We start from the raw sequence: 217,318 nt of genomic DNA, 5'->3' as shown, positions 1-217,318 counted from the left end.
GTGCCCATTAACTCTCCCAATGACTATATAACAGATTTCACATCTTCTATTACATTTGTAATACAGTAAACTCCAGACATCTAGTGCTGACTGGAGATTCTTTGTCTTTAGCAAGCACTGAACAATGGTGGCTTCCAAAAATTATAAGCCTATACATTGTGGTGAACAGCTTAAAATACACTTAAAATAAATGGCTAAAGAGAGAGATGCAAAAAAGCATGGTGCAGATGGCATTTTAAAAAATGTTTCCATGCATTTTACACACCAATTATAGTCCTTCCCCTTATTGATCTTGTCACCCTGCTGGCAGAAATTTTGTAGGGTGTGTCCACACATGAAAGGCAATTGAATAATAGAGATGTCAGTCTTCTCTTACTAAAAGGATAGTTATATAAATGCAAGTGGAGACCCGCAGGGAGAAAAAATGCACAGGCTGTGTATTTTGCTCTTACATTTTGTTACATTCCATCCCATCTTAAGACTACAAGCACAAAATTATTGTGATTTTAAAAATTGCTTTCAAACCTTTGTTTTTATTGCATGTTTTAAAAAAATTAAAAGGAGTTCTATACACCTGAAAGAACAACACCACATACTTGTACACAGGGCTTTTTTTCTGGGAAAAGAAGTGCCAGAACTCTCAAGAGGGAAATGAAGGAGAAACACATGGGTGCCCCAATGAACTTTTAAACATTTTTTTGAGAATTTTGTTGCCGTTAAGGGGTTTCGGAACTTGATTTCATCGCATTCCCCCAGGAAAAAGCCCTGCTTGTACATATTTTTAAAATTGCTTCTGGCTTTCTATTAATTTCTTATCTATACAATTCCTTCTCTCAATTTAATAAAAATTCTGGGGTCAACATTTTTATTCCTGAACATCACAGTCATGTTCAGATTTTTAATTTTCCTTATTTAATTTCCTATAATTTATTTTCAGACTGATCTTAATGTTCTTCTCCTATCTTGAAAACTATCTATGATTTTCTGCAGGGTATGGAAATAGACAACTTCCACATGAATCCAGATGAGAACTATGACTTACAGCAGGTGGGAAACTGAAACTTTCCTGGTGATTCTGAACCTGCTCTAGAGATATAAGAAGGTTTTTCTCCTAACAGTCTTGAAGGGCTTAGGGTATGCAAGGTGTGGAGACTTAGAATTATTCAAAGGACTATACTAATCTCTCATGTAGCCTTTTGCTGAACCTGTGATACAGACAGCAGTAGTGTTTTTTAAATTGGGATTTAGTGCACAATGCAGTGAAGAATCAGTGTCAGAAGGCCTTTTTCAGCCTTGCATGATATTTGTATATACCTGGAATTAACTGCAGGTGCCAGCAAGACTGTGAAGCTGCTGTGGAATTTTGGTGCACAAGAATGATTTTAATCTGTTTTCTGCTAAAAAAAAAACGAAACAAAAAACTAAGCAGAACCATACCTGGTGGGCCTGCCCATCTGTTTTTCTATTGCAAGGTCTTATTTCGTGATTCTGAGCAGGTGGCAGAACTGCACAGAAACTACTGAAGAGATAGTGGAGCATGAGGAATTCAGCTGTCACTACAAACCCATTCCCTCAATAAAACTTACAAAACATTTGGATTTTGCAAAGCCATGAACTTAGTGCAGACATTTGCTTTCTAGTGTTTCTCCTCAAGCTGTTTTCCCAGAATTGAGTGGTTGCTTACAACATTTTGCTTGGGGGCCATCCAGGATAGCCCAGAAATTTTCGTTTTGTCAGTTCAGGAAGAAGACCCTCAAGGAGAGACCCCAATTTGGGGTTTCTGATCTTTGTCATCAGGATCCATTTTAGAATACTGACTAGGGATGGTTATGGAATGGTTCATATCATTTCTTGGTTCATTGGGTTGCCTGATTTGGTGGTTCATTTCATTTCATGTTTTTTTCAGTTTTGCAAATGAGTCATGCTTCATTGCTTTGTTCTGTTCGAGAAGGCGTAGTATAGCCCTCGAGTGCGCTACAGATGCCAAACTTGTGGCAAACTCTTCAGCGGACTCTCCTCTACCTGTTCTCCAAGTTTGGTGCAAACAGGATTTCAGGGGGCTGAGCTACAGCCCCCCAAGGCTGGTGCCCCTAGTAAACTGCTCTCCTAGGAATAAGCTGGGGAAAGAAAAGGAAGCCACCCTGCAAATTGCAGGAAGGGGAGTGAAAGGGACTAGAAGTGGCAGCTCTGCTCTCCCCAGCCCCCTGCCTTTTGGTCAGTTTCCAGTGAAACTGGCTAGAAACTGCAGGGGGCTCCCAGTTGCAGCTCCTAGTCAGTTTCATTGGAAATTGATCAGAAGGCAGTCTCATGGGAGGTAGCACTTTTTGTACTTGCAGCTAGAAAAGTCAGATCCAACGTGGCTCCTATTAATGCACCACATTAAGCTCTATAGTCCAGTACAGCTATTATGATTTTAAACATACCAACAGTTTGGTGTAGTGGTTAAGTGTGCGGACTCTTATCTGGGAGAACCGGGTTTGATTCCTCACTCCTCCACTTACAGCTGCTGGAATGGCCTTGGGTTAGCCATAGCTATCACTGGAGTTGTCCTTGAAAGGGCAGCTTATGAGAGCTCTCTCAGCCCCACCCACCTCACAGGGTGTCTGTTGTGGGGGGAGAAGATATAGGAGATTGTAAGCCATTCTGAGTCTCTGATTCAGAGAGAATGGCAGGGTATAAATCTGCAGTCTTCTTATGAAATTTTAGAAATGTACAGTTCTAACCTGAAGATTTGCTTTTTAACTATGATCTTTTAAATCAGAAAGCAGGGGGCTGGGGAAAGCAGAGCTAAGGCATCTAGTCAGTTTCTGGAACCATATGACATGCCAAGAAAAAAGGTCAGTTTTGACTGAGATAAGGTTGCTTAGCGATCAGCAGGTAAAATAACAGATTTTAGGTAAGAGTGTAAGGAAGGATGGAAACATTCTAAAACATAGATCACCATTAAGCTCTTTAATAACAATTACTGCAAGAATCTTAACTCCTAATGGCAAAAAAGAGGGGGGGACCCTTTAACAGTAATGCCAGCTTGTAATTGTACAGATGGGAAATTTAATCCTTATCTGCCCAACAGTAATAATTTAATTCAAAACACTGACCATCTCAGTGGCATAACAAAAGCTTACTTCAAAGGAACTCAGGCTATGGTTATGAACTCTGTCTTGGGGATTTGGGGCTGGTACTGGGGAGGGCAGGGCTTGGGGAGAGGAAATGGGCCTCAGCCAGGATGTGGTGTCATAGAGTGTTCCAAAGCTGCCATCTCCTCCAGGAGAACAAGAGATGCCAAGACCCCAGTGGGGGCCAGGGTTCTCCCACCTCCAGCTCCTGTTTCCCACTCTGAGTTGGGGTAGAGGAAAATAAACAAAAAAACCTTTTAAATGCCTTTTAAATTGTTTGTTGCTCTTCAAGGCCCTAAATGGACAGAAGAGCTATTGTCCATCCGTCTACCTACCTACCATCCATCCATCCATCCATCTATCTATCTATCTATCTATCTATCCATCCATCTATCTATCTATCTATCTATCTATCTATCTATCTATCTATCTATCTATCTATCTATCTATCTATCTATCTATCTATCTATCTATCTATCTATCTATCTATCTATCTGCTATCTATCTATCTGCTATCTATCTATCTGCTATCTATCTATCTGCTATCTATCTATCTGCTATCTTCTATCTGCTATCATCTATCATCCATCTATCCATCCATCCATCTATCCATCCATCCATCCATCCATCCATCCATCCATCCATCCATCCATCCATCATCTTCTCTCTTTCCAAGAGCAAAGCAATGTATCTCTGGGCCAGATGTAACCTGGCTTGGCTTACCATCCTTGTAATGCTGCCTCATAAATCACAACAAGGGGAAGAATCTGTTATTCCTGAAATTAAGGTTTAATGGCAATGAGGTTTCAATCTGGACCACACCCACTGATCAAGTTTACTCATTTTTCTTACCCTTCATGCTGGGCTGCGTGTGTGGCACAACATAACAACTGCTAGAACCAAGCGAGATATGTCCTCCAAACTTGATGCATATACTTAGTTGTGAAAGAAATACTAACTCCAGCCAAAAATCCTTTAGACAAATTATCCATAATTATCTTTGAATTTACCTTAACATTTTCCTTCTCATGTGTGGGCATAATTTCATCCAGACTAGTTACAACAAGCAGCAGTAGTCATTACAACTTTTATGTTGAATAAGTTTGTAGGGTAGCTGTGTTGTTTTATAAGAATGTCTTTAAAAAGACATATGTAATACCTTTTTATTAGGGCCAACCACATTTTCATAAAATAATGGTATTCTAGATCACTACTAATAAACTGTGATCTATAACATAATAAGGAAAACATTTTTTTAAAAAACTGCAAACCTTCCCCCGCCATTGTTTTCAAAGGCAGAGAACAGAGTTTCCATGATAAATAGTAAGCAGGGCTTTCTTTGTAGCAGGAGCTCCTTTGCATATTAGGCCACACATCCCTGATGTAGTCAGTCCTCTAAGAGCTTACAGTAGGCCCTGGAAGAAGCACCCTGTAAGCTCCAGGGGGATTGGCTACATTGGGGGTGTAGCTTAATATGCAAAGGAGTTCCTGCTACAGGGCTAAAGAAAGCCCTGGTAGGGTTGTTTTGCTGCCAGTTCCCCTCAAGTGCTGCTAGACATAATGTTCTATACTGCTGTCCTAGCCCTCTTGAAAGAATGCAGCACACGGTGTGCTGCACACCCAATAACACTTCCTCAACTTTTGAGCTCACTTCCTCTTATTTAGCCACCATTATTTTGGTTGTTTTGGCAACAGGCAACCAGAAATGGCAGCTCAGTTCTTGAGAAGAGGATTCTCACAAGGGTTCAGAATCCAGATTGCTGCATTATTTCAAAAGAAGTCCTGGGGACTGAGGAAGCAAGGAGAATTATCTGCTTCAGCTTCTGGATGGGATGGGATGGAAGACAGCAAGGAGGTAGTTGTCTCTTTTCTACAGGAAGGGGGCGGCAGGCAGAAGGTTGTCATCTGCCAAAATATGCTGCCTGAGGCAAATACCTCAGGTAACCTTATTATAGAGGTAACCTGAAGATATGATTGCAATTTACATGGTGTTGACTAATGTGGAACATGATTACTATCCAGAAAATTCTTCAAGGCTGTGAAATGTTAAGCATTCTTACTCTTTGTAGTGGCAAGGAAGCATGTGTTATCTAACACACGCCCCCCCCCCTCCAAGCACTCTCACCTATGTAATAATTTATGATTTTTCTGTTTTCTGCAGTTTTAAACTAGCTTAGAAATCTGTATCAAGCCTGACCTGCATAGCCCAGGCAAGCCCAATCTCGTCAGATCTTGGAAGCTAAGCAGGGCCAACCTTGGCAAGAACTTGGATGGAAGACCTCCTTGGAATATCAGAGCCCAGGAGCAGGGGCAGGCTTTATTCAGCCACCTCACTGAATATCCTCCAGGCCCCCAGAAGGGGTCAGTCACCAGAAGCCACAATGACTTCCAGGTGTGTGCGCAAACACACGCACAAGCACATTAAAAATACAAAAAAAGGTATCAGTAAAAAGTGGGATATATTTAGTCTAAAAAAATCAACAAAACAGTCACTATTAGAATTTTTTTTGCATTTTAATGGAAATAATGCTGTCACCTCTCCTCCCAAACCATCCTCAGCTCCCTACCAAGCAGCCCAATAATTCAAGGTATTAATCTTAGCTGTGATTTATTTCAGTAGCATTCTCTGTCTGTGATTTTTTTAAAAACCTGGATACCATTAACTCTTATATTGCTCTATGTTTTCTTTGAAGCAAGAGATATCTGTTGAACCACCTATCCAGTGTGAGGCTCTACTGGGCAATCTCTTCCAAACACCAGAGCTTAATAAAGAACACTACAGGTACACTTGACTGCAGAACATCCCACACATTATTGTGGCCTGTATATTGGGGAAAATATCATCTGACAATGTAGGTTGTGCTCTTTGACATGCATTTGGAACAGAAGTACGTTGTACAATTAGGCATACTGTGGACCAAAGTTTTTAGCAAACTAATTAGATTTTCTTTTCTATTTGCTAGGGTTAAGGGACAGAGGTGTACTTTGAACTTTTGCAGGTCTTAATTTTCCGTTGCTTTGCGTGTGTTTTGTTAGGTATGTAAAATTAATATCCTTTCCTAACCCAATGGTCAGCAAAGAGAAGGTAAATGACAAAGTCTGTCTTGTCAGTTTCGATTTAAAGACAAAACCAAACCCCAGAAGTACTTTTAAAGAGCTATTTATTTAAACAGTTAAAGTTAAGCACTTGCTCTGCTCTAAACTGCTTTTGCTATACTACTTCGGCTGATTATGACTAGAGAGCTTTAAATTCAATAATTAAAAAACGATCCTTCGGTGCCTCAGCAGCATTCCAAAACGAAAACTCTCCGGGGATCTGACGACCCCCCCCGCCCCCCCCCCCCGTTTTTTGCAGAAGGCATCGTCCTGTCTGTGCCTTTCAAAAACTAAAAATTCAGGAAACGATGATTTATTTCAACGCAGCGGCACTGAGAGGCCGGAAGAAGACGCTGGGCGCTCTGCACGGCTGTTTTTGGTACCTTTTCTCCAATGCGCGCACACACGCCCCGAAAGCGCGGGCAACCTTGCAAAGGCACGAGGGCAAGGCACTTCCAACGTTTATGTAATGTAAAAAAACGGCACACGCACAAATGTCCTGCGGGGAGGCGCGAACCAGCTGAAGTTGGGAGGAAGCGGGTTCCCGGTCAGGCGGAGGGGAGGCGACGCAGCGGGCGGAGCTGCCCTGCAGAGCGCCTAGGCTGGGAGGCAGGCCGGGCCCCCACGTGCAGCCCGAGGAAGGCGGGGCGGAGAGACGCTCAAGCTGCCGGCGGCCCGGCGGGGGCGGTCAGAGCGGAGCGGAGCAGAGCAGCGAGCGCCTGGGAGGCTTTGGCCGGCGCTCGCGCATGGCCCGGCTGCAGGTGGCGGGGCGCCAGGGCCGCCGCACGGTCTCCCCTTAAGGCTGCCTGGCGGGCGGCGATGCCGTGCAAGATGGAGAAGTTCCTGCAGATCGCGCCTCACTCCTTGGCCATCGTCCTGAGCCCCTACGGCGGCGGCGGTGGCGGCTCCGAGGCTGCCTCGCAGCGGCCCGCCAAACGCCGAGAGGAGCCGGCGGCGGCGGCGGGCGAGGAGGGCAAGCGGGCGGGGCGCGAGTTGGGGCGCCACCATATCGGCTACGAGATCTTCGCCGACTTCAAGCAGGAGAACATGCAGCACTTCTGGAACCAGAAGGTGACGGCGGCGGTGGCCGAGACCTTCTTCCTGGGCTGGATCGACGAGCAGGTGCTGCTGATCCAAGGCAAGGAGGAGCACCTGGAGGCGCTGCGCGAGGGCTGGACGCGCCGCTCCCTCAAGCCGCCCGCCGGCTTCCAAATCAAGTGCCTCGGTGAGCGAGGGAGGGAGGGAGGGACGGCGCCCCCCGGCGGAGGGGGTGGGGTGTGCGGGCGGAAGCGTGCGGCGCGCCTGGCCGGTGCCCACAGTCGCTCGCTGTGAAGTTTTTGTTCTTTCTGTTCAAGAGGAGGCTGCGGGAGGAGCAGGAGCAGGTCTGGGCCTGGCCTTCTTGCGAGTAAGCAGCCGGCTCTCCCCCCAACCCCCAGAGTTCGCTCTCCCGACCTTGTAGAATTCCCTCTCCGGTTTAATGACACCTTTCTGTGTCTGGTGTCAAATGATACCTTGTTGTAGCAGTTATGGGAAGGTGGAGGTTAGGGATGGGCAAAAAAAGAAAACCGGTAGTACCTGGATTCGGAAATATTGGGGGGGGGGGGGGGGATATGGAATCCCGTATATTTCTGAATTCTGTAGTCGGAATAGCTGCATATACGGTAGATGCGCGGCTATTTCCGAATATATGGCCCCATTATACCCTATGGGCCATTGAAATCAATGGCAAATAGGGTATATTTGAAGCCACATGGAGGGGAGGGGGTTTGAGGGAAAGCTCCCAAATTTGCAGGGAACTCTCCCCTACAAACCCCCCAAGTCCCAAAAAGATTGGGCCAAGGGGTCCTATTCCTGGGGCACCCAAAGCCAAACCTAACTTCACACCAGAGAATCTCTATAGGACCCAAATGCACTATATACCGCTATCTACTCTATGAACCCTGCCACACAAAACACAATCTGCTCAAGGTCTGCTCTGCAGACCTGGCTGCAGCAATCCCAGATGCTAGCTCTCCAGCCCTGCCCTCAAGAACGCGGGGAGAGCTGGCCAAGCACAACAAGCATGCTGCCTTTGGGTCTCTCACCCAGGTGCCAGCTTCCCTGCCGCAGAACACATTATCTACAGATGCCAGTTCTCCAGCCCTGCCCCAAACAACACGGGGAGAGCTGGCTAAGCACAACAAGCCTGCTGGTTCTGGGTCACTCACCCAGGTGCCAGCTTCCCTGCCACAGAACACACAATCTACAGATGCCAGCTCTCCAGCCCTGTCCCAAACAACATGGGGAGAGCTGGCCAAGCACAACAAGCCTGCTGGTTCTGGGTGCCAGGTGCCAGCTTCCCCCCCCTCCCCAAAACCAGAACCAGGAAAAGGGACAACAGGAGAAGGCCAAGAAACTCAACTGTTAAAAAGTGGACTTTTAAAGAATGAAAATTAGGCCAAACAGCCCCCCCCCACAGAACCAGAACCAAAAGAGAAAAGGAACAGCAGCACAACACAGCAGCAACAAATCAAACACAGAATCCTTTTAAAACAGTAAAAAACTTAACTTTTAACAATACAGGAACTTTACCAACCCCTCCCCCCCCAAAAAACCCCTTCATCCTAACCCCAAGAAATCCAAGCCACCCAAATCAGGAAAAGTGAAAGGACACTGCACTTTTAAAAGTCCTCTCACTAAAGTAAGATATGGGCAAATTGGCAAAAAACCCCACCCCAGGCCCCCTCCTCCAGCAGAACACCCTAACCCCAAATAAGCTACCCACCACCCAAATCTGGATGAGTAAAGGGACTCTGAGTCTTAAAAAGTCCTTTTACCAACTAAAATCAAAAAACAAGAACCTCAAGCTGTCTTACCTTAGACATCTTCTCTACTCCAGGCAAGTCTGGTAAGGCTGAGAGAGAGCAGCAGCAGCTGAGGCCAAGGGCTAGCACAGCACAATCTCTCTCTCACACCAACACACACCAACACAGCAGCAATGGAGGGGTCCAGCCAGGCAGACTCCTTAAAAAGGTTCTCTGGCCCTACAGAGAGCAGTTTCAAAAAATAGCACTGCTCTGTGATTGGCCAGACAACAGTGCTTACTTGGATACCCAAGTAAGCAAAAGATCAGAAGAACAGCAATGTTGCTGATGGCTGGGGGGATCAGCTACACAACAGCCCTGCAAAGCATGCATTTGCAATGCATTTTGCAAATGCATGCTCTGGATTGGCTGCTGGGGCTCCTCTTCCCCCTCCACCCCCCTGATCCCAGGGAGGCTATGGGAGAGACGGGAAAAGGCTACCAAAGGCGTGAAAGGAGGCAAACAGCTCCCCTGAGGCTGCAGAAGCCCCTTTCCCTCCTTTTCCATGGATTTCCATATACTTCCGAATATCTATACGGAAGTATATGGGGAGCCATACTTGGCTCCCGCATAATGGGCCCCAGTTGGATTCGGCTGTATGCGATTCCGTATACAGCTGAATCAGGGGTGATTTGGCGGTTGATTCGGTTCGGCCGAACCAAATGCACACCCCTAGTGGAGGTATACTGTGACTTCACAAAGCGGTTTGAGCCCTCAGACCTGTTTCCCTTTTCATTCACTGCCATCACAAGTGGCCCTTTAGTGGTCAGGAAAAGAATAGTCCTCCTCCGTTTCTCTGGAGCATCACAGAGAGAGGTGCCAGGCCATTAGATACAGGTTTGAGAGGAAAATTAGGGAGGAGAGTTCCCTTCCTTGGCCTATTCCAGGGGTGGCCACACTTGCTTAATGCAAGAGCCACAAAGAATAAACTTCAGATGTTTGAGAGCCACAAGACATGAACAAATACTACACACACTTTTTATTAAAACTCTTAATATTGGACTCAGTGGCGCAGCCAACTTATGTGCTCCCTGGGTTCTTGCACTCTTTCCCCACTCTAGGTGCCTGGGTGATCTCTGCGGTGGAAGAGAAGAGCTTGCAAGCCTGCCTATTTCCCTGCTTCACATAAGGTGGAAATAGTTGCCTACCTATGTGTCAGCACTCAGAGGCTAACTGAAGTCCTGTTGCTATGCACTTACTCAAGAGTAAGCCTCAACCTCCGAGAGCCGCACAATATGTGTGAAAGAGCCACATGTGGCTCCTGAGCCGCAGTTTGGCCACCCCTGGCCTATTACCTGACCCATCTGTATTCAGTTGTACCTGCCTTTTTGACAGGGGAATTTTGTTAAAACAGTTATGACTAATTGACATGTTAAAAGTGAGAAAAATAACGCACCCCAGGGCCAGCCCTAGACTGTCTGGCACCCTAGGCAAGGCTAACTTTTGGTGCCCCTCCCCATACTGATAATGTCACTGAGTCACGTTATCATTTGGCAGCCCTAGAAGGCCAGCGCCATAGGCAGTTGCCTGGTTTGCCCAGTGGCAGGGCTAGCCCTCTCCAGTCCCCCCCCCCAGTATGCAAATTTATCATAGATAGCGAAGTGTACATGGCCACCATTAAATCAGAGAGTGTGGCTGGCAGCTGTACTTCTCCGTATGGTGCATTTGCAATGTTGTAGTGACATCTGCAGCACTGATGGCACAACAGAATTCTCCTTCTACTTTCTCCTCAGACCCAAGTGTAGGATTACGTTTCAAGATTTTTGAAGATATGGATGAACACGATAAAATGTTCTTGCTTTCTATGAATTTTTAGGGGAATTTTAAAATAATCTTTTTTCTTAATTTTAAAATAATCTATCTGAATATTTATTGTATTGCTTCTTAGGGTTCTCTCTCACCTTTTGTCCCATATTGTAGACATTTTGAAGATTTCTTTAGGAACACTTCTTGGTGCTTTGTGAAGTAAGTCTCTTTACAATATAAGATGCATGTGTTTTTGAATTCTGTGAAGTTTTCTTAGATCGCACCAGGACAGTGTAACCTCTTTCTAACATCTGTAGATGGGAGCTGTTTTGTGGTACTTGTCATTCAAGTTAAGAATTCTGTGGCTTGAACACATTAACACTCCTGCCTTTGCCCCACAAGTCTGTTAGAGCAGGTGGCTAAACATTCTGTTTAAAAATCATTACTCAAGGTAACTGTGTTTGCATGGAGTGGAACTACCTGTGTGTAGAGAGTGCAGTGGAATGGTAACATTCTAGATTTTGGTCACCCAGTTATGCAGGAACTGACATTGATATAACGCTGTGGATTTTTTTTTGTTGCCTGAAACTGTCAATCAGGTTTTTATGCCTGAGTTGTTAACAGCATGTTGTGTTTTGTATTTCCTTAATTTTTCAAAGCAATTATGTTGAATTATTTATAATTGGTTGGTCAGTCAATTTCTCTTTAGGCTGTGGGGTCAGCAGTTCAAGTACTGTGTAATTTTCTTGATTTATTGTAGGCTCCCCCCTGCCTCACAAACGTTGATATGGGTTCACTGAGTGTCTGTCCCAATAAGGGCAGCAAATTGTCAGTGTTATTTAATGTAATGCAATGTCATGGATATTTGGCCTTTGTTGCCTAGCCACTGAAATACATTGGAGCACCCTGTGTTCATATTTTTAGATTGCTCTGCTCTTCAAAAATGTTGTTACTTGTATTTTTGGAGACTTAATGGGTAGATATGTGCAAAATGCCTCATTTTAGAAGAACATTGATAAACAGATTGTAAAATATGTGCTACTGCTGGACTCTTCCTCCCTTTTTTTGAACCTCCAACATCATTGATATTTAAAGGGCACTATGGATGCTATTCTTTTCCTGAGTGTAAGTTGCAGCATTATTTTGGACAGTGCTTCCGTGTAAACATACTCAAGTTGTCTATTATAAGTTTCAGAGAAGGACTTTCAGTATGGGTTTCACAGATGTGGGGTTTATATCCAATAATTGTTTCTAGTAACAAGTGAAATTTGGCTTTTTTACTTCCTGCTCCACAGAAGCAAGTTGTGTGTTTCTCTTGTACCTACTGTTCAGCTAGGATGTTTTGCAGAGGGGAAATGGCAGATGTGTGGGCATTGGTAGCATCTCCTGAGATTCAGCACATTGTTACTGATGCTGCATGCTAACAGGCTGTTGCCTGTCGCCACAGTGAAAGAAACATGCAGTAAAACTAAGGGACCATGGTGAACAAATTAGTCTAATAGAAAAAACACCATGTGTTGATTCAATATCAGCCCAATCCAGACATACGTGGCGGTCGGCATGCGCGAACAAGTGCAGGAGTTCACTGTCCTAGACAGCGGTTGGAATGTGTGTCTGGGAGTGGCCAGACCAAGTCTGAAAGACACCCCCTGGAGCCCCCCCCCAGTGTTGTCCTGCTGCTGCCCCCTGCTATGTGCAAGGAACACCTCCCCTGGGGGCTGCAGAACTCAGAGTGCAAACCACTGGGCATGCATCCGCTTCAGCGGCTCCCCCCCCAAGTGCCCAGCGCACAACAGCCCTGTGTGGTCGGGTGGGACATCAGCCCGGGCAGGCTGAGGGGTGGCACCTCCCTCTCCTGTCCAGCCACGCAGGGGCAGTGTAGCGGCTCATAGCCCATTCCCCCCCCCCCAAGAACCAAGTCTGCCCACCCTCCCAGGCATTCTCTCAGAGAGGCCACTGACAGAGCGGGGGATTTGCATCGGGAACGTGCAGCAGATGCCAAGCAGGAGAGACAACAGAGGGCACAGCTCAGACTTTATTTTTCCGGAACAGAGTGCAACAGTCTCCCTGGAGCGTGCTGGGCAGTCTTGCTGTGAGCGGGGCTCCATTCCAAGCGGCAGGCAGAAGCAGCTGAGGGAGTGGGGGGTGGTGGTGGAGCAACACACGCGGAAGCCTCTGTGTTGGAGTCCCATCTGCAAAACGGAGACAGAGTTCAAGAGCACCTGCGGGGGCGGCAGCTGGAAGAGCAGGCTGCATTTCAGCCAGGCGCTTTCTTAAAGGGACAGTCTCTGACCCACCTCCCCGCATCGGGGCAGCTGCCACATCCCTCCCCCTCGTGCCCTTCTAGGGGTTGGGAATGCAGCAGATGGCAGACCAAGGGAAGGGAGCATGCAGCAGCACAGGGGAGTGAGCGCACCAAATGCCCCCTGCTGGAGCCCACTGCTGGGTTCAAGTGCCAGAGATGCTTGCACACTGAGCAGTCGAGGGTGAGGGGAGGGGGAGGATGGGTGGTGGGGGGGAACAGTGGAACTTACCCAGCCATGGGCAACAGTCTTTCCATGCAGAGCCTCTGGGAGCCCGGAACCTGTGGAGACCTGGAAACAGTTAGCCCCAGGGGAGAGACCTCTCTCTCCCCCTCGCAAGTCAAAGATACTGTCAAAGCAACTGCACAGTGCAAAACCTGTCACCAACGTGCCTGCTTGTCCCTCACTCTAAGTCTGTATGGCCGGGAGCTCGCTGGCAGAGCTTCCCATCATGCAAACCTGATCCTAACAACTGAGTTGTGCGAGGCAGAACGGAAGTATTTCTAGGAGGGGGTGCCGCAATTGGGCGCTGGGGAGGGGGCTCGCCAGGCCGAGGTGCAAGGGGATTGGTGAGGCAATCACACCGCTCTCTAAGGGATTTGCAAGCTTCCACAGTGGCAGAGACGACCTTTGTTTTTGGTTTCAATGAGTGCCTGTGAGACACATCGCTATTTTTGCAGGCGTAATGTTGCGCCTTTCGGGGTGGGTATATCATGGGCCAAACTGCTCAGGAAGCCGCCTAAGCCTGGCCATGCCCCCAACTCCACCCCCTTCTCCTCCTGAATGCCGCACTCCACCTCACTTCTGCCCGCGCTCGGGCGCAGCCCTCTGGCACTGCTGCCCTTGGGCGGAGTGGCACTCGGGTGGCCACCCGCCCACGTAACTCCCCTCCACTGTGGCAGCATCAGTCGTACATCAGCGCAAACCCTTCCTGCGCCCACGTAGCAGCTCATCTGCTCCCAAAAGACTTTCCGCACCCCCCTCTGGTTTGTGCTGTATATGTATTCAAATTATGAAACCACTTGTACAACCAGTGTGTGCAGACAACACACAGCAATATATATGTATAATACACTTTCTCAATACAGTTTGGGACTTGACCACACCTTGTGGAAATGGTCAAAACTGTATCAAGAAAGTGTATTATACTATGTGTTGTCTGTACAAATGATTGTGCAACTGGTTTCAGTAATTTGAATACAAAGCCATTGTGGAAGAAGCACTTTCTGTATTCCCTTGTATTGCATGTAGCTTTCAAGCATATTATTTCTGTGTATTCCAGTGGGTTTCCTTGCTAGTTGCCAGCATTATATTTCTGTGGTGATTGTATCTTTACATCCTTGAGTGTTGGTACCAAGTGTCTTGTTTACTTTATCATTTCCCTGGTAAGGAAATTATGCAGTATTGTGTTATAACTATCTAATTCTGTTAATATGTGAGCTCTGCTATTAGTAAAAACTTTTTTCTTTTCTAACTGTTGTCTTTTATCAGAATCAGTTTAGATTTCAGAGAGATAGAGCATGTTGTGAAATGCCACAATTTGACAATCTTAAGGAGTCATTGGGTGCTTTCACTCTACTCTAAACAGGGTGGCCCTGCCACTATGCAAACTGGGTGATTGCCTAGGGCACTAGCTAGTCTTCTGGGGGTGCCAAACTGGGTGCTCTCATGCAACTCGGTGATGTTATCAGTGCGGGGGGTATGTGTGCCAAAAGTTAGCCTTGCCTAGAATGCCAGATAGTCTAGGGCTGCCCTGACTCTAAATATTGTGTTTTGCAACTGGATTTTTACTGTGAAAGAATAGCAAAAATCCAGTTGCAAAATGCATCATTTAGTGTAGTGTGAATGCACCCATTATTGTAAACAAATGAATTGTTCAGTTTTGTTTGAGCCTAATTGACTTTTGAGGGCATGGTCCATTTGAAAAATACATACTTTCATTTTTTACAAGACTTTAGTATTCAGGATAACTTTCTTTCCAAAGCACTTTTCGGCAGTCGGTGTTGTGTAATATGTTTTTCAAAATCTCATCTTGAAGAGTTGCAACTATAATTATACTTAATTTTTCTTCTTAATAGTTCCCACCCACTCTTGCTTACTTATAACGTAATTTTGCAATATAAATCATACAAGGATAAGATTTTAGTGTTACTAATGAAGATGCTTTTCATTTAAGAACCCACCTTTAATTCCATGATGGTGAGCATTTCTACGTGCCACTAATAGGAACTGTAAGCACTAGGAAGAGCAGTTACACAGTAATTGGCAAGTCAATCATTCTTCTGTGAATGAAAGATCTGAGTAATTTTTCAGTCCCCAAAGGGAAAATCTTTCTGCAGCTATAAACTATCTTTGTTTCTAATCTAGGAATTAGTGTACCTTTTTGAGTTTGTGGTAGAGAAAAGTGTGTTGGGAGGGTGGAGGAGAATCTTTGCTTAAGTAGAAATGTTTAGAGCATGATGGTGCACAGGAGAAAAAAAGTGGGGCTCCTGTTGTGTTTATAGCTGGGGAACGGTAAAGGGTTCATGAGCTGAACCTAGTCAGTAATTATTACTGGGAGGAATTTTAGTGCAGTACAAAATAACTTCAATTTTACACAGAGTATAATTTACATAGAAGTAAGTCCTATTTTATTCACTGGGGTTTACTCCTAGGAAAGTGATCATAGGATTGCTGCCTAGGCAGGATGCGTATGGGCCAAGATCAACAAATGACAGTCTGTATTTTGTTTTGTTTTAAAATGTGTATATATAGATTGTCCTACCATGCATGCAAGAGGCTGCAGTGATGGGGTATATGTAGAAATCCCATATTTCTAAAATAGCTCAGACTGTATAAGTGGAAGGGGCCCCAACCTAGATAGAGAGTGCTGCCAGCAGCAGATTTTGTACCTTTTACTTAGCACATGGCTCCTTTAAACTATTAAGACGTCTCAGGATTCTCTTCTTTTTCCCCTTTACCTATAATGGAGCAGTGTTTTTGCAGAACTTGAGGAAGGGTGCTTGTGTTTTAAATAACATGAAATCACAGAAAAGTGCCCATCATCATTATAAGGAGTGAGTTTGTGTGTTTTGAAGGGACACCTGTGGATGGTACTGTGTGCAATGTGTGTCTTTCCTTACAGAGGCATATTTCATGTACCTCCATGAATTGTCTGTTCTTGAAGACCTGATCTCTGTTGTCAGAAATGATGGATAGATAACTCTTCCATTGTTTAGTCATTTCAGTTGCAGCTCTGAGAGTTCCCTTATACAGATAAACAGCGGTTGCTCACTTGCTTGGAAAGAAAGGTGTGCACTTGAGATTCAGTTAGCATGGAGCTAAATGTGTTTCCTGACTGATGGTTCCAGTATTTGAAGTGAAGGCTAAGGCCATTACCTTTCAGCTTTGACTCTAGCCTACTGATTTCATTCTATAGAAATCAATAGGGGCTGGCTGGGTTCTCACTCGTCTCTCTCTGTGTAGCGTATCCTTCATCTGCATGACCCAAACATGGGGTTTGTTTGTGTGCATTAACAGATGGTCATAGGAACTAGCATTCATAAATGTATTTATGGTGATGTAATGTAGTTTCAGTTTATTTCAGTTTATATCCCGCCCTTCCCACCAAAGCGTTTATATAAGTACGAAGGGTTTATATAAGTGTCATAGAAGTAGATAAGGACAAGGTTCAAACACAGTGACTAAAAGAGCTGTTGTGTTCTAACATCCTTCCCTCATGTGTGTTCGACAATCAAATAGTTCTGCTTTTATAACAAATTATTGTTGCTTTGCCCAGATCACTAGCTGTGCTTTATTTTATTCTCTCCAAACATAAACCGTGACTTGGAATGATGACTTGGAGAGAAGACAACAAAATCATAGCTTGTTATTTGGGCAAATCAATGAACTGTGGTTTACTGCAACAGTGCTCAGTTTCTGAGTTGTGCAGGAGAGGAGTGATTCGAGTGCATGAATTCAAGGATACCCAGACTTATTTCTGGGTTTGGCATTATGCCTACGGTTTTTTACATGTGAATCATGTGTTGTGTCACCTTTAGGTGTCAGAATGATGTATGGGAGCAATCCTCTGACCTGAACCACATTTGTAGTTTCTAATGATTACTTTTGGGAAAATAAAGTTTCAGGTTTAATTTTTGTAATATGTAGTTATCTGTCGACTTGCCTTAACACACAGTGTTTTAATTGTGGGTTTGAAAGTTATTCCACCGTAGATATTATCCTAGTTATGACCAGAATTATAGGGACATTGAATTTTGTGGTCATGTGGAAAATCGGGTGCATACTCCGATATGAATATCTGCTTTTACTTTTAAAAAATCACAAGTTTCTATTCCCCATGGGTTCAGAAAAATGTCTATTATCTAGTGTGAAGACAGGGCTTACAGAACCTCAGGAGATGGGACTTTAATGCTTTCCCAGCTCTCTCTATTCTCTCATTGTGTGGCTATTACTGAGAGTCTCTTAATGAATTTCTGGTATTTGCTTTCTTTGCACTTTTCTTTACATGAAACTGCTACACTCTTAATGGTCTGTAATGAATTCATTTAGTAGCTTGTAATTACCAGAGTTACTCAAGTGTTAGAAAATTGGAGGGTGTGTCTGTGTGTGGAATGGCCTGGAAATAGAGCTTTTTTTGCACAATATATTGCTGTTGGGAAGGCGCAGAAGTCAGTATTCAAAGGGCAAGAGTTACTGAGAACGGCATGCAGAAAAGTGCTGAAGTGGGGAGGAAGTAATGAAGAGCTATTGGTGACCACTGGTCTAATCTGTGACTGATATTTCACCTTTGCCCCCTATGTCTAAAGTGCTTATATAGTTTGGTGCTCATGAGCAGTAAGACTTTGACTTTTTTTGCAACAGAGCAGTGACAATTCGCTTGTATTCCACTTCCATTAATCTTCATTGCCAGGCATTTTTGTCCCTTGTCTTTTCCCACAGACACTTATTGCTGCAGCCTAGCCTTTTATGGAAAATATCTGTGCTTCAAATTTTCCCAGTTGCGCTCCTTTTCCTTGGATGCTAGGCAAGAGACTTTCTTGAGAAATGTCAGTATAAAAGGTAAGGAAGGTATTAACATATGGCTGAAGCAAGTTAATAAGCTTTATAGTTAGTTATTAGTGCTGATCTGATGCCAGCTTCCTCAATTAGAAGCTAACCCCCCCAACAATATACACATATACAGGGAGATCTGTGTAATAATTAAACTGAATAGCACCAGCAACAGTCTAGCAAAGTGAGTTTGGCTGGAGCATTGTCCATTGTTATAAGGCTGCCGTGCATAACAGTCCGGGATTTGGAGCTCACGTTCTCCCACATCCCTGCTCATTCTCCCTTCTTGAACTTAAATTAAACACCTGGCTAATTTCTGCAATCAGGAATGGTGCTAGATATAGAATTTTGTGTGATCATTTTGTGGATCGCTATAGAAATACCCAGTAGATATATTGCATAAAATGCTGTCACTTCACTGCCAGTCAGAAGATTAGTATTGTCACATTCCTAATTATCTCTCTTAAACTATAAAAACTTGATTAAGGGAATTCTGGGTTTCACAGTAATACAATCTTTCCAGGTGAAATTTAAGGCGCATTCATTCATGCCTTTTGTGTGCTTCTTGGTACTGGCAACAGGAACAAATGGTTCTGGCAGTTATTTTAGTGTTATTTAATTATTACTTGTTGCAGGGTGTCCAGACATTATTCCTTCAGGCATAGCTGCTATTGTGGAATACAGCATTTCCCAGAGTAATTGCACTGTAAAATTGCACTTTGTTGTTGAAATAATCTTTATTGTTCTTCCCAGTTAATTAACCATTGCGGTGCTTAGTGTTTATATGTTACTAGTTAAGAGTATGCACAGAGCAAGTTTTGTCTTGCTTTGTATGTTACTTGCAGTGCATGTGTGTACACACTTATTCAAGTGATTTCTACCAGGCAACACTTACACTTCAGTCCCAAACAGGGTTACACCATTCTAAACCAACTGACTTTTGGGGGGGGGTGGGGGGAGGGGAGAATTGCACAGAATGGTTTATCTTCCCTCTTCTCAATTCATTACGATTCTGTGGGATTTTTGCATACTGATTTTGAGTTAGAACATGTGTTAGTTTGTCATTCATGATAATCCTCACTGCTATGGAAGCTTTCTTGGGCCAGTCATACATGGCCAGCCTAACCTACCTCACAGGAGGATAAAATAAAGGAGAGAACAATGAAAGCTGTTTGGGGCCCCCACTGGAGAGAAGGCAGGGTATAGACTGCTGACTACTACAATCTCCAAAAATATCTGGACCACCTCTTGCAATCTGCTCTATATAGAACATCTGGGCCACTAAGATTTGCTTTGTGGAGAACACCTAACTGGAATAGCAAGGCAACATAACTTAAGACCATAGCACCTGAAATGTTAATTTCTGTGTTTTAAATTGCTTTTATTATCTTTATGTTTTTATTATATGCTTATACTAATGTATACGCATGGGCATATGTGAGCCGCCCTGAGCCTGCCTCGGCGGGGAGGACGGGATACAAATCGAATTAAATGAATAAATGATGCAAATAAAAGACAATATGTTTAAATTCAAACTTTAGGAAATACCATTGTTATACTCCACCCTGAATACATCATGTAACTTTATGTACATTATTATGCATTATGTAATCTGGCTGGAGTCTCAGTGGGAAAGGCAGACTGTTAATAATATAATCATAATAATGAGAATGTATGCATGGAAATAATGAAAATGTATTTCAGATAATTTCTCTCCACCCTTGGAAACTATTTCCCAGTCTATAGACATTGCAACAATTGTAGAGTGACTGTCAAGGATTTCAGTGCTGAGCGGCAGTTAACACTGTATCTCCCTCCTTCTCTTTATAAACCTTGCCGTTGTGTATGGAAGTGAACATGCTGATGGCAATAATAACTCTGGGAGGAAGCTCTGTATACACAGCATCTTTTTCAATCAAGTTAACATCCTTCATGCTTCATATAAAAAGAAGTGAGAATTGCCTAGTGAAGCATTCTAACATTCAGGCAAATTATAATGCAGCCTCAGATTTGTGTCCTGTGCACTTATATACGTTTGATTTTAATTGTTAATTACAGAATCATATTTTTTCCCAGGACTTCTATGCTGGCTGGGTAATATATGGTGCGTAAAATCTCTATGGTATTCAGTCACATTATGAGGTTTTTGTTCTTTTTTTTTTTTGACAGGTTGCCAAAGTGGTGATTCAATGGTTCTTCAGTTCCTGCTTTAATTGATTATAGGACATATCTGCCTTTTTTGCTCCACATGTTGGTTGGATCTCTTTACCTGTTTTGATTCCTGGAGCAGGACCTGCTTTGTGCATTTCCTCCAGTTGCTGTTCTTTTGTTGTGTTCACAACCTTTTGAAAACTCTGCTTAGCTCAAGAACTTAAGGGATTTTGGCCTGAGCTTTGTCCATTGCTAGAGGACCTTTTGGGGGAAGGAAGCACTTCTGCAGCTGGTTTCTGGAAGATTTATCTTACTGTTTTGGCTGTCGGCAGTTCATGATAGCATTAATCTAATACACTAAAGGGATGCTATGACGGAGGGGCAAAGGTCCTCCTGTCCCTTTCTGAAAAATCCCAGTCCCATTTAGTTGGTGTGGGAGCAGAGCAGCTAGCAGCCAATCAGGATCTCTAGAGGGGCTGGAGGAGCCAGATGGGGGTGGGTGGGCAAAAGAGGAGAAGCTATTACACTGTCAGTTCAGGCAGATGGGGTATGAACCTTCACAGAAAGAGAGACTGGAGGAATCCTTACAAAGAGTTGGACTTATTTGTAAGCAGGCTAAACAATTGGATGTTAATTTGTCTATTACTGTTACCTTAATGAAAACCTATTGCTGTAATGAAAAATAAATGGGTAAGACAAGGGACCTTTGTCCAATTGAAGTATGGCTGGTGGTGGAAATTGCCTTCAAGTCCCAGCTGACTTATGGTGACTTCATAGGTTTTTCAAGGCAAGAACCACTCAGAGGTGGCCTCCCTCTATGGAGTGACTCTGACACTCCTTGGTGGTTTTCCATCTGAATACTAACTGGGACTGACTCTTCTTAGATTGAACAAGGTCCAGCTAGCCTGAGCCATCCAGGTCAGAGTGAAGCACAGTTAGTACGTCTCTAACATTCAACTGACTTAAGCATTTTGTTTGTCAGATGATGTGGGTGAAATTAGGGAGGACCAGTTGCAGGTCTTGGGATGCTGCTGTTTGCAGTATTTTCATATGTAAATATGAGCAGATTCAGGTTTACCTATATCGTCCTGAAAGTACCAAGCACCATCTAGCCATGGTTAAGCATTAAATCTCATTGATTTTTATAGCAGGCAAGTCTTATCTTGAAATCCTTGGTGCTCCAGTCTCTGAGTTTGGCTTGATAGTGTACTTTGTGTGGAAACTAAACTAGTACAATAAAATAAAGCTGATACGTGCAGGGGAAACAAGGAAGTTGTTTGTACACATTCCTATTAGAACGTTAACTTTAGATACCACAATGCTTAGTGAGTATGTTCAGCAATTTATTTGTTGGAACTTGTTTGCAAAACTTCATACCCCCCTATAATTAAGGCTCTCTGTTTCATCAAGGTACAGTTAAGAATTCTGCACATAGTTTATAAGAGATGCATAGACGTCCCCATTAAAGAAAATAGTCCTCACAGCCTCAGAAGGTTGTGATTAGGTTTTTTAACAATATATCTTTAGGAAATGAACTTGTAAATATGCAATTAAACTAATGAATACACAAAAAGTTCATTTTAGCTGTTCCTTTAAAGCCGTTATTAGCACCAGTGTGGTGTAGTGGTGGACTAGGATTTAGAAGACCCAGATTTGAACCTTCACTTTTCCAGGGAAGCTTACTGGATGATCTTGAACTGGTGATATGCTGTCAGCCTAATGACAGAATCTCAGTTAATTACGCTCAGCATTTCACTATTAAGGGTACGTCTGCCCACCAGTCTCCAATTTTGACATGGTTATTTCCTTTACTATGTTCTCCTCCCTCCCCCCCGGAATGAAACCCAAACAAATGGTAACCATATAAATGAAGCTTTTTATTCCTGTTTGGTCCTTGAATCTGCCAAACATCTTTATTATGCTGTATGCTAATTTGCTGCTCACCCTCTACCTATAGGTATGGACTGGTAACTTCCATTTCATTGTATCTGAAGAAGTGTGAGTGCACACAAAAGGTTATACCTTGGATAAAACTCTGCTGGTCTTAAAGATGCCACTGGACTCAAACTAACACGGCTGCCCACTTGGGTCTACCTTATAGAGTTGATGTGAGGATAAAATGGAAGAGAGAATGGCAAGCCCCTTCAGGTCCTCACTGGGGAGAAGAGAAATGAAGTCAATAAATAAAGGGAAACATTCAGTTTACTGGGTTTTTTTGTTGTTCAGTCGCACAGTCAAGTCTGTGACCCCATGGACCAAGTCGCGCTAGGCCCTCCTGTTTTCCAGCATCAATAACACTGTCCAGCCATCTCATCTTTTGCTGTCCCTTTCTTCTTTTGCCTTCTGTCTTTCCCAGAAAGTGCTCCCTTCTCATTTGGTGGCCAAAGTATTTGAGCTTCAGCATCTGACCTTCCAGGTGATGTCCGTATGTAGAATTGCCTTTTAGGTTGTTGGAAGAGGGTGTTTGCTATGACCAGCTTGACAAAAATCTATTACTGTTATAGAAAACTTGTATTCATTTTATCTTCTTTTGCTTTCTGGTTTAATAATTATATAGAATGATGCATGGATTAATGCAAGCTTCCTTCCATTGACTGTGCTGCAATAAGATTATCCTTTCCCCTAACCAAAACCAAAACAAAACCCACAAACACACACACAGCAAAGTCTAAACACCATTTAATAAGTACTGCCTCATACAACGAAGAAAGAGGCTCATACATATTGCTGATCTTCCCTGTCTAGTATTAAGTAGGCAGAATGGTAGTTGGTATAGGGGTAAGGAGATGTCAATAGCAGTTCAGTAGCTACTTAAGTAAATTTGATTTGCATGCTGAATGAAACAGCTTGGGCAGATTACAACCTGGATTTCTGAACAGTCGCTTTAGTTTTTCAATCTGTGATTATGGCTTTGTTGAAAGGAGAATTAAAATGAGGAAAAACAAAAATCTACTATCCTTCATAGATTACACACGCCCCTTTTGTAGCTGCTAATGAATGCTAATCCATAGTTTTATGACTTCCACAGTTTCTGATTTTCTGGCATGCTGTCCTTTGAACAGGTTTAATTTCAAGGTACACTATTTCACATATGTATGTGGGAGGCCTGATGATAGGTCTGCAGTGTAACTATTTCCAGTATATTTTAGTCAATTTGCAACATGAAGAGTCAGATGTATTTGTTTTATTTAGATGTTTATACCCTTCTTTCTCTCCCTTGATCACCCAAAGCTTCTTACAACATTTTTCTCCCCACAACAATCCTGTTGAGAGAGATTGACCGGCATAAATTCATGCAGCAATTTCCCATGACAATGGTGATTGGAACCCAGGTCTCTCAGATCCTAATCCAGTGCTTTTAGCCCCTTAACCTTTCTAGTTTTCTGGCCTAGGTTTAGAATTACATGTGTATTTTTCTTCTTCTTTGAAGTGAAGATGCTGTAAGGTCACCTCATACTTGAGGGGGGACAGATGGAGCATAATGGCAAGGGTCTTAGTTAATTACTCTCAGTATTCCACAACTAAGGATACATCTGCCCATCAATCTCCAATGTAAACATGGCCATTCCTCCTGGGAAATAAACCCAAATAAATGGCAAACAGAGTTCAATCCCGGCAGAAGCTGGGTTCAGGTACCTGGCTCAAGGTTGACTCAGCCTTTCATCCTTCTGAGGTCGGTAAAATGAGTACCCAAGTTGCTGGGGGTGAAGTGTAGATGACTGGGGAAATCAGTGGCAAACCACCCCATAAAAAGTCTGCCGTGGGTTGGTAATGACTCAGTGCTTGCACAGGAGACTACCTTTACCTTTTTAAAATTCCTGTTTGGTTCTTGAATCTGTTAACATTTTCATTATGCTGTATGCTAATTTACTGCTCATCCTCTGCCTATATGTCTGGGCTGGTAATTTCCATTTCATTGTATCTGAAGAAGTGTGAGTGCACACAAAAGCCCATACCTTGAATAAAATTTTGTTGGTCTTAAAAATGCCGCTGGACTCAAATTTTGTTCTGCAGCTTTGCACCAACACAGCTGCCCACCTGGGAAGGCAGCATGATGCAGCTGGATCCCACCAGATCTCAGAAGCTAAGTGGGGTCTGTACTTGGAAGAGAGCTATTCAAGGAAGACACTGCAGAGGTAGGCACTGGCAAACCACCACTGCTTCTCATTTGTCTTGAAGTCCCCTTCCTGGAGTCTTCTATAAATTGGCTGCAGCTTGACAGCATTGTTCCCTCTAAACTTCACAGTCTTGTGAGCAAAAATTCTGCTTTGTGAGCCACTGGTATTAAAGTTGTGAGCCGCTGGCATTAAAGTTGTGAGCTACTGGCATTAAAAGTTGTAAGCTGCTGCATAAATTATCCCTTTTTCCATGGCCATATGGCTGTTGTCTGTCATCTGGACAATTTCATTTTATTGCCTGAACTGCCGTGCTTTGTCCTAGAGAGACAAGGCAGAGAAGGAAGCAAAGAGAGCATGTGCTTCCTGCTGCAGGAGCCTTCTGGGAGCTAGCAGTGGTGCTGGCTTTGACCTCCCCCATGGAACGCTCAAGCCTTTACCCAAGCAGGTTTCTGTTGTGGGAGGCTGGTGCATCCTCTGCTTACATATTTGCCTTCTTGCTGCAGGTGTTGACTAGATTAGACCAAACAGGCTCTGCAGAGGATAGAAGAGGGCATTGTATCTGTCCTTCCCTTGCAAAGTCCACTGAGCACTTACTTGGCGAGTTGTGCTGTGAGTATCAGACCTTTTCTAAGCCACCACATGTTTGTGAGGTGCACTGCTTAAATTTTAATCCTGTGCACACTTATCTGAGTTAATCCCATTAAACAAAGTGGGACTTGTATTTGAGTAAATATGTACAGTGTGCCACTGTTAGGGTATTCACAGTCCTTCGCTATGTCTAGGGCTTTGTCTTGGTGGCTTTTCAAGCTTTCTGAACCAATCTTGTGTGATGGAAGAAAAGGCAGGAGTTGTTTAGTCATTAGGGTAATGTCATCATTAATGAGCCCTTTTGTATTTTTGAAACATAACAAAAATTGTCCATGGTGATGTTATCAAGGTTGTGTCACTCAAGATGCCCACGGGCTGGTTAAAGCTCAATAGTGAGGGGAAGAAGAAACTAGAAGTACTCTGGTAATTAAAAAAGGTTGTAGTTACATATTTAATATTGTTTTATTATATGTGTTTTTGGTCAGTGGTGTGCAATACAATAGTCATGTAGCTCTTCTGGTTGAGAATGTGGCTATCCACTGTGAACAAGCAAAGAAGAATCTTGATGGATAAATTCTAGGAGCCATATTTAGGCTGCTGCAGCACTTCTTTAATGTGCCACAAACACTGTTATCTTGATGGATAAAAGGTTCTATTTAACTAAAGCTTTTTTCCTGGAAAAAGAGGTGCCGGAAATCTCAAAAGGGAAATGAAGGAGAAACACACAAGTTCCCCTCATGAACATTTGAACATTTTTTTTGAGGGGGGGGGGGATTTTGTTTCCTCAAAGAGGTTCTGGAACTCAGTTCCACCATGTTCCCCCGGGAAAAAAAGCCCTGTATTTAACCTATGGTAGGACAGCAATGTGGAAAACACTGCAGTTTGAAACACTGTAGTTTGGGTCTTTCTTTGTAGTGCAGATGCAGTATCTGAGCCTGCCCTGTAGGAAATGGCAAGCACTGTATTCCTTAAACCCTTATACATGCTGTATATCTTTAAAACAGGTTATTAGTTAGGTTTTCTGCACAGGTTGTTAATCAACAATTTGCTCTTTATCACAAAACAGTAGCATGCACAGATCCAACCTTTTTTGGTATATATAACCCTGAACTCTGCTTAGCAAATGATTAACAAGAGGGATATGTTGATTTGTAAAGTTTAGTTTGCTTCCTGTATGAAGACCATAGTTGCTTTGTGCATTTAAAATAAATGTGTGAATCTATATTTACATGAACTGCGTACGCTCTAGGCTTTGATCCCTCATCCCATTAACTTATATTCATTTTCAGTTTTAGTTATGAGCTGGCAGAACTATGTATGTACAGCAGTATATGATTTTATAGAAAGGAACGCACAAACAAAAACTTTCCTAGTACTTTGATAACTGCCACAGAAGAAGGAAATAAGCATGTGCTTTTGTGTTTAGGTAAGATATGGGTCTGTGAACTCTGCCCTCTCTTACTCCCTCATGACCTCAGACTGTACTGTGGTATGCTGGCCACTCCAACTCACAACAGTCTGTCAGTTTACTTCTTCCTCACAAGCTGTATAATATAGTGCAGGGGTGGCCAATGGTAGTTCTCCAGATGTTTTTTGCCTACAATTCCCATCAGCCCCAGCCAGCATGGCTGATGGCTGGGGCTGATGGGAGTTGTAGGCAAAAAACATCTGGAGAGCTACTGTTGGCCACCCCTGATATAGTGGGTTCAACGCAAGGAAGAAGCAAGGTGGTAGTGATCATAGCTCTTTATTAAGTACAGCATAGTATAGGGCTGCACTAAGAACTAACAGGGGCAATGGGGCCAACTTGTATACACTACAAGGTTCCCACGCTAGCACACCTTTGGGTCATTCAAACCCACCAGGGGCTCGTGATTGGAGCAGGGCAACAGGTATTTGTATCCTGCTGTCCATTGTTCCTGAGTCCCCAAGCTCAGTCCTTACAGCTCCAGTGAGCCAGGCAGGAACACACACACAATAGTTTTCATTCAAGTCCGCATACACAACATCCCCCCCCCCCCACTCCTCGGATCACAAACTTCAGCAAACATAGTCCTTTAGGTAGGCAGGCTTGCAGTGCTCCTGTGTAGATCACCTGCAAACGAACACCAAGATGCTAACATCTTCTGAGCATTGTCTGTGGCAAGATTAGAGCTAGTAAGAACATCAGGAAGTGCTGAAAATGTGTTATGAATTTGTTAAGCTACAAGAGGGACATTTCATGATCTGGTTTAAGTCAAAAGAACTCTCCATGTTGAATTTTATATAGCTTGCCAAGTCATGCAGAGAAGTTTATACACACAACAAGTATTTGTCATACTGATGTCCAGTCACTTTTTAAACATGCTGAAAGTAAAGTCCACTGTATGCAGTAGTGACCATCTAGAGGACCTAACAGTACATGTCTCTTGGGTTGCTTTACCTTTTAGTGTAACACATTGCCAGAGAGGCAAACTGCAGGGTAGTGTTGGCTCTATGCCGTTGCTAAGTCCTTGATCTGAACTGCTCCTGACAAAGGTGTGCTATAAATCTCTGTAGTCCATGCCAGGTGTGGTTGTCTGTGCTGCAAGTTGGATACCCGTGTTTTATCCACGCTTGTAAATATAGTTAATAATAGAGCTTTATTTACTTTTTAACCTCTCCAGCTTGCATAACCTCCTTCACTGCAAAAACAGAATTGAAGACAACAGGTATTTTTCTCCCTGCAGGAAAGTATCTTAGCATAATTACAGCAAGAGGCTGAACTATAATTAATGTTATATTTCAGGACAAAGGGGCATTCCGATTACTGTTATATTTATTTTGCCTTTTGTTAGATCAGAATTAAAAGCAATCTGGAAGATTTATTCTGGAAAAATCTCTGAGAGTGAGTCCTTGCTTCCGAAATGGAATGCTGTTGCTCATAGTCTAAAAATTATAGGGTTTTTTTAACCTTTAATCCATAATTAACCTTTCTTCAGTTTTCCTTTTGCTTTTAAAAAAAGTTATTGCTCACAAGTCATTTTCTTTAACTAAGCAAGAAACACATTATTGTAGATTTAGGCAGTGCTAGGAACTTCTTATTTATTTGAAACGTTTTAATGCCACCTTTCTACTCAGGACAAGATTCTTGTTCTGTATAGAATGTGAACATCTTGCTTTCATGCAGTGCATTCTACATGATCTTGTTCATCCTTGTAAAGACACAGAATCTTCAGTTCCATAATACTTCTGGCTTATTTTCATTTTTTGCTAACAGTTTTCTAGCAGAGCCTTGCCCAGCCATATAATAAAATAAATTGCACAATTTCCTGTGATGCCAACAAGAGGGCAAATATGCCTTAGCAATGTATTAGGAAGAGAAAATTGCTGTCTGCACATAGGCATTTTAGCAACTGAGTGATATCCCTGACATTCTAAAGTAAGGCAGAAGGAGTAAAGTAGTGACAGACATTAGAAGTGAAAATGTTTCTGCTGTTCAGCATATAAGGTATAAGAGGTATATAATGTGCATACACAATTTTTAATCTGTTCAGGGTAAAAAAAAATAATGGAGCAGTTTTAATTTCTAAAGTTGTTTGCTAAAATAGCTTTATATCAAATGCATTGTGTGAAATTGACTCCAAACTGGATCTGTAGGTGTGTTGATCAGAAGCCTGAGCTAGATTGTGATGTCAGAAAATAGACAGCACCCTCTCAGTTAACATGGCGAATTGTGCGGCTTGACAACAGATTTTTGTTTGAGAGTTTAGTGAGAAAGCAGCCCTTCTTTTTATTGTGTGTAAATTATTTTGTTACTGTAATGAAGGGGTCCCCAACCCCCGGGCCATGGACTGGGACTGGTCTGTGGCCTGTTAGCAATGGGGCCACGGAGTGAGGCAGAGACCTTTGCTTACTCCTCATTTAAAGATTCCCATGGGGGGCAGGGATGGGGTGTGGGCATGGGGGGCAGCCTGGGCAGCAAAAATCCCAGCATCCCCAGCGGTCCGTGGAAAAATTGTCTTCCACAAAACCGGTCCCTGGTGCCAAAAAGGTTGGGAGCCACTGCTGTAATGCACAGCCCAGTTTCCATGGAGTGGTTTAAAGTGGTTTAAAGAAACTTTGAGCATAACTTGTTGCGGCCCGGCTGTTATTGGGCCTTCCAAGACGGGAGCACATTCGGCCGGGTCTTCGGGTTCTGCACTGGCTGCCAATAATATACCGAGTCCAGTTCAAGGTGCTGGTCATTACCTTTAAAGCCCTATATGGCCTAGGACCTGCCTACCTGAAGGACCGTCTCTTCCCACATGTTCCCCAGAGAGTACTGAGATTGGGAACCCAAAATCTTCTCGTTATCCCTGGGCCAAAAGAAGCCCGTTTAAAATCTACTAGGGACCTTACTCAGTTCCGCAGGGCCTGTAAGACAACCCTCTTCCGGCTGGCGTACACCTAACTGGTATAGGAAACTAAGTGTAGTTCTATCAGATTCTTGTTATGCATACTGCCGCAATGCTTAAATGTTTAATTTTAAATGTTTTAAATGTTTAAATGTCTTAAATACCTAATTTAAATTTTTATGTTTGATTTATCTGTTGTAAGCCGCTCTGAGCCACCTTGGTGGGAAGGGTGGGATATAAATCATAAATAAATAAATAAAAACAACTTAGCAGCAGACTGGTGGTTTCTTTTCATATACTTTCAATGAGAAACTGTGGCAAATCCCAGCCTGCCTGAAGAGTGTATCTAAGACCTGTTTTTTTTGGGGGGGGGGGCAGGGTTTGCTAAGACTTGCATATCGTATTCACACATTCCATTTTGGGTGTACATCTAAAATATAAATGTATGTCACTATCATCAGTTCAGGTGAAATCAAAAGGAGAAGGTCTGGACTGGAGTAGTGCAGCCGCTTCCACCAGTGTTACTGGTTATTCTATAACTGATGAGCCATGTGCAGTTCTTGTCCTGGTTTGTCTGTGGCTGGTTGGAGCTAAGCAGTGTGGAGGTGGTTAATGCTGCATGACTCAATTGCAGAGTGTGTCCCTAATCTATATGTATACTGAAAAACAGGCAAAAAAAGGGGAGGACATCGAATAAAAGAAACAGAAATACGTGTGTTTCTTTTATTGCTTTTATATCGTCCCCTCACTTCTTGTATTCTGTTTCAAAGTACATGGGTACTTTTCCTTTAAGCCATATTTTGCAACTTTTCACGGTCTTTATAGGCTGTTGGTGGTTTGGCTGACTGCAAATGCTCCACATTTATTTTAATCATGTTGATACTTGGCTGGTGTTGGCAGTAGTTTGCCATTGCTTGTCTTTATTTAATGATATTATGAGTTTATAGAGTGAGCCTGTCGTTTTGTTTTTTGTTCATGATTGTCTTTTTGTGAACACACAGATGAATAATAAGGCATTCACTATAGTCCAGTGACAGGAAATTTTTCTGCTAGGTGATTTCCATTTCTTGAAGCACAGCTGGCTGTTGCAAGGAAAGGAAAGGACCTGGGCTTCTTGGTGGGTTTTCTGTGCACAATCTAAATGATGATCCAACCCATTGTACCTGTAAGCCACTTTGCAGTAGCTGGACTGTACTTTTCAAAGTTCAATTACTTGGTGCTTTCTGGTTGTTATATTTCGGCACTCCTACTGGGAGAACATGCTATCTTGTTGCACATGATCAGCCTCATATGCATGATGCCCGTTGTGTGAGAATAGGGATATGTGCCTTACATGCCTTGGCTATGTGCAGTTCTGTACCTGCAACAAACTTGGGTTTCCAGTTACTTGCACCAGAGACAGCAATTGGTGCATTACCCTGTTCAAAATGAGAGTTGTACACATAGTTCCTTCTAAGCTGGAGAGGAGGTGGTTGAGAGGTGATATGATCACTATCTTCAAGTACTTGAAGGGCTGTCATATAGAGGATGGTGTGGAATTGCTTTCTGTGGTCCCAGAAGGTAGGACCAGAACCAATGGGTTGAAATTAAATCAAAAGAGTTTCTGGCTCAGCATTAGGAAGAACTTCCTGACCGTTAGAGTGGTTGCTCAGTGGAACAGGCTTCCTCAGGAGATGGTGGGCTCTCCTTCCTTGGAGGTTTTTAAACAGAGGCTAGATGGCCATCTGACAGCAATGAAGATCCTGTGAATTTAGGGGGAGGTGTTTGTGAGTTTCCTGCATTATGCAGGGGGTTGGACCTGGAGGTCCCTTTCAACTCTATGATTCTAAGCTGCACTAGAGGGTGCTGGTGCACAAAATTTTAACAGTCAGTTCAGCTTCTGCCCACAAGGAAATATTGGAAACAGTGGAGGATGGGGCACCTTCTTCTGGGGCCTGTAGAATTTGAACCCCTTTTTCAGTCTTTTCAAAACTTGGGGAATTTTTTGAGGAGAGGCACCAGCAGCTATATTGCAAATTTGGTGCTTCTACCTCAAAAACAGCCCTCCCCCTAACCCCAGATACCCCCAGATTGATTCTTCATTATAGCATGTGGGACTCATTGACGATAATGGTCCCCCAGGCTGCAATGGAGCAAGGAGGGAGGGAGAGATTCCCCCCCCCCCACACCCCTCTTATGTGTTTCAGTATGATTTGTAAGCTGCCTTGAGTCACAGGGGAAAGTGAGATAATACATATTTGAATAAATAACAAATAATAAAGCTTGATAATATTTAAGCAATTTCCGGTTTGTTAAGTTAGATAGAGTTCTGACAGTGATTGTTTCTCCTCTGTTACACTTGATCTGTAATGCTGGTTGCCATATTTCACTTTTTAAAAATCCAACAAAGAAATTGCAAGAGTTCTCCCCCCCCCTCCCTCCCCAGTGTTGGTATGTTTTCTGAGGCTCAGCACAGGGTGACTGTCTGGGGCCAGGTCTGCCAGAACAAAACAGAAGGAGGCAGAAACTCATGCCTCACAGATGGTCTAAACAAGCACCAAGAATTTTTGTCCATTAGGCAGAGTAAGGTAAGATAAAAGGAGCAAATTTGTCAGTTAAAGCAAATAAAAGCACCTCCCCCTCCAGTCAGTCAGTCCGTCACTCAGCCCAATCAGCAGGGATGGAATCTGGCTCAGGGTTTCATGTAGGGGAGGGGAGTAATTATTGAAATTGAACAAAGTCAGCTACTTTCAAGACAGAAACTAAATACCCAAAACTGAAACCTCTGTCTGAGGAATCTCTAAAGAAATCAAAGCTAAAATAAAGTAAGATATTAAGCAATAAAACAAAATCCATCAGAGCAGCAACAACACACAACTGAACCACCACCCAACCTAGTCAGAAGTCCCTTGTTCTCTGGAGGCCAGGCCTACCAATATAGGGGGAAGGCGTGGGTAGAGCTGTTCTCCAGAGGAAAGGCCTGCCAATATAGTGGACCAGGGTGGTAGACTTGTTCTCTGCGGGACTGGTCTACTAATATATTGGAAAGGGGTAGGTGAAATTTGACTTGATTCTGTTTTCTCTTATAATATTTTAAATCCTTAAAATATAGTTTACATATAATTTAAAATAATTTAATCTGAGATTTTTCAAAGTTATGGAAGTAATCTTCTAAAAAGCTAATTTATGCAAGAGTCAAATATAGACTCGCTCACTAGTTTGTTTGGCTAACAAGATAGAATTTCTGCTCACAGCAGTGTGGAAGCTTAGAGGCAATATTGATTGTACATCATATGTAATGCGCTTTTTTGATACGCATTGGAGAGTGTGTCTCACTGGCAGGACCTGCCAAGGGCAGGGCTTGGGGGCAGGTTGTCCTTCTCCTCTGAGAACGCCTTTTCTAATCTAGGGTGGTCTGCGACATGATGTTAGGCTCTAATCTGTTAAGTAGATACATCCTTTATCTTTTGTTTCAGTTTTATTGGCATTTTCAATGCACTTCTGCCTGTACAGTATGTAAACAAAGTTTTCCTCTTCAAAACTACATCTTCTGTTACCAAGATGATCCAAATTGAATGAAGATGTCTTGCGATTTCATTTTTCTCTCTTTAAATAAGAGGAAGGTATGCAGCTCAACAGTGCTTTTTTGGTTGCATCTATAGTAGTAGAAAAATATTAACATGAGTGTTGTCAGTCGCTGATTGAAGTACCAGTGGTTTGGTCTCCTTTTATTACATTTCCTCTTATCACATGGACCAAATCTTTAAAGCATTATGCTCTTTTCACATTGTGTACTCCTGAAGTAGCCAAGAATATAATCATAAAATTACTTACTGCCATTTGGGAAGATGCCCAATTTAAATCAAGGTTAACTGGTGTTTTATTTTTCAGTATCTGCAGAATATCCTTTTTCAATATGTTTGCTAATTGCTTCACAACTGCTTTCATAATTTGTTCTAATGCAGAACTGCTATGTGTCTGGCTAATACACCTGTGGGCTCATTGTGCTCAGTAATGTTATTAAATAAAAGTTTATTGCCATATCTTAGAATCAAATGGCATTTGAAGCTAAATATCTATCTCTTGTCTCCCAAACGATTCAGTATATCCATCAAGAGAACTTGTGCTTAGGGGGATCTTTTGTTCTACTACTCAGACATATTTTGTTAATCAACATTATTAACTCAAACTCCATTATTACTACTTCTTCACTGTCTGTACCATTGGTCCTACTTTCCCTTATAACTGTGTATTGTTTGTACAGCACTTTCTTTGTTAAGACTACTGCTTATATTTCTATTATTGGCCTTCAAGGCTGACAAAAGTATTTTTGTAGCTGTTTGACTGACAGTTGCACTTGGTTTTACCTCCTTCCTGTCAACATTTCCCTCAGAAGGTATGTGTGTATTCTGATTATCTATTCTTTCTTTCTCCCCCCCCCCCCACCACCACCCCGCCTTAGCTTCTCCACTGTAAGGCACCCAATGTATGTACAATTGTAAGGCTGTATTGCATGGTAAAGACAGTGTGTCAACAGTGATCCACAATCACTTCTTTCTCCCCAAGCCAACCTTTTTGTGAGAATAAAACCAGGGGGGGCAGGCCTATGAACACTACCTTGAGTTCCTTGAAGGAAGGGTTGAATGAGACTGAGGGTGCTAGAGAACTGCAAAAACACAAACATTATAACTGTCCACAGGGCTTTGTTGGTAGAAAAAGCCCACCAGGAACTCATTTGCATACTAGGCCACACCCCCTGACACCAAGCCAGCCGGAACTGTGTTCCTGCTCAAAAAAAGCCCTGACTGTCGAGAGGCAAGAGGAGGTGCCCTTTATACCCACTCTGGTAGTTTGTTCCAGAGGAGTGGGCCTACCACAGAAGAAGCCTGTGACCTAACTGTGGCTAAATGGATACTCCTAGGTAATGGTACCACTAGGAGAAGGCTGTCTGAGAGCATAACTGGCATGCAGGGTAAAGTAGCTGGGCATAGAGCTAAAGTGTATGCTTGCCCCCATTCTCACCGCAAGTGAGAAGAAGGATACGTCCTATTTCTTTATTTATAATTTAGATTTATGGATTAGCAACACGGCTGTTCCTGATCATCATTAGAATTTGTGATAAGTATTCATGCCAGCATTGTCAACTTGCAGGAAAGTGTAGTGCTGGTTCATTTTCTTGCAGTGCAGTTTTGACATAGGAAGTGGATTTAGACAAAAGGTATTTTCAAGGGCAGCACAAAGTCCTAATAGTACAAACGTAAAGATCATGTTTATTCAGAAATTCAGCATTTTGTCAAACACCAAGGTTTTTTTTGGAGATCACCAGTGTGTATACGATAGATATACTGACTTTTTGTATGTCCTTTTTGTTTTTGAGCATTCACAAATATATAGGAAAAGTGGGGGAAATAATTGTGTACCAGTGCTTTTCAGGTATGACAAGTTAAACTGCATAGGTTTTGTCTGTATTTGAGAAAGCTTTCCTGTAAATTCAGTACCAGGTGAACAATGAACTATATGCAAAGATATTCACCAGTCTAATGTTCTTCAAGCCAGAGATCTAAGATACCTGACAGCTTTTGCAAGCCTGGGCAAAATCTCATTAAACCCAGGATCAACATGGCCTATCTAAAAGGGGCCAATCTAATTTTACAGGGAGGTATCTCCCCTTTGATGAAATTATTTGAAGTTCTTTCCTCATTAGCCAATAATGTCTTGACAAGTTTCTTCAGTGTAACCCATGCATTACTTAGAGAAGGGACATTACTGTACCCTTCTGTGAAATTACTGTGGCACAGGTGTGTTCTGGAATATCCTTCAGAACCTTCACACTTGTTTGGGGGGAGTGAGGGGGTGAGGGAAAGGAGAAGCTTAAAGCAACATATATTTAACTTGACCACTCATAACCTTGGATACTGCTTTCAGCAATGGTAAAACTTATTTGTGTCATTCATTCTCAGCCTTTTGCAGCACTGGGGACCCAAAGCAGTTTACATGGTTCAGCTTGCCTCCTCAGGGCCAAATTAAAGCCAACTGATGCCCTAAAGCACAGCCCAACAATGGTGCCTCTTGACCCTCCCATTGCTTAACTGACAAAACATTAAGACCAAATAAGTGCTGAAGGTGAATAAGAACTTAGAAATTCAGTTTTCTTCCAGGCCCCACACTATATTAAATATAAACTTTTTATATAAAAATCATTTATGTAATACTAAATAGGAGTACGCGATATAAGCAAATTATTTACATAACTAGGGCAACAGAAAAATGCAAATTTTCAATGTATTTTAATAGAAAATGCATTATAAGGGGAAAATGCAAATACTTTATTGATTAGAAAAACACTGAAATTCATGCAGAAAAACATTGGTAAGACAGTCAAACATACTGAACTCTAGGTGTATGCGAGACAAAGATTGTCCGAAAGCTATCTAGGATCTAGATCTGTCAGATGATCAGCACATAAACATGAAGCAAATCTCAGTTTAAGATCTGTCTAACTGTTGATAATGGGTTCAAACACATTGTCAAGATTTATCTAATGAGTTTAGTAATACAAAATTGAGAAGTGGCATAAATACATGAAATATGCTTTACTTGCTTTTTAAAAAAACAAGTATCAATTGCATGTAGTACAATAATACGTCAATAAAAACACTATTTTTCTTATTGCACTAAACTGCAGCCCCCACTTTTCCAGTTTCCACTGTCCACACCACTGCACCATACAAAATACTCATCAGGGGGCCTTCTAAAAAATAAACAATTTGAGATGCATCAACACAGGTCCAGGAAGCAGAGATGGAGACTAATCTAATGTCATATATTAATTTTATATTAAATTTTACAGACCCTTGGATATGCACAGTCCTGGGTACTTGCCCCTACTGCCCCCCCTCTCAATGCTAGTGGTTTCACTTGTCTGTCATTTCTATGAAAAGCCATAACTGAAGGAATGACTAAGAAAAGTATTTCATCTTCAAGGTCACTCTTCATGATATATGATTATCTTTTATTTGAAGTTTGATCAACATTTTGTACTGCTCTTTACATTTACAGGAATCTTTGATCTTTCGCAAATGAATGCCTTCTTACTTCAGATACACGGTTTTACATCTTGTTCAGTAAAATCTACCTCGTTTATGTGAAAAATCAGTAAAATAAATAATAAAATAAAAAGCTTACGGATCTGTTACATAGATCAGCTGATGAGTTAAATGGTAGCTAGATCCAGCCAGCTATGAAACTTTTGCACCACCAGACAGAAACAAATGTGATATCTCACCTCAGACACACAAGGGCATAGCCACAGGGGAAGGGGGGCTGATCTGACCCTCCCCCTGACCTGGCAGCTGTGGCCACAGCAGGGCTATAGCGGGATGCATCATGGAGGGAAGTCTTCTTGCTTCTGTAGCCAGCTTCAGCTGTAGAAGCTCAAAGAAAACTCAGCCACCCCGCATGTCTCTGACAGTCGGAGAGACACTGGTGGGGGGAGGTCATCTTCCTGCTGCAGCTGACTTTTATTATTATTATTATTATTATGATATAATACATTGCTTCCATTGAAATTTTGAATAAGGACCTATTCTTGCAACCAGGATACTTTAGTTACATATTTGAGTATTTTCAGCCTGCTCAAAGCAGCTCTTCTGCACAGTTCCACCCTGTCAGATGTCCTTCCCCCCAGATTTCCAGCTGTTAATCCCTGACTATTGTTGTTAAACATGGTTTTTCAAACCTCCCTCTCCCAATATTCTGTCAGCTCTCATTGGTTGCTATTAGAGAGAGGTGGGACCTATCCTGTCTGTCACAGGAAGGTTAAACTGAGAATGTGTGATTAGCCCAAGGTTACCCAGCAAGCTTTCTGTGGCAGAGTAGGGGTTTGAACCTGGGTGTCCCAGATCTTAGTACAACTCTCTAACTGCTATACCACATTGGCTTTCCTATTTTATTTTGTTTTGTGTTCTTAAGATTGTGTTGCTTTATACTATTATGTTTTGGTCCTGATAAATTGTTTATTAAACATATACATTAAAATGTATGTTATTGTTACTTGTTGTAAAGAACATCTGTGCACACTGTATAGCTTTTAGGCTGTATCTTAAGAGCAGCAATTCTCCATTGTGCAGGTATTGCCAATGTGAATTGTAGTGGCAATGGAAGTGTTCGCCACACAGGGGTATTCTCTATGCTTTCTGAGTTCATGTCCTTATGCTATCCATTCTGTCTCTTCCCATGCCTCCAGAATGCTTTTTTCTGACTTTAAAAAGGTAGTCATGTTATCATAGCATTATAGAGCGACTGCTGGTTTTAAAAAAGTTTGCCAAATACACTCCCCTATTGTGGGGAAGGCTCACAGGGGGGAGTGAATAATGACCATGGAATGACACTAGTATAGGCGGGAACTTCGCACTCAGATAACATGGTTACCTGCTTTGACTGTGATTTTTTTTCAGTAATGAGCGGTTGGCTCAGCAAGTATGAAAAAGATAAGTGCAACCCAGAAAGTGGGTGGTTGGAGGACACCATTGTATAAGTCCTCTGAAAAGCATAACTGTGGTTTGGAAGCCTAGGTGGAACAAAACAATTGTGGCCTTAATACACTTTAATACAGCTCTGTAAACTGGACTAGAATTATTACCTTCTGTACTATTGTCCAAGAGAATAGTAGCTTGCTGGGATGTGAGTTGCTGACTGTTAGCTGCTGCAATGTGCCATCTTATAAACCATATGCATTTTGGTCTCTTGGTGAACTGAACAGTCATGATGCTTTTGTAAGGGTTAGCTGAAAATAGACAGGGCTTTTTTTGTAGAAAAAGCCCAGCAGGAACTAATTTGCATATTAGGCCCACACCCCCTGATGTCACCATTGTTTCACATAGGGCTTTTTATCAAAAAAGCCCAGAAGGAGCTCCTTTGCACATTAGGTCACACCCCCTGACACAAAGCCAGCTGGAACTGTGTTCCTGTGCGTTCTTGCTCAAAAAAAGCCCTGATAATAGATATTTGATTTTTTAAAACTTTGCAGTGATGCCTGCTAATGTTTAAAAGATAAAATGGCTAAAAGCAGGAATGAGTAATAGGCACTGCATGAGAGCCAGTTTGGTGTGGTGGCTAGGAGCGTGGGCTCTAATCTGGGAGAACTGGGTTCAATTCCCCACTCCCTCCACATGTAGCTGCTGGGTGGCCTTGGGTCAGTCACATTCTCTCAGAGCTGTTCTCTCAAGAGGAGTTTTCTCTGAGTTCTCTCAGCCCCATGTACTTCACAGGGTGTCTATTGTGGGGAGAGGAAGGGGAAGGAGATTATAAGCCACTCTAAGACTCCCAAATGAAGGGTGAGATATAAATCCAATCTCTTCTTCTGTTGGTTCCTCCTGCTTGCCGAGATTGCTTCTCCCTCTACTGTTGCCATGCCATCAGTCATTTGCTGGATGGTTGTTTCGCCCAGTGGAACAACCAATGTTTGGGTTTTGGTAAAAAAAATAAAATTGCCTCTGGATTTTTTTATACTCTCTCTCTCTCTCACACACACACACACACACTGTACTATTGTACAGCAGAGGGAAGGACTAAGTTGTAAGACTTGGGCTAGATTTTACACCTTCCACCATTGGATTCCTTCCCATTTCACTGCAACCACTGGAAGAGTGAGGAAAGCTGTACAGGGTTGGTTTGATATGGCAAGTTCCACTACTAAACTGGGAATGAAGGGCAGAAAACTGCTGAGACCAGTGCTTCCTCTAAACTGAGTTAGTGTGTGCTAGCTCATAGTTTCACCAGTTCACACATTTTTGTCTTAGCTCAAGAAAAATGGCCCCAGAGCAAGCTAATTTATGCAGTAGCTCACAACTTTAATGCCAGTAGCTCATGAAGTAGCATTTTTGCTCACAAGACTCCACAACTTAGAGGGAGTATTGGCTGCTGCACCTCTCTTCATATAAGTCTGGTTCAAATAGAGATATTAGAAGTGTGAGTTTACTGTATTGAATGGAGTGGGAATGCAAGTCCTGGGTGGTTATGTGTTGAAAACAAATACTGTTTTTAAAGTTACAAGGAAAGCGACTGAAATGTTTCCCCCCTCCTTTCTCATCCTAAACTTGACATGAGAAATTAAGGCAAAGTTAGTGAGGCATTTTTAATATTGATATAACAGCACAGGTAAGAGGATTACAGGCCCTGGGGCTAGTCAGCTATTAAAACAGCTCTTGACTGTTTGACTTCTTTTCAGTGGACGTGTCATTTTAGTGCAAACATTTGTGTGCTCTAATCTTTCTCAGATCTGGAGAATGTTGATGTGCTAGCTCAAATGTGCTGCAGCTCAGTTTCTCAGCAGTCCTGTCTTATGTGGCTAATGAACCAGAATGCCAGAGTATTTGTATGCTCTTCTGTCTCTTGTCAGGAGCTCATCTCTTTTGTGTCACCCTTTCCTTTAAAATCTGGTGATGTTTTTGTTTCAGAAAAAAAGGGAAGGGAGTCAATCTGCTGAGTTGTATTTGCAACAGAAAAAGGGACTAATTTCTGTCACCGAGTGGTTCCGATGTCCCTAGGGTTGCCATATATTGAAAAGCAAAAAAGAGGACATATTTCCTGATTGACTACTTCAAACAAGTGATCACTATGACAAATCTCATGTTAAATACCCCTACTTTTTAGGCTGTAATAATTGCTACTAACTAGGAATATTCTTAACCTTCCAACACCAAAAGAGGACATTTCCAGCAATTTTTTAAAAAGAGCCCAAAACAAAATGGACACACAAAAAAGAGGGTTATGTCCTCTAAAAAGAGGAAATCTGGTAATTTTAGATGTCCCAGTAACAGGAATTAGTGTCTTCTAGGGCTTCCAAGCTCCCACCAGGAGCAGGGGATCCACCAATTTGGGGGCCCGCAACCCACCAACATGGAGCAGGCTGCTGGGGGGATCCCCACCCCCCAAAGGGCCCTGTTGTTGCATGATGTACCCTGTGCGATAATGTCACTCAGAAGTAACATCATCACACCGGGCACATCGTGCAGTGGATGCTCTAGGATGTGTAGCAAAACTCTATAGTGCCGTAGAGTTTTAACCACAACTCCTAGAGCATTTAACCACAAATTAGAGCATCGCACCAGGGGGAGTCCCCCGTCACAGCAGCAGAGGAACTTGGCATCTCTAGTGTCTTCCAAGACAGTGATGGCTATTCCTCTTGAATAGCAACAGAAAAAGAGTAAAGTTTTCCAAGAGCTATATAATTGCAATCCTCTTGCTTATGCAGTAGTGTATTGATTATGAAGCTACTTGGTGAAATAAGCTATTTAAAAATATTGTTGTGAGACTGAGGTTTGGTTATTGTGAAAAGGTTTGGCCTAAAGGAGCTGGAGCCTATAGCAAAAGCATGTTAATTTTCCTTAACTACTGTAGATATTTTCTCAGTGGGGATAGAGAGTTGCTTGTTAAAACAGTGATCTGCAATATGTGTGTCAGTATGGAACCAAATATGGCTTATTAAAAAAAGAAAAAGAAAATGAACTCTTTAAGTTAAGGTCTACTGGAAGGATAGATAGTTTCAGAGAGATAGGTGGCATGCTAGAATAACTCGCACATGAAGAAAATGGCAGTTAAAGATTTTTATAAGACTAAAGAACTTCTTATAGATGCTTACAAAAAAGATAATTATAGGGCTAAACAGCTGCCAATAATCCAAGTGAGAAAGCCATGTGCAGATTTTTGCTAGTGACTAACACAATTGCAAAAAGCAGTCCTGCACATGTTGTGACTTATGTGAGAACTTGTATGTGCTACTTCCTAATACAGGGCTTGCAACAACTAATATTTGGGCTGCAGAAACATTATGGAACACAGCTTGAGTCCAGTGGCACCTTTGAGACCAACAAGGTTTTATTCTGAGTATAAGCTTTTGTGTGTACGCACACTTCTTCATGATTGCTTATTAATCAACATGTAAATTACCAACAATGTTAATTGTATCATTTCAGTTATGCCAATGGACTTTCTTATGCTGGCAGTTTGTTGATAACTTGCTTTGAATTTTTATGTACTCTGGCTCTTTAATTATAAAAAGTTGCAGTTTCTGTGTCAGAAAATATCCCTCATGGCTCTGTTGGAGTATCCATCAGGTCTTAAGAGAAATTATTTCCCCCATTGTGATGACAGGAGCCTCTTTAGAAGCTTCCATTTTGGAACCCCTGGCAATGACAAAGATCCAGGCAAAGTGGCTAGGAAAGAAAGAAATTTTATTTTACTACAGTAAAGGGTCTCCGGAAGTCAATCAACAAAGACCCAGAGAAAAGTAATACAAACACTTAAATACATATTGAATATTCAGTGGTTCTACCCCTAATCTAAGAACCCCGCCCCGTTAATTTTATTCATATGCTTTTAGGTACCAGAACCCACTTCTTCAGGTGAATGGCCCCACTTGCAATTTTAACATTCAGCCTGAGGAATTTTGGTGAACTTGAAAGCATGCACACCTTTTGGTGTCCTTTGGTTTGGTCTTCCTCTAAAGATATCACATGGCTTTTGTTAGTCTTTAAGCTACTACTGGACTCTATTTATTCTTTTGTTCCCATGAACTAACACAGCTGCCCCTCTGGAATTATTACTTGTAATTAGGGCTGCCAAGCTCCCACTAGGGGCGAGGTTTCCTTCGGTTTGGGGCCCCCCAACCTGTCATCATGGAGCTGGCTGGCTGAGAGATCCCGACCCCAAAGAGTTCTATCGGCATGCGATGTGCCTGGTGTGATGATGTCACTTCCGAGTGATGTAATTGCACTGCACATGCAAAGTGCACGAGAACTCCCCCGCTGAGACAAAGGTAGGACTTGGCAACCCTACAATGGTAGCAGTGGAAAATGTGAAACAGAACAGAGATTATTAGAGGACTGGCCGAACATTGTGACACTCCTGGCAAAATGGATTATTTTGCATCTTGGGTTTGCAGTAGAGTTGCTAGCTCAGGCTTGGGACATTTCAGGAGATTTAGGGGAGTGTCTAGAAAGGGCAAGGTGCTTGGCAAGGATGTGCTGCTATGGAGTCTGCCTTCTGAAGCTGCCATTTTCTCCAAGCGTCATCTGGATATTTACTTCTGGGTGAACTCCAGGCCCCACCTGGAGGCTAGCAGCTATAGCTTGCAATGGGTGAAATACATGCACCTGGCATGAGGGCTGAGGTCCACTGAAAACAGTGTCTGGGACTGTGCCATAAGAGTTCTGAACAAGCAAGTCACCCCTGGGTATATTTTTTAAATTATATTTATTTACATTACCTATTTGTAGAACAAAATGACAAAATTTTGTGTTCATGTCCAAAGTTACTCTTAGCACATAAAAAAGGTGGTAATCTATGGATAATATGTGGCAGATAGGGTTGGCAAGAGAGAACACATTACACTGGCAGTTGGACATGGGGATCGCAGTCCCACCTAGACTACTTTTGCATCACGCTAGTGGTAGGCATACCACTGGTCAAGAACAACTGCATGCAAAAAAGTATTTTTAAGGCATGAACTGTTTTAGAAGAAAAGAAATGATACTGTAAACATCAACAGCTTTGATTCTAATGCTAATTACAAATGAAAATTAGTTAACTGAGAACCAATGTAGTGCAGTAGTAAGAGTGGGATCTAGGAAATCTGAGTTCATATTCTCAGACAGCCACAAAGCTTGTTGGGTGACTGTAGGTCTTGGTCTCCCTCCCTCCCCCTTGCCATCATATCCATGGTCTTCAGACATTCCAGACCTGGGATCCAGTGTTAACTCCCAGGCAGCATCTGAGTTTGCAAGCCTTGTGGTCATGTGACTGGAAGTGGGAGAGCCATCCCAGGACTTGAGCAGCAGACCAAGAAAGCTGGGGCCAGAAAGCACAAGCCAAGCGCTCAGAGGTTCTATAAAAGCTTATTGCCCAGCAGATGGTGCTTGAGGGTCAGTGATTTAGTGGAGTTTAGCTAATGTGCTTCTACATGCCCTCCATGAAATGCACAGTATTACCTTTCTTGAGCTTCTGTGTGTTTGTGTGTGAAATGCAATCAATTCACAGCTGACTTATGGTGACCCCTCATGGTGTTTTCAAGGCTAGAGAGGAACAGAGGTGGTTTTCCATTGCCTGCCTCTGTGGAGCAACCCTGAACATATGAACATATGAAGCTGCCTTATACTGAATCAGACCCTTGGTCCATCAAAGTCAGTATTGTCTTCTCAGTCTGGCAGCAGCTCTCCAGGGTCTCAAGCTGAGGTTTTTCACACCTACTTGCCTGGATCCTTTTTTTTGGGGGGGGGGGGGAGATGCTGGGGATTGAACCTGGGACCTTCTGCTTCCCAAGCAGATGCTCTACCACTGAGCCACCGCCCCCCCCCCTGGACTTCGTTGGTGGTTTCTGGTCCAAGTAGTAACGGCTGACTGACCCTTCTGAGCTTCCAAGATCTGACAGGATCAAGCCAGCCTGTGTCACCCAGGTCAGGGCTGTCTCAAGCTCAGCTGGTAAGGATTCCTTATTGTCATTGGCTGGGTTGGAGGGCAGAGAGGAACAGCAAAATAACATGAGAACTATGTGTTGATTACCTTTGACTTTCAAATGACATGTTACTAACAGCAGGTCCCTTTGCTGATGTCAGCTCACAAGTTAGCAGAGTGCAGAGCAAATCCAAAGTTCTAGTATGACTCTTGGTCCTGTGATTACATTTCAGTGACCAGGGAAAAAAAAACCCACATGATCTCTTCAAACATTTCAACTTTTTGTTTAACATATTTCTACTCTGCTTTTTGGTTATGAAGATACTTGCAATGCTACAATTTATTTAAAATATCATAACCATAACAAGAAGTCAATAAAACACTAACAAATCAGGGGACTGAAAAACAGAAGAAGCCAATAAAACAACACAACCAGTGAAACCAGCAGGGTCATAAAGCCAAGAACCTCCTTTCGGGAGTACACTTTATAACTACCTTATATGAGACAATTGCAATAGTTACACCTGTTGTATTTAACTGCTGTGTGGATTCTTTGATGTCAATCCACAGTGAGCATCTCTGTGGTTTCTCCTGATTTCCTATCCTTTCATGCTGACTAAGGCTTGATTTACCATTCAGTATCTTTGCACACCGCAACAAGAGTTCTTTGTGCCTTTCTTCTTGAACCGGAACATTAAGGAATTCAGTATGTTCAGAACAATGGATTTCTTCCTCCACTTTGGCAGAGATTCCGTTTTTCTTCTCTTGTGAGAGCCAAGGTGGTATAGTGATTAAGAGCGGTGGACTCTAATCTGGAGTCCTCCACATGAAGCCTGCTAGGTGACCTTGAATCTGTCACAGTTCTTTCAAAACTCTCTCAGCCCTACCTGCCTCACAAGGTGACTGTTCTGGGGAGTGGAAGGGAAGGTGATTGTAAGCCACTTTGAGACTTGTTAAGGTAGAGAAAAGTGGAGTATAAAAACAGCTTCTGCTTCTTTGTGTGCTCCTGCCCTGTAAGAACAAAGATGGAAATTCAGCCAGGACATGAAGCCAGTTAACGCCTATTGTGAGTAAAAGAGTAGAAAAGTTTAAATGGGACTGTACTGTACTCCTTGCCATGTGCTAGCTAATTTACAGCTCCCTTCCTTGCTGCACCTCTAGGACTTCAGACTCTCTTCTTAAGACTTAAATTTGCATTTCAGTAGAAAGAATTCTAAGCATGTGAAAGATGACAGGGCAGGCTTTGCTGCTGCTGCTGCTGCTGCTGATGATTCCTCAGGGAACTGGTTTTTGCTCTGGTGTAGATGTCCATTGCATTTTTGTCTTAGAGATGTTAAGATTGCTCCCAACACATTTTTGGTCAGAGGCAGCAGAGGAAGGGTGTGAATATCTGTGTCTCTGTCTACCTTGGGGAGCAAAGCCTCTCTCAAACCACTTGCAGCTCTTTTGCTTTTACTGGATTCAAGTGCTGAAGATTAAAAAAAACAAAACACCTCACTCCAGATTCCGTAACCTGGACGACAAACCAAGCTAAACCCACAGTTTTATCATGTTATTGAGGTGGGTTACTTTAGAAAAGAAACAGAAGTTTTTAATTGTAAGATAACTCCGTGCTTGACAGGAAAGGCACAGACAAGTTTCTATCTATCTATCTAAGTTAGGATGGTTAGTGACCATAGCAAAGCATGCCCATCTTTCATGGCAGAGAGGGAGAGAGGGGTGGGGGGATAGAACTCCTTCTGTATGAGGGCTGTTGTAGTGAAACTGAAACACTGTTTCTTAGAAGAACACTTCTTAGTGTGAAAGTGTCATTTCTCAGTGCTACATAGAAGCAGAGCCATTTTAACATTGATTTTATGTTCTGGTCAATGTAGCTTATTTAAGTCTCATTTATGGGGAGGAGAACTTTGCTTTGTTGGGAACCAAGTTCCAGAAACTCTTGCACTGATTGAAATACTAGTATATTGTATCAATAATAGAATATTTTAAAACTATAATCAATGTTAAATCAATTATCTGTTTTAAATGAGAGGATGTAAACTTTCCATGTGACTGGAATTTCTATAACCCTGTGACCTAATGCATGCTTTCGACACTAAACAGGGATCAGCCCTATTTTATTATAATAAGAGACCTGCAGTTTGCCGCATGAATTATTTCAGTTGTCAGTCTTCAAAGAAAGGTGGGAATTACTAAAAGAGAACCTTCATGTCTATTCTTATCCTTCTGCATGACCCAACTAGCCCAACTACATGGCCCAGTGACAGGCAGTCAGGCACTGCCATGACGTACAAAACTTAAAAGGTTTATTTAATAGTAACTCAAACAAATCCAAAATGCCATCAGGTTGGGGGGAATAGAATGCCAGAAGTGAATCATGTAGCTAGAAGGTTAATAAGCATGATTAATTGGTTAATTCAGCTGAAGAGTTCAAAGTGTGTTCCTTCAATTTTTATCCCAAACAAAAGACTGGGGCTGATTTGTTTTCTAAACAATAACATTTCCTATATGGAACACTTTTCTCAAGACAGGGAATGCAGTGAATGCTGGAGTGTGCCATCACATGCAATGAAAGCATTTGTTTCATCTTTTTTTGGGGGGGGGGGAGTATTTTGTGTTTTTGTGTATGTGACTGCATGCCCGGAAGTCATGACGACTTCTGGCAACCCCAACTGGGGCATAGAGAATGTTCAGAGAAGTGGTTTGATACAGCCTGCCTCTGCCTCCAGTCCTGGTATTTCAGGGAGGTCTCCCATCCAAGTACTTGCTGGAGTCGGCCCTGCTGAGTTTCCAAGATCTGATAAGATTGGCTTACCTGGGCTATCCAGGTCAGGATCTGTGTACCTTTTGTAATGCATTCCATGCAGAATTTTCTATATGTGGAATTAAAAAACAGAAGCTGTTCAATACCTTTTATTAGGATCATGGCCAGAGAAATCTTTTTACCCTCTTTCTCCTCTTATTAAAGATCTGATTTGATTAAGAGTTCTGGCAGACTTGAACGCTTGCACAATGTTCCATGTTGTTCTTGTTGGTCCTCAGTAGTAGGTGGATTTATTTGCTTTGAACTAATGCTGTTGGACCTAAAAGTCCTCAAAGATGATGCTGTGAAAGTGATGCACACATTATGTCAACAAATTTGGAAAACACAACAGTGGCTACAGAATTGGAAAATATCAGTTTTTATTCCAATCCCAAAGAAGGTTAATGCCAAGGAATGTTCAAACTATCGCACCATTGCACTCATTTCACATGCCAGCAAGGTCATGTTAAAGATCCTACCAGCTAGGCTTCAGCTGTATGTAGATTGGGAACTACCAGAAGTTCAAGCTGGGTTTTGGAGAGGTAGAGGAACTAGAGATCAAATTGCCAACATTCGATGGATTATGGAGAAAGCACGGGAGTATCAGAAAAACGTCTGTTTCTGCTTCATTGACTATGCTAAAGCCTTTGGCAAGTCCTTAAAGAGATGGAAGTACCAGACCACCTCACATGTCTCCTGAGAAACCTGTATAAGGGTCAAGAAGCAACTGTCAGAATGGGATATGGAACAACTGATTGGTTTAGAATAGGAAAAGGAGTTCGACAAGGATGTATATTGTCACCCTGCTTATTTAATTTATATGCAGAGTACATCATGCGGAATGCTGGCCTGGATGAAGCACAAGCCGGAATTAAAATTGCCGGGAAAAACATCAACAACCTCAGATATGCAGATGACACTACTCTAATGGCAGAAAGTGAGGAGGACCTAAAGAACCTCTTGTTGAGGGTGAAAGAGGAGAGCACAAAAGTAGGCTTGAAACTCAACGTCAAAAAAACTAAGATCATGGCATCTGGCCCCATCACACCTTGGCAAATAGAAGGGGAAGACATGGAAGTAGTGACAGACCTCACATTTCTGGGATCCATGATCACTACAGATGGTGACTGTACCCATGAAATTAAAAGACGTTTGATCCTTGGGAGGACAGCTATGGCGAACCTGGTATATAATATAATAAAAAGTAGAGACATCACCCTGCCAACAAAAGTCCATATAGTCAAAGCGATAGTATTCCCAGTAGTAATGTATGGCTGTGAGAGCTGGACCATAAGGAAGGCCGAGCGCAGAAGAATAGATGCTTTTGAGATGTGGTGCTTGAGAAACTCTTGAAAGTCCCTTGGACTGCAAGAAGATCAAATCAGTCAGTCCTAAGGGAAGTCAACTCAGACTGTTCCCTGGAAGGTCAGATGATGAAGCTGAAGCTCAAATACTTTGGCCACCAAATGAGAAGGGAGCACTCCCTGGAGAAGATCCTGATGCTGGGAAAGACAGAAGGCAAAAGAAGAAGGGGATGGCAAAAGATGAGATGTCTGGACAGTGTTGCTGATGTAACAAACACGAATTTGAGCAGACTTCGGAGAATAGTGGAAGACAGAGGAGGGCCTGGCATGACTTTGTCCATGGGGTCGCAAAGAGTCGGACTCGACTGTGTGACTGAACAACAACAACAAAAAATGCTGTTGGACCACAGCTTCTTTTTATAAGCAAGCTTCTCCTTGCACATCAGAATTTTTAAAGTTTTTTTGTATAGTGTGTGTGTGCATGGATGCGTGCGAACCTGGAGGTCACATTGAGGCTCTATTGAGGGCCTGTCCTCTTGACTGGGTATTTCAAGGAAGTCTTCCATCCAAGTACTAACTATAGTCAACCCTGCTTAGCTTCTGAGATCTGACAAGATTGAGCTTGCCTTGGCTACCCAGGTCATGTGTGGTTAAAAAGCAGGTAATTTAGGTCCAAGCCATGTATCTTGAAATCAATCACCCCTTGTCATACCACTGAATATGGCAGTTATGAACAGCTGACAATTTTGGTAAAGAACAAAGTATCACAAATCTGGCAGTTAAGCAGGATTGCATATTTGGTCACAGCTGACTGAAAAATTAGTCACAATTAAAAAAGGAAAGAAAAATATCCAGTACTTCATACATGGTTTTTGCATAGATACTGTTTGTTACCTTTGTTACTGTTTAGCTCTTTGCAGCATACATGCGAGAATAGAGGTGCACAAGCAGTGTGCAACAAGAAGATATAAGCTGCTGTGAATTCATTGCTCTGACTGGATAATCTTCATCACTGCATTCCCTTAAATGTCTTTCTGCATACAACAATTCACACTATACACATGGTAGAAGGAACAAAGTAGTTCTAAGCTAATAAAAGATCTAAAACCTATGAAGAAATTAAACTGAGATTATAGTTAAGCCAGTTTAACAGTTTGAGCTGCTTAGGCAAAATTGTCTATTCTCGAAGAAACTGGCTGTGGCTTCAGTCACATGTACCTTGATAAGATCCAGGCTGGATTACTGTAAGGCATTCTGTGTTGGGCTGCTTTTGAAGACAAGAAACTTCCCTGGTTCAAGAAAATCAAAATCAACGGTATTGGTTTCTGATTTGTTTCAGAGTGGTGGTTTTGACCCTTAAAGTTCCAAACAGCCTGTGGGACCAAAATACATGAAGTATTTCCTGCACTTGTGTGAATCTGGCTTTTCAGGGTTTAGAAAAAGCTGCTTCTTTTGGAGGACACTGAAAATGAAGATATTTTTCCTCCTCCTTGCACTTCTTGTGAACCAGCTGAAGATGGGGATGAATTACCTCCTTCCCAGCTGCACCCCTCCCCTTTACTCCCCTTTACCTCTCCCTGCCTCCCTCCCACCTCAGCTCTCCCCAGTTTCCCTCCTTGTAGTCTGCTGTCTACACACAGCATGTCTGGGACTGGAATGACCTAGAGTGGAATTATGGTACCTGGGTCTTAGCTGAAGCATTCTGGGCCTGGAATGACAGCTCCCAGAGTGGAATGATACTCCCTGGGAGTTGCAGAAGTATTCTGGGCCTGGAATGATAGTCCCCAGGAGAAGCATGACTGTTCTCAGAATGAAATGACACCCCCCAGGAATAGCAGAATTGTTTTGGGCCTGGAGTGACATGTTCCAGACTAGAATGACAACCCCTGAGAGTAGCATGAATGGAATGACAGCCCCCAAAGTGGCCTACACCTGAAGCTTGCAACTTTTGTTCCAGTGCAGATCACCTTCATTGAACTTCATTTGCCTGTTCACCCAATTTATGGAGATCCCCCTGGAGCTCTTTACAGTCTGCCTTGGTTGTCACCATTCTTCTTGTTGGAAGAACAGAATCAATTCTCATTGACTAGCCTCTTGCCTCAAAAAATTGGCACTATGAAAGGTGTGGCAGACGACTTTTTGAATTGGGCATGATGAGAACAGTGTCTCTGCTCTGCCCTTTCAAAAAAGCCAAACCCAACATATTTCTGCTTGAAGAATCAAATAAAATAGCTACAATTAAGGTTTTCAGTTTAAATCTTGACTACTTAAGTTGCAACAGAAACAAATGTATTTTGACTCAAAAAGTGATGGGCAGCCCAGACTAGAAACAGAGCTCTCCTGTGCATGCTGATTAAGTTGTTCAAACTTTGCGTTCTTAACTTTGGCAACTTATTCTTTCTGTTTTATTCATGATGGTTGCTTCTTTTTTTCTGAAGAGAGATGCTTGTAACATCAGTGGAATAAAAATCAGTGACTCTATGTGGTGGTTGTTGCGACCAAAGCACCTAAGAGTCTTATAGAACCTTAAAGACTAACACATTTATTATGGCATTACCTTTTTTTTTTTGAGCTGTTAGATATGTTGTTGCAAGTCACTGTAGGATCCATCGGTGCAAGCCATCATAGAAATTAGGGTTTGTAGAATCTTTCGGGCTCAAGTGCCGTGTTCTACTGAAGAAAGTTTTCCTTCCAGACGTTTCGTTCTTGACTGCGGAGAACATCCTCAGTGGCGTTGCAGCCAGAGCAGGCGCTCTGACCTTCTTGGCTTCTGTGCATTGAGTGAGGCCAGGGCTGCTGGAGAGCTGCTATTTCTAGGCTGGAGGGGGTGTGGTGAAAGTGCAATATTGCCCTTTCACCACACCCCCTCCAGCCTAGAAATAGCAGCTCTCCAGCAGCCCTGGCCTCACTCAATGAAAACCTGAAATCTTTGATACATCATAGAAATGCTGAACAGGATTTACACAGGGATACCAAGATCTGCCTGTTTTGATTAATAGCTTCAAGGTAATAGGTAACATGGCAGAGATATTCATAATTAAATGAAGAAAGTTTTGCTGTCCTGAGGTTATCAAGAAGTCAAGTCTGTTTATTTGGATAGAATGAAAAAGAGATTGCTTTCCTTTGCCACAGAACATAATGCTGAGGTTCTGCCAAACTTGAAAGGTTATAAAAGTAAAAATGATCAAACCTTTGTTTCAAATGAGTCATCTTTCTGTAAAGATGTAAATTACAGTAACTTTTTAGGAAAAATAAACTTTTGTGATTATTTAAACAAAGTCCAAGACTTCTTTTCATATGTTTGGTGAGACTTAGAATTTAATTTGGCATGTATCAAGAGAATCTGATGTATCTCTTGTTGTCTTGTATGATTACATCTGTGTAGAATTTTGATAAAATTCTGTAGTTTCTATCCATGCTTGTTTTTCATTATAAAATATTTTTATCTGAAAAGCTTTATTTGAGATTGTTAATGGAAATTCAAACCAGAAGCCAAAGTGTGCCTGGTTTGTATATGTCAGGCAAGAAGGAAAGTAGTTTTGGCTGCATAAAAAATTCTTTTCCCCATGACAGGAAAGAAATGGGTGTAACTTCTCATAACCTGGAGGAAAGGGTGTGAAATTGATAATAATTGCAGGATGTAATGAACAATTCTATTCCTGTTCCTTGATGAGCAAAAATCAGTTTGTCCCCCCCCCCCCCATTTCCAACTACTTCAGGGGTAAGTAAACTAAAACTAAGTGAACTAGAATATATCATAAAGGAAGCTGAATTAGATTTAGATGGAGGTGGAGTAAAAACTGGTGGAAGGAGCATGAGCAGTGTGAGATATGCAGATACCACATTATTGGCTGAAAACAGAAAATAGTGAAGGTCTGAAATTACTACTGACAAAGCCTAAACAAAGCAGGATTACAACTGAACATCTAAAAGACGACAGTAATGACTACTGGGAAATTACATAACTTTAATATTGACAACAAAGAAACTGAAATTGTTCAAGGTTTTCTGTTCCTTGGCTCCATTATAACTCAAAAAGGAAACTGCAAACCAAGAAATCAGAAAGGAGACTGAAATGGGGAGGGGAGCCATGAAAAGGCAAGAAAAGATTCTCAAGTGTGAGGGTGTGTTGCTTGCTACCAAGATCAAGATAACTCATTCTTCATACTATGTACGGGTGTAAAGGTTGGACAGTGAAGAAAGCTGATAGTAAGGAAGTTGATTCTCTCGAATGTAGTGTTGGAAGAGAGTTTTACAGATGTCACAGACCACCAAAAAGACAAATAAGTAGACTCTAGATCAAATCAAGCTTAAACTGTCCCTAGAAGCTAAATTACAACTGAAGTTCTTTCTTTGGTCACATTATGAGACAAGAGTCACTGGAAGAGATAATAATTCTAGGAAAAGTTGAAGGCAGCAGGAAAAGAAGACCCAACATGAGATGGATTGACTCTGTAAAGGAAGCCACGGCCCTCAGTTTGCAGGATCTGAGCAAGGCTGTTAATGATAGGATATTTTGGAGGTAAAGAAGTCATAGTATCACCATAAACTGGAAGCGAGTTGATGGAACTTAACACACAGAAAAATGAAAACATAGCCATAGTCATTTTTCCCCCTTTGGAGTAACATACAGGAAAAGTTGTTCTGCTGGATCAGGCCAGTGGTCCATGTAGTCCACCATCCTGTTTCACACAGTAGACTGCACACTATCTGTGGTACATTGACTCTGATCAGCAGTTTGCACTTGTATTCTCTGGACCAAAACTGGAAGGCGTAGAATAAGAAACATCATTCATACAATTGACTAAGGTATAATGCCAGACTCAAGGAAGCCTCACAAACATTATTTTGTCTTGTGTATCTACTCTTGATTGTTAAACTCCTTTCTTGGTCCTATATCAACTTGTATATTGTTTTTGAACATTGTTTTACTATTGTATCATGAACCTTTATGTACAGACATTGCTAGATCGTTGAAGAAAGGCCATTTGAGTCGCAATAGTTCCTTTTTGTATACATTGTATTTTAATGCTGTAATGGGTTTACAGTTGAGTCCATAAACAGTTTTAACCATTTAATAATAAATGCATGTATTTTTGGTAATATTTAGAGTATGCATATAATTTGTAGTGACTGCCTTTATATTAGTTTGCAATAAGGATGGACACAGAATGCGAAAATGGTGGTTCATTTCATTTCATGGTTCATTGGGTTGTCTGATTCATGTTGATTTGTGGAGTTTTTTTTTAATTTTCCAACCCATTTCATGGTTTGTTGGTTTATTTGGTTCAGGAAGGTGTAGAATGCCCCCCCCCCCCAAGTAGGCTAGAGATGCCAGACTTGTGGCAAACTCTTCAACAGACTCTCCTGTACCTGCTCTCCAAGTCTGGTGCAAATTTTATTTCAGGGGACCAAACTATAGACCCCCAAAGCAGATGCCCCCAGAAAACTGCTCTCCTAGGAGTATGTCAAAGTGGAGAAAGAAAGGGAAGCCACTGCTGCTTCTGCTTGGTTTCACTCCACTCCTAGCTTCCCCACAGTGCAGCTTTCCCTAGCCTCCTGCCAATTCTAGTCAATTTCACTCCCCACCCCTTCCTGGGAGTGAAACTGATTAGAAGTGCAGTGTAGCTTTCCCCAGCCCTCTGCTGCTTCTGGTCAATTTCACTCCAAGGAAACTCATCAAACACAAAACAAATGGTATGGGAAGAAAAAAGGCAGTTTGTTTTGATGTTCAGGCACAACACAATCAAACGAATCAGTTTGGAACAAACCATGAATCAGCCTATTTTAAACACGAATCACGATTCATGATTTGGTTTGTGCCCATGCCTAGTTTGCAACTAACCTTTTTGGTTTGTGTTTTAACAGTGGCCAACCAGTTGTTCTAGATGGCCAGCAGACAGAATATAGAGGTCAACGCCTCCTTGTCTAGAAGACATTGTTGGACTTGCTGTTCATGAACATTTCTAATCCCTTTAAAAGCTATCTATAGTATTGGCCATTACAACTTCCACTGGCCAGAAATTCCATAAATTAATTCCTTGTTGAGTGGAAAAGACTTCCTTTTGTCCATCTTAAATTCATGGGCCGTCAACTTCATAGGTGCATCTGAGTTCTTCTAATATGATGGCTGACGGAGGAAAAAGATCTCGTTCCATCCCATGCATAAGTGAACAACACTCAAGTTCATGTTTCCTGTTCAAATAACATGTTCCAATTCCTGTGCTGGGCTACTTCTTAAATGCTATTTGCTTTTCAAGTCAGGAGAACTGTGTCATCTGCCTCTTCTCTATCAGAATAATCATGCTGTAGAAGTGCTTATCTTTCCTTCTGTTAACCTCCTCCACCAAATTTGTTTCAAGCAGGGTTTCAGTGTTACCACCACACCGGCAGGGATGGTGGTGGGAGGCAGCTTTCTGGGAGCAGGGTGATGTCGCTGCACATGATGTCACCGATGCGATAAAGCATCTACACAAACCAAAATAGGTTTACTGCCTAAATAATTTAAAGCTTTGACTTTTGTTTTGTCTGATGAAGGACAGGGCTACTTCAAATGTTTAGTTTGGCCTGCTTTTAATTGTGTGGTTTAACAGTTAAAACACATTTTGCTGATTTTTTAAATATGTCTTGATTATGATTTTCTCAGAAGACATGTTACATTTATTTTTGAATTGTTAACTACCTAGTTTTACCTAGATGCCCATCTAGCCTCTGTATAAATACCTTCAAAAAGCCTACCAACTTTTGAGGAAGCCTGTTCCACCAAGGAAGTGCTCTAACTGTTAGGAAGTTCTTCCTAATGTTTAGCCTAAAACTCTTCTGATTTAATTTCAATCCATTGTTTCTGATCTGACTTTCTGGGGCCAAAGAAAACAACTCCTCACCATCCTCTATATGACAGCCCTTCAAATACTTGAAGATGGTGATCATATCACCTCTTCGTCACCTCCTCTCCAGGCTAAACATACCCACTCCTTCAGACTTTCTTCATAGGACTTGGTCTCCAGGCCATTCACCATCTTCATTGCCGTGCTGTGGACAAGTTCCACCTTGTCCTTCTTAGATTGTGGTGCCCAAAACTTCAGTGGGGTGGTATTTCCATACCTTCCAGGACTTGTAGCAGTTGCAGAGGTCATATAATGTGAAGTGCTTAGAAAACTGCCAGTGCAGTCTTAGATACCGTAAGTTGGACCATTCTGAGCCTATTGACTTCTAGGGTGTAATTTTGCTCAGGATTTCATTGCATTTAGAAATATTAATAATAGCCAGTGCTTTTTTTGAGCAGGAACGCAGTTCTGGCTGGCTGGGTGTCAGGGGGTTTGGCCTAATATGCAAATGAGTTCCTGCTGGGTTTTTTGTGTGGAAAAAGCCCTGATAATAGTGATTTATTTATGAGCTTTTTACCTGCCTTTCTCCACCAGGCAAGTAAATGGTTACTTGCATGGTTGCATCCAGTGAATAAGAGCCTCTTCCAAACAACCAGGAATGGAAGCTTTACAGAAATTTGCTTTCTCCCCCTCCTTTTTAGAATACAAATGAGTAATACAGTTTTGGGCTCAGTGTTCTGCTCTAAGTGTTATTAATTTCCATAGAATTTACTTAGAGTAAAATGATTGTTAGGGCAAACATATTAACTATTTTTATTTCTTATTATCAAATACTCTTTGTTTTAAATCAGTTTTTTGCCTTAGAAACCAATTCTGGAAACAGGAAAAAGCTGCCATTCTTCAGTGGTGAAGTCCCTTTCGCTTTTTAAAAAGTTTCTATAACTCTCACTTCCTACTGATTCCCACCTTCTGACCCTTTCTCTTCCTCTCCTGAAAATAATCCATGTGCCTGATTATTAATTGGCTTCTATAATTGCAGCTGTGCAACATTCTGGCATGACATGTCAATGTATTTGTAAGCAGTAAAGTAGCAAGTGTTGTACATTACTGTAACCTAGCTATCCACAAGAGTTTTGTGAGTGGTAACATTTTGCTGTCCGGACATCGGGGCAGATGTTCAACTCAACAACAGGGTGCACCCCTCCCAATTTCCCCAATGCTATGGAAGAATAAAGTATCCAGCTTCCTTTTACCATGCTCACACCTGTAATAGGCTGTTCAGGGCATCCACCAGATGGTTCAACATGTGGGAACAAAAAGTTCAGGCTGCTATTTTTGTAAACAGTTCTTTTTCATCCAATTAGATGTGTAATTTTTAAAACAAAGTTCAATAAATGAATTTTGTTCTGGTTATAACAATATATACTATCTTCAGATTACACAGAGGTCTCTATTTAGAGAACTTGAATACGTACTTATTTAATGTGTGAAAACAGAATCTAGCTAAACTTCCCTGTAAAGTATTAGTGCATCTCCCAGTAAGTGACTCGGCATCAGCACAACATTCATGTTTTCTTTTAAGCCCTTCTTGGATGAAGTATATTTCTGAAAGGCAAGCCTGGCAAATGATGGTGGTAGAAGGTGCTATCAAGTTGTAACTGGCTTTTGGCAATCCTGTAAAGCAGGTGTCCTCAGCATGGTGCCCATCAACTCTTTTCCTGGTGCCCAGGTCTTTTTATAATGGGGGCAAAGCCGGGTGGGGCTTGTGTTCGGCAGCACTTGTGATCAGCCGTGCAGATTAAAAGGCATCCTGTTAAAAAGAGCTTCTGGCTGATATTTTGAAGAATCGTTACGAGAGTTCTGAACGACCTTTCTCTCTGACTCTTACCTGGTTGGCTCCGCCTCTTGTGGAAGTCATTTTGTTGTTGTGCCCACCATTTTGTGTCAGAATTCCAAAGGCTTTAAAAGACTGGGAACCCCTGGTGTAGTGTTTTCAGGGCAAGAGATGCTCAGAGGTAGTTTGCCGTTGCCTGCCTCTGCACAGGAAGTGCCTTTGGACTTCCTTGGAGGTCGACCATCTAAATTCTAACCAGGCTTGACCCTGCGTAGCTTCTGAGATCTGATGAGATCAGGCTAACCTGTACCATTCAAGTCAGGGCCTGCAAATGAAGATGTTTCTCTAATATTGCATTGCAACTTTGGTGCACATAAATATTCTACTTAGCACCACTAGAGGCCAGCATAGACAAAGAAATTCGAAGTCAAATATAGCAAAATAATTGACAAAGTAAAATAGTTGAGTATTTCAAGGTTAGTTGCTATGAGTAAATATTGATCTTAGGCAAACTTGTTGCTTAAACAATATCCTTCTTATCTGCTGTTTGATTGCTGAGACTGACCTGCAGGAAATTGTTCTGATAACAAAATGGAAGAAAACATCACCAAGTATATTGTCGCTGAAGGGATATTTCCCTGATCAGAATCTTTACATAGATAATAAAACTTTGAGGTTAAATTTGAGAGAGAATCTGGAGATTTTTTTTTTTAAATGTCAATTTCTTTCTACCAGAATTCCAATGACTTGTTCCTGGCTAGATGCCCTATCCACATACTTGTGATCTTGAAGAGAAGGGTCTGTAATGCAAAAACGAAACAAAAAAACTATATGTGGATTCTTCTCAGGCAGTGATCTCCCAACCTGCCTTGTATCTGGGTAATTCCCACTTGCTAAATCATAAACAGAGAGAACAGAGAAGAGAACATACATTGTTGTTGCTGTAGCCTGTGCACATAAAACTGTTTTCTTTAAAGTAAAAAGTATTAAAACCCAAAACCTCCCTATTTATAACAATAATGATATCATTCTTATCCCTTCATTTTCCCAAGGAAGTAGGGTGTTCTTCTCCATTTAATGCTATCCTCACTTTAACCTTATGAATTAGGTCTAGGCTCAGAGATAATGAGCTTCACAGTTGAATGGGGATTTGAGCCTGGGTCATCTGCCTAGTCTTAGTCCTGCCTTCTGACCACGGCATAACCCTGCCAGTCCCATGCTAGCTCACCAAGTAATGCATATTTCCAGATGCTGGTCTACAAAGTTCACCACTTGTCTTTCTCTTCTTTTTTATTGTTTAGAGTTAAGATATTTCTGGCCAAAGGACATATTTTAATACAGTATAGAATCTCACAAGATGCAGTGCAATCTTAAAAGCCCCAAATTGGCAAGAAGTCTGGAAAAATAGGGTTGCAGCAATAAACTAGTGATATATAATTCTACCAATCTAATGATATTTGACAGTTTCCTCTCTCAAGAATTTTCCTATGTAAACATTGCTGAACTGGAGTATTCTAAAAGCCAATAATACTTGGAAAAACATTCTTTACTGGCTGGATTTATGCCTTTTGTTTGGATCTGTTTTCTTTTTGGCATACATTAAGCCTTCTTCTCTCTTCTGTCTTAGTTTCAAGTTTATATAGTGGTTTCCTTTCTTTGTCTTCTTGAATTCCCTGAGGTCAAGTGGTGAGAGTAGTGAAAGTTGAAATATGAGCTGGGTGGTGTGTGATATACTTCCCCTCCCTTTACTAATTAATTTTCTTAGAAATTTCCAAAGGATTTAGAGTTGAGGACTAAAACCACCCTATGATATACCAAGGAGCAGGATACAGTCAAAGCAATGTAGTTTAAAATATGAGGCAATACATATGTTTATCTCAGCCATAGCCCTACAGTTACCATTTCCAAATGGTCAGAGCAAAATGCGTTGCTGTATTACCAGGGAACAAAACAGAAAATGTAGTAAATATCAACATTTATTTGTTGAGAATAAACCAACTATGACCTCTCCAGAACTAAAATCACTTCAGTGGTAAAGCCTGCTCTCCCCTCCCCCAAAACACTTAGCTATTACTGCCATTCACAAATGCAAGTTCGTAAGACTTTGTCAGGATAGGAGTGGAACAAGGATTGTTCTATATGGGGACAAATCCCAAATTCCTTCTAGTTGCTGTTGCAAATGTCTTTGTCTTAGTAGCAGCAGCGTAGCTTCTGCATAGGAGTTTTTGTTGGTAGTTTGTACATTGCTGTAGTGTTAACACTACAGTGAGATCCGCTGTTGTTTAAAAAATATCTTGCAAAAAGCTTGGTGGCATGGCGGGGGGAGGGGGGTGACAAGGGAAGATGCAGAAATCTAGTTCTTGCCTTCCAGACTTGCCCCAAACCTACTTTGTCAGTGATCTTTTAGGAAAGATTGTACAGCTGCATCAGATTTGGGAAGATTTGCAGCAGAGTCGGAGAAAACCCACAAAGGGAATGACTCGATAACAATGTCAGGCAGAAGTCCCCAAGGAAACTGCCGCAGTTTGGTTCTCTGATGCTTCTCTTGCTGATCCATGAAAGGATCTATGATGCTGTACCCAATTAGGGACAAAACTATGTGCTTAACATAAGTTACATGCAGCTTTTCCTAACTGTCATTATGGAAAACTTTACAGAGCTCACGGTGAGTCGAGGAGCGAAGGCAAGTGTGTGAAAGGTTACAGAGATTTAATTATAACAAGAGGAGGGACACCTATACCTAGAAGGGAGAGAAAATAGTTTTAGGGTGATGGAAGCACCAACCTTTCCTCCGCTTTTTAAAATCACATACGCAGCCAGCAAAAATTTAAAAATCTGAAACTGTAAGGGATAGGATTTGCTCAAAAATTAGAGTTCTGATCCTCAGGTTGTTGAATTTCATGGCAAATTCTGAACTTTGGTGGTGAACCCCTGGCCTTGTGTGTGTGGCTATAAAATGGTGTAGGTATTATTTCTTGCTCCATGAATGTGCTCCTCTTTAAAAAGCTACATTGGTAAGAGACTGATAAAGCTGCCAACTGTAATGTACAAGTCCTGTCGAAATCCTACCAGTAATATGGTAAGGTATATTATTCCCCCCCCCCCCCAAAAAGATATTCCTTTGATGCAAAAAAAGTACTAAAACAATGTTGCTCCAATATTGTTCTTACACCCTCAGACAGAATAAGCAATTTTCCCCCAGGAACTACCCTGAGCTGAGTTATATGCTTCAAAGTCCATTGAAGTAAGTGAGCGTAGAAGAGTACAACTCTGCTTAGAATGATGCTCTTCAAGTCTCCTTAATTCTGTCAACAGGCCCTTTCTTTTATGATATACTCTCAGTCTCGTTTCTCTCACAAAGAACACCTTTGTACCTTATCTTTCACCAGCAGACTATCTGTGTTTCCTGTTTCCTTCTCACCACCTCAGCCTTATCATGGTTTTGTCTTCAGACTCTCTTGAATCAAAGAGTTTTAGTTGGCTGGTCAGTCATTCTGTCTACAACCTCCCCCCCCCCCCCCGCCCGAGACTTTTGTTATATTTATCAGGTTCTCTTACTTTAAATAGAGTTGCCAGCCTCCAGGTGGGGCCTGGAGAACTCCCACTTTTTACAGCTGATGACCAGCTGGCAGAGATCATCTCCCCTAGAGAAAATGGCTGCTGCGAAGGGTGGACTCTTTGGCATTATACCATGCTGAGGCCCTTCCCTCTCCTGGACTCACCTCCAAAGTCTCCAGGTATTTCCCAACACAGACCTGGTAATCCTATCCATTAAAAAATCAGGGTTAATATTGGAATATTTTAGAAAATAAGGTATTAAAGAGAAGAGCTACAGCTTTGTAGTATGGTACTCATTGCAAAGCCTAGGTTCATTGTCGTGGCTTCTGTGCAGTCCCACAGTGCAGGCCAGCTGCAGAAAAGATTTCCACAGCTCTCTTATCAGGCTAGGAGTGGCCCTATTCCTTTTAGCATTTTCCCACCAAAGCCAACATGCGATGGGGATGGGATGCTGCTCCTTCAGTTTCCTCCATGCTGCTGAAGACCCAAAGAAATTAAGGTTCCAGTGAGTTCACAACAGGGCAGGAGGGAGGGATGTTTCCCTGCACAGGCCAGTCATTGAACAACAGTTACCAGTAAGTTCAACCCTGTTTTCTACCCCTAGGAAGTCCTGCAAAAAGGAACACGGCAGGGAAAAGCTGTATTCAAGATGATGGATAGTCAGTGCCAGCTAGATTAGACAGTACTTGCCCCCATGGGCTGAATGGTTGATTCAGTAACATTGTTTTAGTACTTTTTACATCTTTTCTTTTTCTTTATTTTTAGATGAAATACAATCTGCTGTTGCTTACGTGTGAATTTAGGCAGAAGTAAAAAGGTCTTTTCAAAGTGAACCTGTGAAGCACCAAGTAACTCGGGATTTTTTTTCACACTTCTAAAGAATGTGTGAGAACTGAAGATATTTTAAAGGAAGGATTATTCAAATCTATTAAAGCTTGTAAAAAAAGAGAGATCAAGATTGTTTTTTGTAATTAGAAGGCTGGAGAATGTGAAAAAGCCAGAAAGCTGACAGAAGATGGTGAAGATGGTTTCTCAACAACTTTTGCAGTTTTCTTATTACCTGTTTAATACAGATATCCATTAAAGAACAGTTGGGTGTTATTTCCAGCATAGTGCACAAGGGTAATACATGTTCCCTGATTGTTGCTGATTAACCCAATGCAAAACATTCAGGTCCTCTTCACCTGTGCTAACTTGCTTGTCAATTAACATGAGACCCAGCTTTAAAAGAGCACAGGCCACATGGACAGGACTTTATGTGCTGCTCTATGCTAATTGTCATTTAAGAATACTAAAAAAGAAAAGAAGAAAGCTCGGGATTTCTAGAGCTACTCCAATGACCCCCAGGACCTCACATGAAAGGCTCATTGCTGTCCACAATGTCGCTACACCTTAGGTTTTCCAGTGTTCATAAGCATCTTACTTAGATATTTAGACTCTAGATTTGTTCCCAGAAGGCAGGGGGCAAATCAGCACACTGAGGAGGGGAAAAACCATTGGAAGGAGGCATCTAGTGCAACCATAAAGGTAATCCCCTGTGTAAGCACCAGTCATTTCCAAATCTGGGGTGACGTCGCATCACAACGTTTTCATGGCAGACTTTATATGGGGTGGTTTGCCATTGCCTTCCCCAGTCATCTACACTTTACCTCCAGCAAGCTGGGTACTCATTTTACTGACCTCGGAAGGATGGAAGGCTGAGTCAAGGCTTGAGCTGGCTACCTGAACCCAGCTTCTGCTGGGATCAAACTTTATACATATGCAACCATGCCCAGCAGCGAAATGCCAGCACTACAGTTGAGAGTTGAGCCCTGCAAGGAGCTGCTTGTGCTTCTTGACATTGGATCCTTTTGAGCTGCTTAACTCCAGCAGTGACCCTCATGGCTTCCAATTAGTAAATATGCTAATTCAGGTGGATTGCTGGAGCCACAGTCCCATATGGGAGAATACAGTGTATATACTTTAGTATGCTTACGTTGATTGAGTTAGATGTTAGGATAAGCTAATGTAACCCCTAAATCCTAGTCTAGACAAAGCACTTGTGGTAATCTGAGGGATGCTATAGAGAGCCAGTGGCACGCCTGATGTATTTTTGCAAATTTAATGGATTTTCTGGCCCAAACTTCCACACAAAGAATGTATAGTGGGATGTTGCTGTCTCTCAATGGAAGGCTGGCTGCTTGCCTGTTCTCTGTTCTTACACTGGTTTGGAAGGTTACCTTTCTCCCTTTTTTGAGGCACTCAGTGCAAAGATTCATTTATTAAAGGATCTTTTTATTTAGTACATTGCATGCTTCTATCTTTTTTTTTTTAAGGAAATCTTAATTTGCAGGTAAAAGTGTTTTTTAGCTAAGCTTTTAATTTTTTAAAAAGTATCAAAGTTTAAGAAAGTAAGAGATGTAGTTTTTCAGTAATGTAGTGTTTAAGTCATAGTTGAGACCATTTTAAATGTTCTGTGTTCTTTGTACTGGAAACTGGATTCAGCTTAAGCACAGCCTTAATGCATACAGAGTCCAAATGCATTCTTAGATGGTCACACTGCTTTGTTTTTAAGCCAAGGCTTTCCTCAACATGCTTGCTTCTTTGTTTGCATTAGCATGGCTTCTTTTTGTGAGCTAAATTCTGTCTTACGGGACACATCGGGTTGTATATCTTCAGAAATGTTTCCACTTTGTTAGGCAGTCAGAATTCATAGACTATGGCAAGAGAATAGATGTTAATCTTCTTAAAGGCAGAAGATAAGATTTCAGAATCGGATTAAATATTTGTGTTCCAGTGTTAGCAGACCTCCCTGGATCTCTCTGACAATCAATAAATCCTTTTCAGATCCTTTGTTCCTTCCCTCTGCCTTTCAGTCCTTCAAGTTGAGAGTATTTTTTAAAAGAGCAATATACTTTAAAATGTAAGTTTTAAAATGCCTAGAATTGTTTTCTTTGGCACTAGTTTGGGCTTGCTTTTCTGGTCTTGACTGCAACACATAATTTCTTAAAGGATCCTTCAGTATCTGGATTTAGAGGGTGATTGCTGAGAACATGTGTACAGATTAATGTATGTGTTGCCTTTGAGCAGTAAAGGGTGTCATGTGATGGTACCTTTATTATAACTCTGTTGTGTATTTACCATACAATCAGCCTTCCCGGTGAACTAATGGTCCAGCTACATTCTTTGCTGCATAATAGAGTTTTTATTTTGGTTTCTGAATTCCTCTGGTAGAAGTAGCACAATAGTCTAGCTGTTTGTTATCAGCAAATAGATGTAGTCGCCACTAGAAACAGTAAACTGTTCAAGGGGCAAAAGAGAAAATCTGAGAGCCTGCATTTTAGGCCAGACGTTTAAAAAAACCCAAACACATATACTCTGTGGCTTTAATTACTGAAAAGTATAAATGAAGGAAAAAAATAGTTCTTACTGAAATATTCTTTAATAAACTGTCACTTAATGTTTAGTATTGCCATTTTTAGTCATTGCTGCTCATTAGCTGTGCAGCAGAGGGCACCGTTTTATGTCAAAACAATGAAGCAAACTGGGTATTGTTTATTAGCTGCATGCTGTTTTAAAGTTGGGAGGGAAAGCAGCCTGCTCTAGCCTGGTCTTGTCGGATCTGGGAAGCTAAGCAGGGTTGGTTCCTGGAAGCGAGTCCACCAAGAAAGATAGTGCAGAGGATGGCAATGGCAAAACACCTCTGCTTCTCACTTGTCTTGAAAGCCCCTTGCTGGTATAATGCCATAGAGTCCACTCTTCCCAGCAGCCATTTTCTCCAGGGGAACTGATTGCTGCCAATTGGAGCTCAGTTGTAAAAGTGGGAGTTCTCCAGGCTGCACCTGGAGGCTGGTAACCCTAGACTTGACAGCACTTTATGCACATGCACACATTTTAAAGATGCCACATTCCATTAAAATACAATTGGTTTCTATCTTCTTGCTTTTTTAGCAAAGTGGTATCTACCAAGAAGATTGAGAGGGGCAAAGAATTTGTTGAAATTGATTTGACTGTGTACTCTGAAGAGGATTTTACTAATAAAAATCTAAACAAAACCATAACCCTACACATGTTCTGAATAGATGGAATACACCATTTTACAATGGCCACTTCCATGTGGAGGATTTACTCTACCCTGGTTCTGAAACTGGAGTGGGTTTTTTTTTTGGGGGGGGGGGAAGGAAATCATCCACATATTGTCCTCCATTAGTTCATCTTCACTGGTTTACCCCAATGATTCCCAAACTTTCTTTGCTCTGCTTTTTCTGGAAAGATTAGAATCAAACAGCTTTGCTCACAGTATAGATGGGAAGATGTAGATTTCTGAGCATCCTCACCCACATTGACAATTTCTTCTTGTACCCCTGGTGCCCACCATTTCCCCCTCACACTTTTTGCTATTTTTTAAAATCCAAAAATTAGAATGATAGAATCATAGAGTTGGAAGGGACCTCCAGGGTAATCTAGTCCAACCCCCTGCACAATGCAGGAAATTCACAAATACCTTCCCCACTAGGCTTCCCAACCCTCCTGCCCTGGCAGGGGACCCCAGGATTTCCACCCTCTTCCCCGGCTCCCCAAAAAAACGGAAGCGGGGGAGGGGGGAAATGGCGCCGGGGAGCATGGCGAGCCGCCTGATCCTGGAGCGGGCGAGGCCGCCGCGCTGCTGCCGCCCCCTCCCCGCCCACTGCAGCTGCTCCTCCGAGATGGGCCCAGGCTGAGCCCATCTCGGAGGAGCAGCCAAGAGCAGCGCAGGCAAAACCAGAGAAGGGGAGGGCGAGGCAGGCCAGGAGCATGGCGAGCTGCGAATCCGGGCCCTTCTAGGACCCGGACTCACGGCTCGCCACGCCCCTGGCCCACCTCCACCCCCCCCTCCAATTCCACCCCAGAGGTGGAGCGGAGTGGGCGAGGCCGCCGCGCCGCTGCCACCTCTTCTCCGCTCACCATGGCTGCTCCTCTGAGATGGGCTCAGGCTGAGCCTATCTCGGAGGAGCAGCCACAGCGAGTGAAGAAGAGGCGGCAGCAGCGCGGCGGCGTCGCCCGCTCCGAGACAGGGCGGCTTGCCATTTCCCCCCTCCCCCCTAGCTCCACCCCAGTGTCTCCTGGCTCCACCCCCAAAGTCCCTAGATATTTCTGGGGTTGGACTTGGCAACCTTATTCCCCCCACACACACACATCCATCCCCAGTGACCCCCTGCTCCATGCCTAGAAGATAGGCAAACAGGAAACCACAGTGTAATGATTGGTGAGGCAAAAATAGGAAAACACTGTATAATTTACAAAGCAAGAATAAATGCAACCACTCTTATTATGCTTTCAGTTCATTGGAACATCACAGACATAACTTTCAACTAAAATACAATGGCTCTTCACTGAGCTCAACATACATAGTCGTTCCAGATCAATATTTTGCAATACTATACAGGTACAATATCTTGCTGTCTAAAAATGTCCTGTTTCTTGGTAGACACAAGTGTACCATTTATTCAAGTGTAGTGAGGGTAGCAGTCCTCAATCCCACAAGTATGGCGACACGGGACCAAGGTTCCTTCCGTGTTTCATATGCTACTTCCACGGGCCGCCTGTATTTTTTCCAGAACCCGTGCTTAGGCAACAGCTCTCACATAGCTTACATGTCTCATCTGCATGCTTGGTTCTCCATCCAGAAGATGCCAGAAGATGGCAAAAACCCTCCAGGATCCCTGACCAAACTGGCCTGGAGAAAAATTGCTGTCAATCAGCATTTCTCTGGTCATGTAAGAAAGGGCCACGAGAACTGAGTACTGATGCAACCCTTCCTGCCCTCCCTCTCATGATCTGTTTAATTCACGGAATCAGCATTGCTGTCAGATGGTCATCTAGCCTCTACTTAAAAACCTCCAAGGAAGGAGAGCCCACCAACCTCCCAAGGGAGCCTGTTTACTGAGAAAGTGCTGTAACAGGAAGTTTTTCCTAATGTTGAGCCAGAAACTCTTTTGATTTAATTTCAACTTATTGATTCTGGTCCATCCTCCTGGGCCAACAGAAAACATTTCTGCACTGTATTCTCCTCTATATGACAGCCTTTCAAGTACTTGAAGATGGTGATCATATCACCTCTTAGTCACCTCCTTTCCAGGCTAAACATATCCAGTTCCTTAAGCCTTTCTTCATAGGTCCTGGGCTGCAGACCTCTCACCATCGTTGTTGCCCTCCTCTGGAAACATCCCAGCGTGTCTATATCTTAAATTGTGGTGCCCAAAACTGAAAATAATATTCTAGGTGAGGTCTAACCAGAGCAGAGTAAAGCAATACCATCACTTCTCATGATCTGGACACTATACTTGTTGATACAGTCCAGAATTGCATTTGCCTTTTTAGCTATCACATCACACTGCTGACTCATTTTCAGTGTACAGTCCACTAAGACCCGTAGATCCTTTTCGCACACACTACTGCCACGACAAGTCTCCCTATCCTATAATGATGCATTTGATTTTTCCTACCTAAATGCAGAACTTTACATTTATCCCTGTTAAATTCATTTTATTTGTTTTAGCCTAGTTTTCCGGCCTGTCAAGATAATCCTGTACCCTACATATGTCTTCTGCTGTATTTGCAGCTCCTCCCAATTTAATATCATCTGCAAATTAAATCAGCATTCCCTGTATTCCTTTATCCAAATCATTTAGATTTATACGTCTGAAGAGAAAGCAAAGTATATCCAAATCATTTATAAAGATATTGAACAAAACAGGTCCCAGGACAGATCCTTGAGGGACTCCACTTGTTGCTGCTCTTGAAGAGGCTGAGGAACCATTCACATTTGATAGTAGGTTTATCAATATAGAACAGTGGTGTCAAACATATGTCCAGAGGACTGAATCAGGCCCATAGAGGGCTCCCATCAGACCCTTGAGCAACTCACTGTCATCTCTTCCTTCTCTCTCTCTTGCTTCCTTTTGCATCTCAGGTTGCTTTGCCAGGCTTTCTTAATCACACAAGAGCTACAGAGCAAAGCCTCTATTTTTTCCACAGGCTGACCAGCATATGAAGCAACTTATGTACAAAAGCTCACAGTGCCCAGCCATTTCATGTTTTTCTTCTGGGTCTTAGGCTCAAAGCATTGACCATGAGATTTCTGTCAATAAATTAAAAGTAGGTTTGCAACTTTCAGGCACACACCTTTCAGGCACACTTGAACAGCTTATTCAAGTTTTCTACAGCACAGAAATTGTCTCCAGATTTTTATGCAATAATTCAGAGCAAGAAGTGTCAGTTACCCGAAACTGTTAAATAAACGAAATATTGCAAGAGTGCCATAAGCATATTTTAAGTTTTTTTAAAAAATGTGTTTGTGTCCTTTATAATTTTTTTAATGACATGCGTGGCCTGTTCTGATAAGGTCTCATTTATGTCAGGTTTGGCCCTCATAACAAATGAGTTTGACACCCCATGCGAAGGTTTATAGTAGGTAGTAGGTTTATCATTGTTCCAGTATCGCAGTATATCTACAATTGTAAAGCCAGTGAAAAGCACTTTGGCAGCAGAGGTGGGGGGAAAGCAAGCACAAGGGAGCATACCCCATGCAGACCCGCCATTGCTGCTGCACATGCATTCATAGCAGCAGTGTCTGTACTAAAAGGAATTGTTCCTGCAGATGCAAACATGCCAACCTAAAGGGAACACTATATGTTATGCTGGACACAGCGGTACCACAAAGAGCAGCATCTCTGCATCAGTGCCTATAATGTGCAAGATGACTTGTCCCATGCTGTGACACTCTCAGGCTGTCCATTGTCATACAGTCTCATTGTGACAATATTGATTTGAGAAGGCGATATGGTATTGCCATTTTCAGATGCAGTTCCACGTTACGATACAACGTAGAAAATATATCTAATTGTAGAGGTATTTGCTCTACAAAAGCCCCAACTTAATTTTCTGCTTTGCAAAGATGATGTGTTCCAAGTACTTGGATTACATTACAGGGTTTTCCCCCCCTCTCTCTTTAAGCATTTCCAGTTCAGACTAGTACATTTTATAATGTCTGAAGTCTATAAGGATAATAAATCTACTGTTACATTTTTACACACAGTACAGTATTATGGTATCTGCATTTATTTATTTGGTTCACTTATATTCCGCCCTTTCCCAGACGGGCTCAGGGCGGATCACAGGCAGATAAAAACTAGCCACATATAATAAAATCAATAAAAAACAATAAATACAATTTAAAACAACAGCATTTACATCAACATTAAGTAGCAGAGGCGGGCAGCACATAGTGCAACTTTAGGTGTAATCATTCAGTGGCCTGAATATAAAAGTTCAGATAATAGACGTTCAGATAATAGATTACTGTGGGGGGGGGGCATCCGGTAGGATAGGCAACAGAGTAGAGGACACCTGCCTGCCTCAACTAAACGCCTGGTGGAACAGCTCCGTCTTGCAGGCCCTGCAGAAGGATAACAAATCCGGCAGGGCTCGCACCTCCACCTGGAGCTGATTCTACCAGGTTGGGGCCAGGGCTGAAAAGGCATGAAAAAAATTGCAGTGCAAAAATGTTACTATTACCTTACATTAAAAATGTGTAAGATAAAAATATTCATTCTCAGAGTTTTTTCTGTTTGGATAAATCAATTATAAACATTCTTAAATTTTATACGTGTAAAATGTTTAAGTTTGTAAATAATCCATTAAAATCAAATGTGTTGGTAAATGAACCACCATGGAATATTTCATTTTTTATTTATATATCGTATAATATGTGAATGTTCTTGTTAAAGGTAAATATTTTCATATGCTTAATGCCTCTAAACCCCATTTCCCTCTTTTTCCTGTACCTTCCCTTTAATTATTTTTATTAAATAATCAAACATGAAATAATATTGAAATAATATTTAGCCTGGGGTTTTTTGACCAACTTTTTTCATTTCTATGCAGTTTCACTTTAACCAAATCCCTGTATCATGTTGCATTCACTCCTTCCATTGTTCTGAACATCGCAGAGTCTGGGCCCAGTGGAATACATGCTTTGCAAGCATCAGATCCCAGTATCATTCTGGGGCATCTTTCTTTGCAGAGGTCTATGTCAATCAAAATAAATGGTTATCAACTAGAGGTACCAGTGGTCTGATCCAGTATATGGCAGCTTCCTATATACTTCTTTAGTCATGTTCTTTGATTCATAATTATATAAAACTAAATTGGTGGTTTTGTTTTTGTTGGTATATTTGCCTATGTTGGACAATCTTTATTGCAAAAGACATAAAGACCAATAGTAATAATTTCTTCAAATAGATTAGAAGCAAAAAACCAAGCCAGGTAGGCAGTGGGGCCCTTGGATAACCAAAGAGTGAAAAAATTGCTAAAGGATGATACGGAAATGACTGAGAAGCTCAATGCATTTCTTATCTCTGTCTTCACTGTGGAAGATGGGAGGCACTTACCCACTCCAGAACTACTGCGCTACTTGTGCTCATCCTAGACCATATAATAAACTGAACCTCCAGAACCACCAATTTTGGAAGGGATACTGAAAGGCCTGAGTTGGATTGAAGTAACTAGAGAGGAGGTCCTACGATTAAAAACTGACAAATCACTAGGCCCAGATGGCATACATCCAAGAGTTCTGGAAGAGCTCAAATGTGAACATGTGGACCTCCTGACAAAAATATGCAGTCTTATCACTGAAATCTGTCTCCATTCCTGAGGAATGGAAGGTAGTTAATGTAATCCCCATACTTAAGAAAAAGTTCCAGAGGAGATCTGGGAAATTACAGGCTGATCAATCTAATGTTGATTCTGGGTAAATTGGTGGGATTCATTATTCTTGTCAGGCAGAAATAAAATAAACCACCTCACATCACTCGTTATTCAGAGCCACAGAAATGAATTTTACATGGATCTACACTTTGTCTTGCTATCTGTTTCTTCTTTCTAGTCCTAAAGGCTGGAAGAAACAGATTGCCTTGTGATCACTGTTTCCAACAGGTGTAACAACTTTTACATCTCTCATCAAGTCTTAAAACCTGTTCAGAACCAAGTTCAAGATCACTATGCCTCTGGCTGGCTCTGTGACCAACTGTTCCAATGCACAATCATTTATGATGGCCAGGAATCTCATTTCTTCAGCATAACTTGAGTACATGTGTGCCCAGTCAATGTGAGGGTAGTTGAAGTCTCCCAGTATAATGACATTATCTGCATTAGTCACTTCCCTTATTTCCTTCTACATCTCAAGATTAGCCTCAAGGATTTGATCAAATGGGTGATAGTATACCCCCACTTTTAAGTATTTTCCCTCATATTGCTTCTGTTTCTACCTATATTGCTACTGTTGGCAAGTTAATTTTCCTGATGTTTTCTAATTTATTTGATTCTGCACCCTCTTTGATTTACAACACCAACACTGCCACCAATCCATCCATCCCTGTTCTGCCTATAAGGAGGGATGGGTGTGGTGTTGTGTTGTGTGTCTCAACAAACACTTTTTAAAATTTCATTCTCTGTAGTGTGTAGGTATGTAGTCAGGAAATAAGCTAAGTTTAAATCTAGGAAAAAAAAGAGACATTCAGTTAAAAGACTAGCAACATTTATTCCAGCAAAGGCTTTTGTGATTTAGAGCTTACTTCTTCAGCTGTTATGTAGAAGAAATCATTTCCCACATTTGTATAAGGAAAATTACAGAAGGAAAGGGAGGAGTTGGGGCTAGTAAGCCTCTTTCTATCCCAACTCCTCTCTTTCCCATTCTTCAGTGATAGTTTAAAGACTAATAACATTTACGGAAGCTCAAACTGGAATAAATGTTATTAGTCTTCAAGGTGGCATTGGAATTCTGTTGTGTTTTGCTATAATAAAACTAGCACTGCAGACCCTTTGGAGTTAAACTGGGATGTCTGAATGACCTCATAGCTAAGACTGAGGTCAATAGACCAATTTAAGATCCTGGTCCGACAGACCCTGACTGACCATAGTTAGTGTTGTGACCTCCATTCAACCAACTAACCACAATTATTTCATATCTGAACTGAGTTGTAGCTGACAGAGTTGCTGTGGTAGAGACATTCAGGAAAACTCCAGATATATGAACAATTTTCCTTTCAAGCAAATACCGTTATTGGATTCTGTTTACGTGGAGTATTCCTGGTCTTACAGAATGAGAAATGCTATCCACTTCCATAATAAATATGCTTCACAGGTTGTCAGTGCCAAACTAATGAATACTTTGTGGGCTTTTCTAAGTACCTTTCTTCTGCTGAGTCCTTTCTAAGATTTTCTTCCTTGCTTTTAAAATCTGAAACCACTTCTAAGTCTTGACATATTTTGATCTCTTTGTAGTAGTTTTTGTTTTCAGGAGGCTAAATTCTATTGATCACTTTTAACTTTCTAGCCTTTTAAGTTTTTGTATAACACTATGATGATGTTTGACTGTAAGGAATTATATTAAAGTATCTGCACTATAGCTATAGTCAGGGCTTTTTTTTTTTTTAAAAAAAAGTAGGAACGTACAGGAACACAGTTCCAGCTGGCTTGGTGTCAGGGGGTGTTGCCTAATATGTAAATGAATACCTGCTGGGCTTTTTCTACAAAAAAGCTCTATGTGAAACAATGATGACACCAGGGTGTGTGGCCTAATATGCAAAGGAGTTTCTGCTGGGCTTTTTCTACCAAAACCCTGACTATAGTAAAATTAATAGCAAATAAAGTCAATAGTATATTGCCTTTTATAACTCACATTAAAAGAAAAATAAGTTTTTATTGTTGATGCATGAATGTTTGTCTCTTTTTTTTTGAACAACCTTTAGAAATACCAGTTCCTATTGAACTAGTTTAGACTGGTGTAGATATGGGCTTGGATGATGTGAAAGTATAAACTGACCTTGTGCAGTTCCACTTAAACCCCTTTTGTGCAATACCTACCACTTTCCTCCCTATATATTATAGTGCCCAGAAACTGGCTGTGTAAGATCTTGCACAAGTGGAAATGGAGGTGAGGATATAATAACTTTCCCTTAGTACAAGCGGCTTTTTCTTGCATTTCTACTATGAGTGCTCTAGCGCAAGGTGAAATTTTGCACTAGATCCAACTGCATAATATTCAGTCTCCTTCTTCATCTTCTGCATCCCAAGATACAATTTTACATCAGCATCAACACGAACCATGACTGCTTGTCCATTTTAGATTAATTTTCCTTTATGTTGTCATCCTTCCTCAGTTTCTCACCTTTTGTCATCAATTGGAGGTGTCTGTCATTTCTAATTTTTGCATCTATGAGGCCTAGAACCTTACTGTAAAAATAAAAGTTGATATTCTAATTCAGGATTTAACATTACATGATGTGTATGCAGGTACTAAGGATGTGCATGATCTTGTTTGCAACTGAAAGAGTGGGGTTAGTATTTAACACTTCAAAGGAAGTAAGTAACCAAGGATTTAAACTGGCAGCCCTGAAGCTTGAGACGGTAGGCAGTTTTAATCTTGACAATTTTAATCTCACCCTTTTATGTTCAGATTAGGTACATGTGGGGTGTGCTGAAAGAGTGAAAGCAGGAGGCTCTTTATGGACAGCTCAATAATAGCATCAATCATTCCATCCCATAGACACCTTTGTTATATTATTGAGGACTACACAGTGAGCAAAAATTCCAAAGATTTGAAAATAATGCCACCATGATTTTTTTTAAATAGATAGTCCAATGTCTTTTTTTTTTTTACTGTTGAAAAGAATACATTTTGTGTTTGGATATAAAAAGATAACACTATTTTTTGAATGGTTACTTCCTTTAATATCATATTTACAGGTATAGATAATTTAAAGCTTAGAGGTGAAGTTTCCAGATAGAATAGTCAAGACTTAAATGGAGACGTTGCAGGCATACATGATATACTGTTCCATTAGTAAAAAAAATTACCAGTCTTTAAATATGTGATGGTCTCTATATGTTTCTTGGGTGAGTAAAATAATTATTGCAAGACAAAACTTAGTTAAAGTATTAAGTGATGTTGTTGTTGTTATTCATAGAAAGCTAGGTGCTGTACATAATTAAAAGTTAGGACAGTCCTTGTCTGCTGGTTTATTGTATTTTTTTAAGGCAAGGTATAAACAAGGAGAGGGATTGGAAGGAGAAATAGGATTGCCAATCCCCAGTTGGGGATAGGAGATCCCCTGGTTTGGAGGCCTTCCCCCCACTTCAGGGTTATCGGAAAGTGGAGAGGGTTGAATGTCTGCTGGGCACTCCATTATACCCTATGGAGATTGGTCTCCACGTGATATAATGGAGAATTGATTCATGGATATGTGGGGTTCTGGAGGGCTTTTATTTTTTTAGGTAGAGGCACCAAATGTTCCTAGCATCTGGTTCCTCTGCTCAATACCCCCCCCCCCAAGTTTTTAAAGAATGGACCAGGGAGTCCAATTCTGTGAGCCTCAAAAGAAAGTGCCCCCATCCTCCAATATTTCCAGTGAAGGAAAGGCATTTAAAAGGAGTGTGGTCCCTTTAGATGTGATGGCAAGAACTCCCTTTGGAGTTCAATCATCCTTGTCACAACCTTGCTCCTGGCTCCATCCCCAACATTTCCAGATATTTCCTGAGTTGGACCTGGCAATAGAGAATATAATAATAGAGAAGCACCATTCCAGATGGCTACTCCTCTTTCTTTTGGCTTCTGCAGTAAAGCCTGAGGGATTCCGCTGGAATCTCTGGCTCCTGTTCTCAAAGGATCTTTGTCTCTGTGTTATTCTTGAGCAGGTTTTAGAGGGTTGCTGCTGCTGCTTTGCATGGTGTTCCCTGGGCTGCAGATGTGAGCCTGTTAGTTTATCCTAATACCACTAATTGTCATTGGGCAAAGTTTCTGTTTGTGGTGGTGATGCACGTCCTATGTAATGTTTAAGGCCAAAGTTAACATTCAAGGGTTATGTCTGCTAACCTTACTATTTTGGAAGATTTTACTGTGTTTGCTATGTATTTGCAGCTATACAAGCTATACCCCAGAAGACTTTTCCAAGTTAAAAAGAAGAGGTAATGAGGTATAGTGCTTTTCAAGTTCCATGTTTCCTTTGCCTGTTTTTCAGTGATTTCTCAAATGAGACAATTGTAGGTACCAGTGTGGGGAAAGCAATATATGGTAATAACCTAACCAATGGCAATAACAGATGTACGTGTTTACTCAGAAGTCAATCCTACTAAGTTAATACTACTTACTCCTAAGTAAGTGTGCATATGATTGTCACATTAATTGAACCTAATAAAGATATTAGCCTGCTGTTTCTTTCGGACTCCTTCAGAGATATTTTTTCACTTTTCAGTAATAATGATACATAGATGTGGGCATGGTGCAAAATAACATGAACATAATATGTAAATAATGTTCATTCTGTGGCAGAAATTGGGAGACATTAAAATATTTTATGTTAAAATTCATACATGTTTTGCAGCTTAGGGTAACTGAATAGTAGCTAAGGCTGCGATGAATGCTGATGTGTGTGTGTGTATGGCTGTGTAAGAAAGATAATAATTTTTTCTCTAGCAGATGTCATTACATGGCTTATCTGTTGTCCAAATATAACAGCAGACACAGTTTGTCTTCCCTTCTTCATCAAAGTCCCCCCCTTACTCTCTGGCTTTTTAAAGCTACTGTCTGTTAAGTCCTGTCTGAAACAAGAGAGCAGCTGTTGAATTGTTTCAACAGCTAACATTATGCAGTAGTGCATTTTTTCTTTTCAGAAACTCAAGAGAAATGATGTAAAGCAAAGGATGGCTCAACAGGTGGTCCTCTGGTCAGATAAAGACCAGAATACTCTTTTGCTTGCTGTCTTGGCTGACTGAACCCTACTGTTTCATCTCGGCATATCTCAACTGATGTGGCTGCTAATTCCTCCCTGCTGTTTTTTTTGTCCTTCACGAATTAGCAGTGCAATCCTAAAAAGAGTTTGGCCTTTTTCTAATTCCATGAAAGTCAGTGTTCGTAGAAAGCTGTAACTCTACTTTGGATTACATTGTAAATGGCTGATGGTGAATATGCTAAATGTTACTGAAGATGTATGAAAAGATGAATCCCTGCTATAAACTATACTTGGAAACTGATGTGACTTTTTCAGCTTTCAAGAGCTGGAAGGAATGCAGGCTAGACAGTTTCCCAAAAATGTCCTTCTAGACAACTCAGGACAGCAATCTGCCTATCCAGACACTGACAGAAATGAAACTGGTTTAGATTCTTAAAGGATGTTACATCATGGGTGTCCTGTGTCCTGCTTGAATCCCAACGTAAACCTTGTTGGCATAATGATTGGAAAGTGGGTAATCTGGGCATGTTGTTGGTTTGGAGCTTAAGTGGCTTAACATAAAGTTGGCCAAATACATGTCATTAAGGGACCAGACAAGCAACATGAACATATGAAGCTGCCTTATACTGAATCAGACCCTTGGTCCAGGTTTTTCACACCTATTTGCCTGGACCCTTTTTTGGAGATGCCAGGGATTGAACCTGGGACCTTCTGCTTCCCAAGCAGATGCTCTACCACTGAGCCACCGTCCCTCCCCCAACAGAGCAACAGAGCTTTTTAATTTCTGTTTCTAAACAGCAGATCTTTCCACCCCAAGCCACACTGCAAGTTGCTTTCAAACCTGGCAGAGTGTTAAAAGCATCTTGCAGTGTGATTTCAGCATGCACACTACTGCTTGAGGAAGGAAAATAGCCTCCTTGTGCTACGGATCCTTTTCTATTTATGATCCTCTTAATGTGTCCTTGACTTACGTATGTCCATGGAAAATTTCTATTAAAATGTCCCAAGGGTTATATACTGTCCCTGTTACTGCTTAATCTTTATGTTATGTTGATGAATTTATGAAAGCTGTAGGTCTTATAAAATCTCACATCTCAGATGAAGGTTAGCCTATAAATAATGTCTGCTTTGCTCTTAAAATATCTGTTGTTATAGGAGTCTCAGGTACTTCCACACAGAGCTCTTGCTCGGCCTTGCCTCCCAAACTGCAGCTGTTCTTTTTGGGACTTCCGCATGTTATTGCTGACTGGTCTTTTCCCTTTCAGGTTTTACCAAACCTGCTTTGGTAGCTCTTTCCTGAAAGAACATATCCAGAGTGTTTAGATGAAAGTGCCATTCCCATGTCCCTCACTGCTGGTGGACATTTGGCTGGTTTTGCTAAAAATGATCTGTAGTAGGCTAAAATAAAACAAAGTATTTGGAGGCAGCAGGGGCAGTAGGTGCAAAGGAGAAGAATTGGGACTAGCCCCACGTGGAGGCTGTCATGCCATGGTAAATGTAACAGCAGTGAGACCAATACAGGGAATTGGCCCTTAGCAGAAGCAACCTGAGCAAGAACCCCTCCTCAGAGAATATGTATTCAACTTCTCACTTTCACTCTTCTTTCATTGGATGTGGGACATTTACTGTAGACTAGTATAAAGGAGTTTTTACATCAAAGTAAAGAGTTGTATAAATATGGCTCCTGAGATCAGTATCCATTTCACCTTCAGTTCTTACCCCTCAAGGTTATGCTGAGCTATAAAATATCTAAGTTGTGATGAGTGTGCCATGTACTGAAGCAACTGGGTACTGAACATTCAGTGTGTATTATTTTTAATTAGGGTTGCTAGGTCCAACTCAGGAAATATATGGGGATATTGGGGGCTGAGGCAGGAACAAGGTTGTGACAAGCACAATTGAACTCTGAAGGGAGTTCTGGCCATCACATCTAAAGGGACTGAGTTCCTTTTAAATGGAAATATCCTTCATTGGAAATATTGGAGGATGGCGGCATCCTTTGTTGGTCCAATCTTTTTGAAACTTGGAGGGGTTTTTTTTAAAGGAGAGGAACCAGATGCTCTGTTGAACATTTGGTGCTTCTTCCTCAAAAAACAGCCTCCCTGAGCCCCAGATCCCCATGGATCAATTCTTCATTATACCCTGTGGAGACCAGTCTCCATAGAGTATAATGGAGTGTCCAGCAGACATTCAACCCTCCCCCCCCCTTGCTTGCTAATAACCCTGAAGCAGGAGGAGGGCCTCCAAACCAGGGGATCCCCTGCTCCCAGCTGGGGATTGGCCAGGGGTGGAATTCTAGCAGGAGCTCCTTTGCATATTAGACCACACAGCCAATCCTCCAAGAGCTTGCAAGGCTCTTTTTTGTAAGCTCTTGGAGGATTGGCTACATTAGGGAGTGTGGCCTAATATGCATAGAAGCTCCTGCTAGAATTCCACCCCTGGGATTGGCAATCCTGTTTTTAACGAAGTAATGTCAGGTTTCTTGCCCTGAAAACCCTACAGATCACCATGAGTTGGCTGTGACTTGATGGCATTCCCATCACCAATATTTTGATCCCTCTGAAATTGTGACAAGCACAATTTTGATCCTTCTTATTTTGATCCCTCTGAAAATATTCCTATTTTTAAGATGGTAAAAAGGAATACTTTCAGAAGAATCAAAGTAAAATATAAACAGAGATCCCCTCTTCCTTCCTCCAGATGCAACTTGAGGAAGCCATGATTTACTCAAAATTGTGATTGTTAAAATAAACACACTGTGGAAGTGGAAAAAAAAAGTGGGAAAAATACTGGGTGAAAGAGAATGTGTAGAAACACTACATTCCTGTCATCATGCATTCCAGACGCAAAAAGTGAGAGAAATATGATCTGAAGCTAGTTTAAGAGGTTCTATAATTAAGCCAGGATTAGTATAACAGCATAATAAACCTGATATTTTCCTGAAGATAAGCTGCGGAGTAGCCCAAGGCTCTTTGAAAGGCTGCTCCTGTTATATTTGCAAGCCCCTACTCTTGAATTATCAAGTTTGAAATAGTTTTAAGTGTTCTCTCTGTTGTTGTTTTTTTTTAATTCCCCTAATATGTTTCCAAGAAAGTATATCTTGAGTGATCCAAACTAGAAAGTATGGTGCTAATTTTTTTTAAGTGATATGGGAGTCATATGGCATAAAAATTGTGACTTTTGTCAGCTGTTTCATTCTGTGGAAACCTGCCCCCCACCATGTATATTCATCTCTTTCTATAACTTGAATGATGATGAGTGTTTTTGAAAGGGAGCAAATTAATCGTGTGAGTGGCAAGTGTCTTCAGAAAGATGTTGCACTGTCCCTGCTTTGTGTTAACTTTGGCAGGCACACCTGATTGTCAACACTGGAAAGACAAAACCAGTGACTTCCTATAATCAAAGGGCAGTGGTAAAGTGATCCATGGCTTCTCACAAAAGCCATCTTCTTTTAAAAGTGACCTGAAAAGGAATAAAAGGGGAGCAGGCTAATGTGATTTGATCTGCTGGCACTGCATCATTTTTGTTGCCGTTGTATAAAAGTGCCTGTGCCCAGATGTCTTTTCTATATTACATGGGATTTTGTAACATTTTTTTTAATTCAAATGTCTCCTATTTTTAGTTTCTGTAGAAGTGGAAACTGGCAGAAGTGATCTCTCACAACTGTTTCTCTACAATGCCTAAACTTGTTTGATCTTGAGGTGCTCTTTCACATTTGCCTTGAAGGAGCAGGTTCATAGTTGGGGGTGTCTTGGGCGTGCTGCTAGATAAGCAGGTGGCAACTTTGGCCAGGAGTACTTTATACAACTGGTTAACCAACTGTGACCTTTCCTGGGCGGAAAAGATCTGACCACTGTGGTGAATGTGTTGTTTACATCTAGATTACATTACTGTAGTGTGCTCTGCATGGGTCTGCCCCTGAGAAGTGTTTGGAAGCTTCAGTTGGTACAGAATGCTGCAGCCAGGATACTGGCTGGAGTGAGTCACAAGGACCATATTACTTGAGTCTTGGCCCATCTACACTGGTTCCTTCTTTGTTTCTAAGCACAATTCAAGATGCAGGTCTTGACCTTCAAAGCCCTATACAGTTTGGGACCAACATACCTGAAGGGACTACCTACTTCCTTGTGAACTTGCTGGACCATTATGGTTATCTTCAGAGGCTCTGTTTTGGGTGCCTCCCTGCCTTCTGATATTTTACAGGTGACAGCCTGGAAGGTCTTCTTGGTCATGACACCAAAGCTCTGGAATTCTCTCCCCAAGAGATTTGTCTGTCTCCTTCTGTTGCTGTCTTCTGACAGAGGGTGAAGACTTTGTTTTGTTTGGCATTCCCTCACTGATTCCTCCTTCCTGACTTATGTTTCAGTTGCTGGAGGCAGTTTTAACATGTATTTTAACTCTATTTTGAATTGTTTTAATGATACATGTTTTTTGGATGTGATTTTAATAGTTTTAAAATGTGATTTTTATCATGTTTGTTTTAAATTATTAGCTGTCTTGGTGGCTTTTATACAGGCAGAAAGGTGGATCATCAACTGCCACTCAACTGTAATTGGCTGGGTCTACTCCTCTGCCCCTCCCCACTGCTGGTCTGGCCATGTCTTCCTGGCTGAAAAAATGCCTGTCTCTCCTCAGATGGTGTCAAGTCTGGGGCAGCAGCCATCCGGAGGAGGCTGCCACGAAAAGGCTGCTGTTGCCACTTGGGCAGCTGGTCTGGGGAAGCTGCCTTCATGTCCTGTTGACTCATCCCTCCGAGTCCTCCATTTTCCTTCTGTGGCTGTTGCTAGGTAACCATAGCATTCCAAGCTTGGTTCTGTCAGTAAAAGGTGTGTGGGGGGGGAAAGGCCCTTTCCAGGCCTGTTTTGGCCTTTGAGGGAGCAGCAGCCCCACTATGACAGTCAGCATGATGTAGCAGTTAGTGCTTCAGAGCAGGGTCCGCCAAACTCAGGTTCTTGCTGTGGAAGCTGACTGGTTGATTTCAGATCACTCACAGACTTGTTGTGCAGATCAAAAGGGGGAGAGGAGAATCATGTGAGCTGCTTTGGTCCCCAAAGCATCTGTGTGACCATCATTATGCCCTGCTGCACCCCCCATAATTATTATTCCTTATCTCCATTCTGGGCCTGTTTCAGGACTTTAAGCTGCCACAGACACGGGGACACACACACATGTTGGGGAAATGGGAAGACAGCAAGGGTGAGGGTGAGTCAGTTTAATGGATGGGAGGAGTAGTGGAGTGCCAAGTGTGTGGGCATAGTTGGGAGAAAGAGGTGGTTGGAGGGTGGTTGGGTGAGAAGACACCAAGAGTGGGGGGGGGGTGGTTAATGCCTTCACCTGGGTGGATGGGAAGACAGCAGGGCAGGGAGGGGTCACTCATCCAGACCCACTTTCTAGAGCCCATTGTATTTATCTTCACAATGGGCCTTATTCCTAGTAAATGAATAAATTTACATACTTTGAACCTGTGAACTAGTGCTAAATACTGAGCGCTAAAGATCTTGTGCATCTTCCTGCTTCTTGATCCCAGGTCATTGCTCAGTTGAGATGGGAATAACTAGCTGGTGGTGCCCCCGTAAATAGCCATTGCAGTTCCAGTTCTAAGGCTGAAGAAGATGGTAGGAACTGGCATAGGCATAAGGCAATAGAATTCTTCCTCTGTTGTCCAGCATGTGATGACCAAAGGCATCCTCAAGAATGTGGAGATTGTTTCTTTATGTCATGGCTGAATACTAGTGACAAAACTATTCTGCTTGAATGTATCCAAACCATTTGTAAGATCATTTTGTCTTTTTATGTTTATTTTATGTTTATTGTATCAGACCAAGTTGTTGTTCTCTGCGGGCAATCTGTTATGATCTCTTTTTCTGAGTTACTGCAACCAAACCAAGAGTATATGTGCGTAGTTAGGATTATTTGTCCCTAGTGTGCATATCGTTGCATTTTACCTGCAAATATATGCTAGTATGTGTTTTAATGTGAAGTCTGTAGTGGTGCATGTGAGAAGTTAACCCTTTCATCTTCATACAGAAAGTCTTGCTGGAAATTGATTCTGCTACTGTGGTCTATTTTTTTCTACATATCTGATCAGATAAAGGAAGGAAAAGGAAAGGTCCCCTGTGGAAGCATCAGTTGTTTCCGACTCTGGGGTGACGTTGCTTTCACAACGTTTTCAGGGCAGACTTTTTATAGGGTGGTTTGCCATTGCCTTCCCCAGTCATCCACACTTTCCCCCCAATGGAGAGGGGGGAGTTAGATCCATGAATGGCTAATGGAAGATAATGAGTGGGTGAAATAAAAAAAAAAATTAAATTGTCAGTTGTAAATAATACTGCTTTGAATGAAAAATCTTGGCTTTTGTGGTTAGATAAAATATATATTTAAAATTTATTTTTGGGAGGGGGGATATTTCTGTAAGCCTCCAGACAGAAAAGAGCAGTACATATTTATGCTATAAGAACTTGTATGTCCCCAAGTTAACTACTCAACCCAAAGAAAACTTCCACTGATACATTGTTCCACAGGGGTTAGGTTTTTGGCATGGAAACAGCTGTATCCAACCTGAGTTTGTAACAGAGATTTCTCACAGAGACTGGCTGGTTGTGGGGGTGGGAGGATGTAAAGGGAGAAGGGCCAGTTGAGAAACTGCCTCTAGACAAGTTGGATTACTTTGCCCCGGAGGTTTCTTTTCCAGCTGTCAAATTATTCGATTCCCTCTGCCTCTTTGGATTCTGCCCCCCCCCTCCCCCAGCAATTGTTAGGACAGACCAAAAAAAATCTTGCGGTCCTTTTTGGTTTCAAAAATAAGATGGGGGTGGGTGAGTTTTTCTGTTTCTGAAGCAACAAAAGAGGAGGAGCTGGCTGGGTTGCCACCAAAAAAATGACAACTTTGTGTGTAAATACAAATTGATTATAGGCTGGGGCACAAGCCAAGGTTTGGGTCAGCCTAAGGGTATTTTACATGAAAATGAGCGCCGCCTGACTGGCTCAGCGCGTCTAACTTAAGACAGCTCCTCGATTAGCATAAGACTGGGTGGCTGCCTCGTTTCCTGCCTCTCAATAGCGATTCACTGTATTGGAGGCGGAGAGGCGCAGAGGCAAGCTGGGCAGACGATACACACTGGCTCCCCCCTCCCCTTTTTCTTCGTCTGCATGCAAAAACATTTGGATTAATTTTGCAGCGCGCTCGTCCGGAGGCTGCAGGAGATGGCTCTGTGGACCTGCGGACGGAGGCACATTGGCTCTCTGTGTTTTTAAAGAACAACCTTGCACGCGAACAGGAAGCAATGCCCGACAAGCCTCAGTCGCAAGAACGCGGAGGGGACAGGAGCCTCGGCCATTAGGAGCATCTGCACCGAATGCGACCGCGGCCGTTTTGTATGTTTCTGCACCTTGAACGGATGGACGCGGAATATGCTGCGCCAGTGCGGGAGGAAAAGCTGTGGGAGCCGCTGCCATGAAAAACGCTAGACTGGTTGCTGCAGCCATGATCTTTTTTTTTTTTCCAGGCTGCTTCATTGATGCTTTGCTTGGATTCTGATAGGTTGGAGGCTGGAGAGCTGGGGGGGACATCAGCATTTGGCTACTAGCACTTCATGCGACTCCTATATGGCATTGCAGATTGGATGCTTCCCTGCTTTGCTTCCTGCAGCCTTTCGGGTCAAAACCAAAGGCCGTCGTCTGCTTTGCCTAATTTGCTGGGGTCTTTTGTGTCCCGGCTCGCAGTTGGCTGAGCCCTTGTGCGCTCAATCAGGCTATTGTGTTGGGACCCCCGAGCCTCCACGCCACAGAGCTGTTCCCTCACCTCCCCCCACGCCGCCGCCGCCGCCGCTGCTCCCCAGCCTTGGAAGCCACATAATTTGCCTTCCCCTCCACATGACTCTGGGAAGCTGGGCTTGAGGGCCAGTAAAGTGGAATGCATTGTGGGACGCGTGTTCCATCGGCTCTTTCGCGGGAGGGAGAAGAAACGGACCTGCAGCTCGCTTGGATGGACGAAGCAGCGGCAGAATGCGGCTCGCCCAGTCACCCCGGGCCGGGCCTGTAAAGCGGCTGATGTGAGAGAGGCGAGCTCACCCAGAGGAGAGTGTGCCGCGAGCAAGCGGTGAGGCCTGGCTCATGCTTCTGCCGCCGCTCCTGCTCGTGGTGGATTAAACTGCAGGTAGCCTCGAAATGAAGAAGACCCGGAGTACAACCTTGCGGCGGGCCTGGCCTAGCTCGGATTTCTCCGACCGGGCCTCGGATCGAATGAGGTCCCGCAGTGAGAAGGACTACCGCCTGCACAAACATTTCCCACCAGCTTTCCTTTCCCAGGCATCACGGGGATACATGACATCAGGTCTGTAATACAGCTTTGTGTGTGAGCTTGTCTGTATGTGTGAGTAAACATGCGCATCTCCCCGCTTGTCCCCAGTTGCTGCCTGTTTATCTTCCCTGCGCTACGTTAAAAGGAGGTTATCTGGTGCCTGGTTAGCATAGGTTGTAATGAATAATGCAATTTCTTTTAAACCACACATCCACCATTTTGTACCTTAGGAAGATTCACAGCAGGGCCTTCTCAATATGGTGTTGAAAACCTTCTTCTATCCCCCCCCCCAACCTTTTAAGATAAATGAAGAGAGGAATTGTCAAGCCTGTATTCTCAGGGAATCAAAATGTCTGTGGGAGATGCGATCCCAGAAGCTGCCCCCCACCCCGCATCCAGACTCCTTGTGCTGAATAATGATTACCAAACCAGATATTCTCTCTTAATCCAGCTAAATACAATTATCTCAATAGGCATGTCTGTGTTTCGTTTTCTAAACAAAAAAAAGTGTCACCTGCTGTTGTGGGCCTGTAAATCTGGTCTTCATGTTCCAGTTGGCTGTGCCCCCCCCCCCCCGGGGAAATGTGCTGGGGATGAAAATGAGTATTAAATGTAAACATTTGTGTGTATAGAGGAAATGAGTATGTATGAATGCAATCCCTTGTGTATGTTCTTCTTGTTCATTGCTTCAGCAGAAGCTCTCTAAAAATAATGGACACTGCATCAACATGTTTCTGTATGCATAGCAGGATAGAAGCACAAACAAAATGTATTAGTAAAGCTCTTGGAGATTTTAAGCTGAGGGAGCCTTAATCTTTTGAATGAAGAATTGGTGAAGGAAATGCTTCTCAGATTTGTTGTTGTACATGAATTGTTGTACATGTTGTACATGAATTTGTTGTTGTACATGAATTGAGCATATGATAATGGTTTTTAAAAATTCACACAACTAAGAGAAACATAAAAGGATATTTTATAAAATACTGAAAGGGGCCTGTATGTATATATTAAGCCCTGGACATCTTCTTTGTTGTTTGGCTGCTTCAATAGTATGATGATCATACACAGTATTTCATTGTCAGTATGTCAAAAAACCATTTACCAACAAGGCATATTTTTTCCAGTAATGTGAAAGAAACAAAGGTTTGTTAACATATCACCACAGGCTTGGACTTCAAACCAGAGATGGGGGAAGGGGATGCTGAAGAATCTTTGCTGTTATCAGTAATTTACATACTTATAATTTCATTTTTTTCTTTCTTTCCCTTTAGCCAGCCATGGATTCTCCATGTTTTAAAAATGTCTTTTGAATGTTCTATAGTCAGCAGCAGCCTTAAACCTATAGGAGACAATATTTGTGGAAGCATTGTTTTGAATGAGTTTTGATCAACAAGCATTTGTTTTTCCTCCAAAGCCATTCTTGAAGGGGAAATAAGTGCAATTTACACTGAAAAGACACTCTAATAGATGGAGTTTGGTTGCTGCAGTACATCCAGCAACGCTTACCTATGACAAATCCGTCCTCACTCTGTCCACCTATTAGAACTGGTGCTCTTAATGTCTTCATGCAGTTGTATGGATTTGGGATGTTCTAGAGAAAAATAATATCATGTCTAACTGAATAGTCAGTTGGCTTTGTGCAGCAGTAGTAAGAGTACCAGAAAAAGGATGAAATTGGTATTGCTAGTGAAGTTATCAGTTTGTTTGTTTCTGTAAGCATGTTACAGTAATGTGTATGAATTAAACACACACACACTTGATTAATAAAAGAAGAAACTTGATGGCATGTGTATGACCCAGTTTGGCAGTACTGTATGTATGTATGTGTACCTGCTTTGGAAATGCAAAGGTTATGCTGTTGTGTCCAGACATTCTAAAAAGGAATGTCACATCTATGAATATCTTGAAGACGAGAATCTGCAGTGCTACAGTGCAAGAGCATATGGTGTGTGCTGAGAAGTGAGGGGGGAGAGAGCAGGTGACACATCAACTATGAGTAATACACTATAATTGTTAGGAGGGTAGCACAAGTGGCAGTTGAAACAAGAATGATGTAAAGCGAATCTAGCATGTGATGCTGTAGCTGCAAAAGTAGTTTTGTGGGTTGGTTCTACCCCCCCCCCCCCCCACTTAATGAACTATGTCCTTTGCCTTTCCAAATATTGGTTTTGGGAGAAATGGATACTGTATCTAAACACTTAGGCTCTTTTAAAAGGAAACTCTCTTCCTGACAGGAAATCTATAGGAAGTCTTCTTGCATAAAAGTTGCAGTGACTGTGAATACAAATGCTTCCTTTGTCACCCAGAACCTTTAACAGGAGAGAGTGCTGTGAAACACATAGCTATTTGGAGTCTTGCATTCTGTTTAACCAGTCATTTAGCCTGATCACCTTAGGTATTGTTGTGCTCCCTTTAAAATAAGCATTTGAATTGTTTGCATGGTGGAAGAGAACACTTCTGGCTTGAGCATGATTGCTTGGTCCAAAGACCAAGTATGGAAGCAAGCAAAGTACTGTCTTCTCTCTCTCATCCCCCCCCCACTGTAATTAGTTGTTATGCACCCTGAGACAGGACATCTTAGAAATTTGCATCCATTAAACAAGAGTTAATTCCAGTTTATGGATTTTTAAAAAAGAACACATGTGTCAAATGTCCATTGGGTATGTTAACGTCTTAAGAAACACAATTTGTTAGCATACCTGTCATTTGTGAAATAGTAAAATCTCTTAACTGGAGTCCAGATTATTAATTTAGAATAGCAGCAACTCTCTGCAGAGAGTTGAGGATAGCCATTTTTAAAACAGTCTTCCCTTCTTTGATGAATAATAATGTGCCTGAAATTTGATTTATGGTAAGTAGTGTCACTGCTTAATATTAGCATTTTGAATACCCTTCAGAGTGGACTGCCCAGAAACAGTAGAAGGTATTGAAAAACTGCTAGCTGACCCCCAATGAAATGGATAGCTAAAGTAGTGACTTTTTATTATGAAAATGAACATAGGGAATCATGCTTTTAAAAAGGCTGAATAATTTCTCAGTGGATGCTCTCTACTGCAGCCCAGGGCTGCTTCAAGCTTCCAATCAACACACAGTTCAGAGACCATGCATGGGGCTCATTCTTCATTTAGAAAATATTAATTCCCCATAGGAAAGCTGGCTAAATTTTCTGCCAATGAAGTAAAGTAAAACTATATAAATAAGCATCTTAAATCCTTGCATTAGTTAGAAGTTTTTGATAATATGGATAAATTATATTCAAAATAGTAATTTTGAAACAACAAAGTTAATGTTATGTCACTTATTCTCTTAAGGGGCAGAGGGTTTGATGTAGTCCATGGGACCATGAGTGTAAACTCTTGCGTTGATAAAGCACAAGTGTTAAGTTTCAGATAATGAACATATTGTGTCCCATGCGATGAATCTTATACTTTTGTAGAGACCTTTAGAATTGCATTAACTGGGACAAATCTGAAGTCCTCTGTATAGGAAGAACAATATCATCCAAGTTCTGTAGTCAATGTACCTTCCATTTCAGAGCTAAATCAATTCAGCACCCAGGTGTCACTATTCTGAGGAATAGCTGCTCCAAGAATACATGAAGGGCCCAAATTAGCATGATCTTATCAGATCTTGGAAGCTAAGTAGGGTTGCACCGGCTACCGATAATGTACCGGATTTGTTTCAACATGCTGGTTATTACCTTTAAAGTCCTATATGGCCAGGGTCCTGGATACCTTAGGGACCGCCTTTCCCTGCATATGCCCCAGTGAGCACTTCGGTCCGGGTCTCAAAACCTGTTGACAGTTCCCAGCATCAGAGAAGTGAGGCTCAAATCAACAAGAGCCAGGACTTTTTCTGTTGCTGCCCCTAGCTGGTGGAATGAGTTGCCGGAAGAGATCAGGGCCCTGTGAGAGCTTTCACAGTTCTGCAAGACCTGCAAAATGGCACTCTTCCGCCATGCATTTTTATAATGATAACATCTGCAGCAGCTGGATTGGCCCATAGAAACATCACCGATGGTCTACCTCTTCATGTTATCGCGATCCTAGGACCTCTTAGATTGGCTAACCACCTTTCAGATCGCTGTCTGAAACCTTGATACCAGTATAAGTAGATGCTTTTAGAAATTGTTTTTATGTTTTTATTGTTTTATTTTATTTGGTCACACAATGTAACTATGTGACCTCAAATTTGTGAGCCGCGCTGAGCCTGCCTCGGCAGGGAGGGCGGGATATAAATAAATTAAATAAATAAATTAGTGCTTGGATGAGAGACCACCGAGGAAGTTCACAGTCACTACATAGAGGCAAACCCACCTCTGAATATCTCATGCCCTGAAAACCCGACAGGGTCACCATAAATCAGCTGTGATGTGACAGCACTTTCCACCACCATCCTATGGCTTTCTCAAGATCTGCATGGATGAGCTTGGTCTTTTGAGGGGGGGGGTGTCTCTTAAGATATGTGTTGCTTCATTGTCTTTGACAGGCGGCAAGTTCTTAATTTTTGTTTAATTTGATCTATTATTTAGATTAGAAAACTGAAATAGAGTCTGACTCTCTCTCTCTCTCTCTCTATATATATATACACACACACACACATACACATATTGGCCACTGTGTGACACAGTGTTGGACTGGATGGGCCATTGGCCTGATCCAACATGGCTTCTATTATGTTCCATGCGAACTCTGGGAGATTCATTCAGAAATGGTTCACCTGCAACCATTATGTAAAAGGGCAGTTTTGGCCTCCATCCTTTCCTACTGATAAAGGCTCCGGGTTGACTTAGCTTGTGGTAGAAGATCAGTCGAGTTTGTCTTTATCCCCAAGATGCCACTTTCAAGCCTGATGTTCACCTGGCAAGGGTTTTTAGGCATTACATTTAACAGTATCACTGTCTGGCTTTGTGTGACTTTGGAATCTTCTTTTGCAAAACTAAACCTGACCTAAGTGTTGTTCATGGGCAGTGGAATGTAGGATTAATTACACCAGCTTAGAAGATACAATCGCAAAAAGGTTTGTGGCCTACTAATTTTACTGTCTTAGATTTACACTTCTGATATATCCACCAAAAACTCTTTAAGTATGCTTCTGTCTTGCTAGGTTATACTGGCTTTGATTTAGTAACAATAATTTGGTTTTCATAAGACTAATGTTAGTAAGAAAGAAGGGGACATATTTTTGTGCTTTTACCTATAAAATAAATGATAATGTTCCACCAGAAGCTGATTTAGCAGGTTTATTGAATATTTCTTATCCCATATTTTTCACTCTGTCTTCAAAGTGGCCCACAAACGATGTATTTATTTAAAATACATCCACCTTTGTTCTGAACTGGGACTCATGGCAGGTAATAGAAATAAAACAATTTAACAATCAATAATAAACGTTAAGTCAGCTATCAAAATCAACCAATAAAGAACACCCACTTAGCTGAACCCTGCCTAAGAGTCCTATAGATGGAGTCCTTCAATTTCAGCTAATATCTGGGGACCCCAAGTGCCCTTTAAAAATTTTAATCTTATATCCCTTGTGGAATTCCAATGGAGTTGATTCTTTCCTGAGTTTCTTGGAGAAGTCATTCCAAAGAGCTGTGGGAGCCACTGAAAGGCTCATAAATTGACAGCTGCAGAATCAGTTGGATGGTTTAACCTGTGGAGTGCCACAGGGTTCTGTTTAATATTTATGAGGCCACTGAATGAGATTGTCCAGAGCTTTGGGATTGGGTGTCATCAGTTACATCTGTAGACTTGAGTAATGAAACACAGAAATGAGTGTCATCTACATATTCATGACACCTGGCTCTGTGTTTCATTACTGTATTGGTTTTCAGCTGGTGCTTTGAAACTGGGCTAAGGCAGGAAAAGTTGAAGAATCCACAGAGTAATGCTGGTCAGTAATGTTCTAGAGCAGGGGTGGCCAAACTGTGGTTCAGGAGCCACATGTGGCTGTTTCACACATATTGTGTGGCTCTCAAAGCTCTCATCGCCCCATCAGCTGGCTTGGAAAAGGCATTTGCCCTTTAAATCACTTTGCCACGCCAGCTGGTGGCTTGGAGAATGCATTTAAAGTTAAAGCTCCTTCCTTCCTACCTGCCTACCTACACCTGATGTTCATGTCTTGCAGATCTCAAACATATGATGTTTATTCTGTGTGGCTCTTATGTTCAGCAAGTTTGGCCACCCCTGTTTTAGAGGGAATGGATCCATTTGTCCTAGAATGGGTGATACAGGCTTTTGGAGACCAGGTTAAGAACAAGCCTTGCAGTTTGGAAAGCAGGTTGATTTAAAATGTTTATATTACTTGTAAGCTGCCATGAGCCAATAGGAAATACAAGGTATAAATAAATATTTAATCTATGTATTCTGAAACCATTCTTCAATAACAGCTCTATGTTTACACTCATGGGTCTACACTCATGGCTTGAATGTTACCAAAGCACTGAGTGTTATGACCAGATTTTCCCATTCCACAAGCAGTGGTAATTGGCATACCACCCAAAGTTGGAATTTTTCTGTAGATGCCATAAGGTTCCAGGGCTTGAGATATCTTACACTCTATGGCTATTTTAGCAAACTCAAGACTATTACAGGTCAACTAGCTTAGCATAACTAGTGAACAGTCTCCATATTTTTTTTGTAATTAATTTTGGATTTTACCTCTTAATTCCTGAATTTCATGGCCCCTTTGTCTCAACTCTCTCTCCCCCACACTCCCGAGAATAGTGAAGATCCATTCAGTGGATCTGAAGCACATGCAGTCTTGTGCTGGAATAATTTATTTTCTTATTTTATATTTTATTTTATTTTTCATTTGTTTATGTATTTAACGTGCTTCAAGACCTTCAAGACTCCCATTTTATTTTTGCTGCAACAGACTAACATGGCTACCTCTCTGGAATTATTAACACAGGGTGAGTTGCAGGTGTCCTGGCCAAACACCCAGCTGCCTTTGCGCTGGTGAGAGCTATGCATAAGGTTGTCATAGTGACTTGAGCTGTGCTCTGAGGGGTTTGGACCTATGTTTTTGTCTACCCTATCTACACAGACAGTAGTCCTTCAATGTTGTGGGAGTGCAAAACCTAGAAGTCTCCATATTATATAAATGGTGGAAGTCACATCTTGCAATGCTTTTTCTTTTGGATACTGTCCATCTTCTATCACAACTGAATTAAGGAACCATTAGATTTTTAATGCTGTTGGTGGGTGTGAGAACAGAGAACTATGCTAATTTTCAGCCCCTGTGACCTGGCTATTTTCTGGATAGGGTGGGAAGAGATGTGTTGTATTCACTCTCATCCGATGTTCAAGATGCTAGTAGCTTTTTTCACATCACAAAGTCTGGCAGCAGAAGCAGGAAATAGAAAGGAGAAAAATTAGCAGGGCAAGCAGAAAGGGGCTGATCATCTATTGAAGCCTGGCTGCTCTGATCCATCTGAAGCAAGAATCATCCCTACACATTTATAAGATGATTGGGGCTTAGAACATCTGCCACTTTTTTTGACTGACTGTGTAATGGCATAATTGTAACCATGACTTGAGCAGATGTTATCACTTGTGAGACACTGAAAATTTAAGTGAAGGAGACTAAAGCAAGAGAGGGTGTTTCTTGTTACTATTTAGACCAGTCACATCTTATCAGAGGAGGAGATACGCATGCACACATTCTCCACTTCTTGGAAGATGGAGTCACAGGATCACCTGTCCTTGGTACAGTTCATTAATCAAATAACTTGATGAACATTGATCAAGATGGATAGCAGTGTTAGTCTGTGACAGCAGAAAAGAGCTGAAGAAGTGAGCACGAAAACTCATACCCTGCCACAAATTTTGTCAAGTCTTTAAGATGCCACGGTTTTATACCACTTGATGAACTCTTGCTCTTTTCTGCTACTTGATGTACATGTTTTTGTATTATAGTGTTGTAGTTGGTCTTCTCAGTTGGATTTTCATCACAACCATTAAGTAACCTTTAAACTGGTTGAACATGATAAGCTTATTTAAATCAGTGGGCTTGAGTTTGCCAAACTCAGTATGTAAATATTCATCAAAATGTTGAAAGAGCTGTCCTATGATGTGACTGCTTTAAAACCACATCACAGAAATTCATCACATATACAGCCTCCTGCCACTACCTTATTTATCATTTTATCTAGAATGTCAGGGTTACAGAATTGTCAAGAATACACTCAATATTTATCATTATTAAATTTCTCTTTTTCTGCTGACTCATCATTTATTCCACAGCAAAAACCACTCAGAGATTTTTTGACATATGATGCCAGCTCTTTTCTTACTTCTTTTGTTTAATATTCCTGGAGATAGTTTGTGGAGTACTCGAAAACTGCAGAGGATATGTTGTATTCTTTCTAGGAGCCCAGAGTTCTGTTTTGTTTTGTTTGCCAGAACAGCTGAATAGACAGGCCCGGTAGAAGAAAATTCCTTCAGTGTTCTAACCATTGGCAAACATGGCACATAGAAGATGGTAACATTACATTGATAGGACTTACTGCAGTGCTCACTCACCACAGGCGGTTCTTTTGAGGTTCTTCTGCATTAAAACCCCCCACAAGTAATATGTATTATGTAGGTGTCTGTTGTCATTATAGGGCACAATATGACCCTTAGATATTATCAGACATCCCATCTCATAGATACAACCTAGGGGGTTTTTGGCTGTGGCTTGTCCCTGGGGCTCCATTTATCATGTACTGGAACAAAAACTTTGCCAGATTAGTTTAGCACATTAACACCAGTCATTTCTTCTGCACATATTTTGTACAAAAGTCACAAGGTGATGGGAATCGGTTGGCACTTGGTAAAAGGTAATTTCCCCCCTCTGATTTTCAATCCAAACACTGAGATCATTCTCAAGGCTGAAATACTGTGGTGTGAAGTGCAAAAATAGGTCCCTGGTAGTTTAGTTTAATATATGGAAGCACAGTTCTTTATAGTGAATTTTGTATATTTTCTAAGCAACAGTGGCAAGTCTGTTCATCAGCTTTGAACCAAACTTTTTCAGACTGGGAACTTAGTCCTATAACTTGCTTTACAGAAGTAAGCAAATAAAACAATCTTATTTTTATTTTTGATTAATAAATTTCAAGTTACAAGTTATTTGAGGAATATTCTAAAATATGAATTGATGGCTCTTCTGTCCGTGTATGTTCATGCAAATGCAAGATCAAAAGGAAAAATGGCTTGGATAATTTTGTAGGTGAGACTTGCTACCTAGATGACTACATAATCTATGATACACTTGTGTATCATTGATTATATGTTTACAATACTGCTACCTTTAAAAAAAATATTGTTATGCCAATAATGGTTATTGGAATTGGATTATGTTTTTAGAGATTTGTCTTGTTTGGCATCACAAATATAGAGATAAATACTTAGCACAATTTTGTCTCCTGAGAACATTTCAATACTTTAAATATTTTCTGTCATTTCAGGACACAGATACCCATGTAAACATATATTTTGTGGAAAATTCTCAGCATGAAGCATTGCTAATCATGCCTTTCATCATTATGTTTCTTGTTTTTGTTGTTCCAGTCATAGAGTAAAGATAACCCACAAATATGTTCTGGTTAACTGTTTTTATCCAAAGCATTCTGCTTTTTCAATTGTAAAATTGCAGTGGATCATCTTTTACTGCTGATCTTGTAATTAACTTTTACTTCAGATCCTCATTCTCCCCACAAATGGCAGCACAATGCAATCCAGCTGTCCATAATCATATATGTACATTTATAGAATTTAGATCATAGTACATTCTTTCCTCAGCTAGGTTGTGTGGATTCCAGAGGAACTATTTGTTCATTTAACTCTAATTGTCTTTCTTGTCTCCCTTCTCCTTAAGCAAGTTTCAATTCAACAGTGTGGAATTTTGCAGTGAAAACCTATGACATTTTCTAGAGCTGACACTTTAGAACTATAGAAATTGAGATTTTATGGAAGCACAAGGTAATGTTATTAGAACTACTGTAGGCCACTGTTGTAGATTTGTGGGCAGTGGTATCTGGTTCCCATTGTGACTGGTAATGCAGAGAGTAGGGTTGATTGTGGTAGGCGGGGCTAGAATCAACAGTAGACAGAGGTAATTTACTCTGATTTGTTCCTCTCTCTCCTCTTTTGTAACATTGCAGAAGAAATTTGCATTTGGAAGATGTTCTAGAAATTTTCCCAGAACATGAATACTGATCTGTATATGTGTACCCATCCAAGCAACCTCTCCTGCAATAACTTGGTTGTTGAACATATTGTGTATTTAAGGAAAAAAGGCTGGCTTCCCTAGAGCTGCTTGTTCTGGGTTGGGAAATACCTGGAGATTTGGGGGCTGGAGCCTGAGGAGGTTGGGGTTAGGAAATGAGAGGAACCTCAATGGGCTATAATGCCATAGAGCCCACCTTGCAAAGTGTTTTTTTTTTGCCTGGAAATACCATTGTAATAGCAGGAGATTTCCACCTACCACCTGGAGGCTGGCAACCCTAGCCCCCCCATATAAACTTTGTGCTCCAAGGCAAACCAAGCCCCTTTCAGGGTGCAGTTCCATGCAGATTTGTTTGATAGTGAATCCCATTGAATCCAGGAGGACTTGCATCAGATTAAACCTGCATAGTTGTAAATTAAAGGCATTTTCACCTGACCAGAGTTGCCTCCTGAAACAAAAGGTGTCTGTTTTGGCAGAGTAATTAACATAGCAAGGTTGCACAACCTGATTAAAGTGTAGATAAAACTTTATTCAGGAACTAATATATTTGATAGTGAGGAGGAGAGACATCACTAGATGAGAGAGAATGTGTATAAATGTGGAATTTCCAAGAAGGATGAGGATATTGCCCTAAGCAATCTGGAGACAGGAGAGAAGGTGCTAATCTCACTATTTTATCTAATTGTCTTCTTGCTTGCAGGGTCTTCTCTTCCTTGTACACCAGACATTGCCTATTCCAACAGTTTGGACTCCAGAAAGTCCACCTTGATAAACCAGGAACTCTGTTGTATGTAGTTAATTAGCTGTGGGTGGATGCCTTTTTTCTACATGTGGCCAAAAATCAACTTGCTTTGTGTTATTTAACATGGAAAATGAGCTAGGGATTTGGAGATTCATTCAAATTTTAGATTTGCTGTGCTGTTAGCCTTCTTTGTCCCATAACCTTTACTCTTTGATAACTGAGTTCTGGTTTTTAGGAAAGGGGAACATGTTGCAGCATTTCTCTCCTACACTTGATATGCCTACTGTTGTTGTAAACACAGTTGCAAAAGTGTAATACATTCAGAAATGTAATTGATCTAATTTTGTTTAAACAAGACACAGAATACTTTCAGTTTAGGATAAGTTGTTCAAGATAATTATATAAATCCTCATAATTTTGGTGATTTAGGTACCAAAGTGTTTAACATCTTATCTGTTCCAGTTTAGCGTATATACAATTATAATTTATTAATCTGGATCTGTGTCAGTCTCTTTAATATTTTTTTTTCAAAGTTAACTTTATTGCCTGATCTGTCAATATTCTTCTGTTGGGGTTTGCAGTTTAGATGCTCATATCTCAGTATTCATTAGATAGATCCAAGTGATCAGCTTACAAACTTATTAAAATGTAGTTTTAATATCTTGGGTTACCTTTTCTTGTTTAACATATAATGTAAATGGTTGCAATATATAATGAACAATAAAGTTAACAGATGAAATCCATAAGCCTTTATCTAATTTAGTATCATTTGTAGTTACATTTGTTAATTGCATGTGCATGAAAGTCAGTTAAGTCAGACTATTGTGTAAATCCATATTTTAAAACCCAACTTCAAAATTAAAGTAAGTAGGACAATGACGGATGTATGTACACTTTAATCTATCAAATACCTTCTCTGAATTCAACATTATTTGAACTGCTAAGAAGAAAAGTGTTTAACAAATGTTAGTTTTATATTTAATTTAAGCTCATTTAGTCTATCACTGTGTATTTTGGAAATACTTTTACACTATCTTAAAACAAATAGAGCTTTAATTACTTTGTAGTCATAATTGAGTAAAATTGGACGGTAAGAAATTGATAAAGAATTTGGTAAATCTCCCTAATCTTTTGAAAAAACCCTGCCTTCTGTCCTTGAAAATGGAAATTCTCTTGTACTTAGAATATTAGTCATGGCATTCAGTAATGGTAGTACTGTAGTTTTATGGAAGGCTTTGAGGTTCTCTGTAATAAAACTGCCATTGGCAGGTACTTTATTACTTTTTAATGTATTTATAACTTCTTGTATTTATTTTACTATAATATCAAAATCAGGATATTTTGTTTCTTTTTTCACTTCAGGATATTACGTTTTGACATTTGAATTTATTTTTCTTTTGGGTCCTGAGATATATATATATAGTTCTTTTGTGGCCCTAACACCTGTGCTATGATTTCTATTATTTATTTATTTATTTTAGTATATTTCTATTTTGCCCATTCCTCATAGGGCTCAGGGGGGAGTACAACGTATGATAAAACAAAATATTCTAGTATTGAACTTGGTGGATTTTTTGTGTTTGGTTTTTGCTGTTCGGTATGCTTGCAGTTTACCAGGTTTCACTTCAGATTTAACAATGTTTTACATATACCAAGTGTGTAGGTCTTATGGTCGATACGTTCAGTCTTATTTTATTTAGTAAATTTATATTCCTTCTTATCCCACAAATGGTCTCAAGGCAGATTACAAAGCAGTCAAACAGCTGAAATTATAACATTAAGATCAATAAAATCAGTACATTAAAACAATTAAACTTCCTGGTTGTAGAGCAGGAGACAGAAGTAATTCAAATCAGTACAGTTTCCAGTTGGCTGATAAATCAGTGATGTAATATTTCAAATGGGCTGTTGAAGATAAAACACTTCAGCACTTGATTTACTTAATTTGGGCACCTGCTGCCTCATTTGAAGGCCTGGTGAAACAGCTCTGTCTTGCAAGCCCTGGAAAACAGGTAGCAAATCTGGCAGGGCCCTAACCTCTAATGGGAGCATGTTACACCAGGCTGTACATACACCAGGCCCTGGCCTTAGTCAAGGCTAAGCAGACATCCCTAGGGCCGGGGACAATCAGCTGGTGTTTATTTTTTCAGCATAAAGCCCTTTGGGGCACATAAAGGAAGAGGTGGTCCTCATATATGTTGGTCCCAGGCTGCGCAAGGCTTTGAAAGTCCATACCAAGACCTTGAAGTGAATCCAGTATTCAATAGGTAGCCAGTGTAAATGGTGTAGCTCCAGCCAAATACATGCCCATACAGGCAGTGCCATCAGCAGGTGTGCCATCACATTTTGCCCCAGCTGGAGTTTCCGGATTAGCAAGCCTGCATAAAGTGAGTTACAGTAGTCCAGTCTGGAAGTGACCATTGTATGGGTTACTGTAGCTAAGTCCTGAAGGGAGAGGTAGGATGCCAGCTGCCTGACCTGTCTTCTGTATAGTCCCACATTCTGCTGCAGCAAGGAAATTTCTACCTTAAAAGCACTGGGGGTGCCCCTCTTCCCCAGAGTGGTTGTGATGCTTTTTGCTGCCTAAACTTACATGCTCTGAAGAGCCCCCTTCCCTCTGTTCCTTTTTGCTCTTTTAGCTTAGTAAAATCATTGAAGGGCCATTTTCATGACCATTGGTTAGTCGATCTTACGCTAAAAGGCATGCCAGGAGAGGGCTTCCCAACTTAATGCCTTCTTCTGGGAAAGAGAGCTGGGAACCCCAGACAAAGATCAACCATCTCAGAAGGTTGAGAAATTGGAGGCTCAGATCCAAACTTCCTCAGTGGGGTCAGCATCCTCAGGACTTTTGTGGGAGCCAGGTGGTTTGTTGGCTTCAAAATCAGTTCTAGTTCTGAGGAGATCTCCAGCACCACACTTGAAGAAATCCAAGACCAAGGAGAAGTCTAGGTCCAGAGACCCTTTCAAACCAAATGCTCTTTGCCCTCAAAGCCCTCTGTTTCTAGGATACCTTATCCCCATATAACTTTGCTGCCTCCCCCTCCAGAGGCTAACCTGGGATCTTCAGATGATGAGGAGGTTGTGGAAGTCCATCCACCCTCTCTGAAACCCCCTCCATCATCCAGTTCCACAAAAAAGAATAAAATATCAGAAGAGTATGAACTCTTAGTTCCAGCGGTTCCATTTCCCTGGAAACCTCTGCAGGGTGTGTAGTTCTCTTACCCCACAGTTCCATTGACCACATACTAGCCACCTCCATCAGCACCAGCTTCAAGTCATGGTTCTGAACATCCTCTGCCAGTGTTGATGTCACTGTTCCCACAGCCCCATGCTCCACAGGTTCCATTGGAGGAGGAGGAAGTGGTTTCTGACTCCCAAGAGTTCCATTGCAGCATCCAACATCAGATCTGATGCCTCTCCCAATGAAGCGGTCAGGGAACCTGGTTCCATTTTGCCTTCAGAGGATCTTCCCCTGTATATGGAACAATTAGTTCACATGGTGAAGTCATTAGAACTGAACATGGTTTAATCTGATCTGCAGATCTTGCATCCAGTGCTTAAAGTTCTCTACCCAGCTTCATGGCAAACAGTAAAATGTCCAGTGTTACAAGGTTTGCTTGACATCACAAAGTGGGTATGGGCCAAACCTGCCTTAGTATCTCCTCCTGCTAGAAAGCTAGAGGCTATGTACAAACCTGGCTCAGTGTCTTCCCCTGCTAGGAAGCTGGAGACTGTGTACAAAGTAGATGAGCAGTGGTGTGAATTCCTCTTTATGCATCCTACACAAATTGACTGGTTACAGAGGTCATCCCTCTTCTGGGGCCATTACCTCTCCCTTCAAGTAAGGAAGAGAGAAAGAATCTCTGGATAGGAAGATTTACACCTCTGCTTCTCTCACATTGTGTATGGCAAATTTGAACACCATAAAGAGAAAGTATTAGATGTTCTTTTGGGAACATATCACACGGCCTCTTGATATCTTACCTGATGAGAAATGATTCCTGGCTAAGGTGGTTCAGGCTAAGGGTATTAAAGCTAAGCAAACAGCAGAGCGCTGTTTCCGTATGCAGGTTGCTTTATTCATCAATCCAGGCACCTGAAGGTGTGGTTCATTTCACCTACCTCAGGGTTACACTGTATTACTTAGAAGAAGAGCCACAACTTGCCTTATACGTCTACTTCTCCCTTCTTCTCCTTCCAGCCTCCTCCCAATTCTTCTTCCTCCATTTTTATTGCCTTAGCTTCACACCTGGCTCCTGGGCTAAGCTCCTCACTCCTCTATTCCTTGCCCTGCCTCAAAACACCTGGGCCCAGAGAACCATTGTTCTTCTACTCAGGCTTGTTCATTGCCTCCATATGCTTTTGAGCTGCCCTGGGCAAGACTGCCAAGGATGCCCCGTTGCTGAAATTATCCTGACTGCCTCTTTCTTTGCCTGGTCCTACCCTGCTGCACCCAGGTGAATCTTGCTGCTGTGTCCACGGGCCAGTCCTGTCCTGCTAGGCAGTTCCTTTATAGGTAGCCTGCCATGGATAGCAAGTTTCTCTACCTTGTATCTCATGTGGCAGATTTATTTTCTTTTTTAGGAACTACTACTTCCTTGACCCTTATGTCAATTTCCAGCTTTTCTGATCCATGCATTAGTGCTTTTTAAATCAACTATAAAGTCTGAAACAATTGTTGTACCTTCAGCTATCTTTCCTGTTTTGTTTTAACCAGGATACATCCTCCCAACTTTTTCATTGCAGAAAAGAGTAAGAGAGGGTCCCCTTGCTATGCTGGACATTTTAGGATTTATACCATGCAGGTTATAGTAAGAAAGGAAAAAGTGAGAGTGAGCGGAAACAATGGAGCCAACCCCTTATTTCTGTTTCTGTGATCCTTACATCTAACTCTGTATTTGCTTCTTCAGTTCTTTCGGGCACTCTTTCTTTAAAGCCTCTGAATTGTGAAGTAAACATTTTAAGGTATCTCTCCCATTAATAAAAGCCCTAAGGTACTAGGGATAACTCACCTGATCCACCCACTGACCTGTGAACCATCCCTCAAGTCCTGTTGTCTTCCATTGGTTGAGTCCATTGTGTTCCAGTGGTTGAGTCTGCTCCTCTCTTCTGCACGCTGTCACCTGCTCACTCTGTGTGGCACTTGGAAGAGAAAGTAGGCAGTGGCAGCAGGAAGACAGCAAAGAGACAAGGAATGAAGGTGGTAATACGACTAAGTGGCAAAGCCTGGCCCCGCTGGGAGTGTTTCCTCAGATGCCATGGCAGCCACCTCTTTCCTGTCACTCCCTCCCTCTCTCCTCCCCTCAGCCTTGTCCCAGGACAGATGAGGATTGGGCCACTGGGGAAGCTGCTAGGCAGAGGCTGTTGCTAAGTAACCAAGTTTGGTTTTGTTAGTAAAGGGAAAGGCCACAACTGAATAGAATGCCATAGAGTTCACCCTCTAAAGCAGTTATTTTCTCTAGGGGAAGAGAGATCTGTTGTCTGCAGTTCAGTTGTGATACCAGGAGATCTTAAGGCTCCACCTGGAGGTTGGCTACCCTAGGCCTGACTGCTTGCTACTGTTCAGCAGCAGCCCCCCCTCCGTCAGCCAGTGTGGCATAGGAGTTAGTGCTTCAGAGCAGGGTCTGCCAGACCCAGGTTCTTGCTGTGGAAGCTGCCTGGGTGATTTTGGACCAGTCACAGACTTTCAGCCTAACCTACCTCACAGGGTTATTGTGCAGATCAAAAGGGAGAAAGGAGAATGATTTAAGCTGCTTTGGTCCTTACTGCTGAGAAATATTGTACTTTTCCTAGGTAGAGGCTGCAGGAAGGGGGGAGGAGATGGAAAGCTGAAGTCAGATCAATTCCCCTACAGAAAATGGCCACCTTGAAACACATACACAACCATGCCAGGTGAAAAAAACCAGATCATACCACAAGCTTACGCTGATGCTAAACACCACAAGGCTGAATATGACAGAAAAAGGAGATAACAATGCACTGTAAACAAAAGGAATGCTGAGATTCAGTGTTTGTGTGACCATCATCATGCCCCCCTTTCGCACCCTCCATAATTATTCTTCCTTATATTCATTCTGGGCCTCTTTCAGGGCTTTGAGCCACCAAAGATACAGGGACACACACATGTTGGGAGGGGGAAGTCAGCATCTGTATCAGCGGGGGGGTGGGTGGGAAGATGGCAAGAGTGGGGGGAGTGAGTTTGGGGGTGGGTGGGGTTTTGGGGGTGGGTAGAAAGACAGCAAGAGTAGAGGTGAGTGAATGTCATGGATGAGGAAGTAATGGAGTGCCAAGGGTGCAGGGGTAGTTAAGAGGAAGAGGTGTTTGGGGGTAGGGGGGTAGGTTGAGGGTGCTGGAAAGACACCAAGGGTGGGGGGAGTGAATGCCTTCACTTGGATGGGTAGGAAGACAGCAAAGGGGGGGGGGCATTTGCCTAGAGCCTCTTTCTAGAGCCTGGTTTATTTCCCCCCACAATGGGTCTTATTCCTAGTTGTAGCATAAAGCTTATTATCCTTAAGATTGTGCATTGTTTGATTATTTCTGATGTTGACAGTATGTTTATAATGTAGCATAATATTTCCGAATCTCACATATATTCCAATAAAATGTTGCTATACATAGTTAAAATTAGAAAACTACACATATCTCTAAGAGTACAATTGAACTTGATCTTGAAGCAGTGAAATTATCTATTCATAATGGTGTGGATAATCCGGGACAATCATTAAGGAGGTGTGCATCAAATACCACTATCAAGTAAAACTTCAGTAGCTCAAAAAGTTTATTTTAAAATAGAGACATAGTATGTCATCCAATGTATGTGTCATTTCATTGCAGCATTTATGTACAGTTATATTCTTTGCAGACTAATTGCAATCCACTAGTATAATATACAGTCAAATGTGATTGCCTGGTTAGTATTTAACATGTTGGGGGATTTGGTTTATTTTGTAGCCATCAATAATACTCACTATAAAGATAAATTTTAAAGGAATGGAACCATGTAAAAAAGCCTTCTGTAAATATCCAGCAGAATACCTTCAGTTTTCAGAGTAACTTCAGATGTAATGTTAGAAAGTTCTATGCACGATATTCTTTCTAACATTGTGGAAAATATACCTCTAATAGTATAATCCCCATCTTCTGGTAAAGTTAAAGGGCTTAGAGGTTTAAATTGCCCTGCATTTTTGAAAGTTAGCATTGTAATTAGATATGCCAAACAGATGGCTTTTTCTGTGTTAGTGGTGCAAAACTCAGCTCTTAATCCAGGAATTCTTGGTTTCTTTCTCCCTTGTTTACTTCTGGTGAATTTACTTTTTTATGCGCACACACACAGTGTGCTAACTGTAATCATGCAAAGTGGAGCAGTCTGAAGTACATCCCTCACTTTTTTTCTGTTTTGTGCTTCACTTCCAGTTTTATTGCATAAAAGTTTGTACTTCATGAGGAAGATACAAAGCTTCCAGCAATTGGGTACTGCTATCTGTATCTCTAATGTCCTGCCATTCTTCCATTTTTAAAAAACTTTTCTTGAAGCAGAGTTTTTAGGAGCATTGTACCCATTTCTACTGTGTCTCAAGGATCTCTTCTAACTGCATCATGGATGTAGTTTTGGGCACCCAAAACATAATTTACTGGTGTATGTGTTCACAAGTGCAACTGCATATCCATTGTATTGGTAGGGAGGAAAAAGGCGAGGTAAATTACAAGCCTGTATCATGGCATGATGGGATGATTCACATGAGCCCGCCTTGGCGGGGAGGGCAGGGTATAAATCGAATTAAACATAAACATGTATCGCTAAACCACAGTTTAACATAACGTAGTTGGTACTCTGGTTTGCATGTTTCTTTTCCTTGCTTTCCAAACCAGAACTAGAAGCCCTCTTCAGGCCATGGTTTCTAATTCTGCCCAGGAGATCAAGTGTAAACCCTAGACTATTTTTAGACATTACAGCAAACCTGTTTTTCTGTGAGGGGCACAAAGTCAGCTTGTTCTTGTGGTATTTTGCTCTGTTCTTTCCTCTTGTGCATGGAGTGTGATTGAAGTCATCTTGTAGGGATGTGCACCTGAAAACATTGAGTTTTTCAGACTTCAGAAAAGGCATAAATACTGGTGTTCAATGGTATTCAGGTCCCTCAATAAAATTTCAGGATTTGGGTTTGGGTTTTTCTGGGATACCCAAGTTATTTGGGTTCTGTTATTCCCCATGGTGGACTTGGGGGGAGGGGGGTGGGAATGGAATGGCTACTTTTCAACCAAATGACAGCAAAACTGCAGAGGACCTATTGCTGCCTATCCGCTGAAAGCAATTGAATCAAAGGGTGCAATTCTGTGGATCCTAGTTCTCTGAACAAGATGCCCCCAGCCATTCTATTTGCATGGTTCAGTCTGGGAGGAAAAAACAGACTTGCAAAAGGACCTGCCCCCACAAAGGAGGGAGGGAGGGAGGGAGAAGGAGCCAATGATTCACAGCTCTGACCAGGAGCTGCCCCCTTCCAGTTTGGTGAGAGAGCCAATTTGGTGTAGTGGTTAAGTGCGTGAACTCTTATCTGGGAGAACTGGGTTTGATTCCCCACTCCTCCACTTGCACCTGCTGGAATGGCCTTGGGTCAGCCATAGCTTTTGCAGAAGTTGTCCTTGAAAGGGCAGCTGCTATGAAAGCTCTCTCAGTCCCACCCACCTCACAAGGTGTCTGTTGTGGGGGAAGAAGATAAAGGAGATTGTAAGCTGCTCTGAGACTTTAATTCAGAGAGAAGGGTGGGGTATAAATCTAGTCTTCTTCTTCCCCGAGCCAACTGAGCCTTTTCCAGCTGGGAAATGTTCCCTCTAAGCTGCAGTCTTGTGAGCAAAAATTCTACTTTGTGAGCTACTGTCATTAAGGTTGTGAGCTACTGCAGAAATTATTGTGCTTTGGGGCCATTTTTCCTGAGCTAAGACAAAAATGTGTGAGCTGGAGGCTAAAAATCTGTGAGCTAGCTCATGCTAACTCACTAGAGGGAACACTGGCTGGGACCCACATTGGGCTGGGAGAAAATTCTCTCCTGATGCTCAGGAAACCTGTTAAAGGGGAGAAATTCCAGGCCTGGGATTCTTAAAATGCCACCCTCAAGATATTTCCTGAATTTTTCAATCAACATGTGGCATTCAGATAACCAGTATTCCCAAGAATTTTGAATACCACTCTGGATACCCAAATATAGCATACCTGGAAAATGCCATAAGCCAATACTTTCAGTTTTGCTCTGCATGTGAGAAAGGAGTAAGGGGAGTGGGCAAGTATAAGAAAAAGCTATATTTGCTGATTGGGACGTGATGCCAAACACTGGCTTACTGTAGAAAGGGGAGTGCAGTAGGAAATAGTAGTGCAAAGGTGGAAGGGGCATTCACAAGACCAGGATACATACATGTAACATTAATAAGGTATTACTTCCTTCTGCAATTTTCTTTATAATTTCCTAAATGAAAGGCTGAAGACTTGAGTGCTGTATGAAAACTAAAAAGTAGAATAACATCCTATAATATGGACTTTGGTAATCTTTTGCACTGTGATTTTGACAATTATACAAACGATGGGAATTATTTTGAGTTAAAATATATCTCAGCTATAGCTTAATATATGAAAAAATTGCCCCAGTGTATAGTAGTTGCAGTCAGTCAACTGTCTAATGAGACACTGCTGTCTGTAAATGTGTCCTCTAATTCATAGCAGTTCTTTGCAATGATTCTGACTTGCCATGAGGCTACGGACAGCTGTTTCTTCCAGCAGTAAGACAGGGCACAGAGTAAGCCTTAAAATGAGAGGTAATGTTTAGTTCGTTATTGTCCGAAAACATCTTTCTACTCACTCAAAACATATAGCATAAAACATTTTATGCAGGACAGCCAATGGTATTAAAGAATATCAAGTGGAGGCCTTGAGAAGCTTGTGGGGAAATTCCCCTGCTGCCCCCAGATGGGCAAGAGGAGGGCAGTGGGAAAGGCAGGTGCTGAGCACTGGTGAGGTCTGAGCTGGATGGAAGCTGTGAGCTTCCCTCCAAGCCCAAACATCGCCAATGCTTCACAGCCCCATGATTAAATGGTACCACCAGGGAAAGGGGGTGCTTGGACACAGGGGCTGGTTGCAGATGCCTGTGCTTACTACCAGCTCAAAGACTGCTGGCAGACAGCTGCTGCCTTCTCCAACCACCCCCTCTTTCCCTCCTGACAGAAAAGAGGTGGTGGGAAGGGGGCAGAAGAAAGGGAGGGCAGTGGTGGCAGCTCAAACACTTAAGAGAGCTCAGTGCCCATCTCCCTTGGCTGCTGCCTCCCCCCGCCCCCGGCCGGCAATTCTGCTAAAGCAGGGTTTCCCAAACTTTTCTTTCCCATGGCCCGGTTATTTTTACATTTCTTCGTTACCCACTAAAATTTGGGGGTAGAGCCAGGAGACTTCGGGGGTGGAGCCGGGAGACAGGAATTATGTCATTTCCTGTGGTGTCAAGGGCCAAGTGATGTCACTTCCAGAATGTCCACCAGTGGGGCCAGGGCGCTAGAAGCCCTCCCACTGTTGCTTGCCCCCCTCCCAGCACCAAGAATACAGACAGAGCATCACTTGCAGGGAAAGAAAGAAAGAAGGGGGGGCAAAGAAAAAAAAGTCTTCCTCACCATCAGATGACCCCAGCCAGCAAAAATTCTGCCCAGGGGTTGTTTGGTAAAAAAAAAATATCTACTGGAATGCCCACTCCCCACCCCTGCCAGCTGAAAAAAACACACACACCCTTCTTTGCTGCCCAGGCCTCCCGGGGAAATCTCCCCAAAAGAGCATACTGCAAGGCACAGGAAAGCTCATACCCTGAAGAATACTTCATGGGTCTAAAGTGCCAGTGGACGCCAGCTTTTCTCTCAAACACTGGGAGTGGGGGAGAAGGAAGGAGAGGCAGCCCAGCTCCTCTCTGCACAACACAGAGACGGGGGAAGGAAGGAAGCCAAAGAGAGCTCAGACTTTGCAGCCTGTGTCAGTCTTCAAGGCTAGCTTTTCTCTGCACAACAGAGAGATGGGGGAAGGAAGGAAGCCAAATGGAGCTCAGGCTTTGCAGCCTGTGTCAGTCTTCAAAGGTAGCTTTTCTCTGCAGAACAGAGAGATGGGGAAAGGAAGGAAGCAGAGCAGAGGTCATGTTTTGCTGGGGGCGGGGCTAGCTTTGGCTTTTCTTGTGACCCGGTAGTGAAGCTTTCGTGGCCCAGTACCGGGTCACGACCCTGCAAATGGGAAACACTGTGCTAAAGCATTCTGGGGGTGCTTGGTAAATCCATAAAAATTCCATAAAATTGGTTGGGTGCCCAAGATCAAACAGCAAAGGAGTACATCGGTCTACAAGAGCAAGAACTGACTGCAAGAACCCAGGTTTATATAGTAAGATGTGCCTGTGGGTGGCCAAGCCATGCTTATCTTGATTGCTGGTAAAGGTTTGCATACTTTTTTTTGTAAGCAGTTGAAGTGAAAGGGAATGGTTGTCCTTTGCAGCAAGCCTTTGCAGCAATACCATCGCACGTGTTCAGTCATCAAAAAAATACCGTCTTGTATTTCTGCTTCATTTGTTGCACCACTTTCAGTTTTAGAGGTAGATGAAAAGATTTCCCAGCAAGGCATAAAATTCCCACGGTGTTTTTCTATTCCTATGGTCTGCATTGCGTTGCTCCACTGGAGGGTGATTAATCACTGGCTTCAAGACAGAACAGAGATGCTTGGCATAGCTTACAGGAGCAAAGTTACCTGCTGGCTCCCTTGCTGAATGAGGTGCAGCCGCAGGAGTGATGGTGTCTATTTTGTGTGTGTGTGTTAATGTGAGTGTTTTTTGTGCTGCCCTGTCAATTTCTAATGGATTATTTACCAGACCAGTGGAGGCTGGACATCTACCCTTTTCAAACATCCTAATGCATTTTTGCTTTGCAGAGTGTCATTGGAAGAGAAACGAACAATAATGCTTACCGGTCAATGCAGTGCTTATTTTGAGCTTGCCAGTCATGGAACTGTGTTTTGCATCTGCATCATCAGTGGCTGCTAAGGGTTACAGATGTTCTTACTTGAATCCCTGCAGTTTTACATAGTGGTTTCCCCACTTGAAGGATTACTTATGAAAGGAAACAGAGAGAGACTGGTTATTAGTTGCATGGCAACAACTTTTTATGTATGATCTATTGTTGTGGGTTTTTTATATTCAGAATGGAACTTTTTAGTGAATGGAATTTGGTGGGGTAAAGACAACTAATATTCTGTTGTTGCATTGGAATGAAAAATGTAATAATTTAGAGAACCAGTTGCCCATTTTTGGCTTTAACATCAAATAAGGCTAGCTCAATCTTGTCAGATCTTAGAAGCTAAGGAGGATTGCTTTAGCTAGTATTTGATGGGAGACCTCCAAAGAATACCAGGGCCATGATGTGGAAGCAGTCAATGACAAACCACCTCTGAAGTCTCTTGTTTTGAAAACCCTAGGGTCACCATGCCAGGTGTGACTTGACAGCTCTTTTCACCACTGCAAGCAGTATTTGTCCTGACCTGGATAGCCCAATCTTGTGAGATCTTGAAAACAAAGCAGTGTTGGTCCTTATTTGTGCTTGGCTGGGAGACCTCCAAGGAAGTCCCAAGAGCTCTATTCTGAGGCAGGCTACGGCAAACCACCTGTGAATGTCTCCTGCTTGAAAATCCTATGGGGTCGCTATAAGTTGACTGTAATTTCACAGCAAAAAAGGGAGGCAATATTTAATGTAATAATATGGGTCTGAATGTTTGTGCCCATAGTGGTTTTATTAATTTCATTATTTTGGGAATTTCTGTGTTGCCTCCAGAAGTCTTCTATTTATTAATACTCGCAGGCTGTTTTTTATCCATAATGGTTGTCAGAGTGGTTCATTGTAATAAAAACATTTGACAGGTCACCAGTATTGTTCTGATAATAATGGGACCTATTTGAAGTGAATCTCAACACTGGAGAAGATAATTTCTGATGGTTGTAATTTTGTTGGTCTGAAAGAGTTTCTGAGGCAAACGAAGAGGAGCTGCCATTTTAAGCACTCTTTCTTTAGAACACAAAGTTGATGATTTCACATGAACCCAGGCTGATGTCCAAGCCAGGCTCTGCTCACCCTCAACAGAAGACATTTACAAATACTAGGCCACAAATTTTGGCTGCAGTGTGAGGCAGACACTCTTCAGAGTTGTCTCTTTAAAACTATAGGTATTCACTGCCACAATCTCCTCTGCTCTTCTTCTGGGCAGATGTTCATCAGTGTGAACATATGAACATACGAAGCTGCCTTATACTGAATCAGACCCTCGTTCCATCAAAGTCAGTATTGCCTACTCAGACTGGCAGCGACTCTCCAGTCTCAAGCTGAGGTTTTTCATGCCTATTTGCCTGGACTCTTTTTAGTTGGAGATGCCAGGGATTGAACCTGGGACCTTCTGCCTACCAAGCAGATGCTCTACCTCTGAGCCTCTGTTCTCCCCAGTGTATCCCAGTTCTTAGACCTCTCCATGGCTGTAAGACTCCTGTGAATGCAGTTATGGATAAACCAGTCTCAAACCAAAGTTCAACAGTTATAGATCATTTTCTCTAACTTCTAGGGAATTAAATTATCTGTATAACACATTTAACATTTGTTTGTATTGATCCATTCAATTTTCCCTTCTGTTAATTATTTTCTAAGTCTTTCTCTTAAATGGATGAATATATTAAAGGATATAGAATATTGTTCAGCTCCTTGTGCATTTTTTTGTGGGGGTGGGGATCCATTGAAATAAAAATACTGCTTTCTAGGAAGCTTGCTTGCCTGACAAACATGCTATTTAAGAACCTTTATAAACTTCAGAAGATCATCTTGGTTGTTTTTCCAGCCTGTTATAATGAAGTCTCTTAGGTATGTCAAAGCTTGCTGTTAGTTTTGTGCATGGTAGACAATTGGTTTTATATGCCACCCCAGCAATATTTTAGGCACTGAGCTACTGCATCTTCCTTTTTTTTTGATCAATTTATTTGTCATTCTGTAGGAATAAGAGCATAAGAACTGGGCTGAGTCAGACCTGCTGTCCATCTAGTCTAGCTCTCTGTCTCACACAATACTTCTTTACACAGAAAGTGATTAAAATTTGGAAGTTGCTTCCAGAGGATGTAGTGATGGCCACAGGCATTCTGTCTCGCATAATACTTCTTTACAGGACTTTTTATTGTTCCTAAAGTAATAGCCATGGCCCTTCAAAGACCAGGACATTCTGTTTATCATACTTGCTTGTGCAACTGGAGCACCGTCAATGACTGGTTGCTACCATGGATGTGTTGCTTATTTGAAAAAAAGCAGTGCCAAATATCTTTAGCATTGACTGTGTCATTCATTGCCAACATCTGGTTGCAAAAAAACCTCAGTAATCTCCTGCAGAAGTCATTACTGCAGTGCATAAAAGTAAAGCCCATTCTCTCAATGATTGATTATTCTGGGAGTTCTGTGGTGAGAAGGATGAAGATTTTGAACATTTGCTGCTTCATACTGAAGTTCATTGACTATCAAAGGGCAACTGTGTGAAATGCTTTTATGGCCTTTTTGATACTGTTTGGAGTTTTTAAAAGACAAGAATGCTTTACTCAATGATGAGAAAGACATCAGGCATGGCTTTTGTCTATTTATCAGAACTATTTGCAATGTTCAGTTAAATTGATTTGCAGTTGCAATTGTATTAATGTCAAATATCTTGTCTTTACATTTACTTCAAAGTTAACTGTGTTCAAATGCAATATAGGCTGTCATCAGAAGTTATACCAATTTCTGAGCTAGAAGAGAAAGGTGGGATACAAGATGATGATCCACAAGTTTTTTGTGACTACTTGGATATGCTGCATGAAACAATTTGATGATCTTCTTTTGGTGGAAATTCTAGATTGGGTGATAAATTTATTTTTCAATACTACAGAAGTTGGGCTGTTTGAGCTACAAAAATGACATTGAGCTGAAGCCAAAGTTTAAGAAACCATACCAAGAGTTTTGGTTATAGAAGGATACCCTGCACTATGGACTGAGTACTATGGACAATGGTTAAGAAGCTCCTTGTTGCATGTCCAACATCATATTTGTTGGAATGTGGTTTTAGTGTGGTCATCCAACTTCTCTCCAAGCAAAGAAATGTACCCCAAATTGGGAAATGTGGTGATTTAAGGCTCCTGCTGGGTAGCTTTAAATCAGACTTTGGGAAACTGGTATCACTTCATCAGGCACATCCATCACATTAAGAATTTCCTGACCAGTGAAGTAATTACTAAATGTGATACCTAAGAGTCTTGCTAAATAACTGTCAGACTTTGAAAAGCTAGTATCACTGGATCAAGTTCATCAATTTTGCTGAACAAACTAAAAAAGTTTTAATTGGATTTTGAATGAATGTGCAATTAATGGTTACAGTTTTGAGTTCTGTTGTCTTCCTTAGTGAGTTTGTGCAAACTGCTGATCTGAACAATGTTTTTAGTAGGGGTGGGGCAGGCCACTGGGGGTGCGTTTATGGAACTAAAGGTGCCGTGGTCCAAAAAAGTTTGGGAACCACTGGAATAAAATATGCTGTTGGTTTGTGCCAGGATTGTACAACATAAATAGTTGGGTGAGCTGTAATGCATTTCTACTAAGTGACCTACCTTACAATGGTACTGCATCCTGTCCTGTGATAAAATCAGACTCCATTATGAGTCAAGTACTGTTTTGTTTTCGATTTGCTGGGCAGAATGCTCCTCTCAGCTATTTTCTAGACTGAAAGACAACATTTTCTTATCCCTAGTCAAAAACTTTTATCTGTTGCATCTGAGGACCTTGCACATGCAAACAGAGAATCCCCCCCCCCCATGGAAGAAGGATCAGAATGTTAGGCTGGTTGTGTGACTACATGTGCACCTCAACATCATGTTCTTCCTCCATACACATGTAACCTTTGCAAGTTCTCTCTGCCTTTCCATTTTTGAGCTAACCATCATGTGGTCTTATGCATGCATCAATGTTAATAACAACGATGATTCACAAATTCAGTTTGAGTCACAAACACTGGTTTGACTTTGATCCTGGTTATTGTTAACATTAGTTGCATTATGCTTCGTTTGTACAAAAGGAAAGGTATAAGATTCATGCACAAAAGAAAGTAAAGAGGAGGGAGTAGACGCACATTGTCCTGGGTCTGTTTGAAGGGGTTTCATCTGGTAATATGGATGAGAAGAATGGGTGTTGGGAGTCCATATTCATTTGTTATTAATTAAAGTGTTATGTGAACACGAGGGTTTTAATTAAATAAAGAATATTATATGCTATAATAACATCAAACATATTATTTACCTGCCTGTCTATTCTGCAACTGCTTTACCTGTGCTAGAATTGGAATGTAAAATATGGGCTGTAATGTGTTTCGTGTTGGTTTGCTCACTGATGATGGAGTTCAGTACATTTCACATTTACTCCCAGCCAGGTGTGAGGAAGTGTAATAATTGAATACTGTTAAGGGAAGGGGGGAGAGAATTTCCAGCACTCAAGGGCATCATAAAAAGTGAACGAATGGCAAATAAGTAATCCAGAAGGTTATTATAGTAACTGAACATGTCTAACCCTATGGAGAATATATTGGATTTAATTTACAGCTTTATGTTGAGAATGGGCCCAATCACAACAACATGATTTAGGCAGACTATATGTTTAATAGACAGGATTTAAAACAAATTATGGCTGGGCTACCAGTTCTTTAGCATTGTTTGGTGTGGGAATTATTATTTTAATTCTGTTGTTGCAATCATCTGGTCTTTGAGGAATAGGGTGGCCATAATGTCTGAAGGCCAGCCAGGGACACTTTTGGGGGGGGGAGGTAGGGGTGCGCGCGCGCGAAGCGTGCGCGCGCCGCCGGAAACAGGAAGTGACGTCACTTCCGGTGACGTCACTTCCGGTGACATCATGCCACCTGCCGGAAGCAGGAAGTGACATCACTTCCTGTGACATCATTTCCCCCGCGCCACCTGCCGGAAGCAGGAAGTGACGTCACTTCCTGTGACATCATTTCCCCTGCGCCACCTGCCGGAAGCAGGAAGTGACATCACTTCCTGTGACATCATTTCCCCCGCGCCACCTGCCGGAAGCAGGAAGTGACGTCACTTCCTGTGACATCATTTCCCCCGCGCCACCTGCCGGAAGCAGGAAGTGACATCACTTCCTGTGACATCATTCCCCCCCCCCGCCACCTGCCGGAAGCAGGAAGTGACATCACTTCCTTTGACAGCACTTCCTGTGATGTCATTTCCCCCAAATATTACCACCCCCAAAATATACAACTTTAAAAAAGAAGAGAAACTTCACGATGTTCCCTGCTAAAGAAAAAAAGGCTCCAACAGCAATCCCTCTTGAGTCAGATTCACAGGAAAACAATCCACTATCCTTGATACCTTCTTGTGCTCACAAACATTTCAACAAGACTGTCCACAATATCAAAGGGTCTTGATCAGCCTAGTAAAAGCAACAAAGCAACCCTTATGTACAATCAAACTGAGATCAGAACTAAAACCACCACTGCCAGTCTGTGCCCCGTAGCCCAGCCTGAAGGCAGGCGGATACAGGTCTAGAAAAGCAGGTCCTCCCCAAGCAGCACACAAAAAGAAAAAGGTGTCACCAAAATACTAAAAATTGCAAAAGAGAAAGGAAACCAAGTTCTCTTCATATTATTAAAGTGATGGAACGAGCTGTCAAGTCACAGCCAATTTGTTCCTTACCTTCTGTTGTGTGATGGAAGTGATCTACTGTTGTCTGTGGTTGTTAGTTTCCTGAATGGAGCTTATCTGGAAAAAAAAGAAACACACTGTCAGCAGTTTAAAATTACTTTGCATCTTGGCAGCTCTTCCAACACACCCAGGAGGTGGCTGCCTAGTGTCGTTTTTTTTTTTTTGGGGTATCGCCATTAGCCCTAATCCCCAGTTTTGTTTTGTATTCCTTTTATAATTACTATTAAATTCTGGTCTTACATTAACATACGCCCGCACAGTGGAGCTTCTTGGACCTCGACTTCTCCCTGGACAAAGAACACGGCTGGTAGGATGGGACTTGCGTGCTGTGGGCCCAGGCGGTGGGCCCGCAGGTGTGGGCCATCCCGACTCCCACGCTGGACGAAGGGCTGTGGTGTGGAAGGAGTGACACAGGTTTCAGTCTTTCGCTTTTTTACTGAATTTATACTTCTCTGATTTCCCTGAAGCCTTGAGGATATCTTTCTTCTCCTTAATAAAGTGATAAAATTGATCACAATCCATATTAAAATTCAATCTGACTTGCAGCTCTGCTTTCACCAGGTCTATGCTACAACGATTCCTGGTGTCCGTCCAGTGAGCTGACATGAGGCTGAATACCCTCTCCACAAAAGCGTTTGAGCATGGGATACTCAGGATCTTGCTTACAAGAAGCAAGAGGTTTTCGCACTTCTGAGACCGAGTTCCCATCTCAGAGAATATGGCCACCCACTTTTTATCCACAGTGATTTCTGGGTCAACACAGGCCACTTGCTCATCCAGCAGGCTCTTGGCATCAGTGTATTCACTGTATAGGTGATCCAGGTTTATTATTTTCTCCATTTTCAGCTGCTCAGCAGCACACCGCAGGTGGTCATAAGTCACACTTTTTTTAAGAGAAAATGGTGTCAAAGCACACAGGTGATTTTTCTCAGAGAAATCAAACTTTTCTTCCAGATAGGTGGTGGTTCTTTCAAAGAACTTGAGGAAGTCCTGCTTCGCTTTCCTTGCCTTCGAAGGTGGCATTTTGCGCAGCGCCTTATCTGTCTCCGTTCCAAAAAAGGAGTCAGCTTCGCGTTGCTTAAGGCTGTTTAGCAACCTGAGCATGGTCTCAAACAATTCAGGTGCTGTCAGTGCATCCCGCTCCAGAATCAGTACAGTCTCCTCAATAGGCGTCAGAGTGGTCTGGAGAAACATCATGTAAGTTTGCGATGTACTGTAGTCCTTTTCTCCAGACTCATCGTCAATGTGGCGCCATATCAGAGTAGGACAGTGATCTTCTCCCAGCTTTTGAAAGTATGCTTTAACGGCTGGCCAACACTTCAACATCTTGTTTATGGCAGGCAAGAAAGATAGCCATCTTGTGCGTACATGTCGAAGCAGGTGATCACCCTCCATCTCCAAAAAATCAAACATCTCCTGAAGTTCCTCTGAGCGTTTGGCAGAAACAGAAAAATGACCAAAAGCCTTCAGTATGAGAGACTCGATGTCGCAGGTGAGCATATCACATCCTTTTTTGGCAGCATTGTGCACAATGTGTGCAGGGCACCTGGCGGGCACGATGTCTTCACGGCCTCTACTCAGAAGTGTGTACACAGAATGGTATTTTCCAAAGTTTACATTCGCGCTGTCTGCTGAGTATGCAGACAGACGAGCTAAGTCCAGCTGGTATTTTGCCAAGACATCCAAAATCCTTCGTGTGACATTCTCAGCCGTTTCATTGGCATCTTCATAGAAATCAAGAAGACGATTTGAAATGCCGTCCTTCAAAGTGAAGTATTTAAGGCATAGGGGGAACATTTTCCTGTTGCCATGATTTGATGCGTCGCTGGAAACGCTGTAGAAACAATGTGCTGTGTCAAGATCTAACAGAATCAGTTCTACAGAGTAAGGTGCCAAGACATCGCTTATCAAAGCTGCACCCTTTGTTTTCCCAAGGGTCATCTTGGTCACAGTCTCGGAATCGGAAAATGCGGCTTTGCACAATTTGACACCACAATCAAGAGACCGGTATGATAACGCATGCCTGTTATTGTGGTATGCCAAGGCTAGTTCAGCAGCCGAAATTCTGGCCTGAGCAGCGGTGTCTTTTTGGTAGGCGAAAAAAGTTGTGATGGATTTTGAAGTTCCAGCTTGGCTTGCCGCACTCCTGTGAGAGTCGGTGTCCTTATGAGCTTTCACATCATTCACTCCACCGTGACCAATTCCTATCTCCTTAGAACACATCGTGCAGAATGCTTTGTTCTTGTCCTTTGTCTCTTTTAGCCAGGGGTAGGTGTTTTTCCATTCAGGATTGAACACAACCAAACGTTTGGGCTTCTTTTTTGGTGGTTCCTGGGGCTGGTGACCTTTGCCACCTCCAGCGCCTGATGTTGAAGCCATGGTCTGCTGTAAGGGCCTAGATGAAGAGGGCAGAAGAATCATAATTAAGTCCTCGCCACTTCTGGAAGACGTGGGCCTTGGACTCCAAGCTGGGGAGAGAGGGCTTGTTTAGCCGGGGGCAGGATTAAACCCGTAGAGGCCCATAGGCAACTGAAATCTTGGGGTCTCCTCTCGCAAATTATCTCCAGTCCTAATGCATGGAGGCTGGGAGGGCAGCAAGCGGGGGGGGGGAATGGGGGGTGAGGCAGCCTGGGGCATCTAAAGGCGTGGGGGCCCATGGGACGGTGCCTACTTGGCCTATGTGTTAATCCAGCCCTGCATGCAAGACTGCAATGAAGGGTATTGATGCAATAGGCATACACACACGTGTAATGGCAGTGTTTGTGCAATGGAAGAGGTAAAGGGGGGGGGGGGCGGCTGCCCAATGGGAGCCCCGTTCACACGTTCACATGGAACCTGGTGCTGCTGCCGGCGCGTGGAAGCAGGCCTGGGATTCAGGGTCAGGTCAGATGCCACTGCACCTCGGCAAATGGGGGGAAGGGGGGAAGGCCACTTACTGTAGTCTGTAGGGGAATCCTTTTCTCTTCTTCTCCCCTCTCTCTTCTCCCCTCTCTCTTCTTCTCTCTCTCTCTCTCTCTCTCTCTCTGCAATGGGCAAGCAAAGCAGATCGAGTCCCGCTTAGGCCATCCCTCCACTGGAAATAATGAAGGATAGGGACACCTCCTTTTGGGGTGCATAGAATTAGACCTCCTCTACCTCAAAAAACAGGCGCCCTCCCCAGAGACCTGCATATCAGCTCTTCATTATAGCGTATAGGAATCGGTCACCATAGGGAATAATGGAGAGCCCAGCAGACCTTTGCCTCCCCCGCTTTCTGATGACCCTGAAGCGGGGGAGAGGGCCTCCAAAACGGGGGATCCCCTGCCCCCACCTGGGGATTGGCAACCCTATCTCATGAGCTTTGGATAACACAGAAAGAGCCAGAAGTGCACAGTCAATGGCAGGGGGCGATTCCACAGTGCTGCAAGAAACAAAGCCAAATAAAAGATGTTGTTGCTAAAGAAAAACTGGTGCATGTTTGTTTGTCAAAGACTTAGGATATAACATACTGTTTGTCATACTGATGTCATGATATAACTTCCCTTTTTCAGAGGAAGCGACATTGTACACTGGTGCACATGTTTGCACTCCCCCAACTCCCTGCCCCCCCACACACTGGTTTTTGTAGCAGGGGGAAACAGGGTAAATTGCTATCAGCCTAACATTTGTACAATTCAGCATCAAAAACCCATTAAGTATAAAATTACAAATATAAAAAGCAGCACAAAGTATATTGATCCTCCTTGTTTCGCAATGCATGTACTTGTGACAAAACTAGTAGTTCTACCACAAAAAAGCACAGTATGTACGTGTTTTGCACAACCAGAGGTAAACCTGCCGTGGGTCCTAAATGAAGGCCATTAGGAATATTGCTTTCTTCATATTCTGCTGTTTGTTTCTGCTAATCCCCACACTCTTCCACAATTTCCCCCAACCCATCCTCATAAAGAAATATCAGTGAAACATCCTTCATTCAAATACAAAGCTTAAAGACTAACGTTCAGCGGCCACAATCATCCCAGGGCCACTTCACTTTAAAAGATGCCTGCATGGATGGCACTGTCACATATTTCTTTATGTTGCTGCTTGTATTAAAGATTATTATATGCTTCTTATGTAAAGCATTTGCAGTTGCTTTATGTCTATGTAGAATGATTCAAAATGTTTCTTTGAAAGATGGGGCATTAACTAGAAGTAGGCTCTATAACAGGGGTGGCCAAATTTGCTTGTCACATAGAAGAAATGTCAGATGTTTGAGAGCCGCAAGACATGAACATGAGGAAGAGAAAGTGATAGAGCAAGAGGGAGGGGATGAGGATTTTTTAAGCAACCATCAATCCTTGTAACTTAGGAGTGCGCTGATAGTCATTAATGCAGAACCAGTGGACTAATGAAAACAGATTTCAGAGCTGAGTTGCCAGCTCGTCCCTTAGCCAAAGAGGTCATATAGATATATTTGGGCAAACTTTACTGCTTTCCCAAGAAGTCATTAGTTGACCTACACAAGCAGAAGATGCAGTCATGATTTCATCCCCTCTGGAACTGAGATCACATCAGTCCTACATGCAGAATTGCCTTTTTAGCCTCCAACAACTTGGGAGCAATAGACTTAAAGGAATGTGAATGGATGGTCTCTTATTCACCCCACCCCACCCCTACCCCACGAACCCATCTAACACGTTATAAACAGATGACAGCCCAGCTGGCATGACTACAAGAACAACCATAATATCACAGGCACTCGGTGGCCAATTTGTTTTATGAAGGTATTTCAGCTAAATAAATTTAAAAAAACAACAGGCATGCAGGGTTTGCCAAGAGTTCATGGCTGCCTGAGGTCAAAATATACCACAGTTTTAGAGACCAGCAGACAGATTGATTTGTATTCAAAATTCTGACTGGGTATGTTAACTGAGGTCAGTTTGAGGAAGAAATAGCTGGCTTTGCCCTGGGTCACCACCGATTAAGACATACTGAGGCCAGTGGTGGGATTCAAATAAATTAACAACAGGTTCCATGTCCTAATGACCATTTTAACTATACCAAAAGAATCTACCTTCCCAAGCAGCCATATTTGCCAGGGGCACTGATCTTGGTCAACTGGAGATCAATTATAATAGCAGAAGATCTCCAGGTCCCATCTGGAGGTTAGCAACCCTATGACACTCTAACCACTATATCATATTGACTCTCCTCGTGACTTATCCACAAAGTTGCTAGAAATACAGGCAATTCTGAAATGTCAGGCTCTTAAATCACTTGAAAGAAAACTGCATTTCCTCACTAGTCTTTTTTTCTCCCTCCCCTTTTTTCATACTTAATATTCATCTCAAGGAAGAATTCTGGAGACGCTGAAAGCTTGCACTCATTATTTTGTGATATTTTGACTGGTAATAATAATAATGATTGTGATGATGATGGTGATGGGATTTATACCCCACCCTTCACTTGCGGTCTCAGAGTGGCTTACAAGCTCCTTTCCTTTTCCTCCCCACAACAGAAACTCTGCGAGGTTAGTGGGGCTGAGAGAACTCTTTCAAGAACTGCTCTTGAGAGAACAACTCTGAGAGAACTGTAACTGATCCAAGGGCACAACAGCAGCTGCATGTGGAAGAGGTGGGAATCAAACCTGGTTCTCCCAGATTAAAGTCCACGCTCTTAACCACTATACCAAACTGACACTTGCAGTCCTGTCATTTTGGGATTCTTCTCATGGATCAAAATGTCTGCCTCCTACGTTTATTTATAAAACATCAGCAACTTGCTTTAATCCTTTAAAGCAACATCTTGCTAGACAGATACACTGGAGATAAAGAAAAAAGACCTTTGTGTTTAGACAACAAAGAAAGACTCAGTTTAGCCACTATCCAGGGGAGAGCACGTTATTTACAAACAAAGAGACATTTCTTCTTTTGGTTAAAGGTAGTAATGGAGCATAATGCATTATCTTAACAGTATGAAATACAAGGCACCAACTGCAATATGTCAAACTGCAAGACAGGGCGTTACACGGTGCTTTAGCATTGATACACGTGCATTAACATGCATATGCACTAGATCGCAGAATGATGCACACGCCTATCCCAATTCAGTGATTTAGCATCTACAGCAGGGGTCAGCAACTTTTCAGACGTAATGAACCAAACTACATCAAAGTTCAGAGCAAGAAATCAACGAAGAGCTAGCATAAGAAGGTCTATCTGCATAAATGAGAATATGTATTTTAATGTGGTTGATCACTGACGTGTTGATTAATAATCTGCAGAATTTCTGCAGCTCACATATTGGTTGTTGAGAAGTCCTTTATTAGGAAGTAGCACATTCAAGGGCCCACAATAAGTATTATATAGAGGAGCACACTGGGTGATTGTTTTAGTGCATAAATCTGTGCATGGATTCCTGGCAACTAGCATAGAAATTTTTAAAATAAATAATAAATGCAAACTCCTAACCTGTTTTTTTGTGTGTGCAAAGCATCTCTTATAAAGTCCTTGAGTCCCATCAAAATCTTAGCCTGCCAGTTCCTTCACATACTGGTTATTCCAGCATCCCAGTATGCCTTCAGTAAAAGATGTCATGTTCTTTTTAAGAGCCATACTTCAGTCACTGAGTGAGATCAGAAGCTAAGCAGGGTCAGCCCTAGTATTTGGATGGGAGGCCTCCAAGGAATACCAGGGTTGTGATGCAGAGGCAGGCAATGGCAAACCACTTCTGAACAAACCTAAGTCAACTGTGACTTGACAGCAAAACCTAAGTCAACTGTGACTTGATAGCAAAAAATAAGAGGAGGGGGGGGGGTCTGCTCAGCATATTAACTGCCATGTCTGTTCTCTGAACGGTCTGAACATAAGAACATAAGAGAAGCCCTGTTGCATCAGGCCAGTGGCCCATCCAGTCCAACACTCTGCGTCACATAAGAACATAAGAGAAGCCCTGTTGGATCAGGCCAGTGGCCCATCCAGTCCAACACTCTGCATCACATAAGAACATAAGAGAAGCCCTGTTGGATCAGGCCAGTGGCCCATCCAGTCCAACACTCTGCGTCACATAAGAACATAAGAGAAGCCCTGCTGGATCAGGCCAGTGGCCCATCCAGTCCAACACTCTGCATCACATAAGAACATAAGAGAAGCCCTGTTGGATCAGGCCAGTGGCCCATCCAGTCCAACACTCTGCGTCACATAAGAACATAAGAGAAGCCCTGCTGGATCAGGCCAGTGGCCCCTCCAGTCCAACACTCTGCGTCACATAAGAACATAAGAGAAGCCCTGTTGGATCAGGCCAGTGGCCCCTCCAGTCCAACACTCTGTGCCACAGAAGAAGATAAGGAGGGAAGGGAGGGAGGGAGGGAGGAAGGAAGGAAGGAAGGAAGGAAGGAAGGAAGGAAGGAAGGAAGGAAGGAAGGAGAGAGAAAGAAAGAAAGAAAGAAAGAAAGAAAGAAAGAAAGAAAGAAAGAAAGAAAGAAAGGAGGGAAAGAAAGGAGGGAAGGAAGGAGGGAAGGAAGGAAGGAAGGAAGGAAGGAAGGAAGGAAGGAAGGAAGGAAGGAAGGAAGGAAGGAAGGGGGAGGTAAGGAAGGAAGAAAGAAAGAAAGAAAGAAGGGAAGGAAGGAGGGAAGGAAGGAAGGGAAGGAAGGAAGGAGGGAAGAAAGGAAGGCCGCCCCCCCCCCTTTCGGCCCCCTTACCTTCTTCCAGGGCGGCGACGAGTCCGGCGGCGGCGGCGGCGAGGCCCGCGCTGGTCGCTGGAGGGCAGCGGCACAGCCAGGCAAGTCCGGGGATTGCTCGGCGCCTGGGCCGGAGGGCCCAGCTGCCGAGCAGATGACGGGGGGCGGGAAGGCCTGGATGGGGGGGGGGGGAGCTCACCGGAGCCCGCGGCCGGGAAGCCGCGGGCCCCGATGGGGTCAGGAGCATGGCGGGGAGGGGGGGGAAAGGCCTGGATGGGGGGGGGGAGCTCACCGGAGCCCGCGGCTGGGAAGCCGCGGGCCCCGATGGGGTCAGGAGCATGGCGGGGAGGGGGGGGAAAGGCCTGGATGGGGGGGGGGGAGCTCACCGGAGCCCGCGGCTGGGAAGCCGCGGGCCCCGATGGGGTCAGGAGCATGGCGGGGAGGGGCGGGAAGGCCTGGATGGGGGGGGGGGAGCTCACCGGAGCCCGCGGCTGGGAAGCCGCGGGCCCCGATGGGGTCAGGAGCATGGCGGGGAGGGGCGGGAAGGCCTGGATGGGGGGGGGGGAGCTCACCGGAGCCCGCGGCTGGGAAGCCGCGGGCCCCGATGGGGTCAGGAGCATGGCGGGGAGGGGCGGGAAGGCCTGGATGGGGGGGGAGGAGCTCACCGGAGCCCGCGGCTGGGAAGCCGCGGGCCCCGATGGGGTCAGGAGCATGGCGGGGAGGGGCGGGAAGGCCTGGATGGGGGGGGGGGGAGCTCACCGGAGCCCGCGGCTGGGAAGCCGCGGGCCCCGATGGGGTCAGGAGCATGGCGGGGAGGGGCGGGAAGGCCTGGATGGGGGGGGGGGAGCTCACCGGAGCCCGCGGCTGGGAAGCCGCGGGCCCCGATGGGGTCAGGAGCATGGCGGGGAGGGGCGGGAAGGCCTGGATGGGGGGGGGGGAGCTCACCGGAGCCCGCGGCTGGGAAGCCGCGGGCCCCGATGGGGTCAGGAGCATGGCGGGGAGGGGCGGGAAGGCCTGGATGGGGGGGGGGGAGCTCACCGGAGCCCGCGGCTGGGAAGCCGCGGGCCCCGATGGGGTCAGGAGCATGGCGGGGAGGGGCGGGAAGGCCTGGATGGGGGGGGGGAGCTCACCGGAGCCCGCGGCTGGGAAGCCGCGGGCCCCGATGGGGTCAGGAGCATGGCGGGGAGGGGCGGGAAGGCCTGGATGGGGGGGGGAGCTCACCGGAGCCCGCGGCTGGGAAGCCGCGGGCCCCGATGGGGTCAGGAGCATGGCGGGGAGGGGCGGGAAGGCCTGGATGGGGGGGGGAGCTCACCGGAGCCCGCGGCCGGGAGGCCCAGGGCCAGGCCTCCGAGCAGGTGAGCGGGGCGGGGCGGGCAGCGTCCTGGGCGAGGGAGAGAAGGGAGGAAGGAAGGCTTACCTTCTTTAGTGGATGGCCTCCTCCCTTCCGGCGGGCGGGCGGGCGGGCGGGCGGGAGGCGCGCAGCGGCGGCTGATGCAGTGCAGTGCTGCTGGCGGCGAGTGAGGGAGCCAGCGTCCCTGCACGTGCTCACGACGGTGTGGCGGGCCCTACGCATGCGCAGAGCCCGCCACCCCTCGTGCGCACGCGCAGGGACACCGGCTCCCTTACTCCCCGCCTTCCCCGCCCGCGCGCGCGGCCACCTGGCTAAACCGGGACGTTTTAATGGTCCCGGTATAGCCAGGGCGGGAGGCGGGAAACGGGTGCCAAAAACGGGAAAGTCCCGGGCAACCGGGACGGTCTGGCCACCCTAGGAACCACTGGTATGGTTCTGAAGAAACAACAAGGGTTCCTGATATACAAGATAGTTTTTTTTGCATAGCATGCAATATAGTACTTAATATGCAACATTATTTGATAGCTGACATGTAATGGTATTTTTAAAATCTGGCAGCAGTGGTAGTTCACTTGATAGCAATTGAGAGATGAAATGTAACCGTTATTTGTCGTTTGACAGTTCACAGATTGTGAAGGTGTTTTTTTTATTTGAAGCCTGTCAAAGACGTTTTGAAGAGATGTGACATGTCTGTAGCCTCCAGATTTGAATTTTACATACAAAATGCAACTTCAAATTTTGAACTTGAATTTTTTATTCAGAATCAGAGTAGAAAAACCTGGAAATGTCTCACATTTTGAATGTTTGCAAATATGCATTTAATTACAGCTTACAAGCCTAAGGGGGGGATCATTCTTTACAGTTGCAGATAAGCTAGAATCTGTATCTTCCCATCTAACCTTTGGCAAGAATTTCAGATTCCTTCTTTTCCATAATTGTTTGTTTTTCTGTTTTTCCTTCCCCCCAAAATCATTTCTGAAAATTTACTGTTAATCCTGAATTCTTTTCTGCTTGTTTCCCATTCACAATTCTCTCTTTGGAGCCTTGTGAAAGTTCACTATTGAAGCAAGATTTTTAAAAAATTTCTTCCCATGGCTCTCACAAAACATTTGTTTTCATAACCAAAATTCAGAGATTGTATAACCCTTGCTGCCAACTGCATAGGCTCATTCAACAGTTGTAGAGCATTCCATCTTAGTTTTTTAAAAAATCTTAGTTGATTAATCCTTGATTTTAATAGGTTAAAAATTGTATGAGTATTTAGTTCATTAGCTGATGAAATCTTCTGCAGTTTGCATTATGTATAAAACCATACTTTGAGAATTATATGCCTACTGTAGAGATCAGTTTGGAAGAAACATCCCTTCAGTGAAAGGAAAGAAGAATCTCTGCCATCTTTTGGGGGGATAAGTACAGGTACTGAATATAATTCACGCTTTAAAAAATGAACATATGAAGCTGCCTTATACTGAATCAGACCCTGGGCCCATCAAAGTCAGTATTGTCTACTCAGACTGGCAGCGGCTCTCCAGGGTCTCAAGCTGAGGTTTTTCACACCTACTTTCCTGGAGCCTTTTTTTTAGTTGGGAGATGCTGGGGATTGAACCTGGGATCTTCTGCTTACCAAGCAGATGCTCTACCATTGAGCCACCGTATTGCTCATATGAGTTGAAACCCAAATAGAATACATTCCACAGGTTAGGAAAGACACTGTGCCAACTATAAAAGAAGGTCTGCATGGTTAACAATATAAGTCAAGGAAACTATAACAAATTAAAAGGCTTCTTTTAAAAAGTGGAATGTCTGTCTCAATGAATTGAACAGAAGGGACCACAGGCTCTGGCAAAAGAAATGCAAGTCAATAATTAGGCATGCAAAAAGAGATTTTGGGGAGAGGGTTGCTAAAAGCATCAAGACAAACAAACATTTTTAAAAATATATTGAAAGCAGGAAACCAGCCAGAGAAGCAGAAGATGGCAGAGGAATCAAGGGATTGCTCAAAAAAGATGGGGAAATAGCAGAGAAACGCAATGAATTTACTTTTGTGTTCACTGTGGAACATGTGGAGCACATACCCATGCCACAGTCCCTATTTTCAGGAAGAGAAAGTGAAGAAATGAGCCAAATTGAGGTGACAGAGATGAAATTCTAGACTTACTGGGAAAATTAAAAACCAATAAGTCTCCAGATTCTGATTGCATACACCCGAGAGTTCTTGAGCTCAGATGTAAGATAGTTGATCTGCTAATTCATATATGTATCCTACCACTAAATTCAGCTGCTGTCCTGGAAGATTGGAGAGTAGCAAATGTGACTCCAATTTTTAAAAAGGAATCCAGCAGGAAATTACAGGCCAGTCAGCCTAATGTCTGTCCCAGGCAAATTCATAGAAACTTTAATCAAAGATAGACTTGGGGGAAATCAGCACAGTGTCTGCATACAGAAGTCCTGCCTCTCCAACTTTTTGGAGTGCTTTGAGAAAGTGAACCTTCATATAGACAGTGGTGACTTGGTAGACATCATATTCCTGGACTTTCAAAAGGCTTTTGACAGGATGCCTCTCCAAAAATTCCTCAGTCAACCTTGTAGTTATGGGATAAGAAGATAGGTTCTCTTATGGATTAAAAACTGGTTAAATGACAGAAAATAAAGAGCAGGAATCAATGGACAGTTCTCACAATGGAAGGACATAAGCAGTGGGGTCCCATAAGGATTGGTATTGAGGCCATCACTGTTTAATTTATTCATGAATTATCTGGAACTAGGGGTAAGTAGAGTAGTGTCCAAGTTTGCAGATGACACAGAATGATTCAGGATGGGGAAAACCAAGGCTGACTGAGAAGAAGGAGAAGACTGCAGATTTATACCCCACCCTTCTCTCTGAACCAGAGACTCAAAGCGGCTTACAGTCTCTTATATCTTCTCCCCCCACAACAGACACTCTGTGAGGTGGATGGGTGCCGCTGAGAGGGCTCTCACAGCAGCTGCCCTTTCAAGGACAACTCCTGCGATAGCTATGGCTAACCCAAGGCCATTCCAGCAGGTGCAAGTGGAGGAGTGGGGAATCAAACCTGGTTCTCCCAGATAAGAGTCAGCACACTTAACCACTACACCAAACTGGCTTCAAGAGCTTCAAGAGGACCTCCACAAACTGAGTGAGTGGGCAACAATACGGTAAATGAAATTCGGTGTTGGTAATGTAAGGTGATGCAAACGAGGATAAGAAGTCCTAACTAAATCTAAGCTAATGGGGTCTGAACTTGCTGACTCTGATCCTGGGGATGTAGAGGACAGCTCAGTGAAAATGTCACCCCAGTGTACTGCAGCAGTGAAGAAGGCAAACTCTATGTTAGGGATTATTCCACTGGTGGAACAAACTCCCAGACGACGTTAGAGCCTTGTGGGACCCTGCCCAGTTTCGCAAGGCCTGCAAAACAACACTATTTCAAATGGCCTTCAACCAAAATGTGTAGATGCCCAACACCACCAAAGAATGGCATGAAGTTAGCACCAAACTGTTGTTTTAAAACTGTACTAATAATTTTAAATTGTAACCTGTCTTAATTTTTAGGACTTGTGATTGTGATTGTTTTTACTGTTTTATTGTTTGTGTTAAAACAGTTTTATTTAGTAACATATGGTAACAATATCTATTTCTTGCATCATTAATAACTTCTTTTTATCTATCCTATATGATACTTTCTAACCACCCCTCCTCCCATTACTTGACCCCCGCCGGTGTTATTTATTTAAAATACTAATATTTAAAGGTACCCTTAACTAATAAAAACAAAGATTAATATCCTTCTTTCTTCTAATACTTAATCATTATCAAAAATTGTCCAATATCCTTTTACTTTCCACTGTTTTTCTATATATCTTCTAAACTTTTTCCATTCCATCTTGAAAACTTCTAAATCATAGTCTCTTAAAATTCTTGTTAATTTGTCCATTTCACTCCATGTCATAACTTTTACAATCCAATCCCATTTCTCTGGTATTTTTTCTTGCTTCCATAACTGTGCATACAATGTCCTAGCAGCTGAAAGCAAGTATCAGATTATAGTTCTATCTTCTTTTGGAAATTTTTCCATTTGTAATCCCAACAGAAAAGTCTCTGCAACTTTCTTAAATTCATATCCCAAGATCCTAGAAATTTCTTGTTGAATCATCTGCCAATACTTTTTTGCTCTTTCACAAGTCCACCACATATGGTAGAAAGAACCATGTTTTTTACATTTCCAACATCTATCTGGCATCTCATTGTTAATCTTTGCCAACTTTTTAGGAGTCATATACCATCTATACATCATTTTAAAACAGTTCTCTTTAATACTGTGACATGTCGAAAGCTTAATAGAATTCTTCCACAAATATTCCCAAATTTCCATCTGTATTTCTTTATTTACATTAATTGCCCACTTTATCATTTGATATTTCACTACTTCATCTTCTGTAGACCATTTTAGAAGTAATTTATATAATTTTGAAATTAATTTTTCATTATCTCCAAGCAGAACTCTTTCCATTTCTGTTTGCTCTTTTCTTATTCCTTCAGTTTTAATATCCTTTTCCACCAAGCTCTTTATTTGTTGCATTTGAAACCAATCATATTTATTATTCAGTTCTTCAGCAGTTTTCATTTCTATTTTGCCGCTTTGTATTTTTAATAGTTGGTTGTATGACAACCACTTTTCTTCACCCATCTCAGCTGTTATTTTTATTACTTCTGCTGGCACTATCCATAACGGCTTTCTCTCATCCCCATATTTCTTATATTTCATCCACGTATTTAACAGGTTGTTTCTTATATAATGGTGAGGAAAAAACCATCCATCTTTTTTCCCCCCATAATACATATAAGCATGCCAGCCAAATTTATTTCCATGACCTTCCAACGCTAAGAGTTTTTTGTTTAACGGCATCATCCATTCTTTTATTCACACTAAACAAACTGCTTCATGATATAATTTTAAGTCTGGTAATTGAAATCCACCTCTCTCTTTTGCATCTGTTAAAACTTTCGTTTTAATTCTTGGTTTCTTCCCAGCCCACACAAATTTTGAAATTTTTCTTTGCCATCTATTAAATTGTTTACTGTCTTTCACAATTGGAATAGTTTGAAACAAATACATTATTCTTGGCAGAATATTCATTTTAATTGCAGCTATTCTATGCAGCAATGACAAATTAAGTTTATTCCATTTTATCATATCTTCATCCATTTTACACCACAGCTTTTCATAATTGTTTTTAAACAAATCAATATTCTTCATTGTTATCTCCACACCCAGATATTTTACTTTAGAGGTAACTTCACAACTCGTTAGCTTCTGCAATTCCTTTTGTTTATTTACTTGCATATCTTTACATAGAAGTTTTGATTTTTCTTTATTAATATAAAGTCCCGCCAATTCTCCATATTCTTGTATTTTAGCTGACAACAAAGGTGTTACTTGTATGGGATTTTCATTTATAAACATTATATCATCTGCAAATGCTCTATAATTATAAATAAATCCTTTTACTTTTAATCCTTCTATTTCTTTGTCTTCTTGGATTTGCATCAGTAAGATTTCAAGAGTCATTATAAACAACAGTGGGGAAAGCAGACAGCCTTGTCTTGTACCTTTGCTAATTATAATATTTTCTGTAAGATCTGCATTTATACATAGCCTTGCACATTCAGTATATATTGCTTTTTATCATCCTTATAAAGTTTTCTCCCAACTCCATTTTCTCCATTACTGCAAACATAAAGTCCCAATTTAAATTATCAAATGCTTTCTCTGCATCCGCAAAGAATAATGCTACTTCCTTTTCTGGATGTCTTTTATAATATTCTACAATATTTACAATAGTTCTAATATTGTCTCTTATTTGCCTTTTGGGGAGAAACCCCGCTTGATCCTCCTTTATAAAATTTATCAGATGTTGTTTAAGCTGTTCTGCTAATATTCTTGTATATATTTTATAATCATTTAATAGGGAGATTGGTCTGTAATTTTTTACATTCGTGACATCTCTATCTTCTTTTGGAATCAACGAAATAACAGCTTTCTTCCATGTATTTGTTATTTTCCCTTTTATTCTTATCATCAATTTCTGAAGTTTCGGTATTAACTCTTTGAAGGTTTTAAAAAATTTAGCTGTATATCCATCTGGCCCAGGTGCCTTTCCAATTTTCATTGCATTAATCGCTGCTTCAATTTCTATTTTTTCAATTGGATCATTCAAAACTTTTCCCATATTTTCTGTTAAGGGTGCTATTTTAATGTTTTGTAAATACTCGTCCATCTTTTCTTTCTTTATTTTAGCACCCTTAAACAATTTGGCATAATACAAAATTCTCTTTTTATTCCTTATTGATCTACCACCTCTCTTCCATCAACCATCATTTTATTAATAATTTTGCTTTCTCTCTTTTTCTTCAGTTGCTAGGCCAAATATTTTCCAGGTTTATTTGCTCCCTTGAAAGATTTCTGCTGCAATCTTTTCAGATTCCATTCCAGTTCTTTATTTTACAAATGTCTCATTTGTGTTTGCAATATTGTAATCTCCCTCATAATTTTCTTTTTTCCTGGTCTTTTTCTCAGTCCCCCTTATTTTCTCTTTATCTCATTTTGAATGTCCAGCATTGTTTTTTCTTTTGCCCTCTTGTCTTTATTATTCAAAGTAATCAATATTCCTCTCATTACTGCTTTATAAGCATCCCATACCATTTTAGTTTCGTTTTCTAGAGATGTCATTATTTCTTTATTCTGTAGTAAATCTTCATTTAATCTCCATCTTCTCGACTTTTTAGACAATTTTGTAATCCACATTATTGGGTTATAATCAGTCCCTATTGTAGGTAAAATCTCTATTTTCTTTGTTATAAGGCCTAAATCCTTAGTGCCCCACAACATGTCAATTCTGGAAAAAGTATTGTCTTGCTGAAAAAAAGGTATAGTCCCACACTTCAGGATTAAATTTTCTCCATATATCTTCCAGGTTTTCTTGTTTGACCAATTCAAAAAAAGACTTTGGCAATTTTCCTTCCTTATTATTTCTTCCCCCCCCCCCCAGACCTATCCAGTGTATTCTTAATTGTTCCATTAAAGTCCCCCATTATCAAAACTTGATCATATGTCACTTCATCAAAGGGATTTCTTCAAGGAGTCCTTGTACCTCTTCTTTGGTGCCCCTCTATTTATTTATTTATTTATTTATTTATATTTATTTCGATTTATATCCCGCCCTTCCCACCGAGGTGGAAAGTTCGCCATACAGAGCAATCTTGGGAAGGCGGTGGTTTTCCATCCTAGAAATATGCCCTGCCCAGCGCAGCTGCGTCTTCAACAGCAGTGCCTCGATGCTGGTAACCTCCGCCCTCTTGAAGACTTAAGTGTTGGTCACAAAGTCACTCCAGTGGATGTTGAGGATGGTGCGGAGGCAGCGCTGATGAAAGCGCTCAAGGAGACGCAAGTGATGACGGTATAAAACCCACGATTCGGAGCCATAGATGAGGGTTGTCATCACAACCGCTTTGTAAACATTGATCTTTGTGCCTTTTTTCAGATGCTTGTTGCTCCACACTCTTTTGTGCAGTCGGCCAAATGCACGGTTTGCCTTTGCCAGCCTGTTGTCAATCTCCTTGTCGATCTTGGCATCTGAGGAGATGATGCACCCCAGGTAGCTGAACTGCTGGACTGTCTTCAGAACTGATTCACCCACAGTGATGCAGGGAGGGTGATAATCTTCCTGGGGTGCAGGCTGGTGGAGAACTTCTGTCTTCTTCAGACTAACTTCTAGGCCGAATAGCTTGGCAGCCTCTGCAAAGCAGGACGTCATATGCTGCAGAGCTGATACCGAGTGGGAGACGAGTGCAGCATCATCAGCAAACAGTAGCTCTCGGATGAGTTTTTCCATCGTCTTGGAGTGAGCCTTTAGTCGCCTCAGGTTGAACAGGCTGCCATCAGTGCGATAGCGGATGTAGACACCATCGTCATCATCTAGATCTACTGCGGCTCTTTGAGCATCATGCTAAAGAAGATCGTAAGGAGAGTTGGCACGAGAACGCAGCCTTGCTTTACACCTGTTGTCACGAGCTGGGGCTGAGTCAGGCAAAGTCCAGGGGCGGTCCAGGGTCTGCAACTGGTGAGCAAGGTGGGTCCAAGGCGCCAAAACAGAATCGTAATCCAGGTATCACAGGTCAGAGGTTCCGAAGCCGAAGTCAGGGGGTCCAGAGGTCCAAGCCAAAGTCAGGAATCCAAAAGCCAAAGTCAAGAGCCGGAGTGGATGCTAGGATGTCAGGTATGTGACTAGTTGCTTCCACAAAGCCTCCTCCCAAAGCCCACAGCTATATAGCCCTCTGCTGCCTGTTGCTCATTTGGGCTAATTGCTGTCTCAGGGCAGCAGCCAGGATCCTGCCGAAACTTAAGCATCCTCACACTTAGAAGGGCCAGAATCCTTTCAACACTCAGGGCTCAGGGAGCGTCTTGCTTGTGAGCGTGCCGCCCTCCTCCGATCCCTGAGGTCCCGACGAAGGCGGTCACGCACACAAGCCACCCGAAAGGGCGAGGCAGGGGGGCTTGGATCTTCTTCAGCAAGAGGCAGGGGCACTGGTGCAGGTGGCAGGGGCACAGTTCCTTCTGCAGGCTCTGCAGGCTCGGCTTCTTCTGCAGGGTCCCCAGCACCCATGACACTATCCCCCCCCTCAGGGCCCCCCTCCGTCGAGGGGCCTGGGAGGTCGGGGTGGTCGCTGTGGAATCGTTGCACCAAGTCCGGGGCATGAAGATTGTCCACAGGCTCCCAGGACCGGTCTTCTGGGCCGTATCCCTCCCAGTCCACAAGGTACTGGAGGCCTCCACGATGGTACCGGGAGTCCAGAATCTGGCGCACCTCATATTCTTCCTCGTCATCCACCAACACTGGTGGTGGCGGCGGTGGGGAAGGAGTCCGAGCTGGGTCAGGGGGTGCAGCCGGAACAAGGAGGGAGCGATGAAACACGGGGTGAATGCGGAGGTGGGGTGGCAACTGGAGCCTGAAGGCGACGGGGTTTATTCGTTCAATGACGGGGTAGGGTCCAATGAACCGTGCATCCAGCTTGTGAGACCGACCAGGCCGGCGCAGGTAGCGAGTTGAGAGCCACACCTGATCCCCCGGCTGCACTGGAGGGCCTTCTTGCCTCTTTCGGTCCGCAGCCCGTTTATATGCCTCCTTGGCTTGCTGTAGCTGCTCTCGGAGCAAGTCTTGGCTGACGCGGAGTTCTTGCAGGTAGGCATCGACGGCGGGGACATTCGTGGGTGGTAGGATCGCCGGGAAGAACCGAGGGTGGTACCCGTAGGTTGCAGCAAACAGGGTCATTTGGGTGGATGAATGGACCGCGTTGTTGTATGCAAACTCCGCTAGGGGCAATAGCGTGGTCCAGTCATCCTGCTGGTAACAGGAGTAACAGCGGAGATATTGCTCTAGCGTGGCATTGGTGCGCTCTGTCTGGCCATCTGTCTGTGGGTGGTAGGCTGAGGACAGGTGCACTCGAGTACCCAGGCTGGAATGGAGGGCTTGCCAGAACCGAGAGGAGAACTGAGGGCCCCGATCGGAGATCAGATGGGCTGGGAGTCCGTGCAGACGAAAGATGTGTTGCAGGTAAAGCTGGGCCGTCTCCTGAGCTGTGGGGAGTTTCGGGCACGGAACGAAGTGGGCCATCTTGGTAAATAGGTCGACGACCACCCAGATACAAGTCTGACCCTTGGAGCGCGGAAGTTCCGTGATGAAGTCCATCGAGATGGTATCCCAGGGTCCTGAAGATGTGGGCAAGGGCTGTAGCAACCCTGAGGGTTTTGCGGGGATGTCTTTGGCCCGTCGGCAGACGTCACAGGAGCTGACATAGCGGGCAACATCAGCGCGAACTCGTGGCCACCAGAATTCCCTTGTCAGCAAGTGGGTGGTCTTATGCTGTCCAAAGTGCCCGGCGGGTAACGAGTCGTGGGTCAGGCGTAGCACTTCTGCCCGCAAGGGCCCGGGCGGCACATAGAGGCGTTCGCGGTGTAGCAAGAGGCTGCCTCGAGTCGTGAACTCCCCTGTTGGGTCATCTTGGAGAGCCTGGAGGTGTTGCTGGACCCAGGGATCATTGGCCTGGCTAGCCCGAATGTCCTCCACGAGTGCTGGTGAAGTGGAGGTGGCTGCAAATACTGAGGGCGGCAGGATTGGAGCAGCGGGCGTGGTCTCAGTTGAGGCAGGGGCGTATTCCAGTTTCCGGGAGAGCGCGTCTGCTTTCCGGTTCTGGGTATGGGGGATGTAGGAGATCCGGAAGTCGAACCGAGAGAAGAATAGGGACCACCGGATCTGGCGCTGGTTGAGACGGCGGGTGGTCTGGAGGTGTTCCAAGTTCCGGTGATCGGTGAGCACTTGAACAGGGTGGCGAGCCCCTTCGAGGTAATGTCGCCAAACCTCAAACGCCGCCTTGATCGCGAGCAACTCCCTCTCCCAGATGGTATAGTTCCTCTCTGCAGCAGTGAGCTGGCGCGAGTAATAGGCGCAGGGCTGGAGTGGCTGGGACGGCTCCTCGCGCTGGGACAGCACTGCTCCCAGGGCCACGTTGGAGGCATCAGCTTCCACCGTAAAGGGAAGCTGGGGGTCGGGGTATCTCAGGAGTGGCCCGGTGGCAAAGCGAGTCTTCAGGGTGGAGAAGGAGTTATCGGCCTCTGGGGACCAGTGGAAGGGTTCTTTGGGGCGGAGTAGTTGAGTCAGGGGTGTAGTCAGGGATGCGTAGGCCGGGATGAATTGCCGATAGTAGTTGGCAAAACCGAGGAACCGCTGCAGGTCTTTGCGATTCTGAGGAGCCTGCCAGGTCAGAACCGCTTCTACTTTTTTCGGGTCCATGAGGATCCCCTGCGGTGACACAATGTGCCCAAGGAACTCGACGGAGCGCAGGTCGAAGTCGCACTTCTCCAGCTTGGCGTAGAGGCCATGGGCTCGTAGGCGCTGCAGGACCTGGCGGACGTGCTCGGCGTGCTGGGCAGGATTGCGGGAGTAAATTAGGATGTCATCCAGGTATATGATCGCGAAGCGGTCAAGCAGGTCCCGGAATATGTCATTCATGAACCTCTGGAAGACAGCGGGGGCGTTGGTCAGTCCGAAGGGCATTACCAGGTGCTCGTACTGCCCGTATCGGGTCCCAAACGCGGTCTTCCATTCGTCTCCGGGCCGTATGCGCACCAAATTGTACGCTCCACGGAGGTCCAGCTTGGTGGGCCCAGTCCACGATGGGGTTGTGCAGCTTCAGCCAGGAAAGGCCTAGAATCAGCGGGAAGCGAGGCATGCGGGCGACATCAAACCGCAGCTGTTCTTGGTGCTGCTGGACGTGGAAGGTGGGTGACGGGGCCAGAACGGAGGAGGCGCCCGTCAATAGCCCCCACCAGCGACGGAATCCCTTTTGTCTGCACAGGGATCTGGTGCTGCTTTACGAAGGCGGTATCTATGAAACAGTGGGCCGCTCCCGAGTCCAGCATGGCATACACGAACAGCCAGCGTTCATCAGGCAGACGGAGTTTGACTGGTAGCAGGAATGGCCCTGGGGTATCAGCCCGCTGTTCGGAGGACCCAGCTAGTCGCCCCAGGCTGGGGGGTCCACTTACGCCTGGGGCTGCCCTTTTGGCGGCGGTGGCAGCGAAGGTCCGGGTATCCGATGCTTAGCAGGGCAGCCAGAGGCATAGTGGTCTGCCGTGCCGCAGTAGAGGCACAGATTCTGCGTGCGGCGTCTGGTCTTTTCCTCTGGGGTCAGGCGGGGTCGAGCAGCTCCAAGCTGCATAGGCTCATCCTTGGTGCTGGTACTAGCTGGGGACAGGCGAGGAGCCAGGTAGCACGGCGCAGGGAGCTGGCGCCCTCTGGTCTTGGCTTGGCGGCGACTTTCCAGGCGGCCATCGATGCGGAGGCAGAGGGTGATAAGTTCTTGGAGCGTGGGTGGCTGCTCCACTCTGGCCAGTTCATCCAGGACTTCCTCTGCCAACCCCTCGGTAAACTGGTCCATCTGGGCAGCCTCATTCCATGCCATGTCTTGGGCCAGGAGCTTGAATTCGGTGGCATACTGAGCCACCGAGGATTTGCCTTGTTTCAGGGCCCTGATTTGCCGGTTGGCTGTGGCTGCTTGGACTGGGTTTGAGAAGGCAGCAGACAGGTGGGCTTCAAACCCCTGGTAATCAGTAGGGGAGAGGACGCAACCAGCAAGGGTGTGGCCCATTTGGCCGCCTGCCCCTTTAACAGACTGATGATGAAACACACCTTGGTTTTGTCGTTGGGGAAGTCCCGAGCTCTTAGTTCGAAGTACAGCCGGCACTGCGCTAGGAAAGCAGGAAATTCTTCCACAGCACCCCCAAATCTGTCAGGTGGGGGAACTGGGCACTTGGCTGGAGCACTGGCCACAGGTTGTTGCTGCAGGTGTACTACTGCCTGTGTCAGCTGCTGTACCTGGGCTTGGAGCGCAGCCAGTAGTCCTGTGGTTCCACTTGCTTCAGCATCCATCCTGTGGAATGGGCGTTTGTTGTGGGTGGAAGCAATCTGTCACGAGCTGGGGCTGAGTCAGGCAAAGTCCAGGGGCGGTCCAGGGTCTGCAACTGGTGAGCAAGGTAGGTCCAAGGCGCCAAAACAGAATCGTAATCCAGGTATCACAGGTCAGAGGTTCTGAAGCCGAAGTCAGGGGGTCCAGAGGTCCAAGCCAAAGTCAGGAATCCAAAAGCCAAAGTCAAGAGCCGGAGTGGATGCTAGGATGTCAGGTATGTGACTAGTTGCTTCCACAAAGCCTCCTCCCAAAGCCCACAGCTATATAGCCCTCTGCTGCCTGTTGCTCATTTGGGCTAATTGCTGTCTCAGGGCAGCAGCCAGGATCCTGCCGAAACTTAAGCATCCTCACACTTAGAAGGGCCAGAATCCTTTCAACACTCAGGGCTCAGGGAGCGTCTTGCTTGTGAGCGTGCCGCCCTCCTCCGATCCCTGAGGTCCCGACGAAGGCGGTCATGCACACGAGCCACCCGAGAGGGCGAGGCAGGGGGGCTTGGATCTTCTTCAGCAGGAGGCAGGGGCACTGGTGCAGGTGGCAGGGGCACAGTTCCTTCTGCAGGCTCTGCAGGCTCGGCTTCTTCTGCAGGGTCCCCAGCACCCATGACACCTGTGCCTATTGGGAAGGTCTCCGAGAGGTTGTTGCAGTGTCTGACTTGGCCTCGCTGGTCTTCATGTAGCTGGATGATCATGCTGAGGAACCTTGGGGGACATCCTAAACGTTCCAAGATTTGCCACAGGCCTTTCCTGCTAACGGTATCAAAAGCTTTGGTAAGGTCGACAAAAGTCACATATAGACCCTTGTTCTGTTCCCTGCATTTCTCTTGGAGCTGCCTGAGAACAAATACCATGTCGGTGGTGCTCCTGTTAGCTCAGAAGCCGCACTGGCTCTCTGGGAGGAGTTCTTCTGCAATGATGGGCACCAGTCTTTTCAGGAGTATTCTGGCAAGGATTTTGCCTGTGATGGAGAGCAGGGTTATCCCCCGGTAGTTGGAGCAGTCTGACTTTTCCCCTTTGTTCTTGTGTAGAGTGATGATGATTGCATCGCGAAAGTCCTGTGGTAGTTTGCCTTGTTCCCAGCAGGTGACAAGTACTTTGTGAAGTGTGCTATGTAGTACTGTGCCCCCATGCTTCCAGATCTCTGGTGGGATTCCATCAACTCCCGCTGCCTTGCCACTTTTCAGTTGCTTGATGGCTTTAACAGTCTCTTCTAGGGTGGGGATCTCATCCAACTCTGTTTTCACTGGTTGAAGTGGGGTGAGGTGGATTGCTGAATCTTGATCTACACGGTTGGCACTGAAGAGAACCTGAAAATACTCCGACCACCGGTTCAGTATGGATGCCTTGTCTGTGAGGAGCACTTGGCCGTCTGCACTACGCAAGGGACTCTGAGCCTGATATGATGGGCCATATACTGCCTTCAGGGCTTCGTAGAACCCTCTTAAATCACCAGTGTCTGCACACAGCTGGGTTCTCTCTGCAAGCTTGGTCCACCACTCGTTCTGAATGTCTCGAAGCTTGCGCTGGAGGTTGCTACATGCAGCGCGAAAGATTGCTTTTTTCCCGGGACAGGAGGGCTGAGCAAGATGTGCTTGGTAGGCAGATCTCTTTTTCGCTAGTAATTCTTGGATCTCTTGATTGTTCTCATCAAACCAGTTCTTGTTCTTCCTTGTGGAGAACCCGAGGACTTCTTCAGAGATCAACAGGATGGTAGTTTTTAGGTGTTCCCAGAGTGCTTCTGGAGAAGGGTCTGTGGGGCATCTGGGGTCCTCAATTCTTGACTGGAGTTTTGCCTGGAAGGCAGCTTTAACTTCGGCTGACTGAAGGCTGCCAACCTGAATCTTCCTCCGAGGGATACCTCCTCTCCTGGGTGTGGGTTTAAAGTGAAGACGGAGATTGCAGCGTACAAGACGATGATCCGCATGGCATTCTGCACTGGGCATTACTCGGGTGTGTAAGACATCTCGAAGGTCTCTCTGGCGCACCGAAATGTAGTCGATAAGGTGCCAGTGCTTGGACCGTGGGTGCATCCAGGTTGTGTTCAGGCTGTTCTTCTGCTGAAAGATAGTGTTGGTGATGGTGAGCTGGTGCTCCGTGCAGAATTCTAGCAGGAGGCGCCCGTTATCATTGCAGTTGCCAATGCCGTGTTTGCCAAGTACTCCTTTCCAGGCTTCCGAGTCTTTACCTACTCTGGCATTGAAGTCGCCAAGGATGATCACCTTGTCCTCTGTAAGGGTCTTCCGTACGAGGTTGCGTAGATCAGCATAGAACTTGTTCTTTTCTGCAGGATCTGCTTGAAGGGTTGGGGCATACACACTGAAGAGTGTTCCATGCTGCTTGTTTTGAAGTGGGAGGCGCATGGACATGATGCGATCTGAGTGACCTGTTGGCAGGTTTTCAAGTTTGGAGGCAATGGAGTTCCTGACCATGAAGCCAACGCCAGAAAGGCGGCTCTCAGCCTTTGACTTACCCGACCAGTAGAGGGTATAGCCAGCACCATGTTCTTGAAGACTTCCTTCCTCAGGGAAACGGACCTCACTGAGAGCTGCTATGTCAATATTCAACCTGAGAAGTTCGTGGGCAACTAGAGCAGAGCGTCGTTCAGGGTGACCACTGTCTACTGTGTCAAGCATGGTTCTGATGTTCCAACACGCAAGCTTTAGTCTTTGCACACTTTGTGAGGCAGGTGCATGCCTTTTCTTTGTTGTTGTTTTTCGACCACAAGTAAGGATGCCCGTTGACCGCGGCTAGCCAACTGGGGTGGGGGAAACGAGCTTTGTTTAGGCCACCTTTTCTAGGCCCCTCTCCGTGTGGAGCAAGCAGTGCTGTCCTTAGATAAGGCTGCTTGGTCGTTCAGGGTGCTGCCGAAAAATGCTTTCGTCTCCGGGTCAGCATCAGATGACCAATACCCTGAACCGCCTACATGCAGGATCGGGACTGCGGCTTCCAGTGGCATCTTCCACCTGCCGTTTTGCCCCTTGCCCATCGCTGCAGAACTTGGTGTGTTGTGGGTTGTGGATGTGGATATGCCCTTCAGGCCTGCGCAGAGGAATTTTTAGGTAAAGCACAGTGTGCGCGGTACTGGCTCCACCCTTTCACCTGCCATGGCCCAGTAAGCTGGGACGCTGTCAGCGAGTCCTCCAGGTGGTAGGTGTTACATTAACGAGCTCTATCTGCCCGGGTTTGATGTTAGAGTTTTCCTTCTCTTTGCTGGCGAGGTTGGTGAGCCCAGCCTGCCCATCCGGTTATACCGCCGGACATTCGGTCGCACCATGATGTGGCAAACTCTGTGAGAAACGGGGGGGGGGGGGACCAGCGGGAAGGTGTTGCCATGGATGCAGTAATGCAGGAGAGGCCATTGCAGTGACCATCTGCCAGGCATAGCCGGACAGTGACCACGCGGCGTTCACTACACCGGGAAAGGAGAGGCTATGTATTGCTCATACACTTTCCCTGGGGGGGGGCAGGATACCCCAGAGAGAGCCCACCCCTCCCCCCCTCCCCGTTGTATAATGTCTTTAAAAAAAACATTCTTTGCTCCATTTGGTGTATACAGTCCCAATAACGTTTTTTTTGCATTTAATATTATTTCTACCACTACAAATCTTCCATCTTTATCTTTAAACACTAATTTCGGGTCCAGTTTTTGTTTAATATAAAAGATCACTCCCCTTTTCTTCTGTTCAGCCATTGAATGAAATTCTAGTCCCAATTGTTTATTCCATAAAAATTTGTAATCCTTTTGTTTAATATGTACTTCTTGTAGACAAACTATATTACAATTTTGCTTTTTAATCCAATGAAATGTTGCCTTTCTTTTTTGTGGTGAATTTAGTCCATTTACACTCCAAGATATTAATTTGTAATCCATCATGGTGCAAATTCTTTGTGTTGTTCAAAAAATCTACACAGTTCCTGTGTGTTTGTAATTGTAATCCTTCTTCCTTGAAGTTCAAAGCTCAAACCTTCAGGTATTATCCATTTATACCTCATTTCATTGTCCCGTTATTTTTCTGTCCATTTCTTATATGCTCTTCTGTCATTTATCACTTGTCGTGGCAACTCCTTCATAATTCTTACTCTGCTGCTTCCCACTATCAATGTCTTTTCAAAATTTTTACTCATAATTTTTCCCACCATTTCTTTTGTCATATATCTTATAACTGCATCTCTTGGTAGATTATTTTTTTTAGCATAAAGTGAATTCACTCTATACATACAGTCATACATGTTTCTAGTTCCTTCAGGATCTTCCTCTAGAAATTCTGCAATTATTTTTATTATATATTCTTTCAAGTCAGTTTCTTCATCCTCAGGTACTCCTCTCAGACGTATCTGAGTCTCCATCAATTTGCAGTCGTGAATTGCCACTTTTTCTTGTATTTTTAACAAGGTGGAATCATGTACTTTCACTCTCCCTTCCACCTCTTGCACTTCCTTTGATGTTACCACAGTCTCATGTTTTTACTGTTTTATTGTTGATACTATGATGTTGTTAGCCACCCTGAGACTGCTTCGGCGGGGAGGGCAGGATATAAATGTGAAAAATAAATAAATTAGGAAAGGGCTTGAGAATAAAACAACCAGTATTGTAATGCCTCTGTGTAGTTGTATGATGCGGTCTCATAGAGAATACTGTGTACAGTTCTGGTCACTGTATCTCAAAAAGGACATCACTTAGCCGCAGTGATCCATGCAATGGGCACTTCCTGGCTAGATTACTGTAACTTGCTCTATGTGGGGCTGTCAGGAACAAGTCCCTGACAATACTCCACTGTATGGTTGCCGTTCTCTGACTGATGTTGGAGTTGTTGATGTTATTGCCATGGTCTTATTATCCTTGCTTATTAATAAGTTCATGGTAAATGTAGCATATTTTGGATTCCACTTAATACTAATTGTGTAGACTTGCTTTTAGCCACTAACAATCACTAGGCCTCTTTCTGAATATTCAGTATGTTGTGTGATGTGGTATACTTCAGGCTCACAGGTGGGGGAGACAACTCTAATCTGGTCTCCCTGGGCACCAACTGAAGAGAGAATTTGACTTTGACTACTGAGGCCTGAGAAAGAACTGTATACTGTTCCAAGAAACTCTCAAAAGGCTTTTGGTGGAGGTGGAAAAGTGAGTAGCCATTGCCCCCTCCTCTGTAATAGCTGATGACTTTTGATTGCATTCCAGTCTGGAAAGACCTGAACTAGTGACCACGTGCCATGTAATGTTTGCTTTAAGTATCATCATTAAAACTTCTTTTTATCACACTCAAGACATTTCATGATTGAACCTGGGCAAAACCTTGCAGGGGCTGCCCTTGAACCTGAACCGAAAACTGCACCTAGTGCAGAATCATAGAATCACAGAATCATAGAGTTGGAAGAAACCTCCAGGGTCATCTAGTCCAATCCCCTGCACAATGCAGGAAACTCACAATACCTTCCCCCCTAAATTCACAGGATCTTCATTGCTGTCGGATGGCCATCTAGCCTCTGTTTAAAAACCTCCAAGGAAGGAGAGCCCACCACCACCCGAGGAAGCTGTTCCACTGAGGAACTACTCTAACAGTCAGGAAGTTCTTCCTAATGTTGAGTCAGAAACTCTTTTGATTTAATTTCAACCCATTGGTTCTGGTCCTACCTTCTGGGACCATACCGTCCTCTATATGACAGCCCTTCAAATACTTGAAGATGGTGATCATATCACCTCTCAGTCGCCTCTTCTCCAGGCTAAACATGCCCAGCTCCTTCAGCCTTTCTTCATAGGACTTGGTCTCCAGACCCTCACCATCTTCGTCGCCCTCCTCTGGACCCGTTCCAGCTTGTCTATATCCTTCTTAAAATGTGGTGCCCAAAACTGAACACAGTACTCTAGATGAGGTCTTACCAGAGCATAGAATGTGGTGGCATGCTTGCTGACAGTGATGTCTATGTGAGTGTGCATTCAGCTGGTGCTTCACCAACTTCACTTGCTGCCAATAGAGTACTAGATCCAGTTCAGGGTTATGGTATTGTTGTTTAAAGCCCTACGTGGTCTGGGACCAGCAATACCTATGGTATCGTCTCTCCCCATATGTGCCCCAGAGAGCCTTGAGCTTAGTGGATCAACATCTACTGGTAGTCTCTGGCCCGAAAAGCATCCGCTTAGTCTCAACTAGGGCCAAGGGGTTTTTTTGTGTGTGTGTTTTTGTGAGATCAGGAGCCTGCAGGCCATGTTACAGTTCCAAAGGGCTTGTAAGACTGAGCTGTTCTGCCAGGCCTTTGGTTGAGACAGTAGGTGTCCAGACCATCTTGGCCTCCCCTGCCCACTGAACCGCACCTTAGAATCATTGTTGAAGTAGTCATCTAGTAGGAGACATTAAAGTCTGCATTGGATTTCTACTTGGTTTACTGCCATATTGTTCTCATTATCTGTTGGTTATTGTGTGATTGTTGATTGTTTTAACTGATTGAGGTACCATTGTTTGTTTATATCCATTCATTGTAAGCCGCCATGAGCCCGTCTTGGAATAGAGTGGGATACAAACCCAGTAAATAAGTACAACAAAGGGCAACTAAGATGATTAGAGGTTTAAATAACCTTCCCTGTGAGGAAAGGCTGAAGCATCAGTTTAGAAAAGAGACAACTAAGTGGGGATATGATAGAAGTTTATGAAGTTACTAGTAATGAGGCTCATTGTGAAGAAAAACACAACAGGCTCTAGAACAGGGGCGTCAAACTCATTTGCTACGAGGGCCGAGCCATGCGTATCCTAAAATGTAAATGCCAGATAGCAGAGATATAGACTTAATAGAGGACACAGGCCAACACAATTAATGATATCATTTTTTAACTTAAAATACAAACATGCTTAATATTCTTGCAATGCAATTTTAAAAATAAAACATAAAGCACAAGGATCACAGCAGAAACTTAAAAAAATAAAATGATCTCAGCCTGGGAAAATATGGAATGGCAAGGCATTGCAAGCTCCCCACCCACCCCAGTCTACTTAGATTAGCAATGGCTCTCCAGTGTTATATCCCCCTTTGGCTGTGGGTTCCCAAGTTAGAGTACTCACTAGGCACTAGTTCTCACTCCACTGAGAAGAGACAAAGCTCTGGCTGAAAGCATCAATGCTTGGTTTGTAACCACACAACTCCAGGAAGCTTCAGCTGGCCATAGGAACGCTGAGAAGATCCTCTCCATTGAAACAAATAGACAAAGTTGCAAGAAAAACGTGGAGTGGGTTTTCTGTTCATGTCTGCTCTGCCCAGAAGCCTGAAAAGAAAATCCATTCCGCAGTTTTTTGCAGCTTTGCTTTCAGCTCTAGCCTCTGCAAAGAGAAGGCAGAAGGAGCTGGGAATGTTGTCGACAGCCTTGGAGCATCACAAGGCAAGGACAGGAGGGGGAGAAGAGAGCCCCGTGGGCCTGATTGAAGCCCTTGGGTGGGCTGGTTTGGCCTACGGGCTGCACGTTTGACACTCCTGCTCTAGAAAGAGGCTCTGGGTGAGTCCCCCCTCACACTTGCTGTCTTTTCCCCCTCCACCCAAGTGAAGGTATTCCCCCCCCACCTCAAGGGGAGCTGATCTCCAGCCCTCACCTGGAGATTGTGAAACCAATTAGGGAATCACGGCAAAGAATGACAGAAGAGAACCCTAGGTTTCCATGATATCCAGCCTCCATAATAATACAAATTGGAAACAAATTAAATAGAATATATGAATATTTCAACAGTCTCATACAAAACACTCTACAAACTTACCCTGACAATAGAACACTTACTAAATAAATAAATATTTAATAAAGAAAATATGTTGTGTGGATATCTTAAATGTATAGAAGTAAGTAACACCTGATTTGATTCCCCTTTCTCTAGGCAGGGTGCCTCAGCAGGTTCAAGGCTGCTCTTTTCTTTCATAGAGCACTTTATCACAGAACTTCCACACAGCAGTTACGAATGATGGGCCCTTAACCAGTTGCTTATTTGTATCACTAAAATAAGCTTTCTTCCCTAAGCTGACCCCTAAGCCCTAACTAAAAAATCAAATAAAAGCCTGGCTGAGTTGACACGCCTTTCCAGATCCAGGAAATTCCTATCCAAAAGGCAGGGGGTGGGGGGAGATTTCTTCACCCTTCTTAAGCTGAGGCTGGTTTATCCCCCATCCATCCAGTAGAGCTCCATGGGCTCTGATTGGCTGACAATCAGTTGGATTTTCATGAGGCCCATCACAAGGATTGGTTCAATGCCCTGGAGGAAAGACTTTTAAGAATTATTGCCACGCAATCCGCTTTTGAGATTTTTCTATTCAGTAGTCTTTCACAAGTTGATAACTCTACACCTTTAGATCCTCTTGATGCTTGCAGAAATTTGTAAATTCAACTTTTCATCCTTTCCTATGAAATGTTTGGGTGTATTTTTCCAGTTGTCATGTGTAAATTCCCTTGTAGTTTGTATCTTGGCTAGCTATTTTGACTTTCCTGTTCTGCTTGCTGCACTTTTCAATTATATGTTCCCTTTCTGGGTCCTGTATACTCTTGTTGCTGTGCTGTTGGTGGCTACTAAGTCAGTTGGAATTTGGATGTAGAAAAGGAAGAACGGGAGAGTAATCAGACTTTCAATTGATTCCAGCTGGAATATTTTTCCTTACCCAGACCCCTCTGTTCCAGATGTAACTTTACATCAGCACAGGGGGCAGTCACCATAGAATCCTGAGAAAACATCAGTCTTCTCATCTTTTAGTCCCAGTCTCACCCATTTTTGCAGCTTGCATTGCCAGTGTTCTCTTGATACCTATGAGGGTTCCACATGTACTGTCACCCACCAGCACAATAATGCTGCATTCTAGGTATGTGAGGAGGGTGATTTTGCTCAGTTCCTTCCCTCACTGCAGCTCTCTGGCTCATTGGGCTTTTTGGTCCTTGAGGGGTCCAGCAATGCTTTTTCAGATGTCACAAGAATCTGTTGGGGACAAAGAGGAAAGCAGGGAAAGATGTTCTTCTATTTGCAGGAAAAATGCAGGATTCAACCCATTACACTAGAGTATATCTTCTGTCAGCACAAGATCTGTATGGGTGTATGTCTATGAGATGAAAATTGAGCTCAGAGGCATGTTTGAAAGTTAAGACAAAGGAATGTTGAGTGAGTTATCATAGGCATCAGTGCAGTAGCTCAAGTTTCATTAGGGGACAGCGGTGGGTCTTTATTTCTTCAGTTACTTGTGCTGCCGTCAGAAAGTAGTTGGCATATATTCTCAACTGTCTTCTGCATGCATGCTGCATCCTGCTGTTTCTCAAGGGATCAAGACAATAGAGATGTGAAAAGGAACATTATGCTTCCAGGTGATAACTTCTAAACCAGAAGAGATCCTTTCTCCCCCCCCCCCCCCTTGGCAGTTGGTGGCCTTACAAACGATTTATGCACAGTTCAGTTTGGACAGCTGGGCCAATGAATCTTTTTATGGGCTGCTAACTTTCATGAGATTATGTTGCAAGTCTACCATATCATGTGGTGTGGAGTTCAAGTTCAGCACTCAGGTGTTTCAAAAGTCAGGAATGTTTTTTACAGTTAAGACAGACTTCATGGCCTCTTAGACAATATACTCAATAAACATTTACTCATTATTAAGTTGTCAGGAACTGAGAGTGAACTGAAGGTTCAGGGATCACTCCATAGCTGTGTTATCATTTTTTGGGGGGGGGGGGGGTGAGGGGGACTGTACCATGCATAATCCCTCCTTCCGTTTGCCCTCCCTGCTCCATTATGGTATTTTACTAATTGAACATATTTTACTAATTGAATCTCCATTATACATATTGTTGATGCATTTGTTGTATTTTTGGGATCGTTGCTCCTATTATCACATTAGGGGATCTGACCTTTCTGAAGTATTACTTTCCCTTGATGAGCAATATGGCATAAGCGGTCCTGATTAACAAAACATTGTGTAATGATGAAATCACTGTGAAGATTCCATATTTCAAATTCCACATTTTCCTTTCTTCATGCCCCCTTTCCCTCATCCCACTCTCCCTCTTCCATGCATTGTACCATACTGGCAGCATAACTATGATCTTTTCCCACACAATCCTTCTTTCCAGTATTCTGTTGACATTTTGGGGAAGCATGGATCCTGTTTTAATATTCAGTGTTGTAGCAGGAGAGAATCCACAAGCAATCAGTTGCAGCAGCAAACAGTCTCTGAAGAGAGATCATAATGCTTCTGGTGCCGTTTGAGCTGCAAGCTTTAGAACTGTCTGGAGGAGTGTCTCTGGGTCTGTGCTTGTTTTCGTTTTGTAGCAGACCAGCTTTAGTGGCCACTTCCATCTGTCCAGGTCTATGCAGCTGTCTGTTGATTTGGTTCTAACAAGGATTTTATTTATTTTAATTATTTCATCCCTTTTGTAGGCAAGTAGACTGTTTTGTTTCTGTTTGCTTCCAACAAGCAAAACATAGGCCTAAATTTTTAATTAGCAAAAGTGAATGGTAAAAAGGGGAGGGGGGCTGAGTAACGTAACAAGCCTCTGTGGAGAGCAGCCGGGATGTGTTGCCATGACAACAGGTTCAGCAGGCTGCCAGCTAGCGTGTCAATGGGCAGTGCAAGGAGGGAGCTTTCAAACAGCGCTTGCTAGCCACAATGTGATTGGTCACACCTCTGTTGTCTTTGTGTGGACCAGGGAATGCTGGGAAGGACCCAGAGTGAATGCTCAGTTTGTCTCAAAGCAGCGGTGAGGTAATGCTTTTGAATCTTTTGGGATTATGGACGGGATCTTTTGAAAGGCTGCAGTGTAGATTATTTTCATTCCCTGTTTGAAACGATTACCATCCATATGCTTTATATGGTTTCTGTATATATTTATGTATACAGTGGGATATGGGAATTGTGGGAGAGCAATTTAAGATTGATCAGTGAGCAGACTGATGGATGTAATTTTTTTTTAAGGGGATGAGTTGGTTTTAACATGACCACGTAGTACCAGCAGCATGGAGAGAGGCTGCCAACTGCCTTTGTAAACCATGATGAAAGGGACTGGTGGAGGGTGCAAATTCTGGAGTTACTTTCTGCTCTCCTTTTGGAAGGAGAGACTAAGTAATGTAGTATCTGGGTTGCTCAGTTTCATACAGGATATTAAAGAATTTTAAAGTTAGGCACTTTGGTGATATTGTGAAGACTCATTCCCTTATGAAATGGGAAATATTTCTGAATCATTCTAGAACCATTTATAGTTTGAAGAACTAATGCTTATTAAAGAACTGTCACTTATTGAACAACTTATGTGCTTGAATGGGTGTGCATTTGTTTTGGTGGCTATATCCAAGACTGAAAATTGTTCAAAATACTTTTCTTTTGTTGTTTTTTTGCAGTTTGGCTGCAGCATCTGTAGACAGATGTGACAGGATGGTTAATTAAACCCAGGACCCCACGTTTATCTGTTATGATATAATTCTCATCCATGATATAAGATTGAACCACTTTGTGACCAAAGGGGAAAAGAAACTGTTTAATATGAATGTTCTGTGTTAATATAATTCCTTGTTTGTTGTTTCCATTTTATCTATATCTGCACTAAACAAGGTTAAATCAATATTTGCCCTGGGCATTTGCACATGCAAATCTGATCATTATAAAGCATGCTACTTTGCTTTGATTCTGTAAACGCAAATTCACAAATCACTCTAATTAAGTGTACACTTCAGTGTGTGCAAGAGGCACAATTGAACATAGCCTCCTAGAACCAAACCACCTTGGATGCAGAAAGGTGGGGTGGAAAAACACTTCTTATAAACAAACAAACAAAAAGTTGGGAGCAGTCCAGTGAAGAAAAGTTGTTCATACAAGGCACAGAGCTATTTAAAGCATCAGCCTTCACTGCTAGGCACTTTAATGTTGCACTGTTTACTACTAATGTTGTGGAATGCTCAGAACTACTCATTTGGAAAGGAATATTCTGTCCCTTAAGTGTCTGGTTTCTTGTGGTGACTGTATAGATCCCTTAGCACTTTATTGTTGGTGGCCGTCTGCAGAGTGATATCTGTTCTCTTAGAATGGAAGTGGGTGTGGCTAGGCTTGCTGCCAAAGGTCTTTCTTCTTGTGGTGGAAAACAGACTTTAAAATGTAGGAGACAGATCATAAAAGCAGAGATACCACAAGGACTTGCTGAGGGCATCTCATTTTCATCTTCTCCATTACTTCCAGCTTCTCTTCCCTGAAAGCCCCCATAACCTCTTCCCTTTTCCTGCTGCCATCTCTCCTTCCCTCCCACCATACATTTATCTGCCCCCTTGTCTTCATCTCTCCCTCTTTCTCTCAGGCAGTCTCTGCCTGGGAAAACTACAGCTCACTTGTTCAGTGTCAGCCACCAGGCCAGGCCCAGTTTCATGGTGAGGATCAAACAAATACTTGCATAGGGCACTTCATTTCCCCCTGTATCCCCTTCCCCATACTATTTTCTTTTTCCCTCCTGGCAACCCCCATACCCTCAACTTCCTCCTTTTTTCTGCCATCATCTTTTTATTTACTTCATTTATATTCCACCTTTCTCCGCAATGGAGACGCACAGGAGCTTACATCACTCTCCTCTCCTTCCTTTTATCCTCACAACAGCCCTGTGAGGTAACTCAGGCTGAGAGTGACTTGCCAAAAGTCACTTAGCAACTTTCCATGGCAGAGGGTGATTTGAACCCGGGTCTCCCAGGTCCTAGTCTGACACTCTAGCTATTACACCATAATGGCTTTTGTGGGGTGGCTGCTGTACAACACTAGCAAGCAATCAGGCTTGGGTAAGTATGCAATCACTGATTGGTAGCAATCACTGAGTTACTGGTGGGCTTCACCTGAGTTCTCCTTTAAAGGCCTGAAACAGTCTTAAGGGGCTCCCACCTTTTACTGACAGAAACCAAGCCTACTGCCTTGGCAGTAGTATATACAAAAAGGATCCAGGGGTCTTAGTAGACCCTACGCACACTGAACATGAGCCAGCAGTGTGATGCGGTAACAAGGCAAATTCACTTTTGGACTGTATCAACAGAAGTATAGTGTCCAGATCACGTGAAGTGATGGTATTGCTTTACTCTGCTCTGGCTAAACCTCACCTGGAGTATTGTGTTCAGTTTGGGCACCACATTTTAAGAAGGATATAGACAAGCTGGAACGGCTCCAGAGGAGGGCAGCTAACATGGTTGAGGGGTCTGGAGACCAAGTCCTATGAAGAAAGGTTGAAGGAGCTGGGTATGTTTAGCCTGGGGAGGAGACGACTAAGAGGTGATACAATCACTGTCTTCAAGTACTTCAAGTACATATAGAGCAGGAGTGGCCAAACTTGCTTAACATAAGAGCTACACAGAATAAATGTCAGATGCTTGAGAGCTGCAAGACATGAACATCATGTGTTTGAGAGCTGCAAGGAAAGAAGGAAGGGTGGAAAGAAAGGAAATAGTTGGGGAGGAGGAAGGGTGAGGTGGAAAGAAAGCAACTTTAATGCATTCTTGAAGCTGCCGGCTGGCATGGCTTGGAAAGTTATTTAAAGAGATAAATGCCTTCTCCATGCTGGCTAACAGGGCAGTGGGGGCTTCAAGAGCCACACAATATTTGTGAAAGAGCCACATGTGACTCCTGAGCCACAGTTTGGCCTCCCCTGATATAGAGGATAGGGCAGAATTGTTTACTGTTGCCCCAGAAGGTTGGACCAGAACCAACGGTTTGAAATCAGCAATCAGAAGAGTTTCTGGCTCAACATTAGGAAGAACTTCCTAACAGAGAGGTTCCTCAGTGGAACAGGTTTCCTCAGGAGTAAGTGAGGTTTTTAAACAGAGGCTAAATGGACATCTGACAGCAATGCTGATTATGTGAACTCAGGCAGATCATAAGGAGGAGGGCAGGAAGGGTTGCATCAGTGCTTAGTTCTTGTGGCCCCTTCTTACACACCCAGGAAAATGCTGATCAACACTTTGGGGTCAGTCAGCAATTTTTCTCGAGGCCAGATTGGCAAGGGATCCTGGAGTTTTTTGTCATCTTCTGGCCATGGAGCAGTGGTCATTGGTAATGGATGTCTGTATGGGGGGAGGTATTTGTAAATTTCCTGCACTGTGCAGTGGGTTGGACTAGATGACATTGGAGGTCCCTTCCAACTCTATGATCCTGTGTGTTCTTTTTATCATTTTGGAGTTTTCTTTTAATCCCCCCCCTTTTTTAATATTTCAGATTATTCCTAAAACCTAGGACATTTTTTCAGGTTCATAGAAAAAGCTGTCTTGTCCGTTCATGGTTACAATCTCCAGATTGAAATATTCTCAGATTTTGGCCATTTTGAGGACTAGATATATTGATAATTTCAGGACTTAGTCAGTTGCTCTAGGTCCAATTCAAGATGCTGGTTATTGCCTTTAAAGTTCTTCCTGGCTGCCCAAGGGCATGCATACCAAACTGTACCTCCCACTTTTTCTCCTCATACCAGTAATGCTGTTCAGATTGTCTTTTCCTTTTGGTACCCTTTCTTACATCTGTCCTTATGGCAACCGTTAGGGTCATGGTTCAGTCCTCAGGAACGCCCTGCCAAAGTGGATGTCGAGGGCACTTTTACTCCCTTGCATTCGAGAATGTCTATAATGCAGTTTTATTTCAGAGGACATTTGGCAGAGGGTAAACTATTTGGCAAATCTGACTATATTTTTATCCTGTGTAGTATTTTGACTTGTTGATAGGTTGTTATATTGAGGGGTGTGTGAGTCTTTGCAATTTGTTTTCAGGCACTTGAGACTAAGGAGATAATGCAGGATATAGACACTTTAAATAAAATCCTATGCAACCTCTGATGAAAGCATAAGAGTGAAAGAAAACCAGGACAACACCCTCTCCTCCCACCCCAGGCAGTGCATTCAAAATTATTCTGGGGAGGGACTTATGATAGATTATAATGGGTGACAGGAGCGTCATGTGATAGGGATCCACAGACAACACAACAATCTTCCTTACAATGAAAGATGTGAAACGGACTAGCTGGCAAGGCCTTGGAATCGCAGTTTAGCAGCAAACTGGGCCCCAAGGGGAGTATTTCCTGGGGCATTTTCTGGCTGCTTCAGTTGAGAAGATAATCTAGCTCTTGCTCCCTTCCACTCCTGTTACCAGAACTGCAGTTCTAACCTTGCTGTAGTTTTTCTAGCCAACAATTTGTTAAGTGACTGCATTGATGTAAGAAAGCAGCTGAGTCTTTCTTTTTTTAAAAAAAGAAAAAAAGGAGAAAGACTACTTGACTTACCAAACAGCTGCCTGAATGATTAGAAAAACAGCGTGCAGCACAGAGTGAAATAATGCATGTGTTTCTGCTACCCAGCCTAGAAAGTCACATTGCTGGTTGAGGTTCATGTATCTGATACAGACACTGGGAACTCTGGGAGATTTCTAATCTTCACAGGAGTAGGTAAAAAAGACAAAGGTATAAGTTCTTTTATTTTGTAGATTTATATTTTGCGCTTTCCCATAACAGGCTCAGGGTGGATTACAGGCATAATAAAATAGTTAAAACCAACATTAAAATAATAAAACAGTCAAAAAAAAACCCCAAACACATCAAGATAAAATACCACATAGGCGCGGTGCAGGCACATTTTACAGATTAAAACATAGATCTCATATATGTTGCCCCGAATCTAATAGTCAAGATGGCAAATTAATAGTTCATTCTAAGGGAGGACAATAGATGGAATAAGCAGTGAAATGAGGATGCCCGCTTGCCTCAACCAAAAGCCTGGTGGAATAGCTGCATCTCGCAGGCCCTACAGAATGGTAATAAGTTCGGTAGGGCCCGAATCTCCATAGGAAGCTGATTCCACCAGGTCGGGGCCAGGGCTGAAAAAGCCCTGGCCCTGGTTGAGGCAAGCCAGACATCCTTTGGGTCGGGGATAGCAAAAAGATGTTGGTTGGCTGATCGCAATAATCTCCAGGGCACATATGGGGAGAGGTGGTCCTGCAGGTATATTGGTCCCAGGCCAAGTAAGGCTTTGAATTAGAACCTTGAAGCAGATCTGGTACTCGATTGGTAGCCAATGCAATTTGCATAGCATTGGCCGAATGCTTGCCTGTAAAAGGCAATGCAGTTAACAGCCATGGAGTTTCCAGATCAGCTCCAAGAGCAAGCCTGCGTAGAGCAAGTTACAGTAGTCCAGCCTGGAAGTGACCGTTGCATGGATCGCTGTAGCTAAATCCTGGGGAGTCAGATAGGGCGCTAGCTGTTTGACTTGCCAAAGGTAATAAAAGGCCAATTGCACAACTGCTGTGACCTGGGCCTCCATAGAGAGGGAGGCATCCAGTATTACTCCCAGACTCCTCACCTTCTGAACTGGCACAAGAAGTGCGCCATACAGAGTGGGGAGTCAGATGTCTGATCTTAACCCCCCCCCCCCTCCCAAACTCAGGTATAGGACCTCCATCTTAATTTGATTAAGCTTCAGTCAGCTTAGTTGTAACCATCCAGCCATGGCTTCTAACACCCTGGTCAGATGGTCTGAGGCGGAGTCTGAATGGCCGTCCATAAGCAGATAGAGCTGAATGTCATCTGCATACTGGTGACAACCCAGCCCAAGACCTCAGGCAATCTGGGCAAGGGGGCACATATAGATGTTAAACATCATTGGCGAGAGAATAGTGGATGGTGCAGGGAGGTCTTCTCACCAATCACCACCCTTTGTCCCCAACCACGGAGAAAGGAGGAAAACCACTGTAAGTCTGTCCCCTGAACTCCAATGTTGGCACGGCAGTGGGTCATTAGGTCGTAGTTGACCGTGTCAAACTCTGCGGAGAGATCTAAAAACAACAGCAGCCCTGACCCACCTTGATCCAGTTGCCTTCTAAGGTCATCTGTGAGGGCAACCAAGGCAGACTCCATCCTGTGACCAGGGCGAAAGCTGGACTGGAAGGGATCAAGGGAAAAGGTAACTTCCAGGAAAGCTTGGAATTGTTGACTAAAATGTTGAGAAATCCCAACATGCTTGCAAGTATACACATTTTGTGTGCTGACTACGGTTTTCCCTTTCTCGGTAGCATACTTTTAAAATGGATTCTGATTGGAGAGTGAGCATTGAAGTCTGTTTTCATCTGTGGCTCCTCTTTGTTGGAATATATGTGTATAGAGGAAAACTATGTTATATATTAATGTCAGAAGTACTATGAGAGATCTTTTATTTAGCTCTCAAACCAGCATGTTTCAGCTAGCCTAACTGTGTGTTTCGCTACTGTAAAGTGAAATATTACCTGAAGGAGTAAATCTGTTCCTTTAACAGATAGAAGATCTATATTTTTGGGAGCAACATTGCCAGTTGAGTGCAGGTTTTTATTTGTGCTGTTTTTAATCACTTTCTAGTAGGCAGATCACTTCAAGCCTGTTCCCCTGGTAATGTTTTCCTCTAGACCAGTACTAGACCAGAACTATTCAGATGTGCACTTTGAGGAGCCAGTGTCAGACTTGGATTAGGGAGAGCTGTGTTCAAATCCCTAGGTTTTGAAATTAAGTGGATGACCTTGGACAGGTTATTATATATAAGCCAAACCAACTTCACAGGGCTGCTGAGAGGATTAAAAAAAATAAAACATGAGCCATGTACACCATCTTGAGTTCCTTGGAAATAAGAGTTGGATTAAGGATTAAATAACAACCATGCCCAGCAGCACAAATACTGTTCCTGAGGCACTACCTGCACTAAGGTTCAAATAGGTCTCTGCCACCTTTTGTTACCTTCTCCATATCTCAGTTCAAATCCCTGTGTCTCCCTGTGTGTGCCAGAGGATTTGGAAGAAGGGGTTGGTGGTTGGTATACCCACAATTTTGCTTATTGCCTTAATCAGTATTGGTGGGTCTTCATGGTCATGATAATATCTATTTTAGTTATTCAGAAATGATCCCAAATAAATCAGAAGATTGGCTACTTTGAATGGGGTATAATTGTGATAACAGCTTGCCAGTTTGGTGTGGTTAAATGTGCAGACTCTTATCTGGGAAAACCAGGTTTGATTCCCCACTCCTCCACTTGCACCTGCTAGCATGGCCTTGGGTCAGCCATAGCCCTGGCAGAGGTTGTCCTTGAAAGGGCAGCTGCTGTGAGAGCCCTCTCCAGCGCCACCCACCTCACAGGGTGTCTGTTGTGGGGGAGGAAGGTAAAGGAGGTTGTGAGCCGCTCTGAGACTCTTTGGAGTGGAGGGCGGGATATAAATCCAATATCTTCTTCTTTTCCTATCTGGGAGAACAGGATTTGATTCCCCACTTCTCCACTTGCAGCTGCTGGAATGGCCTTGGGTTAGCCATAGCTCTCGTCCTTGAAAGGTCAGCTGCTGTGAGAGCTCTCTCAGCTGCACCCACCTCACAGGGTGTCTGTTGTGGGGAAAGGAGATAAAGGAGATTGTAAGCCGCTCTGAGACTGATTCAGAGAGAAGGGCGGGGTATAAATCTGCTGTCTTCTTCTTGGAAGTAGTACTGAATCCATCTTTCTTGCTAAAACAGCAAGTTAACTAAGTGGCTACACTGATCTATGTTACAGTAATAACGTGCTCTTTGTGGAGCTGCTATTAGCTACAGTGTGTGTGTATATATAACATTTTTTGCCACTGTGTGACACAGAGTGTTGGACTGGATGGGCCGTTGGCCTGATCCAACATGGCTTCTCTTATGTTCTTATGAATGCAACTCAGATATTTCAGTTAGCCCAAAATGAGGCAGTTCAGTTAAGATCTGGAGCAAGGTTATTTTATGCATATTATGCCTATTTTGAGATGGCCAAACTGATTACATAGATCAGTTTATGGGTTCCATTCAAGATGCTGTTACATTTAAAGCGCTTAATGATCTAGGATTGCCATACCCAAGGGACCGCCTCACCCAGTATGAACTTTTGCAATGGTTTCAGTCATCCCATCAGGCTCTTCTACCCATCCCATCATGTAGGGAAGTGAGAACTACCATATCCCAGGCTTGGGCTTTTACTGTGGCTGTGCTTGACCTGTGGGTTAGCCTTCCAGGTAGGGTTGCCAGCTCTGGGTTAGGAAATACTTGGAGATTTTGTGGGTGGAACCTGGGGAGGGTATGGTTTGGGCAGGGGCAGACCTATAATGCCATTCAGTCACTGCCTGTTGTATCTACTGCCTACAGGCAAGTGAAATTGTGCATATTAGAAGGAATTTACTGCTTTCCCTTTCCTGTCAGCTTGAACCCCTACTCAGCTCTCCAGCTGCTGCCTGACTGCCCCATCAACTGGACTGAACCTAGATTTTATAGTCTATGTGCAGCTTCAGTATTGGTGTGAGCATCTTGTGCTGGTGTAACTTTTGGATCAAGTTCTGTAAATTACAAATTTTTGAGTCAAACATGGCTTTAACATTAATATCTAGAGAATCACCATTTGCATGTAGTCAAGGGTCATTTTGTAGAAAAATAGGTGGCGGAGCTCATCCAGGGATTGCTGTGCAGCTGCACATACTATTCAAAGAACAAGGAGGTGGAACTCTCAGAAGGTGGAACTCTCAGAAAGGTTCAGGAGCTGCGCTCCTGTGAGCTCCCACTGAATCTGAGGCCTGCATGTAGTGAAACAGAAACCAGTGGTTTCCCTTTACTTTCTAACCAGAAACAAGCCCACCATAGGCAATTTCAACCATATGAGTATTCCAGAGCAACTGTGACAGTGGTACAAATTTACCACCAAAAGATTAATTTCGTTTTATATTGTTATACTGAATGACTGAAACAAAATTATATGTAACACAAATCTAAAATATCTAAGGCTTCTGGTTGGTACATAAGAAATAACAACAATTCATATCTCATGTTTATAAACTGCTTTAAACTATCAAAATATGCAAAAGGTTTTTAGTTTTGTTACTCTGAACATTTCTGTGTATTTAACTGATTTCCATTGTCAAGCTAAAGTATTTTTCCTCTTCTGTAGGTTTCGTGTGTTTTTTATTTTAAGGTACCTTTGCACAATAAATAGGGGACCTTCGAGGTTGCCAGCTAAGAAGGAACCTTAATTTTTAATATTAATATTCAAAGTTTATTCATGTCTCCCAGTAAATCTATTATAAACTATTCCTGAATTAGGTTAAGGGTTTTTTGGGGGGTATTTTTGTACATGTGAGTCTGTGTGTACCTGGAAGCCATGGTGACCTCTGGTGACTGACCCCTACTGGGGGCCTGGATCATATTCAGAGAGGTGGCTGAATAAAGCCTGCCCTGCCTCCCACCTCTGGTATTGTAAGGAGGTCTCCCATCCAAGTACTTGCCAGAGTCAACCCTGCTTTGCTTCTGAGATCTGACAAGATCAGGCTTGCCTGAGCTATCCAGGTCAGCCCCTGGATTAGATTAGATCTTGAAGAGTCAAAGATTACAGATTACAACAGGAAAGCAAACAGAACATATTTTACCTCCAAAGTATCTGAGAACTCATTGCAGACTGACACAGAATTAAACGTTTCCTAGTTAGAGTAACTATATATTGTCATGGTTGGACTTTGTGACTTTGGCTAGTAGAAATGCTCCCTCTGGCGATTCATTAACACAACAATTTGGGCACCAGGGTGCAGTTTTGTGATTGGCTTGTTCTTTTAAAATGACTTTTAAAATTAAATTAGTAAACTTCCATGGGCTTCTTGAAAGCAAAATTTAAGAACATAAGAGAAGCCATGTTGGATCAGCCCAATGGCCCATCCAGTCCAACACTCTGTGTCATACAGTGGCCAATATATGTGTGTGTGTATACACACACACACACACATACATACGGTGGCTAATAGCCACTGATGGACCTCTGCTCCATATTTTTATCCAATCCCCTCTTAAAGCTGTCTATGCTTGTAGCCGCCACTACCTCCTGTGGCAGTGAATTCCACATGTTAATCACCCTTTGGGTGAAGAAGTACTTCCTTTTATCAGTTTTAACCTGACTGCTCAGCAATTTCATTGAATGCCCATGAGTTCTTGTATTGTGAGAAAGGGAGAAAAGTACTTCTTTCTCTACTTCCTCCATCCCATACATAATCTTGTAAACCTCTATCATGTACCCCGCAGTCGACGTTTCTCCAAGCTAAAGAGCCCCAAGCGTTTTAATCTTTCTTCATAGGGAAAGTGTTCCAACCCTTTAATCATTCTAGTTGCTCTTTTCTGCACTTCTTCCAATGCTATAGTATCCTTTTTGAGGTGTGGTGACCAAAATTGTACACAGTATTCCAAATGAGACCGCACCACCGATTTATACAGGGGCATTATGATACTGCCTAATTTGTTTTCAATTCCCTTCCTAATAATTCCCAGATGGCGTTGGCCTTTTTTATTGCGGTCGCAAGCTGTCTTGACATTTTCAATGAGTTATCTGCCACGACCCCAAGATCTCTCTCTTGGTCAGTCTCTGCCAGTTCACAACCTATCAACTTGTATTTGTAGCTGGGATTCTTGGCCCCAATGTGCATTACTTTGCACTTGGCCACATTGAACCTCATCTGCCACATTGACGCCCACTCACCCAGCCTCAACAGATCCCTTTGGAGTGCCTCACAATCCTCTCTGGTTCTCACCACCCTGAACAATTTAGTGTCATCTGCAAACTTGGCCACTTCATTGCTTACTGCCAACTTCAGATCATTAATGAACAAGTTAAAGAGCATGGGACCTAGTACTGAGTACTGAGCCCTGCGGCACCCCACTGCTTACCGTCCTCCACTGTGAAGACTGCCCATTACACTCACTCTCTGTTTCCTATTAATTAGCCAGTTTTTGATCCACAAGAGGACCTGTCCTTTTACTCCATGACTCTCGAGCTTACTAAGGAGCCTTTGATGAGGAACTTTATCAAAAGCTTTCTGGAAGTCAAGATAAACAACATCTATTGGGTCCCCTTTGTCCACATGTTTGTTCACCCCCTCAAAGAACTGTAACAGGTTAGTGAGGCAAGATCTTCCTTTACAGAACCCATACTGAGTATTCCTCAATAACTTGTGTTCATCGATGTGCCTACTCATTCTGTCCTTGCTAATGCTTTCTACCAACTTTCCCGGTATTGAAGTCAGACTGACCGGCCTATAATTTCCCGGATTTCCTCTGGAACCCTTTTTAAAGATGGGGGTGACATTTGCTACCTCCCAGTCCTCAGGAACGAAGGCAGATTTCAATGAAAGATTACATATTTTTGTCAGGAGATCCACAAGTTCAAGTTTGAGTTCTTTCAGAACTCTTGGATGTATGCCATCTGGACCTGGTGACTTATTCGTTTTTAATTCAACAATCAGTTGTGGGACCTTCTCTCTTGTCTCCTCAATTTGACTCAGGTCTTTCAACACCCCTTCCAAAATCAGTGGTTCTGGAGCGAGCAAACACTTCTCATCTTCCACAGTGAAGACTGAGGCAAAAAATGCATTCAGCTTCTCAGCCATTTCCCTATTCTCCTTCAGTAATCCTTTTAGCCCTTGGTCATCCAAGGGCCCCACTGCCTCCCTGGCTGGTTTCCTGCTTCTAATATGTTTGAAGAAATTTTTATTGTTGGACTTTAGTTAGCAAAAGTAAGCAAAGTTAAAAGATAAAACATCATTAAATCAACTGCATGATGGTAGTTTTCTTGTTTCTTAAAGGAGCTTATTTTCCTAAATAAATTCTGTATTGTTTAAAGTTTTCCCCTACTCTTTCAATGTTTTCTTAAGATACGCAAGAGGACAAGAGGAATGCTTTACTTAAGTATTCTGCATACAGAGCATAAAATTTCTTGAAATTTTTGAAGTCTTGGGGGGGAAATGGCTGGTTCTTTTTCTGTTCTCTTCCCCTGCAAAAAAAGAGAGAATTTTTCTGGGGGAGGGGGAATGGAAATGTGTGCAATACGTACTTTCCTTTCAAGCCTAAACTTATTTCTTTTTATTTAACAAAATAAAGTGCATAATTTATAAGTAAGAATATAAAATTACACAGTTTGACATATTTTTCTAAAAAAAAATATGACTATACCAACTTTCAGGGCTTTTTTTGTAGCAGGAACTCCTTTGCATATTAGGCCACACATCCCTGATGTTGCCAATCCTCCTGGAGCTTACAGTAGGCCCTGTACTAAGAGGCCAGTAAGCTCTTGGAGGACTGACTACATCAGGGATGTGTGGCCTAATATGCAAAGGAGTTGCTGCTAAAAAAAAGCCCTGCCCACTGTTAAGATAAAGAGCTGTAAACTGCTATCTTAGCTCATTACCTTGGATTATGCCATCAGAGAAGCGGGGAAAAATAAAAATAGAAAACAGGAAATACAAATTTTATGGTAAGCAAAATGTAGTGGGTTGGATTTAGTGTTGTTTACTGCTAGCAGAAGGCACTTCTGCCAGCAGAACAGAATTTACCTGCCTTTCTTTTTCTGCTACAACTCACTGAGCTACTAGAAGTATTACTCTGGGTGTACAGGGGATCTTCTGAAACAAAATTTGGGGTGTGTGTCTGCAGTAAGACAGGAGAATGCCTCATCTTTTTTCACTAGTCCAAAAAATGATGAAGACAGAGTTATGTGCAGAATTTATACCTTTAAGTTATTTTGGTTTGTTATGCAGATAGAGCAATCCACAACCCAGTGGTAGGCTGATCACACCAAGACATGTTCTGTGGGGTAGTGACTATACCCAACTAAAGACTGTGTTATGTGCCCATTCTCTTTACCCATGTCTTTGTAGTGTTATACCTGCAGGATGTGATTGTGAATGTGCGCTTTTCCAAAAAATTGCACTGTATTCCCCTTCCTCAGGACACAGTGGCCTGTATCCTACCACTCCAAAATTTTGAAGACTTCTTCCAAGCTAAGAAGTCTTCCTCCAACTCAAATGGTGTTTCTGCTTGTGGATGAGCCATTTAATTAGATTAGAGATAGGCTTCAGACTTTGCTGAGTGGAATAGTAACTTCTGGTGTATATTTTCATGGCTGAAATCCAGCTTGCTATATGCCCAGACCTGCCTTTACTTCTCTTATTCTCAGATGTTAACGTTTAATACATGCCAACCAAGCAAATACAAACCTCGCGTTGAGAACAACCTCACACAGTGACCTCATTCAGAATGTTGCCTTCTTTGTCAGGAACAAGAGAAACAGCAGCTCCAGTGGATTTTCTGGATTTTGGATCCATTTGACATTTTTCTGCCAATTTGTTAGCATGTTTTCAGGACTCTCTCTTTGGTGCATGCGTAACAAAGCTGATAGACTGATGAAAAGTGAGCTTGCAAGGACATGTTCTCCAACCTGAATCCTTGATTCAACAGAAACATGGATACATGGAATTCTTTGCAGCATTAGTGGTCTGAAATTGCTTTTTCGACAATGGGAAAAGCTATCAGTTCAAGAAGCTGTGGTTGTACTGAAGGTGGGTAAGTGAATCCAGTCCCCAAGATATAACTGGAAGTCATCTCCAATCTTGGTTAAGGTCCAGCCTCTTTATTTTTCTTGAAGATTCTTGTCTGATACTTAAATTTGTAACCAGTCAGTGACGCCTGCAATTAGTTTTTTTGAGGGGGGAGGAGGGAGCAGATCATTGTATTTTTGCTGTACAGTGCAGCTAGGCAACTCTCCAAAAGCTGAGTTGCAAAAGCAAAGAAATGTGCACTTGATGCAGTGGGAAACGTGAAGTGTTGTTTCACAGAGCAGTGACTCATTTCAGTTTACAAAGGATTCTGGGTAGGGTAGTAAGAAGTGAGGTTGGCTGAACCTTTCCTATGACTTCACTTTGCAGAGAACCAGGCAGAAGATGAGTGACACTGCAGAATCCTGAGGCATTGCAGTGTTCCCATGAAAGTGCCTCACTTCCAGAGAGTAGGAGTAAAATGTGTTGAATTCAGTTGTTTTAAAAACACTGAGGGGAAAGGTTAGGTATTTTGAAGCAAAGCAGTGAATGGGGAACTGCATTTCTAAAGTCCCTTTCAGGTAACTTGCAGTTTTGTTTTGCGTGATCTCAACATCTACTGAGCATTGCTGAATTCATTAACCCCATGAGCTATTACAGGTAATGTGTTGTTTATTGTAGCCTGATTTGAAGCTGAGGTATGTGTTGCAGTGCTAACCTAAAGCCATATATGTCATCATATGCAGATAGTGGCATTCATCTTTACTCTCATGTAGGCCTTTATCTTGTATTGTTATGTTTCTATTCTGTTGTAATCTTTTTAGCAAAAGGAGCCATATACTAAATGCATTCCATTTTACTGATTTAGATATGCATTGATTCTTAAAATCTTGAAATGCCATAATTTGAGTTGGGGATATATTTAGAATTTAATGGTTTGTTGTAAAGAAAAAATGTACATACTTAAAATAGATTTCCCTTGCCTAGTATGATTGGAATATCTCATTGGAATCAACTTTTGTGAGTTGTATGAATATCACACAGGTATATCCTTACATGTGTATCATATTGTTGTGGATATATATTCCAGATGAAAAGAGATGTATGTAGAACGTGGTTAAATTAGTGATTAAAGAATTTAGAGTGAAAAAAGTGTGTTACTAAATGGGGTTCCTTGAATAAAATAATAAGCAAAACAGTTTCCAGCTTGACTATAGGTCAGCTGCATGCTTTTCATGTAATTATTGGGATCCAGAAGTTCCAAAACCATAGTTAGCCTATATACTTCCAATGTTAATAGTGTCACAAAAGAGTGTCTGTGTTATACCAGTCCTTTGGAAGAGGAGGTTTTCACATCACTGGTGCATGCTGGATTCTGCATTCTTGGTTTTGTATACCATTGCTGGTGGTGAAAGGTGCCATCATGTTGCAGGTGACTTATGGCAACCCCATAGGGTTTTCAAGGCAAGAGACATTCAGAGTTGGTTTGCTGTTGCCTGCTTTTGTGCAGCAAGGCTGGACGTCCATGGTCATCTCCCATTTAACTAGTAACCAGGGCTGACCTTGCTTAGCTTCCAAGATCTGGTGAGATTGTGCTAGCCTGGGCTATCCAGGTCAAAGCTTGTAGCTCATTAGCATCATTAGAAAGGAAGGTGGTGAGATCCCCCTCGCTGGCAGTCTTCAAGCAACAGCTGTACAAACACTTGTAAGGGATGCTTTAGGCTGATCCCGCATTGAGCTGGGGGTTGGAATTGATGGCTTGTATGGCCCCTTCCGACTCTGTGATTCTGTATCTGCCGAGTTTGTGTCAACCATGTAAGAGAGAGTATTTGCCAACTATTTTGGCTGTTTTGAAAGTGCAAATATTTGAACAGGAGTAATTTCCTCATCTTGTACTAAAAATGCCAAACATGTTCTATCTAGCTGCTTTTAGCATTAGTAAATATGAAAATACCATAGAGTATTAACTTAAAAGGAAGGTTCAGAACAGAGTCACATTGGACTGGGCAAAATAGTATTTGTTTTAATCTGCAGACATAATGCTAGCAAAATGCACACATAACTCCCTTCTGCAAATCCTTATGCATAAAACTTCAGAATTTAAAATGCAACAGATCTGTCAAAGCTTGCCTTAGCCCTACCTGTACATGGGGTGAAGACTCCTCAGAAGAAGAGCTTCCCATAGTTTACACTATGCCTCAAGTGTTGACAGTCCAGAAGCTCCCAGGGAGAACCCCAGGCCTCTTCTTTCAATAGGTACCCTTAGAACCAGCAGACAAGGAAGCTCCTGAGTGCACTTGTCCACCTCCTGCACCTCCAGAGTCTTTCCCAGGACCCCAGGAAGGGAGTAGGCAGGGGGCCGGAGCTTGAAGCCTGGACAAGATGGAAAAGTGCACACTGTGCAGCTCAGGGGCTAGTACACTCTCTAAGGAGGAAGATGCAACTCTGTAGGTCTTTGCAAGATCAAGGGCTTGGCTACAGGAAATGGAGGGACTCTCAGTTCCTTATATAGTCCTGCAGTTGAGTTTCAACCTTTGCTGATTCAACATTTCCTTTCAGTCAGCTTGTGCTGTATCCTGCAGTGCAGATCCCTTAGCTCTTAACTCTTGCTTGTTTCTTGCCTACTTGTTTATCATTTGATATTTTAATTTTAAATATGTTTGATATCTTGGAAAACATGGGTAGATATGCCATGTGTTTTAAGGAAGTATGAAAATATGTAGTCTCTTAGATATTCTGTGCACATTTCTCAGGTTGGTAGCTTTCAGTCAGTTCTAATTGATGATCTGCTTTTAATTTCCTCCTGTTCAAGGAGGACTGTTTTGTTACCACCATGCAACTTCTCTCTAATTCCAGTGGATGAGACATTCTAGGTGTTTGTCTACATACTGAAACAAAATTCTGTGCTGAGTAATTTCTGTTTCCATAATTATCACAGGATTCAAGTCCTGTTAAAAGTGTGGCAGTGTCATAGTTTAAATTTGATAACATTCTGATGCATGAAGGACCTGCATTTTAGGGTAGATAGAGAAAGCAATAGCATATTCCTCGGAGAAGAGAAAAGAGCTGGCTCCCCCCCCCACACACACTCTTATAAAGGTTGCTTAATTTAAGAAAGTAAAATGCATGAAATCATAGAGTTGGAAGGGGCCGTACAGGGCATACAAGCCATCTAGTCCAACTGCCTGTTCAGTTCAGGATCAGACTCTAAAGCATCCCCGTCGAATGTTTGTCCGGCAACTGTTTGAAGACTGCCAATAAGATAAGATAAATTTATTCTTATATCCCGCCCTCCCCCGCCAAAGGCGGGCTCAGGGCGGCTCACAGACATGGAAGACCATTATATAAATAAAATACAATATAAAACAAACAATTTTAAAATACTATTCAGTTGCGATGCAATTACATAGTTAACTAAATAGATAAAACAGGTGCTATAAAGTGCTATTGATCACAATCATGCACAAGATGGCTGGATGGCTACAGATCCATTTAGCCAGGTTCTGTCCCAAAAGCAAGCTGAAACAGAGAGGTTTTGCAAGCCCTGCAGAACTGGCTCAGGTCCCACAGGGCTCGCACCGTCTCTTGAAGTTGATTCCACCATCGAGGGGCCATTTCTGAAAAGGCTTGCTCTCTGGTTGTCTTCAGTCTAGCCTCTCTTGGCCCAGGGATTTTTAAAAGGTTTTGAGAGCTAGATCTCAGTGCTCTCTGGGGGACATATGGGGAGAGGCGGTCCCTAAGGTCTCCCAATGAAGGAGAGCTCACCACATCCCTAAGCAGTCAATTCCACTGCTGAACTACTCTTACTGTAAAAAAAGTTTTCCTATTATCCAACTAGTATCTTTCTGCCCATAATTTAATCCCATTATTGCCAGTCCTCTCCTCTGCTGCCAACAGGAACAGCTCCCCAGCCTCCTCTAAGTGACAGCATTTCAATCATGTCCCCCCTCAATCTCCTTTTTCCCAGACTGAGCATTCCCAAGTGCCTCAGCCTTTCCTCGTAAGACTTGATCTCCAGTCCCCTGATAATCTTTGTCTCTCTCTTCTGCACTCACTCTATTCTGTCCACATCCTGTATAAAGTGAGGCCTCCAGAATGGCACGCAGTACTCTAGGTACAGCCTGACCAACCCAGTGTACAGCGGAACGATGACATCTTGTGATTTGGATGTTATGATTCTGCTGATACATCCCAAGACTTTATTAGCCTTTTTCTGCTGCTGAATCACACTGACTGCTCATATTTACAGTCCACCTGCACCCTAGAAGTTCACATACACTGCTACCACATCCAGTATGGTTGTTTGGCATTTTTGTTACCCAGATGTAGAACTCTGCACTTGTTGAATTGCATCTTATTAACATCCGCCCATTTTTCTGATGTGTTCAGATCTCATTGAATTCTATCTCTATCTTATGGGGTGTTTCCTAATTCTACCAATTTGGTGTCATCCACAAATTTAATAAGTAGTCCTTCCCTCATCCAGATCAGTTATAAAAAATATTGAAAAGTACCAGGCCCAGAACCAAGCCCCAGTGGGAAAAATATCAATGACGTTTCCACAATCCAGTAAGGTTGTTGCTTTATCCAAGAAGGAAACAAGGTTGGTTTGGCAGAACCTGTTGGGGACAAATACATGCTGACCTCCCCAGATCACCAAGTGGTCCTTCAGATGCTCCCAGACTGACCCCTTTAAAGTCTGCTCCAGTATTTTCCCTGGGACAGAGGCCAGACTGACTGGCCTGTGGTTTCCTGGGTCATCCTTCCTTGCTTGTTTGAAGACTGGGATAACATTTGCCCTCCTCCTGTCTTGTGGCACTGACTGCTCATATTTACAGTCCACCTGTACCCCAAGATCTTGTTCACATACTCCTGTCTTGTGGCACATCTCCCATCTTCCAAGGGTTCTTGAAGATGAAGAACAAAAGCTCTGCATGCTGTTCTGGGAGCCATCTGGCCCAGGGATTTTGTAGTCATCCAATGCAGCCTGGTGGGTCTCAACAATATCTTTGTCCATGTGAACCAGCAGCCCCGGACACTGCGCCTTGCCCACTACCATCTGCATATTATTTGGAACAGGTCCTGCAAATTGACTCTAAAAAGTGGCTGTCCTCTTTTTAAAAAGCTGAATCTTTAATTAGTTGCAAAATTTTTATAGAATATTCCTGTACCATCTGTAATTCCAGTGATACTCATGCCCATTGAATAATGCATACTTCTACTTCCAGGGCTTTTTTTTTTTTTTTTTTTAGAAAGAGCCCAGCAGGAACTTATTTGCATATTAGGCCATACCCCCTGACACCACCATTATTTCACACAGGGCTTTTTTGTAGAAAAAGACTAGCAGGAACTCATTGGCATATTAGACCATTATTGCCAAGCCAGTCAGAACTGCATTCCTGTGCGTTCCTGCTAAAAAAAACCCTGTCTATTTCCATGATATACAGGCTTTAAAAGGGGGCAGGGATCACTAATATAATACTGTAAATATTCTGTTGCTGCAGTGTTAATTGGCAACCACTTGGTTACTATACAGATAGGGCATAGTTTGTAGCAGAATATACTGCATATTTAACTGTTAAACACTTATTAGAAAAATGTAGGAGTTTCTCTAAAGAGAATTTTTCAGAATTCATGAGTGTATTTGCCGCATATATTAAATAGATAAAAGTTTATTTCAAACAGTTATAGCTGCCTTTACTCTGGTTTGTGGGAGATATTATTGCTTCTTAGTTGTGCTCCAGCTCTTGGCCAGGAAGCTGAAGGGCTTGCATTCTGACATGACCTGAATAGATACAACTTTGATGTTGAGGAAGTACATATAAAAAGATAGATACATTTATTTAAGGCATTTCTGATTGTGCTTTTCTCCATATTGGGCACCGGAAATAGCTTATTTTTTAAAAAAGCAGTTTAAATAAACAACTAAACAAACAAAGTGCAATGTAAATAAATGGAAAGAGGTGCACAGTATCCCAGCTGGTCTGGGATACAGAGGGGCTGCCCATCAAGAGCACAAGCGTGAGCCGTGGCTCACATGTATGGACATGCCTAATCTCTAAGTACCTGCAGTAGGAAGGAAACAAAAGCTCAGCTGGCAATCATCTTCCTACCCTTAGTGAGTAAGAACAGACTATATCTTCAAGTAGTGTAGCATCCAACAAATAGCTCTCCTCTGAAGAACTTGAACATTTCATCATGGCTGGCATCTGTTGAAAATACTGTCTTTCTGGTATTCTGTTTTTATCATCATGAAAATTTATTACTTAAAATACTGTTTTTGTTTATTACTATTCCTTTACAAGTTAATATATTAATATAGGATAATTGACAGAAGTTAGGAAATTAAAATTTCTATGGTATTTATTCAGTTTATAGCTCTCTCTCCCAGACAGCAGCTCGTAGAAGAGTAAGCCACCAAGAATATTTTTATGAAAAGCAAGAAATTAGGGGTAGGAAACTTCCAACATTATAATATATTACCATGCTGTACAGCTTTAGTACTGAATGATTCATTAACTGGAAAAAGTACTTAACCTAATAAAGAAGATACTTTAAAATGTTATGATGCCATTATGGAAAAAGAAAAAAATAACATATTTGGTATAAATTGTGGTATCAATTTTATGTCCTTAGTTTATCACCTGTCATTAACCTTTTATAATGAAGAATTAACAGCTGCAGATACAATTGGTGATATTTCCTCTATGGAATAATTTGATTATCCTGAAAGTCTTGTAAAGGAATCATAGGAGGGTTCTGCTAAAATGGGTGCCATAATCCCCCCTCAATCGTTTACTATTTTCATATGAGGCATATTTGTTCCATACGAGTAAGTATATGGAGCAAAACAATATTTGAATGATGAGTTAGCAGTGCAAAAAGTTTTCTCATTGGCTTTATTGTTGATATTTGAAATAATATGAATTCTGTGGTATGAGGAATGGGAAACGATGTAGGCCAATTTATACTAAATTATTATCTGCAGATCTGAAGGAAATCTTTTATATTCCAATCGTATCTTACTTAGTCTGAAGTGTATGGATAAGGTAGTATGGGATGTATGTTTGGGTTGTAATTCTAGTTGCGCAGACCTGTATCAGAGATTTTGTATGTCTCTCCATTAAAAAATCCTGCAGGAAATTCTTACCCTAATTAACAAAACTGTCATTGGATCTCAGAAGCTAGTATTTAGATAAGAGCCCACCTTGGAATACCAGGGTCACTGTGCAGAGGGAGGCAATAGCAAACCACCTCTGAATGTCTTTTACTTGAAACCTTCCCTCCTGTAGGGGTCATCACAATTCAGCTGTGACTTGACACCAAAAATATACATAATTAACACAATGACAGGTTATGCAATAATGGGATAGTGCCCTGACACAATGATAAAAGCATCAGCTTTGCATGCAGAAATTAAGCCCCGTGGCGCAGGGTATTAAAGCTGCAGTACTGCAGTCCTAAGCTCTGCTGATGACCTGAGTTCGATCCCCGGCAGAAGCTGGGTTTTCAGGCAGCTGGCTCGAGGTTGACTCAGCCTTCCATCCTTCTGAGGTCAGTAAAATGAGTACCCAGTTTGCTGGGGGGAAAGTGTAGATGACTGGGGAAGGCAATGGCAAACCACCCTGTAAAAAGTCTGCCATGAAAACGTGAAAGCAACGTCCCCCCAGAGTTGGAAACGACTGGTGCTTGCACAGGGGACCTTTCCTTTTCCTTTTTCCTTGCATGCAGACGTTCTCAGATTTAATTTCTGATACCTTCATTTTAAAAAGGAGCAGGTAGTAGATGATATGAAATACCTCTGCCTGAGACACTGGAGCACCCTTACCAGTCCACAATACCTACCCTGATTCTGACTCAGGGTATTCTGACTTGGTGTAGGGAAATTTCATGTGTTCACCTTCTTTGGAAAAGCAATTTTATTTTGTTAGTTGAAAGGAACTATCAATGAGGATACTGTCTACTAGAACTGAATTTATCACAGCTGCACAACTGTATATTATCTTCTGTTAGAAATAAGAGAAGAAACCCTTTCAGGAATGGTTTAAATGGATTTGGACTTGAATTAATTTTACACTAACCTTTTCTGGGCTGTGAACAAATTTATTGAACAGTATAACATGTTATGTATTGGGAAAATGTACTTTCAGAATAATGTTCATTTTTCTGTATTTATAATGATGATTTTTTTTTGTAGAAAAATTAGTTGAAATGTGTAGTGTATATATATAGGTATTTAATGGAATGCCATTGAAATACTTAGGACTAGTGATTCTCAGATGTGGCTCTATACTGACATTTGCACTTATCTGTGGTTTTCGCAAAGCCTTGATCCAATGACTGCATTTTCTTTCTCTTTCATTTCCTTTCTTGTGGGGATAATGATACATACCCAGCCATGTATCTTAAGTGTGTTCAGAGGCTCTAGAATCAAAGCTCTGCACAATATTTGTTATTTAATTAACAATTCACAGATATATAAAGCATCCAGTCCTCAAGGAATACTGAGTTTTAGAGTGTCTAGCTAGTACAGTATGAAGACAAAAAGAGACATTTTTTGCCACCTTTTAATTTGTCTGATGTTTCTTTAAATTAATGGCAATATGAGTGAAACCATTGACTGGGGGCTTGAGAACAAAATATACAGTCCAGCTGCAAAATAATTTTTTTCTGGAGTCTGCAGTTTGCCCTTAAATTTGGAACATCAACATTGCAAAGTTGAGTATGATAATTTAATTTCAAAAGAGAGTTGCTTGATGCTTGAAGCTAGCATCTGACCAAGTTAATGGGAGCCATATGGCCAGTGGTTCCCCACCCCACGCACACACTAGTAAGCTTTAGAAGAAATAAACTTCCAAACCCTTGTGAGGAAGAAAAACAATTTTTTAAAAATGTTCTTTTTCTTGAAATATTATTTTTGTGGCACTAAAGGGGTGTGTGTGTGTGTGTGTGAGTTGCTTGAACATCTAAGCGGTTGTTTGCTTAACTATAATTGCATAGTATTTGTAATTTCCTGACCTCAAACAGATATAAAACTTAGGAAGTTATTGCCTATTTAGGTGAAAGAAAGAGCAGCTATCAGTGGTTCTTTTCGAGTTTCATCATTGTGTCGATGAGGAGTCACAAAAGATCTCTGGTAGACAGATCACAGAGTTCTGTAAAGTGACTCCAGAATTAAATGGCAGCAGTGAAGCTAAATAAGGGTTTTTTTTTCCCCTGTCATAATAAACTAGTACCTTATTTACCTGAAAGATGATGACCCTGAATGATCCCCTAAAACAAGGTTAAGCACAAGGGTTTTTTTTTTTTTAAAAAATTACTGTTCCTAGCTATAACTTGCATGTGAATTTAAGATGGATCCCTCTTTTTTTTTTCTTGATTGCACATGTGGAGGAAAAAAACCCTAGTATTTCTGTCAGATAAACAGGGTAACTTGAGTTAGTAAAGTACAGAGAATTAAGAGTAGGCTTTTGGGGTGATAGGAACAATTACGTAGGTTCAACTTAATGGGTCTTCAAGAGCCCTGTGTCGCAGAGTGGTAAAGCTGCAGTACTGCAGTCGGAGCCCTCTGCTCACGACCTGAGTTCGATCCCAGTGGAAGCTGGTTCAGAAAGCCGGCTCCAGGTTGACTCAGCCTTTCATCCTTCCGAAGTCGGTAAAATGAGTACCCAGCTTGCTGGGGGGAAAGTGTAGATGACTGGGGAAGGCAATGGCAAACCTCCCTGTAAAAAGTCTGCCGTGAAGACATTGTGAAAGCAACATCACCCCAGAGTCGGAAACAACTGGTGCTTGCACACCTTTACCTTTTTAAAATGGATCTTTAAAACAAATATAAGTGTTCACAGCAGAAACATCAAAATTATTTCCAGGTATACAGAAGCATTCAAAAACTTCTACACTTGGAAAGGGGCCCTTGGCTAAGTGACAGAGCATCTGCTTGGCATGCAGAAGGTCCCATCTCTCGTTTTTTATTATTTTAATATATTGTAGGTGATGTAAAGGCCTCCACCTGAGGCTCTGGAGACCCACTCCTGGTCTGAGTAGAGTAACAGTATTGACCTTGATAGACAAATTGTCTGATTCAGTATGTGGTGGCTTCATATGTGTTCATGCTAAAAGTAAATAATATTTTTAAATGTATGATCTGCCACATTGTTAAGGGCCATGGCTGCAGTCCAGCAAACATGCCCACATACATGTTTATCCTTAATTTTCAGCTGGATTCTTTAAAAAAAAAATGCTGCAACAAATTAACCTCAAGAACCCCTCTGGAATTAACTGCAAATAAATCCACAGAAATCAATGGGCTTTCATATGTCCAGTTCAATATTGCATTGTGGATTATATGGTTATGTTCCTCTAGCAAAAAGATCGGTCCTGCTGGTTAGCTGTTGGGAGATGGTGTGCACGTCCTACCACCCTTTGGAAACCAGTAGTAAGGGAGAGTTTAGATCCCTCCCACCCCCAAAAAGGGCTTCATGTACATTGTGCTAGCTGTTGGATTTTGCCCCTAGTGTGGCATGAAGGTACAGCTGGGTATTTTGCTTGTGGCAGCCTGCTTCTGTGTGTACTTAGTTGGACTGAGGCAAGCGTGTGTCAATATTGTGTTGAAATCAAGGCAGTCCATTATATTGTACTTTAAAGTATGCCAGATCTGGCTTGAAGGTCCTCATTCCACCCACCCCCAACCAAAATTATAACTTCATAATCAGTGGGTGGTTAGTAACCTAAGCGTTTGGTAATACTGACTGCTCAAATTGGAAGAGCCTGTTAAATATTTAGGAAGTTATTGATTCTGGCAAAGAAGTGAAACAATGCAACTGATCTCTTTAAAAATTAAGACCACTTTCTCCTTCCTGCCATTTACATTTTTTATTAGTCATGTATGTATACAGCTTCTCTTTGTCACACATGTGATTTTTATTAGGGTTTTTTCCCACTGGCAACTAGTTGTTCCTGCTATGATTTATCCAGACACCCCTTCTTTGTTTCTCTTCCCCCTTTATATTCTAAACCACACATTAAAATAGGGTTTCTGAGCTATGTATGCTTCCATAATTTTTTTGAAAGGAAAATTAAAATCCAGACCATTATATTAACCTAATAGCTACACATCAAAACAAACAGACAAGGTTTGGGGTCAATAATGTGTTGATATTGTACATAAGAATTGCATTGTAAAGGTTTTATTAGAGAACTATGATGGAAGCATCACTCTGTCTGCATAGAGTCATCTTGACTGATAGATAACGTTAAGTAACACAGTTGGCTGAAAGTCCGTTATCTCTCTGCAGGTGATGTATCACCCATCAGTATGTCTCCCATCAGTCAATCACAGTTTATCCCACTTGGGGAAATCCTTTGCTTGGCCATCTCTGCAATGAACTCAGCACGAAAGCAAGTCACGCAAGAAGCACTAATGGAACACCTAACAACCTGCTTCCCAGGTAATTGTATGCTAATGTAGCCCTGCTCATGTTGACCTATATTTTTAAAGGGCATTTTCAGCAAATCTTTTAAAAAGTTTGGGAAGCTAGCTCAACATTATATGAAGGCAGGAGCAATGCAACATGATAGGAGAGTGAATTTGGGAGGGGGTGGCATGTAGTTTCTCTCTGTGTGTTTTGGGGGGACAGTTCAGAATGTGATTTTTATTCCACTATTCTACTTCAAAGGCTTATTATAAAACTTGGACATTTAAAACGTTTTGCATTCTGAAAATGTGTATCTCTTGCCGCCTACCATGAGGCAGTTTTGCATCATTCTGGAACTCCAAAATACCCATTCCATCTGGACTTTTCCTCCTTCCTTGTGCTAAGGGTTTTCCTCTAAAGTAGTTACAATGAGTGGGATTGTGAATTTTAAAATGTTGGAAACATTTTTTTTTTCAAATAACTGAAAAAATCTTGAGACTAAAAAGTAGATATGCAGTTTGAGCCTATGCATATTTACTCTGGAGTAAAATTATACTCAGTTTTTAAATGGGGTTTATTGTATGTGACTGCATAGGATTGGAAGTGCGAGGGTTTGTGGAAAGGATAGGAAAATGCCCCTTTTCCCAGTTTTTCCAGTGAAAGGGTTGCACATTTTGAGAAAACCCAGAAAATAAAATTCTGATGAAATACATGTTCAGTAACAATGTATTAGTAAATTACCATTCCTGTATGCTGTAGATATAACTGTCAGGGCTTCTCACCTGCTTCAAATTCTTTCATGTTCTGAAGCATGAGAAAGAAACTGGTCTATATTTGGACATATATACCCAATGAACAGCCAAACTAATCTGTGAGAATGTAGGGAAGATTGTTCCAGTCCTTTGAAAACTTCAGTTCTTTAAACAAGATGTAATTGAAAGTTCTGAATCAGAAATCTTTTAGGACGTGATTAAGAATTAGAAAAAGAAATTTGATCAGAGAGGGAAACTTTACAGGAGTAGTATTTTAAAGGATGTGCTATTGGTTGTTTAAATGACATAATGTGAGTTTATATGGTTAGTTTTGTTCACAGCTACCATCACACTTACTGTATGCAGTGAATGTACACCACTGAACAGTTTGGTGTTATTTTAAATTTTAACTCAATATGTAGACCTATAGACCTATTGGTAATCCATGATATTGAAATGTATTTGTATTGGGACAGAAGCAAATCCTAGTTTTTTTTTCTGAGAGAGTTGGAAGGATTTTAAAAGAGGATCATGGATGTATTCTCTCATTCTACAGCTGCCTCTGATAAACTGGTGTTATGGATATTTTTGGTATTGTTTCTTTTGTTTCTTGATAATGCCATATAGACAGAAAATTGTTTCTAAATTCACAGGCCCCTTACACCATTTATGTTAACAGTATTGTTAATAGTTTTTATTTTATTTTTATTTTCATATTAATAAACATATAAACAATATAAACAATCGTATTTGGTAGACAAAAACATAATAAATATTAATAAAAGAGAAATACCATCATTCATAAGCATCAGTATTGTCTATTAAATTTTAACTAACCACATTTTTCTATCTATGACATTGTCAAACAGCACTTATTTTGTTACATACAGATTACCTATATACAGTACTTTTGTTTGGTCTGTGTCCTAACATTTCTAATAAGAACATAAGAGAAGCCATGTTAGATCAGGCCAATGGCCCATCCAGTCCAACATTCTGTGTCACACAGCGGCCAAATATATATATATATATATATATACACACACACACACACACACACTGTGGCTAATAGCCACTGATGGACCTCTGCTCCATATTTTTATCTAACCCCTTCTTGAAGGTGGCTATGCTTGTGGACGCCACCACCTCCTGTGGCAGTGAATTCCACATGTTAATCACCCTTTGGGTGAAGAAGTACTTCCTTTTATCAGACATATATGACCATTATAAGCATTATCAACATATATTTCTCTGTTCTCTTCTTAATCATTCCGAACTTTATCATTTAATTATTATTTTAATATTTTCCATCTCTTTTTCCCCACTGTGTTTCAGCTGGCAAAGACTAAGATATGCTTGGGGTATATTCCACACAAATGTGCTTAGACAGACAGTGCAGATTTTTGTTGTCAAACTTTTTTCACCTGTAGCTTTATTTATGAGGGTTTGCTGGTGCTCTGCGAAGACTGTGAAATTAATGATCCATATTTGAGAAAAGGTGGTGGGAGAGGGCTTTTCTTTTTCTAGCACTGATGTCAGATTTTCCCTGGAAACTGAGCAGATTATAACAGGAACATTTGGGTCCATTGTCAAAATATAAACTACCAAACTACTTCATTCACTCTCAGCCTGCAAAGAGTACTTCACTCCTCACATGAGTTTTTGAGTGACATTTGAACCCTGCTGGACTCTGGTTTTTTTAATCCAAAAAGGTGACTTTCCATTTTTTACTTCTTCCAAGAATGCAACTGCTGTTGTCTAACACCCACATCAATTAAACTGGGAGCCTGCCAGAATGTAACACCATTGGCTGACAAAGCAGGGTCTTAAGATCTTGACCTGGAAAATATGCTTGCTTCAGTTCTTTTTAAAAATATATATATATATTTGTTCACATCTAGTCTGACAAAGAGTTATGATGCCTAAACATATAGCCTGTTAAACTCAAAAGCTTTGTTCTAAATTTTGTGTAAACTAATTTGGCTATTTATAACTCCCCCCCCCTTCCCAAAAAAAAGAATTAAACATTGTAGAAAGAAATTCATGTAGTTCAGTAGTAACTTTCACTGCACACTTGAAAATAAAGTATTTCGATGTAGAGTCTGGATTTTTAATTTTAGAAATTGGCCAGTGAGAGATGTTGCCCCATCTTGCAAAAGTACACCTCCATAAGAGAACAGAACAAGCTGACATATGCTGTTTGCAGCAGCCCTAAAGGCAAATTAAGGTACAGTTCTCTTAGTCACTCAAATTTGGATCAAGTCTGAGAATAATAAAATGAGTGGTAAACTTCCACTCTTTTCCTCTTCGTGAATATTTCTCTACTGGTTTCCCCTTTAACCTTCCATAATTAGATCGGAAGGGCTTGCTGACGTAGGTTGTAAAAGCTAATTTGAAAGTTCATTGAAAGCACTTATAACTTGCAGTTCTGATGAAACTCACCATTTCACCTGCTACCAATCTGAATAAATATCATATAAATCTATGGAGTATTCCTTCCTTCCTCATGAATATTTATTCATTTATATCCTGCCTTTCTTCCCACCTAAAGCTACATACATCATTCTCCTCCTTATCTCCTTCCAACAATCCTGTGAGGTAGATTAGAGTATGTGATTGGCCAGAGGTCGCTCAAGCATAGCCATGTCACATAGGGCTACATTTCCTATTTAGTGACCTGATTAATAGTTTATTCCAATAAGTGGTTTCCTCCTTACCTTTTTTAAAATTACTGACTTGTGGAGAATGTGTCTTGCACAATCTACCAGCTTGTCAATAATGTATATAAATTGACTTCTTGTCCAAATGATAATGATGATGGAGAAGAAGATGATGATGATATTGGATTTATATCCCACCCTCCACTCCGAATCTCAGAGCAGCTCACAATCGCCTTTATCTTCCTCCCCCACAACAGACACCCTGTGAGGTAGGTGGGGCTGAGAGAGCTCTCTCAGCAGCTGCCCTTTCAAGGACAATCTCTGCCATAGCTATGGCTGACCCAAGACCATTCCAGCAGGTGCAAGTGGAGGAGTGGGGATTCAAACCCAGTTCTCCCAGATAAGAGTCCGCACACTTAACCACTACACCAAACTGGCAATAGTAATATAATACCTCCTATAGTAATATAATAACCTTCTTGAAAGTTTCTCTATACATTTGCAAGTAATGAAACTTCAGAAACCTGACAGGTAAATTAAAATGTCATGAGCATGAAAAACAATCCTTCCTTATGATGGAGTTTATTAATTATAGTATTCTTAATGAAAGAAGCCACATCTAAAGGGGGAAGACAGAATATATCTTTGTGGGGCATAGAACCTCTTATGTATGTAGACTCAAGGAAAGACTTTGGATGTTTCTGCCTGGCTTATTGGAGCCATACAGAATGAACTTGGGAACAAAGGGCTGCAGGATTCAAATCCCTGCAGCCCAGGACCAATCACAAGCCCCCACCGGTTTGAATGACCCAATAACGTGTGTGCGTGGGAACCCAGAGATGTATATAAGTTTGGCCCGTGGGCCCCAACGGCAGTCTTTTGATGTGACCTTATACTATGTCACTCCTATTAAAGAGCTTGTAATCACTTACTCTGAGACTCTGCCATTCATAGAACCCACTATATTATAGAACCCATATGTGCTTGATTTCAGCATTCTGTAGAATAAACATGAGAGAGAGCTGGGCACCCTTCCTTTTTATTCAGAATCTCAATCCTAAAAGATTAGCAAAGGATGACCACCTCTTATTGTCAAATGGACAACTCACTGTTGTACAAGAAACGTGATCCACTTCGTAGCCTGATGGATCCAATAGGTTTTCAGATGGTATTAGGAGATTTTCCTTCTGATACAGTCACTGTTCCTGTTGATGCCCTGGTTGACTTTTGAAATGGGGAAATGATCTGGGCAATTGATACACCCTCTTTCAGGTCAAAGAGCCCAAGCAGCCACTTGGTTTTTCTGAGGGCTGCAGACAATGAAAAGACAGGGGAGATGGGTAGAGCAGTGGTGGAGAAAGGCTTGGGATGAATCTGACAAGGCATGGGCTAGAGCTCATTTGAAAACCTGCTCTGTGGTGCCAATGGCGGCAAAGAAGCAATATTTTTCCACCATAATTGCATCAGCATGGTAAAACACTTTATGGTGGTCATGAGCCTATTGGGTTCTGGCAGCCTGCTGTGATAATTTTGCTAAGCACTTCGTGCATAAAAATCTCACACGTGTTCAGAATGGGACTTTGTGAGCAACAGGATCAGATGGTCCAAGGATGCTGATTTATCCAGTTGTGTGAGATACCTTTTAGCTTGTGCAGTCTGAAGATGTATGTGGACAAGATTACTTGAAGTTTGAAAACTACCACATGTCTGTACTACTTTTGCCCCCTGTGGTTGCTTAAATCTGCTTTGGGGTTTGTGCAGACTGGGTCCAAGAGACAGTAAATGCCTCCCTGAGAAACAGGGTGGTTGTTCCTGAATTGAAGTGGGCAGTGTCCACTCCTAAAGAAATCTACTCTGAACCCATGAGAGTTCTATAATGTCATCCAGTCTCAAATATACCATTCATAAGCAGTGATTGAATAAATGGTGGGTGACCAACTTCACAGATTCCAGATTGAAGTGGATTATTTATATCCATTCCAGTCCGGTTTCAGGCCTGGTTATGGTTGCTCTGGTGGATGAAATGCACCAGGAGATAGACAGGAGGAGTGTGACCCTGTTCATTCTCCTAAACCTCTTGACAGCTTTTTATATCATTGATCATGGCATCCTTTGCCTATCAGACTGGGACTGGAAGGCAATGTTCTGCAGTGGTTCTGGTTGTACCTCAAGGGTAGGTTTCAGAGTGTGGTACTAAGGGAGTGCTGCTCTGCCTTTTGACCTGTGGGTTTCCCAAGGTTCCATCTTGTCCCCCATGCTTTTTAACATCTATGCAAAGCCACTGGGAGTGGACATCTGGAGAGTTGGGTTGAGCTGCACCAATATGCAAATAACACATCTCATACTACTAGCAGATCCCAGTGAAGCTGGGAGAGTGGTACCTAGAGGCAGTTTTGGAATTGATGAGGGCTGACATGTTGAAGTTGAATATTGACAGTGCTATTGGTATGGGAAGGTCTTATTTCCTATTCTGAATGAGGTGCCGTTCATCAGCTTGGGCTGATGAGCCAGCTGCAGTCCTTCCTGGGCAGAAAAGATAGTGCCTCTGTAGTACATCTCCTGGTAACATCTAGGTTAGATTACTGCAAAGAGCTTTGCATGGGGCTGCCCTTGAACATATGAACATATGAAGCTGCCTTATACTAAATCAGACCCTTGGTCCATCAAAGTCAGTATTGTCTACTCAGACTGGCAGCGGCTCTCCAGGATCTCAAGCTGAGGTTTTTCACACCTATTTGCCTGGACCCTTTTTTGGAGATGCCAGGGATTGAACCTGGGACCTTCTGCTTACCAAGCAGATGCTCTACCACTGAGCCACTGTCCCTCCCTTGAAGACTGCCTGGAAGGAACAATTGGTACAGAATGCTGCAGGCAGAGTTTTTACTTGAGCGGATCATAAGGACAATATCACCCACTCTTGTTCCTTGTACACTGGCTTCCAATTTTCTTCCTGGCTCACTTCATGGTGCTTGTATTGACCTTTAAATCCTATATGGCCTGGGACCAACATATCTTAAGGACCACCTTCTCCCATATGAACCTACCTACTAATTCCGGTCATCCTTGGAAGCCCTGCTTTGGTTGCCTCCACCATCTGCAGCTAGATTGTTGGCAACTCAAGAAAGAGCATTCTTCATCATGGTGCCAAAACTTTGGAACATCCTCCCAGGGTAATTTCATCTGTCTCCCCTTATTGGTGTCTTTTTCAGTGTGTGAAGTCTTTTTTGCTCCATCTAGCAATACCTCCAATAACAATTATTTACCTTCCTTTTAGTTTTCTTTATTTATGTGTTTTAATTGAATTTTATACTTTTAACTGTATTTTTAATTGTTTAAATGTGTAATGTTTCTTATGTTCACTATCTTGTGGACTCTGATTGGGTTGAAAGGCAGCATAAAATATTTTAAATAAATAATAAATAGGAGGAAGAAGAAACAGATTTCATGAGACGGCACCAAGCTGAGATGGCAGAATAGACAGCATCATTTCAAATTGCAAATGATGGGGTCCAGCGTTAAATGTTCTTTTGCATTAAAAAAAAAAAAATCTCATGCAGACTGAAAATTAGAATATCAGGAGGAAAGGTTATGTGTCCTGTACTTGCTTGCTTTGTGGATTTCTATTTGCATGGCATCTTAACATAGAGGAGCATCCAAAAATGAGATCTCCCACTTGTGTCCTGAAGTAATACTATCCATTCTACCACCTAATTCTTGTGCGTGACCAAGGCCTTAGAAGGGGCATAGGAAGGACTGCATTCTTGCATTTCATTCATGTTTTGGATGTGGCAGTCACATAAAACATTTTCATAGCTCTATTATGTTTACCATTTTGTTATCATTTTGCAGTAGCAGAAGTTAAATTGCAGCAGTGACCATTACTTGATACCCTGTTCAGCTGTTATGAACACAACCAATATTAGCCCAGTACTGCTATTTCCCCATCATAATCCATGATGTTGCTAATAATCATTCTGTGTGCATGTTTTGCTTTGTTTTGCTAATTGATACAACCAGCACAGTTTAAACTCTCAAAAACGGTTACTTATCCAAAGCTGCTGGTCTTGAGTCTGATTATGCTGCTTAATTTTCATAGAATGCCTTAGGATTTAATAACTTGAAAGTTGTATCTTTAAAAGTATAAGCCTATCTCCTCAGTTTGAGATTTTGTATCTACTTGTCTAGTTTATGGAGTAACTGAGCAGGTACAAATCTAGGCTATGCCTATATCTGAAATGAGTGCTAATTATTTATCATAGTAAGCTCTCTACTTTTTAAACTAGTATGTCAAGGACCAATGATAATGGTTTTTTCCCTTAGTTAAGTCATAATGACAGTTCAGAAGAAAATCATTTGCGGGGGGGACGGTGGCTCAGTGGTAGAGCATCTGTTTGGTAAGCAGACGGTCCCAGGTTCTTTCAGGAAAACAGAAAATAAATTTAGGCATATTGAGAGCAACAAGTGGAGAAAAAACAGCACCATCTCATTCTCTTACCTGGCAGGTGACACAGGAGGATATACACATTAAAGCCATTCAGTCTAAGATGAACCCTTGTTAGAAACTCCAAGGAGTTCCTTGATACAAAGGAAATAATTCTTTAAATAGAGTTTAAGCGATATTCTCGGATGCTAAGCCAGGAAAAGTTATAAGAATTTTAGGAATTGCATTACATAGTAGACCAGTATCACAACAGAGATGTGTGGTGGGGAAGTTTAGATTATTAAAAAAAGAACTGTGTAGATGAGGTATCAGTTTTGTATATTTAGGCATAAAAAACAGTAACTGGCGGAATCATCGGAATAGTTGGCTATTTTTAGTCAAGATAGCTGAAGTATCTATACTGAAAACAGAGATGCAACAATGGTGCCATTGTCTTTGGAAAATAAAAATGCTATTCTAACAGATGCCCTGTTTCATTGTGGCAAAAGGAGGATTCGTATACATTTTCTTTCTAAATTGCATCCAATTTACATGTGGCAACTTGAAACGCATCTTACATTTAACTGAGTTCACCTTAGGTCAGTCTTCTTTTGTGAGTGGCAAACAAGACATAATCTTCTGTCTGGAAGCTCAGCGGAGGGCACAGTATGCTCTCTTGAGATGCAGAAAATGTACATGTCTGGTGATTCAGTGTCCAGAAAGATTTTGCTTTTGAATTATTAAAGCACTACATAATCTTAAATAACACCACTGCTGTCAAGCAATATTTTAAATTCTAGCTTCTCTAAGTTCTTTTTGTTGTTATTCTTGGAAGAATTTACTGGTGAAACGGAGAAGTGAGAGTGGCTTTTGAAGATGAAGCAGGCACATTTACTTATAGGAAGATAAGGGAAAATAACCAATAAGTTCTAATGGCACTATGAATTCTATATAATCTTTTAAATGTGATGAATTCTTAATTCTCTCTCCTTTTGTAAGTGTAAAACAGGAATACTAGAATATGATGGATTATGGGTTATATTTGATACATCATTTTGCTATCTTTCTAGATGTGTTTTCAGAAATAAAATATAATTCCAAAAAGTGATTTGAAAGGCCCTGTTTATGGTATATGGTAGCAGTACAACTTGAAATAGAATAGCTGATGAAGAAAACTTCATCCATATTTCCTGACTGACCATTTCATGTCATGGGATGTACTGAATTGTATAGGGTTGCTTTGAAAAGTTCTTCTGTGGTTTGATAGTATGAAAGAAATCAGTTGTAGCATCTCATATCTCAGCTGCATAGTTTCTCTGGTGGTTGTTTTATTTATGTTATTTGCTTCATTTATGGACTGCCTTTTTCACTGAAACTCAAGGCAGATCATAATTTTTTTTAAAAAAAAAACCCATTCAGTCAGACTGCATAAGACATCCAATAGTGTGTAAGTTGTAGATTTGCCAGTCTCCAGTTGGGGGCAGGGGATCCCCTGGTTTGGAGGACCTCTCCCTACTTCAAGGTTATCAGAAAGTGGAGGGGAGGAATGAATGTCCACTGAGTACTCCATTATACCCTATGGAAACCCTATGGAGAATCAATCTTTGGGTATCTGGGGCTCAGGGGGGAGGCTGTTTTCTGAGGTAGAGACATGAAATTTTTATCATAGCATCTGGTGCACCTCCTCACTCCCCCCTCCCAGGTATCAAAAACATTGGACTGGGGGTCCAGTCCTGTGAGCCCTAAAAGAAGGTGCCCCCATTCTCCATTGTTTTTAACGAAGGGAGAGCATTTAAAAGAATTACAATCCCTTTAAATGTGATCGCCAGATCAATCATGCTTGTTATAACCTTGTTTCTGGCTCTACCCCTAAAGTTTCCTGGCTCCAGCTCCAAAGTCCCCAGATATTTCCCAAGTTGACATGACAACTCTAGTAAGTTGTGACATATCTTAATACAGAAAGTGGATCGCAAAGGTGATAATAAACTCTGCAACAGACTACAATTTATTCCCTAATAACAGCAACTTCCTGAGCTGTTCTAGTTGTGCTACAGACCTAATCCCTTGAACATTTCTGTTTTTCTCATTCTGTGAAATGTTAGAAGTCTAGGGGCTTTCCTGATTTTCTAGGGCATGCTGTTGCATATGGTGGGAACCCCCACAGATAAGGCAGAGCTTCAAAAGTCTTTGCTTAAATGAGTGAAACTGTCACAGCAGAGCAGAACAGGAGAGATAGTTCGACAGATATGTGGGTTCAAGGACTTTGTCGTTGATGATCAGAAATCAGGGTTGCCTAACTCCAAGTGGAGCCTGGAAATCTCCTGGCATTACATCTGAACTCCAGATGACAGAGATCAGCTCCGCTGGAGAAAATGATTGCTTTGGAGGGTGGACTTTGTGGCTTTATAACCTGCCCTCCCACCAGCTTCTTCTCCAACTGTCCAGGAATTTCCCAATCCAGAGCTGGCAGTCTTCTCTTGAATGGAACTTGGTAACCAACAGAGCAACTGCAGGCTGTATGTGACATGCATATTTTCTGTAATGCCTAACAGTAACTGGACTGCGGTGTTCTCTGCCACCTAATTCTGCTGCTTGTATAGACCGCCAGGCCTAACTTCGGTGTTACAATGAAATAACCCTTTCCATTGGAATGTGATGTCTTTGCTATCCTGAGCTTTCCATAAAAGATACTGTTTTAGAGATAATGATGCTTTTAAGGGAAATGTTAACCTAATTTTTGAAGGGGTTTTTTTCATAGAATATGAGAACTGCCCTTTTCTACTATACCTTTATGTTTGGGGGTGGGATTCAGATGATTAGGATATAAATACTTTTCCAGAAATGAAAAGGGAATGAGAACCCTTAAATGTTTTTGGGTATTTGGAAACTATGATTTTGACCTTTAAAGTTCACCAAAAAAATCTTTTTTACAAAATGAGTTTTCACACTACTTTGCTAATGCTTTCTCTTTTCTAGTCAATAAACCTGAAGTGCAAGAAGTAAGTGAAAAACAAATAGGCAAAACTAGATGTAATGTTGGGAGATCCAGGAACAAATATCCTGTATATTTTTTTCAAGGGTTAACAGCAATAGGAAATGTAAGATTTATATGAGAACAGCATCATGGTGTAGGAATCTTAAATCATTTTCTTGATCCCAGTCAGATCCCCAGTTCTGCTGTTTTCCCACTGTATATATGTGTGTGAGGAAATACAGACACTTATATGGTAATTATGTTTCCTTCCTCACATGAGAATAGCTGCTTCAGGGAACTGAGTGGGGTTGGAAAAAATGGTGCTTTGGGGAAGGATTGTAATTTGCTTTCCTATCCACAGTGGCTGCTGTTTACCCTCTTAAAATACCTGTGAGAGATCCATTCACAAATCTCCTGAAAGTACATCTTGTTGGACATTAGATCTTTGCCCAACACACTAACTCCAAAATCTTGTCAAAGCATAATATTGCAAGGATGGGCTTAAAATGAGAGTTCTGATCCCCCCCCCCATTATAAAACTCATTTATAAGATACGTTTTATTTATTTTTTTAGGTGTTCCAACTCCAAGTCCAGAAATCCTTCGTCATACCTTAAATATGCTTGTCCGAGAGAGGAAAATATACCCAACGCCTGATGGCTACTTCATAGTGACTCCACAAACATATTTTATAACACCATCTCTTATAAGAACTAACAGTAAATGGTACCATCTTGATGAGAGGATACCTGACAGGTCTCAGTGTACCTCTCCACAGCAAGGAACTATAACTCCTTCCACCTCAGGCTGCATCAGAGACAGAACGTTACCGAAAAACCACTGCGACTCTTGCCATTGTTGCAGAGAAGACATGCATAGTATGCATGCCTCCACCCTACAGAGAAAATCAGCAAAAGACTGCAAAGACTCCTATTGCCCCCCTTCTCTGTGCCAGGTGCCACCCACTGAAAAAAGTAAAAGTACTGTAAATTTTTCGTATAAAACTGAGACACTTACAAAGCCTAAAGATGGAGAAAAGCAGTCTAAAAAATTTGGGCTAAAATTGTTTCGACTGAGTTTCAAAAAGGACAAGACAAAGCAACTGGCCAATTTCTCTGCCCAGTTTCCTCCTGAGGAATGGCCTTTGAGGGATGAAGACACTCCTACCACTATACCTAGGGAGGTAGAGATGGAGATTATTAGGCGTATTAACCCAGATTTGACTGTGGAAAATGTTATGAGGCACACTGCACTAATGAAAAAACTTGAAGAAGAAAAGGCTCAACGAAGCAAGGCTGGATCTTCAGCTCACCATAGTGCAAGAAGTAAAAAAAGTAGAAGTCATAGGAAGTCTCATGGAAAATCTCGGTCACACAGCAAAACTCGGGTCTCTAAAGGAGATCCTTCCGAGGGTTCCCATTTGGATGTACCGGCTGAAAGAGACTATGATTTCTATGACCCCCTCACTAGATCCCCACGGGAAGGCTGCTTCATAATAGAACACAAAAGGGACAACTTTATCATGCACAGCAGTCCTAATGTTCTTGAATCTCATTTTCCAATGACACCTGAATGGGATGTTTCTGGTGAACTAGCCAAAAGAAGAACTGAGATGCCTTTTCCTGAACCATCAAGAGGAAGCTCCCATTCCAAGGTCCATCGAAGCCACAGCCATACGCAGGACCGACGATCAAGAAATGAGAGGTCTAATAAAGCCAAGGAGCGGTCTCGATCAATGGATAACTCAAAAGGACCCCTGGGTGCAATTTCTTTAGGTACTCCTGAAGAGATAGCTGAAGCTTGCAGCCAAGATGACCAAACAGCTAGCCAAACATACATTGATGATAGCACCTTAAGGCCTTCGCAGTCACTCAGTCATCAAAGGGCTCTGATGTCATCCGCAAACTACAAAGAGGTAGTTAAACCTGAAAAGACAGGTGGCAATGCAGACACTCCCTGTAGCTTGTTGGAACAAAACAAGTCAGCAGAGAATTTACCAACCTATAGTGAGCTCAATTCTTGTACAACAAAATCAGCCACTGATGATTATTTTCAGTGTAACACTTCTAGTGAGACTGTACTTACTGCTCCTTCACCTTTGGGGAAAAATAAAGATGACCATGACACAGTGACTTTGACAGATAGTATTAAAAAAGTGTCTCCTTCTGAAAGACAGTCACAACACATAGCCAGAGACCCAGGTGTACACAAAGAGGAGTCGCCTAAAGGGCCAAACAGTAGTGGTGGGCTAATTGCTACTAGCCAGCCCCCCGAAGTAATTGCAAATGGCCGATTGGTTCAACATCACAACACGGAATCCAGTAGCCTTGATAAGAGGAAAGAAATATTTAGCAAAGACACACTCTTTAAACCTCTCCACAGTACTCTGTCTGTGAACAGTTTCCATAAGCCCAGTGTGCCACTATTAAAACCTCATCAAAAGACGCCGTCAGACACGTTGCCAAGCAGATGCGACAAACTTGAGCAAACAATGGTGACCTCTGTTACACAAGTTATTCCCATTTCACAGAGACAACAAGAGCCAGCTGGGAACCAGGAAGCATCGTTTGATTATTACAATGTATCTGATGATGATGATTCCGATGAAGGGACAAATAAAAATGCTGAAGAAGAGAAGAATAGGGATGATGTGGGTACTATGCAGTGGCTTCTTGAGCGGGAAAAGGAAAGAGACCTGCAAAGGAAGTTTGAGAAAAATCTCACACTCCTCACTCCAAAGGAAACGGAAAACAGCAACAATCAGAGGGCCACACATTCAGCTAGACTGGACAGCATGGACAGCAGCAGCATCACTGTTGACAGTGGGTTCAATTCTCCACGGTAGGACTATACAATGCATTTATAAACATCTGTAATGCTTTAACCTAACATTAGCACTTCGTATTAATTAAGGTCATATTATTACTTTAAAAAAATTATGGCATTTCTTTTCCTGCAGCTTGGGACAATCTTGATGTGTTTGGTTAGTTGATTACCTATCCAAAAGGTGGCAGCAATCAAGTATTATTTATGGGCTTGTTGCACAGTTGGAGATCATTCCAGTTATTTACAAATATGCAAGTTGTTATTCTGCTAAATAGCCAGCCTTTGAGCCTATATGGACAACCATACTTTCATAGGATCAGTATAGGCTCATGATTAGACATGGGCATGAACCGAACCACGAATCACAATTTGTGCATAAATTAGGCCAGTTTGTGGTTTGTTCTGAACTGGTCTGGACCTTGGTGCTTCATTTGGTTCATTTTTGCAGTTTATTTTCCCAGACAACCTGGCATGGATTCAGTCAATTCCAAGCAACTTTGGGGTGGACTTCTGGGAGTCCTAGAAACACCTATAGCAGCTTGATTGGCAGCTCCAGAAGCCAATCACAGAATTCCCAATCTGCAGCATAGAGTTTTGTAAGAGCTGAAGCTGAGATTTCCTGGGGCCACCTGCTTTTTTTGGGGGGGAGGGGGGGCTAAAACTTGAACATTCCAAATCCAATCTTCGCCAAACTTGGAGGGTGGAGGAGAGCCTGCTGAAGACTCCCAGTAAGTTTTAAACCTTCCACACCAAATGAACCAATGAAACCTGAACTGGGTCAGAAATTGAACAAATCACAAAATGAACCACCATTTCCATCGTTTCTTGGCTATGCCTAGTCATGATCTAGATGTTAACAAGTTTTAAAGACACACATTTGATACAGATATGTGAAGATGGATTCTCCAGCTAGACTGTCTATATCATCCTTATGCTTGTGTGGAATTCCACAACTCTGTAAATGAAATCTGTTGGTAAACCTCTTGGGTTACTATTAAGGCATTGTGCTTGCAAATTAGTACAAAAACTACCACTATCTGCATATTTGTAATGAAGAGAGAGCCCCAGTAAGTTCCAAAGCTCTTTTCTATGTGGTGGGCTTGCTTAAGAGATAAACCTTAGTCTGATGGCAAGAAGCTATACAGGTGGAAATCATCTGTAGCTGGACATTTTTTGTTAAGAAGCAAGTAAGTGCAGCAAATGAGCACCCTATCATTCATCAACAAGGAAAGTGACATACTTATAAATAAAATAATCTTAATTTATTTATTTATTACTTTAAATTTCTATCCCGCCCTCTCTGCATGCGGTCTCAGGGCGGCTAACAACATTCATTTTTACAGATTAAAAACCAATAAAAAATAGTTACAGTTTAAAATTATTTAAAAACATTTCATTTAATGGTGCTGTATCACTACAATATAATATAATATAAGCGGTGATCATATAGTACTCTATAATGATGCAGGGTGGCAGCTCTCTCCCGGTTAGATCTCAAAGGCCTGTTGAAACAGTTCAGTCTTACAGATCCTGCGGAAAGTAGAGAGAACCCGCAGGGCCCTTATGGCCTCTGGGAGAGCATTCCACAATTCTGGTGCTGCCACCGAGAAGTCCCTAGCTCGCGTCAGCCGCAACCTAGCCTCCTTTGGTCCAGGGATGGACAATAGATTTTTTGTCCCTGAACGCAGTGCTTTCTGGGGAACATGTGGAGAAAGCTGGTCCCGCAGATAGACAGGCCCCTGACCATAGAGGGCTTTAAAGGTCAATACCAACACCTTGAAACGGACTTGGAACACAATAGGTATCAATGCAGCTCTCTCAGCACTGACCGAATGTGCTCCCACCGGGGGAGCCCCATTAACAGGCGTGCCGCAGCGTTCTGCACTAGCTGTAGTTTCCGAGTGAGCGCCAAGGGTAGCCCCATATAGAGAGCATTACAGTGATCTATTCTTGAGGTGACCGTAGCATGGATCACCATTGCTAAGTTGTCACGCTCCAGGTAAGGGACCAACTGTCGCACCCGCCGAAGATGAAAAAGGCGGATCTAGTAGTGGCTGCTACTTGAGCCTCCATTGTAAGAGAGCACTCAAGGAGCACATTGAGTTCTTGATGACACTAGAGAAATATTAAAACTTCTAGAATATACTATGAATTGAACATTAGTGTGGTTTGTTTCTGAGTAAATGAAACACACATAGAATCATGCTGTCATCAAGACTTACTTCCAAGGAAACATGTATAGGATGAGGCAGATAACCCAAATGAAGGTAATGAAATAGTGAGATAGCTTTTGATTTCACATAATTCTTTCTCAAGCTGGGTTTTAAACACAAAATTGGAGCTGAGAGAAAAAGATGTTGCCGGTGAAGGATATGGAATGTGACTTTCGAAGTCAAATAGTCTTAGTAGAATGATGCATAACTGTGGAAACAGCACACTGAGGTGAACCTTACTTATACTTAAGAATAATCGCAGTACAACCAAAGGAAAGGAAAGCAAATATATTGTTGACTGCCTTGCGGACTTGTACAGACAAATAGCCATTAGCTAACATACAGGGTAAATTGAAAAGCCACCAAACATCACGTGCCACAATTGTCACCTGCATCTGCCACTACTACTGACAATGTTCACGAGCATGGATACGCAAGAATGAAAGTTGTGGTAATTTCATTGCCTAAAATACACTTGGAATATTCATTCTCTGGTCAAGGTTTTTGGAATGGATGTCCATATTGCAAGGGATTTTGGAAGGGATTTGTAAAAAGTCTTTTCAAATATGCCCTGTATGCATTGGGGCAAGGGATAGATACGCCAGTAGTGCTCCATGGAGCCTGCAGTGCAGTTTTAACCTCATAACTTAGTTCAATCATGAAGCAGCCCCCTGCAGCTGATACACAACAACCCTGTGCACCAGCTGGGAGTGCAAAGGTGCTCTGTTCTTCAGCAGTGTGGATATATTGTTTGTCTCGCTTGAATGACAAATGGTAACTTCAGTGTTCTGACATTTGTTCAAAATTAGAATTCTTTAACACTGAAGATTTCAGGTATTAAAAGGAATTAGTACGATGACTGATTATTACTGGATCAACCATTCTGTGGTTTTGAACATTTTTACAGGTATTGCTTAAACTTTGCAAGCTTGTCTTTGCAGTCACAAAGGTTTTTATATATATATATATATTTAAATTAAGGATATGTATCAGTTCCCAGCACATTGAATTTCTCAGTCAGCATCAACTTCCAGCAAAAGGATGAAATTGTGGTGCTCCTACAGTCCTGGGTATATTGTTAGCTGAGATCGTTCTGTTGCAATAACATTGTGTTAAAAAATAAAATATTTCTATGGTTTTTTACTTCCTGGCAAGGCAGATGGATATATATATATATATCTGTATGTTATATGTGTATTTTCCCCCCTTTAGCACTCGTGAGAGCTTAGCTTCCAACACTTCAAGTATCGTTGAAAGCAACCGACGTCAGAACCCAGCTCTCAGCCCTGCGCATGGTGGTGCTGGTCCAGTGTTCAGCTATCGAGCAGCTGCTGACCCACCAACAAGTGAAGCTGAAAAACTGCAGAAACCTGCTAATTGCCTGCAAGCTTCTGTTACAAGTGTTTGATAGTGCTTCTGCCTCAGATCTTCTGTCTCATCCTATACAGTAAAGTTTACGACACTGGGACTAATGTTTACGTCTTTGGGAAGGGGGGGGAAACAGGCATCTCAAACTGCACAGTTTTTTTGTGTCTACTTAAACTGTGCTGCTAAGTAGGCTAGGGGCAACAAAGAAATCTTTATTTCAAAGTATCGCTTTTCACATTTGCGGCTCTGTAGCAGCAGAATAGCAGTAGGGATAATATGTACACTTTTGCTTCACTTAATCGTAACTGAGCACATATATGAAAGTCTAGACACTGTAAGTGTAATCTGCATTTTCAATGTCATGCAGTTGCCAACTTCATTTTAAAAATGCCACAGATATGTGATGCCCCCTACCACTGGTTAAGCTCTTTGCCACAGAGTTGATGCTTTCCCTTTATAACAGAGCCTTCCATTGAAAGTAAACAGCTAAGAGTCACCTTGTGGGGGAAACAATGCCAAACAAAACTTAGGAAAAGACCTCAGCACTACCTGTGAATTATTTATACATCTGTCATTTTCACTGTGAGTTTTCATGACATGATCTTGGAAGAATCCATAGCCAATGTAAGTCAAAAGAGGTCATGTTTTAAAGATGCAGGAAGGGGCGAGAGAAAAGGAGATGCTGTTTATTTTTGCTTTGTTTGATTTCTTTAAAAGTATATATTATGCTTGCCTAAAATTTATTTCTTAATTTCCCCTAGCTGCAAGCAGGGATACAAGACTTTGAATTTAAGGTGAGGAAAGAGAAACCTAACTTTGATTGGAGCATGTCACTAAGTGATAGAAAATTTAACAAAGAAAGGTAGTTTTTTAAATAGGTGTTCACTGTGCCACTCCAGTTGTTACTCCAAATTACTATTGAAATGATTTGTTTGAACAAAGGAGGAGAAGAAAGATCTTTGTGATACAAATGATGAGTAAATAGCCTGAAGAGTTGATTTCTTTCTATGGAAGGACATATTTCTATTTTATGTAATTTTTAGAGTGCCTAAATTAGGCTGTTGAAACTAGCATACACTGTAGAGGTTATCAGAGAACAGAGTTTAGAGACTAATAAACTTCAGGCCTTTTATTGAATTACATTTCTTTGTGAGTTAACATTGTATGGAAATACTTAGGTTTTTAAAAAGTCATATGAGTTGAAATTAAATGTGTTCAGAAGGATCACTGGTAAAGAGAGATTACTTTTCTAGTCTGAAAGAATGAGAGATGATAAAACAGTTTTCATTGATGTACTCAAAAGCTTGCTAAGTTTTTCATCGACAAAGGTTAGTTCAATAAAAGACATCACTTTACCTCTTTTTTTGTGTGTCTCACAAAGTTGATAGTGGAAGCTCTGTATCTACAGATTTGTTATACTTATGCCCTGAAATTGCTAATCCAAAGTAATTTAGAAATCCTATTCCTGTTGAAATTGTGGAGCCCTCTAAAATTAAAAATAAACTTCAGAAGTATAAAGGGGCAAATTTTGCTCATCATTATTTATGCAATCCCATACTCCAGGAAATGATGTTCGTGTCATCATAATGACAGTACTAACAGAAGAAGAAAATAGTAGTTCAGAAGCAGTGTAAATTGCTGAATGTGCATTGATATTTATACTTCCTCTGTCTTTCGGTGATACCCAGGTGCTATAACCAAGTGTACCAGTAAAGACAGTATTTTCAACTGGTAATGAGAGCCATTCATATAGCCTGCTCAAGCTTCTTGTGTTCTGTGTTGTCTTCTGAAGGTGCACTCTTATACTTAAACACCTTTCAGGTGCTTATGACATAGCTTTATAAACACTGGACACAACTGGTTTTAGTTTACAGTGGGGTAGGTCATGCCATTGCAAATCAAAGGGTTCTAGAGAACAGCACAGTCTCCAATGTGCCTGCTGGAGATCTGTATAAAGCCTTTTTTTTTTTTTAATGGTGGGAAGTGCTCCATACAGGAAATGCTGATGTGCACACTGAGCTTTTGGAATCCTGTGGAGCTTTGAGTTGCAGCACTTATACTTACAACAACCAGTCAAATTGAGTCTAGAAGGATTCTTTATTATCATGTAAAAATTCTCTTTGCTACACGCGGTGAAGATGGCTCAGTGCATGGAACGGAGGTTATTATGCTGCTTGGTTGGTTTGTCATTTGGCTTCCTGCCTATAAATACCTTCGAAGCTATGTTGTAATAACCCAGAAATGCATTGCCTAATGAAATTTATTGCTTACATATGTAACTCTGGGAATATTTAAAACAGGCAGAGACTCCAGAGTTACTAGTGTTTTAAGGGGGAATTGCTATAACACTATACAGTAGCTAACCATGACCTTTTTTTTTGGTTTGAGATGTGCTCTGATAATTATAGTATGTATCAGTTCACTAAATAAAATTGCTAATATGGTATCTTAATTTATAGCTGAAAGCAAAATAAAAATTAATAAAATGCAGTATTAAAATGTGAATGGGGAGGATGTATGAGGAACATTCTTCCTTCAGCTCTTTTAGTTAAAATTATTGAAATTGATACATGTAGCAGTTATACAGATGATATCATTCCGATGTTAAAAATACATTCTCCCTGGGTGATATTTGAAGGTTCCCAAAGACAAGCTTTAAAAGGGTCCTGTTAATGTTGGCATGGCTGTTAGCCAATAATATGTTTATGGCATTTTATTAGCATTAATGTGACTCTCAGAACATGTAATTATAAACTGAAAATACAAAAAGAAACATTCTTATTGTGCATTTTTTAATATAAGAAAAGCCCATCTTGAGAATATCAAAAATTATACCAGCAACGGAGCTTGAATATTTTTATCACCCTGTGATAAAATCATGATGACCTTTGTCTTGCATGGTTGAATATCTAACACCCTCTTTTCCAATGTATCAAATGAAAGGTTTACAAAACCAGAATGCGTTGAATCTCTATATTGTGTTCAACTTTAAAGGGTCAACACAAATCTGTCGGCATTTTGCACACTTGATATGTATTATTATAATACAACATGTTACTTTTATGGTAAGAACTTTTTTTTACACATATAACTACCTCCATCAATTTGATGAAATGCAGCAACATGTTTTTTAAAAGGGGTATTTGTTAAGAGCAATGTTGAAAACTTTATGAAGAAAAGGCCATGACGTTCTCTTGTGTGTCGGTGCTTGCGTATGAAGTCATTTTTCATTGCCATGATTTCCTGTTACTGTATTCAATTGGCTTTTGGCTTTAGTAGTAATGAAATTTCATATAAGGATCATAGAATCCTTTTGAGGAACAAAAGGGGGTGGGTCAAAATTATCCTTTGACTTTCTATTTCTGAAATCTCTACCTGGTAGAAAGTCAAGTGTTGGTTGTAACTTAGAAGCCTGTTAATGTATACAGTATATGGAATATGATTGGCGGTTTGGGGCTTAGCAGAAGACACACCAGGTCTATTGCCTCCATTTTCAACACTTGGGCCCTATTCTGCCTTGATTTATAGCAGCATATCACAACAGAGCTTAGTTTTATCTGCCTTTAGATGGACCACTGGTGTGATGCACTCACATTGTCTCATGCATCTTGGGGATCAGATACTATAGAGCCCATATTTTTTCAATTCTGAAATAATTTGACCAACAGAACCACCAGGTAAGGTATAGGAGTGTTTGTCCTTAAGGCATCTAGTGAAAAAAAAGGAGAGGAACAGTTAAGTAGCTAATTCCAGAAGCATCCTAAGAAAAGAATAAGTGGCTGTTGTGCTTCAGCAAGAATAATTTTTACAGATGCTCATGGTGCAATCCTAAGGTTTTGTTCAGTCCAAGGCATGCTGTCATCATTCTTGCAAAAATAACAAACAACAAAGGAAGAGCAGTTTGGGAGAATCTTTTAATTGGTTATTTAAACCTGTGCCTATTATACTCAGGGCTGTGAATGATCTGTGCCTGAAAAATTCAGATTCTGCTGCAGGAAAAATCCAGGTTCTGCCTGAGAGGAGTTATGTTCTATAAGCTGAACATACATATTTTGCTTCTCTCAGATTGAAGCCGCACTCCCTTGACTCCAGGTTTTAGGCAGTGGTATTCTAAAATTTTTAGATTTTACTTCATGCATCTCTTTTGCAGCTGTTTGGAAAAGCTTGTGAAAGCTGAGATTCAAGGGATCCTGAATACCATGCCAGATCCAGATTCCATACTTGAGTGTCACAGTTGTGGTTGTACCAAGAGCATACAGCCCTGTTTATAAAACAGCTACATGGTTAAAAAAGCATCCTTGCTCTCAATACATTACCAGCAACAGAGTAAGTGGCAATTGCATTCACTTTTTGACAAAGTCAATCACTTCTAAAATTAAAGAGCAGTTGATGAAACAGTGGTCGTAGGTTGCACTGATATTGTGCCTTTTGCCAGAGGATTTACCACTGGAAATAAACTCACTCAACATGCTTTCCAGTAAGGGTGTTTTTGTCCAAGATGTTAGTGCCACAGATTTGTCATTACCAAGATATACTCATTTGACTTAAAAGTGACTGTGCTTCAATGTACCCTTTGGCTGCCTCTATAGATTTTCCCAGTGTCAGTTTTTGAGATTGCTTTTGCCAGCAATGAGTAGTTTAATATTTTAAATGAGTTCAAGGTTAACTCTTCAGCAAATGACAACATTTTGGAGCCTTGCCAGGCTTTTATTAGTGTCAAAAATGGTTCACGTCCCACAACACAGCCTGTGTGAGTAACTGAAGAACACTAAGAAACGCTAAGAAAAAAAGGGGAGGGGAGGAATACAAAAGGTTTTGCCAAATAACAGTATTATTGAGCTCAGTAAACTGGGTTCTATTGCAGTTTGTTTCTTTCTGTTCTTTCAGAGAACTTTGTTATTAAACGGTAATACGTTAATCAAAACAATGTTCTCCGCTTTAATTGTGAAGATAATTGGCCCCTACCAGATGTGTGTTTTGATTTCACTCCCCAAAGCCACATATACACATGTCCATCTTGTTAAGCAGCTTGGCACCCGCCCCCCCCCATCCCCCAACAGGTGACCATTACTAGCACTGAAAGCCCTGCAAGAATCAGTTGCTGGGTGATGCAGATTTTCCTTCCTCCCAACTAGCTTTTGGACTTGCTTGCCTGCAGGTTTGCCTGTGGGGTTTTGCTGAGGGATCTGGGCATTTGCTGAGGGATTTGAGCTATCACAGGATAGTGTTCTGTCATTCCAAAATCTATATCCACTTCTGTTGAGACAAATCACACTTAACATGACTAGAATAAAAGAAATTTAGCCAGTATTCAGGAATATTTGGAATTCTAAAAAATCCCTATCTCTAGTGCTATAATAAACATCAGTGTTTTATGAAAATGGTCCAAACGAAGCCCACAGAGGGAGCACATGGAAGTGTTTCTATGTTTATTCAGCACTGTTGATCTACAGCAGTAGTGGGAGCTAGATTATGCATTAAATCAAGCCCTGCAGGGCTGTCAGACTCTCAGCATTGCAGCTGGCTGGATGCTTGGTAAAGCCTCAGTTTTTACCGGCTTCTCTGCATAGCAAGAAAGTGGGCTTTAACATCAAATGCTGAATAGGCTGCAGTGTGCAGCTAATAATCATGAGAATTAGTATAGCTGCACTCAACTTCTTTGAAGAAGCTAAAAGTAATAATAGCCTATACAGAGAAAGTACCCAGCCTTGCCAAGTCTGTGGGCACTCTGGCAGTTTTGAAAAAGGGCACTGGGTACAATCACAAAATGGCTGCCATTGGGAACGAGGTCAATCTCAAAATGTTGGGAGGTTCACCAAACGTTCAGAGGTTCTAGGCCAAGTGCCCGTCTATAGTAGAGGGAGCTGCTTCCAAATGGGCAGTCCCTCCTGGGCTCTTTGCTTTGGGAAAGAGATGCTGTTTGTTTTCATTTCCGAAGGAGAAGGGTTTTGTGCCTTGATTGGCCAGAGAAAGCCGTTTCCAAGCCCAGAGACATTTTTAAAAGCCTGTGGCCAAGCATGCATGTGGTGCTTTTGTTTGGGATGAGCTCAGCAGTTTGTCAGCTGACAGGGAGTTGCCTACAGTCCAATTTCACTTTCTGTTCCATTCACGACCCCAAGTTTGGACCCACCAGCAGGCACCAAGAAACAAATCACTGGGTGCCATGGTATCCTAGACCCCATGTTGGTGATTACTGTTTTACAGTGTATATGTATACAGTAAAATGGTTGTGAATAATAGACAAAAGTAGTTAATGGTGAGCAAAGCCTAATTCTGGTTGTCAGAAAATGGAGCAGAAGGGAAGTGTTATTGTGCGGGTGGCAGATCAGAACACAGTTCAGCACAGAACCATTGTGTATCTTATACTGGACCTGCCAAACTTGCATCTTGCCAAGTCTATGGTGCATAAGCACTTCAGAAACTCACCAGAGTGCCTCCATTGAGAGTAGTTCTGGGTCATTTTCATGGTATGTGAAAGGTACCCTGCTAAATGTTAAGCAAACTTCTCTGTGAGAAACACACACGCACACACCCCTTGATGCTAGTACACAATAGTACTGTGAGTATAGGTTGCATACATAATCAGACACCCTCCTGTGAGCATGAAAAATCTGAATAGGGCCCGTAAAGTAATTGGTACAGCTGTTGACTTCTGTACGAACAAGAGTTACATTTAAAGGGATCATAATTCTGCAGGTAACCTTCTGTGAGTGACTGAATGTGACTGTTGCATTAGGTTTAAATGAGTTAATAAATGCAAATGGGACTTACTGTATGCTAGAAGGGAGTTTTGCAACCAAGACTGCCTTGTATAAATGTGTTTGCACTGAAAAAAAAAATTAAATTACTTGGTCTCTGGTTGCTGTAAAGGTCATCCAAGCTGGATGTTCTGTTTATATTGTATAGTATTTCATATGAAATAATTACAGTTCATGAAATGTCTTCCCTTAACGTTACTGTTTTATAACAGCACATTTGTGACATGGTTTTTATTGTGTCAGTGTACCATATTGTAAATGATGATAACTTGTCATGCTTAGAATAATAACTTAAAAGGAAAAAAAGGACAGGGATTTTTGTAAGTCTATATTTGAAAGTCCCTCCATATGGTAATATTGTGTTCATGTTGTATATGTAGTGTTGTGTGAAATATCCATTTTGGATTGTGTTACTTTTTAAAATATTAAATAACATTTGGTTATATGTTATGTCTTTCAGTCTTTTTATTTTATTTTGCAAATGGCGCTGCCGTGAGGAAGATCTGTATGCTAGTTATGTTTTGTGTTTTCAACTCATTTTATCATGTTTATGTTTTTAATTTCTGTGTTGGAAACTAAACTAACTTTTGGCCATATGAAAATGCCTTATTCCAAGTCTGAACATTGAGCCATCCAGCCAAATATTTACTCTGACAGCAGAGTTCCCTAGTCTTTACTACCAGAGTTCTTTGAATGAAGCATGCATAGCATATGCTGTGCATTTGAGCCCCAGTAGCATCTCTTAAAAAGTTAGGAAAACTTCAGCAGTAGAGAACCAAAGAACGACCATGGTCACCATAATTAGAATGGAATTTAATAATGGATCTTTCAGGAATCAACTTGTGTCTTACTTACAACATTGAAAAATGGATTTGAGGATAATTGCAGAGCCTTTTCTTCAAAAACAGAGGAGGTTTTAACAAACTGGATGCTGGCAGGGTGACATTATTTGCGATATTGGTTTTGCTGCATTCCTAAGCAGACGGAGCATATAGTGAACAGAATGATCTACAGAATCTTTTCATGAATGATCATTGATACCAGCATGTCCGTACTAAAACCACATTGGTATAGAACCAAAGTTAGTCATGTCCTTCCTCAGGGAATTTTGGGAAATTGAACTTAATAGAGTGCTGCAGATTCTCTTAAAGTTTCCCAGCTCCCCACTCAAAACTCCTGTTCCCTGTTGAGCAGGAATGACAACCAGTTCGTATTTGTGGTGTATACGAACTTGGAATGGATGACCCACTTAAATCCGGAGCTCTTACAAAATTATGTTCAAACTACATATTTGTATTAAAAAATAATAAGACCACACTATTTGCACTGACCAGGCAGTCTTTGAATGGACATTCTCTTGGACTCAGCCTTCTTCAGTGAAACTTTAATTCTGTTGTGTCTTATTGACATATTATCTACTAGGGAGAGCTGCAATTCTGCCACCTCAATACTATAATCCGTTTCCAGCATCCTACTGCCCTCAGTTCCAAATCCTGGCCTCTTCCTTGCAAACAGCTACCCTGGCTTTGGCCAGGCATCTTTTCCAGGGCAACTGTAATGCATTAGACTGACCCCCAAGTCTCCATGCAGTCTCCCTCTTGATTTCCACCAGCATCTCTCCTTTTCACTCCCTCACTGTGTAAATTCACCTGTGGGCAAGTTCTTTTCTTCCTGTCTGCTATGCTCACATACCATTCCTTTCTCTGAAACAGCATTGTATGTCTGTAATCGGGTCTAACCTTGAAAACCACGCTGATGTATATAGACTGGATTTGTTGCTACCTGTAGCTGAGTGTCTTGAGGGGTTTTTTCCTCCCTAATGTCTTTGTGAAGACATCCTGTTATCTTGCCTTCTGATATGTTGACTACTTGGCAGTCTGCTTCTATTAATGAGAAAAATGGAAATACTAGGTTGGGACTGAAAGTGATGCACTCACACAACATGACCTGGAGCTGTTGATGCACAACTGAACCGATTGTGTGACAGGTAAACTGGCAACATTTTGAATGGATTCTGTTTGTGGAACTGGACAACACTATTCTCAGAGGCTAGGGAACCCATTTCCTGTTCCCTGAGATTTGGGGGCAGAGCTAACCTTCACCGATAATACAGCAAAAACTATTCCTGAGTGATAGCACAGCCATTCAAATACCATTCCTGTGATGGATGTATGCTGGTTTGTCCTCAGGAACTTGCAGGTAAGGTTCCAGCCCTCCTTTTCTTTCCACATGCATGCCTGACTCCTATATATTTTGTAGTTTAACAAAAAACAGGAACAACACACACAAAGAATTTAGCTGTTTTCCTCAATAGTGGTGTTTTCAGATTTTGTTTCATTGCAGAACAGAATGTTTTCAAGAATTTGATCTCTGCTAAAAGCTTGTGGGTGACTACTCATCAGTGTCAGCTGAGTCACAGACATGTGCATTATTCCTTCCTTGGCATCTGGTGAGTTGGCTTGAGATGATAACTAAGCAGAAGCAGATGTTTTAAGGTTCTAGTTCAACCTCTGTGTAACCAGTGAACCCAATTGCCTCACATTATCTGTTGAAGCAGAAAGAATTACAGCTTGTCATTACAGCCTCTCCCCAACATTCACCATCCTAGTATAGTGGATGTCCCATATGTGGGTGGTCTGAGCACCAAACGACAAGGACAGAGAACAGGAGGATGTACTTGATTTTGGAGGTGAGTTTGGTGATGTGCACTAAAATAACAAAATAGGGAAAGCTTGCTGTTAAGGTAAGTGAGAAATTAGAAAAGAAATCTTTCATCAGATATTCAGAGGTACTGAAAAGACAGTGTGAAATGAATATGAGTGAAAAAAAGCATCCTACACAACATACCAACAAGGAGGGGTGGAGATTAAGTGAAGCAAATGCCAGTTGGAGGTAGTGTAATGATCATTAAAGGAAAAGGGTCATTGCAGAAAAACAGCTTAACTGATCACAACTATTGTTTAATTTGTAAAAGAAAACAGGGTTATAGATTAAATGGATAACTCTGGAACTGAAGGGGAAAATATGATAAAATGATATGACAAGTAATAGTCCATGTGGAAGAACACAAAAGCCAGGAAAAAGAAGGAGAAAGAACAAAATTATAAAAGACAAGGGGGAACACACAAGGACTTCCAGGGGGCTTATGTTTTCTGCTTTGCTACTACTATCCCTTCCATGAAAGACCCAATATTCCCAGTTCATGCCCATCCCTAGTGTTTAAATAATCTTTTTAGTGCCAATTTATTTCCAACATTATTATATCTTTGTTAATGGTAGACGCAAGATTAAAATCCCCATTAATTAAAATTATGATATCACCAGCAGAAAACTCATCTAGGACTTGTTCTAATTGTTTATAGAAGTTACATTGATTAACATTTGGGATGTAAATATTTACTAGAGTAAAAAGTTTACCTTTTAAATCTTCCTTCAAAAACTGACTTCTGTGGCAGAAATCCAATCTTGACTTGCATATTAGGCCATACCACCTGACCTGGGAGCACATGGCTGCCACATGGTGGGTCAGGCCAGCCGCAGCCCTGGCCAGCCCAGGTGGAGCTTCACTCCTGTGGGCTCCAGCCAAAAAAAAAGCCCTGCTCTATTGTGTTCAAACTGCATTATTCCCTTTCCTCTCCTTTTGTTTTGATATGCAATGTTTTCATTTTAATCAATATATCTCTCAGCCAAATCTAAGGATTCTTAAATCTGGAAATTAGAACTGTGAACAGACAAGATAGACATTTTCACAATCCTCAAAAATCACACACATACACACAAATGACAAAAGAAACATAATTGGTGGTTCATGTTGGTTTGTGGAATGAACCATGAAATGACTTGGTTCATGCTTGAACATGGTTCATCTTTCACTTTGTGCCCATCTCTACTAAACAGTCGTTAAATGTCCAACAATTGGTTGGTATTTGGCACCACTTTTACTGTAGAGGTAAAGATTTTACCATTTTCCCCAAATGCTCATTATTCTAGATTTGATATGTTTTTCACCTGTAAACCATTTTTGAATGAAGTATAGGATCAGTTCTCAGATCATGCTCCTATTTTCATGGCAGTACTAATGGATATTCAGACTGAAAAGATATAGTATCTAGATAATAATTTACTAATATTCAATTTAAAAGGAAAGTTCAAAAACATTTAACTGGGTTTTTCAATATTAATGGGTGATAGTAGTACAGATATAGTTTGAGAAACCAGCAAAGCCTACATCAGTGGTATTATTGTTGCTGAGGTTTTGAAGAACAAGAGAGGAACACGTTTAGAGCAAATTAAAATACAAGACATTAATGACCAAATAAAAACAATGATTCATTTTAACTTCTCTATTATTTTAGAAGACAGTTCAATGAAATGGAAAATAAAATTAAAATTGTTATATGTGAAACATTTTTTAAAAAATAGTAGAAAAATAAGTAAATTCTTAACTGCTAGACTAAAAAGAAGGTGAGCAAATGGAATAGTCACAACAATTACAAATAGTAAAAGCATTCTGAAACTAAGCTGGATCACATATTTCAGGTATTCAAAAATATTTTTAGCAATTTAAAAAATGTATAGTTCAGATAATCCAGACATAACACAAATTACTACCTCAGGAAATGAGAGATTCCACAGTTAACTGAAGAAGATAGGAACTTATCAGATAACCCATTAACTCTATAAGATGTAGCCATTAAATCTTTAACAAAAAAAACTGTTTTGAACTGTTTTATTGTTGAATATTATCAGTTTTTAATAAAAAATACTCATCAGATCATTGTATAAAGCATTACAAGAGATTTATAGTAAGAAGTATCTCCTGCGATCTTGGACTATGTGTAAAATTTTATAGCCTAGGAAAGATAGCAAAGAGGTTGGATCTTACAGACCTGTAACTTTGTTAAATAATGACTACAGGATCTTAACAAAATTATTAGTAGGTAACGATCAGATTGACTTCGTATTTAAACTGTCTTTAACGTTAAATGAAAAGAAAATACGTAATTCAATGTAATATGTTACTGATGAAAAATTAAAACCACTTATATATTCCTCAATATGGAGAAAGAACTTGATCGAGTAGCACCTATTTTTTTTGCTGATGGCACTTAAAGCTTTTGGTGTTGAGACAGATTCTTTGAATTGGGTTAGCATTTATTCTGTCTCACTAGACTAGCAATTTCAGGCTGCTCCTTTTTAAATATCTTGGGGCAGGGGTGTTACTTTTCAGCATAGCTATTTGCAGTAGCAGTAGATCCCTTAGGAAATCCATGGTATTAAAATTTTAGATTGCTGTTATAAAATGAGTCTTTATGCAGATGACTTAGAGGTTTTTGTTACAGATATTGGTAAGTATAGTAGGAATTTTAAAAGTGATTGACGAATGTGTGGCAATATCAAGTTAAAAACTGTACGTCTCTAAAATAGAAGTTTTATTATTTAACATGACCAAGGAAGATCTTCATGAAGAAAATTGGTTATTCAGTGTATAATTTTCAAAAGTAATTTGGTATTTGGGAATACACATACCAGTAAATTTTAGCTTACTGAGTAAATATAATTCAGCCCCAATTCTCAGAGAGATCAAAGATAAAATACTATACTCTCTAAATTTATCCTTGCTAGGTATAATTAATGCTACTGAAAATTTGGTTCTTCCAAAGTTATTTTTCTTGTTTCAAAACTTCCCTGTTCATACTCCAGAATCTGAAATAAAGAAATGTTAAAAAAATAAAATAAAAAGGGTACATAGAACTGGGGGGGGGGGGGGAGTATTACAATTCCAAACATTTCTTTGTACTGTCACACAACTAAAATCCAACAGTTAGTTGAATGATTAAAGATCAAATAGGTGCTGCGATATGGATTGAACAGTTGTTTGTATCTATACCATTAAGAAACTGGATCTTTCTGAAAAAGTCAGTGGTCAAGTTTCTTCTTGGGGGAAAAATAATTGATAGTATTTTGATTACCTGGGACAAGTGGCAATGTCATTTTGCCTCTTGATCTTTTCCTTTGGCATCAGCAGCCCTTAAAATGAGTCTAAAACTTGGAAGGAAAAAATGACAACACAACAAGTTGAAAGTTGCTAAATTAGATCATTTTCATGAATTAGAGACAATGTTGTTTCCCATGAAATAGCAAATCAGTGTAATAATTACATGGTTTTCAAGATGTAAGGTGGACAGAAATGAACAAATTTGAATTATATCTTAAAAGCAAATTAAAATGTCAGGTTTTTATTACTGCATGTTAGAAATTAATAGTAATAGGATCCCTGACCACATAAAAATGGCAAAAAAATTTAGGATCTAAAGTAGAGACAAGTGTTTGGTCTTATAGTTTTACAAAAGGCTCCTCCTTTTTGTCTCAACTTTATTTAAGGAAGATTTTTGTATATCTTTATCAGTGGTGTCTGTCACTGATTAGGATTGCTAGAATTTATAGCAATGCAGGAGGAAATTGCTTGTTCTGTGATTATTCTGTTGCTGACTTTTTACATCTGTGGTGGTACTGTGATAGAGCAAAAAGTTTTTTGGGACAAACTAACTAGATTGTTGTTGGCAGCTTTTCAATTTAACATAGAAATTAACCTTAAATTTACTTAATTATGTAGCTGGTATTCCAAAGTAATAACAGATCATTGTCTTAAACTTACTGAAGCAAGATTGCTGTTTGCAAAAATATGAATGTTGAACCTTAGGTCTTCTGTGGTTAAATAAAGTAAAAGAACTGTTTCAACTATTGAAATTAACCTTATTACAAAGGCATCAATATGATCAAAAAGTAACTAGAGAGTGGAATGTTGTGATTTCAAGGATGGAAAAAGTGTTACATAGTATCTAAGTGAAGTGAATGTTAGTTATTAATTAGATGTTTAATCAAGAAAGTCTGATTATTTGTTGATGGTCAAGTTTGTTTTCCTGTTTTGTTCATTTTCCTCTAGTTGTTGTAAAATGAAATTAAGAGTAATAATAATAACTATTCAGAAGACCAGTGATAACAGCAAATGCCAAAGACTCAGACGATCAGAGTTAACAGCAAATATCACTTTTGCAAGACAAAGAATTATACAGTCACCCCATGCTCAATGCCTGCAGTAAAATTGCTCAGATTGACTATAAAGAACATCATGATAGAGCTGCAGCTATGCTGCACTGAAATCTTTGCAAGAAGTATAGTTTACCACAGGCCCAGCAGTAATTCATTTGCATATTAAGCCACACCCCTGACATCACCATTGTTTCACACGGCTTTTTTGTAGAAGCCCAGCAGGGACTCATTTGCATGTTAGGCCACACTCCTGACAGCAAGCCGGCCAGAACTGCGTTCCTGCTCAATAAAAGCCCTGGTCATCGTCCAGAAATTCATGCAAGTATAATCTAGACAAGATTATGGAGAATGATGAAACAAACATTCTTTGGGATTTCTGATTACAAACAGATAAATTCCTGAGCATAACACCCCTGATATCACAATTGTGGGGGGGGATGAGAAATGGGTTTGGCTCATTTACATGCAATCCCAAAAGACAGAATAGAAAAGAAAGGACAGGAAATGACCACAAAATACTAAGACCTACCAATAGAGTTAGAGCACCATCATACCAGTTGTCATTGGATCCCTTGGAGCAGTGCCTAGAAGTCTCAAGAAATACCTGGACATTCTGGGCATTGAACAAATAACACCAGCTCAGCTTCAGAAGGCAGTGTTTCTTTGAACAGCAAGAATCCTGCAAAGATGCCTCTGCAATTCCCAAGAACTTGGCTAGGTCTCAAATTGCAAACAGTTTGACTGCATTCAGAGTTCACCAAATTTAAAGTTTCAGGAAAAGTTGTAGTGACTTGAGGAAAAGTTAAATATGTTGTTAAACCAAAATGCTGCAAGAAAAATATGTTGCTAGCAGTGTATACCTCAAAAAAGGAGTAATTTAGGAAGTTAATATAATAAAGTCAATGAAAGAAAGAAATGGTATAAAAAGCATTGAAGGATGTTTGGATCCTCACCCCCCCAAAATGGCAATCTATAAAGTGAAGGCAGGACACAAAATGTGTTTGAGTTCAGTTTTTCAGCACTTATAATAGTCTGGACAGTTGTATGAAAAATTTATAAATTTGGAAGATGATTGGATTCCTGTAAAAATATACAAATAAGTATGCCAAGGTGGCAATGCGAAGGGATAACTTTTAGTTTTAAGTGTACATCTTTATTGTTATTGCCATTGTATTGCATCAATTGTTATACCTTACATCAGGGGTCGGGAACCTCCGGTCCAGGGCTGTAAACAGCCCACGAGACCCCTTGGACTGGCCCACAGCAGCCTCTTCTGGCCTAGCTAGCTGCTGGGGATCTTTGGGTTGGCCACGCTGTGTGCGGCCCTCCCCAGGGCCAGCGTGGATCACCCGGCTGGGCTGTGTTCTGGCCTCCCCAGGCCCTTCTGGCCAGCAGGGATCTCCGGGTTGGTCCGCGCTGCACGCTGGCCTCCCCAAGCCCAGCTGGCGTGCAGGGATCCCTGGTCCATGGGCTCGCCTCCCCAGGCCCAGCTGGCCAGCGGGGATTCCTGGGCCGTGCATACCGTGCATCAGCCTCTCCGGGTCCAGCTGGCCAACAGGGATTCCTGGGCCATGTGCATGGCGTGCCGGCCTCCCCAGGACCAGCTGGCCAGTGGGGATTGCTGGGCTGTGCGCACTGTACGCCGGCCTCCCTAGGCCCAACTGGCTGGCAGGGATCCATGGGTCGTGTGCGCTGGCCTCCCTATGTCCAGCTGGCGGGCGGAGATTCCGGGGCTGGGTGCACTGCATGCCGTCTCCCTGGACCCAGCTGGCTGGCTGGGGTTGCTGGGCTGGGCCACGCTGCATAGCAGCCTCCCCAGGGCAGCTGGCTGGCAGGGGTCATGGGACCCAGCCACACTGCTGAGGCTTCCCAGGATTGTTGCAGGGGGCATTGTAGAAGTTCAAGTAAATTTCCCCCTCTTTATTTCCCTTTCTCTTTCTTCCGCCCTTTTTGTTTTCCTTTCTTCTCTCTCTTTATTTCCCTTCCCCTCCCCATTCTTTATTTCCCTTTCTTTCCCACATTTCTTTATTTCTTTTTCTTCCCTCTCATTTCTTTATCTCCCTTTATTTCTTTCTCTCTGTCTCTGGAGCCTGAGTGGTGGGTGTTGTGAAGGATGGCTGCTGGGGTATGTGGGTGCCTTAGGTCTGGTGGGAGCAGCTGCAGTTTCTGTATGAAGGGAGGGAGGAGTGGCAGGGGTTAGGAGTGGGAGCCAGTTCAACTTCCACTTGATTATCCCAGATGGCATGGCCTAATATGCTAATATTAGGGGGTGTGGCCTTATATGCTAACGAGTTCCTGCTGGCCCACGAATGATGTTATACATTTCTAAATGGCCCTTGGCAGAAAAAAGGTTCCCCACCCCTGCCTTACATGATTCTTTGTATGTTTTAACTTCTAGTTTACTTTCCTTTTTCTTGAGATTTTTGTAGATTTGTAACAGCCAATGGCTAATTACAATAAATGAACTGACTGACTGGCAACTGACTATACAAATAAACAGAAAATTCATGTGATATAGGGAGGAAAGCTGAGACAAGTAACACTTGGGTGGGCATGTGGGTAAAGAAACCTATAAGTAGGCCAGCAAAGCACAACCAAAGTTTTCATAAATATAACAGAAGTATACAAAATATACAGCAAAGATGAGAATAAAGAAATGAAATTCAAGATAAGACACTCACCACTAGTAGCACGATTAATTATTATTAACTGTTAGATTATTATTATAATAATAGACAGTGTATGTCTGTGTACATGCACATTAATATAATTCTCAACATGGCGAAATCCTGTAGCTATTTAAAGCCAGAGACAGGGGACATGCACAAACAAGACAGATATTTCCACAAACCTGAGAAAAGTCCAGGTTTCCCAAGAATCTGAAATCTATTTATTTATTTTGAAATGTGATGTGCTGATTTGTATTAAATACAGGATCTCAGTAAAGCAAAGTAGCAAGTGAAACACCACAGAGAGAGACGCACCCCAGAACAGTTTCCTGCATGAACTTGAAATACATATTTTTTAATTCTCACAGGTCTCAGGAGAGACAGAGCACAGATCTTCTTGTCTGGGAAGGCCCAAAAGAAGAACAGTACTGGTGAAGTATCATATAGAAAATGTGGCTTTATACAAAAATACATGCTGCATACTTTGTTTGAAGCGGGGTCTATAGGAATGTGTAAAAGAAGCGGGGCTCATGAGAGAACCACTCTTGCACAGTCAAGTTGAAAGGGACAGTACAATTCTGTCTCTTCAACAGCTAATGGAGAACTATTTCTTCCCTAAATGAGGCAGGAGAGTGACATGTTTATGGCTAAAGACATAGATTCCTCTATCAGGGCATGGAGGCAATGCTGACTCCAATTATCCCTCTGATAAGATGGCCAAAGTTAATCAACTTGGAGTTAATCAAAGATGGAGTAATTTAAAACCTAGGAGGGAAGAGCTTAATGAGACTCCCAGAACAAGAAGAATTTGAATGTTCTGTGATGCTAGCTCAAATATCTGACACTGCCCAGAACACTGAGCCTGAACCTTAACAGCCCAACTAATGCACGTAGCTCTAGGATCCAGCAGGCCTCAAGGCTCCCATGCAGCCAAACTGGGCAAGGAGAAGACACACAGGCCCTGATCTGGTGGGAATCACCAAGCCACATGATGTTAGGTTGCAGTTGGATTACACAGCCTTTTCATTCTGTCGCTGCCAGGCCAAAGAAGGTGATGCAAAAAAAGGTTGATTCTTTTGCTCATTAGGCCCAAGTCTGGGGGGGGGGGGAGCTCTGAACCTCATGCAGTCAAGGCTTCTGACCAGCAGGCAGGACCCACGCCCTTTAGAATATCCAAGAGGGAGACGATACCCTTCATGATATTGTTTTCATCCACCACTGCCAGCTGATGAACCTCTGCCTCCACTAGTCAGTTGATTATTGCCTCCAGAGTCTCATGCTTGAAACACTTGAGAACACTCTTGAAGTAGCCGGAGCGATGCTGCATCACTGTCACATCCAGGTTGTTGTAAGTCTTCTCAGCAGCTAGGTTAATAACATCAAACTTGGAGTAAATGACTACAACTCAACCTGAGTCATTCACCACAGGTAGTGCAGAGACTCTGTTGTACAAAGATGCCCAGTGCAGCATAAATAGGGACATTAATATGGACCATTGCAATGTTTTTGGAGGTGCCAATCTTCAACTCCTCCAGGCTTTTAGACACAAACTCCAGGCTTTTAGACACAATCTGGCGCTGGGTGAAATGCAGACCAGTAGCTTGAAAGAGTCCTGCAGATAAACTTCTCATCAAGTTTTGATCTTGTGTTCTTCCAGTTCATAGATCTGTACCATGGCTGACCTGTAGTAGTGATGCAGGATGTTGATGAAGTCTGTGATTGTCAGCATTCCCACAAAGCTTTGCTTTTTGCTATCCCAGAGTGGAGTGGCCTGCCCACCACTGGTCACCAATGCAAAGCAAGCTTTCATCTGCAGGAAAGTATTGAACACAACAAGCTTGGAGCTAGTGGGGATGAGGTCATCTCAGTGAGCATATGACTTCATGGAGCACATGTAGATGCTGCTGCTGGACTCCCCTTCAGTGGCTTCTGATAAGGGTAAGTATTTCTCCAACCCAGTCTCTGGAATGGTACCTGAAATGGAGACAGCTACCATTGTTGCTCTGACATAATCTGTACTGAAATCTATTTTTAATTGGGGGTCAAAAATCCCCCAAATAATAGAAGCTACACCTGTAACTTTAAGAAACACAGCTTGCAGTGGCTGTTGCTAGGCAACCACAGCAACATTGTCAGCATTCCAGCCTTGGTTTCTGTCAAATCAAGGTAGGGGGAGAGGCAGAACTCCTAGGGCTGTTTTGGTCTTTGATGGAGGATTCATGGGGCCCATCCTGACAGCAGCTATTGGGTCACTTGATACCATGAGACATGCATGACTCACCTAAGCCTGGCTGCTGGCTATAGTTCAACAAGGGAAAATACAGAGCTCCACAGTATGTTAGGTACCAGCTAAAGGAGAAAAGCATGGAAAATAATTGTATAAAAATTATTCCAGAATTTTACTATCTCATATGTTAAATCCAGCATAGAGAAGTGTGGAGAAAAGTGTTCAAGCCTGACAATGATTTTGGGGTGCAGTTCCCTTTATTAAGTGCCTGGTACCTTATTCACATAATAGTGAATAAATGAATCCATTTCAAAAATGGAACAGCAAGCCTTCAAATATTCAACTTCACTTCTGCAGATTGCAACTTCACTTCTGCAGATTGTCTACACCGGAGGAGTCCTCTAGGAGTGATTCTGAGTCAAACTACTTTCACTAGAGACTATTTTCATTCTATTCAAAATGGTTGTTTTGCTGGCATAGTTGCTGATAATGGCTTTGGACTTTACCTTTTGAACTACCCACCCGTATTTAACTTATGTAAGTGAATTTGGACATTATTTGTTGAACCATGTATTTAACATATGTGATAGTAAAAATCCAGTATAATTTTTATACAATTGTTTTCTGTGGTTTTCTTCTTTAGTTGGCTATAGTTCAACAGTAGATACCCCATGAGAGCCAGTGTGGTGTAGTGGTTAAAGTTTGATCTGGGAGACCCAAGTTCAAAAGCCCACTCTGCTGTGAAAGATGATACATTCGTAGCTTAACCTACTTCACAGTGTTGTTGGGAGGAAAATGATGTAAGCTGCTTTGTGTCCCCATTGTGGGGAAAAGTAAGGTTAATAAATGAAATTAATAAATATAAGATATGGCTGTAGATGGAGTGCAGATAAAAGATAGGTTGGTGGGTGGTGAGAGAACAGGAAACAGGAAAAAGTGAAGATAGAGGGGAGAAGTAACAGGGAAAGGTGAGAATATGGTGGCTGGCAGGAGGACGGAAAGAGGGGAAATGTGGGGAGTGGAATACAGGGGAAAGTGAGGTGTCCCCCACAAGTTCCCAATCATGTAACCAGCAGCCAGCACCACAGAGAGATTTCCTTGGTAGAGGCTATCGGGATGGAAGAAAGGAAGCAGGGAAAGGAGACAGGCAATGGGGCCTTTCAGGGAAGGGGGAAAGGGAATAGGGAGTGGGAAATGAAATTAATCCCTTTGCGTCCTCTTTGTGTGTGTGCGTGTGAATGGTGAAAAGGCATCCATGTGTTACTAAAAGCAGCCAATCATCTCCCAGTAGTTGGGAAAGCCCACTCACTGTTGGGTAGTTCTTTTATTTCCATAAAACTGATCATTTGTCATATATTTGCTTGATTACAATAGAGATGGGATATTGTCTAAACCTATATTTAAGCATTTCTAACCCACTTTCTCCCCATGTGGGGATTTAAAGCAACTTAAAGATAATTTAGTAATACAACTTAGGCAGAGAAAAGCATATAAAAGCGCTAGCATCCTGAGCTCATGCTGGTTTCAGTAACCTAGATCACTCAGGGCCATACACAATGCCATGGGGTAAGAGCCAAAGGCCTACACCTCTGACCACGTCCTGCTGAAATACCCACCACAGAGGACGAACTCAGCCTGAGTCTCCCTCATTTGGCAAAGAGATGTTCCTAGCTTTCCTCTCTTGTTCATGAATGCTGACCATGAAGGACAATAATCTGCTATTTGTTTATAGATCTATATAGCCCACCTTTCTAACTCAAGACTCAAGGAAGTTGAGAAAAATATGAAAAAACCCCAATTTAGCCAGGCAGCATATAACATCCAATAAACCTCTAGAATTGGGAAACAATGCAAACAAAACCTTGTCTAAGACAATGCAGTTAAAAGCAAGGTCATACATAAATGAAGCTCTGCAATAGACTACAATCCTGCTCCCCTATAAAAGTGAATGGGTTTGTAACTTTTGAATTAAAAAAGAACAGCTGCCTACTTACAAACCAGCTTGCTTGTGTGGGGAGCTTGAATTAGTCTAAAATCAATAATATGGTCTGGCCAAAACTAAGTAGTTCCAAATCCCATGAATTTCAGTTGGATGGACTTTACTCTGCCACTGAAATCTGAGGATTTAAAAGGACTTAATATGGATCTCAATCCTGCCCGAAAATTTCTGGTAACCTCACTGTGCAAATGCTACTGCTGCAATGTCAGCTACTTTTACTACAAAACTACACACTTGCCAACATATCTTTCCTTTTGCAGCAAAGCCCACTTTCTCCCTGACATTCTGTCTCATACACCCAGAAGCTGGCAATTGAGAGCTAAGCAATAGCACCTGAAGGGCTTGGGTTTGGCCTAGGCCTCTTGTTGCTCACTCTTACTGTAGACCGGGGTCCCCACCCCTTTGCAACCTGTTTACTCCATTGGAATTCTGACACTGGGGCTGTGGTCACACACACTAAATAATGCACTTTCAATCCACTTTCAGTGCACTTTCCAACTGAATGTTATTGGGTGTGTGTGTGATTGCAGCCTGGGTGGTGGGTGCAGACAGGCCTTTTCTTCTGGAAAAAGGAGTGCTGGAACTCTCAAGAGGGAAATGAAGGAGACATACATGGGATTCTTTGAAACTATATTATTTACATATGCTGCAGACTTACCTCTACTTTAAAGCAGACTTTAGACATATCACCAACTTCTTCAGTTCTTTTTGGGGTCTTGATTTTGGTGCCTAATGCTAAAGGATTACCTTGAAGCAACCATGTTTTAACAGACTTTGTTGGAGGTCCAACAAAGGCTGTTAAGGGAGGTTCCCTTTCACACTTACTGGAGGAAATACCTATTGAACTGAGAGTGTGCTGCATCCAAGACAGTTCCTTGGGCATTTCTTCTCTGAATGGCTGCTGCTGGGGGAGAAAAGTCTCCATTGGGTAGGCTGCAGTTGATGTTCTCCTTCCTGCCCAAACCCAGCCCAGACTCTCCCCAGGTTCACAGCTTGTGCCTCACCCTTGGTGAGAGCAATAAGTCCCCTGCTCTGGCTGCTTCCCTGCTCACCTGCAGCACTTTTAAAATCTTTTAAAAAATATTTTATTTGAGTAGTTTTTCAACATCACAAGTGCCTTCATGCTCCTTTTGGATTCCTCATTAACTTCTAAACATTTTTTTGAGAATTTTGTTCCACAAACAGGTTCTGGAACTCAGTTCTGCTGTGTTCCACCAGGGAAAAAAAGCCCTGTATAGCCACAAAATGGCTGCTGCAGAAAGTGGAGCAATAAATAAATAAATGGCTTCCATAGGTGGCAAAACCAGCCATAAAATGTCAAAGAGTGAGGTTATGTGTAATTCTAATAGTGACTCTTCAATATTTCAGGTAGATGTTTTGCTTAACATTATGCCTTTTAAAATAAATGCGTTGTTTTAGAGTATTTCTTGCATTACTGTCAGTCACACAGTGAAAACCCCTGTGCTGAGGAGGCAGCTGCACAGCCAACCAGATCTCCAGTGGCCAATCAAAACCCTACTGGGCAAAAGCCCTATCTGGCCCACCCACATTCTAAAAATGTTTGACAGCTGCCAAGAAACATATTGCATGGAGCTGCCTCACAGGGAATCAGACCACCAAAGTCAGTATTGTCTACTGGGTCTGACAGTGGCTCTCCAGGGTCACAGGCCGAGGCCTTTCATATCTCCTAATGACTAACGGGGCTTTTTTTGTAGCAGGAACTTCTTTGGATATTAGGCCAGATCCCCTGATGTAGCCAATCCTCCAAGAGCTTACAGTAGGCCCTGTAAGAAGAGCCCTGTGAGCTCTCGGAGGATTGACTACATGAGGGTGTGGCCTAATATGCAAAGGAGTTCCTGCTACAAAAAAAGCCCTGATGACTGGTCCGTTTAACTGAAGATGTTGGGCCCTGAAACTGGGATCTTCTGCATGCAAAGCAGAGGGTCTTCCACTGCAAAGCCTTCGTGTTGAGGTCTCCTGCAGTAGGCAGTGCAAAAAACAATCCCCCAGCTCCTCCAAAGATAAAAATGCCTCTTAATAATAGCAATAATTTATTATTTGCAATCTTGTTCCTGAAATCTATGAAGTCAAAAATGAGAAAAGTTGTCAGTAACCTTATGTATTCCCAGCAGGGGTAACAACTTGGAGGTGGCGATTCTCTATAAGAAAAAGGCACAAGGGGGAAGAGGGTTTTTTTCTATTTAAATAGTCTGCCCCTTTAAATTGCATCCTCTGGAATTTTCTATTCTTTTTTTTAAAAACCCGAAACATTGATTCCAGTTTCGTTTCTCTGGTTGTCATTCACAAAATTGATGTGGCCACCTGTTCTTCAACTGCCTTCATTACCTTTCGCTTTCTGCATCAAGGCTTCTTCATCAACTGTAGTTGCAGAGCTTCTAATGCTTCCTCTGCTGCTCTGACACTCTTCTTTGATGAATTTAGCTAAAGTTGTTTTTTTTGTCTTTCTAGGTAACCTTTCTGGAGTTGACAAGAAGCTAACCTTCGCCGATAGATTGCAGGCTCGTACCATCACAATGACGCAACCAAAGACTAAGCTGTCACCACCATTCAAAATTATCTCCTTCCCTTTGAATCTCACTAAATGTATTAACTCTCATGGGGTCAATGAAGTTGTTTGGTGGGCTATTCTGCAGCCTCTTGGATGAAAAGATGTCCTAGTGGTGCTTTCCAGTGGCAAATACATCCATCAAATTGGAAGCAGTGTCCTGAAGAGCTGCTTTTGTGGTACAGATGCTTATAATGCCCTGGTTTGTAGCAGATGGGTCCACCTATTGGTATGAAGCTCAAAAATGCTAATATAATTCCTTATCTTGGTGCTCTTGGCCTTTGCTTGTAGCAAAGGTGGGGTTTTCTTTTGCTGCCTTGTACCATATCTCTCCGTTGTCCTAGGAAGGTAGTTGGTGATCTCCTATGTCTTGTAGGAAAGGAATTTGTAGAAAATAAGACTTTGCTGCCCAGTGGCTACTCACTACTGTACTAAAGGCCTGAGAAAAGGGGGATAAGATATAAATGGTGAATACAGATAAGACCGAGTGACTGCTACAAGTCTGTCCCTATTTCTGATCTCTTAGGATGCAGATGTTCTCCAAAATCATTGTATGTATTACTGTAGCCACTGCAGATGGCAAAAGTTTGGAACCTAGCTTGAGGACTGAAACTGCTTTACCTGTTAGCCTTTGGTTGAGAGTGATGAGTATCCAGAGAGTGGGGGGATCAGGAGAAGCAGTGGCAAGAAAGTCATGATCTCTATGAAGGAATGAATACATACAGTCAAAAAGGCAGATGCCTTTGCAGTGGGCAAGGAGTTATTTTGATTGCAGAAGGTAGAAGAGGAAGGGCTGGCTCGCAAACAGGGGAAGGGGGAAAGTTACTGTCTAGTGTACTCTGCTCCCTGTCTAAACCCACTGCCACTCAGATCTTCACATGCTTCCCCATCCAGCTTCTTTGTACTGAATGTTAAAGAGTTTGAAGTTGAGAGCGACAGCAGCTCCTGCTGAAATGCAGATGAAGTTAATGCTCAGCTTGGAGGTAAGGCAGGTTTATGATGTCAAGTATCCAGTTTTTTAAAACAAAAGCATTATTTTTGAGCACTGACTATTTTAATCAACAGAAAGTGAAAATAGGCAGTGGAGGCACATGCTTTATAAGGAGTTAGCTGGTTCATCTGACCCACTAGCAGGACTCTTTTTCTAGCAGGAGCTCCTCTGCATATTAGGCCATGCCCCCCTGATGTAGCCAATCCTCCTGGAGCTTACAGTAGGCCCTGTACAAAGAGCCCTCTAAGATCTTGGAGGACTGGCTACATCAGGGGGCATGGCCTAATATGCAGAGGAGCTCTGCTAGAAAAAGAGCCCTGCCTACTAGTGTATTCTGCCAGGCAGCAGCTCTTTCAAATCTCAAGGCAAAACCCTCCCAGCAGGGCTGGAGACCAAGCTATAGAAACTGGGAAGCTGGGACCTTCTATTTACCAAGCATGTGCTCTGTCAACAAGATGCTATTTTCTTTGTCCAAACTACCCTTATTTCTGTTTACTAACAACTATGCATAAGAGATGTTATTGTAATAATCTTGGGAAATTCTGTGAATTTCTCACTATTCACATAAGTGTAACCTTATGTGAATAGTGAGAAATTGTTTAGGGATTCTGAATGATTCAGGGATTTGACTCTGCTCTACAGAGTCAATCGCCTTTTAGTTTTATCATCTTTGTAAATCTGCTAACTAGGGCTCAATTTAGAGAGGCATATATGGGAAGCTTTTGCTTGCGAAAGAGTGGGTTGGCACTAAACATGGATCACCTGTCAGAGGGTGCCTGAAATCACACACACAACCCAATTTTGTATGTGATGATGTTAATAGCATTGACTGTCTAGTGCCATAAGCTGGGCTGGAACACATACCCCACTAGTAGCTAGATTGGGAGGAGTGGTAGTTTCTTCAAAAAGGAGATGCTAGAACTGCAAAAAAAAAAAACCCATAATAAAAACCATAATGAGTTTGAGCCCAAGCTGAGAGAAGAGTTGAGCCAAGGGAAAGAAGTACTGCTTAGAAAGCAGATTTCCAAAAAGCAGAGGGTAATATGATAGAGGACAGATTTAGAAAAACTTGATGAGGGAACAGCTGTGTTACCATTTTATATGCAGTTAAAAATCTAACCACTTGGAGAAGTAATGTTTAGTGCAGATGAGAAATCCACTTGTCTGAAATGCTGACAAGATAAGTATGATAAACAGTTGTTTGTGGCATGAGTAAGGTGTACACGAGAGTAAATAAATGTGGGAAGGGGAGGCTCTGTCCCTCTCTGAATATATGGAGTGGTACTTTTTAGACCATAGCTTTCCAAACAGTGTGTCACGACACATTAGTCACCCTGACTATCAAGAGAATAAAAATTCAGGGGAAATGGGAAGCGCAGAAATTATGGAGGGTTTTTTGTTGTCATTACTTTTACTATTTTTAAGATGAATTTTTTTCTATACCATTATTCCTGCAAGCACCTCCCTCTTTTGCAAAATTCTGAAATGGTTAGATGATCTTTCATTTAGGAATATGTGCCCTTTAATAGACTATTATAGCATAGGCAAACAAATGGAAAATGTGATACCTGTGTGTCTACATGCCAAATTTATTTTTTTCCCCTTTTGCATTAAATTGGTGTTGGTGGAAGTGGAGGAGAAATATGGCAAAATGCTCCTCACATTAAATTGAAACAAAAGAGCTGGGTTCCATACGTAGGAAGTCTTGGGAGTAGACCAGGACTCTTTCCTCACACCCATGCGATGCCTCCACTCCTTTCTCATAGTAGACAGACTGCTTCTGTGGAGCTTACCTATGCAAGTATGCACAAACGCATTCTCAGGGTTCTGTGTGAAGGGGGGGATGAGGGGATGAAAGCCCGTGACCAATTTCACACTAGACCTTTAATCCTGGTTTAGCCCTGTCCCCAAGCTGACATTCTACAATAAAATCATAGAATCAAAAAAAACCAATGCTATGATTCTGTGATTTTAGTGCAGAATGTCACTTTGGGGACAGGGCTAAACCAGGATTAAAGGTCTAGTGTGAATTAGACTTCCTCCTGTGCTTTGCTACATGAACAAACTATATAGCAGGGCTGTAGGTACGATAAGAAATATAAAGCAACCTACACATTCATGTGACTGGTGAGGATTCTCATTGGTTTAATCCTTGTGGGATGTCTTTTTTTCTCCCTGACCCCCAGTAAGCCAGCTTTCGTCTTTCATTCATTACCCAGCTACTTTCAGCCAACTTGAAACTTATATTTTCAATTTTGAGAAGTATGTGCTGTTTGAACGCCCATTTTTCTCCATGTTAGAAAGGAAAGTGTGTTTCCATCTGGACTTGATCAGATGACACCAACTCCAATATTCTTGGTGGTTCAGATTACTGGAGATGATGCTGAAGCCAACTTTCCCCCATGTTTGAAAAGGAGGGGGAAGAATCTGAAAATGGGTTGGATTCAAATTACACATTTGTCTTTTCTCTTCAGGAAATTTAAATAATACCCTAGATAGAAAAGTGTGTGTCCCTTTTTACTGACTTTTTAAAAGTAAAATGCTGAAACCAGATAGTAGCCATATGGAGCTCATCTTTCCTATTGCAAAGTCACAGGGGAAGTATTTTCAGGCCATCTAAGTAACATATTGGCCTCTTAAGTTTACATTCTGGAAGAAAAAGAAAAGATAATCATTTTTAAATTGAAAAGCAAATGGTGCCATGCATAATTTTTTTCTATTTTTCTGGTTTTTTTCTGCAGTCGTGTTCAAAAAATAACAGATTTTAGTGTGTCATACAAATGTTTTGCTCTGAACTGGTTGGCCCAGACTAGCCTGAGCTTGTCATATTTTGAAAGCTAAGCAAGGTCAGTCCTGGTCAGTATTTGGATGAGAAACCAGCAAGGAAATCCAGGGTTGCTACACAGAGTCAGGCAAGTGCAAGCCACCTCTGTTCATCTCTTGCCTTGAAAACAGTACTTGATTGCCATAAGTCAGCTGTGACTTGACATCACTTTCCAGCAGTACCACAAATGCTTTCCGATATTAATTATGGTAATACCTGAATAATAAGTACTGTGAATTATAGAAGTTGACTTTTCTGATTATATTTCTCAAAAATATGCAGTTTCTTTTTGAGTGTGTGTGTGTGTGTATATATAAAAGCACTTTCTATTACAAATTTTACTTTAAATGCAGACAGAAATCCTATATAAGGCCAGAAGAGGGAGCCCTTAGTTTGGTAATGATGGCTTGTAAATGCACGTGTGCACTCTCTCTCTCTCTCTCTCACTAACTCACATATAGGCAAGACACACTTCTTGCCTTGCTTCCATGTATTAACCTTAAAAATGTTGTCTGTAATAAAATAAGCAATACATTTGCATATGAGGTTGTGGACTATGGTTTTCATTGCCCAAAGAGAAAATATAAATAAAAACATGCTAATGTTGTTTTTCAAGTGATAAACTTTATGCTTTAACTTTACTGGGAATTTGGTAAGGGCTTGAAAATACTTCATTGTTTAGTTACCTGAGAGTGATTTAAGACTGCAGTCTAAAATTCCATAGTCACTTCATGATACTAGTAGTTGATGACTACTTGGTATCCTTTACAATAAGATATCAGTATAGCTTTGCAAATGAAGATGGAGAGAAAGATGGGGTATAAATGAAGTAAGTAGTATAGCTGAAGGTGGGGGGCAGACAAAAGATAGTTTTGTTGGTATGTGAGAAGGGCAGAACAGAACAGGAAAAGTTGAGAATATGGTGGTTGCCCAGAGGAGAGAAAGAGGAAACATTGTGGGGAAAGGGATACATATGCAGTTTCTTTTTGCATTTGTCTCCTTCAAGTTCTTGCAGGTTCCTCACTGAGCAACAGAGTCCGGCCCTGCAGCCGGCACTGAGGGCCTGGCCTGGCCTGGCTGGGAGCACTGCCCAACTGGGCCATAGTTTTCCCAGGGGTAAGCTGCCAAGGGAAGGGAAGGAGGGAAAGCTGAAGATGAGGAGCAAAGGAAGATATGTTGGCTGCTGAGTGGGAAGGAGAGAAAGAAGCAAGAAAAGGCCAGAGGCTATGGGAGCTTCCTTGTGGGTATTATTCACTTGTATTATTCTTGTATTACCCTGTCAGCCTGCTGACTATCACTGCACCGTAGTGTTATACAGGGGCATTATGATATTGGCTGATTTGTTTCCAGTTTCCTCCTTAATACTACCCAGCGTAGCATTTGCTTTTTTAATTGCAGTCGCACATTAACTCAACATTGTCAGTGAGCTAGCTACCACAACTCCAAGATCTCTCTCCTGGTCAGTTACCACCAGTTTGGTATATTCAACATATACTGTCAGTATATTTATAGTTAGGATTTTTGCACTTTCCCATGTTGAACCTCATTTGCTGCATTGATGCCCACTTGCCTAGTCTCGACAGATCCCTCTAGAGCACCTCACAGTCCTCCCTGGTTCCCAATATATGCTGAACGATTTAGTGTCATTTTCAAACCTAGCCACCTCATAGCTTATTCCCAACTCCAAATCATTAATGAACAAGGCAAACACCAGACCTAGTGCTGAGCCCTGTGGTACCCCACTGTGTACCACCTTCCCCTGAAAAAACTCCCATAATTGCTGAGTCCTCTTATCCCATGACTGCTGAGTTTATTTAGGAGCCATTGATAAGGAACTTTATCAAAAGCTTTCTGGAAGTCAAGGTAAACAACATCTCCTGGGGCACCCTTGTTCACTTGTTTGGCCACATCCTCAAAGAACTCTAAAGGTTTAGTGATCTTCCCTTACAAAATCCATTCTGATTGTTCCTCAATAGTTTTTGTTCATCAGTGTGCCTACTAATTCTATCTTTAATAACAGATTCCACCAGGGCTCTTTTTGTAGAAAAAGCCCAGCAGGAACTCATCTGCGTATTAGGCCACACCCCCTGACATCACCATTGTTTCACAAAGGGCTTTTTTGGTAGAAAAAGCCCAGCAGAATGCATTTGCATATTAGGCCACACACCCTTATGATAAGCCAGCCAGGATTGTGTTCCTGCTCAAAAAACGCCATAGATTCCACCAACTTACCTGATATTGACATTAGACTGCTTGGCCTATAATTTCCTGGATCTGCTCTGGAACTTTTTCTGAAATGGGGGTTACATTGTCTACCTTCCAGTCTTCGGTGATTTGTCAGTTTTTAATTTGTCCATCTGTCATAGGACCTCATCACCTCAATCCAACTCAGGTCTTTCAATACCTCTCCTGAAATTAGCAGTTGTGGAGTAGGCAAGCACCTCCCACAGTCTTCCACAGTGAAGACAGAGGCAAAAAACGCATTCAGCTTCTCTGCCATTTCCCTATCAACTTTTAGTAATCCCTCCACCCTTAGTCATCCAAGGGCCCCACTGCCACCCTGGTTTTCTTTTTCTTTTTGTCTTCCAGTGTATTTGAAGAGATTTTGCAATATATTCCTCATAGTCCCTTTTTGCTTGTCTAATCACCCTTTTATTTACCTGCCTGTGCTCCTTTCTATTTACCTCACTTGGACTAGCCTTTCTAGCCCTTCAAACACAGCTGGACTCTGCTTGTCTGTCCTCACTAGAGTTTCCAGGTTCGAAGGATAAGTTACTGGGGGACTTACTGGGATGCTCCAGGAAAGGGGAGGGAAGAAGCATGCCATGCCAGATGGTGATGACACTCTGATATTTGGGCAAAACTCCATAGTTTGAAGCTAATTCTACCATAGAGTTTTGCCCAAAAAGCAGAACATTATCACCAGTGTGTCCACATCACTCCAGGTGATGTAGGCACATCACATTTGTGGCAGTAACTCTCCCCTGCCAGTGGCCAGCACCAGGAGGAGCACTGGAAACCAGGGGATCTCCTGCACACCGGGGGGGGGGGGCTGATACTGACAACCCTAATCCCCACCCACGTAGCCGAATTTTTCAAATTAAAAATTTGCAAGCCTGCTGTAGAGAAAAAAGGCAGGTTGACTGCACTAATGTAGCAGCCAATAAACCAAGCCACATACTTGATGGTTTTTGTAATAACACAGTATTTGCAAAAAGCATAATAATGCATGTAAAAATCTTGCCACATATTTTGAATAACTCATTTTAGCCATTTGTTTTTCCTAACCATTTCTCTTGCCCCCACTCCATTTGCATTCTGTACAGAAAAAGATGTTATAACACAATACATTGTTTTTAAAAGAATACTAATCAATACAAAAAGCACTGAAACCGCACATAAATCTCAGTCCTGAAGATGTCCAGTCTCAGGAATAGCTGCTTCTCTGTTTCTTTTGTGAATGCCTGAAAGCAGGGCAGACTAGGGAGGTATCATGATGCAGATGTTTGCACAAAGCCCTTATTAAATTGGATGCATCCTCAACACTCTGCCCCACAAGAACTGTGCAACAGGCCTCGAGTCACTCTATGAAAGGCACTTTTCTCTTCATATAAAATAATAGCACACTTCAAAACTCTATTCCATGGGTGCTAACGGGGATAACTCAAGTTGTGAATAGAGAATTTTTTATACTTTATTGGCATAACATTTTAAACAAACTAAAATGCCTAAGGATGTTTAGGATCCAAGAGCATGTAAGACGGGGAAAGGGAGACTGAAGCTTTTCTGTCACAAGGCTGGAAAGGATTATTGTACTGTTTTTTTCCTATGTATTGGTTTAAAAGCGGATTTTGTAATTCAGTCATTTACTTTTGTTTTGAGTTATGGT

At 42.1% G+C, this 217,318-nt stretch overlaps 1 protein-coding gene and 1 pseudogene across 3 annotated transcripts; one reads left to right on the top strand and one right to left on the bottom strand.

The window, feature by feature from the left end:
* The first annotated feature begins 7,031 nt into the window (after positions 1 to 7,031).
* STOX2 (storkhead box 2) lies at positions 7,032 to 186,468 on the top strand. 3 transcript variants are annotated; one of them, XM_060246459.1, is made up of 4 exons: positions 7,032 to 7,437; positions 169,011 to 169,163; positions 180,511 to 182,776; positions 186,187 to 186,468. In XM_060246459.1, exons 1-4 carry the CDS (start codon positions 7,032 to 7,034, stop codon positions 186,380 to 186,382), a joined length of 3,021 nt encoding a protein of 1,006 aa, XP_060102442.1. In that variant the 3' UTR covers positions 186,383 to 186,468. The 3 variants fall into 3 exon arrangements, with proteins under 3 accessions (XP_060102442.1, XP_060102443.1, XP_060102444.1); XM_060246460.1 differs by lacking the exon at positions 7,032 to 7,437 and adding an exon at positions 82,709 to 83,203; XM_060246461.1 differs by lacking the exon at positions 7,032 to 7,437 and adding an exon at positions 144,102 to 144,123.
* Positions 186,469 to 203,950: 17,482 nt separating this feature from the next.
* On the bottom strand, positions 203,951 to 204,791 carry LOC132577523 (5'-AMP-activated protein kinase subunit gamma-1-like; annotated as a pseudogene).
* Between the last annotated feature and the right edge of the window lie 12,527 nt (positions 204,792 to 217,318).

The sequence above is a fragment of the Heteronotia binoei genome, chromosome 9 (assembly GCF_032191835.1).
Source record: "Heteronotia binoei isolate CCM8104 ecotype False Entrance Well chromosome 9, APGP_CSIRO_Hbin_v1, whole genome shotgun sequence".
NCBI lineage: Eukaryota > Metazoa > Chordata > Lepidosauria > Squamata > Gekkonidae > Heteronotia > Heteronotia binoei.
The sequence above is the reverse complement of the archived record's forward strand: the minus strand, read 5'-3'. Positions and strand labels throughout refer to the sequence as shown.

Bases quoted from the DNA above. Each gene is read 5' to 3' on its own strand.
- STOX2 (XM_060246459.1), top strand. From the start codon at position 7,032: ATGCCGTGCAAGATGGAGAAGTTCCTGCAGATCGCGCCTCACTCCTTG. The intron at 7,438-169,010 runs GTGAGCGAGGGA...ATCTCTCTGCAG, and splicing joins CTTCCAAATCAAGTGCCTCG to GTGATGTATCACCCATCAGT. The intron at 182,777-186,186 runs GTAGGACTATAC...TCCCCCCTTTAG, and splicing joins AGTGGGTTCAATTCTCCACG to CACTCGTGAGAGCTTAGCTT.